The 271,067-nt window shown below is 43.0% G+C and overlaps 4 protein-coding genes, 1 long non-coding RNA gene and 1 pseudogene across 9 annotated transcripts; 4 read left to right on the top strand and 2 right to left on the bottom strand.

The window, feature by feature from the left end:
* Nucleotides 1–5,907: 5,907 nt before the first annotated feature.
* Nucleotides 5,908–11,516, top strand: LOC135572891 (uncharacterized). The gene is made up of 2 exons (XR_010464524.1): nucleotides 5,908–6,818; nucleotides 9,028–11,516. It is a non-coding gene; the product is annotated as an uncharacterized LOC135572891 (long non-coding RNA).
* A 13,981-nt stretch (nucleotides 11,517–25,497) lies between these two features.
* LOC115133001 (myogenic factor 6-like) lies at nucleotides 25,498–27,817 on the top strand. Its single transcript, XM_029665788.2, has 3 exons — nucleotides 25,498–26,921; nucleotides 27,121–27,214; nucleotides 27,312–27,817. Exons 1-3 carry the CDS (start codon nucleotides 26,409–26,411, stop codon nucleotides 27,419–27,421), a joined length of 717 nt encoding a protein of 238 aa, XP_029521648.1. The 5' UTR covers nucleotides 25,498–26,408; the 3' UTR covers nucleotides 27,422–27,817.
* Nucleotides 27,818–33,041: 5,224 nt separating this feature from the next.
* On the top strand, nucleotides 33,042–35,779 carry LOC115133699 (myogenic factor 5-like). Its single transcript, XM_029667186.2, is given in 4 exon segments — nucleotides 33,042–33,083; nucleotides 33,085–33,645; nucleotides 34,853–34,928; nucleotides 35,274–35,779. Coding segments are annotated over 4 exon segments (873 nt in total). The 3' UTR covers nucleotides 35,468–35,779.
* A 5,833-nt stretch (nucleotides 35,780–41,612) lies between these two features.
* Nucleotides 41,613–67,417, bottom strand: LOC115133000 (protein lin-7 homolog A). 2 transcript variants are annotated; one of them, XM_029665786.2, is made up of 6 exons: nucleotides 67,253–67,417; nucleotides 56,626–56,744; nucleotides 50,333–50,404; nucleotides 47,386–47,595; nucleotides 44,657–44,868; nucleotides 41,613–42,526 (listed from the first exon to the last, which is right to left on the bottom strand). In XM_029665786.2, exons 1-6 carry the CDS (start codon nucleotides 67,287–67,289, stop codon nucleotides 42,505–42,507), a joined length of 672 nt encoding a protein of 223 aa, XP_029521646.2. In that variant the 5' UTR covers nucleotides 67,290–67,417; the 3' UTR covers nucleotides 41,613–42,504. The 2 variants fall into 2 exon arrangements, with proteins under 2 accessions (XP_029521646.2, XP_029521647.2); XM_029665787.2 differs by having other exon boundaries at nucleotides 44,653–44,868; nucleotides 67,253–67,414.
* A 14,728-nt stretch (nucleotides 67,418–82,145) lies between these two features.
* Nucleotides 82,146–121,254, top strand: LOC115133798 (acyl-CoA synthetase short-chain family member 3, mitochondrial-like; annotated as a pseudogene).
* On the bottom strand, nucleotides 119,379–211,282 carry LOC115118539 (liprin-alpha-2-like). 4 transcript variants are annotated; one of them, XM_065021565.1, is made up of 29 exons: nucleotides 211,183–211,282; nucleotides 207,778–207,942; nucleotides 205,696–205,770; nucleotides 197,431–197,541; nucleotides 194,583–194,804; nucleotides 193,666–193,812; nucleotides 184,524–184,658; nucleotides 183,163–183,246; nucleotides 182,719–182,850; nucleotides 182,549–182,611; nucleotides 182,096–182,193; nucleotides 181,157–181,295; nucleotides 179,906–180,126; nucleotides 174,457–174,694; nucleotides 150,989–151,018; nucleotides 150,360–150,487; nucleotides 150,011–150,195; nucleotides 143,801–143,885; nucleotides 140,269–140,350; nucleotides 138,830–139,030; nucleotides 130,654–130,719; nucleotides 129,114–129,149; nucleotides 128,748–128,923; nucleotides 128,544–128,641; nucleotides 127,715–127,890; nucleotides 127,198–127,266; nucleotides 126,661–126,814; nucleotides 121,509–121,592; nucleotides 119,379–120,729 (listed from the first exon to the last, which is right to left on the bottom strand). In XM_065021565.1, the coding sequence occupies exons 2-28, from the start codon at nucleotides 207,886–207,888 to the stop codon at nucleotides 121,534–121,536; spliced, it is 3,321 nt and encodes a 1,106-aa protein (XP_064877637.1). In that variant the 5' UTR covers nucleotides 207,889–207,942; nucleotides 211,183–211,282; the 3' UTR covers nucleotides 119,379–120,729; nucleotides 121,509–121,533. The 4 variants fall into 4 exon arrangements, with proteins under 4 accessions (XP_064877637.1, XP_064877635.1, XP_064877636.1 ...); XM_065021563.1 differs by lacking the exon at nucleotides 119,379–120,729 and adding an exon at nucleotides 121,684–121,727 and having other exon boundaries at nucleotides 121,507–121,592; nucleotides 211,183–211,266; XM_065021564.1 differs by lacking the exons at nucleotides 119,379–120,729; nucleotides 121,509–121,592 and adding an exon at nucleotides 125,914–126,286.
* Between the last annotated feature and the right edge of the window lie 59,785 nt (nucleotides 211,283–271,067).

Here is a 271,067-nt window from a genome sequence, read left to right as displayed (position 1 = left end):
TGTTATGCTTGCTTCAGATTCTCTCCTTTACATCTTTGCAGAGCACCATTCAGATAATAATTTGGCTTTGCAGCCCTAGATTGTTGCTCCTCATTGAGTACCTGGGCTGTATTTTCTTTTGCTACAACTGTTATTAAATGGCTTTTCAGAACTACAGCCACCAAATAAACCCAAAGAATGAACTTCAGCATCACCAGTAGTCTCTTCCCACATCTGCCATGGGGCACCATGAGCATCACTGCAAGTGTCTTCCTGTCATCACAAATGAATACTTAGTGGCCCATGAGTGATCCTTTCAGTTTAGGGCCTTTTCACATCTGTTTATGCATTGTGTATTTCAGTGAAGTCTTGGAATTCTCACTCCAAAATAATACAAATTTTAAATTTTATTGGAATTGTTCCTTTCAATGTCAAAGAGCATTATACCGGTGAAAACCATGTGTTCGGCTGTTGCCAAAGCAAAGTGGACATATACTGAACACATATAAACGCAACATGTAAAGTGTTGGTTCCATGTTTCATGAGTTTAAATAAGATCCTAGAAATGTTCCATGCACATTTGTTTACATTCCTGTTAGTGAGCATTTCTCCTTTGCCAAGAGAATCCATCCACTTGACAGGTGTGGCATATCAACAAACTGATATCAAATTTATTTATAAAGCCCTAATTACATCAGCTGATGTCACAAAGTGCTGTACAGAAACCCAGCCTAAAACCCCAAACAGCAAGCAATGCAGGTGTAGAAGCACAGTGGCTAGGAAAAACTCCCTAGAAAGGCCAGAACCTAGGAAGAAAACTAGAGGAACCAGGCTATGAGGGGTGGCCAGTCCTGTTCTGACTGCTGGAATGATCATTACACAGGTGCAACTTGTGCTGGGGACGAAAGGCCACTATAAAATGCACAGTTTTGTCACAAGACAATGCTACATATGTCTCAAGTTTTGAGGGAGCGTACAATTGGCATGCTGACTGCAGGAATGTCCACCAGGACTATTGCTAGAGAATTGAATGTTAACTTATCTACCATAAGCTGCCTCCATTGTCGTTTTAGAGAGTTTGGCACTATGTCCAACTGGCCTCAACCACAGACCACTTCCTGCTTCTTCACCTGCGGGATCGTCTTGAGACCAGCCACCTGGACAGCTGATAAAACGGGTGTATTTCTGACTAATAAAGTCCTTTTGTGGGTGGGACTATGTGCGCCCTGCCTAGTCATGTGATATCCATAGATTAGGGCCTAATGAATGTATTTAAATTGACTGATTTACTTATATGAACTGTAACTCAGTCAAATCATTGGAATTGTTGCATGTTGTGTTTATATTTTTGTTCAGTGTACTTTTATTGTAAATGCCTATAGTAGGCTCCCGAGTGGCACAGCGGTCTAAGTCACTGTATCTCAGTGTTAGAGGCATCACTACAGACCCTGGTTTGATTCCAGGCTGAATCATAACCGGCCGTAATTGGGAGTCCCATAGGGCGGCGTACAATTGGCCCAGCGTCGTCCGGCCGTCATTGTAAATAGGAATTTGTTCTTAACTGACTTGCCAAGTTAAATACATTTATTTTGAATGGACTAGGTTGTCTTGTCCTTTGTTCAGTGCTCAGTCTGTTATTCATTCTAGGACTAGGTGGAGGAGAGAAGAAAAACGTCCTACCTCCAGTAATATTAATGTCCTCTCTCCTGTTTGCAACATGTTTCTAGATTTGGTACTAGTTGTACTTGTGGAATGGATTGGACAGATGCAGATTTCTTGATACCTAACCTCAATTTCTCGGATTTCAACTGCTCCCTTTTCACCAGCAGAGAGTGCTGTGTGACAAAGTACGAATCCAATGGTACAAACGCGTTTACAGCTCAAATCCCAGGCAAAGCTTTGCCTGTTCCACACAGCACAAGGTTCTTCTGTTCATTAAACTCAATTTCTCTGATCATCTATTCACTCACAACTTGATTTCCTCAGCATGAGGCCCTCGCGGAGAAACTGTCAGCTATATAAGGAGTTTTGGTGAAAGAAAAATGTATCAACCAATAGATCAGAGTATTGCTGCTCCTAAAAGTCAGTTAAATTTGAAACAATCTCTACTATGGTCAACAGATAGACAGACATGGGTTGACCATGGAGTTCTCTGTCTGGTGATGAACAAAGACCACAAACATTGTGCCTGTGCAGATAAAAAATACTCACTTTTGGAAGGAGCAGCGTACTGCATGTGCGATTGTTTGATTCCTGTGCCCAGAGTGTCATTGGGGCCTTCTGGTTTTGTTCATTAACATATTTGCAGGAGAAGCTGTAACATCTGTGGCTGGTTGACCTTGAAGCACAACAGAGCAAAAGGTCTCGTTTTTCCTCATTTAAAAATAGCTGGTAAACATATACCGAAGGTGTAGGCCTACCTCTCTGTTTTCAGTCCCTGGTTATGATACATCCTGTGCAGTCTTTTTACTGAACTGTAAATTATGTTTGTTCTGCTGCTGCCTCTAAAGTGTGTACCAACCAATGCAGATGCCCAGGTGAGCGGTGTTGAGCTGAGCCCCAGATGTGCTGTCTCTGTCTAGGCAATGAGCAGGCCTATTTACTGCACTCTAACAATCAACCCAGCAGGGAGGCCCACTGCCACTGTTGTTTACTCTCTGCTCCTGGATCCCTGGCCCTAACCTCTCCTCTACGGCCCTATCTGGCCCTGGTCGTTGACATCAGAACAGAGAGAACCCGCGGTAATATACAGTAGCTGTAAACCTTTTGGGATGGGATTGGGATGCAATGGGAATTTTAGAATATTTACGTTGAGAATTGTAGAATTTTTAATGATATTTAATCATTCAACTTGCTAGGTAAAACCTTTGGCGTGTCCAAATGATGTCATTTATGATGAGGCCTTGTTGAGGTAGTGTGGACCACATGGGGGTACTAAACACTTGTACTCACACTGGTGCACCTGGCTTTCCTCTGTTCACACCTCATTCTACCTCCACTAATCACACAAACAAGAGGTGTTGGTCCAGGATGCATTTTGTCATCACACTAACCCCCCAAAACACACACACACACTTTCTCTATCAGTAGCCTACTTTGAAGAGAGAGGGTAGTCATTAGCATTTCTCCCCTCTTTCCTTTTCTCACTTACCCTTTAGGGTTCTTTGCCCTGGGTGAGTAAATAACAATTGATCGAGCAAGGTGTCAGAGAGCCTGGGATAACAGGACAGTAGCACGCACAAACAGATGCTGGGTTGGCTGGAGAGGAAATGTAGCTTAGCCAAGCGACACGCCACTGTTTGGGCTTGGGAGTGTTAATTAGGGACTGTGCCACATTCCCTCCTTAGCTCCTGTCGCTCTCTCCCTAGCCCCTATCAGACTGTCACTGAGGGGGAGGGTATCCCAGTGGTTAAGCGCATTGGGCCAGTAATCGAAAGGCTGCTGGTTCAAATTCCTGAGCTGACTAGGTGAAAAATCCCTTGGGCAAGGCACTTTACCATAATTGCTCCTGTAAGTCACTCTGGATAAATGACTAAAATGTATAAGAGGAGAGGGGGAGGCTTTATTCAGCCAGGGTACAACAGCACTGAACACTTATTTACTGGGTGGAACAGACAAAGCAGATGTCCTTTTTTAAATGTTCTGTTAGAGCAGGCTATTGTGATTCGGTAAGCCGTGTCGGATCATACCTGTGTGGAGCTTCCTGAAACAGAGGCATGGAAAATGTTCACAGGCATGGAACATTTTCACAATGATTTGCCTTTTTTAGAGCAGAGTAGTTGGCATTTTCTTCTTTTGGCCTTAGCTTTTGTGAAGGAACACACTATTCTGTGCTAAAAATAAGCACTTGGCTGAAAAGGCAGCAACCACCTGTGGTTGAATAGCATTTGCCCCCACAGACCTGCCTGAGCCCTGGCCTCCATCAGGAAAATTGTAGCTCCCTTCATATGGTTCCTTACTCCACTCGCCTTCACCCAGAATCACCAAACAAATCATTTTTAGTGGGCTTTTGAACAATAGAGCCAGAACAGAATGTTGAGCCGATGATTGATTCATCTTGACTGTTTTGTTCCAGATGAAGAGGCCTGCCCTCCCATTCTCACACGTCAGAGTGTTTTTGAGTCTGAAACCAGCCAGAATCAGGCCCGGAGTTATTGACCCTGAGCAATTAGTCACACTTTGGCTCGCCAGCATTGACTCATTCCCAATGTATTTACCCCTAGACTTGAACTAAAGTAGAATTAGTCCCACTGCGCTCACACCGCTCAGCCTTTGTCTCCCATTAACGGCCCTCTCTATCGCTCTCTCTCTCTCTCAAACACACACACGTTCTGGGCAGTGTCGTGGCACTGAACCTGGCCTTGGAGTGGAGCCCCATGTGTAATGAGACGGGGGTCAGGTTGTGTCCCCAGAGTGCGAGCCCCTGACACCTGACCCAGGCTGAGGGTCACAGGGTGCCCCGTACACCCAGAATCACCCCCATCCCCTGGGCTGGCGGGACAGAGAGACCTGGACCTGTGATGATCCCCTAAAGCACCAGGGCTGCTCAGGCCCTCTGTAGACATAACATACTGACTGGACTACACTCCACACAGACAGAAGATCCTGCCACCAGCACCACACTAAGACAAGAGCTTTTAGCACAGAGAAACTGGAAAACACTGATCTGAAAGAATTGCTGTTTTTAAACGCAAACATGATGACAGTAGCATGCTCACATAATGATTGAGGATAATGGGAACACATGGGAGAAACTGACATCAAATCATCAGAATGGTATTTAGGGTTAACATGGTGTGCTGTTGTGCCTACAGTACTGTATACAGTTTGGTCCCTGCAGGTCCTGAGGCTCAGTGTCTGTCAGGCTCTGGGCAGATAAGGGACATGCTTAATTAAACGCCCTAAAGGCTGTTGAAAGGCACCGGATGATGCCAGCAGGAGAGGACTTGACACCCAAGTGTTCCTCTTTCGCTGAGGTGGTTGTTCAACCAGGAAAGAGGGGGGGCTAGGCGTGACGGGGCCCAGTTACAGCACCATGCCTGCCAGAGTCATCACAGAGCTGGGGATGGAGGGAGGAGGGGTAGGTGGAGGAGGGGGAGAGGAGGTTTGTGGTGTAAAAAGTAATGGCTTATCCAGATACTCTGCCAGCTCCTAGCCTCCTCTCTCTCTCTCTCTCATCCCCCCTCCATCTTCTCTCTCTGCCTTCCCCCTCTCTGTCTCTCTCTCACTCTGGCCTCTGTGTCCATGGCTCCAAGGCTAGAAGAGAGCCCTGCGCCCCAGAGACCAATGGCCCCTCTTCTCCCCTCCTGCATACACACACAGACATACACATTCCTGGAGAAAGGGATGGGAGCGTGACAATCGGGAAACAACGGCTGTTAGTTACAGAAAATGCATTACACCGTGGGCTGGGGGAGAGGAGCGGAGGAGAGGAAGTGCTGGGATTAGGCAGAGTTTGGAGACAGAGAGCAGGCCCATTTTTCCCGTCCAGTAAACTGCTCAGATTTATGACCTCTGGGGACGCTGATACCCCATCCTTGTCCCATCAGCTCCGACTGCTCCTGATTTAAAAATAAGCCTAAATCGGCGCATGGCAGTTGTCGGTAGGCCATGTCGAGGTCAGAACTGTCTTTCACAGGAAAAATAAAAAAAAACACTTAAATTCCCATCAGGTTGGAAAGGTGTTTGAATAACAATTGTTTGAAAATGACATTAAAGACCCTCTACTAAAAACCAACTCATCTCTATGCCTATGTGGCATCAATATGAGTCAGAAACATTTATTCTGGTGTCAAACTTGACTACAGTGTATAATAGGATACGTTTAGTGTATCACAACAAGTAAATTAAGGTAGGTTTTGGATTACAATTATGTTAACAAATCATGCCCCCCTTTACCAAGCTCCACATGCAAATGGCCCCTCTGCCCACTTCCCTTCATTTCATTGAATTTGGTTCCGTTGTTTCATTGCCCCCAACGCGTTGAAAGATCACAGATATTTTAGCCTGAAAAGCCCTATACGGATTGACCATGCAATGAATGCTTCCATCAGGATGCACAGCCAACTAGTTTGCATGCCCTTTCCGAAGGACCCTATAATGCGGAATAGGTGGTTGGAGTCCGTTGGTCCCCAGTGGTGGCGAGTATACTGGTAGCTAGATAGCTGGTTATCTGGTTGTGTATATTTTGATAATCGTTATCACTATCATCGCTAGCTAGCTGGCTAACGTTAGCCTACCTCAATACAACTCAGATTTGGCTTGGAAACACGATAACATTTCAAAAGACAGCAAATAATTAGTAGGAAAATATTTTGTCATGATTGTGATGTCGCCAGATTAACTTTAAATGCAGTATAACTTTAGCCAGCTAACTAAGATTGAAGGGACCACCGTATTTTGGCATGCTAACATTAGCATTGCTAGTTATTTTTGACAAACTTTGCTAGTAACAGTAATGATAACATTGCCATCTCTCTAAATTAGATTTGACAACATCGTAATATGGCAAAGTTGTTTCCTACAAATGATGTTCATACTTTAGCAATGTCATCGTATTTCCATGCATATCTAAGTTAGTGTAATTTAGATGAAACAGCCACATTAGGTGCAACCCATGTCTAGGGGAAAAAATACATATTGTGGTACTAGACAACTCATTTCTGACTACAGCAGTGTACAAACTAGCAGCAACAAACTCAAACCAACCCAGGGATATAGCAAAACATGTCACAGTTGGTGTGATAGCGTCATCAGCCTGAATCTAATAGAATCCTGAGCCAGTCAGTCTACATCTGGAAAACATAGAATTACCTTCACATCTGAAGTTAAATAGAAAGGTGAGTGCAGGGATCAGGTTGGTTCCACCAAGCTAATCATAACCACCATTGATAATGTATTCAGTGTTTGTGTTTTTTATTTCACCATTATTTAACCAGGTAGGCTAGTTGAGAACAAGTTCTCATTTGCAACTGCGACCTGGCCAAGATAAAGCAAAGTGTTTGATCGATCAGTATCTTTTGATAAGGGGTCAGGTGCTGATCTACGCTGCTATGCCTACCAATGGGACGCTGGCAAAGAACTCACCTCCAGCCTCACTTCTTGTCTGCTCACCAATGGTCGTACATGGGGAGACCATAATTGTGTAGGTTTAATCTGACCTGTTCAAACTTCAACATAGATTATGTCTGTATATCAGATATCACCTATCCCTAACTGCCATAGGTAACATAACAGTGACTGTATGTATGTGTAACCGATGTGAAATGGCTAGCTAGTTAGCGGTGGTGCGCGCTAATGGCGTTTCAATCGGGTGAAGTCACTCGCTCTGAGACCTGAAGTAGTTGTTCCCCTTGCTCTGCAAGGGCCGCGGCTTTTGTGGAGCGATGGGTGATGATGCTTTGAGGGTGGCTGTTGTCGATGTGTGCAGAGGGTCCCCGGTTCGAGCCCAGGTAGGGGCGAGGAGAGGGACGGAAGCTATACGGTTACATGTATGGAGTCAGTACATGGAGACTTGATGATGTGAGGAAGTCCAGACTGACAAACGGGCTTGATACTGAACTGATGGCCCTGAATGAAGAGAGACCTGGCAATAACATCTTACTTTTACTTGTATTGTCTTTTTTTATTATTGAATTGAATGGTATCAGTCAATATGGGGTGGGAGAAAACCTGTGTATTCTGCACCAGGATCTGGAAACTCCTGTAGTATACGGGACACCACACAGGAAGTCATGACCACTCTGACATGTTTGCCAAGGCAGCCCCATTACCACCAGACAAAATGCCAACAGGCATAGTATCTGTATCGGCTGGGAATAACAATGAAAGGTCAAAGGTTTACATTGTTATATTAGCAGAACACTGATTCTATGGTATTATGTAAAGGGTTGTTTATTCTACGTGGACCTGTTACTACATCATCAAAACACTTAGTTTAGAATCTACATAAATTTAGCAAATGAATTTTTCTCATATTATTCTGTAGGCGACTGATCTAGTCAAAGCTTCCTTCGGGCATCTCACCATACATCTGCCTGTAGTTATTGAAATCAACCTGCAGAAGGTTTGTTTGTTGTGATTGAGTGGGGTGGGGGGGCTGTGGGAAAGTTTTTGACAGATCGGTGTGTCTTGGTGGTGGCAAGGACACACCCAAGAAACACCCACGTCAAACCACACCCCCAAGTATGGCTTCTGTCATGGCCGCCAGCATTTATTGAGGAGCAAGCCAAAAAACTAGGCCATATCAGTGGATGCAGTTCCCCTTTAAAGACATCCTTCAGTGATTTTTTAAAACTTGTCCTGTTGTAATATCCAAAGTATAAAGAAAGTAAAGTACACACACTAAAGGGTAAAAAAAAAAAGTTTTGCGCAAATGTATGTTTAAGACAACTGCAAACATCAAGGAGTTGGTCCAATGGGAAGTCACATTGTCAACTGCCTCCCCCCTTACTCGAGGAACAATAGAGGAGCAATAGAGAACAAAATAGGAAAGCCCCTCCCCCAGGTAACTGGAGTGACACTTTAAGCTATTCAAACCATAACCCAATATAAGAGTCCTTCAGTGGTTTGTTCTCCTTTGCTGGTTTGTTCTCCTTTGCTAGTATCATGGGCTTATCTTCACTGGCTATATGAACTATTGTTCACATCGGTGATCATGGAACTAGCTCTCCAGGTAATAGTCTGTGAGAACAGCAGTATCAGAACTTTTAACGCGTCAGAGTCCTCCTGGCATTCATCCAGAACATCCAAATGACCAACAGTTCTCTTTTCTTATATTTACATGTTAGTCATTTAGCATTTAGTCCCTCTTATCCCGAGGGACTTACTGCTAGCTATCTTAAGATGAATGCATTATCAGCAAAGTCAGAGCTAGTAAAAGGGTGGGGAGTCAAGTGTGAGTGTTAGTTCATGAAAGTGTTTTTTAAAAATGTATTCAGTCTTTTCTATATGAAGTGAACTCATCTCTTTCACGACCTCCCTCTGGCCCTCATAGTAATAAATAACACCACTTTCTCTGTTTCCCTCTCTCCCTTTGTCCCAGAACAGCTACTGTTCAACTGATGTATATCTTTTACTGAGACAGGCCCTCAACCACCGGATGTAGTATCTCCTGTGATCACCCCAGGCCTCGGAAGACCTCTTCAACTACAACAGGAAGCAGTCATACGACCGGGTCACGACCCCTCTTATAACACCATGAGTCAAGCGTAGCCCACCCCGTGAGCCTGCAGTGGAAGGTTCCGGTCTCACCGAGGAGAGGAGCAAGGTGCGGAAGGATCGTCGGGGGAGGAGAGGGAGACCTAGTCAGCACGTCAGAATGAGGAAAAGAAAGGGAGAGAGAGGAAGAGGAGAGGAAACATCTGTTAGATAGCAGCCATGTAACATCATTACACACAAGGCCCACCGGCTCACCTAATACGGCCACAGCTGGGTCTAATACAGCCTCCATCCACAGGGGAAACTACTGTGTGACCCGACAAAGTCAGAACTATGTACACATCCAGCCAGGAGGCACCAGGGAGGGAATGATGGTGCTGCCTAAGCCCACAATCGAGACTCATTGGGGAAGTGTCTGTGCCAGAGCCCCAAGCTTCTGGCCTGAACACGGGGCTGACATTATGGGAGCTATTCTAATGCTTTTGTTTGACAGCACTTCATTTTTTGCATTTTTTGGTTTTTGGACGAGAGGAGAGGCAGTGACCGAGGACAGAGAGGAAGTGACTGAGGAGTGTGAGAGATAGATACTGAGAAAGAGAGAGAGTAGTCTGCCGCATGTGTTGGATGTTAATAAGACCGATTAATTTAACTGTGTTTTATTTTAACAAGCAAGTTTTACACTCTCATTAAACTCTTCTGTAGAGAATTGGTGAATGATGTAACGTTCCTGTGCGATGTTGAGGTATTTCTCACTTGCCTTATCACACGCCGGGTAATTCTAGAACTATCTGCTCCTTTACAGCAATAGGCATCCTTTTTAACAAATGAGCCAGGTTTCTTCTGTTGGATTTATGCCTTGCCAAACTCTGGGATTTGTCCCTGTGCCAGCTGTTTTCTTAGCTGAGGTAAATCTCGATAAATCAATAGGAGTTCATCTGCTGAGAAGACTGTGTGCTGGCCTGTTTAAAAGGCCACTTCATCTCTATTGGTTCCAGAGCATGAATCAAGGCCTCAATGAAGAATCAACAGAGAAGTGAGTCAGATAGCAGACTCTGTGTTCCTGAGCAATGATATGGGAAACAGAGAAGTCCCATATTTTAAAGGGGTATGGTATAGTGCTGGACCCAATATCCCAGGTATGCATCTTTTTTTTCAGGAGGTCGTTTCAACTCCGACATAAAACCATTCTTCCTCTAGCACTGTCTCAATTAGGCAGATGGTCTATGTGTCTGTATGGTAAGCTGATCGGAATGCTGTGTTATTTGACATGTAACCCTAGCTTCACCGCCACAGAGAACGAGGACGTTTCGAGGTGATATAGAGCAGGAGATGGGTGCAAATCATTTCTATGATCGCTCGTGTGTCATGCAGGGTAAGGCCTTGGAATTGCGTGCATTCTGGACTCTATGATTCATACTGAAAGATCTCACCTTCCGTACATTGGCAAGATGTCACATAACCTGTCGCTGGGGATGAGGTAAGACCAGTCTGAGTTCAAAATGGACTCCTTCAGATGTCTCCTCTCTATTGCAACATATTCAAAGAGTGTCTTCGTACTGTAGAGAAAGGTCAAAGGTGCTGATTTGATATTGTGTGCGTCAATCACTCCTCTATACTGTATGTCAGGGGCAGAGGGAGGGATTGGAGGAGGGCGGGACTGGCCCAGTGGGCTGTATGTATATAGGCTGGTCAAGCTGAAATCTAATGAGGAGCAGAAGAGGGCAAAAAAGGAGAAGGAGAGGACCTGCCCACAGGTTCTCGGGGCTTGAACCCAGCACGACCCCAGTGTGTTGACACAGGTTGCCCTCCTGCCCCTTTAACCCCCCCCCTTTGGGAATTATTGAATAGGGTTACCCAGTTTCAGTTGCAGCATAAGGAGACAGTTATGATTCAATCCAGTTGTATCCTAATTAAATGATCAAATAAGATATGTTTAATTTTCATTCATCATGTTTTGTTTGGTCAAATCAATGGGGTAATATTATAAAGAGAATGAAGGTAGACAGAAGATGGTTGAGTTTTTGATATACACAACCGTTCAGAAGTTTGGCGTCACTTAGAAATTTCCTTGTTTTTGAAAGAAAAGTTATTTTAATGGACCAAAAAAAAAGCATCAAATTGATCAGAAATACAGGGTAGACCTTGTTAATGTTGTAAATGACTATTGTAGCTGGAAACGGCAGATTTTTTATGGAATATCTACATGGGCGTACAGCGACCCATTATCAGCAACCATCACTCCTGTGTTCCAATGGCACGTTGTGTTAGCTAATCCAAGTTTATCATTTTAAAAGGCTAATTGATAATTACAAAATACTTTTGCAATTATGTTTGCACAGCTGAAAACTGTTGTTCTGATTAAAGAAGCAATCAAACTAGCCTTTGTTGTGGGTTTGATTACAGGCTCAAAATGTTTAGAAACAAAGAACTTTGTTCTGAAACTCATCAGTCTATTCTTGTTCTGAGAAATGAAGGCTATTCCATGTGAGAAATTTCCAAGAAACTGAAGATCTCGTACAACGCTGTGTACTACTCCCTTCACAGAACAGTGCAAACTGGCTCTAACCAGAATAGAAAGAGGAGTGGGAGGCCCCGGTGCACAACTGAGCAAGAGGACAAGTACATTAGAGTGTCGAGTTTGAGAAACAGATGCCTCACAAGTCCTCAACTGGCAGCTTCATTAAATAGTACCCGAAAAACACCAGTCTCAACGTCAACAGTGAAGAGGAGACTCTGGGATGCTGGCCTTCTAGACAGAGTTGCAAAGAAAAAGCCATATCTCAGACTGGCCAATACAAATAAAATACTAAGATGGGCAAAAGAACACAGACACTGGACAGAGGAACTCTGCCCCAAACTTTTGAAAGATAGTGAAGATTGTCTGAGATTGTATTCTTCTACTACCACCTGATCCTCTGGGATCATAGTGGTAGCTACCCACTGGGCACAGACGTCAGTTCAACGTCTAGTTTTGATTTACATTTGGTTGAGTTACCAACTAATTGAATTCATGGTGAAATCAACAAAAAATGTCACCATGTCATTGGATTTAGGTAAAAAGTTGGGCGATAAAAAGGTGAAATTCCCTTTACATTGATGACTTTTTCAAAATTCTATCAGTTTACCACCTTCCAATTTTTGGGGTTGAAGTGACATGGAAGCAACGTTGATTCAACCAGTTTTTGCACAGTGGGTAGTATGTGAGAAGAGGCTAGCTGTGCGGCAGTCAGAAACCTCTCTTCAGGAGGTTGTTATTGGGGACCACACGGTGAGATGACATCACAGGGTTCAATAACAACATCTTCACAACCCTCTTTGAATCTGTTTGTTGTGACTCTTGTATGAGTGATGGGTCACTTGGAATAAAAGTACAATGATTAACTAGCCATGAAATTAGGTAATATTATAATTGTATACATTTTTGAAGAATCGCAAATTCACTCCACAGGAATCTTAAGATCTTAAACCATAACCCCGTCTTTTTAGAAAACGTAACTCAAGACCAGGAGTTAGAATTGGCAAAGATACAATTGCACTTATCCGGTGTATTTGACAATAAAACATATTTAAATGGCCAATTCTCCATTCCTACACAGACTACATATTTCCAGTGTGGAGATGCACATTCCTCTGTAGTGTTCCTCTGAAAGGCGTACTTCCAAAACAGTGATATACAAGCAGTCTGTCTGGGGCGTCAGTGTGTCCGAACTGAGAGCACAACAGGGGCACTGCAGACCTCTCCAATCCCTCCTATGTCTCATCCCCTGACCCTCATTACTTCTTCATGTGAGAACCGTGAAGAGATGACTAAAACACAAGCATCCCCCCCCCAAATGAACTCCTCACTCACTAAGAATGTCAACTGACCACGGTGCTACAAATCTCTTTAGCTCTGTCTCATAAAAACAATGTCTGAACCCAGAAAATGTACTCACACAGACAGAGGAGTGTTGTCTTTCATCGCTTGCACTGGCAGTGTGTTGATGCACTATTGAAACGATGTATATTTGTAGCTTAACGTTACTGGGTTTGTGTTTTGATAATGCGGTTGGAGCCAGGGAGAGGGGCCCAGCGGAGGTTCTTCCCAGTGTGTTGGAGCCAGGGCCTGTGATGAGTGGGCACGCTGATTAGCAAGTTAGCGGGGGTGGCTACAGATGGACCCGAGCTCGCGCTACGGTTTCAGCGCCCCGCTGTTGTAAATTGTGGGTGAGCATGGGGATAAAACACAGCCCAGGTTAAGCATTGTTTATGCTAGGTGTCTGTGGTTCAACATTCACCACAGGGGTGCGCAGCGTCCTTATGTCTCTGTTAGCAGTAAGATGCTAAAACCACCTACATTGAAGCTAATGTCAAAGTTACCATTCAGATTTTGCCCCTCTTAGAATAAAGTAAATATTTATTTATAAAACTGAACACAAAACAAGTAAGTTATTACGGCACAGGCTTGTTGCATGCTGTTGTCCCTCGTAACTCTGAGTCGTTGTGATCTTTGCCTAATCCACCTCGACAGGGTAGTCTGCTGGAGATTTCTGGATGGCCTCCTAGGCTGGAAGTGTGGTGTGTGTGTGTGTGGGGGGAGGCACTCCACCTGTCTCCCTGCCCCGAGCACTGAGGGTCAGCCTAGAGCCTGAGTGGTGGTCCTCCACCCCATCAACGCTAAACAGTGTGAAACAACAAACGAACTGCAGCACCACCCATGCAAATGTTAGCTACAACAAGCGCTGGCTTTACAAACGACCTGCCACACACCCAGGATCCTGTTGTGTGGTCTCATATGAAAACACACGGAGTATACCAAGCATAAGGAACACTTTCCTAATACCCCCCCTTTTACCCTCACAACAGCCTCAACTTGTCGGGGCATGGACTCTACAAGGTGTCGAAAGCATTCCACAGGGATGTTGGCCCATGTTGATTGCCTGCAATGCTTCCCACAGTTGTGTCGAGTTGGCTGGATGTCCTTTCGGTGGTGGACCATTCTTGATACATGCGTTAAACTGTTGAGCGTGAAAAACCCAGCAGCGTTGCAGTACTTGACACAAACCGGTGCGCCTGGCACCTACTACCATACCCCGTTCATATCTTTTGTCTTGCCCATACACCCTCTGAATGGCACACATACACATTCAATGTCTCTTAAAAATCTTTATTTGACCCGTCTTCTCCCCTTCATCTATATTTATTTATTTAACCTTTATTTAACTTCATCTACACTGATTGAAGTGGATTTAACAAGTGACATCAATAAGGAATCATATCGTTCCCCTGGATTCACCCGTCATAGAAAGAGCAGGTGTTCTTAATGTTTTGTACACTCAATGTATATCCCCTTTGTCAGGATGGTCATTATCATTCAGATACCTGCCTCAATAAAGCCTCTGTGCATCTATGTTGCAGTCTATTATAATAACTGTGATCTTAGATGAACACACGCCAGCAAAGCAAAGTAACATTTGTGATATTCATCATACTTTAAATAAAGATCACATCTGAAGTTTGCAGGGGTCCTGTGACTAGGTGTCACATTCCTGGCAATGCCGTTACTGATGCTTAGAAACACAGCCATTGGTTGCCACATACTGACAGGCGGTATCACACCAATGGTGCAACCAAGCATCCCATACCCCAAAAGTGGACCATAATAGTATTTTCATTGGCATGTGGTCTCATGTTTTGGTGATGTGTGTTGTTGTATTATGACATGATGAGATGTCAGATAAGCATCTTACCCGGGGGTCCAACATGTAATGCCAGGGTGTTCAAGTGACACGGTCACCTCCCTGAGAAGTTTGTTGTGCGTGTTTTGCTTGCGTGTGTGTGTGAGCACGAGTGAGAGTATGTGTATGAATGTGTGTCTGTCAGTGTGCTCTGTGAAAATGGTGAAATCCATTGACAGGGGAGTGGAGAAGAGGGGAGTTTAATAGGCAATATTCTGATTCCGGAATCCTTACTCTCCCCTTGCTACCGTTCCACACATAAATCAGGGGAGCGTGACTAAACCCACCTGTAACCCACCTGTAACAGGAGCCGGGCCGGCGCTCCCCCGTGGATCCAGGGCCTGTGCGTCAGCATTTCAGCACGCCCTGCAGTAAGGCCCCGCCGAAACCCCACGGGCCCCTGGAGACCCCGTGAAACCAAACAGTGAGGTCAGCATTGGGCTCAGAGAGAAAGAACACAGAGATCCAGGGCCTGCAGGGCCACGGCCAGAGAGACTGAACCTGGGATTAAGTCATTAAGGACAGCCATCACCTTAAGCCACCGCTGGGGATCCTCTGTGAAGCTGCTGTAAAAAGATACTCTCTGTTCTTGTGTATTGATTAGCTCAGAAGCAAGGAATATTATTGTAGGAGTGCTGGGGTTTGAATCAGATTTTTTTGAGGATTTCTGCTACATTGCTAAACAACATTAAAACACACTTCATGTGTGAATTTCCATTTGACTGCTTCGGTGGAAGAACAAAATAATAAAAGAGGTTGTGAATGTGCTGAGAATGAGGCTTTTCCATTGTCTCTCCTTTGCACCCTGTACTGGACCCAGTATTCACTATCATAGCACTGGGAATGAGGCTTTTCCATTGTCTCTCCTTTGCACCCTGTACTGGACCCAGTATTCACTATCATAGCACTGGGAATGAGGCTTTTCCATTGTCTCTCCTCTGCACCCTGTACTGGACCCAGTATTCACTATCATAGCACTGGGAATGAGGCTTTTACATTGTCTCTCCTTTGCACCCTGTACTGGACCCAGTATTCACTATCATAGCACTGGGAATGAGGCTTTTACATTGTCTCTCCTTTGCACCCTGTACTGGACCCAGTATTCACTATCATAGCACTGGGAATGAGGCTTTTCCATTGTCTCTCCTCTGCACCCTGTACTGGACCCAGTATTCACTAACATAGCACTGGGAATGAGGCTTTTCCATTGTCTCTCCTCTGCACCCTGTACTGGACCCAGTATTCACTATCATAGCACTGGGAATGAGGCTTTTACATTGTCTCTCCTTTGCACCCTGTACTGGACCCAGTATTCACTATCATAGCACTGGGAATGAGGCTTTTACATTGTCTCTCCTTTGCACCCTGTACTGGACCCAGTATTCACTATCATAGCACTGGGAATGAGGCTTTTCCATTGTCTCTCCTTTGCACCCTGTACTGGACCCAGTATTCACTATCATAGCACTGGGAATGAGGCTTTTCCATTGTCTCTCCTCTGCACCCTGTACTGGACCCAGTATTCACTATCATAGCACTGGGCATGAGGCTTTTCCATTGTCTCTCCTCTGCACCCTGTACTGGACCCAGTATTCACTATCATAGCACTGGGAATGAGGCTTTTCCATTGTCTCTCCTCTGCACCCTGTACTGGACTCAGTATTCACTATCATAGCACTGGGAATGAGGCTTTTCCATTGTCTCTCCTCTGCACCCTGTACTGGACCCAGTCCCAGTATTCACTATCATGGCACTGGGAATGAGGCTTTTCCATTGTCTCTCCTCTGCACCCTGTACTGGACCCAGTATTCACTATCATAGCACTGGGCATGAGGCTTTTCCATTGTCTCTCCTCTGCACCCTGTACTGGACCCAGTATTCACTATCATAGCACTGGGCATGAGGCTTTTCCATTGTCTCTCCTCTGCACCCTGTACTGGACCCAGTATTCACTATCATAGCACTGGGAATGAGGCTTTTCCATTGTCTCTCCTCTGCACCCTGTACTGGACCCAGTCCCAGTATTCACTATCATGGCACTGGGAATGAGGCTTTTCCATTGTCTCTCCTCTGCACCCTGTACTGGACCCAGTCCCAGTATTCACTATCATAGCAGTCCTATTATCACCTGTCCATATAAATCCTTATAGTCCATTTTCCTACACACCCTCCTGCACTTAAATTATACACAGGTATGTAACACTATATCTAATAACATCCACCACAGGAACACTAGAGCTTTTACAGTATTAAAACAGGTGGGGGTGACATCCAGGATGAGTGGAATGTGTTTGTGTGTGTATGTATGTGTGTGTATGGGTGTGTGTGTGTCTCTAGGACACCTAAGAGTTGGGATACTGATCCATCCTATCCTCCTCCTGTATGTTTTTAGATTTGTTTGCAAGCGGTCCTTCCCACAGCACGTGGAGAACCTGTCTGTCTGTCAACAACAACACCCACCATCCAGGAAAACCTGTCTGCCAACAACAACACTCACCATCAGGGAGGAATGCCTACCATGCCTGCTGCAGTTGGCCCTGGCTACAGCACAGCATACCTCCCAGACACATACGCGGTCAGACAGATGGATGGACAGACGGACACACCGCCAGCGCAGGCAAGCACACACACACATACATACACACACACACACTCCCCTCACTCACTCGCCACACCATCATCAAATCCCCAATTACCACGTCCTGTGTTTGGACAGTAAACTTAGATCATGCAGGTTGGCTCCCTAGGCCCTTCCAGAGCAACCTGTTGAGTGTAATTCATGTGAGTGTCAAATGTGGGAATCCAGGGATACTCTTACTATTGGTGGACCACACATCTGGATGGGCTGGGCTTCAGCTCTTAGCCATTTATCACCATTATATGGATCAATTGTAACTCAGATTACATTTATAGCCATCACAAGGCACATACCAGACTTTTTAGACAGGGATTTAGAGGGATCAACATCTTAGTGCTGGGTCATTTATATTTATACTTATAAAGTTGGTTGTTAGCAACAAAACCGACGTGTGCGCAAGCAACATAACTATAGGGCAAAACAGACAGGGTTGGCTTAGAATGTTGACAGCATGTAAACAATATTTAGTCTCCAATGTATATTGAAAACATAAATATATATGCACAATGAGCACTTGTTTTCTCTCAAATACATCGTCAAAGTTGTTGGTTAGAGAGCTAACACATTTTTGCAATATTAGCATTGGCATGAAATCAGTGAAAACACCTCAAAACAAGACCTGGTATCAAGAGCAAGATGAAACGAGCCACTTACAATTCCCCACGTGGCAGTTTCTTGTCAGTGTTGCTAGCAATCTGGCCATCTAGAATCACAACAAATCAAATCAAATCAAATGTATTTATATAGCCCTTCATACATCAGCTGATATCTCAAAGTGCTGTACAGAAACCCAGCCTAAAACCCCAAACAGCAAGCAATGCAGGTGTAGAAGCACGGTGGCTAGGAAAAACTCCCTAGAAAGGCCAAAACCTAGGAAGAAACCTAGAGAGGAACCAGGCTATGTGGGGTGGCCAGTCCTCTTCTGGCTGTGCCGGGTGGAGATTATAACAGAACATGGCCAAGATGTTCAAATGTTCATAAATGACCAGCATGGTCGTATAATAATAAGGCAGAACAGTTGAAACTGGAGCAGCAGCACGGTCAGGTGGACTGGGGACAGCAAGGAGTCATCATGTCAGGTAGTCCTGGGGCATGGTCCTAGGGCTCAGGTCCTCCGAGAGAGAGAGAGAAAGAAAGAGAGAATTAGAGAGAGCATATGTGGGGTGGCCAGTCCTCTTCTGGCTGTGCCGGGTGGAGATTATAACAGACGCTGACTTCTGCCCCATTGAGGCGTGTGGATTGTTTTTGTGACGTTGTCAGCTAACCCACCTATTGGGAACTGGTCACATGTCATAGAGAGACAAATAAATCGATAAATCATGGTAAAAGTGAATAATGAACTTCCTCGTTTGATCTTCATGTCACGCTTTACACCATTTTTATATTTTGGTAATGGAGGCTCAAAATCAGAATTGAAAAAATGTTTAAGAAGAGAATTTGGTCAAACTAAAAGATGTAATCTTCAAAGTCAGAATGCTTAGTTTGCCTTTGGGATTCTGTAGAAGTTTAAAAATTAATGGAGTACCCTGAGTGGAGTACCCTGAGTGAAAATATTTTAAAAAGGGTTTTCTGTTTCAAAGACTTCCATCACTGCTTTAGGAGATATTACTTTGTTCTTTACCAACAGTGGCTTTATGGCTATCATATTCTAGCATCCATTCAACTAAAGCCTCATTGCCCTAGTAGCTGTTGTTTTAATGACATGGACCCGATATAACCAATTCCGCAAGACAGCGGTAGCCCTCTCCTCAGTCTTTAACACGGACATCTGTCAATATCCTATTAGTTTCTCTTGGAGCGTGTGAGTTTATTCTACAAAGCCTGTTGTTGCTTTATATCCCATGCCTACATTAGGGCTGATTTTCATTGTAACCAAAACGGTATACTGGGTTACTGACTTCTAGAAAAACTAATATTAGGGGCCATTGTCTCGGTGGTTGCTATGGCGACCGTCACACGTTCTCTGGTGATTGGATTTATTTCGGTCTTATCACTGGCTACATCATCATTCCCCCTGGCAGAGTGATATTAATGATAGCAATGTCTCACCAGATCATTTACAGCCGTTTACATTGAAGCACACTGCTACAAAGCACCCTGCTACAAAGCACACTGCTACAAAGCACCCAAGTGTCATTAAAGTGCTCTGCTGATGCCCTTTGTTTTGATTACAAACCAATTCTCTCAGCCATGTATGGTTTGAGGAAAATGTCTCTCATAAACTTTCTCAGTACTGTTCATGACATATAGTAGTTATATGTGCTTTACACATATCGTCTCAACTGTAAGAGAGGCCAGGGTGGGGGTAGGGGGTTAACGTCTTGCCCCTCTGTCCAGATAAGGCGTCTCGTCTGGGGGTCAAGACCAGCACCCAATACCACCCCTCTAAGTCCCCATGAGTGACCGTGTCTGGATACACACAAGCCACTGGCTAACACCAACAATCCATCACTCAGCTGAATGAGGACAGAATCAATCACCAAGGAATGTGATTTGTCCAGACTAAATCAGAATTGTCTGTCAAGTGACAAGCTGTTGAGTCCTGTCCACACTGTCGACGGAGACATAACCGGTGATGTGGATTGTCAAAAGACGTGATGCATGTCCTCCTCTCGTCCTCCGTACAGTAGCCTGTTCTGTTCTGTTGCTTGTTATTTTTAGCCTCCATCTTCTGGGAAGATGAGCCAGTCCATCAGTAACACACCGTTTGTGTGGGTCCGTGATGATCGCTCCGTGGCCAGGTTGCAACACTCTCATGATACAGCCTCATAGTGTAATGCTGTGACTGTGAGGGTCATAGAGAGTTAGCTAGCAGCATGTGGAGCCTGCGCCAGCCTCTCTCGCTCGCTAATTGATGCACTTCAGCCGCTGGGCTCTTTGAACTGAATCCCCCTCGTCCACCCGGGAGAATGCAGATGGCATCATTATTTCCCCCTCTGCTTTGAAACTCAAGCCCCCGATGATGACCCAGAGCTCTCGGCGCTGCCACGGCCGCCAGTGAGAGGACCCGTCTGTTTGCTTTGCATTAAGAAACCGTGTGCCCTGGCCCTGCGTCGCTGGCTGCACTACTGTTGTTGCTTTCTAAGTACACTTGACACGGGTCTGTGTTTGAGGGAGCCAGGCACCGGGGCTTAGGATTGTTGTTGGGAAGAGATGCTATCATCAGTAGCCACAGACGGGGCAGTAGCCCTGAGAGTCCCTGGGGGACGCTGCATCATAGCTGGGCTGGGTCAGGGAGGAGAGCCCATGTTTGTGTAGTGCTTTAGCCCCTGTGTGATAGCAGAGATGACTGGCGGTAGTCCAGCTCTGGCTCCACTCTCTCCTATGAGCTGGGCAGGGCAGCTGTTAGACTGTGATCCTGCCTATTCCCCTCCATTCAGACAAAGGCTTTAAGACGATTCCCCACACAACTGCAGCCTGGTAATCTGTGCAGACAGTATCTGAGAGGACCGATCCCCCTCCCGAGCCTCATAAGGGGACAGACGGACAGGGGTTTTAACTGTGGTGAAATGGCTTGAGGCCATTTAGAAGAGGAGAGAGCGGACTTGTACAAACATGACCTTCTGCCAATGTGAAGCGCTACAACCAACGTGTCTCCGGTTTCTGTCTCCCCTGGCAACGTGAGGGGAGACAGATGACAATACCTCACGGGACAGGTTTGTGATGCCGTTGATGATGTTTTTGAATTATGAAACTAGGAAACTGTAAACGGTCAATGGATGAAGAGGATAGAAGGTGTATTTAAACATTATAACATCTAACTTCTACCTCACATGTCCTGGTTTACATACTGTATCCTCATTGTGAGATGGGGCCTCTTTCCCAAACATTAATGAACCTAGTCACCAAGCCGATGGGGCTGAAGACCTGGAGGTCAAATGTTCATGACCCCAGGTGAGGCACTGTCATCGTGTCCATGACCAGGCTACTTAACCTCTCATTGGCTAAGTCAAATCCCAGGTGTGACCATGTGAGACTGCTGGGTAATATACGGTGTGTCAGTCACGCTGGGTTCTGGCTTCCTCTAAAACAGCCCAATGATTGTGTAGTCTGTCTGAGCCAGGAGGTCCGGTCAAGCAGGGAGAGAGGGGTCGGCGAGGGATGAAGTCCCCAAAGTTCATGTTAATTTTCAAGCCTGGTTATGACCCCTGTGTCAGCACCCCTCCGGATCTCTCCTTCTCACCAACTAACTGACACTCAGAGGACATACAGACCATGTGGAAACATCTTGTTAATGCCCTGACCAGCATGGACATAAAGAGAGGGAGAGAGAGAGAGGGAGTGGGGAGGCAGGGTCGGGCCAATACAGAGAGAGAATGGGAGAGAGAGAGAGACAGGGAAAGAGAAGGGAGAGCGAGAGAGAGCGGATTGGACCAATGCAGAAAAAGAGAGAGAGCGGATTGGACCAACGCAGTGTAAACGTTCCACCTCAATCATTAGTTGAGCTCTCTACAGATTTCTCGTAAATTTCCACATTAGCTGGAATGTGCCAGCAGGCCCAGCTCTGGGTATTGTCATACGTATTTATATCCTCCTGTAAGGCTATCTCCTCCATGTCTTTGGTGAGGGGGCTTATACTGGCCTAATTGACCATGTTGCATAAGGAAGAAGAGGACAGCAGCACGAGGTTACTGTTAACAGCTCAACAAATACACTAGAATATTCCAGTAACGTGACCTGGTGAAAGGGAAGCATGCCTTGACGGTTGAAAGTTTCACATCACTTTGTAGAAAGTGTGAAAATGTGAGTGCGTCCCTTAAGTAAAAGTCGTGTTTTCTTGTTATATGATATTCTCTCTCAGTACTCTGGGCACGTAGTGGGGGCTTTCCTGACATGTCGAGGAAGAGGCCTGTCGATGTACCTGGTCAATTATTAACCTCTGAAGAAGATGGAGTCTCTGAATGCCATGCGAGGTGAGCATTTCCCTGTACACAACACACCATACTGTAGGTTCAAGTTTATCATAGGTCAGAGAGGGGCCCTGAAGCCAAGTAAATCACACCTCCAAACACTGACAGACCAGGAGTAAGGTGACGTTGCCCATAGACACTGATCTTGGGTCAGTTTTGCATTACCCCCACTATGGGTTAAGGTTAGGATTGGGGAGGGGTAGTTGATCCTAGATCTGTATCTAGAGGAAACTTCACTCCGGAGCGACTGACCAACAGTCAACTCTGAACTCACTACATTATCTCTGTTACGTCGAGTGATGCAACACCATACTCAGTTACAGGGCAGTTATTGGATTTTTACTCCAGAAATAGTCATTTGACTGATTGAGGTTGAACTACAGGAGCTAAACCACCTAAAATGTCGCAATGTCCTCAGTTCAGAAACACAGCTTTGTAACCTTTTCACATTATTTTCCTCTGATGGCACCTGGACTCTTGTGCCAATGTGTCATGGCGCTATAATGAGATTTTCTTCAGGTCAATTCACATCCTTATCATGTCAGCATATTCCATATTCACATGCCCATTTGGTCTCCAGTGTTCTGTGTTTTTAAATGTTGAGTTCACGCTGAAGATTTATTGACTTGATCACCCCTGTTGCTTCTCTGGGTCTTGAGATTCCTGCAGTCCCTCTCGACTCCTCTCTGTATCCGTCCCCCTTCACCAGAAAAGCTAGACCCTCCCTGCGCTTTGGGTTTCTTGGCAGGGTATCCCGTGATTCTCCCTGACAGCTGAAACGTCACCCCCTTGACACTGGCGGCGATTTATGGGCATTTGCAGGATACAGGGTAGCCCTGGGGAGAGCAGGACACCGGGGTGACACCACAGTGCCAGGCCTGAGAGGATCAAGTCACCATCTACACCATCAACATCATCTAGCAGAGAACTCTGTCTGACACCATTTGGTCTCCGATAGACAATGAGAGGAGGCTATGGAGAGAACTCAGACCTTTATGGAGGCTAAGGAAGTATCTCCTGTCCTCTCCAGCCACCAAGCACATCTGTCCCATCCTGACTGTTGCACAACTAACTGAACCTTCATTATAGCACTGAAACAGGTCTGTGTCCCATTATCCCCATTGCATACTACAGCGTGTGAACCAATATCTTAGATGTCTCACCTAGCTATCTTAAGATGAATGCTCTAACTGTAAGTCGTTCTGGATAAGAACATTTGCTAAATGACTAAAATGTCAATATGAAGTCATCTACAGGGTCTGAACACTGTTTTTATTCAACCAACTATCTGGTACCAGCTCAGCAAGAGATCTTTGTTTATTGTCTTTGCATGTACATTGATAAAGGATACTAGAGTCTCGTGGCTCAACTGACATAATGTTCATTGAAACTCCTAGTTGTGTTTCAGATGCGGGAATTGTGATTTGTTTTTGTTTTTCTAGAATGGAAATGTCACACAGTTTCACTCAACCAAGAAAGTTTTAACTTGTATTAAGGCCTCCCAAGTGGCACAGTGGTCTAAGGCGAGGTGTAACTACAGACCCGGGTTCTATCCCAGGCTGTATCGCAGCCAGCCGCGACCGGGAGACCCATGAGGCGGCAAACAATTGGCCCAGCGTCATCCGGGTTGGGGGAGGATTTGACCGGCCGGGATGTTCTTGTCCTTGTCCCACCGTGCTCTAGCGACTCCTTGTGCCAGGCCAGGCGCATGCACACTAACTTTAGTTGCCAGCTGTACGGAGTTTCCTCCGACACATTGGTGCGGCTGGCTTCCGGGTTAAGCGAGCAGTGTGTCAAGAAGCAGTGCGGCTTGGCAGGGTCGTGTTTCGGAGGATGCTTGGCTCTTGATCTTCGCCTCTCCCGAGTCCGTAGGGGAGTTGCAACGATGAGACAAGACTAACTACCAATTGGGGAGAAAAATGGGGTAAAAGTTAAATCATGATTTGTATAGTAATTAACAGTCAAATGAATGATGTGAAATGTGAAATTATGTGGAATCATCAAATCTGCCCTAGCTGAAAAGTACGTCCTGCTTTCACAAAATGTGGTTTCCAAATTGGTATTATTGTGTGCAGTCTATCTCTGCAGAGAAACTGTCCTCAAGTCCAAGACAGGAACCGACATGATCTGGTCATCTGTCAGCAAGAAACCAATCAAATCTATATTGGCTTCCACATGTGACTGCTCCCCCAGACCCTTGTAAACAAAACGGAATGGGCAGACATGTCATGAACTGCTCACCATATACTGTATATCCAGTGATCGATACGACAGCTCTTCCTCTACTACTTACTGTGGAAATGTATCACGTCTTCATTTACATAATTCACTTTCCCATCTTCACTACCTCTGAAATTGAGTTAATTTCATCCACACAATCCATTCTCCTCCTATAAACATACTCATAATCTATTGCGAAGTGGATCTGCAGCTTCTCCTTGACCATGGCCTTCAGCTCAGAGTCCCTGGGGTTGTGTGAAAGAAGACCTGACTGCAGTAGAATAGTCCCATTGAACAGGCCAGGACCAACCGGCCTATTGTCCTGGATGGGCAGCTGCTGATCCCAGGAGGATGTTGGAATGATCAACAAACCCCGAAACCCCAGCAGGATTAGGAGCGCTCCCTAAAGTGTCAGTTACTGGGAGGGATGAGTACATTTACAGGCTGGAACAGAGCTGTAGAACAATAGAATAGTGTAGAGGATGAGGCATGGATTGATGGAGGGTCACGGATACAATATGTAGACGAAATTGTATATTTGAGGGGCAATATTTCAGCAGAAATTGAAATCTACTTTAATTTGGGTTATTTACGTCAGGGATATTTTATCCAAATGGGTTTAGAAGAGATGACTTGACATGGGCCAGAGAGATGTGTCACTGACTGACACAGGGATTTCAGAGCCAGAGTGTGACATCCATGGGACATTCATACGGTTTAACCAAGAGTGGTTGCACAACAGTATAGTACACACTGATCTGGAACGTACTCAATGCACTGCTTATCATACAGTATGAAATTACACACACACACACACACACACACACACACACACACACACACACACACACACACACACACACATAATAGTTTCATGAATGTTCAGTTATCCCCAACCCTAATACTATAAATGGTAAACAGTGGCCAGAAGGGTGGCAAAAATGTACTTGGCTAATTTCTTGGCACATGTCATGGATGCCATACCTCCAGGCAGAAACAGGAGCCCTCAGCGACCATGAGTATCCCAGCTGAGAGAAGCAGACTTTGCCGATCGTAGAAAAAAATGTCAAAGGCCACATAGCACCACTGAGAAGGCTTTCATCTATTTTATGGATTTAAGATGAATGAGTCCCAGATCTATTTATACCACCTAGATACCACATGTGTCATTTTGACTGCACATTCATATCTATTTATGATGGGACATGCCACAAGTTACAGTTGCACTTAACCATTCTCACTGTCTAGGATATGTTTCTTTGAAATGTAATAGGCTATACTGTAGAATTTCAGAATTGGTTTTGATAAGACAAGTCAACAAGAACAAACCTACTTTATTATTACTATAGATTATGAACATAATGTTTTTGGAACTTTGCAAGTCAATTGAGGGACAATATTTGTTCCGCTTAGGGGAGCCAACTTCTTGCGGAGGGCCTGAAGATTACATTGACATTTATCTTGCAGGTTGAAAAGTTGAGATGGGCACTGGTACAGTATGTTACCATTTCACTGTGAAACAGATATTGAAAACACCTGTCATAAGTTTGAAGTGACGTTTTAACTTTCATTGAGAGGTGTTAACGCTTATTTATTTTCTACACAAACTAGCTTGGTAGTAAAATAAACCCATTGAGAGAAAAAAAGGTTGATGCACTGCGACAGCTAAGCGTTGGATAGAGTTTCACATTCTATATATAAGCCTGGTGACTTGTGTCACTGGGCTATTTAAATGCCATGCAGTGTCCCACTGTCAAAACTTAGGCCGTGCGAGGATACAACAGTATGGTGGAACTTTTTGAGACCAACACTTATTTCTTCAACGATCTGCGCTATCTCGAGGGAGATCATGGACCATTGCAGCACTTGGACATGGCGGGGGTGTCCCCTTTGTACCACGGGAATGACAGCCCGTTGTCACCTGGGGGGGATCCGTCCGAGACTGGATGTGACAGCAGTGGAGAGGAGCATGTCCTCGCACCCCCTGGTCTTCAGCCGCACTGCGAGGGACAGTGCCTCATCTGGGCTTGTAAGGTTTGTAAAAGAAAGTCTGCACCAACCGACAGGCGCAAAGCGGCCACTCTCAGGGAAAGAAGGCGGCTCAAGAAGATCAATGAGGCATTCGATGCGTTGAAGAAAAAGACCGTGTCCAATCCGAACCAGCGGCTGCCCAAAGTGGAGATTTTACGCAGCGCCATAAACTACATCGAGCAATTGCAGGACCTGCTGCATACACTGGATGAGCAAGAAAAAACGCCCCAAAACGGCTCATATAACTATAACGTGAAAGAACACCATGTAAGCTTCATTTGAGAAATATTTGCATCTGCATTTTTCATATTCACTTTATGCGTACAATCATTGGCTTTACACTTAAAGGGAAAATTGCCATAAAGAGAAATATCTTACTGTGCATTATACTTGTAGGCTTACTACTTTGTATAATAACACGTGTGTTAGTAGACACTTAAGCTAATACATGTGTGTGTACATGAAGGCGTCCAATAAGGAGTACCATTGGAAGAAGAACTGTCAAAACTGGCAGACCTCAGCTGATCATTCCAATGCACCAATGACGAATCAGAGAGAAGGTTGGAACCAATTATGAATAGTAAATTAGATCTAAATTGCTATTTTGCAACTCATCAACTGATTGTACATCTTATATATTTGATTTCTGTGTTTCAGGCTTTACGGAGTCTTCAGCGTCCACCAGCCTTCTTCGCCTGTCATCAATCGTTGACAGTATATCAAGTGAAGAGAAACCGACTTGCAACGAAGAAATCTCAGAAAAATAATGCTTGATTTATTGGATTTTTTTGTAGCCTGTATAAGCGACGTCAGCATTTCATATTTCCATTGTCTATTTCGAAATTATTTTCACTTCTTTATTCATATGTTTTAGTTTCCATTTACTTATATTCATTTGTACAAATTAACGGGCATTTTGTAGTCACTGTTTTCTTTTAAATTGTATGAATGGTCAATATTATATTTCTAAAGTATGACAACAATGGAACTATAATATTTTATTTCCAAATGGACATTTGATAATTGTAAATATTTTATAATATATTAACAAGTTAATTTATTTTACATATAAAAGGCTGTGTTTCTCAACCTCAAGAGATTCATTGTTGTATTTGAGTATTTCTATATGAACTGACCAACAAATAAATTGTAAGCATTGTATCTTACAAGGCATCTACACGTTTTGTTCATCACTATCTATGCAATTCATTATTTATTTTAAATACTTGTCAGGTAGTTTAAGAAGAATTCAGTTTTGACACATTTTGATATAATTACAAATGACATTTTATACACTATATATCCTTGACACATATAGTATAATATATTATCATGAAAACCATGCATTTAAAACCTCAGGTATTCATTTTTGAATTATCCTATGTTGTACCAGTTTTTTAATTAGACTTGACTCACTCCAAATACTATAGTTTAATGTATGTTTGTATGGGTACTTAAGGTAGGTCATACTGTGTTCAACCTCTTTGCAGATACATCATTCTAATTATGTGACAAACTTTTAGCCATACCTTTCAGGTCTCATAATGATATCCGAGGATATCCCTAATGTCCCCACTAACCCAATTGATCATGTGGAATTTGAATAGAGATGTGACACTGTACATGCAAGCATCAGCCACAAGTTCCCCCAGTACTCATGGGTATTAGAAGACCATTAAAAAAGCCCTGAAATAGCCTGGGCTCCTTTCTTTGTTGCAGCTGGCAGAGATCTAGCCTGGTCCACTTCAGTAGCGTTACATTTACGTTTTAGTCATTTAGCAGACGCTCTTATCCAGAGCGAAATACAATTATTGTGCCCATTTTAGGATAGCTAGGTGATCGGAAAATAATGTATTTTTAAAATATATATATTATTAAATATTATTACTATAATTATCATTATTTTGTCACCTCTAAACTCAGATATGCTTAGACATGGAAACTTGGTCAGGAGGCAATGGTGCAGCCAGCTATTAGATCCTAATTCATGATCACTTGTTTGATCATGCACATTAGAACAATGTTTACACATAGTTTATAAGGGACTCCCTGAAGGTATGTTTGATAGGGTGATCTCTTTCTGCTACATGTGTTAACTTGGGGAGTCCTACTTGTTTATGATCCCACAGTGCATTGCTGTGCTGACCTAAGCCTGCATCACAGTGAGCACTGCTCCTCTCCCTCTCAGATCTCTGTGGCTGACACACTGACACTGCTGACCCCTGTGTGTCCAGCCTGGTGTCATAGACTAGTCGTAACATAATGTTAGCCACAACAAATTGGAATTTGTAACATATCATAAGAATTTTAAATTCAAAACATATTGTACGAATGGCAATTTGTGACATCTCATACGAAATGTAATTCGTAAAATTTCATACAAATTGTAATTTGTAACATATAATAAGAAATGGATGATGAACATCCAGAAATTAATACATGTCATAACAAATGTAAAATATCATCCTAATTTCAACATCCCAGATTTTTGTTGACTATGTTACATCCACCGCTGATTCCAGGTTTTTTTTGTCTGCCTTTCCCTCAGCCCTCACACAAATGTAAGCACACACACACACACACACACACACACACACACACACACACACACACACACACACACACACACACACACACACACACACACACACACACACACACACACACACACACACACACACCTCACATTGACTCATGACCCCAAGCACACACACAACTTATTAGTGACTCATCCAACAGTCATTTGAAAAAGAGGCCATAGTAGAGATACACTGGGGTCTCTGTGCTGTGTTGTTTTTGTATTGCAGCTGAGTACATTCAAATTGATTAACCTTACAGTCTTTGTATAAAGGTGTAAAAGGCTTTAGGGTAGGGTACGTTTTGGGTGATTTCTCAAAACAGCAGATTGCATATCCAACATACCAACATTTATCCAAAACACAATGTCAAAGCACACAATTCTCCTATTTCTAGTGTGATTAAACATAGATTAAATGAGCACTTCAGTGATGCCTGATACAGTAAGTACTATCAAAGGATATAGGGCCTGTACTTCAAAGTCCCTTCACATCTTTCCTTTTACTTCTGACTCTCTCACTGAACCAAACTGAAACTAGATAGCTCCAACAGTAATGTTGTTTTAATGGGATCGAAGCAGCTTTCTCACAATGAGTTTGTGAGCCTGTTTCCCAGTGTCCATGAGAATTGTCCAGCGTCTTCCTTCCAAATGAGTTCTAAGGCTCTCCTAGACCCCCCCTAAATGACTTTGTCAATCTACTGTTTGTTTTTGGATAATATCATTGATATGTTTGACCAAAATCTACCACCTGCTCAACATTGAAACCTAAACCTTGGGAAAATAGCAATTACCACCTTTATGTTGAGAGGGACGTCATTTCATTGGGACCTGTTATTTTAAGATTTAGATGCAAATTGATCAGTCTGGGGTTTAATAGATGTGATTCTTATACTAATATCTATGATTACTGTCTTATTTATGTATAATACAGTCTTTATAAGTTAGGTGTTAGAGATTCAATTGTTTAATCCTCTCTCTGGGTGTTTTAAATGGAGGATAAGTGCAGTATGATGTATTATCACCATTTGACTTGTTAGTAGACAACATCGGCCTGCAATTTTACAGAGATTTCCTTGTCATTTATGATGCGATCGAAATGGATTTTGCTGTGGAGGATGTGTTTAAAAAGTCAAGGCCGATGAAAGGGGAGATTTTATAGGGGAGGATCAGCCTTTGGGAGAAATGCCTTCATTTATCTGGTTTTCCTAGAATATCCTGCTACGAAATGATTCCCTGCAACATTGTAGTTGGCAGCACACTACAGCTCCCTGCCAGACAAGTGGTGTTGCCAATCAAAAACCCTCGTCATGTGATATGATCTAATGCACTCACTAAAGTAACTGTCCAGTGAAAGTCTCACTTTTAAAAGTTCATATTCTGTTAACTCATACCCAAATAATCTTACTAATACCCAAATAATCTTGTTGACTCATCCAATTCTCGCATTTGTGGCTAAAGCCTAAACTGGATACAAAAAAACACTTCAGAAACCCCACCTCAAACTTCTATCTCAAACAGACCATTTAAAAAAATGCTTGCTATTTCCTCATAGAGTATGATGTCATATTCCTGAAGAGGATGAGCTGGCCAATCAGTGTTCTAAATAAGGATGAGCTGGCCAATCAGTGGTCTACGCACATTACTATTTTTAATGCTTGCATGAATATTTTTAATGACCGATATATGCCCACAACATTCTGTTGCTGAGGTACACCCACACAATTCCAACATGGTAAAGATGCTTTTAAACATACATAATTACACTTTTTGGAAGGAAAACTATTTCACTCATATTGTAACTAACTGTTGGTCATATTTCATAGAAATCTGGAAACACTAGAAAGTTACTTTAAGAAATGGGCTGCCCCCCATTTATAAAAACAAACATAAGTTAACTGGAAAAGTGAAATACTATACAAGAAGGATTATAATGTGTCACAAGTGTGATTTAAATTATTGTATCAGTCTGAAACATGTTGTTCATCAGACAAAATTGAGATGATTTGTCACCATACTCTACATCTTTCAGAAATATAACAAAAATACGTTTCCATCTATGGCATATATCATCTGTGGTAAATAAACCTTTATGGAACATTTGATATATAACACCTATGGAGATCGGATAGGAAGGCCACAACATCACATGAAATCAATGTTTAAGCAGTTTAGAAGAAATACGGGTTTCACACGTGAGGGAAAAGGGACATTAAATCCCAGCTAATGCCCTACACTTAACTCTGCCTCTGACCCCTGACAACAACTCCGGAATAGAGGCGATAAAAAACAAACCCCCTAGTTCCCAAGAGACACCGCTAGCACTTCAGATCACAGAGCCAGAGTGAGTGTGTACAACGTCTGGAGCAGCGCATAGGCTTCTGCTAGATGTATCGCCACTAACACCATATGCTGGTGCAATCGTATCCTATAGGCTCAATTAGCTGTCGGTTGTTGCCAGGTTTTCTCCTTGTCCATATTGTTGGGGTTGTTCACAGTCAATATAGCCTTTGATCTCATCGGCAGCATCGAGGGCCAGGCTCATGCCAATGTCTTCTTCAGCTGTGCCCAATACAAACTCGGACGGCAATTCCGTGGCAGGTACTCGGGTGTTTTCTTAGGTGTGCGCGGTTCCCAGAGATAGAGGAGGACAAACGTTTTGACACGTTGTGAGAAATATCCACATTGTATCCTTGTAGGGTGTCAACAAACACAAAGCTCGAATAATTACTCCGACGACTGAAACAGGCAGCTCATCATGGCTATTCATCAGTGTTTGTTCTAGCTAGTCTCTCATGCTTAATTAGGCTATGCACATGTGGTTCGGGCTCCAGCGGTCTCTTTCGAGATGCAGTTTAAATAATGAATATAGCATGCTTATTAACATGTATTACAAGCCGAATGTTTTATAAATGAACACAATTGTAATGCCAGATTTCAAATTTTATTGAGTAAAATTAATCAAGGGTGGAATGCGATACAGGTATTTTAAGAGGGGCCTCAACTATACATTATTAGACATTATGAGACCTTTCTAGGTGCAACAATTATATCTACATATTTAAATGTATAGGCCGATCTGTTTTGAATATAATTTGACATAATTAGGTTTTAATTATAGTGTATGTTTGGCTATGACAGTAAGCTTGCAAATTATTCACGAATTGAAGCCCTCGTGTTAATTGCTCAATTACCTATTTTAATGAGATTTAACAAACACAGACAACCCGTGTATGACACCTTCAATGATGAGTTAGGACCGGTTAGAGGAGTTACCGCTGCAATGTGAATGGGGCTCTGATGCTGCAATGTGAATGATTTGAAATGTTACACCTCCCTTTGCAGCTGGGCTGCATCTGTAACGCTGCTATTTGTCTCAAGCATAAAATTGGCCTGCAACTCTTGTACATGGTTCACCTCGTTGCTATTGCTCAGTTTTAGAAAACAAAACTAATCTCCATTATTATCACACATATGTGTAAGATTTTGAGTGTTGGCCCATTGCAATATTAGTAGTGTATATATTTAAAAATTGGTATAGAAAAAGTAATATTTTGTCGGATCTGAGAGGTAAAGTTATTCTCCTCTTTACCTGTTCAACTATTGGTGTTCACCAACAATTACCTTTACTCAGAATAGGTCTGTTTCTTACAGAAAAGGTTAAGGTAGTGGTGTAATGAGTGGGAAAACACCAGGGAGTGCAGATTTGGGGAACTCTGCAGGGTACTGGGGGTGAGGGAGCGGGTGGGGTGGAGAGCTGAGCTAACCCCAGTCTGCCTGGGCCAATGGGGCATGGTAATTAGATCTGGCCAATGTGGGCCTTGGGCTCTGGACTGGGGGCATATAAGGGGGGCCCCATGGCAGCAGCCCCCTCATATCACTCAGAGGTCTCCTCTCTCACCCCACTGCTCTCCCAAAGCAGAGAGTTATTTCCTTCCTTTCTTCAACCACAACAACAGCCCAGCCATGGATGTCTTCTCCCCATCCCAGGTCTTCTATGACAGCGCCTGTGCCTCCTCGCCAGAGGACCTGGACTTCGGCCCCAGGGAACTGGACGGCTCAGAGGAGGACGAGCACGTCCGGGTCCCTGGGACACCTCACCAGGCGGGTCACTGCCTTCAGTGGGCCTGCAAGGCCTGCAAGCGTAAGTCCAGCACAGTGGACCGGCGGCGGGCTGCCACCATGAGGGAACGACGCCGGCTGAAAAAGGTGAACCACGGCTTCGAGGCTCTGAGGCGCTGCACCTCAGCCAACCCCAGCCAGAGGCTGCCTAAGGTGGAGATCCTGCGCAACGCCATCCAGTACATCGAGAGCCTCCAGGAGCTGCTCCATGAGCATGTGGAGAACTACTACGGCCTTCCTGGGGAAAGCAGCTCAGAGCCTGGGAGCCCCTCGTCCAGCTGCTCCGACAGCATGGTGAGACTGAGACCAGACACACACGGACTCATATACAGCTTCTCTCACTGTCTCCTCATCTCTGTGCAGCACACAGAGGTTTTTTCAGGTCCTGCTAGTTCAGTGTCTGCTGAAACGCTTTCCCTCATTGGACTAATTCAGAGTACTCTATTTGCATGGTGGATCACATTGCTGTTAGCCTCTGTCTTGTTGCATCTCCCAAGATCTTGAGTTAAAAAGCTTTTGTTGGGGACTCTAGCTTAGTAGCTTAATTTCCGATGTCTCTTAGCATGCATATTGTAATAATTTGATATTACAATGCCATATCTAATTTAGAGTATTTCCCTGGATCTGAAGGGGAATAGGCTCACTTCAAATGTAGAATATTTATTGAATAGACTTGCACTGATTGTGCTGTTGGGGGATCTCAATTACAATGTGCCCTTGTGCATTTCATCTTCTTTGGCTGCATCATTAATGCAAACATCTCTTGTGCAGTGTTATATATGCATGATGCTTTATGTTTCACCTGGAAATGCCATCCTTTTTTTTTCATTGGTGTGTTTGGTGCATGTACATTACCCCAGTGCATGCATGATACTTTCTCAGTTGGCCAGTCAAGATTAGAATCAGCTCCACAAAACAGTGGTTAGAAGGTGATGCAATGCAAAATAATAGAATGGATCTTTATGATGGCGGATGGAGTAATGGCTTTCCCACCATTGTACACGTTATAGCCTAATAAACCCTGCTAAATCCACCTTACTGAAGTCTGGCAGGAAAGACTGTGCTTTTCTGCATTCCATCCTGACTGCATGTTCTCCTCCGCTGCCAGGATTTTCTGCAGATTTACTGGGAGAAAGTGTCATCTTGCACAAACTGGTGTTGCTTCCACTGATACAATCGATTCGCCACGGCTAGAGCCCGGGCAGATCATGGGAGTAGCCTGCAACTTTGGCCCTGAGGTGGCTGTGAAATAAAGAACCCTAGCCAGACAGGCAGGAACACTGTGGATTTATCAGTCTGGCAAGATGACATTTTAATCTTATTTAGTATATGTATGTTCTCATCTTAGTAGATTTCTTTGTTGTGCACCATTTACAAACCTCAGTTGAGGAAAATGCACTCGACACTTCAAAATGTCTGAAACGTAGAAAGGTGAATAGTGTCACGTGCTTTGTCATGACTGCTGTGCTAACTTCAGTTTGCTCTGTTTGTTTCCTTGTAGGTTGACTGTAACATTCCCGTTGTGTGGCCTCAGATGAACACAAGCTATGGCAACAACTACAGCTATACTAAGAATGGTAAGACAAATGGATGAATATGTTTTTTGTTTGTTATGTCATGTAAACGTATAGACATAGTCTAATGAATACATGTAATGGGCTTATGTAAGGCTATGGTCTGGTTACAACCTGTGTATGTTGAGTATTGTAAAACTTGCCAGGTTTACTTTAATTAGTTTTGATTCGTACTACAAAGACACAAATGGTGTTACAAGTTATGTGAATAATTTTGCCTTTCCATTTAAGTTCACCATAACCATAAATTGACTCAATGAGACATGGTAGTAAACTGATCTCATCCATAAGATGAGCTATCTCCATTGTCTTGACTGACCTTGTCCTTCCCCTGTTTGTCCTGTCTAGTGAGCTCTGGAGAGAGAGGTGCTGGTGCCTCCAGCCTGGCCTGCCTGTCTAGCATAGTAGATCGCCTCTCCTCGGTAGATGCCAGTGCCCCAGCAGGGCTCAGAGATATGCTTACCTTCTCGCCCTCCAGCACCGACTCCCAGCCTTGCACTCCAGAAAGCCCCGGGACCAGACCTGTGTACCACGTATTGTGAAGATGACCTGCATTAGAATATAAATCATCTGATGGCCCTGATCTTTAACCGCATACCACTTTGACTTCCTATTTCGGTGATGGCTAAGATCGATCAACACCTGCCAACCTTTGTATTGTAAATAAGATTGTAAATATGTACTGTAAATGTTCATTTATTTGAAACAATATAAATACCAACTGTGACCTATTTAATTGATCCTTTTCATGTGTCTGTCCTGATATAGTCCTATGCATCATTGAACCAAGTTGTATTTAAGCTATTGCATTTGTTAGCTTCACGTTTCTCATGATCAATAAACGTTTCAATAATTCTAGAGTTCCCATATCTGTTGGTGTAAATGCTGTTTATTCTATCAAATAGAGTGAGTACCAAAGAGAGAGTAGCTTGCATTCCATTCCTGGTCAGAGTGTTGGTGTGGTGGGTGGAGATAGGAAGGGGAGGAGAGAGGGTTTGTGTATCTGTTTTTTCTTTAGGAACATATGTTTCTCATTGTTAACACCCCTAACTACACCCTAAACACTATGGCTTTGAACAAATGGCCTGAACGTAACACTTGAAATTGTGTGTAAGGGAGGGGAAGGGGTTACTAGTATCATATGTTGCGTGTCATCAAAGCCTATAGCTCATAAAATCAAAGCGTTGCAGTCTTTTTCCTGTTGTATTGTGACCCCATTAGGCTAAAAGGATTTCCCTCACATTTATAGCACATTTATAATAGAAGAAGACAGTAAAATCAAACGTTTTTTTGACTTGGGTTTGAGAGCAACCAACAGGTGATGTAGCTCCTGTATCACTTGCCCTATGGCAGCACAGCACACAGTCACGACCATGTGAAAACATAGAAACCTGTCTCGTCATGACACAACCTTCGAGAGACACTTAAGTCTTCATATTTATGACAAGCACCTTCCTGTTGTGACACCAGAGGGAGAGACTCAGTGGCGAGTGGGTTAGTAGTTAAACACGGGCTCTGCCTCTGTGGCACGAAGCTAGATGGCTCTGTGGCATAGCAGGCATACCAGCGAGGGCTTCTATTTCAGTAAGCCACACCGCTGGCTACGAAGCTCCCTACGCATTGAAGTAATTTTCCATGGCTGAACCTTGGATATATTCATAAATCACTCATGCACCAGGCATGTGACATCATGAGATGACAAGATATATAATATTTTTTCCACATCAACAGATAGTTTGACCCAAGGTTACAAACGGGCGGAATTTGCATCGAGTACCTTATTTTTAGGATATCACTAATCTATTTCAATTGGATTCCTCTTCCAACCTGGACAATGTAAGGACTAAACGTAGCCTGACACAAATCACTCAATGTGAAGTACTCTGGCATTTCTCACAATAGCCAAAGCCATTATTTGCAGTACTGAGTATACACTATTACCACAAGAGGGAGGTATTTCTAATAGTTGACTCTGAGATGTCACTTCTCATGCTCTCATGACTCCATAGCTTTTTTAAATTGCTTATCTAATAAGTAGGTTGTGATATTGTTTGCGTCATATTCCAGTTAAACAATAACTACCTGACAATTTGATACAGATGTAGGATCTTAATTTTAGCCAGTTTACTACACCAGGAAAATTATTCTGCAGCATATAATTAATATAATTAATTTTATAATTAATGGACATTTTGTAAGGGTTGATACATTTTTCGTAAGGGAAAATCAAGTCTGGGATTTCATGGTGGAAATGACAAAACTTCAGAAGCCTTTTTAAACCTCAAATACACTACACATTTTACATTTCCTGGATTGCAGGAAAGCTCTCCAGCAACAGGGTGATCAAATTAAGATCCTACATCTGTAGGTTTTTGACAGACATTGGGCTCTTCTAACGGAAAGGTTGGGATGAAAGGAAGAGAGTTAACAATTCAATTGCTCTGTAGGCTACATCAAAACTCCAAAATCCATGTGCTCAAGTGGAGCCAATGTCGTCCTCATGTTCACTGCAAATCCCTCCTTCAAATTATGAGGAGGCTATGAGGAGGTTAGCTAGCTGACAGACTCTTACATTAAACATATTTAACCACATTAAGTGATTTATAATCACATCAATTCAATACAATTCAAACACTTTTGTCATTATGAAGGCTAACTATTTGTCACGCCCTGACCTTAGAGAGCCTGTTTATGTCTCTATTTGTTTTGGTCAGGGTGTGATTTGGGTGGGCATTCTATGTTCTTTTTTCTATGTTTTTGTATTTCTACGTTTTGACCGGGTATGGTTCTCAATCAGGGACAGCTGTCTATCGTTGTCTCTGATTGGGAATCATACTTAGGCAGCCTTTCCCTTCTGTCATTGTGGGAAGTTGTCTTTGTTAGGCGCACTATAGCCTTGGTAAGCAGCATGGTCGTGGTTGTTATTTCTTGTTTTGTTGGTGACATTTTTACCAAAAAAAAAAAAAAGTACGTTCGCTGCGCTTTGGTCTTCCTTGAACGACGGCCGTGACACTATTGCCCTTTCATTGAGGACATACCTTTGAGTTCGTAATCTAGACACCATGTTGATTTATCCCACTGGGCACAGATGTCTATTCTACGTTGGTTAACCAACGTTGATTCATCCAGTGTGGGCCCAGTGGGATTTTAGGCTATAGCTAGTTGTCTAGTTAATAATAGTATATACCCCTCAAATTCAAATCTGGACCTCAAACCATAAAGTCCCCTCTAATCTGGGACTGATTTAAACCTGGGACACCAGAGGGATATACCACAAAGCAGGATCAATGAGTTAGCGAGCTAACTTGCCTAAATGAAAAATGTGTATTTACTTTGTTTAGTTGGGTCTATACAATTCTATTAGCCTGGCTGACGCGCGACCCACGTGCCTACACAGTGAAGTGTGACTGGAAGACCTCCAGACCTGGTGCCAGACAGACTATACTAAAGGCTTCAGTCGAATCTTCCATGCTTTTCCTCTGTATAGTAGACTGTATCATCATTAAAGTTAACATAACCTTTGTATTTTACCCTTTCCTTCTTCCTTTGCTTTCATGTGGAATCCTATGAAGTATTGTTTTATCACCTGCTTCCAAATGTCTGTGTACAAAAGCAACGTTTTCTACCTCTAGGTTGCCACGGCAGACCAACAGGGTATCACATCACATCACATGCATGCAATGCACCCACCCTACAGAGTAAAGTCTGGCACCCCCCACCCCTGCATCTGGAAGTCTTGTCACAGAGAAGATGTGATTTCACCTGCCTATAAAGTAAGTGTTGTGTTCCAGCATTACATAGAAACACATCAATTCACACCAGCCATATAAGTGTGAATTTCTTAGTGTTATACAGTGAATACATATGCCAGATATGCTGTTCTTAATTTGTGTTAGACTCATCAGATCATTCAGTTGAATTTAAAGGTTGTGATCATGGAAATGACTTGTAGCCAGGATTCATATGTCCACAAAGATGAGATTAGATGCATATAATGCAATGTCATTCCTGAGGGCTCAAATGTCAGTAACCATGACATGGCCCAATCTCTGTAGCTTGTGCACAAGCCCTCTGGACTATATGAAGGTATCTGTAGCGTGTAGCCTACTGATTTATTAATTCAAGCTGAGATCTATTCATTTTACAAAATAAGAATGACAGATATTAACATATTTCACTGATCTCTCATCAGTGATGCCTAATTACGAGTTTGCGTTTCCATCCTCACTACTCAGTTCATTAGCCCCGTGGAATGAGAAAAGAGGTGATTAAATGGATAGATGGATTGCGAGGATGAGTCGCTGTTTATGAATTAGACATTCCCGATGGAAATATTCCTTTGATTCTATCTGAGGGGAATATATTTAAGAAATAAGGCCCGAGGAGGTGTGGTATATGGGCAATATACCACGGCTAAGGGCTGTTCTTAGGCACAATGCAACGTGGAGTGCCTGGACACAACCCTTAGCCGTGGTATACTGGCCATATATCACAAACCCCTGAGGTGCCTTGTTGCTATTATAAACTGGTTACCAATGTAATTAGAGCAGTAAAAAAAAGTTTTGTCATAATCGTGGTATACGGTCTACAGCTTCAGCCAATAAGCATTCAGGGCTCGAACCACCCAGTTTATAATAGCACACACAGCCTGGTTTGTCTAGTTGTGTTCCCTTTGACAAACACAATAGTAGGCCGATACACACTATGTTCTATATAGTCAGTGTAGCTGGGGCAAGCAAATCCACATCCTCAGCTTGAGTTTCCTTCCGCCATCTTACAAGGACCACTGAGCTCCGGCATTACTTTCAGTGTCTGCCTTCTGTATTGACGTGCCATTGGCGATTGGGTTCATATTCAGATGCTTCAATTCAAGGGGGAATTATGATGTAAAAGAGTCATCCACAGGCACTTCATCTCCGTACCTGTCAGTGGAAGGCAGTGTCAGAACCAAGTGCTACACTGCTGCCCTGGAACTCCCGTTCACAGCTCAGACATGGGTCATGAGTTAGTCCCCTTACCCCAGATTTCAGACAAGCACAATAGACACAGTAGAAGAAGAATCAGTTTGGGGTCAATAAAGTCGTCATTGTACACACGCACATATATTTATTTATACAAATATAATATGTATAACAATTGCATATCACCTGGTGTTGTCTTTTTTTTCTGTACAATCAGGAAGTACAGTACGTCAAATCAGGGAGTACAGTACGTCGAATCAGGAAGTACAGTAGATCGAATCAGGAAGTACAGTACGTCCAGTCAGGAAGTACAGTACGTCCAGTCAGGAAGTACAGTACGTCCAGTCAGGAAGTACAGTACGTCCAGTCAGGAAGTACAGTACGTCCAGCCTAAAAAAATGCAAGTCGTCAATTAGAAAGAGAATAAGTAAATGTACAAAAGGGATCTGTCAGAGGCAAGATGAACTGCTCAAAAGTTGAGGGACAAAACACGTTCACAGCCCAATCTGGTTGGACTATCAGGATGGCACATTGCACACAGTATGCCTGTCAAATGATCTTGCACTACTTCAATACCCACCCACAAAGGAACTAGGCCTATATAGAACATACATACTAGAGTTTGCTACTAGGAAAACCATCCAATGTATTGTTTGTCTGACAGTACTACAGATACAAGACTCCTTTTGATCAGTCTTGATCATCGACTGGTTTTGTAATAGCTTTGAATGAATCCACAGTGCAACTTGTTATACTTAAATACGGTTACTTGTCATGAGAATACTACGTCAGAATATAGGCAGAGGTTTGAAGGAGAGAGTTTAAAACAGAGGTCCCTTATTGATAAGACGACCGAGAACATTCCACATTCTCTTCCTCTTTTAACAGCCATTTGATTTGAATGGCAGAAGCTGCCTTATGACACACAGTGCATAAGATACAGTTGACCGAGTATTACATGGTTAACTTTTGTATCTTTACCACATACTGTATATCTCTAATCGTTACTTTTATGTGAAATGTAAAACCAACGAATGTCTGTTATTGCTAAATCTACAAGTTTCCATACAAAATATTTTCTCACTGCAATATATAAGGTACAAAAAGAGTTCCCATTTATCCAAAGCAGGACAAGTTTGACACAAAAAAGCAATGTTCATTCACACACAGACACAAGCTCCCATAGAAGAAACAATATCACTGTACAAAGCTATGTTCATTCACACACAGACACAAGCTCCCATAGAATAAACAATATCACTGTACAAAGCAATGTTCATTCACACACAGACACAAACTCCCATAGAAGAAACAATATCACTGTACAAAGCAATGTTCATTCACCCACAGACACAAGCTCCCATAGAAGAAACAATATCACTGTAAAAAGCAATGTTCATTCACACACAGACACAAACTCCCATAGAAGAAACAATATCACTGTACAAAGCAATGTTCATTCACACACAGACACAAGCTCCCATAGAATAAACAATATCACTGTACAAAGCAATGTTCATTCACACACAGACACAAGCTCCCATAGAAGAAACAATATCACTGTACAAAGCCATGTTCATTCACACACAGACACAAGCTCCCATAGAAGAAACAATATCACTGTACAAAGCAATGTTCATTCACACACAGACACAAGCTCCCATAGAAGAAACAATATCACTGTACAAAGCAATGTTCATTCACACACAGACACAAGCTCCCAAGCTCCCATAGAATAAACAATATCACTGTACAAAGCTATGTTCATTCACACACAGACACAAGCTCCCATAGAAGAAACAATATCACTGTACAAAGCAATGTTCATTCACACACAGACACAAGCTCCCATAGAAGAAACAATATCACTGTACAAAGCAATGTTCATTCACCCACAGACACAAGCTCCCATAGAATAAACAATATCACTGTACAAAGCAATGTTCATTCACACACAGACACAAGCTCCCATAGAAGAAACAATATCACTGTACAAAGCAATGTTCATTCACACACAGACACAAGCTCCCATAGAAGAAACAATATCACTGTAAAAAGCAATGTTCATTCACACACAGACGCAAGCTCCCATAGAAGAAACAATATCACTGTACAAAGCAATGTTCATTCACACACAGACACAAGCTCCCATAGAATAAACAATATCACTGTACAAAGCAATGTTCATTCACACACAGACACAAGCTCCCATAGAAGAAACAATATCACTGTACAAAGCTATAGCAAAACCAAAGTCAGGAAACAAGTGAAATGAATTCAAAACAGATAACAAAAATAAACTATCACAAATGACAAGGAGGAACATTGAGGAGGGTCACAACTTTCAACTGTTAGAGGAAAACTTAACATGAACACAAACAAAATCAAAGTTAAAAGGATGGGTTTCAGTGCTAGCCTCCAATGTCTCAAGTCACAAGCACCATTGTTTACATTTCAGAACACATATCATTCAGTTTTGCTTCCTTCTGTTGGTAGTACATTGAAGGGGGAGAGAGAGTCTTCACTGCTTAACAGTATCACATTCTCCTCTACCAGGTGGTTCCTTCGGGATCCTCCGCACAGAGATGGACTTAGAACCTTGCTTTCGGTGTCCTTCACTACTTCTTCTTTTGGAACAGCCTGTGGGGGATAGATGTAAGAACAGCTGAGAGCAATGCTTGAAACCATTTGACAAGTCAGTACTTTGAAAGGTCAGTAAAGTGGGATGCTAATGTCATATTCTGGTAGACTTAGTTACAAAAAAAGTGTAGTATACTCTGCTGTAAATTGCGAAAAGCCCGATGAACTGTGAAAAGCCAATTAAAAAGGATTGTGAATTAACCTTTTACTGCAGTGGGCTAAATCAGGGTTACAGAGTGTTTCTTGGTAGTCTTAAACAAATCTACTTTGAAACAAAAGTGTACACCTCGCACAGATGGTTATGGACTTTTAAGAAGGAAGACACCTGTACCATGTCAGATATAGAGTTTAAATGTATACAATTTTGAGTTTGCATCCCAATATTACACTTCATATACATCACAGAAGACTGAAATATAACAAAACCGTCTGACATAAAAACAGGATTTTCGGTCGGTTTTAGAAATAATGTTTATTAATTATGAAATTATGAAAAATATGAATAACATTCCCCCCATGAGGCCACTAGGTCATTTGACAGCAGAAAATGGCTACATGTCTGTGGCTTTCCCACTACTGAGAACAGAGATATAGCAGAGCTTATTGTGTCCTCGGCCTTGGTCAGCCTGGCCAGGTAGGCGAGAGGAGACAGAATGGCCGGGCAGCGTGTCAGAGAGGAAGGCTACATGACGTACAGATTCCATGGTGCTTGCCACCTAGCAGCCTGTTCGCCGCGCATGTCGCTTGCTTGGCCACCGGCCTCTTGGCCCCTGTGGCAAAGCCCTGCAGTCAGCATGCCAGGGTTGATACAACATGATCCCTGCTCAGTCCCCACTCCATGCCTCTACTGCACAGGTCTCCAAGCTCACACATAACTCCCCGAGCTAATTCACAAGCCACGCGGCTGAATTACTGACACAACATAGACGTTTATGACTGTACAGGGGATTGCAACTGCTTAGTTAACAAACACCCTGAAATAGATTAAGCGCTCATTCCAGGAACTTAATGTGTGCAGCAAGCATATGTTTAATGAAAAAATGAAAAGCTTGATGTAATCCTCTGTAACTTTTGCCCAAAGGACAAGGCCTGGTATCATTCTGTAGTAGGAGCCTCTCTGACAGGAGCCTCTCTGGTACTCTCTCTGGGTATAAAGAGCCCAATGTGTTTTAAAGAACCACTGAACACGTCGATTGGCACTTCAGTCTTGGAGGTTTGTTTCCGGACCGATTCCACGCTTGGTTAATGATGTCTGTCCCCCATGAGACACTGTAGATGCAGAAGCCTATTTCATGTTGTATTTGTGCAATTTTACATCTGACTAAGGTGTTTGTTGCAGTATTTCTCAAGTTAAAAAAATGCACAACATGTCTTATGTAAACAAAGCCAGGCTGCTGGGCAGGTCTGTCTCACTGTATGCTATTGAATAGAGAGCAATCACTGCAGATGTTCACCCCATGTTAATGGGCAAATGTACTTCATTTAATCAATACCCATCCTTCATTTACCAGTTGTGATACACACATGTTCCAAACACTTTGTAGTCAATTTGAATACTAGAATAACTGTTTCTGACTCATATCGATGCCACATAGGCAGTTTTCAAAGGCATTCGTTGCGTTTTAAACGTTGTTACAGTTTCGAATGTGCAATGTGTATCTCCAGACAATGCCAGCCTCCGTCAGTTCACCCTATTCCCCAAAAACCTTTGAGGTGCTAAAGAGTCCTGTGTGGCTCAGTTGGTAGAACATGGCGCTTGCAATACCATGGTTGTGGGTTAGAGTCTCAAGGGGGACAAGTGAGAAAATGTATGCTCTCGATAAGTGTGTCTGCTAAATGACGGAAATGAGAAATCTCTGTCAGATCCTTAAAACAGTATGAGTCTAAATTAAATCATAGTTTGTTGAATATGTAGCCAGTTTAGAGGACTGGTATTCCTACTGTGTCAGCTGTGTGGTCCTTCTCCTTGGTGGCCCCTTAGCCTGGTCCCAGATCTGTTTGTGCTGTCTTGCCAACACCTACAGTCATCCTTGGTGTGACAATGCCCATAGGAGTTGGCAAGACAGTACAAATAGATCTGGCACCAGGCTATGGTCCCCCACCCTTAAAGCAATGAAAAGCCTCACCTACGACATATGGTTCTGCTGGGTAGTGAGGTTCTGCTGCTGCTGAGCCTGCATGAGGAGCTGCTGCTGCTGACGGCGGCGGGCCGTGCGGAGCTTCTCGAAGCGCGCCTCCATCTCCTCCAGGACCTTGGGCGTGTAGCGTACCACCAGCTTCACACTGTCCTTGGCTGCCTTCAGAAGCTCCACTGCCTTCTCGTGGTGCTCCCCTTCCACACTCTGGGGAGATACAGTGAAAGAGAAGAGACTCAGCACATTTAAGAAATGTGGTGGCAATGTTTTAGTGTTTTAGTGATATGGTCTCTGAAGTCTGCCTCCGTTTCTTAATTGGCATGGACAGAGAAATAAAGGAACTTTGCCAAGACTTCTATGTAAGCAACAATGACACAGTTATACAGCAGCAGCTTCAGTTTCTAAATGGTTACAACCAATTAGGTTTGAAATGGAAGTCAAATGTATTTCTACTTAGTTCAACAAGCATTGCATATTTGGTATAATTAGTACTTTCTCCTCAAGCCCAGAGTAATATACTGTACCAAGCAACATTTTCAACACACCTACTCATTCAAGGGTTTTTCTTTATTTTTACTATTTTCAAAAAATAATAAAGACATCAAAACTACGAAATAACATATGGAATCAAAAAGTGTTAAATTAAAATATATTTGAGATTTGAGATTCTTCAAAGTAGCCACCCTTTGCCTTGATTGACAGCTTTGGCATTCTCTCAACCAGCTTCATTAGGTAGTCACTTGGAATGCATTTCAATTTGGTCAATTTTGTTACACCAGCTCTTTCAGGAGGACTGGGCCAAAATTCATCCAAATTATTGTGGGACGTTTGCCCCAAGATGAAAAATGTAAAGGCAATGCTTCTAAATACTAATTGAGTGTACAGGTATGTAAACTTCTGACCCACTGGGAATGTGATGAAAGAAATTAAAGCTGAAATAAATCATTCTCTCTTCTATTATTAACTGACTTAAGACATGGAATTGTTACTAGGACTAAATGTCAGGAATTGTGAAAGACAAGCAGTGTTTAAATGTAGTTGGCTAAGGTGTATGTAAACTTAAACAGATTGTCTAGCCCAGCCGATTTGTTGGGGGGGGGGGGATTAGTGCTACAGGAAGCAAATTAACAGGTGTCCCTTGTTAAAAGTTAATTTGTGTAATTTCTGTCCTTTCTAATGCGTTTGAGCCAATCAGTTGTGTTGTGACAAGGTGGGGGGGTATACAGAAGATAACCCTATTTGGTAAAAGACAAAGTCCATATTATGGCAAGAACAGCTCAAATAAGCAGAGAGAAATGGCAGTCCATCATTACTTTGAGACATGAGGGTCAGTATATCTGGAAAATGTCAAAAAGCAGTAAGCGCTACAATGAAACTGGCTCTCATGAGGACCGCCACAGGAAAGGAAGACCCAGAGTTACCTCTGCTGCAGAGGATAAATTCATTAGAGATAACTACAACTCAGATTGCAGCCCAAATAAATTCTTCACAGAGTTCAAGTAACAGACACATCTCAACCTCAACTGTTCAGAGGAGACTGCATGAATCAGGCCTTTATGGTTGCTGCAAAGAAACTATTTCTAAAGGACAATGACCCAACACACCTCCAGATTGTGAAAAGGCTATTTGACCAAGAAAGAAAGTGATGGAGTGCTGCATCAGATGACCTGGCCTCCACAATCACCCGAACTCAACCCAATTGAGATGGTTTGGGATTGGACCGCAGAATGAAGGAAAAGTAGTCAACGAGTGCTCAGCATATGTGGGTACTCCTTCAAGATTATTGAAAAACCATTCCAGGTGAAGCTGGTTGAGAGAATGCCAAGCGTGTGCAAAGCTGTCATCAAGGCAAAGGGTGACTACTTTGAAGAATATAAAATATAAAAGATATTCTGATTTGTTTAACACTTTTTTTGGCTTACTACATGATTCCATATGTTATTTCATAGTTTTGATGTCTTCAACAATTATTCTACAATGTAGAAAATAGTAAAAAATTAAGCAAAACCCTTGAATGAGTAGGCGTGTACAAACTTTTGACTGGTGCTGTATATTTTCACATAAAAATTCTGGATGTCACGGAAATCAAATGACTCCTTTATGAAGATTGCTTTTTAAAGCACACGTTTGATTAGTGTTTGTCTGAAGGCAGTTTTAATTCCAAACACATCCTGACTTTACCATGTAAATTGGTTTTCATTTGATGGTGTAAATGGAGAGTTACGGAATAGGAATCGGCAAGGAGTGACTTTGAATGGCTAAGCCGTGTGAAGTTTGGAACACTGCTCATGGTGACATTTGCTTCTTCTAAAAAACGGTCGCTTTGATATAGCGTTTGTTTCCCATTGCTTTAGTCATTTAGTCATAGATAGCTCTCCTTTATCTTGGACGCTGGCTCACTATAAGCCTCTTTTTATTTAGGCTTCAAAAAACCAATCACTCTGCATGACCCTATCAATATTCTGAAAGTTTGACTCAAGGTTTAGACAGAATGCTTCCCTGCTCGGATGTGGCTTGTCAGAAAAAGTCAAGCAAGATGAGAAAATGAATACCTTGAAATATTAACAACAGCACACAACTGTGATTGGTATTCGTAATGTAGAAGATGTAAATTCACCGAATATCATAAATAGGGTACAGAGTTTTTCCTGGTTGGTTCACGTGGTCAGGAAGATCTCACCATGTAACCAAACCTAGCGGTAATAGTAAATAAGCAATACATACCACACCATTGACAGACAGGAGCTGGTCCCCTCGCTTCAGGCCCCCGTGCCTCTCAGCCAAGCCCCCTGGGATGATGCGGGAGATATAGATGGGAGAGTTCTGCTCCTTGCCGCCCATCACATTGAAGCCCAGCCCCTCCTCCGTCTTGGGCAGCTCCACCACTCGGGGGTGAGAGTGACCCTCGCTGGCCGCAAAGGCTGCAACTGTGGCCTGCAGAGAGAGACAGGCGAGATGGTAACGATCAGACCATTATTGGTGTGTTCAGCACTAACTCCAAGCCCTATACCACCCTATTCTGTCTACCACACAAATAGATTAGATAATGACGATACTAAGTGAACTGGGATTGCATTTCGCAACAGCCAAATAAACTTTCCCATACCCAAGAGCAATGTAGAACCAAAGTGTACAGACTTAAATTCACTCTGAGGGTGGGACCTTCTGACCTCTCTCTAAATGGGGCTTAGAGACGTCCAGTAGGGCTGAGAATAACAAAGTCAGAGCCAAGGTGATGATGGTGATGTATTGTATAGCCATGTGAGATATTTTCTGGCTCTGTAAGAACATGAATTAGCACATATCTGTCGCAGCTGGAGAAGAAGCAAGATAACTTCCACCCCCACTAACTAAATCTCTGTGAGCCTGCTTCATTAAATTCCACTGGCTTGGGATGGCTTTCAAGTTCGAGACGAATCTTCTCCTCTCCTTGTCGTCTGAAACAAAGTGTACAGGAGCTTGTTAGCCCAGCCTGGGAAAGGAACAGCAGATGTACATCGCCACAGGTGCCGGTCTGTCAAGTCTGTCTCATTATTATTGAGCAATACTTTCTCAGGAAACTGCAGGGGAAAAAGGCCTCTGTTTCAAAGCTTGGCGTATGTGGATCCAAAGTTTTCCCTAGCAGGTGAAAGCCCTGAGATCCTCCACTTTTTCGTCCCCCCCTTTCCATCTCTCTCTCTCCATCTCTCTCTCTCCATCTCTCTCTCCCACTGTGAGTAAAGAAGCACTGTGTTCAGTAGGCCACCATCCCCTCTCTGGCTAACGGCATATCGACCTTCACAAATGTATCTCCCTTCCCGAGAGGAAGAAACTAGATGGCATATGGCTGCCTCCTCCAAATGCAAAAATGTGTCTGGGGCGAACCAAACAAATTACAGCTTACTGGGAAATTGCCCAAGTAATGTCACAGTACCGTATGGAAATTACTTCATTTCATAAAATGTTATCATCATCAGTTCAGCTCAGTCTTTTCTCTGGAGCACCATAGACTAAGTGGTCTCCCATCTCTAGAAGATAAAAGATAAGAACCTCAGGCCAGGAATTACAGTCTGGAATTGATTCAATTAACTGGGTAATAAACTGAATCAAGTGCTCATGTTCTCAGGTGGAACACATTTTAATTGGTAAACGCTCACCAGCAACACTACAGCAAAGGCATCTAAAATAACATCTACCCTGCTAATGCCTCAAGATTGCTGGTGTATCAAGGGATCCCTGGTTTTCCATAGGACTATAACACGTTTTTTAGGCCCCCGGTGTCCTACTTAAAGTGATTCATGTGAAATGCCCTGAGTGCTGCCCTCCAGACCTTTGGTCAGTGATGTACTTGAGATGTACTTGGAGACGAGGCTGATGAAACAAGCACCGGCTCAGCTAAACGGGAAACTCTCAGGAGGGCAGCACTTTCAAAAACAGCGCACCATCTCATTTCGATGTCATCGATTGAAATCACTCCCGTGGGCGTGGAAGCCAGTGAACGGACTTTGCTCTAGGTTAATTGCTGCTCCGCTGGTGGCTACATTTAATATGCTTTTGAAAAGACTGGTGATGGACAAGGACAAGTTGAAAGGCACTTCATGCTGTCGTCATTGCTTTCAGTGTCATAAGGACAATCTGGCTTATTTTAACACTGTTAAATACAAGCCCAAGGCCTCTTTCATGAATTGTAAAGCAGTTTGATTAGACCTATCTACATTCTCTCTTTCAAAACAGCCTTTGAATAAGCTTTGAAAATAAAATGATTTGTTTATGAATATGTACTTTATAATGTTGAACAGGGACCTTGAATATTCAACAAATGATGGGTATTTGAAGGGAAATGAAAAGGACACGTCGCTGTAACAGCAGCAAACCATCAACCTCAACACCATTTGATCTGAGCAGGTTAGAAAGAGTATTTTGATATTCCATCAACATCAGACACAGTGGTGTCCTTCAATAGGCCTAAGCTATGTCTTTGCATACCTTTCATCCAAGGTGGAAATTCACAACACAATCCACAGTCTGATTAAAGTCGGAAAAAAAGGTTACCCCGTTTACTTCTCCTTGAGAAAGGGACTGAACCACAGTCAAAGTTTTGCAAAGCGATTGAAGAGACGACGTTTCGCTGACAAAAACAGAGCCCTTTGGAATTGTACTCCACACCGGGCCTACTTATCCATTCATCCTGCTTGCCCAGTGTTGTCAATCAATCCGTGTCCTACTCCTCTGTGTGCCCAGTCTCTGGAAGGAGCAGCCAATTGAATCAGTCAGTGTGCGTACCTCCCTATGTTGCCCCATGTCTTCTTCACTCCCTCTCTGATGTTTTGTGAACACTGGGAGATGACGGAGATGCACTCCTCTCTCTCATCTCACCCTCCCTCTTGATTCCCTCTTTTCCTGTCCCCCTTTCACTGTTAGAGATCTGCTTGCTTTATTCTCCTCCACAAAAGCAGCTCTCCTCAGAAGGAATATGAATGAGCGGTGGCGGAGGGACTCATTGGTGGAACCTCTCAAGTGTTTACATCCAAGGTCTGCTAATGAGTCATTCATTTGTGCACCAAACCGGCTCCAGTCTTTGATCATCTGAAGGCGACATGATGGGTGTTTGTGTATCTAGGCTACATTGTACAGTATCTTTCGGCCTCAGGTGTGGTAAATACAGCTAAGCCGGTCTGAGATGTTTGCTCACCTTCGCTGTAGCCCGCGCCTGGTACTCTGGACAGCCATTGACTGTGATTGTTTCATGCATGTACTGGTACACCTGAAAGAGAGAGAAAAATGGACCAACCATGAGCGTATTTTCTCAGTACCTTTTGAATTGTCTGTTACATTTCTCCAAGTCTCTTGCATGTTCAATCCATGTCGTAGGCTACCAGACTTGGTAGTTGGCAGGGTTAGGTTTTGATTTCAATTCAAACCTGTATTTTGAGAGTGTTTTATTTTGCAAATACCTCCGAAGATTATGTAGATATTCATTGGATTTCTTCATCCACCTGGATCCACCTCTCGCTGTTAATAAACTGCACACTATTTGGTGCCTGATCCTGCTGCCTCCTGCTACTTACTGCCCTTAAGGCTGCTCAAACATCTGGTCCCTACGACAATTAGCATAAGCAAACCGTGGTGCATCAGTAAGTACAAAATACTCATAGCACACTGTGGTGTGGCGCTACTACCTCTTTTGGTTTTCTCTCATGTGGGTAACACATGGCACTGAGTAAATAAACTGAAGAGAGTGGAGTTTGGAACGGAGTAGCGAGTGGAGCTTAGACTCTTGGTACTGTAGGTGAATTTCGACTGAGGATTTACCCCGGTGTTCTACCAAAAAGCATCAGACCTGTCTGTTTCCAGCTCCATGGCCCAGCTCCTGGTACTTAATGGGCCATGGCTCAGTGGATCTGACCTGACTTGGGGTCAAGGCAAAGCCACTGGGGCTCTTCGGGCATTATTAATATACTGAGCAAAAATAAAAACACAACATGCAACAATTTCAACGATTTTACTGAGTTAAGGAAATCAGTCATATAAGGAAATCAGTCAATTGAAATAGGTCCTAATTCATTAGGTCCTAATCTTTCACGTGATTGGGCAGGGGTGCAGCCATGAGTGGTCCTGGGAGGTCACTTGGGGCCAGGCCCACCCACTGGGGAGACAGGACCTGCCAATCAGAATGAGTTTTTCCCACAAAAGGGCTTTATTACAGACATAAATACTCCTCAGTTTCATCAGCTGTCCAGTTGGCTGGTCTCTGATGATCCCACGAGTGAAGAAGCCGGATGTGGAGGTCCTGGGTTACACATGATCTGCGGTGTGAGATGTACAGCCAAATTCTCTAAAACAACATTGGAGGCGGCTTATGGTAGAGAAATGAACATTACATTTTCTGGCAACAGTTCTGGTGGACATTCCAGCAGTCAGCATGCCAATTGCACGCTCCCTCAGTCCTCTGTGGCATTGTGTTGTGACAAAACTGCACATTTTAGAGTGGCCTTTTATTGTCCACAGCACAAGGTGTACCTGTGTCCTGATCATGCTGTTTAATCAGCTTCTTGATATGCCAAACATGTCAGGTGGATGGATTATCTTGGCAAAGGAGAAATGCTCACTAACAGGGATGTAAACAAATTTGTTCCCAAAATTTGAGAGAAATAAACTTTTTTGTGCGTATGGAACATTTCTGGGATCTTTTACTTCAGCTCATGAAACATGGGACCAACACTTTACATGTTGCGTTTATATTTTTGTTCAGTAATACATAACAATGGCTAACTGTGAATGATGTTTAACACCTCACAAAGCAACTGTATTGATTATGCAGAGGTTGCTGACTCCGCTCTTCACAAGTCCTCACTGTTGGCCCTAGCTATGGAATCACAACGTCCCTAGTATAACTTAAGGGTGTATACACTAGTGGAACTCTGGTGTTAGTCAAAAAGCAGTTCTTTGTTTTTCAGCTGAGCGACTCTTTGATTTCCAATATTGAACACCATCTTGGGACCTTATTCCAGGACACCTCTTCCACATCTACAGTGTGTTCTAACCTCCGCTAAAGAGGAGTCAGCATTATGTGCCAATGGAAAGCTTTCAGGTGTAAAAGAGCCATTTTCTATAGTCGTTTCTATACATAGTCGTTTCTATATACGTTTCTATACGTTTCTATAGTCGTTTCTATACAGAATATGACATACTGTTTCGACACCATTTACAATAGCCCCCCCAGTGTACAGTATGACATTATCATTGAAAATTTGAATTTGTTCTTAACTGACTTGCCTAGTTAAATAAAGGTACAATAAATACATTTAAAAAAATGACACCTTCCTCTGGTGATCAAACAGAAACAACTCGAAACATTATGAATGCTCTGATTAGTGGTGCATTGTTGAACATTACATGAGACATTGGCCTAAATCCCCATACAGGGTCATGTAATTGTTTGATGTGACTCATATGAGCCCTCATCCTTTGTGTGTTTTAGCCAAGAGGCTTGCGGCTGGTCCATTCTATAAACATTGTTTTCAGTGCATCGCTTTTCACATAAAGATACAGCATCCATCCATCATTGTGAGCCTGATTTAAATACACTTAAGATGTATGGACTGTTGTGTATTCAAGGTCTCCGTGGATGCCTTGCTGTGAGTCAGGATAATTGTGTCTAGGAAACATGTGAATAACAATAAAGGTCAAGCTATTTCCATTTGTAATTTGCTTAACTATATGCACAAACATCCACGAGTTGAAGTGCAAATTGGATTTACCACTAACTACTGCTGAATTATTCAACGAGCAAACCAAATTCAATTGTAACGTCTCAAACCCTTCTTGAAGAACAACATTGACTTTGTTTTTTTTCCTGTGCAGTGAATTGAAAGCTTTTTCATGGTATTGTTTTTCGCTGGAATGAAAACTAATAGGGATTTTACTCATCAGCTCACACCTCGCTATGTCTCTACTCTCTACAAAGGAGAGCATGTGTTTTCTGGGCTCAACCACCATTCAATATTTCTGTATGATGAGCTGGAGCAAAACAAGGCCCTTGCCTCTTTGCGACTTCAACGTGCTTCATCTGTGTTTCAACAATAAAACAAGTGGTTTCGTGAAGCCTTGGTATATCCGACTGATGAAAAACAAAGTCCATTGTTGATGTGAAAATAAAATAACAACCTCAAGCTTACAATGCTCAACAACCAAATAAATCAATTGCATTTTGTTCTGAGCAAGTAGTTCACTTACGAAAATAAGATATTGGAGCTTTTTAGGTTGACCATAATGAACCCAGTTGAACTCAGTCTGACAACACTGTTAATGAATGAACTTAACCTTCTGTTCTGATAATTCATTGGGGGAAAATAATCTCCAATAACATAAAGAAAACAGTCACAACATGGAACAAATTGCTGTGTTATTTTTGCCCTCAGTTGATGTTGTGAAGCTCCAGGGAACATACAGATACATTTAGGTAGAAAGAGCGTGAGAGAGAGAGAATGAGATTTGAAAGACTTGCACTCCTGAAGACATCATTTCTACCTCATTCCCCCTCCTGTTACTACGCATCCATCTTTACCTCCGAACTCTACTTTCTTCCTGTCCCTCCTGAATATACTCTCTCTCTCTCTCTCTATCTCTCTCTTCCCCCTCTCTCCTGACTCTCCGGTTCACTGGGCGTAAACCACGGCAGGCTTTCATTAACCCAGATCTATTTAACCTCTGTGGGAGGCTCATTGTGCTTGATGGGCTGGGGGCTACCCGTCTACCGCCAGCCTTACGAGGACGACACAATGCCTGATAGTGGAGAGAGCTGCCCGGAAGGTGCCTGGCACGACGCGTGTAACCATGGCTCCCCGACCGTCTCCCTCTCTTTACTGAGTCGGGGAGTGGAGAGCAAAATGGGGAAGGATGAGACAGAGAGAGAGAGAGAGAGAGAGCTTGAAGAGCTCTCCTTCTCCTCTCTCTAGCTGACTGAGTTTAAAGGGGTCATTTGGTAGAAGAAAAATGGCATTTAATAACTGTTCATTCACAGACCTCCCTCGCTCTGTCAGCATGACACAAAAAGAGAATATTAAACACACAGAGATCATTAATGAAGTGGCTTTCAGCCTTCAGCTCACAGTAAATGAAGTAAGAGACTAAGGTCTGCCCTCAATGGAGCGGCACACAAATCCTTTCCTTTATATCAATTCAAAGTGAGACCTGTATTCATATGCCCTGTTCCATTATCATCAGGCTACTACAACTCTATGATCACATCATTGATTCAGTTCATTGGAACATACTATGCTTTTTTTTTTTTGCAAGGAAAAATGACCTGCATTGTTTTGTGACTAATGAAAGTCATGATTCGATTTCATGTGTGGAATGCTCGGGCCTCACGGATGATTTTCATCAGGACCAGTTCTTGATATGCATAGCGCTTTTAGTCAAGCCAACAGAGTGGCTGGAAATCATCATAAACTCCATCATTTCCAGCTGGTTAGCGCTCCCAGTCGTCTTCCCTGGTGTCCTTCCCTTTCCATTTGCAAAGCAGATTGACTCTGACAACTCATTCAGGGACATTCCCTGAGCTCTGAGATGTCATTGATAGACAAGGTTGGGAAGAGCAACGCTCCTCCTCACTCCATCTCTCTGTAATTGTGGGTCTTTCACCTTAGCAAGCATTTCCATCCCCCATCAATTTCCCCTATCAACAGTTAGCCAGTTAACCCCCTCACCCATAGCTAGGCTGATTCATGTGGCTGTAAATACTATTGACACTGTGAAGAAGGTTTTCACCCGGATCACCTCTGACTTCTACAGTAGAGACATGATCAAGCTACCCTGGTCTGTGGGATTCTGTGTCTGCTCATCAGACCATGAAATGAGCTTCACCAGCAGATATGAGACGAGGGGAACAAATCAAATCGCTCAATTATAATACCTGGTGGCCCCAGCTTAATGCAGTATAGGTCATCTGCATTAATGAAATGACACGCAGGTGAATCCCAATACCGAGCAACTATACATGGCTCTGAAGCAACCTTTAATCTTCCTGTAATAGCTGTGGAGGAAATGATTTAATGACCTACTATGTTGTTTAATTGAACATACTATGCTGTTTTTACTTGGAGAGTTGTACATTGTTATACGTTAGTATTTTGCTGATACAGACTTGTCTTGTGTGACTTAGTCATTTGTCTGGGCGTACAGATAAGAGCCGTTTAGGTGTGACTGCAGTATGTGACATTCTGTTTTAACAATCTACAGGAACCTAGACGTGTGGAACCAACATGCAGGACGGAACGGACAAAATGCTGGCAATGTTTGAGTGGTTGTTATCGATTGCTTCATTTTTGCAAATCTAATAATAAAGTTGTTTTGAAGAATACAGTCTCCTTTTGGTTAGAACCCCCACGACGTGGCTCTCTCAACGACAAAGATTTCCCATCTGCAGACATATTGCAGCACAGAACAGGGTGATTGCATTACGATTAACTCACCAATGTAGCTCAAAGAGGCTCAGCGGTCTAGTCCTGCTATGTCAGGGTATTAAGAGCGAGCCGGGGGGGAAGTGTTTTACGATGCTCGTCACTGTCCATAGTCTGGGGAAAATGTGCATGTGCTAGGAAAATGAATGCAGGGGTTGTGACAGCATTTCTGGATTGTAAACACGTGACATTCTCACGTTTGGCAAGGTATTGCGCCATTCACATAAACACCATGTTCTCTGATCTTCCATAGAGACATGGGAGCATTTATCGCCTTGGGAGTCTGTTAGTCCAATAACCACTGACGTGAACACCACAGCTGTTGAATGTTGCAGCGTAATTGTATGTGCTGATAACGATCTCTGTAATAACAGCAATCATCATCATGGCCACGACCACTCATCTTCACTCTCCAGCTCCTCTAGCAGTCAGACCTCTACGAGAAAGAGCCATTCTGCACCGTGGCAAAGTGTCAGCTCACACAAGGACGTAATTGACTGGAAACTATGGCCACGTCAGCCTCTGTGTCTAATCCAAGCTGATCCTCTCTAGTTTCCCTGGTGACTGGATGTGTTGTTGGTGGTTGAAGTGTTTCTCTCGCTCTTTCCCTCTCAATGGCCAGCTGCTGTAACCTAGTCTGTAGGGTGCTGCCTAGCTGCTACTCCTGGCAGAGACATGACGCCTCCCCCACCACCAGGCAGCACCAGGCTCCAGTGTCTCTGCCTGACTCCCAGGCCAGGCTTCTCTCATCCTGCTCTCCAATGAAAGGGCCAGCCCACCCTGACATTTCCTCTGGTAGATTAAATTTCCTACTAGATGACCTCAGTCTGTATTGATGGCCCTCTTACTCTTCAGTCTGTGTGTCTGAGCTGACCACGTCTGGGAAAACACCCCTAAAAGTCTGCATTGTTGTGTAGCCACATTTATTCATTCAAATAACCATCAGTCACCTGTGGTCAATTTCCCTGTGTTGGCAGGAGGAAAAGGACCCTGGGGCCGTGGTGCAGGGGAATCGACTCACCTCTCGAATGGCTGTGCAGAACTCACTCTGCAACACCAACTTCAGGGACTGCAGCTTGTGACCCGGGACGTCCCCGGACTCCTGTAGCTTCTCCAGCAACTCAATCGCCCTGCACACATCTGACAGAGAGAGAGAAAGAACGACAGAGAGGAGAGAGGGGGAGAGGCAAAGAGAAGGAGAGAGAGAGAGAGAGAGTGAAAGAGAGAAATGACAAGAAGGAAAAAAATGCCCCATTGAATTACATTAACCTCAGCCTTGAAAAAGAAGTCCGGAGTGAATCGATAGAGAGGATAATGGAAAAAAACTGAGTCAAGGCCTAGGGGAACAAGAGAGAGAGAGAAATCCCAGCATAGTTTGCATTAGGCCTGCTCCATGCATGAGAAAATGGGGGGCGGACTTCGGGGAAGGGAATTGTTCCGTTCAAAGCGAGCGATTCCTGGCAGGAGCAGGCACCACGAGCATTAGATCCTTGAAAACAAACCCATGATGCCTCTGAGTTAAAGACTTTGACTCCTGTGTCTAGTAAACTCTCCACTCCTAATTATCATCCGGTGAAGAAATCCGGAGTAAAGCAGATTATTTTCACACTCTTAGAGACAAACAGGGAAAATTAAAGAAATGAGAGTACATGCTGGAAGGGGAGAGGAGGGATTTGGTGCTCAGCCTAATCGTTGGTTCAGTTGTTCTAGAAGAAACTAAATAAAAAGCAGTTGGTGGATAATGTGCATCTGTCAACCCTTTATCCCTTGAGCATGTGCAAAGATCAGCGAGTTGCTCGAAAATGATCAAACCACTTGTAATCAGCTACAGATTTGATATTTTTCCTACCGAGCTTGATGTCGAACACAGTGACACAGTGCCACCCAGGAGGGAAATTGCAAGATGCTGTATTGGAGTTGATAATATAGCTTAGGTGTGAAAAATGAAACGTCGTTAAGTGAGTCTACTTTATTAATGCTAGAAATATCCAACTACATCGGAACAGCAAGTGTATACTGAGGCTAGGTGCAAGGATCCTAAACAGTCATCTTAAACACCTTTACCCTGGTGTTGAACTAGCGCCACATTCTGCACCACACCAACACAGAGAGGTAAACAACCGACCATGTTTATAAACATCACACCGAACCCAGTGGAGGCTGGACTGAGACGGAAGACAATCTAGTGTAACCCGGTGAGGCAGAGAGGAGACAGAAAAGCTATTACCTTTTACAGACCTAGGGCGAACTAGGTAAGAGGAGGGAGAACTGCATACATAGAACTGGGGGTTGTTTGGGCAGGTTTGTTTTGTGCCTGTATTAGGCAAAACAGACATACAAGGGCACAACATTTACTGTTAGTACACAAGTATACATGGACAAAGAACATGATACCCAGAGAACCAGCGTGGATTACATTAAACCAGAAGAAATGGTGGGGTCGATTTCCATCAGGATTGGTTACTTCAAGCCACAAAGTGTTGTCAGGGAGATCTTTACAGGGCATCCATCAAACTCCACGACTCCACTCAGCATCTTCTGTAATGATGGTGTTGTATAGCACAGATAATATCACATAGGATGTTCTAAAGGATGTACAAAAATAACATGTTTTATTGTCACATACACCGGATAGGTGCAGTGAAATGTATGTTGTTTTACAGGGTCAGCCATAGTAGTACGGCGCCCCCGGAGCAAATTAGGGTTAAGTGCCTTGCTCAAGGGCACATCGGCTGATTCGCCCCCCCCCAGCTTGTCGACTCGGGTATTTGAACCGGCGACCTTTCAGTTACTGGCCCAACGCTCTAAGTCTAGGCGTGGGTGGTGTAGTCTACCCTAGAGGCAGCCTGTTCTGGTAAGAACCCTAAGCTACGGGGAGACGAGAGCGGAATTAAAGCTGGTCCATAGAGAGTCGGACACAGGAAAGAGGACACTTTTCTCCAAACCTGTGAGTGTGAATGGAGGGATCTAACAGTAGTCATTACTACTTTACATTACCCCTACAATGGTAATGTAGCTAATGTACAGAATTTCCATCAGCTTTAATAAGCATCCAATGAGTCCCTAAGGTGAATGAGGTTGTACAATATTCTGTACCATACCTGTAAAAAACAGTTAGCTTTGCACTAATGAGTGGCTAGTAATCTGCTGGTATTATTCCAAGCAGCCTGGGTAGTTTTATGAGCGTTTATTTCTCATTATAGCGAGGTCAGAGCCAGATCAGGAGAGCTTTTGCCTGCTCTTGTCACGACTTCTGCCGAAGTCGTTGCCTCTCCTTGTTCGGGCGGTGCTCGGCGTTCGACGTCACCGGTCTTCTAGCCATCATTGATCCTTTTTCATTTTCCATTGGTTTTGTCTTGTCTTCCCACACACCTGTTTTCAATCCCATTCATTACCAGTTGTGTATTTAACCCTCTGTTTCCCCTCATGTCTTTGTCAGAGATTGTTTTATTGTCAGTGTAGTGTGATTTGTTGTATAGGTGCGCGTCGGGTCCTCGTGCCCATGTTTGTGTGTTTATGTACATTTAGTGTTATGGAGCATACTCCGTGGACTTTATTAAAAGACTCCATTTTACACTCCATTTGACTCTCCTGCGCCTGACTTCCCTGCCACCTATTACACCTATGCTTGACAGCTCTCATTTTCTCATTAGCGCCAATTTCTTCATCCACGTCAAGGTCTCTGACGAGGCCTCCGACATCGAGCAACACATCAAAGATTTAAGATTTCTAAAACATTTTTGTTGATAGATGGGATTTCTCGGGACGTCAGTTTTTGTACTTTGACGCTACACTGATCAAAAGCAATAGTTGGTATTCTCCACCTGTTCAGCACCACTTTCAAGTAGTTTGGCTTTCAACTTCGGTCTGGGGAATTAAATAAATGTATTCTTTGAAATAAACTGGGTTATAGGCTAAGAAGCTATTTTGTAAAAGTAAAGCTAACCGTGTTTGATTGGTATCAAGTTGTTTGAAAGGAGAAAGCAGTCCGGAAAAGCAGTATTTTAGACCCATATTTGAATAACAAAAAAAACTCAAATCCCGTAACGACGCCATAAATGTCATGCCCCATCTCCCCTATTCAGACTGTCCAGTGTCTGAGCCCAGTCAGTCAACACCCCAGCAGTGAATAGGGATTGTTGCTACCAGATGTGACAGTTGTTATCCCCCTAGACCAGTGATGAGGGCTAGACTACAGCAGAGCCTCTCCTGCTCCTAGAGTTATTACAGGTAATCGGTCATAAAAGCCTCCCCTCTCCAGCAGTTGCATTTCATTTGCTGCATCGCGACACATATCATGCCCATCATCCACCCTGCTTCCCTTTGTCTGCTAGCTCATCCCCTCTGCAAGCACTGTCGCGTCGATTTGTCAAGAAGTAGATGGCTATTTGTGGACAGAATGTCTTGGACAGACCGTGGATAGTGTCGTGTGATAATTGGTGTAGAACATGCAGCAGTAATAGAACACCATCCAGTCCTGTGAGGAGCTGCCTACGTCAGGCATTTCTGCTGGAATACTGTATTTTGTCTACGGTGGGAGGAGTGAGACATCAAATGGTTTCCTCTGTGTGTGATCTAAGGGGTATAAGATTGACTTGGCGGCCCAGGGTGATTTGCAGTTTCAATGACTATGGGAATCCAGGCACAGAGTTACGTCACATCCAAATAGCTTAGTCTGCAACGACTCCCAAATAAGACACGTTACAACGCCACGCGTCACATCAAATCCCTGCGTGGTGTATTCAGCCACATCACCTAGGAGACTGCTGAGAACATAAGTCCTTATTATAGTTGGCTATGTAGACACACACAGACCAGTAAAACCATGGTAATATTGAGCTACACCACCAACAGCAAATCCCTCAGCCTACAATACTAATACAAAGGCAAACCGCTTTGAAAGAGTAGCTCTACACACCACTAAGAACCACTAAGAATACCCTCACCGCCCACATGGCGTGGCCCGTTACCAAGCCGGAGCCACTCCATTAATAACTACAGTACATCTGGAGGGTAACACACAGTCAGCCAACACGATTCTGGCCTGCTTTACTAACTAACACTCCAACCCATCTGAGAGAGGAGCTGCATGGATCTGGCCCTCTCTCTCTATTCCACTTCATTAGAAAACCTCTCTTTGGATTTCCTCACTCCACTGTCCTCACCCCACTGTCCTCACTCCACTGTCCTCACCCCACTGTCCTCACCCCACTTTCCTCACTCCACTGTCCTCACCCCACTTTCCTCACTCCACTGTCCTCACTCCGCTGTCCTCACCCCACTGTCCTCACTCCACTGTCCTCACTCCACTGTCCTCACTCCGCTGTCCTCACCCCGCTGTCCTCACTCCACTGTCCTCACTCCACTGTCCTCACTCCACTGTCCTCACCCCACTGTCCTCACTCCGCTGAGATGGATTCACTCAACCACTAAACCATTAGCATTCTGCTCGTCGTTCCTCTTCTCCACACTCCAATGAGACTTCAGCCCCCTTGGCGCTTCACCAACTCTAGAGATGGACTCAGGGGGTCCAGATGTCCGCAACATCTGTGGGACTCACCCTTCCTCCCTCCGCCTCAAAATGAACATATTTAAAGAGCAGTTACTGTATGTTCAGCTTTAACGCCGACACAACTGCAAATCGATGTTGCCATTAGAACCTCTGCAAGGCATGAGCACTGTTTGCAATAAAATAAAATAAATGATCCTGTTTCATTTGACACATATTTTCAAGGGAAGACAAAGGTGTTAAGGTGATACTGTTGCTCTTATTGGAGGTGTAATTAAGGATGGGAGCAAGAGATGGGATACAAAACAATGGTTGTTAAAAATTAAACATACAACTCCTAATTCACATTTATTCAATCTGTGAAGTTGGAGAGGCATGTTTCTTGCCTCGGTATTCTATAACTAAATAAAGTATGAAACACCAGTACATTGCTATGCATTGAGTAGTCAGGAACGTTGATGCTACTAGCCAAACATCTGACCTAGTTTAACTTCTCTTTGCCACACAGCAGTGAGAACACATTACCATTGCCTGATTGGTTGAGCTGAAAGTAACGAGACGTGTTCTTTGGAGCGGTCACATAGGGCTCTCATCTACCATTTTCTATTTCAACAATCACTCCTGACTGGTTAATGACACATTTCTCTATTTGAAAGGTTTATCATCCGTCTCCAATTACAACAGAGAGTGAAGCAAACTGGCTGTTTACTGAAATCCCTGTGGCCAACTTGAACCAAAATGATACTGTGCGTCCTTCAGTGTACGTATGAATACATTCCTAATGGGCCGATGTATGTGTCCCTAACAGTAATAAAGACAGAAGTAAAAGCAATAGAACAAAGGCCAATAAAAATAATATCTGAATTCTTTGTGGGAAAGAATTCTTGAGGCAGCCAACAAATAAAAGATTTATGCTCATTCTCATTCATGTTCTAAGGCAACGATGAAGGTGTTTTAGAGGGTGCCCAACTTTGGGAGAGAAATATTCTGAAAGTGCTGTTGAAGTGTTACTGAAAGCAGTGTCCTCTAAAGAGCCATTTCCAAGAGGAATCAATCAATTAATAGTGCGTATCTAAGAAGCTATTAGTCCACTACAGTCTGTTTCTGTGACTGACAATATCAAGACATTTTGTGGTAAATCTGTTCAGTGATAAATCTGTTTCTGTGACTGACAATGTAAATACGTTTAGTGGTAAATCTGTTCAGTGATAAATCTGTTTCTGTGACTGATAATGTAAATACGTTTAGTGGTAAATCTGTTTCTGTGACTGACAATGTAAAGAAGTTTAGTGGTAAATCTGTTTCTGTGACTGACAATATCAAGACATTTTGTGGTAAATCTGCTTCTGTGACTGATAATGTAAATACGTTTAATGGTAAATCTGTTTCTGTGACTGATAATGTAAATACGTTTAATGGTAAATCTGTTTCTGTGACTGATAATGTAAATACGTTTAATGGTAAATCTGTTTCTGTGACTGATAATGTAAATACGTTTAATGGTAAATCTGTTTCTGTGACTGATAATGTAAATACGTTTAGTGGTAAATCTGTTTCTGTGACTGACAATATCAAGACATTTTGTGGTAAATCTGTTCAGTGATAAATCTGTTTCTGTGACTGACAATGTAAATACGTTTAGTGGTAAATCTGTTCAGTGATAAATCTGTTTCTGTGACTGATAATGTAAATACGTTTAGTGGTAAATCTGTTTCTGTGACTGACAATGTAAAGAAGTTTAGTGGTAAATCTGTTTCTGTGACTGACAATGTAAATACGTTTAGTGGTAAATCTGTTTCTGTGACTGATAATGTAAATACGTTTAATGGTAAATCTGTTTCTGTGACTGACAATGTAAATACGTTTAGTGGTAAATCTGTTTCTGTGACTGACAATGTAAATAAGTTTAGTGATAAATCTGTTTCTGTGACTGACAATGTAAAGTGATAAATCTGTTTCTGTGACTGATAATGTAAATACGTTTAGTGGTAAATCTGTTTCTGTGACTGACAATGTAAATACGTTTAGTGGTAAATCTGTTTCTGTGACTGACAATGTAAATACGTTTAGTGGTAAATCTGTTTCTGTGACTGACAATGTAAAGACGTTTAGTGATAAATCTATAATATACAGTACTGTGCAGTGTGTTACCTTGAGATTTCCTAAAATGTAATCAATGATGGACGACCACAGAAATGATGGTATTATGTTGATGAAACACAACGTTCAAACTATAAACAGCATGGTGTCTAAAACAATCACCAGTTCCAGAATGAGTCAGCCTTTCAAGTACACAGAGTTCCCTTTCTGCTCTGCTTTGATGACTGGATCTACTAATGCAGCCATCACTCTGGATGTGTCATAAATAAATGTGAAGACCACAACAAGCAGCAACAATGCTGCTGTGCTGAAACACACCAGGTCTGTGCTGTCCTGCTTTAGGCACGGCTTATTTCACTCTTCCTGGGGGTCCAAGCCTTTCGACACCGCAATATTAAACAGTGAGTGCTTCATTGCTTTCTACACTTGAGTAAAAGTCTAAACATGATTTTGAGCTGTTTGAAAAACTGGGCAGTGCTCCAATAATATTTGATAATAAAGAGCATAGCTGAATAGAATATATTTTCCAATATCTGCACGTGCTGTGCGGTGTAAATAAGCATGTCCAATTAACTCAGCTGGCTCATTAAGACATGGGGCTGATGAAAACAGAGACTGCAACGCAGGTGCATCTTCTCCATCTCTACTGGGACATCTAAGGTCCTAATAGAGAATCGTTTCATAGCTGATTGATTCAAGACTAGTCTGAGCTATTCCTCACTCCCACATGTAATGTTTCCCAGAGCAGTGCCCTAACACTGTCACTACCAGAATGGTTGAATTACACATGCCAGAATAAATTGCCCCGGAGAGGCCATGCCATCTGCCACTTCCCACTTTGACCCGCGTGTCCTTTCTGCCGTTGGCAACCACGCCGAAATTACCACACAAAAAACCTCTACTGTGCTCATTCTCTGGATGAGTAGAGGAACAGGCCAGCAGGGGCTTGCCAGACACAAGGCCAGCTCCTCAACAGGAGAGCTTTTTAAATGGACGCACCTCACTTTATCAATCCCCCCATAAGCCGAGTGAATTAACACTAAATGGCCCTGCTGTGACATTCCTGGGAAAATGAAACACTCCTTAGACTGTCCCCATCAGGGCTCATTAGCCTAAGGCAGAAGCGGATAACACTCTGAACTTTTTTTTTGTCTCCCTTCCTCTGACTGATTATCTGGCAGATGTCCATCCCAAACAAATGACATTTCTTTTCACTGTGGTTCTAATGAGAGCTTACCCAGAGCTGTGCCATTCTAAATAGCTCTCCGTTGATGAAATTGCTGAGCTGGCTGTTCACCTCACCTGTAATCCCTCCTCTCTGTTATCACCCAAAGCAAGGTACAAGAGGAAGGTTGCTGCGCAACAACGAACAAATCCAGTGACCTCTGCAAGCAAAGCAAAGCCTGTCTGCAGTATGGTGAGACAACATGCTTAGGGCCCTGAGCAGGCTACAGTGTGTTGCCCTTTCTCCCCTGTGAATAGACTCAAACAAAGGATCAGCGATAACTTGCAAGGAAATGTGCAGTTGTTCTATATTTATTACGGCAATAAACCATGCACGGAGAGCATCAAAAAAGTATTGACTTCCAGATTTCAAGCTTCTGCTCGCCCTCGATGTTTGGAATCTTAGTAATTCCACTGTAATTTCAGACGGCACAGAAACCTGTTTGAGCATCTGTGTCTTACTACACCGCTCAATCAGCAAATATATAGGAATTCTGCTCACAAAGGCCTCAAATTCCTCTCCATCAGCAAATATCTGGCAGAAAGAGCACTAACAAATTTCACTGTGATTACTGTACAGCCTCAGCCTGAATGATATTATTAGGACTTCATGGCATACAGTTGATGAGAACTCTCTCAGTATCTCTATCAATTTCAATAGTCTTGGCATGCCTGGTGCCGGTTAGTGTTTGAATGAGAGTCAATGGTCGAAGGAGAACTTTGGTGCCATGGGCAGGGAGGTTCCAACACAGGCTGTTTCTCCACAGGACAGTGGCGTTTGAGTCATTTCCTGAGACAATAGCAGGAAGTGCAGTCATGACCTCAAAGCACAATGTGAGTTTCCCGCCTCTTCGTGTGTGTGACAAATCCCTAACACATCCTGCTTTCAACAAAGAAACAGGCTTCTTTTCAATATCAATTACAGTGTTTCTTCGCTAGTGGCAGTAGCGACAAAGGACTCTGTGCAAAGACAATGACAGCTCTTGTAAAGCTATCATTATGATCCCCTACATGATCACTGCTGCGGGGCAGTGGCCACTTAATGAGCATGTGGATACAGCAGCCACCTGAATGTTCTCTCTGAAATGATAGGGGCTCTGACTCACTAGTCTACCTTTGCAAACCCAATGGAAAGGGTTGAGTAGCCTATACTGGCACACATATTTCAGTTTAACTGGGGAGAACAAAACTCTTCCTCAATGTGTCATATAATGAATGACTTGTTCCTTCCCCTCATGGAACACAGCGCAGCTTCTTGTTTATCATTTTGCCCTGTATCATGTTTTTGCCCTTGCACCCACTCCCCATTCAAGCTCGTATACAGCCACTTCAAGCTCGTATACAGCCACCCACTCCCCATTCAAGATCGTATACAGCCACCCACTCCCCATTCAAGCTCGTATACAGCCACTTCAAGCTCGTATACAGCCACCCACTCCCCATTCAAGCTCGTATACAAGCTCGTATACAGTTGCTGCAGTCACGCAATAATGAATCCAATTGCCACTGAGCATTGAATTGACTGTAAATCATTCAAATGAGCCAATGTTTAAAAAATGGGAATAAAACCGTTATATTATCCGTTATTCCTTGGGTATAAAGACAGGTCACTCGTTGATGATCCTCGTTCGGTTTACATCCATTCCATCCTTCATGATAACAACCAGGCTCGGTTACTCATGCGCAATGCTGTGTTCAACACAACGTAGAGAGGTCACCATTTGTTATTTTTCAATTTAGACAGATGTTTATATCCTCTTGCCTTCTATATTCCCGTGAGTTGTTTATTCCACGGCGTTTACAGTTTTTCCTACGGTCACTAACTGTTGTGGCAATCATTCAAAGTGGGCCCATGCCCATTACTTTTCCCAGATGTATCATCTTTCTCTATTTTTAACACTACCCCTATCGTTTGTGCCATGCAGCCACACTAATGCATTTCACCACCGGATTCGTTTTAAGCACTCTATAGGCTACACATTTAATCTGATTTCCCCATAGTCCCCGTTTCGAATATAAAAATGAAAGAATAGTCAGGAGAAGCTATCAGAAGCTATCCATCCGTTATCATTGGACAGGCAGGCTACTGTAGGAAAGCAATATCACCTGAAGTCCGCGTGCAAGTCGACCTATTACTACTCCGAAATATGACGTAGGCTATAGGTAGACTACATTGTGGACTCAACCTTCCTTTTAAAATAATGCCGCAGGTGAATTCGTTTTTCACTGTCGACAACAGGTATGCTATGGGGTGAAGACCTGTGCCCCTTTCTTGTTCACTGTCCAAATTACAATTAGATTCAAGAAAAATATAAACCAATTCAAAAAACTGTTTGTTTTATATTCTTAAGCCTACCCATCCAAAAGTTGTCTGATGTGTAGAGAAGTAAGGATTTAAGCGTGATTGGATTCCTGCGCGCAATACATTATTTCTCCCAATCACGAAGTGAAGAATACAGCGAGATAATATTCTATTGGATGTTACATAACAGAGATAAATCCACTCTATTCATATGCAGTGGGATGTAATACTGTGCGTTGATAACACATTCGTTATAATATTGCTGAACAGCATTATTTAATTAAGCCGTTTTATCCAATTTTGCAGAGTGCGCACCAAACGGTCCATACATTTTTATTCCCAGCAAATAACGGTATCCAGCGAGAGAGAAGTATAAGCTGACGAATGTAAAAATGATATAATAGCCTATAGTAGTTTCAACTTAAATGTGGTCCGCCAATGCATCGTTCGCTCAAGTTTCGGGATCCAGAAATAATTCAACAAGAAAGCGAATCCGACGATTGTGCGTCTTACCTCGATCCAGAGTGAGCGGTTGGACCTCTGTCGCCATGACTGCTGTTATGGGGAGATATAGCGACTACGGTAGCTGCAGCATCAGAAGCAACTCAAGCTAAACGGGCGAGTGAGAGCACAGAGCCCGTCGGTGGGAGTGGCTGGAAGGGAGAGGGGATTACCTCCCGCGCCGCTGCTCCATCGGACTGACCCAATGGTCCTGTCAAACCGAACAACCGCGGGATTAATATCTTTATGCAAATAATTGAGAGTGGATGGGACTGGATTGACCTATAGCCAAATTGACTAGCTGATATGAACATTTTGATATTGAATTCTTCACTGCCAATTTCATTGGCAACCTGTGTGCTCATGGCAGGGGATTCTTGTTGTCCTGCAGCCTAAGGCTGATATAGTAGTCGACAGTAACCACAAACTGATAAACAGATTTCAATGATGGCATGGAACCGCAGCTGATGAAGGGTTTATAGATTAATCCCCATGTTTATAGTACTGTAGAAAGGAGACCCGTGCATAGACAGGAACTGGCTCTGGGCTGGGCTCTCTCTGTATCGCTGTTGCCTTTACTAATGCCTGTTGCAACTACAGCTTAAAGCTGTGGCAAATCTACTGCATGAGCTGTAGCAGTGTGTCCAAAAACCAAGGAAAATGTAATACCGCCCTCTCCATAGAGGTTGTGCTCAATCCCATGGCCGTGGGTACATCCTTTAGAATGGAGGAAGCAGGATTTAAACAAGATGACAGATCACACTGTAGGCTACATATCGTAGGCCTGAACATTTTCATTTGTAAATGCTATTATAGATTTAAAGCAAATGAGGGACATTTTTCAAGATGTATTTAGCTGGCTGACTTTTCAGTGCACAATTAGTTATAAACTAGACAACCGTGTTTAAGTTTCAAATGATTCCATTTATTTTTTAATTATGTCTAGGCTCCTCTCAGCGAAGTCTACTTATACCTTAGAAAATCAATGACCTCACTTTCAGGTAGATTTCCATTCTAATGTGGGAAAGTGTAACAATGGAAGAGAATATGACTCTGCAGCCTACTGTGTACCGCTGTGCCATTTTTCAAGATTGCATTTCAGCAACCCACTCCATACTGTATCCTTCATCTTAAAGTGCTTTTCGACTTGCACATGTAATCAACTCCACACAGACCATATGTGCTGGCGAATCACAGCCGCACAGCAGCTCCACCCAGCTGCATGCAGATGCAAGTTGTACACGGGTGGTAAGTGGTGGGATGGAGGGAGGGCTTAAGGCCAGTGAGAAGGAGGACACAGGAAGATTATGCACTCACATCCATATGGGCTGCTGCGCTAGTGTTTGGAAATCCTTTCTGTTTTTAAAAAGAGGAGGGGATTAGACTGCAGTGCTCTTAAGGCCCTGGAACTGAGAGTGAATTGGTTACTAAATTGATGATACTTTCTACTTCAGGAGATAGAGTTTGTGTTTGAGAGAGAGAGGGGGGGGGGAGAGAAGGTAAAAGAGGGAGAGAGGGAGAGAGAAATAAAGAGAGCACTTAAGGACGTCAGGAACAAACAAATGCCATTGCTTATGTGCAGACTGCACCATCCAAGAGGTAAAAGGCTCAGGGTTGCAGAGATGATCTGATCAAGCCCCATTTTCAAGGAATTATAAATTGCTATTGGGGTTGTTGAGGTTGAAATCAACAGGTAACAACATCAGTGACAACACAATACACTGAAGCTGGTTGCTGAGTACGAGTACAGGTACCGAGTCAATGTGCGGGGGTACAGGTTAGTTGAGGTAATATGTACATAGAGGTAAAGTGACTATTTTTTAGATAATAAACAGTGAGTAGCATTAGCATTAAAAAAAGGGGGGGGTCAATGCAAATAGTCCAGGTAGCCATTTGATTAATTGTTCAGCAATCTTATGACTTGGGGTAGAAGCTGTTAAGGAGCCTTCTGGACCTAGACTTGACGCTCCAGTACCGCTTGCCGTCACAAACGTAGCCGGAGCCGACCAAAAACAATGTAGGCTAGTTCACACAAAAAAGCTACTGTAGTCTACAGGCTACTGGTTTTATTTGACAAGCTTGCCAATGTTTCCCTGGTGCTTGTGTGTGTGCGACACGTCACAGATACTTGTGAATACAGCAACAAGATTAGAAGGTGTCGTCTTGTCAAATTGATAACTCTGCTGCTTTTAATAACTACTAGATAAGAAATTCCTGCCTGGACAGGAGTCAGGAGATCCATGCATCCATCTACTGGATCAATTCTCCACGTTTCCCTGTTGCAGATTATAGCAGGAGGAGGATGGCATCCTCTGTATATAGCCTCGTTGTTGTTATTTTATTGTTACTTTTTTTACTTTAGTTTATTTAGTAAACATTTTCTTAACTCTTATTTGTTGGTTAAGTGCTTGTAAGTAAGCATTTAACAGTAAGGTCTACACCTGTTGTATTCGGGGCATGTGACAAATAAAATGTGATTTGATTTGATATTCTGCTTTGCCATCGCAGTGGTCCGGACTGTTCAAATCCATCCAACAGGCAGCTGTTGACAGCTGATCAAAGAAAGCAGTGAGGAAATCAGTGTCAACATGTGGGTGTTATGCTGGCACTGCATGTCAGCTCTTCTGGAAAACATATCCTATTCCCTATGGAGAGGGAGGGAAATGCCATCTACATATCCTGTATAGTGGTACTATGACAGACACATGAGGCATTTACCTTACGCTTTCAATAACTTTCATTCAACCAGCCTGGTCTCGGCAGAAAAGGCAGGTAACACTTCCAGGTGTCAAATGAGAATAAATCAGACATTTGACGTAGTACTAGAGGTTAAGATCGTTGGGCCAGTAACCAAAAGGTCCTTGGTTCGAATCCCCGAGCCGACTAGGTGAAAAAACTATTGATGCCTTTGATTCAGATTCAGGGTGTTTAATGGTCGTGTACAGGGTTGCAGGTGTGATTGCAGGGTACAGTGAACATCTTAGGCTTCGAGCTCCAACATGCAAGACTTGAGCAAGAGTGTCTGCTAAATGACTATTTAAACATGTTAAATGTAGCCTACTTAGTTTCCATTTCTGATCTCTGAGAAGCCAACATTTCTTTCTAGATAAACTGGCAACCATCCAACGCAGTCACAGCAAGTCAGTCATGTGATTGGAATGGTAAGGAAATAGTTAAGAAGTAGCTACTTCAAAATGACTTCTGACAAATGACTTAGATTTATGAAACTAAACATCTACTGCTGTGCTACATTAAAACCCAGTCACACAGTAGGGTATACAATTACAATCACTGTAATTACACCAAATATCATCTCATAAATTCACTTTTATGCTGACATACTGTAACATTGGGTTTAAAATCAATCACAGTACGATAAAATAATAATTATATAGACTTTTACACAGGCTTCAACCTGTGTAGTCAGTGAGGGGATTGTGTGTTTTGGTCCCATACAAACTCACACTGACTCCTCATATCTAACAGAGAGGGAGAGGTGAATGGAAGAGCCCTTATGAATAAACCCAGTGCAACCCGTTTACAGGAAATCATTGAGTGTCCACTGCAGGTCCGTGCCAGACACAGAATGTAAATTAAACATATCCTGCTAGCAGCACGTGCGCTACTATAGGAAGAAGTATTGCTTAATCGCTGGGTACTGGGATTTACAGAGACCTTCAGGTTGGACAAATTAAACCACTGGGAGAATTGACTGCCTTTGACGATCCAAGGTTTTGAATGTAGTCAACGACTCCTGTCCTGTACATACAATCTCCCTTTTGATGACATGGTAGTGTCATGATGTTGGCCTGTGGGTAAGGTTTATGACCAACCCCATAAATACCTTTCTCCCTTCCCTCTCTCTCTGACTCTACTGAGGGACTCTTGAATAGCCTTTGTTAAACAGAGAGTCTGTGAACATCAAACAAGTGGAGGGAAAGGAACCATATTTCGGTAATATAACCAGTTGAAAATATGCGTTGGTACTTAATGAATATGATGTCAGTTCGGTTGTCATCTGAGACATTATGACTGATGACAGAATGACTGTATCTGGAAAAGTCTACACATTATAGTTATCAGATTCACATGGAATTGTTGTGCAATTTAAATGCAATTTAAATTAAACTATTTGTGAGAAGATTCAATGTAATTTTAGCTTCCAAATGAGAGAATTGGGTTTTCATAAGATTAGAGCTCTGCTCAATCAGTGGCCCGGCCCGTCCCTGTGAAGAGACATGGGTTATAAACTATGAAACACACCCTTCTCCCTCCACTATATAAGCCCTTGACGAAAATGTAACTATCTGTTCCGGGTACATTAGGATGACGATCCGATGTCAGAAGGATTCAGATAATAACTACAGAACAAAGCCAATCTCAGCGTGAGCTTTGGTTGTGAATGTTATGAACTCTTATTCGCTACAGAAGTGATACCTCCTAGCCGCTGACTTAGCAGCGGCTGCTGTAAACGTGGGCTAGGACAGAGTATCCCGTCTACCACACAACGACGACACTACAATGTTTCCCGTTCACCACCAGAGACACTCTTCAAAGGACAAAAGACTCTGTTGCGCAACCCGGCCTTCCATCTACCACCAACCTATTGAAGCGCAGCTCAGAGTAAATATTTATTGCATTTTCCTTTACCAAAATGGGCGGTAATTTAGAATGCATAAGATTCTGTATTTACGATAGAGTAGCTGCCTATGGCCCGATAGAGACATAGCTTCTCCCTTTGTTCTTCAGTCTTCCCGCTCTTTCACTCAAAGCCAATCCCCTTTTCTTTGTGTAACCAGCTGTCATATCTGTTCTGTCCTCTAGGGCCATTTTCCTTTATGACATAATTTGTAATCAAGGTATGATTCATTCTGCGTATATGTAATTCTGTGTGATTAGTTAAGTATTTAGTAAATAAATAATTAAACCCCTGAAATAAGGTGACAATTAATATTGACTGCTATTGATGTAAAATATTACTAGGTCTTTAAGAGTTTATATGGAAGATAACTGCTCTATAAATATTATTTTGTGGTGCCCCGACTTTCTAGTTAAATACATTTACATGATTAGCTCAATCAGGTAATATTAATTACAGAGAAAGGATTTTATAGAATAGCATGTCATATCACTTAATCCGGCATAGCCAAAGACACGACAGTAGTAATTAATTAATGACAAGCAAGCAGAGGTACAATCGAGGTACAGATCAGTGGCTGATCAGAAACCTGTACAAATCCATTATCATGTTGAGCCATGCAGACAAACCAGCTATGGAGAGTTTACTGCACTAAGGCCAGGCACCACAAGCTGAAATGCCATTTTTGCATCTAACTATTAATTTTGAGATTTGTTGGTATATTTGTCCATTAATATTAATATTTTCAAAAAGTAAACATAACACTTGAAAAAAATAGATTAAAATGTATATCTTTTTTGTTTTTCACACTACTGTCATCAACATTTGAATGCATTTTAACGACTTTAAAATGGACATACATCAATAACTGCAAAGCTCAGCTCACTACATTAAATGACACAATTTAAAGCCCATTTCATAGAGAATGTTAGAAACTGGACTATGTTTAGCAACTTACTTTAATAGATGGTAATTGGGTGTAAATAGGGGTTTGGTAGTCTAAATTTAGTGTACTTGCCTTTAACTGCCATTTCCCGAAAGACAGGCTCTTCCCAAACAGCATCTGCATTCACACAATTTTGTGTGGTTATCGTTAGACATATTCTCCAGACTTTCCTAGAGGGAATTGTTGATATGTTTGAATGTTAAAATATATAGTTATTGCCATTTTAGTACATTTATCAGCCACAACATGACGCCCACTCTATATTCAAGAGCATGTTGTGTCTCAACCGCTGTCAGGCACAACACAAAAACCTTAGATGGTGTAAAATAGGGTCTAAGCATGCTGTAAGTGAATATGATGTTTTAGTTTACACGTTTTTGGATAATTGACATTAAAGCTTAAAACATTATCTTTATAAAAAAAAAATCGAGAAATTATAAAAAGTTTGACAACACTGTTGTTAGCATTTAAATAATATCAATCTCAACTGTTGGTTATCTTTTCCAGTGATGAAGACATGGATGTCTTTTGATATGGTAGGGTATGCAAAATGTGTCAACTTTGAGCACCTTCATCTCTTGAATGTTTTGACATTCAGATCCAAAAAGTCACTTTCTGAGCACTTCTATAATGGTCAAATATATATGGAAGGTTTCGTTCAAATCAAAAGGGATTCTGTCAAAAGGTGATTGAATTGAGATGCATTTATCCTCTTACATGGCACTACTTGGAATTACGTGTTAAGCACTGATTGATGCCTGAAAAACCCACATGGAAAACATTGGTCAGGGCATTTGTAAATCACATTGGACCGAAACGCCAGCCAGATTGATGAGTTGCTCAATCATTGTTTTCAGGTACCAGAACCAACTCAACACAGGTATCTTTCTGGGGAGTAAGCAGGATTGTGGGTAATTACCAGAGACAGGCCGATGACATTGATGAAGTGCAGGGGCCGTGGGTGAAAACATCTGAGCCGACAGCAGTCAAGGAACGAAAGACGCCGGCAGTGTGACGAGATAAAGATGTGCACAAGCAAGTCTTGTGTAAGCACTTCAATCAACATGTTTGCAAGACTTCCCACGTTGCATTGCTCTTCACTCTAGTAGGTTTATAGAGACTGCAAGTGCCATGGGAAGTGAGACAGCAATCATGATCAATAATAAAACACATTAAGTGTTTTCACTCTTGCGCTTGAGGAGACAAGACTTGGCTTCGTATGGCCATTTTACAAATACCCTCAGGGCTTTTCCTAGGAGCTGCTAACTACAATATTTGCCATTAATCTGAGTCCTCAATAGATCATTTAAGATCAACTTTACCCTAAAGGACCTCAGCATTTCCGAGTGTTTCAAATAAACAGACAAGGTCATTTTGATAAGGGGTCTGAAGCAGGTTACACAGTGTGAAGCAGGTTACACAGTGTGAAGCAGGTTACACAGTGTGAAGCAGGTTACACAGTGTGCAGGAAACTCTGCTCACTGAACACCATTCAACTTTTTTTGTTATACTATTGTACACAGACAAATTCTTTTCAGATCTGTTGGTGAAACGACATTAGCAACTCATATTTTATATGGATACAAGACTAATATTAACAATATTTTATGTTCCCAATGCTCCATGAATTTCCAATGCCTTCACCCTGTTCATGTACTTGAGTCTTTTGTATCAGAACAGCATAAGATAGAAAATAATCATGTATTTCTTGGCTTCACAACATTAAAGTTGGTAGGCATTGCCTTTAAATTGTTTAACTTGGGTCAAATGTTTTGGGTAGCCTTCCACAAGTTTCCCACAATAAGTTGGGTGAATTTTGGCCCATTCCTCCTGACAGAGCTGGTGTAACTGAGTCAGGTTTGTAGGCCTCCTTGCTCACACACACTTTTTCAGTTCTGCCCACATATTTTCTATGGGAATTGAGGTCAGGGCTTTGTGATGCTACTTCAATACCTTGACTTTGTTGTCCTTAGGACATTTTGCCACAACTTTGGAAGTATGCTTGGGGTCATTGTCCATTTGGAAGATTCATTTGCGACCAAGCTTTAACTTCCTAACTGATGTTTTGAGATGTTGCTTCAATATATGCACATCATTTTCCTTCCTCATGATGCCATCTATTTTGTGAAGTGCACCAGTCCCTCCTGCAGAAAAGCACCCCCACAACATGATGCTGCCACCCCGTGCTTCACGGTTGGGATGGTGTTCTTCGGCTTGCAAGCCTCCCACTTTTTCCTCCAAACATAACGATGGTCATTATGGCCAAAAAGCTCTATTTTTGTTTCATCAGACCAGAGGACATTTCTCCAAAAAGTATGATCTTTATCCCCATATACAGTTGCAAAATGTAGTCTGCCATTTTATTGCGGTTTTGGAGCAGTGGCTTCTACCTTGCCTTTCAGGTTATGTCGATATAGGACTTGATTTACTGTGGATATAGATACTTTTGTACCTGTTTCCTCCAGCATCTTCACAAGGTCCTTTGCTGTGCTGACTTGCCAAAACTATAGTTTGTTAACAAGACATTTGTGGAGTGGTTGAAAAACAGGTTTTAATGACTTCAACCTAAGTGTATGTAAACTTCCGACTTCAACTTTATGTGAGAATGCTTTTCATTGTCTACAGCTCAGCGTTCAACACCAAAGTGCCCTCAAAGCTCATCAATAAGCTAAGGACCCTGGGACTAAACACCTCCCTCTGCAAATGGATCCTGGACTTCCTGACCGGCCGCCCACAGGTGGTAAGGGTATTTAACAACACATCCACCATGCTGATCCTCAACACAGGGGCCCCTCAGGGGTGCGTGCTCAGCCCCGTCCTGTACTCCCTGTTCACTCATGACTGCACGGCCAGGCATGACCCCAACACCATTACATTTGCCGATGACACAGCAGTGGTAGGCCTGATCAACGACAGCAACGAGACAGCCTACAAAGAGGAGGTCAGAGACTTGGCCATGTGGTGCCAGGACAACAACCTCTCCCTCACGTGATCACGACAAAGGAGATGATTGTGGACTACAGGAAAAAGAGGGCCGAGCACGCCCCCCACGCCCCATTCTCATCGACGGGGATGCAGTGGAGCAGGTTAATAGCTTCAAGTTCCTTGGTGTCCACATCACCAACAAACTAACATGGTCCAAGCACACCATGACAGTCGTGAAGCGGGCATGACAAAACCTATTCCCCCTCAGGAGACTGAAAAGATTTGGCATTTGTCCTCAGATCCTCAAAAGGTTCTACAGCTGCACCATCGAGAGCTGACTGGTTGCATCACTGCCACTCTCTGTTGTCATCTATGCATAGTCACTTTAATTAACTCTACCTACATGTACAGTGGGGCAAATAAGTATTTAGTCAGCCACCAATTGTGCAAGTTCTCCCACTTAAAAAGACGAGAGAGGCCTGTAATTTTCATCATAGGTACACTTCAACTATGACAGACAAAATGGGGAAAAAAATCCAGAAAATCACATTGTAGGATTTTTAATGAATTTATTTGCAAATGATGGTGAAAAATAAGTATTTGGTCAATAACAAAAGTTTATCTCAATACTTTGTTATATACCCTTTGTTGGCAATGACAGAGGTCAAACGTTTTCTGTAAGTCTTCACAAGGTTTTCACACACTGTTGCCCATTCCTCCATGCAGATCTCCTCTAGAGCAGTGATGTTTTGGGGCTGTTGCTGGGCAACACGGACGTTCAACTCCCTCCAAAGATTTTCTATGGGGTTGAGATTTGGAGACTGGCTAGGCCACTCCAGGACCTTGAAATGCTTCTTACGAAGCCACTCCTTCGTTGCCCGGGCGGTGTGTTTGGGATCATTGTCATGCTGAAAGACCCAGCCACGTTTCATGTTCAATGCCCTTGCTGATGGAAGGAGGTTTTCACCCAAAATCTCACGATACATGGCCCCATTCATTCTTTCCTTTACACGGATCAGTCGTCCTGGTCCCTTTGCAGAAAAACAGCCCCAAAGCATGATGTTTCCACCCCCATGCTTCACAGTAGGTATGGTGTTCTTTGGATGCAACTCAGCATTCTTTGTCCTCCAAACACGACGAGTTGAGTTTTTACCAAAAGGTCCTATTTTGGTTTCATCTGACCATATGACATTCTCCCAATCTTCTTCTGGATCATTCAAATGCTCTCTAGCAAACTTCAGACGGGCCTGGTGTTATGCAGGTGAGTGAGGACCCAAAAGCGGTTTAACAGAAACAGAGTCTTTTAATGTCCAAACACAGGGAAGACATAAATCCTCTTCAGATGTATCGGTTGACAAAATAGACAACCCGCAGAGAGGGCGACAAATAAATCATAAAGTCCTCTGATCTTTACAGGAGAGTCCCCTTCTAGCAGCAGAGGAGAATAGCAGGGTTAGCGGCAACAGACTGCTGGTCTCTCCGGGTAGGCGCAGGTTGTAGAGGACAGAGGTACCTGATCACACGTAGCATCTGATGAAGAGGCAGATTACGACAGGACGGGACAAGGGTGAAGCAAACGAGAATCTGACAAAGACAGAAGCAGAAACAGAGAGAGAAATAGAGACCTAATCAGAGGGAAAAAAGGGAACAGGTGGGAGAGAGTAAACGAGGTAGTTAGAGGAGATGAGGAACAGCTGGGGGAAGGAAAGGGAGAGAAGGTAATACGACCAGCAGGGGGAAACGAAGTGAAGAGAAAGAACAGGAACAAGACATAACATGACAATACATGACACCTGGACATGTACTGGCTCTGCAGGATTTGACTCCCTGGTGGCGTAGTGTGTTACTGATGGTAGGCTTTGTTACTTTGATCCCAGCTCTCTGCAGGTCATTCACTAGGTCCCCCCGTGTGGTTCCGGGATTTTTGCTCACCGTCCTTGTGATTATTTTGACCCCATGGGGTGAGATCTTGCGTGGAGCCCCAAATTGAGGGAGATTATCAGTGGTCTTGTATGTCTTCCATTTCCTAATAATTGCTCCCACAGTTGATTTCTTCAAACCAAGCTGCTTACCTATTGCAGATTCAGTCTTCCCAGCCTGGTGCAGGTCTACAATTTTGTTTCTGGTGTCCTTTGACAGCTCTTTGGTCTTGGCCATAGTGAAGTTTGGAGTGTGACTGTTTGAGGTTGTGGACAGGTGTATTTTATACTGATAACAAGTTCAAACAGGTGCCATTAATACAGGTAACGAGTGGAGGACAGAGGAGCCTCTTAAAGAAGAAGTTACAGGTCTGTGAGAGCCAGAAATCTTGCTTGTTTGTAGGTGACCAAATACTTATTTTCCACCATTTGCAAATAAATTCATTAAAAATCCTACAATGTGATTTTCTGGATTTCTTTTCTCATTTAGTCTGTCATAGTTGAAGTATACCTATGATGAAAATTACAGGCCTCTCTCATCTTTTTAAGTGGGAGAACTTGCACAATTGGTGGCTGACTAAATACTTTTTTGCCCCACTGTACATACTACCTCAACTAACCTGTGCCCCTGCACATTGACTCTGTACCTGCACCCCCTGTATATATTGTTATTTTGTACTGCTCCTCTTTAATTACTTGTTACTTTTATCTCTTATTCTTATCCATATTTTGAAACCTCACTGTCGGTTAGGGGCTCATGTGTAAGCATTTCACCTGTTGTATTCTGCGCATGTGACTAATCAAATTTGATTTGACCTTGTGAAAGTGACACGTTTTCATTTTCGTCAAAAACATCTATATATTGAAGGAGTGGCTTTGAGACGGCCTGCACATGCGCAGTTCGGCGCGAGACAACCTTTAGACCCGTTGACGTGATCTGTGCACTACCGCCACCTACTACTTTGGAGCTATACAATTTATCCTACTACTTGAAAGCATTAGATGTGTGGACGATACATTTAGGTACACAGGACGTACAGTTAGTATTCTATGACTATCCAACAGTGAGATATCATGCACTTGTGCTTAATTGTCTCATATTTTGTAATGGTTGTCATAAATAATTTTGTGCACCAAGGTCACATTATTAAACCATGTTCAAGGTATTTGATGACAAACCTCACAAGATGAACCTTTAATTCTGCACGGTAAAAATCCCATATGCTCTCTAGATTGACCTCTGTGTTGTAATAGTGTTGAAGTCCAGGCATGGCTAGTGAGCGACGGTGCATGATGTCTCATCTTTCTGTGTGCGTGCATATTTAAAACAACAGGAATCCAGACACCATCTGCTTGTCTCAGCACCTCAGTACCTCAACAGAGCTCATAATGAGTTGAGAGTCCCATTTCATCAAAAGTTCTGGGGTTGTACATAGATCCTGTACGTTGCAGGAAAAACATTTTTGTCTGTGTTCAGCCCTTATCTTATCATACACATTCTCTAATTGTAGACCAAGCTACAATGTGCTTACTGTTATCTTTATGTTATTTCACAACATTGATAGATCTATAGTGAAAGTATTACAGTAGTTATTTATTGTCTCTTAATGACAATATGCTTCCTGTAATGTGGCGTTTTCTCTTTGTAAGGTTTGCCGGGGGGGAGTTGAATGTTTGCCACAATGCGGTGGATCGCCATGTCGAGAGCGGACGAGGAGATCAACCGGCCATCATTTATGACAGCCCAGTGACTGGAACCAAGCAGACCATCACTTTTAGAGAACTACAGGAACAGGTAATGATCTCAACCACTTTAGAGAACTACAGGAACAGGTAATGATCTCAACCACTTTTAGAGAACTACAGGAACAGGTAATGATCTCAACCACTTTTAGAGAACTACAGGAACAGGTAATGATCTCAACCACTTTAGAGAACTACAGGAACAGGTAATGATCTCAACCACTTTTAGAGAACTACAGGAACAGGTAATGATCTCAACCACTTTTCGAGAACTACAGGAACAGGTAATGATCTCAATCACTTTAGAGAACTACAGGAACAGGTAATGATCTCAACCACTTTAGAGAACTACAGGAACAGGTAATGATCTCAACCACTTTTAGAGAACTACAGGAACAGGTAATGATCTCAACCACTTTTAGAGAACTACAGGAACAGGTAATGATCTCAACCACTTTTAGAGAACTACAGGAACAGGTAATGATCTCTGTGGTAAGGCCTAACTCACTAACGTCAACTCTCTCCGAGAGATGCCTGCCATTTCCCAAAGACAATAACTCTGCTGACATGCAATAGTTTTACATGATCCTCTCTATTGGTTACTTAATACTATTACTTCCTGACTGGACCACGAATCCGGTTCTAGTGTATATATGAATCCGATTGTTTCTGCTGTGAGCTTGTATGGAGTTATGGATGGCTCGACAGATCCGTCGCTCCTAAACGGCCTGTTGAAACAAAGGTGGGAGAGAGAAACGGTGCGCATGAGGGACTGAATCACGCAACGCTGAGACGTACCTCTAGGCTGTGGCGGGGAGCCTGGCACAGGGTCAGAGTGAAACCAGGCAGAACCGGTAGAATAAAAGACAGTCAATTTCCCCCAAAACAGCCAGCAGCCACTTACAGTAATGTGTTGGCACTCCAGGAAACTGAAATGAGTTTCATCTCAACTCATAAAAACAGCCAAATCTGTGCTCAGGGAAATCATTCTGAAAATGCTTTGCAAAGTATTGCAATCACTCTGCTCAGGCAATCTTTCACACCTATTTTATTAGTACCACCGATGTTTGGAATGTATCACAAAGTCTGGGGTTTTGCACTCTGATTGCTGCTGTGTTACCTTTATGCACAGTTACTCTAGTATCTATTTTTGATTATGCAACACAGGGAGGATACTGTTAAGGTGATACGTTGTATGTTGTCATGGAAACTGTCTGAGCAAATCACCATACCTCCGATGTTGGAGAATATGAATGTCCCCCTTTTTTTGTTGTTGAAGTCGTTGGTATATTGCCGCTCTTGTGAATGTTAAATCACTCTAGTAATCACTATGGAAAGGCAGCGAGTGGTTCCAGAGAAGTGGAATTCAAAACCCACCCATAAGGCCTCATTAATCAGAGAAGGGTCCTACTACTGGATTGTATTATTTTGGAAGAGGAGAGAACAATTAAAAAACAGTTCAAGGCTTTGGGGGTCTTCTCTCCTTTCCCTCGGCCTTTGGGCAGTTGGAATTCCGCATGTTCTGCATCATGAAAGCTCACTTATTGAAAAATGCACAATTGAAAACCCAAGTTGTGACCACTATAAAAAACGTTTCTTGAGCAATATGGCATTGGTGGTCGGATGAGCCTTGTTGAGTTGTGCACAACTAATGGATCTGTTTTAATCTGTCTTTTATGTCCACGTGGTAGAAATGATTGAATGTGTGTCTCTTGAATATGTCATGGAAATGAATCCATCTCTCCTGGTTGATTGTCTGCAACAGGAGAACTGACCTCAGTCTGGACTGGGAGGAGGAGATGTCCACTGCACGTCCTCATGACTGTGTGTCTCTCCCTGCCAGCCATCCTCTATACGTCTGGGACCACCGGAACTCCTAAGGTACAGCACTCTGACTCGACACAACAAGTTCATTACAGGAAGGGGTGTAAAGACTCACTGGGAACAGACATCAGTTCAATGTCTAGGTTTGATTTAAATTTGGTTGTGTTGTCAACTAATGTGAAATCAACAAAAAACGTCACAATTTCATTCGATTTAGGTTAAAAGTTGGGTGAATAAACAGAATAAACATCTCCCTTACGATGATTACATTTTTCAAATCCAATCCATTTTCCATTTTCATTCAACATCATCACATTGCATTTTTTGGGGGTTGAAATGACATGGAAACAACGTTGATTCAACCAGTTTTTGCCCAGTTGTGTCTGACGACTTTTATCATAAGGAATCCAGTCAATTTCACAGTTTAATGCAAGTAGTGAGTATCATATACTACAGTAGACATTCCATGGCTCTGCAAATGTGATTCAAGTTCATTCTAAACTTTACCACCGTGAGATAGATGAGACAATTTTTAAACCAGAACCAGTAGTACTGAAAATGAGGTGAACCATGCAGGAGGTTGAAAAATTGACTGGAGGTGGCTCTATATTGGAAAAACACAGCTCCAGATAGCTCCCTTTGTCTTTAGCACCCAGATAACATGAAAAATCCACCCGCTGGCCTGCTGTTCTCAGTCTCGTCGTCACCAGTGAGATCTATGGAGGAAACAGCTGAACTCCTACAGGTTATGTTACCATACATCGCAAAGATGGCCTCACGAAATAGTTGAATTGAAAAACCAAGATTTATACAAGGGTTTGAATGTATAATAAAATAAATGAACCTGTTAAGAGCTTGTTGCATTCGTCTTGCATCAACGTTTGCCTCTTTTCTATATCTTCCCCTCAGGGCGTTGTCAGGGATACTGCTGGGTACGCTGTGATGTTGACGGGGACCATGGCAAACATTTATGGCCTCAAGCCTGGTGAAGTAAGTCCATGTGAAACATCTCCAGTGTTCTTTATCATTGTATTACAGAACATACACCATAAACATGCACAAACATAGTACAGTATGGATTCTCTCTTCTTTCTCTGCCTACTCTCTACTTGGTATGGTGGGCAGCGTCTGACCTGGGCAAGGGTAGTGGGCCACTCCCACATCTGTGTCGCGACTTTCTTTGAAGTCGGCTCCTCTACCTTGTTTGGGCGGCGTTCAGCGATCGATGTCACCGGCTTTCTAGCCATCGCTGCTCCATTTCTCATATATCCATTTGTTTTGTCTTGTTTCATACACACCTGGTTTTCATTCCATAATCACACTACATGTATTTTAGTCCTCCGTTCTCCTCCATGTCTTTGTGTGTAATTGTTTATTGTTAATGGTGTATGTTCATGCACTATACTTTTGTTTATTGTTCTGTGTTTTTGGGCACTTAGATTTAGTCATTTTGTGCCTATTTTTTGACCGGAATAAAAGTTTACTCTACTCTGCTCTCCTGCACCTGACTTCGCTTCCCTTACACAGCCGTAACAATCTGTTAGGCAACACTACCATTCTATACGAGGTATGTACCGTAGCCTACATAGGCCTATTATAATGACCTATGAACGGGTCACTATTGGTCAATTAACTCCAGAAAAACACACAAACTCAACTTTCTCAAGGACTTGTCCCTTTCACTCAGTGATTCCAAATGCTTCGCAGATTACTCTAGTTAAAGACAATGAGCGCAAGAAAAATTTACTCCTAATGACGCATGAGTATATGAGATTTCAGACAACCAGCCTTTTGATATTCATGCACATGATCATCATTGCAAATTTACCCCGGCCTCATTAAACTAATATTCACTGGCCCGAAAAGGCCCAGTTAGGTTGGTTTGTGGAAGTTATTTGTATGAAGAGCAGCTGGTGATTCTGCTGTGTTTGGGCCCTGGGCAAATGACCCCAGGGGTTGGGAGTAGAGGGGTGGGGAGGTAGGACTGCTCATGGAGGCTATCTGCCTAATTAGACTTTTGGTCTCTGTGGCTGTTGGAGGATTGGAGGTGGGTGTTGAATTCATCAGCCTGGCTTTATCCAGAGCCTGTTGTCTGTGGCTGCATTTTCCTTGTGGAATGCATTGCTCCTGTCTACCCTGCTCCGCACAACCTTCTGTCCTCTCACTGATTAATACACAGTCATAGATATTCACACTGGGAGGAAATGAAGGCCCTCGAGTCTGTTGTTGTTGATTTCCCAGCTCATTTTAATCTGTCCCTCTCTCTCTCTCTCACGCCTCGTCTCTCTCACGCCTCATCTCTCTCTCTCTCCTATCATGTGGAGCAACCTCGCCGACTGAACCTTTAGAGAATGAATATCGGTTCCGCTCGCCCGTGGGCTCTTCCTCACTGCGACTTTTGTTGGTGCACAATACTTTCTCAATAGATTAATCTTGTTTCTATTCATCAGTTTCAGCCCATCTGTCTGGGCTCCAAATATAATTTTGTCTCCATTTCAAACAGATCTTTCCATGAATATTCATTCTGTTCGGCACAGTGGAAGTGTTAATGGTGCGGAACGTCAGTAGTAAGAGAACTTCATGGCCTTAGTACTGTTCTTCTGTTTGATAGGTGGCTGGCTGAGTCATTACTACCGCAAGCCTCTAAAAACAGCTTGCTCTGAATGTCCCGCTACACTTCAATACCCAACTGGCGTGTTCATGTAAGCTTATGTCCTCAGGCGTTTTGGGTTTGTAACGGATCTCTCTCTCTCTATGCAGGGCAGGCCTGTTGGGACACCGGATGCCGGGGCGTTCTTCCGCGTGCTGTCAGAGCATGGTTGTTCCTCCATGTTCACCGCGCCCACTGCCATCCGAGCCATCCGCCAGCAGGACACCCATTCCGCCATAGGGGCTCAGTACCCCCTCACCAGGTACCCTCACCACCCAATCCCCACATATTGACATAACACTGTGGAGAGGGACCATTCAACAACGGTCGTGGCTAGCTCTGTTCTGTACCCTTTCTGCCCACTTGAAGTAGGCCTATCCTTTATTCCTCTCAACGTTCAGGGACTGGGTACCTTTCATCCATATCCAGTGTTGTCCCCCACTGGCTGAAGGTTTTGGCGCTGCCTGCCCACTCTCTTGTTAGTCTCTGTCCATCTACTGGAGCAGCGTCCCTGCCTGCCCACTCTCTTGGTAGTCTCTGTCCATCTACTGGAGCAGTGTCCCTGCCTGCCCACTCTCTTGTTAGTCTCTGTCCATCTGCTGGAGCAGTGTCCCTGCCTGACCACTCTCTTGTTAGTCTCTGTCCATCTGCTGGAGCAGTGTCCCTGCCTGCCCACTCTCTTGTTAGTCTCTGTCCATCTGCTGGAGCAGTGTCCCTGCCTGCCCACTCTCTTGTTAGTCTCTGTCCATCTGCTGGAGCAGTGTCCCTGCCTGACCACTCTCTTGTTAGTCTCTGTCCATCTGCTGGAGCAGTGTCCCTGCCTGCCCACTCTCTTGTTAGTCTCTGTCCATCTGCTGGAGCAGTGTCCCTGCCTGCCCACTCTCTTGTTAGTCTCTGTCCATCTGCTGGAGCAGTGTCCCTGCCTGCCCACTCTCTTGTTAGTCTCTGTCCATCTGCTGGAGCAGTGTCCCTGCCTGGCCCAGGCTCATCACTCACAACCTGTGTTCCCATTTAGACCTGATTGAGGTTTAATCAGGATGGATAAAACACCGGCAGGGCATTCATTCCTATTACATAATACTGTGCTGCTGCCACGCTGCTAAACACACAGGGAATCACTGAGTGCTGTAGAGAGCCTCAGGCAATGCCATCTTTGATGGTGCCTGGTTCCAGGGACTGGAGTGATTGTTATCCCCATGGGAAATGTCATCATTTATATTGATAATAAATCTGTGGAAAATACAGTTTTGGTTCCTTAATATTTTGAAACAGAATCACAGTTGATCAGGTATAATGTGAAAATAGAGGGGGGTGTGGTGGTAACTCCACTTATTTAGATTTTTCTCCATACCTGCATCATAAAGCAGGGGCTTTGATCTTTGGTCATAGTTTGCCGTTGAATAATCTGAATGTGGGGAATTTGAAGGTATTTTGTGTGCTGTTTCTGAACAGGGTTTTGCCTCGACTGCTCCAGGCAGACCTGAGACACAAATCCCAAAGGGATTGAATTCATTGTTTTCCCTGGACTATGACATGACCTTCTTTCTGCTAGTTGTTATGATGGACTATACTTCAGTTGTTGGTTTAGTCATGTGCCATGCAGCATCTTTCCATGACTGTCTTTCTCCCAGAGGGAGCAGGTTAGTGAAAGACTACAGCAATTCACTGAGAGAGAATTGATGCGCAAACACAACAACCACAATGTGAGATGTTTCCAGAATCCAGGCAGACTCAGACAGTAGTCGAATATCCAGTTGACCTTTGTGTTTCCTTGCCTGGAGACAAAACAGACAACCATCAAAACTATTCTTCTCCCTTCTCTACTAGCAATGTTAACAGTCAAGAAGCAGACACTAGACGTGTCATTTTACAGCTCAGGAAATAGGATGTTCTCAGTGAATGTAAAAAGAACGCAATCCAGTAAAGTTGAATACAATAGCAATCCATGTCAATTAAAACGTCAACTCTATTTCCCCTCTTTCTCATGAATTGATTATAAACTTGTAGTTTGAAAGGCAAGCGTTTTGAGAACACTTTATTAAGCATTAAGACACTAAATCGCCTTAGTTCACGTGTGGATGGTTACTCCTATGAACGGGTTGTTGCTGGCATCTCCTCAGTGTATGGCACCGTTATCAGTAGGCCATAGACATTTTGGTAGTAATATGATGTGGGTGGATAGCATATGAAATATTCATCACGATCTCTCTGATAAGCTCACTGCAGTAGCCTCTTCTCAGCTCCTAGCTCAGTAACACCACATGGGTAGCTAATTGCACCAAATCCTGTGCTAAAATATACCACAGAGCCCATAACAACTATTGCCACTCGTGACAGAGCCTGGGGAGAAGCCACTGTCATGGATCAGAGGGTCTCCAGGTACAGAGGGTCAGTGAGGCAGAGTGAACGCTTCAAACGTAGGCTTTATTACATCACTTACCAACAGAAATCAGGCTTTATTACATCACTTACCAACAGAAATCAGGCTTTATTACATCACTTACCAACAGAAATCAGGCTTTATTACATCACTTACCAACAGAAATAAGGCTTTATTTCATCACTTACCAACAGAAATCAGGCTTTATTACATCACTTACCAACAGAAATCAGGCTTTATTACATCACTTACCAACAGAAATCAGGCTTTATTACATCACTTACCAACAGAAATAAGGCTTTATTTCATCACTTACCAACAGAAATCAGGCTTTATTTCATCACTTACCAACAGAAATCAGGCTTTATTTCAACACTTACCAACAATAATGCTTATAAATAAAACTCTTAAAGTATAACTTCAAATAACAAAGACTCTCAGTTTAAGATAACCTTTCAGCCCCAAACTGTCGGCTGCTACTGTATCTCCAGTCCTGTCCCTCGAATGTGAGCAGCAGCAGCAGCTTAATCAACTGTCGGGGCTGATTGTCCAGCCAATCACACACTTGATTGACTTATTATCCATTAGCCTCCCAACAGAGAAAGTGCCGGAAAGGCGCTGGAAGGATAGATAGGTTGTGACCGGCCTCACACGCCAGTACAGTAGGTAGTGGTGTATGCACCTGTCAGTTGGTTACGATTCGCAAACATTTTTTAAATAAGAAGAAGGCGCTGGAAGGGCACGGCAAGAGGGCTTGCCTCCTCCAGTGCCACAAAGTCATTATGAATGCACTTTCCTATGTGCTGATTTTCAGAAAATCAGATTTTCCTGTGTAGCACTTTCCAAGTGTTGAAAGGTGCAGACATGCCAAAACCACAAAATTGCCATTTTCAGCCCAGTATTTCATTCTCGCTGGGTACTTCACGATGACTATTGTTATTACGACACATGAGTTGATTCCTGTAATGGCCTTGGAGCATTATCAGCAAGCTTGAGCAATTTCACTCGTCACCCCAGATGTCAGAAAAGTAATAGAAAAGCGGGTTTGGAGAACTCTGGTATAGGAGTCGCGTCTAGCTCTGCTGTTCAACCCACACAGAGGAACAATCACAGCACCATGGAGCAAGCACCATTTCATAGCCCTTATTAACATAGCCCGGAGCACTAACTCAATGCTCACAGGCAGAGCAGACTCTTACTTATGGGGGACAACGTTCATGATTTCGGTCAATAACAATTTCCAGCTTGTAGCACCAGGAAGCTTGGCTTGTGACTCACTCTGCCTGTTTGCTTAACATTTGCAGGATTTATATCATGCATTATCTGGGATGTCATGTGCCATCTTTCAAGGAATATATGTGCAATTGATATACCTTCTCATTGCAAGATGACGCGTACAAGGTGCACATACAGACACACAAGCACATGCATACTAAATGCAATTATGGGGGCAAATGTTTCCTCTCTCATTCTTGCTAATGAGACACAAACTTACCCAGTTGGGACTATGTTAGGTATAGTACTGTGGGACTATTGTTGCCTGTCCAAGCCTGAATCTGGGCCTCTGAAGATATGGAGAAATGTGCTTGGCCTTCACCCACCCACTTGCATAAATTACACACAGATCCAACCATCCATGGCTGCCTGTCTCTCCCCTTCTCCCAACATCTGTAGTCAGATTGTTCCAAAGTAGGAGCAGGGAACACAGGGCAAGGTGTCACGGGTGAGATTTAAATTTAAGTGGTGTGCTGTGTAGAATACGGAGAAAAGATCAGCAGATAACAGACCAATCAGAGGAGGATGGTGGGAGGAGCTATAGGAGGACAGGCTCATTTTAATTACCGGAAGAGAATATACAGTATGGAAATGTTTGATAACGTCCTATTGATTCCATTCCAGCCATTACAATGAGCCTGTCCTCCTATAGCTCCTCCCACCAGCCTCCTCTGAGGCCTATTTGAATTAGAATTCCTCGAGTTGTTATGTGTGGCAGGAGGCCATGGAAACTGTATGGCCTCAGACGTTTTGGCAGCAAATGAAGTCTTCTCTGCTTTATCAGACCATGTCAAGGTCCCTGAGTGAATATTAGCATGGCTTTATCTACAGTTGAAGTCGAAAGTTTACATACACTTAGGTTGGAGTCATTAAAACTCGTTTTTCAACCACTCCACATAGTTCTTGGTAACAAAGTATAGTTTTTACAAGTTGGTTAGGACATCTACTTTGTGCATGACACAAGTAATTTTTCCAACAATTGTTTACTGACAGATTATTTCACTTATAATTCACTATCACAATTCAAGTGGGTCAGAAGTTTACATACACTAAGTTGACTGTGCCTTTAAACAGCTTGGAAAATTCCCAAAAATGATGTCATGGCTTTAGAAGCTTCTGATAGGCTAATTGACATCATTTGAGTCAATTGGAGGTGTACCTGTGGATGTATTTCAAGGCCTACCTTCAAACTCAGTGCCTCTTTGCTTGATATCATGGGGAAATCAAAATAAATCAGCCAAGAAAATGGTAGACCTCCACAAGTCTGTGTCATCCTTGGGAGCAATTTCCTAGCGCATGAAGGTACCACGTTCATCTGTACAAACAATAATACGCAAGTATAAACACCATTGGACCACGCAGCCGTCATACCGCTCAGGAAGGAGAAGCGTTCTGTCTCTTAGAGATGAGTGCACATTGTTGCGAAAAGTACAAATCAATCCCAGAACAACAGCAAAGGAGCTTGTGAAGCTGCTGGAGGAAACAGGTACAAAAGTATCTGTATCCACAGTAAAACGAGTCCTATATCGACATAACCTGAAAGGCCGCTCAGCAAGAAAATGTCTTAAGGACAAGAAAGTCAAGGTATTGGAGTGGCCATCACAAAGCCCTGACCTCATTCCTATAGAACATTTGTGGGCAGAACTGAAAAAGCGTGTGTGAGCAAGGAGGCCTACAAATCTGACTCAGTTGCACCAGCTCTGTCAGGAGGAATGGGACAAAATTCACACAACTTATTGTGGGAAGCTTGTGGAAGGCTACCCGAAACGTTTGACCCAAGATAAACAATTTAAAGGCAATACTAATTGAGTGTATGTAAACTTCTGACCCTCTGGGGGAATGTGATGAAAGAAATTAAAGCTGAAAAAAATAATTCTCTCAACTATTATTTCACATTCTAAAAAGAAAGTGTTGATCCTAACTGACCTAAAACAGGCAATTGTTACTAGGATTAAATGTCAGGAATTGTGAAAAACTGATTTGAAATGTATTTGGCTAAAATGTATGTAATCTTCCGACTTCAACTGTATATAACCACAGCTAGAGGGGGATTTTTACTCAGATCAACAGAAACAATATGGACTGTTTTGTGTACACGTTTTTGTGCAAGTTTGTCTGAGACTCGTAAGGCAATTATAGTCTAATGGGAAAACTCCAGCTTATTGCTTTTTTTCCACCTTGCTACTGGCACAACTCAGTTTAATATAACTTGAAAACACAGTCGTAACCTTCCTTGGCTGTTAAATATTTTTTTATGAACTTTGTGGTTCGAACTGTGATTGGCTGAAGCCGTAGACCGTATACCATGGGTATCAAAAAACATTTATTTTTACTGTTCTAATTATGTTGGTAACCAGTTTATATTAGCAGTAAGGCACATCAGGGGTTTGTGGTATATGGCCAATATACCACGGCTAAGGGCTGTATCCAGGCACTCCGTGTTGCGTCATGCATAAGAACAGCCCTTAGCCGTGGTATATTGGCCATATACTACACCCCCTCGGGCCTTATTGCTTCATTATAGATCTGCCACTACTCTAGCCTGACTGCTCTCTCTGTTCCTCCAGAGTGAAGAGCCTTTTCTTGGCTGGAGAGCGCTGTGATGTGGAGACTCTGAACTGGGCCAAAAGGAGCGTTGGAGTGCCGGTACTGGACCACTGGTGGCAGACTGGTCATTTGCTACTGGAACATCATAATGGACACTACATGCTACACTAGGACGATGGTTCCATTTCTTGATACCGGTTGTGGTATTACATCTGACCCAACATTTCCCCTATATCTCATTTAAAGGCTCAGAATTCAAGAATAGTTGTAACAAATTATAAATGCAGGACTCTATTCTCTGAGCACCTTTTGAGAATGTTAATCTATTATAGTTTTAGTCTATCTTAGGGGAATTGTCAATGTGAGTGAATTGTTATTGCCGCCTTGGTAGTATTTGATCAGCCCATTGACATTAATTCGGCCTTGAGAAGGCGTAACAAATAGCTATATCTCCACAGTATAACTCTTCCTTGAAAGCCCCCTGCAGGCATTAAGTGCATGGACTATGCTCCCGATTTAATTCATGCTTCGCACTTATACCGTATACAGAGCACCAGAGGAAAGGCCATTTCTTTCACTAAGTGCCGTGCTAAGAAGAGGAATTAGCCCACAAGGATTTGGGGCTGCTCTGCAATGGTCATAGAGTGCCCTGAGGCTTTCACTACGCTCCCACAGCCACCCAATTAACTTAATCAGCTTCTCAATCTAACCTCATTAATACTAGTCCTTTCAGAGCAATTCACAGTTCATCATTCATAGACCGCGTGCTGTGGTCTAGTAGCTTTACAATGGATAAGGAGGGAAAGTTCTTCTTGTTGGTGAAAGTGTGTGATTCATTTTGTATATAATACCTCCCAATCATCACTGTCTATATTGGTGATGAGATGTGTAATTGGGGTCTTGAGTGCAGGGCTATACTGCATTGTTTCCCCCTGTTTCCCCTGTCACCTTCGAATGACTTTAGAGTCACTAAGACCCTATTAGCCACTTGGTGGGTGATTCCAGCCCATGTTCCAGGCAGCGAGCCATCGTATGAATGTCCCTCTCTCCCTTACCCCCAGTCCCACAAAACAGTGATAAATGTGGTAGAGAAGGCGGCACGAGAGAGGCATTGGATTCCTTGTACCATTTTTTATTTATTATTCTGCGTGCCTGACAGAGAATCGACCGGGGAAGAGCAGACATCTGTGTTAAATATGGAATAAAAAAATAGACATGGACCTTGAGAATGTACGGGTGAGAGTGAGAGAGAATCCACCTAACACTGTCTTGGATCTCAGCCCAGATTAGCATGTTTGGGGAGATGGCTCTTTGTCTCCCAGACCTCCCTGGAAGTGGGTGTTGTTAACTCAGCAGCAGTAACCCACAGGAGTTACCACGCAAAACGGGGCTTTTGGTGTTTTACTGAGTCATCCACTGTTAGTTATCATGAGCCAATGTGCCACAGTGCAACAGCTCCAGTTGATGCAATATACAGTATGAGCCTTCCTTTGTCTTTTCAGGTGACCATTAGGTTACTTTGGTTTTCTCAAAAGCCTATATATGCACTGAGTATACCAAACATTAGGAACACCTTCCTAACATTGAGTTGCATCTAAGCTGTGGCGGTCATGAAATTTTGTCAACCGGTGATTGTCAAGCAAATAACTGCTGGTCTCACGGTAATTGACCATTAATTAACATAAATGATCAAGGCTCGGGAGAAGACCAAGATGCAGACAGTTTCGACAGTAATCCAGGGTGGTATAACAAGGTACAGAACGACAGGCAGAATGATCAAAAACCGGGAAAGCTAGAAAACAGGAACTAGAGACAGACAGGATGTCACGTTCGTCGTAAGGAGGAGACCAAGGAGCAGCGTGATATGAATACACACTCTTTAATAAACGAAGAAACACTAAACAAACTTACAAAATAACAAAACAAATGTGACGCTGTATAAACCGGGTGCTGACAATGGCAACTACACATAGACAATAACCCACAAGCTATCCAAGGCATATGGCTACCTAAATATGGTCCCAAATCAGAGACAACGATAAACAGCTGCCTCTGATTGAGAACCAATCTAGGCAACCATAGACATATAAACCCCTAGACATACAAAACCCCCTAGACATACAAAACCCCCTAGACATACAAAATCCCCTAGACATTCAAAACCCCCTAGACAATACAAAAACTAAACAAACCACCCTTGTCACACCCTGACCTAACCAAAATAATAAAGAAAACAAAGATAACTAAGGTCAGGGCGTGACACAGGAGTACGGGAAAAAACGTTGGTAGGCCTGACTAAACAACATGAACTGGCAACAGACAAACAGAGAACACAGGTAAAATACACTGAGGATAATGGGGAAGAAGGGCGACACACCTGGAGGGGGGTGGTGACAATCACAAAGACAGGTGAAACAGATCAGGGTGTGACATAAATGCATTTAGCATCTGCTGGGTTCCACGCATAACATACAACCACTGATGCAGACCTTTGGAACATCTACATTTGAAAAAGTATAACAAATCGATTTAATATAGCCTACACCTTCACAATAAATCTAAAGAAACATGATATGATATGAAGAAAATGTAGTCTATTTCAGAAGAACAGAATAGCATACTCTGAGTTGTCCTTATGTTAGATACTGATGTGGTATGCCATATGGCTGTGGGCTACAATAGTTAATTTAGAAGACAAGATTTGCTTAGAATTCCATAGCATTATTTTATAGTATGAAGAATACAATTGAAAAAAGCTGAATAACATAGAAAGGATATTTTCTCCAAACAATTTGAGGGAGTCCGCACATGCGGCTATTCTATGTTGAGGGGTTAACAAAGAAACAGGTACTCCTATATGTTATTTCTAAGGCTGCATGATGCGACTAATGTTGATTTAAAAAAAGTTGCATGGAAGCCATGATTTCTGCTTTGTTTTTTGTGCAGGCTGTACACACTTCATCAGTCTCTCATTCACAATTTGACAAGCACTTGATAATGCCTCGAATTTCCCGGCTGCATCCCCTTTGTGTGGCCGTAATGCCCCCTAAAAAATCCATGCCTTTTGTGGCTAGTAGCCATTGTGCCCTTGGACTGAACATACCAATTATAATCCCCTTCTCCCAGCTTCGTGCTGAAGCACCTCTCGCTCCCATGGCTCTCCATAATGTGATCGGGTCTTTCTCACCTGATACAAGTGAAGACCGACACATCGGGGACCCAACTTCACATATTGAAGATATTGGAAGAACTGTCCAGATGTACTTTTCATCAGCCAACAAGATGAGAAGGCCTAACGAACAGCAAAAGCACTAGACTATGTCAATCTACTATCCCCCATAGTACAAAAGTTGACCTATTCTATTCTGTGTGAGAAATAAATATTCCAAACATAGACTGGGACAGATACGATAGATGCCAAATTAATAGAACCACTAGCATCAGAAAAACTGTTTTAAGCAATGAGCCTGACACAACAGCTTAAAATGTTGATAAACTATTAGGCTATTTCTTCACATTATGAGCGCAGTAATGCGCACACGGCAGTAGGCTATAAGCGCGAATGGTATTTTCCCGCTAATAAAACATTCTCAAACTATGATTTGAAAAAGTCACAAAAAAAAGCATGTGCTGTATCTTGCCTTATGCTGGGCATCATTCACAAGTGATAATATATAATTAATTCACACTTTACATATACTAAATAACATATGTGTGAAATTTGTTTTGATTTAGAATGGACCATTATCATGCACCTGTCTTGAAGCAGGGGCAGCGGGGAAAAATACATGTCATCTATGCACTTAAATATCAAATGGAGGACTGATAACAAGTTCAAACAGGTGGCATTAATACAGGTAACGAGTGGAGGACAGAGGAGCCTCTTAAAGAAGAAGTTACAGGTCTGTGAGAGCCAGACATCTTGCTTGTTTGTAGGTGACCAAATACTTATTTTCCACCATAATTTGCAAATAAATGTATAAAAAATCCTACAATGTGATTTGGCAGTGCTCCTCCTGCTCCTCCTTGCACAAAGGCGGAGGTAGCGGTCCTGCTGCTGGGTTGTTGCCCTCCTACGGCCTCCTCCACGTCTCCTGATGTACTGGCCTGTCTCCTGGTAGCGCCTCCATGTTCTGGACACTACGCAGACAGACACAGCAAACCTTCTTGCCACAGCTCGCATTGATGTGCCATCCTGGATGAGCTGCACTACCTGAGCCACTTGTGTGGGTTGTAAACTCCGTCTCATGCTACCACTAGAGTGTAAACACCGCCAGCATTCAAAAGTGACCAAAACATCAGCCAGGAAGCATAGGAACTGAGAAGTGGTCTGTGGTCACCACCTGCAGAACCACTCCTTTATTGGGGGTGTCTTGCTAATTGCCTATAATTTCCACCTGTTGTCTATTCCATTTGCACAACAGCATGTGCAATTTATTGTCAATCAGTGTTGCTTCCTAAGTGGACAGTTTGATTTCACAGAAGTGTGATTGACTTGGAGTTACATTGTGCTGTTAAGTGTTCCCTTTATTTTTTTGAGCAGTGTATATATATTTATATATATATATATATATATATATATATATATATACATACACACACATATCCTAAATACATGTACATACACATACGCACAAAGAACAAAAATAAACATATATATATATAAGAAAAATAAATAAACATATATATAAAACTTGCAGCATGTCACGTTCTGACCTTTATTTCCTTTGTTTTGTATTTATTTAGTAGCGCTGCTGCCGGAGTCTCCCGCCTGTCCGGCGCTGCTGCCGGAGCCTCCCAGCCCAGAGGCACCAGAGCCCCTCTGTCCCGAGCTTCTGCCCCTCTGTCCCGAGCTTCTGCCCCTCTGTCCCGAGCTTCTGCCCCTCTGTCCAGAGCTTCTGCCCCTCTGTCCAGAGCTTCTGCCCCTCTGTCCAGAGTTTCTGCCCCTCTGTCCAGAGCTTCTGCCCCTCTGTCCAGTGAGGTCATTGAGAAGGGTGGCCATGGTTAGTAAACCATGGAGGCGGACAATAAAGCGGACTAAGACAATGGTCAAGTGGGGTCCGCGTCCCGCGCCAGAGCCGCCACCGCGGACAGACGCCCACCCAGACCCTCCCCTATAGGTCAAGGTTTTGCGGCCGGAGTCCGCACCTTTGGGGGGGGGTACTGTCACGTTCTGACCTTTATTTCCTTTGTTTTGTATTTATTTAGTATGGTCAGGGCGTGAGTAGGGTGGGCAGTCTATGTTTGTTTTTCTATGTTTTGGGGTATTTCTATGTTTTGGCCTAGTATGGTTCTCAATCAGAGGCAGGTGTCATTAGTTGTCTCTGATTGAGAATCATACTTAGGTAGCCTGGGATGCACTGTTTGTTTGCGGGTGATTGTCTATGTTGATGGCTTGTTTCAGCGCAGCTCACATTAGCTTCACGGTTGTTATTTTGTTTACTGTTTTTTGTATAGTGTTTTCAGTGTTCCGTTCTTTCTTTAATTAAACATTCAACATGAACACATATCACGCTGCATATTGGTCCTCCGATCCTTCTCGCCTCTCCTCTTCAGATGAAGAGGAGGACGACCGTGACACAGCAGCACTATCAAGGTTCTTATTAGCTATTTCTAGCCTTCGCTGAGATGACGAGCCAATAATTCGTTTTTAGATTTTACAGCACCTTACGCAATGTATCTGCTCATTTCCCTAATCTCCCCATTCACTATGTCCAATTTGAAATACAGTTCAATAGTGGAGACCAGAGTCTATAAAGCTTGGGTTGTCTCTTGTGGAGGTCATAAGTGAGCTTTTCAAGATGGAGAAAGTCAACAATCTGGTCAACCCAGATTTTAAATGTAGGAGGGGTATTAGAGGCCCACAATAGAATAATACATTTCTTAGCAAAGTATGTAATAGTCATAAGCACATTTTCTCTGTCTTCAGCCTTTTCTCTATTAAGAAGATAGATACACGGGGTCATATTAAACTGTACATCTAGTATTTTCTGTGCAGCAGTATGCCAGATTCTGGCAATCTATACAATCTCTCTACAGCTCCAAAATACATGCATATAGGTTCCACTTTCAGAGGTACATATTTTACAGTTAGGAGACATGTCTGTTTTCATTATATGGAGTCTCAAAGGAGTGTAATAAAATTCATACAAAAATGTGTAATTAGATTTTCACTTTTAATATTAGTAGAGGAGCCGTATACCCTGTTGCAAACCTCCGCCCATAACTCATCACTGATAGTCAGACCTAGGTCTGTCACATCCTGCCCGTAGTTCCTTTTTTATGTCTCTACTTTGGTTTGGTCAGGGCGTGAGCATTCTATGTTTTGTTCTGTATTTCTGTGTTTGGCCTGGTATGGTTCCCAATTAGAGGCAGCGGTCTATCGTTGTCTCTGATTAGAGAACCATACTTAGGTAGCCTGTTCCCACCTGTGTTTGTGGGTAGTTTTCTGTTTTTGTGTTCTGTACCAGACAGAACTGTTCCGGTTTCGTTCATTCTCTTTTGTTGTTTTTTCCATTCAGTGTTCAGTTCATAAATAAAAGATGAACACATACCACGCTGCTCTTTGGTCCTCACCTTCTTCCACCAACGGCCATTACAGAACTACCCACCACCAAAGGACCAAGCAGCGTGGTGAAAAGGAGGAATGGACATGGGTGGACATCTTGAATGGCAAGGGATCCTACACATGTCTAATTTGAAGATATTGTAACAGATTTCCTTCTCTTCATCTGAAGAGGTGTAGCAAGGATCGGACCAATACGCAGCGTGGTAAGTGTCCATGTTTTAATAGAAAGGACTGAACATGACACAAATACAAAATAACAAAGTGAAATAGTCCCGTGTGGCACAAACACTGACACAGGAAACAATCACCCACAAAATACCCAAAGAATATAGCTGCCTAAATATGGTTCCCAATCAGAGACAACGATAAACAGATTCCTCTAATTGAGAAACAATCTAAGCAACCATATACCTATATAAACACCTAGATGGAAACAACCCCATAACTCTACAAAAAACCCTAGACAGTAGAAACACCCATAGATGAGACAAAAACATACATATCACCCATGTCACACCCTGACCTAACCAAAATAATAAAGAAAACAAAGAATACTAAGGTCAGGGCGTGACAGATATTTAAAAGAAAATGGGATCTTGGCACATTGAATTCACTGCAGAGCTCTTGAAAGGATTTCAGTGTAGTGGTTTTCTGATTAAATAGGTCTGAAAAGGTCCTGATTCCTAGAGTATGCCAAAGATTAAAGTTGGCATCCCTCAGGGCTTTTGGCAAGTCTGGGTTGCCTACTATAGGCGAGTGAGAACGCATTTGGGAGGAAATGCCCAGGTATTTCTTACAGTCCCTCCACGCTAGTAGGGTGCAGTAAATCACAAAGGTTTTGGCTATGTTGCCCACTTCACTAAAGTTATTAATGAATATAATTGAGCTTAGGGGCAATGAACCACAGGATTGGGCTTCTATCTGAATCCACGTTGACTCTTGTCTGGTTGTGATCCATGTTAGCATGTTGCGGATTTGGGCAGATCAGTAGTACAATTGAAGGGAGGGAAGGGCAATACCACCCTTAGATTCAGGTTTCGATAGAGTGGAGAACTTGATCCTAGGTTTTTTATTGCCCCATATAAATGTGGTGATGCTTTGGTTAGTTGTTTTGAAAAAGGAAACTGGGAGATAGCATGGGAGCGTCTGAAACAAATAGTTCCGTCTTGGGAGGATGTTCATACCGATGACATTAATTCTTCCTACTAAGCTAATTGGGAGGGAGATCCAGGTTTGGAGATCGTTCTTGATTCGATCCAGGAGTGGGAGATAATTTTCCTTGAAAAGGCTATTCAGATCTGGTGTTATGAAGATCCCGAGGTATTGAAACCCCTGTGTTTTCCATTGGAAAGGACATATTGTCTTCATAGAGCTGGTGAGTGTAATATTGACAGGGCAGACAGTGGATTTGTTAAAATTGATCTTATAACCTGAAAACTTGCCATACTGAGCAATTGTGTCTAAAATGGGAGGGATTTCTCAGGGTTGGATATGTAGAGCAAGACATCATCAGCGTAAAGGGAAATCTTGTGCTACAGGCTGCCTGCAGAGACACCCATAATACTTGGATTGCTCCTTATCAACTCTGCCAGAGGCTCCACCCCCAACAAGTAGAGCCGGGGGGACAGTGAGCACCCTTGTCTTTTGCCCCGTTCCAGAGGGAATCTGTCAGAGTTTAGTCCATTAGTAGTCACCATGGCATTTGGATGAGAGTATAGTGATTTGATCCATTTAATAAAATTTGGGCCCATATTGAACTTTTCTAAGACTGAAAACAGAAAGCTCCACTCCATCCTGTCAAACGCCTTCTCAGCATCCAGTGAAGCCAGCAGGACAGGGGTCTTCTGTGCGTTTACTTGATCAATAATATCAAAAAGACGGCAAATGTTATCAGAAGAGTATCTGTCACTAATAAATCATTTTGGGAAGAAAAGTGTTTTGCCTTTTGACGAGCAATTTGGTAATTATTTTGTAGTCGAAATCCAACAAGCTTATGGGCCGGAAGGATGAGCAGGAAAGAGGGTCCTTATCTTTTTTTAGCAACACTGTAATGCGAGCTGTGTGCATGGAGTCTGGGAGAACTCCATTTTTGCAAAAATCCTCCAGCATTGGCATGAAGATAGGGCTGAGCTGGGGCCAAAAAGCTTTGTAGAACTCTCTGGGGAATCCATCTGGGCTTGGGGACTTATTAGGTGGCATGGAGGTAATTGCCTCCAGGATCTCCTCAGGAGTGAAGGGGGAGTTGAGATCTTCTTGGTCGGTCTCTGATAGCTTAGGTAGTGAGAATCCCTCTAGGAAGGAGTGGAGATCTGCCTCTGTGTGTTTTCTCTCAGAGGTATATAGTTTGCAGTAAAAATCATGAAAATTTCAATTTATATTTTTGGGTCATATGTGACCTCGTCCTCTGCTGTTCGGATAGCCATGATTGTACGCTCTGACTGCTCTTTTTTAAATTGGTAAGCAAGCAATCTACTAGGCCTATTGCTATACTCATGGTATTTCTGTTTAGTAAAGAGTTCATCTTTGCAGATCTAGGATTTGTGGTGGGGACTTGAGATGATTTGTCTAGGGTTGGGTTAAGGGTACAATTAAAATCTCCGGCCACCACGCTAAAGGAAACATAATGCTCATTGAACAGGGTTATCATTTTTTACATGAAAGCAGGAGTATCTGTGTTAGGGGCGTATATATTTAAGATAGTAATTGGTTGACCATACAGATATGTTTTTGTTTTTGTCAATTATGAATGGAACATTTTTATGGATAAGTATGGCTGTGCCTCTACTGTTTGATTTGAAAGATGAGAAATACACCTGTCCCACCCAAGCTCTGCGGAGTTTGGCATGTTCAGCATCACAGAGGTGTGTCTCTTGTAATAGCGCAATGTCTGCTTTTTCCTTTTCTAGAGCACATAGTATCTTTTTCCGTTTTATTGCATGCCCTAGACCATGGCAGTTCCATGTCAATAGATTTAAGGTACTAGTTATCATCATCGAGCAGTAATCGAACTTTAGTGCAAGTCATCGCTGGGTAAAAGTGGATAGTAATTACAGCTGCGTTCACATAAAAGGAAAATAAATGGTGTACATAAAATAACAATCTCTGAACACCCCAGCCGAGTTCCCAAACAACTCGACACATCCTGTTGGATCTATTACCCCCCGCTCAGTCTCAATTCTGTTCCAAAAAAAATAATAATATGGGAACAGTTAGCAACACACAACGTCTCCCCCTCCCCACCAAAGAAATGCCTCATCCTCTCCGCCCCGCATTGAGTAAGTGGCAACGTAGCCCCCATCCAGACCACATTAGAAGAGGGAGAAAATCAAATCAATAGCCCAGCCTACATATACCTCCCCCAAGGGACATAGGGAACCCCAGGTAATAATAGCAACAACAACAAAAAAGGGGTAGGCTGAAACGTTAGTAGGCCTAGGTTAGGCTATAGAATAGGCCTAGGTTAGGCTATAGAATAGGTCTAGGTTAGGCTATAGAATAGGCCTAGGTTAGGCTATAGAATAGGCCTAGGTTAGGCTATAGAGCCTATCCCTCTCAGCTAAAGGAAAATAAATACAGATTGGACGGCTTTAATAACATTTAGCGGGGCGGGTGGGTCTCTGGATATCGGCTATATGTTGTCTTACCTCCTTTAGTAACAGCATTAATCACATTTAGTCATTGGTCCGTTTCTCATTGACCAGGATTGTCTTTCAAAAAACGTTTTGCCTCTTCGGGAGTTTTGAAGTGTCGCAGGGCTCCTTGGTGAAGAACCCTGAGCTCGTTTAGGTATTTGAATGAAGATGCCTCGGTCAATGGAGTATTTCTTCACCTCGTCAAACTCTCGGGGCTTTCGACTTATTCCAGCTGACAGGTCCTGGTGTAAAGTGAGTTTGGCGTTTCCCACTGTGATGGTGTTGATTTTTGCCGCCTGTAGCACTCGTTCCTTGTCGGTGAATCTCAGGAAACGTATGGTGATTGGACGCGGTGGTTGTCTGGCTGCTGGTGGGGGCCTTAGTGCTCGGTGAGCTCTCTCGAGTTCTATGGGCCTGTCGGTGGACAGGTGGAGCCACTCGGGAAGTTTGTGGCATGTTTCCCTCTCCTTTTTTGCCCAGATTTAATAGAACACAATTATTCCTTCGCCCCCTGTTTTCCAGGTCCTCTGTTTTCTCTTCCAGATGCTCTATTTCTTTTTAGCATATGCTATTGTTTCCATGGCATCTGTCAATAAGTTTTCCATGGATAGGATTTGCCCCTCTGCCTCGTCCAGGCGCCCCGCGTCTATGGTTATCTTGCTGTTGATGTCAGGCAAAGCGTTTTCCAGGATTGTCACCTTGCCCCCTATCGCACTGAGTTGAGAGTTAATGGCATCTAATTTTATGTTGAGTTCTGTACGTTGGGATCTCAACTCAGAAAGGATGTTTTCGACAGAGTGTGCGGTTGGCATTCGTTGGGCCTCGGGGGGGGAGTGGGTCCTCTTGCTCCTGGCTAATGGCGCTAGCTTTTTCTGAAGCTAGCTTCTTCTTGGAGGCTTTTTCCGTCGCTAATGCTCGAGTCCGGGTAAAAATGTCACCCGTAGTGTCGCCTTTTGTAGCCGCCATGACTTTTTTACTAAAGCTAAAGGAGTTTAAACTTGAAGTGGAGGTAAGATTAGGAATTGGAAACTACTTGTGCGGAGCTCTTAGTTCACGAGGCCATCTCGTTCAAGGGTCATGTGATCCCTCCGCACTTAACCCTTTTGTCTTGCCCATTCACCCTCTGAATGGCACACATTCACAATCCATGTCTCAATTGTCTCAAGATTTGAAAATCCTTCTTTAACCTGTCTTCATCTACACTGATTGAAGTGGATTTAACAAGTGACATCAATAAGGGATTATAGCTTTCACATGGATTCGCCTGGTAAGTCTGTCATGGAAAGAGCAGTTGTTCTTAATGTTTTGTATAGTCAGTGTATATGGAAAGCTGTAGGAGTGCATCGTTTTGCCTGAAATCGATGGTGCTTTGCCCCAGAGTTCAGGTCAATTCCATTTGAATTCCAATCGATTTCCGAAGAATTTAAATGCAGCTGGTGAACTGGAAAAACAGAGGAAATGTCACATTGATCAATTGAACCTCAGTTAATTCCACTAGCGCTAACAGAGTTGAAATGGAATTGACCACTCTCTTTGGCGCCACTCTCCTCATATTTCACTGATCAGTCATGAGTGCTGTTTTAGCAGGCACGCCACACAGGCATTATTACGTAAAGCTTTTGGCAAGGCTGTAAATCTTCTCTGAGGGGCCAATGGGGAATGAGGGGGGGATGAGTGATTGACATCCCAGCATGTGGCCCTGACAAAAACACAGTTTCCACAGCAAGCAGATAGCTCAAAGACTGGCTCCTACTGGTTCGCTGGTACAGTGTGATCTGAATGGCCAGATGCCACACAGGCACACATACACACACACGAATGCAAACACATATGCACACATGTCAAACACACAGTTCAGATGAGTGTAAAGCCACTGGCTGTCTCCGTACTGTCTCCTCTTCTACGCTTCCTGTTTTCAGGAGCCTGTCCAGCACATTGCTCAGAGGGAGGGTTTATGAGACATCTATCAGTCTGGATGTCTTTAAAAGACTCCTCCCTTCCCCAGCTTGTCCTTTGTGTCTAGCTCATCCATTCTCTTTGTGTGTGTGTGTGTGTGTGTGTGTGTGTGTGTGTGTGTGTGTGTGTGTGTGTGTGTGTGTGTGTGTGTGTGTCCGTCCGTCCGTCCGTCCGTCCGTCCCCGGCTCTTTAACTCTCCTAGGAGGTGGTTCTTCTCCGTTGATGTGAGGTTTATCAGAGACGACAGGCTGATTCTCAGAGCATATCCTTGGTGCTCTCTCTGTCAGTCCTAGCCCTGAGAGGTATGGTAGGATTCCTTCACACTGTCCGCCTATGGTTCACTGAAGTTCAGTCAAACCTCAGACTGCTGATAGATTGAGTTGGAACAATAACCCTAGCACCTTCCCAGCTTCTCTGTGGTGCTAGTGCAGTCCAGACCAGGGAGCTTCATCCACTGCAGGCTGTGTGATTGGCTGCAGCACTAACCTCAAAGCCATTACTGGGAATAAAGGCCTGCAGTTCTCAACCTGTTCACTGGAGAGTAGAGGAGTCTGTCTTTGACAATACCCGAAAGTCCTCTCTCACCCTGGGCTTTAAGTCTGTCTGTCTGTCTGTCTGTCTGTCTGTCTGTCTGTCTGTCTGTCTGTCTGTCTGTCTGTCTGTCTGTCTGTCTGTCTGTCTGTCTGTCTGTCTGTCTGTCTGTCTGTCTGTCTGTCTGTCTGTCTGTCTGTCTGTCTGTCTGTCTGTCTGTCTGTCTGTCTGTCTGTCTGTCTGTCTGTCTGTCTGTCTGTCTGTCTGTCTGTCTGTCTGTCTGTCTGTCTGTCTGTCTGTCTGTCTGTCTGTCTGTCTGTCTGTCTGTCTGTCTGTCTGTCTGTCTGTCTGTCTGTCTGTCTGTCTGTCTGTCTGTCTGTCTGTCTGTCTGTCTGTCTGTCTGTCTGTCTGTCTGTCTGTCTGTCTGTCTGTCTGTCTGTCTGTCTGTCTGTCTGTCTGTCTGTCTGTCTGTCTGTCTGTCTGTCTGTCTGTCTGTCTGTCTGTCTGTCTGTCTGTCTGTCTGTCTGTCTGTCTGTCTGTCTGTCTGTCTGTCTGTCTGTCTGTCTGTCTGTCTGTCTGTCTGTCTGTCTGTCTGTCTGTCTGTCTGTCTGTCTGTCTGTCTGTCTGTCTGTCTGTCTGTCTGTCTGTCTGTCTGTCTGTCTGTCTGTCTGTCTGTCTGTCTGTCTGTCTGTCTGTCTGTCTGTCTGTCTGTCTGTCTGTCTGTCTGTCTGTCTGTCTGTCTGTCTGTCTGTCTGTCTGTCTGTCTGTCTGTCTGTCTGTCTGTCTGTCTGTCTGTCTGTCTGTCTGTCTGTCTGTCTGTCTGTCTGTCTGTCTGTCTGTCTGTCTGTCTGTCTGTCTGTCTGTCTGTCTGTCTGTCTGTCTGAATAGACAGAATAGACAGAATATGTTAAAGGGACCATAATGAATGAGAGCAGTCTGTGTTATTGTGAGAGATGAGGAAGCTGCAGGCATGTTCTGTTCTCCATTGTCACACAAGCCTTCTAGAGCATCGGAGTTTCTGCCAGAGGTTTAGAAATGGGCACCAAACTTTGGGCTAAAACATTTCCCTTTATATTGACAGCTGGAAAATAAAACCTCTGCAGTGATTTGATTTTGACTCTGGGAGAAGGCGTGCATAATTAAGTCCTGTGGAAGAACTTGACAGGCTGCGGCAGTAAGTTTCTGATTTCTCCCTCCTGTACTGGATTAAGTCGCACGTCATCTAAGGATTTCAGCACACGGTGTTTCAATCTCTCCGTGACAGGTGATCCATCAAACCCATTTATCAGCCCCAGTCTTGTCTTCTCACGAGAAGAGGAAGGCGAACTGCAGCGATGGCAAAATCCTAACTGTGGTGCAGGTTTGACATTGGCCTGCAGACTAGGGTTCTGGAGAGGATTGTACATTTAATGCATAATGTTCTTGCAGTAATCCCGAGATCACTGAAAAAAACACATTATTTAAGAAACAGCACAGTTATTGGTATTATTCCGAACATTATTATTCCAAACATGTTACTTTTGAAACGTTTTGGTGGGTTCTCACAAATCTAAGTTTAAGACATTCTCGGAAACCAAAGTACAACTCGTTTGGAATGCATTCCGTGGACAGTTGTTGGTTGAATAATCCATCACACACCTCCACTTATTTATAAAGAATGTAAGATGCCTGTAAAGATGTGTCTTTCAAATGCAGTCTCCATCCAGGGGCTTTACTGCTGAGCCTACCCAGGCTGATCTACTAGCTCCCTGCAAAATGGATACAAATTGAACCAAATCAATTAGTCTTGAATTGATCACAAATCATTCCACAACATGCCCTGTAATCTCTTTCCAATGTAATATTCAGCAAAGGAAAGATGAAATCAATGGCATGAAAATCAGCCGGAATGGAGGCTCAGAGAGATAGAGATTTCAAAGGCGGGCGGGCGACGTGTGGTAATCTGAATTAGAAGTCAACGCAAAGAGAGGCTGTCTGACCCATAGAGATCCTATTAAATGAAGATATATATGACTACTTTCAGACCACTGATCTAGAGTCAGTATTAAGGTGGTGGAAGATGATCTGAATGGAAGAGGCTAGATCACTGATCTAGAATCAGAGTGAAATAGCATTGAAAGCGTTCATGCTCTGTAAAGGCTGGCTGCCTTCCATCTGAGAAATTGAAATGTATCACAGCTTGAAAGCAGCCGTCCCTGGCCATTTCCTGGGCTTCTCTCTACCCTGGAGCAAACCTAGTGTAGTTATGTACCACTGCTGTGTGGCAAACTGTATCATCACAGAGAGCCAGGAGCAGTGTCTCTGCCTCGCCTTGACCACCCAGGGAACTCCTCACATCTACTGTGGGCCCTGGGTTTCAAACAGTAGGAGCTCACAGTGGAACTACTGTAGGAGGCCGTGTTGTTTGTTATGAACTGGCAGACAGAGTCGATATGAGTAGAGAGGCTTCTGTACGGTCGTGGATATAAGTGTTCCGTTCCTACTTCAGCCTTCAAAGAACTGTGAATGAGTTTTTACAAAGGGGCAGGTGTTTTGAGCAGCATTCTTTCTCGTCTGTCACTGCAGGAGTGTTGCGTCTACTGAACGGCGATAATAAGAGTGTGAGAATGTTCCTCTTAATTGTGTTTGATGAAAATGGCACAGCACATCAACAGCTCGCTTCAAACTCTTCTACGAAATGATGCCTCTGATTAGTCTCAGCTAAATGTGTCTAACTTGTCAGTGATCTCATATGAACAGCGTATTTCAATTATGTAAAGCTTACAGGCAGAGTTTGACTGATTAACCAATTTGGCTTTGAATTTGAATTAGTTTTTTTTCTGTTTTCTTTCTCGAAATCAGATGTCATTTTGCAGGGCCAGAGGGTAAGATGACTTTATTGATATAAAGTAGAAGTGATTTGTGCGTTCGTTACTGTCATGTGCACTCAGACACACACTCTCAGCTGATTCGCTGATACATTGTGCGTGTCAATCTCTCTCTCTCTCTCTCTACCTCTCTCTCTCTCTCTCTCTCTCACTCTCCCCTCTCTATCTCACTCTCCCCTCTCTATCTCCCCTATCAAGAGTATCCACTCTGTCTCCATTTCTGTTACGTCACAGACAGTCACATCTATTAACTTCAGTCAGACACCCACAGCAGTCTCTGACCCCCACCACTTTATCCAAATCTGTCTGAATACTGGCTCATTTCCCCCTGTGTATCCAGGAAGAAAACAGAGAAAATGGCTGCTTTTTTGAAGCCTGATAATCATCTGTGTCGCTATTTTAAGACCCCAAGTGCCTGGGGTTGGAGGGACGGCTGATGATGAAGGTTGCTGATGTCATCGGTGTTGCCGGGCAACCAGAATATTTCCAGTTGTCAGGGTCTGGCTCACTAGGGTGAAGTGGCTGATGGGAAGCAGCGATTAGAGACGCAGGGAGGGCAGGCGGCTGGGTCTCTGTCCAGCCCCTGTAGCCCAAGCTCCAGCCCCGGGACATGACACGCTAAAGGTTCTTTCCTCTGTCTCAGTACGAAGGTTCATTGTAACATGGTGGTGAAATATGTCTAGGAGCAGTACACAAGACATCTATTCTCTGATAGGAAGAGATATTTGGTAATCATCACACAGAGATGACGAATAGAAGCTGAACAATTAAGTGCTAGACTGTGATATTACACAAATGGGTGCATAATGAATTGCAATTAAATAAACCTTTGTGAGGTTGTAAATTAAAGTGCAATTAGAAACAGGATCTTACGTTTTGCAGCAAATGAGGTTTAGAAAATAATGACTTTCCTTTACAACTACAGTGTTTCTTTCTTGATCTCATTCTAACTGTAGAGTTAGAGAGTTCATTCTCCTGGCCCTGTGCTCTGCACTAGAGAGTAGCCTGTCCTGTCTGGGTCAATGCCACCATGTGAAGTGGCTCTGTGTTCTCCTGTGTTCACACAGCCTTCTCCTAGCAGCCTCCTCACCAACATGAAAACCAGTAGCTTTGTGCTTGGCACTTGAGGCTCTGAAGTCCAACATGATTACGCCCCAGAGAGTCAGGAGGTTAAGAGGAAACCTTAACTACACAGCTCAATGCTTATTATGGATGGTGACGTAACTTCACTGCATTTCCAGTGGATGCAACCTCAAGTAACCACATGGGTATGGGACTTGAAGTTTGTTAACACGGTTCACCTCCCAACAGGGGCTAGGTTAGTGGTAGTATCTCCTCCCACGTTATAGTCATGCTACTAGGGTAACGTACAGCTATGGTGTGATGGACACGTACTTGGTCCCCTTATCTAAAGCTATAAGACTACATCCCATTATCAGATCATTCAAAGGATTGCAGCCAAATAAAAATACCTAATGTGTCCTTTGTTTACCCTACTACCCAGACACACATTACACACACCATCTATTTTCAGATGAAAGCCCTTCCTTTGACCAACCTTTCCTTGTTTTCTGTGCCCACCTGTGGCGTGTCACACCTAGCATGTCACTCATTACCATATGGCTCCCATCCCACAGACTGGCTCATTAAGAGTTTCCTGGCTCGTGGTGGGCGAAGCCGCGAGCGTAATTACAGCCTGGCTCTCCTCCGAGACTGTGTGTGTGTGTGTGTGTGTTGCTAGTGTCATTGGCTCCTCAAGCAGAGTGGTTTTCTGTCGGCTGTTAGCTAGCCCTGCCTTGTTTAAACTCCACAGGCCCGTAAAGCTGGCGTTTCTTATTAGAGGTCATTTTGTAATGAGAAAATGTGTATGCATGAACATTCCACTGTGGGTTTGAGGGAGAGGAATTTGAGATGCTATTAGAGCAGGTGTGACGGCAGTTTCCCTTTCTACTCCTCTACCTGTTCATCCGCATACGTAAGTTTGTGCACGACTGTCATATGCTTGTGTGATCCAGAGCTGAGCAGCAGCTGTGACCTCCATGGAGGTTCTCCCTTCCTCCCTCCCTCCCAGGTACAGCTGCTCCAACCAGAAGGGCTTATTAACCAGTAGTGCTGTAGCTCTGCCCCAGTCTGGCACCTCAGCTCACTGCTGGCTGGGAGGTTGTCAAGACTGTCTGGACAGGACTCGATGGGCTCTTATTGAAGCTCTAAAACAGATATTCTAATGTTCTGTAAGAGTGGTAAGGCGTGGACCTTTCCTCTGATCCTGTCTGGGACACACCTATCAAGCCAGAGCCTGAGAAAGTGACTCTACATTTAAGCAATAAGGCCTGAGGTATATGGCCAATATACCACGAGTAAGGGCTGTTCTTAGGTGCCTGGATACAGCCCTTAGCCGTGGTATATTGGTCGTATCCCACAAACCACTGAGGTGCCTTATTGTTATTATTATTAGTTTTCAATGTACCCCCTTTTTCAATCTTGTATCATCGCTGCAACGGGCTCGGGAGAGGCGAAAATGGAGTTATGCATCCTGCCTAACTGCGCTCCTTAACAACCGCCAGCTTGACCCGGAAGCCAGCCACACCAATGTGTCAGAGGAAACACCATTCAACCAGTTGTGGCACAGCCCGGGAATGAACCCGGGTCTGTAGTAACACCTCTAGCACTGCTGCACCACTTGAGAGGCCCCAACCTTATTGTTATAATAAACTGTTTTCCACTGTAAATAGAGCAGTAAACAAGTAATCGTGTGTCAGATCAGACAATACTCAAACTAACCGGTTTATAATATAATTTACATACACCTTAGCCAAATACATTTCAACTCAGTTTTTCACAATTCCTGACATTTAATCCTAGTAAAAATTCCCTGTCTTAGGTCAGTTAGGATCATCACTTTATTTTAAGAATGTGAAAATGTCAGAATAGTAGAGAGAATTATTTATTTCAGCTTTAATTTTTTTCATCACATTCCCAGTGGGTCAGAAGTTTACATACCTGTACACTCAATTAGTATTTAGAAGCATTGCCTTTAAATTGTTTAAAATGGGTCAAACGTTTCGGGTTATGTCAAATCGATATATGACTTGTTTTACTGTGGATATTGATACTTTTGTACCTGTTTCCTCCAGAATCTTCACAGGGTCCTTTGCTGTTGTTCTGGGATTGATTTGCACTTTTCGCACCAAAGTACATTCATATCTAGGAGACAGAACACCTCTCCTTCCTGAGCGGTATTACGGCTGCGTGGTCCCATGGTGTTTGTACTTGCGTACTATTGTTTGTACAGATGAACGTGGTACCTTCAGGCGTTTAGAAATTGCTCCAAGGATGAACCAGATCTGTGGAGGTCTACAATTTGTTTTCTGAGGTCTTGGCTGATTTCTTTTGATTTTCCCATGATGTCAAGCAAATAGGCATTGAGTTTGAAGGTAGGCCTTGAAATACAGCCACAGGTACACCTCCAATTGACTCAAATTATATAAATTAGCCTATCAGAAGCTTCTAAAGCCATGACATCATTTTCTGGAATTTTCCAAGCTGTTTAAAGGCACAGACAAGTTAGTGTATGTAAACATCTGACCCACTGTTATTGTGACACAGTGAGTTATAAGTGAAATTATCTGTCTGTAAACAATTGTTGGAGAAATGACTTGTGTCATGCACAAAGTAGATGTCCTAACCGACTTGCCAAAACTATAGTTTGTTCACAATACATTTGGGGAGTGGTTGAAAAACGAGTTTTAATGACTCCAACCTAAGTGTATGTAAACTTCCAACTTCAACTGTAGGTCTATGTATGTGTGTATATGCAGTACCAGTCAAATGTGTGGACACACCTACTCAATCCAGGGTTTTCTTTATACTGGTCTATTGGTTCAGACAGGTCAGTAGAGAGATGAGAGGTAGGACAGTGCTGCAGGAATGTTTGCCATCTCCTCTCTCTCTCTCAGCTCTGCCCCAGTAGGAGTCTGCTGACCTTGGGCCTGCTGTCTGATCACGGTCATCCTCTGACTTAGAGTTGCCCCAGCAACCGCACATCACCAGGACAACCCAATGTTACCCCAGCAACAGCTCATCTTCGGGACAACCCAATCACCCCCGCTCTCTCTACACACACACACACACACACAGTCGCAGACTCACAGAAACGCACGCACTCACACGCACGCACGCACGCACTCACACACACACACACACACACACACACACACACACACACACACACACACACACACACACACACACACACACACACACACACACACACACACACACACACACACACACACACACACACACACACACACAGTCTGCCCTCTGAGATCTGACACCTGACATTTGAGAGTGGTCAGATGAAGGACAGGAATGGCCAGATAATTGTCTGACTCAAGATTGTGTGTGTGTGTGTGTGTGTGTGTGTGTGTGTGTGTGTGTGTGTGTGTGTGTGTGTGTGTGTGTGTGTGTGTGTGTGTGTGTGTGTGTGTGTGTGTGTGTGTGTGTGTGTGTGTGTGTGTGTGTGTGTGTGTGTGTGTGCTTGCTTTTGTGTGTTTGTGCTTCTGTGTGCATGCGTGGTATGTGGTTGTGTAAACGTCGATGTGAGATTAAAGAGCAGAGCAAGTCAAGGTGATTCTGGGAGAGGATTCATTAGTGTTTATACGTCAGAGATGCCAGAACAAAGATAAAGGATTTGTGTGGCTCTGTGTCTGTACAGACAGACCAGTGATGGCTCTTGGCTTTTAGACGGCACCCTGTTATGAAAGGGCACAATGCTACCTCCCTTCCTCTCCCCTTACCTCCCTTCCCTTCCTCTCTTCTCCTTCCCCTCTTCTCCCACCCACTGCATGGCCTCTCACAGTGTCCCTTAATTCATCACTCTCAAACAGCCTCTCACCACCACAGACCCAACAGATCCGTCTGTCTGGAGAAGATTGATGTGCTTGCGTACTGATATCTGACCACGGAGATAGAGCGAGCGAGGGAGACCCACACATCTTTCATCCCTCGTCCATGTCTAAACCTGTTTTCACACTGATTTCCTCTCAGTATCCCTCTCTCTGGTGGCCATCCGGAGCTTTGCTCAGTCGACTCTGCTCGTTTTCACGAGGTACATTTCCCTGTCATTGGGAATATAACGATAACGTCCGGCTTCAGTGTTTTGAATGTGCCATGGAGGTAGTTTTTTCCTGCTTAGCGTAGCCTTGCTGTTTAAGAACTAAGCAGTGCAGTGGCATATAAATAGGCCTTCCTTCCACTCGCGGGAATAAAAACAGCTCTGAATTTCAAGGCTGCAACATGTTAAAGTATTGGCCATTGGTTAGAATGGAAATGTCTTCTGTCTTTCTCAACACTCCCAGATACACACAGACTAGAGGTTGGACCCAGACCTGAGGACAATCAGACCCGGATCCGAACGGTCCGATCATTAAATAAAAGGGGACCCGGATCTGAACGGACCAAACCTCTTGGGTCCTAGGTCAGGTCCTTTGTATTCGAGTTGGGGTGGACCCATGAAGACCTCTAACACAGGCACGTTGAGAGGCATAAGGTTAGCAGCAGTGCAGCACCCCTCGATTGAGAGCAATTGTTAGGGTTTAGGTGCTTTGCTCAAGGGCACAACGACAGGCGATGTTACATGGGATCAGACAGAGTCCAGCAGCCTTCCAATTCAGTTCCATTCCCATTTTTGTGTTGCCCGGCACAGAGCTTGAACCAAAAGCCTTCCGGCTGCTGGTCCGCCTCTCTCACCTCTAGGCTACTGCTGCCCCTTACACATGAGGAAGAACTCGGGACAAAATGAAAGTATTTGAAACAAAGATCAAAGATTGGTTATCACTCAATTAATAAAGCACTGTAGATCTATACTTTTCCCATGGAATTGGGTAGTGGTGCAGGTGGCCTTCAAAACACCCAGAGATGTTCCAAGGTGTTTTATTCTCTGTGTTCTAGTATCCACTAACAGCCCAAATGTACCTGGTTATGTAAGCAGACCATAAAGCCCTGGGCATTGTTTTCCTTCTAAGTGTTTAATCGGCGAGTGCAACTATATTGGGCCATTATATTGGTTGTCTCTGCTCATCTCTGTTCCCGGCTTTAATTGCTGTCTGAAATCTATGCCGCAATTACAACGACTGCTGCTAACAGCGTGAATTTAAACACAACGCTGCTGCCACAGCTCAGTGGGTTTATTGTGTAATCCTCACATGTTCCCATTTAGAGAGGGCTGTCACGTTCTACATGTGTTGCTAGAATCTGCCGTTTCTGCACTGATCTATATGTGGGCTGAGCAGACACACACAGCTACTCTGCACAGGTTTATTGATCTCTATCCACATATATAAAACATGTGTAAACAGAGCTGTAAACATACGGTGGGCATTCTACACCATGTCATGTCCCTGCTTCCACACCTGAGGAGGAAGCAGAACATTGGCTGGTTTGTTGTCATTGGTCACTGAGGTGGCTGAGGCCACTGGCTGATAGGCCTTGAATTTTGACCAGGCAGGTGGGACCGGGGCAGACGTGTCCCCCTTCTGTGTCTCCTATTGGGGGAGACCTCAGCGTTGGCCGTCAGCATTGGCCGGAGGTAGAAGGGCTTTTCTCCCCTCCAAGCAAAGAATGCCTTAAGATATGGATAGAAGCTTAGTCCAAAATGCTAGCGAAGAAAGTGAAGTAGGTTAGAGTGCTCTCACATTCAGACATCTCCATGACAACAGGATACAATGATGAGGATATAGCAAGAAAACTATTTGCGGTGGTGACAATTGGTTATATTCCCTTCTCCTATCCTCCACCAGAGCCTCCCCTGTGTGATGTGTCACCTCTTTACATTTACATTTACATTTAAGTAATTTAGCAGACGCTCTTATCCAGAGCGACTTACAAATTGGTGCATTCACCTTATGACATCCAGTGGAACAGTAGTGCATCTAAATCTTTTAAGGGGGGGGGTGAGAGGGATTACTTTATCCTATCCTAGGTATTCCTTAAAGGTTGGAACCAGGGAGACAGAATAGACAGAGATATCTCAGTGGAAAGTGGAGCAGCTGTGTAGAGTGGAGGTTGGTTGTGTGAGTCAGAGAGCCCATAGGAGCTGTCATAGTTCTGGTAATGTAGGTTAACTGTGCTCACAGGAAGAACACAGGGCTCAACCACAGCTTTAATGACACGCATGAAACGGACTTTTATTCCACTTAAAGGTATGAATAATTGGTTCTCTTTTGCACATTCTGTGAAACGTTTTATGGTTGTGTGGGAAAAAGTTGAGATTGTGACGTTACATTGATCTTTTGAGGACAACGCGCATGGTATGTGTGCATGCGTGTGTATGTTTCTATATGTGTACGCACGTGTGAATGTGTGTTTATAAAGTGTATGTGTGTTGCAGAGATAGGAGAATAGTGTGGAAGTTGCATGAGTTGTGGCATTAAAAGTGTAAAGTCTTAATGATCTCACCCTGTTTGCCCTCTGTCCTCTTTCTCCCTCTCTTCTTTCATCAGAGAGTGGCTCAGCCATCACATCCTCCTGTATTGGTCTGGGAAACTCCCTGTCTCCCCCTGCTGGTCAGGCTGGCAAACCCGTTACAATGGTGAGCACTAACATGTCTCTTTCATTAAGCAGAACTATCCATGGGCGGGGCCACAAAGTGCTTGAGGATGGTTGGGGGGGGGGGGTCCTGAGGGAGGCCCCCCGTCCGGAAGTTGTAGAATTCTTAATTTTTCAAACACCTGAAAAAGCTTTTTCCTGCAATCTAGAGCCATAATCATTGATGCTTAATTTTATGGAAAAAAATAATTTTAAAAATCTTTATATCTAAGCAGAAAAGCCTCTTGAGCTGTCTGTATCCTCCTGAATGGTGTTTTATTTTTATTTTTAAATAAACTAAATATGCTTCTCTGCTAAAGTCTGGGTAAAAGATTGAAAGTCTACCAACCTTGCCAGCAGGCATGCCAACTAAGGTACACTATATATACAAAAGTATGTGGACACCCCTTTAAATCAGTGGATTTGGCTATTTCAGCCACACTCGTTGCTGCCAGGTGAACAATATCGAGCACACAGTCATGCAATCTCCACAGACAAACATTGGCAGTAGAATGGCCTTACCGAAGAGCTGTGACATTTTTTTTCTCCCTAATTTCATGATATCCAATTACGATCTTGTCTCATCGCTGCAACTCCCCAACGAGCTTGGGAGAGGAAAAGGTTGAGTAATGTGTCCTCTGAAACATGACCCATCAAACCGCGCTCCTTAATACCTGACCGCTTAACCCGGAAGCCAGCTGCACCAATGTGTCAGAGGAAACACTGTTCAACTGATGACCGAAGTCAGCCTACAGGCGCCCGGCCCACCACAAGGAGTCGCTAGAGCGCGATGAGCCAAGTAAAGACTCCTGGCCAAGCCCATCCCTAACCAGAACGACACTGGGCCAATTGTGCACCACCCTATTGGACTCCCGGTCACTGCCGGTTGTGACACAGCCTGGCATTGAACTCGGGTCTGCGATGCAGTGCGATGCAGTGAATTCAACTGATGCGCCACTCGGGAGGCCTGAGTTCAGTGACTTTCAACGTGGCACCGTCATAGGATGACACCTTTCCAACAAGTCAGTTTGTCAAGTTTCTGCCCTGCTAGAGCTGCCCTGGTCAACTGTAAGTGCTGTTATTGTGAAGTGGAAACATCTAGGAGCAACAACGGCTCAGCCGCGAAGTAGTAGGCTACACAAGCTCACAGAACGGGAACGCTGAGTGCTGAGGCACGTAACGCATAAAAATCGTCGGTCCCCGGTTGCAATACTCACTACCGAGTTCCAAACTGCCTCTGGAAGCAACGTCAGCACAATAACTGTTTGTTGGGAGCTTCATGAAATGAGTTTCCATGACAGAGCAGCCAAGCATCGGTCTGGTGTGGTGTAAAGCTCGCCGCCATTGGACTCTGGAGCAATAGAAACACGTTCTCTGGAGTGATGAATCACGCTTGGCGGATGCCAGGAGAACTCTACCTACCCGAATACAAAGTGTCAACTGTAAAGTTTGGTGGAGGAGGAATAACGGTCTGGGGCTGTTTTTCATGGTTCGGGCTAGGCGCCTTAGTTCCAGTGAAGGGAAATCTTAATGCTACAGCATACAATGACATTCTAGACAATTCTGTGCTTCCAACTTTATGGCAATAGTTTGGGGGAAGGCCCTTTCCTGTTTCAGCATGACAATGCCCCCGTGTACAAAGCGAGGTCCATACAGAAATTTGTCGAGATCGGTGTGGAAGAACTTGACTGGCCTGCACAGAGCCCTGACCTCAACCCCATCAAAAACCTTTGGGATGAATTGGAACGCTGACTGCGAGCCAGGCCAACCTCACTAATGCTCTTGTGGCTGAATGGAAGCAAGTCCCCACAGCAATGTTCCAACATCTAGTGGAAAGCCTTCCCAGAAGAGTGGAGGCTGTTATTGCATATTAATGCTGTGGAGGCTGTTATAGCATATTCATTTTCAAATAAGATGCTCGATGAGCAGATGTCCACATACTTGGTCATGTAGTGTAGAACTATCTACTCTAACTTGATTGATAGCCTGAAATGGCTTCTTAGGTTCTCCCAACCTCATAACTAGGTACTATCTGGGATAGCTAAAGTCAACTTCATAACTTTTATAGGTGGCTAGTAGTATTCCAGAGAAACAACAACAACAACACATTTACAAAAACAAAAGATGTATTTTTTTAACCGGACAAATATGAGGGGACACGTGCCACCTATGGGCATGACGCCTCTGAAACTATCCCAAATGTTCTGAAATAGTCCATTTACCTGACCAGTATGCAGAGAGAGACACTGCTTTTCAGGCTCTGCAACTGTTACATGTAGTTGTCAAATACAAAAAGGTATTAATGTCACACTGTAATCGTTTTAACATGGGCACGTTTGAGAGGAGTCTAGGCATATTGGCTTGGGAAAAGAAAAACACACAACATCAATACAATGGTTGAACTTCAGAGCAACCCAGGTTTTGACATCCCACATCGCCCACTGCTGAAATATAAGCCCTATAAATCTGATTTCTATGCACCTCTCTCTTCTCTAGTCAGTGTGATCGACGATGATATGCAGCAGGTGACGCCAAGGACCCTGGGAAATATTGTGGTGAGGTAAGCCAGCCGCATGGTCATGGCCACACCTCTGTGAGCAGCTAAGTCATTCTGTTATCCTCTAGTGACTCCCCCATCCCGCATGAGGGAGCGTAATCATCGACTGACACTAATTAGCATAACGCAACGGACATAAATATTCCTAGAAAATATTCCTATTCATGAAAATCACAAGTGAAATATATTGAGACACAGCTTAGCCTTTTGTCAATCACCCTGTCATCTCAGATTTTCAAAATATGCTTTACAGCCAAAGCTAGACAAGCATTTGTGTAAGTTTATCGATAGCCTAGCATAGCATTTTGTCCAGCTAGCAGCAGGTAACTTGGTCACAGAAATCAGAAAAGCAATCAAATTAAATCGTTTACCTTTGATGAGCTTCGGATGTTTTCACTCACGAGACTCCCAGTTAGATAGCCAATGTTCCTTTTTTCCAAAAATATTATTTTTGTAGGCGAAATAGCTCTGTTTGTTCTTCACGTTTGGCTGAGAAATCTCCCAGAAATTGCAGTCACGAAAATGCTGAAAAATATTCAAAATTAGCTCCATAATATCGACAGAAACATGGCAAACGTTGTTTATAATCAATCCTCAAGGTGTTTTTCAAATATCTATTCGATAATATCTCCACCGGGACAATTGGTTTTTCAGTAGGACCGATTGGAATAATGGCTACCTCTGTATTTGACCGATAATCACTCTGGGAGCCATCAGGTGACCAGTTGCGCAATGTAGCCGCTTACGCGTATTCTTCAACATAAATGCGTAAAACTACGTCACAATGCTGTAGACACCTTGGGGAATACGGAGAAAAAGTAATCTGGTTGATAGCCCATTCACTGCTCAATAGGGACGCATTGGAACGCAACGCTTTCAAAACATGAGGCACTTCCGGATTGGATTTTTCTCAGGCTTTCGCCTGCAATATCAGTTCTGTTATACTCACAGACAATATTTTTACAGTTTTGGAAACTTTAGAGTGGTTTCTATCCTAAGCTGTCAATTATGTGCATATTCTAGCATCTTGTCCTGACAAAATATCCCGTTTACTACAGGAACGTTATTTTTCCAAAAATGAAAACACTGCCCCCTAGTCACATTTTACTGCCTCTGTCACCTGGAGTAGCAAACCTTTCTGTCTCTGCATTAGGGATGAACACACAGGGAGATAGACTCACACACACACTGTCACTTTTAGAAACTCGAGCACAGTAAAATAAGTCCTGTTTTCTATCTGTTCAAAATTGGAGGGTGGAATTGTTTTATGGAAATAATGGACTTTGAATCGATCATACAATGTATTTTTTCTATCACCCAGGGCTACATGCAGCACCACCTTCTCCATACAGACAGGTATCCACTGCAGTAGCTCCCTCAGGACCTGAGAGAGAAGTGTGTGTGTTGGGAGCTGATTGTGTGAGCCGGGTCACAGCGAGGGCACATCAGTCCTTCCTCCCCATTGTGCTCTTATCTGTTACCTGGAAATCACTCCCATCTTCCATTCGCCACCTCATTGTTATTGCTGCCACTGTCTCTCTACCAACAAGGTGGATTACAATGGATTCAGCCCGAGCTGCTATGGAGCTTTTCATCAGAGAACAAATAGCCACAACTAGGTCTTATATATATATATATATATATAGGTCTTGGTTTGTTCATTTCCTCTCCGGGTTAGAGCAATACCAGGGGTGCCCTAGATCTGGCTGCAGTCAAAGACAGACAAGGAATGCTTCTATACTCTTACCAACAGTACAACCTTTAAAAAAAAATCTATTCCAATTTTGTTCAAAGGTTATTTGTTCTTGATGCAACTACAGTACACAAACATGCTGCTTTGTAAATGGGTGTGATGCAGACAGGGCTTGAACTTGAATGACCCTCCTCAAGAACAGTTGGGGGTGATCGAGAGTGACCCTGGGTAAACAAAGGCTCTGTGTGTGTGTGTGTGTGTGTGTGTGTGTGTGTGTGTGTGTGTGTGTGTGTGTGTGTGTGTGTGTGTGTGTGTGTGTGTGTGTGTGTGTGTGTGTGTGTGTGTGTGTGTGTGTGTGTGTGTGTGTGTGTGTGTGTGTGTGTGTGTGTGTGTGTGTGTGTGTGTGTGTGTGTGTGTGTGTGTGTGTGTGTGTGTGTGTGTTTGTGTGTGTGTGTGTTTTTTCACATGGAGGGTCAGGTCAGGCCCAGCAGACATCTTGATGACGGGGGGGGGGTTATTGGCTTCATGGGTAAGAGAAGACAACCCTAGACCTCCTCTGATATTACAATTCTAAAGGAACTGTTGTTTTGTTGCATTTGTTATTAGCTAAAGTTGTTGTTGGATGTTATTTGTAGCATCACAGAGTATGGCTCTTTGTTCCCTCTGTGCCACTGTAATAGTCCTCACCGTGACTGGCATGGGGATCCAGCTGTCCCACGGTGTCACCTCACTCACTCCTGCTGTCTGTTGCGTGTCAGACACTAGTCTCTCTCACCCACACACACACCCTGTCTCTCCTCTCCTCCAGGCTGCCACTACCACCAGGAGCAGCCTTATCTCTGTGGCAGAACCAGGAGCTTTTCAAGCTTTACTTCACCAAGTTCCCTGTAGGTGATCTCACCTTAGATCTTATTCATGTTTTAGCATCAGATAATAATTCACCACGTTAGTGTGTGTGTGTGTGTGTTCACTGCTTTGGATTTGTCACATACTTACCAATATGCATAATGACTTTGGATTCTATATTTAAACTTTAATAACCATGTAAATCATGGGACAGGTAGGTGGATGAATTGTGCTGGCCAGTGATGCCATCTAGTAGTTCAAATGTACTGTATGATTATACACTGTGAGCACAAAACATCAGGAACACCTGCTCTTTCCATAACAGACTGACCAGGTGAAAGTTATGATCCCTGATTGATGTCACTTATTTAAAATCCAATTCAAATCAGTGTAGATGAAGGGGATGAGACTAAAGAGTTAGAGTCATTTTAAAGCCTTGAGACAATTAAGACATGGATTGTGTACGTGTGCCATTCAGAGGGTGAATGGGCAAGACAATTTAAGTGCAACGCTGCTGGATGGTCCACTACCCAAAGGACATCCAGCCAACTTGACACAACTGTGGGAAGCATTAGAGTCAACATGGGCCAGCATCCCAGTGGAACGCTTTCGACGACACCTTGTAGAATCCATGGCCAGATGAATTTAGGCTGTTCTGAGGGAAACTCAATATCAGGAAGGTGTTCCCAATGTTTTGTTCCCAAATTAATTACTTAAACAATGTGATTGTCTGGATTTTCGTTTTTAGATTCTGTCTCTCAGTTGAAGTGTACCTATGATAAAAATGACAGACCTCTACATGCTTTGTAAGTAGGAAAACCTGAAAAATTGTCAGTGTATCAAATACTTGTTCTCCCCACTGTATATATATACATTTATTTTTTTCGGTAGGCCGTCATTGTAAATAAGAATTTGTTCTTAACGGACTTGCCTAGTTAAATAAAATAATTGTCATGTTTATTTTATATCTTATAGTTTAATATGATGAATGAACTCTTCATACTAGAGCTCTGAAGTGAAGCAATGAGTGAAAAATAGTCATTTCAACAGCTACTTCACTGACAGTATTTTTTTATTGGCAATGAAAATTTGTTTGACCACCACTTAGTTTTGACCAAAATACAATTAGTAATGAATAAAAAATGGACACAAAATAAAATGATTCTTTGTTTGTGCAAATCGAGGATGTAAAAGTCAACAAAAAAGTCAAACTTGATCGAGTACTCCAGCAGAAATAACTCAAAGACAGGTAGGAGGGCTGTACAATAGGTTTCCCTGGCAACTCAGACAAAAACAAAGAGTTAACAGTTACACCAATGTCACAGCAAGCAACATGTTTGTCATTAAAATTCACCTCACTTCGACATGTTCATATACACTCTACGCACACTGAGTTAAGCAGTCTGTCTTTCAGTTATTTCTCAGCGATGCTGAGTCGGACCCCACGGCAAAATAAAAAAAGTCCAGCTTGAGTTTATTCACGTATGGCTTTATGGTCAAGGTACTGTAGGTGAGTGAGATCATCTGATGAAGAGTGTTCCTGCTGTTAGTTGATCTCTGAGCTGAGTAGCTTCAGAGTGGAGTCTGTCTGTGGCTGTATCAAAGTGCTTGTCACATCATCAGTAGACATCACAGTGCGTTTCTGTGTCCTCCCAGAATGCTTTGCTATGAGATGGGCTCCGTCATGATTGTGAGGTGAGGGGCTGTGGCTGGTGACTCAGATACATGGGGCTGTACACGCCACTAGAGGGAAGGCTTTACCAGCTGGGGGGGGGGGGTCACATGGCGACCAGATGGACAGTCTCTCCAAGGTGAAAACACAAATTTATCAGCACAATGGAAAATAACTATGTACAAAATGGTCTCTCGGGGAATGATGGAGAAATGTTCAAAGAGCAGCATAGTTTAACCAAGGTCATGGACTTGAAATGGGAAGGGGGGGGGGGGTTATTTGCACAAACTCTGAATATCTTTTTTTTGTTGTAATATAGATGTGTATATATTTATATATATATATATTAAAAAAACCTCATATTTATATTCATTTACAGATAACCTACACATCTCCTGGTAGAGGAAATACACAGTACATTATGCTTCAACAAGTTATTGTACATGTAAAAGGTAGAAACGGTGACAAGAGGACAGACTGAAGGAAAGTAGCACCGGCAGCTGCTGCCCAGGTTTCAGGGGGCCTTGACTCGTAAGTGCAGAGGGGGGCGGCTTGGCAGGAGGCACCCCTCTCTGCCCCCCCCCCCTCTTTTTCGGGGGTAGTTTGGGTGGGTGGGTGGGTAGGGGGGTGCTTCTTGGCAGTGCGTCTCGTCAGAATGTTTGTTCCAGGCAGAGTGACCCGTCCAGCAGCTCCAAGGTACAGTAAGACCTTCTCTACATACAGTATCTGGACCTGAAAGAGAGGAGGTATGGTTTGCTTACACTGTGCCACTGTGAAGCTTTATCCACAGTGACAGTGCAGTTGTCATGAACATGGATTTGATCATATGGGAATTATTGTTGACATTACTAATTGTGTAACATTATCTCATTTGAGACAGATTCCTGTAGCTGCCATATATCTCTCTACCTTGGCATTCAGGGGTATTCATGTATTTATTAGGGATCCCCATTAATTCCTGCCAAGGCAGCAGTTGCTCTTCCTTGGGCCCGAACACATTAAGGCACTTACATCACACATAAAACAAAATATAAAACAGTACATAATTTAACAGTATTACACCACTACATATCTACAATACAAAATGTATATTACTGCCATACTACCTGTGTGTGTGTCTCTTCACAGTCCCCGCTGTTCCACAAGGTGCATTTTTATCTATTTTTATCTGATTCTACTGCTTGCATCAGTTACCTGATGTGGAATAAAGTTCCATGTGTTCTGTGGCTGTAGTTGTCTGTGCTGGACAGAGATTAAAGGAGGGACAACAGAGTGAGGCCGCCTCATGCTGCTGCCTTTGACTCCTATCATCTGATCATGGATGCCTGCACTAGAGCAGGGACTCTCCTCTCCAAGCAAACATGGTTATTTGTAAAGACAAGTTACCCTCTCACCTTGTTCCAATTTCTCAGTCATTTGCTGTCCCTGAGCAGAACGACAGATGTAAGAGAGAGGGAGCATGTGTGTATGCGCAACTGATAGCTTGTACAGGGATAATGTGTGTGACTTACAGCTTACAGTCTCTCTTCTCCTCCCTCAGCAGGAGTAGGTCCTCACTGTAGAGCTGTCCAGACGCTGCACTGCTAAGGGGCCAACTGTAGGGGGAGACAGAGACCCGTCAGTTAGTCACTTAGCTTCAACACCCAGAGTGGGCCCAGGGTCAGTAGATAATGCTATCCAACTTACTTTATGCCCATAACAACTGACACAGGATCAGCTCCCATTGCCCACTGTGAGAGGGACAAACAAATGAGAGAGACAAACAAAACGGACTCTAAACCAGTTGATAAGGGCTAGGAGAACAGTAGACCATACTGTGGATACAACACACTGCACACACACGCACCACACACGGGAACGAGGTTAGTCAAAATGTCAGCTAGCAAAGCCAAGGCACATTGCATGGCACACTCAGAGGAGGAGTGCACGTGGCCATTTTGAGTGAATCACACCTCGCACAGGAACAAGTCTGTCAATGTCATCACCACCACAAACCAGGGACCACAGATAGAGGCAGATACAGGAAGGCAGCTCGATTACACTGGGGACAGAGTGTTAGAGAAGAACTCTGGTCAAAACCTGCAATCGGATGTCAGCGATAGACTTACTTGTATCAGAAGTTGCATCCATAATTCCGGAGTGAGTTCTGGCATAATGCAGCCTGCTGCACTACAGTTCAGCTATAACTCACTGGGCCACAATCACAGACGCAAGTTTCAATACATCTCTCATTCCCTTGAAAACGCAACGATTTTGACCAGCGTCCTCTTTTAACAACAGGGCGAGGAGCGACACAAACCGGCAACTGTAAAACATCCATCTTTTCCATCATAAATATTTATTACAAGGCAACTAACATAACTCAACAAACATAGCTCAACTAACATAGCTCAACTAACATAAAACTAACATAGCTCAGCTAACATAAAACTAACATAAAACTAACATAGCTCAACTAACATACAACTAACATAGCTCAACTAACATACAACTAACATAGCTCAACTAACATACAACTAACATAGCTCAACTAACATACAACTAACATAGCTCAACTAACATACAACTAACATAGCTCAACTAACATAGCTCAAATTACATAGCTCAACTAACATAAAACTAACATAGCTCAACTAACATACAACTAACATAGCTCAACTAACATAGAACTAACATAGCTCAGCTCACATAAAACTAACATAGCTCAGCTCACATAAAACTAACATAGCTCAACTAACATAAAACTAACATAGCTCAACTAACATAGCTCAGCTAACATAAAACTAACATAGCTCAGCTAACATAAAACTAACATAGCTCAACTAACATAGCTCAGGTAACATAGCTCAACTAACATAGCTCAGCTAACATAGCTCAACTAACATAGCTCAACTAACATAGCTCAGCTAACATAGCTCAGCTCAAACATAAAACTAACATAGCTAACATAGCTCAACTAACATAGCTCAGCTAACATAGCTCAGCTAACATAAAACTAACATAGCTCAGCTAACATAAAACTAACATAGTTTTATGTTAGCTGAGCTAAGTTAGCTGAGCTAACATAGATCAGCTAACATAAAACTAACATAAAACTAACATAGCTCAGCTAACATAGCCCAACTAACATAAAACTAACATAGCTCAGCTAACATAGCTCAGCTAACATAAAACTAACATAGCTCAGCTAACATAGCTCTGCTCACATAAAACTAACATAGCTCAACTAACATAGCTCAACTAACATAGATCAGCTAACATAAAACTAACATAGCTAACATAGCTCAGCTAACATAAAACTAACATAGCTCAGCTAACATAAAACTAACATAGCTCAGCTAACATAAAACTAACATAGCTCAGCTAACATAGCTCAACTAACATAGCTCAGCTAACATAGCTCAGCTAACATAAAACTAACATAGCTCAGCTAACATAAAACTAACATAGCTCAGCTAACTTAGCTCAGCTAACATAAAACTAACATAGCTCAGCTAACTTAGCTCAGCTAACATAAAACTAACATAGCTCAGCTAACATAAAACTAACATAAAACTAACATAGCTCAGCTAACATAGCCCAACTAACATAAAACTAACATAGCTCAGCTAACATAAAACTAACATAGCTCAGCTAACATAAAACTAACATAGCTCTGCTCACATAAAACTAACATAGCTCAACTAACATAGCTCAACTAACATAGCTCAGCTAACATAAAACTAACATAGCTAACATAGCTCAGCTAACATAAAACTAACATAGCTCAGCTAACATAAAACTAACATAGCTCAGCTAACATAGCTCAGCTAACATAAAACTAACATAGCTCAGCTAACATAAAACTAACATAGCTCAGCTCACATAAAACTAACATAGCTCAACTAACATAAAACTAACATAGCTCAACTAACATAGCTCAGCTAACATAAAACTAACATAGCTCAGCTAACATAGCCCAACTAACATAAAACTAACATAGCTCAGCTAACATAGCTCAGCTAACATAAAACTAACATAGCTCAGCTAACATAGCTCAGCTAACATAAAACTAACATAGCTCAGCTAACATAGCTCAGCTAACATAAAACTAACATAGCTCAGCTAACATAAAACTAACATAGCTCTGCTCACATAAAACTAACATAGCTCAACTAACATAGCTCAACTAACATAGATCAGCTAACATAAAACTAACATAGCTAACATAGCTCAGCTAACATAGAACTAACATAGCTCAGCTAACATAAAACTAACATAGCTCAGCTCACATAAAACTAACATAGCTCAACTAACATAGCTCAACTAACATAAAACTAACATAGCTCAACTAACATAGCTCAGCTAACATAAAACTAACATAGCTCAGCTAACATAAAACTAACATAGCTCAACTAACATAGCTCAACTAACATAGCTCAGGTAACATAGCTCAACTAACATAGCTCAGCTAACATAGCTCAACTAACATAGCTCAGCTAACATAGCTCAACTAACATAGCTCAGCTAACATAGCTCAACTAACATAGCTCAGCTAACATAAAACTAACATAGCTCAGCTAACATAAAACTAACATAGCTCAGCTAACTTAGCTCAGCTAACATAAAACTAACATAGATCAGCTAACATAAAACTAACATAAAACTAACATAGCTCAGCTAACATAGCCCAACTAACATAAAACTAACATAGCTCAGCTAACATAGCTCAGCTAACATAAAACTAACATAGCTCAGCTAACATAGCTCTGCTCACATAAAACTAACATAGCTCAACTAACATAGCTCAACTAACATAGATCAGCTAACATAAAACTAACATAGCTAACATAGCTCAGCTAACATAAAACTAACATAGCTCAGCTAACATAAAACTAACATAGCTCAGCTAACATAAAACTAACATAGCTCAGCTAACATAGCTCAACTAACATAGCTCAGCTAACATAGCTCAGCTAACATAAAACTAACATAGCTCAGCTAACATAAAACTAACATAGCTCAGCTAACATAGCTCAGCTAACATAAAACTAACATAGCTCAACTAACATAGCTCAACTAACATAGCTCAGCTAACATAGCTCAGCTAACATAGCTCAGCTAACATAGCTCAGCTAACATAACTAACATAGCTCAACTAACATAAAACTAACATAGCTCAACTAACATAAAACTAACATAGCTCAACTAACATAGAACTAACATAGCTCAGCTAACATAAAACTAACATAGCTCAGCTAACATAAAACTAACATAGCTCAGCTAACATAAAACTAACATAGCTCAGCTAACATAAAACTAACATAGCTCAACTAATATAGAACTAACATAGCTCAACTAACATAGCTCAACTAACATAGCTCAGCTAACACAGCTCAGCTAACATAGCTCAGCTAACATAGAACTAACATAGCTCAACTAATATAGAACTAACATAGCTCAACTAACATAGCTCAACTAACATAGCTCAGCTAACATAAAACTAACATAGCTCAACTAACATAGCTCAACTAACATAGCTCATCTAACATAGCTCAACTAACATAGCTCAGCTAACATAGCTCAACTAATATAGAACTAACATAGCTCAACTAACATAGCTCAGCTAACATAGCTCAGCTAACATAGCTCAGCTAACATAGAACTAACATAGCTCAACTAACATATAACTAACATAGCTCAGCTAACATAGCTCAGCTAACATAGCTCAGCTAACATAGAACTAACATAGCTCAACTAACATAGCTCAACTAACATAGCTCAACTAACATAGCTCAGCTAACATAGAACTAACATAGCTCAACTAACATAGCTCAACTAACATAGCTCAGCTAACATAGCTCAACTAACATAGCTCAGCTAACATAAAACTAACATAGCACAACTAACATAGAACTAACATATGCAAAGGGGATTCATTGCTTTAACTTCAAGGGTGCAGCAGCAGAGGCTGCAACTAACAACTACAGTGCTAATAACAGTAACCTGAGTAACAATTACTGGACACACAATATGTCTACAATAACAAACGGACAACCTGGACAAACAAATGGCCACCCTTGTAGTTGGCATCAGGAGCAGAACGAAACAGAGCAATAGAGGTAGAGAGAGAAGACAGTTGGAGAAGAGAAGAGGTACGGTAGGGTGGACAGCAGGAACCGGGGAGTTTTGGGGGGCGTAAAGGCACACAGGCCAACAGCAGGCCACATGGTATCGCTCCAGCATATCTGACCTTGAAACCAGTCCAAATACATGTCGTCAGGACTGTCATCCAGCGCCTCATAAAGCACTGCACACAGAGCAGCAGTCCCAGGGCAGAGGAAATACAGGTACAGTCAGCAACATGCTCCACCCATACACCCATAGACGAGAGAGAGAGTGATGGGGAGAGAGCTCCAAGTAAAGAGAGGGGCGAGAGGACCCCCCCCTCCCAAACTCTAACACAGAAATGAAATGTATCCAGGTACAATCTTAATCAAATACATTTTGTGGCAGTTAGCTATGTTTGTTAGTGTTTGATGAGTGCAATTTACCCTGAAACTTGGCATTTTTAGCAATTCACATTCATCCATGCTAAGTGCCCTAAACTGAATGCTCTAGTTGAATTGTTAGGTCTACTTTGTGGGGGTCTTGGCCATGCAGGGGGTCTGTGGGAGAGCTCACCTTCGGGGGGTAGCCTACGGGAGTGTGAGCCGGTGGTGACGCGGAAGCCAGCGGGGAGGGTCTCTGCCGAGCCGGGCATCATACTGATCCCATGGACGTCCCGCGGGGGGAACTGCCTCCTCCACGATGGCCCCCGGAGGTCATTATCTTCATACTGATGGACAGACACACAGACAGAGACAGGGACAGGTTAGGGATTGAGTTTAGAGATGGAAGCCATTATCTTATCACCAAATAAACTGGTCTGAGAACCGCTTGTGTCTGCATATAGTGTTTATAGTGTTAGTGTATAGCTAACAAATATGACTAATTTCCCAAGGCCCCTTATATTTATGTCTCAAACCAACTCTAAGACAATATGAGAGACAAATGAGTGATGGGTGGGAAGTGGAAACCGAGGACAGGTCTGAGGTGCAGTGAGATGGTGGAAAACAGAGTAATGATTGACAACAAACCCAGGTGTGTGTGTCTGTCTGCCACGGCCCATCACCCATGGTAACAGCGGGGCTAGCTGTCCGGGTGACAGGAGTCACTCACCTCGTCCAGTCGTCTCTCAGTGCCCAGGGCTAGCAGGTTATTATATTCCCTCTCCAGAATCTGACGTGCCTGGGGAGAGGAAGGGGAAATAGGTCTTATTAGGTACATTTGAAATGGAAGTTGTAGGTCTCTTTATTTGGGGCTCCAGACGCTTTCAGTCATTTTGATACCAAGCTAGCATGACCAAACAGCTCTCTGTTGACCTACTGGTCTGGCACTCAGGGTATTATTAGACCTGTTTGAGATGGAAAGACTGAGAAATTAAAAGATGTGTTTGAAGTGTACTGCTGTTTGAAGTGTATCCTCTAAATAATTGATTCTGTCCTGAAAATCTAAAAAAGAAACAAATGAAAACACTGTTCAATTTAACATCATAATTCACTTGCTTTTAGAGAGACTACGGACACGGACTCTTGGAATGAAGACGTTAATGTCTTCCTCTTACGCTAGTATATTATGCATAGCGCTCTTGTGGCGTAACTATGCTATAGCGTGATGCGGGGCAGAGGGATCTGACCTGAGTGCTTTGGTTGGGGATCTGGATGAGCAGCGCCAGGCTGGTGTGGTCAAAGTTGTCGTCGAGGGCGACCAGGGCCCCGTGCACGCCGCTCTCCAGCAGGATGTTGGCATAGTCCTTTAGGCCGATGCTCTGGACCCAGCGAATCACCCGCTCGTTGCTCCACACCAGCACGTCTGGGGCACACAGACATGGTATTACAGGAAACACAACATGGGTGTTTGGCCACAGACACAGAATATTTCCATGTCTGGTTACATGATGAAGAAAACCTCTGGGCTCTGCTAGATTGGTCCTTACTGACCATCACCTCCTAGCTCTACGACTGCTATATTTCACAATAGAATGCAATACATACTGTAAAGTAAGTGCGCTTCCACAAGTATTATTTGCCTTAGCAGATTACTAACGAGATTGTAATTAGACACTAGAATATATTTTAGCTTAACGGTCTTCATAATCGTTCCAAGAGCAGTCTTTAAAACAAAAAAGTCCACCGTTAAAGGATATTTTGGTATTTGATTCATTAGTCCATTGTTGACATAGTCCCAAAATGTTATGCTTGTCACCAATCAACTTTTGAAGATACTGTATATAACTTTAAAAATACAGAAATCATCCCCATATGAGGGATTTTGCATCATATGATCCTGCGTTTTGCGTCATATGATACTAAATGCATCATACGGGGATGATTTCTGTGTTTTGAAAGTTACATATCTTGAAAATGTGATTGCTGACAAGCAAAACATTTTGGGACTATGTCAACAATGGACTAATGAAACAAATACCAAAATATCGTTTTTGGGTGGAATTTCCCTTTAAGTACCTCTCATTTCATGCTGGCTGTGCTCTCTGCGTCTCTCCAGCTCTTTCCTGTCATAGTTGAGCTTCTTCAGACCCATGATACCATACTGCAAACTCGTCCTACAGACATGGGAACATTATAAAAGACACTTATTACCACAAAATGAGACTAAACACTAAACCTTCTGATCAAATCCTACGTCATGCAGGAGGAGGGCAGGTGTACCTGTGAAAGCTGTCCACCATTTTGAGATGCACCCGGAGGTCCTTCTTGGTGAGGTGGTCCAGCATGCGGGCGTCCACCAGGCACTCCATGAAGTAGCTGCGGTACTGAGGTAGTCCTAGACTGGGCAACCACTCGTTCCCTATCCACTCATGGTTCATGTCACCATACGCTAGAGTCTGACAATAATGACAAGGAAACAATTACATACTGTAGCCCATTGTTCATCTGTACACGATTTTGAGGTTTAAAAGTAGCCACATAGACAACTCTGGTGCCTAGTTAAACAAAGGTTCAATAAAAATAGAGTAACTCTAAATCATCTACAATTCTACTGTTCTAATCCATGAGAGACCGCAAATCCTTTACCTGCGCCCAGCTCCCCTCCTCAGACTCCCCGGACCTCTGTCATTGGTCAGGCATGGAAAAGAAACAGTAGCACTATGCATGAGAACATAATAGCAACAGGTCACTGGACTTCATCTACAGTCCAATAGTCTCTACTCTAGCATCAGAGGCTGTTGACTTGCTCAAGCCAGAGCCAAGGCCTCAGAACGTACAGTAGAGGTCTCCCTCGCATATATTCCCTGGACAAACTATTCACATCTAAAAGTAGAACTCCATCTAAATATGCATGAAAAATCACTATTCGAGGGAGGGAAAGTGGCCTGTGGGATTTATCTGCAATCTGAGAAGGGAGAATGATTTCCCCCCTTTAGCGTGTGAACTGAACTGGCCCCATGGGAGAGTAACACAGTTATCCCTTTAGTCCTGGCCTGGGCTGAGCTGCTGCCAGATTACATTTGATTTGGAGACGGGCGCTGCTGCCACATTAGGCCAATCCAACCCCATTCGCACAAAACGCCTGGCACAAATGAGAGCCTTTTCCCCCGTGGTTCGCCCTCCGTACAATGGTGCTGAGTTGGCCATTAGCCTCATTGTGCCCGACATGCAGGCTGTATTAGAGGCAGGGAGAACAGTGGAACAAAGAATAACCTTTATGTTCAAGCTCAAAGAGATCCATAATTACACGTACAGTATAGTACATAGCTGTCTGTGTCCTAGGGATTGACATGAATGACACCTGCAGTGACTAATAATCCTGCAAGCTTTAATCTTGAGACAGAACCAATAGGTTTCAAATGAACAATTTCGGGAACATACTGTATCAGTTAGCAGACCTGTATCTGATTTGATGTAGCTTCTTACACCAGTCTTGTAGGGTGAATCCTATGTACAATCAGCTGATCACTGTCAGGTTTAAAAGGAAGACATTGCTAATGGAAAAAAATAGCATTATGTCTTGACATGTGCTGTATCTAATCAACATCTGGCTGAAACGTACCAAAAACACGGGTAATATAGGGTAACTACAGTATGGTACCCAAGGGCAACGCAGCTCCCTGAACCATAGCAGTAACACCAACACATACTGGGAAATATAGGGCAGTGCACCAGTCATTACAATTAAAAAGCCTTCTTTACCTATTATAATGAAAGGGAGAGCTAAGAATGGATGTGATGTGATGAAGTCTAACCACATTATCAACAAACCTACTGTTATACAATCTCCCTACCCTCCAAATCCTATAGGGGGAAAAACATGTTTTATTGTCACATACACCAGATAGGTGCAGTGAAATGTGTTGTTTTATAGGGTTAATACCCCTGGCGCAAATCAGGGTGAAGTGCCTTACACAAGGGCACAATGACAGATTCTTCACCTTGTCGGCTCGGGTATTGGAATCAGTGACCTTTTGGTTACTGGCCCAATGCTCTAACTGCTAGGCTACCTGCCGCCCAGTCCTCAGTACAGGCCTCAGTAAAGCAGCCATTGACAAGTCTCAACACTGCAGTGAAAGCAAGTGAGTGAGAGCAGAGAAGAGGTAAAAGGAGAGGAAGGACTAACCGTTTTGGAGGAGGGTGCTGCGAGGGTCTCCATTTCCTCGTGGGTCACCCATACATTGCCTGACGGCTAGGAGTGCGGTGCCCAAGAGAAGAAGACAGCAGCAGCAGCAGTAGTCCGCCAGGAGGGGCAAGCAGTATTAAAGAAGAAGAGCAGCACCACTGTAAGCCAATAGTGTTATAGCATCATGGTCAGATGATGAGCAGGCCCGCCCCTCTGGGGTCAAAGGGCATGCACAGTACACAAACAAACACAGACACAAAACTGATTGAGGTAGAAGATGGCCTTAACCACAGATCTAGGATCAGATACCCTGTCCCCATCATAACCTTATCCATTAAAGGGGTGAAATACTATCTGATCCTGTATCCGTGGTTAGGGGCAACTTCTGACTTTGGATAGACAAAAACAGCACATAAGACAGGAGCAGCCCACCTACACGGGTGCAACACATACGGGCCAAAGCAACACATTTACCATGCATGACAAGACTGGTTCACCATAAACTAGTGTAGTAGTGGATTAGTACAGGGGTTTGGAGCAAACATACATAAATACAAACATGCATATCCACCTCAGTCTAGTTTGATATACCTCAGTGTACCACACTGTTAAACCCCTTTCTAACAGATTTAGTCTCTTTTGATATACCTCAGTGTACCACACCGTTAAACCCCTTTCTAACAGACTCAGTCTAGTTTGATATACCTCAGTGTACCACACTGTTAAACCCCTTTGTAACAGATTTAGTCTCTTTTGATATACCTCAGTGTACCACACCGTTAAACCCCTTTCTAACAGACTCAGTCTAGTTTGATATACCTCAGTGTACCACACCATTAAACCCCTTTCTAACAGATTCTGTCTAGTTTGATATACCTCAGTGTACCACACTGTTAAACCCCTTTCTAACAGACTCTGTCTAGTTTGATATACCTGAGTGTACCACACCATTAAACCCCTTTCTAACAGATTCTGTCTAGTTTGATATACCTGTGTACCACACCGTTAAACCCCTTTCTAACAGACTCAGTCTAGTGTGATATACCTCAGTGTACCACACCATTAAACCCCTTTCTAACAGATTCTGTCTAGTTTGATATACCTCAGTGTACCACACCATTAAACCCCTTTCTAACAGATTCTGTCTAGTTTGATATAACTCAGTGTACCACACCATTAAACCCCATTCTAATAGTCTAGTTTGATATACCTCAGTGTACCACACCATTAAACCCCTTTCTAACAGATTCTGTCTAGTTTGATATACCTCAGTGTACCACACCGTTAAACCCCTTTCTAACAGACTCAGTCTAGTTTGGTATACCTCAGTGTACCACACCATTAAACCCCTTTCTAACAGATTCTGTCTAGTTTGATATACCTCAGTGTACCACACCGTTAAACCCCTTTCTAACAGACTCAGTCTAGTTTGATATACCTCAGTGTACCACACCATTAAACCCCATTCTAATAGTCTAGTTTGATATACCTCAGTGTACCACACCATTAAACCCCTTTCTAACAGATTCTGTCTAGTTTGATATACCTCAGTGTACCACACCGTTAAACCCCTTTCTAACAGACTCAGTCTAGTTTGATATACCTCAGTGTACCACACCATTAAACCCCATTCTAAAAGTCTAGTTTGATTTACCTCAGTGTACCACACCATTAAACCCCTTTCTAACAGACTCAGTCTAGTTTGATATACCTCAGTGTACCACACCGTTAAACCCCTTTCTAACAGACTCAGTCTAGTTTGATATACCTCAGTGTACCACACCATTAAACCCCTTTCTAACAGATTCTGTCTAGTTTGATATACCCCAGTGTACCACACCATTAAACCCCTTTCTAACAGACTCTGTCTAGTTTGATATACCTCAGTGTACCACACCATTAAACCCCTTTCTAACAGATTCTGTCTAGTTTGATATACCTCAGTGTACCACACCATTAAACCCCTTTCTAACAGACTCTGTCTAGTTTGATATACCTCAGTTACCACACTAAACCCCTTTCTAACAGACTCTGTCTAGTTTGATATACCTCAGTGTACCACACCGTTAAACCCCTTTCTAACAGATTCTGTCTAGTTTGATATACCTCAGTGTACCACACCATTAAACCCCATTCTAATAGTCTAGTTTGATATACCTCAGTGTACCACACCGTTAAACCCCTTTCTAACAGACTCAGTCTAGTTTGATATACCTCAGTGTACCACACCATTAAACCCCTTTCTAACAGACTCTGTCTAGTTTGATATACCTCAGTGTACCACACCATTAAACCACTTTCTAACAGACTCAGTCTAGTTTGATATACCTCAGTGTACCACACCATTAAACCCCTTTCTAACAGACTCTGTCTAGTTTGATATACCTCAGTGTACCACACCATTAAACCCCTTTCTAACAGACTCAGTCTAGTTTGATATACCTCAGTGTACCACACCATTAAACCCCTTTCTAACAGACTCTGTCTAGTTTGATATACCTCAGTGTACCACACCATTAAACCCCATTCTAATAGTCTAGTTTGATATACCTCAGTGTACCACACCGTTAAACCCCTTTCTAACAGACTCAGTCTAGTTTGATATACCTCAGTGTACCACACCATTAAACCCCATTCTAATAGTCTAGTTTGATATACCTCAATGTACCACACCGTTAAACCCCTTTCTAACAGACTCAGTCTAGTTTGATATACCTCAGTGTACCACACCATTAAACCCCTTTCTAACAGACTCTGTCTAGTTTGATATACCTCAGTGTACCACACCGTTAAACCCCATTCTAATAGTCTAGTTTGATATACCTCAGTGTACCACACCATTAAACCCCTTTCTAACAGACTCAGTCTAGTTTGATATACCTCAGTGTCTAGTTTGATATACCACACCATTAAACCCCTTTCTAACAGACTCTGTCTAGTTTGATATACCTTAGTCTAAACCCCTTTCTAACAGACTTTGTTTGATATACCTCAGTGTACCACACCCCATTCTAATAGTCTAGTTTGATATACCTCAGTGTACCACACCATTAAACCCCTTTCTAACAGACTCAGTCTAGTTTGATATACCTCAGTGTACCACACCGTTAAACCCCATTCTAATAGTCTAGTTTGATATACCTCAGTGTACCACACCATTAAACCCCATTCTAACAGACTCTGTCTAGTTTGATATACCTTAGTGTACCACACCGTTAAACCCCTTTCTAACAGACTCAGTCTAGTTTGATATACCTCAGTGTACCACACCGTTAAACCCCTTTCTAACAGACTCAGTCTAGTTTGATATACCTCAGTGTACCATACCATTAAACCCCTTTCTAACAGATTCGGTCTAGTTTGATATACCCCAGTGTACCACACCATTAAACCCCTTTCTAACAGACTCAGTCTAGTTTGATATACCTCAGTGTACCACACCATTAAACTCCATTCTAAAAGTCTAGTTTGATTTACCTCAGTGTACCACACCGTTAAACCCCTTTCTAACAGACTCAGTCTAGTTTGATATACCTCAGTGTACCACACCGTTAAACCCCTTTCTAACAGACTCAGTCTAGTTTGATATACCTCAGTGTACCACACCATTAAACCCCTTTCTAACAGATTCTGTCTAGTTTGATATACCCCAGTGTACCACACCATTAAACCCCTTTCTAACAGACTCTGTCTAGTTTGATATACCTCAGTGTACCACACCATTAAACCCCTTTCTAACAGATTCTGTCTAGTTTGATATACCTCAGTGTACCACACCATTAAACCCCTTTCTAACAGACTCTGTCTAGTTTGATATACCTCAGTGTACCACACTGTTAAACCCCTTTCTAACAGACTCTGTCTAGTTTGATATACCTCAGTGTACCACACCGTTAAACCCCTTTCTAACAGATTCTGTCTAGTTTGATATACCTCAGTGTACCACACCATTAAACCCCATTCTAATAGTCTAGTTTGATATACCTCAGTGTACCACACCGTTAAACCCCTTTCTAACAGACTCAGTCTAGTTTGATATACCTCAGTGTACCACACCATTAAACCCCATTCTAATAGTCTAGTTTGATATACCTCAGTGTACCACACCGTTAAACCCCTTTCTAACAGACTCAGTCTAGTTTGATATACCTCAGTGTACCACACCATTAAACCCCTTTCTAACAGACTCTGTCTAGTTTGATATACCTCAGTGTACCACACCATTAAACCACTTTCTAACAGACTCAGTCTAGTTTGATATACCTCAGTGTACCACACCATTAAACCCCTTTCTAACAGACTCAGTCTAGTTTGATATACCTCAGTGTACCACACCATTAAACCCCTTTCTAACAGACTCTGTCTAGTTTGATATACCTCAGTGTACCACACCATTAAACCCCATTCTAATAGTCTAGTTTGATATACCTCAGTGTACCACACCGTTAAACCCCTTTCTAACAGACTCAGTCTAGTTTGATATACCTCAGTGTACCACACCATTAAACCCCATTCTAATAGTCTAGTTTGATATACCTCAATGTACCACACCGTTAAACCCCTTTCTAACAGACTCAGTCTAGTTTGATATACCTCAGTGTACCACACCATTAAACCCCTTTCTAACAGACTCTGTCTAGTTTGATATACCTCAGTGTACCACACCGTTAAACCCCATTCTAATAGTCTAGTTTGATATACCTCAGTGTACCACACCATTAAACCCCTTTCTAACAGACTCAGTCTAGTTTGATATACCTCAGTGTACCACACCGTTAAACCCCATTCTAATAGTCTAGTTTGATATACCTCAGTGTACCACACCATTAAACCCCATTCTAACAGACTCTGTCTAGTTTGATATACCTTAGTGTACCACACCGTTAAACCCCTTTCTAACAGACTCAGTCTAGTTTGATATACCTCAGTGTACCACACCATTAAACCCCATTCTAAAAGTCTAGTTTGATTTACCTCAGTGTACCACACCGTTAAACCCCTTTCTAACAGACTCAGTCTAGTTTGATATACCTCAGTGTACCACACCGTTAAACCCCTTTCTAACAGACTCAGTCTAGTTTGATATACCTCAGTGTACCATACCATTAAACCCCTTTCTAACAGATTCTGTCTAGTTTGATATACCCCAGTGTACCACACCATTAAACCCCTTTCTAACAGACTCTGTCTAGTTTGATATACCTCAGTGTACCACACCATTAAACCCCTTTCTAACAGATTCTGTCTAGTTTGATATACCTCAGTGTACCACACCATTAAACCCCTTTCTAACAGACTCTGTCTAGTTTGATATACCTCAGTGTACCACACTGTTAAACCCCTTTCTAACAGACTCTGTCTAGTTTGATATACCTCAGTGTACCACACCGTTAAACCCCTTTCTAACAGATTCTGTCTAGTTTGATATACCTCAGTGTACCACACCATTAAACCCCTTTCTAACAGACTCAGTCTAGTTTGATATACCTCAGTGTACCACACCATTAAACCCCATTCTAATAGTCTAGTTTGATATACCTCAGTGTACCACAGAAACCCCTTTCTAACAGACTCAGTCTAGTTTGATATACCTCAGTGTACCACACCATTAAACCCCATTCTAATAGTCTAGTTTGATATACCTCAGTGTACCACACCGTTAAACCCCTTTCTAACAGACTCAGTCTAGTTTGATATACCTCAGTGTACCACACCATTAAACCCCTTTCTAACAGACTCTGTCTAGTTTGATATACCTCAGTGTACCACACCATTAAACCACTTTCTAACAGACTCAGTCTAGTTTGATATACCTCAGTGTACCACACCATTAAACCCCTTTCTAACAGACTCTGTCTAGTTTGATATACCTCAGTGTACCACACCATTAAACCCCTTTCTAACAGACTCAGTCTAGTTTGATATACCTCAGTGTACCACACCATTAAACCCCTTTCTAACAGACTCTGTCTAGTTTGATATACCTCAGTGTACCACACCATTAAACCCCATTCTAATAGTCTAGTTTGATATACCTCAATGTACCACACCGTTAAACCCCATTCTAACAGACTCTGTCTAGTTTGATATACCTTAGTGTACCACACCGTTAAACCCCATTCTAATAGTCTAGTTTGATATACCTCAGTGTACCACACCATTAAACCCCTTTCTAACAGACTCTGTCTAGTTTGATATACCTCAGTGTACCACACCATTAAACCCCTTTCTAATAGTCTAGTTTGATATACTTCAGTGTACCAGATTCTGTCTAGTTTGATATACCTCAGTGTACCACACCATTAAACCCCTTTCTAACAGACTCAGTCTAGTTTGATATACCTCAGTGTACCACACCGTTAAACCCCTTTCTAACAGACTCAGTCTAGTTTGATATACCTCAGTGTACCACACCGTTAAACCCCTTTCTAACAGACTCTGTCTAGTATGATATACCTCAGTGTACCACACCGTTAAACCCCTTTCTAACAGACTCTGTCTAGTTTGATATACCTCAGTGTACCACACCATTAAACCCCTTTCTAACAGACTCAGTCTAGTTTGATATACCTCAGTGTACCACACCGTTAAACCCCATTCTAATAGTCTAGTTTGATATACCTCAGTGTACCACACCATTAAACCCCTTTCTAACAGATTCTGTCTAGTCTGATATACCTCAGTGTACCACACCATTAAACCCCTTTCTAACATATTCTGTCTAGTCTGATATACCTCAGTGTACCACACCATTAAACCCCTTTCTAACAGATTCTGTCTAGTCTGATATACCTCAGTGTACCACACCATTAAACCCCTTTCTAACATATTCTGTCTAGTTTGATATACCTCAGTGTACCACACCATTAAACCCCTTTCTAACAGATTCTGTCTAGTTTGATATACCTCAGTGTACCACACCATTAAACCCCTTTCTAACAGATTCTGTCTAGTTTGATATACCTCAGTGTACCACACTGTTAAACCCCATTCCAACCCATTCTAATCTGTTGTTGATTCTAATTTTAGCAGCCATGATTGCTGTGCTTTGCAGCCCCACTGGATCAAGCTGTCATGACCTAGATAAGAACACTTGAGGGGATGACAATCTCTATTAAAGACACCGTACTAAAGGGCTGCTCATGCATGCTTGTTTCACACTATAGAGCCGAGCCAAGCCCAGCTGTGCTGGGCAGCATAGTACGGTTCGGGTCGGCCCCATAGGGTGAATCAGACGTCACTGTCTGTGAGCTTAAAGGCAGCAGAATAACCAGTCCTGTGACTGGTCGAATAAAGAAGTTAGCTCCCTACCCCACCTTTCCCCGTCAGTGTTCTGCTTGTCAGACACTCCCCCTGCATTTACAGGGTTGATTAACCCGGAGTGTAAACTTAAAGTGGTCATTTGGTTAAGAGGGGCAGGGAACTGACCACCAGTCACAGCAGGGGGAACCAGGGCAGAGGGGGTCTATAGAGTCATATTCCCAGAGTTCACTGCTCCTTGATGAAAGATTCAGTTTAAGTGTGTGTGTGTGTGTGTGTGTGTGTGAGTGAGTGATAAAGCTACATAGAATCAAACAGTTTGTAGCATTAAGCTCAGCAGGTTCCTCAGAGGTTACATGAAATCACCATGACAACTCGGAGCTGTGAAACAGACTGAGGTATAAAATAGCTGTTGGTGTGCTAAATTAGAGTAAATGCTGCAGAGCTGAATTAAGTGCATGAGCTGACTGACACTACTGAGAGATAAACAAGCCGGCCTTAACCGGTTTCCTCCCATTCTCTCCAACATTCAGTGACCAACACAAAGGATAGAGATGCTACACAAGCCAGGCTCTGACTGTGAAGGCGTTACAATGCAAACTAGCAGAAATAGCTACTTGAGTGTCTTTACCCTTGAAGACTATACCGTCTGTGTGTGTGTATGCATGCATATCGGAGTTAAGAACGTGCCGTAAGCTCACTCAAAATGTCACCGGAGGAGCTATCGAATAGGATGCTTTTTCTATGGATCGATGTGTTTGTTGTCAAGCAGGCGGTCACGTGTGTTGGTGTGGTAGAGGAGCCTGGTTAAAGCCCAGTCAGAGGCAGGTTCAAGGAGGCAGCGCTATATGCTAAGCTAACACTGACGGCAGTTACATGCATGGGTGTGTGTGTGCGTGTGTCAATGGACACTCACGGTTCTGGAGGTTGGCGGGGCAGATGGACTGGTGAGGGACACCATCTCCTGGATGGCCAGCCGTAGTTTGAGGCGGTGCAGGGGGTTACTGATGCCAATCTCCCTCTGGATCTCTGTGTCCGACAGAGCCGACATGATGGCACCGCTCTTCACGTTGGCACGACACGCCGCCACGTACCAGGCGGGCATCCCCAGCCACAGCTGAAACAGGACGAGGAAGACCATTTGTGATTTCATGTAAAGTAGCGAGTGAGCTTGTTTTTACAAATTATAGGTGATGTGATGGGAGGACTTGTCTACCATCCTTACCTATGGTAGACAAGTTGAGTAGCATTTCCTTGTTTTAATAAAGATCTACTGAGAAACAGTAGGGGGCAGTCATGGTTGAAATGTTCACCTTGTATGTTCAAGCATGTTCTATCATAATTAAATGAGGAAAAACTGAATACAGACATAGGATATTTCAATGAAGACAGAAAATAAACTGTGATGATTCATTGATAGGCAACGCATTCATTTACTTAATGAATACCCATGTTAATATTACACAACATTCCTTTGGCCTTTATGATGTGTAATGTCAAGCAATTACAAGCTGGGGAGAACATGGCATAGTAAATCACAGAGTAGACCTTTACCAACAGCCTCCGAGGCGTCCACCAAGGTGACATCAAAATCTGGGACATTGTCTCCCATAATATCCGTGAGATCTAGATTCGACACACTGCTGGTCCCATAGGCCCAACGCCAGAGTGTTTCCCAACTCTACTCTTCCAGTACCCCCAACATCACACAGTGTTGTTATAGCCTGGGACAAACACACCTCATTCAACTCATTGAGGGCTTGATGATCAGTTGACCAGTTGTATCAGGTGTGCTTGTCCAGGGCTACAATAAAAATGAGTACTGTTGGGGTATTGGAGGACTGGAGTTGGGGAAACACTGATTTAGATAATAGACTTAATATAATAAAGCACAAAGAGTAATGTCAGCCGGAGGCGTAATCATTTTATAATAACTCTCGGTAACATGCTGACTACTACGGCATTGGAGTTCCCCGGATCGTAATTTCAACACAATACATCCAACGATTATGTAACAGCACTGTGTCATCCCATGTTTTGATTAAAGGAAAGCATCTGGTCTGCATTTCGTAGTGCCGTATTAGAAAGGGTGACCATTAGGCTGAAGTAAGGCATCGGCTAATTGATTTGAAATGTGAGACATCATCAACGGTCAGAGGTTAGAGGATAATGGGTGTCGTATCTCAGGTGAATGCTGAGTGTGCAGACTGGGGAGTCGAGGAGGAATAGACCACTTCACCGGGGCGGAGAATATCATCTTCTTCACAGAGTGGGAGTCTGGCACAGACCTTGTGAATCTATCCCAGAGGCGGGAGGATTGAGAATGGCTCCAGGCCAGAGTAGAGGAGTGCCTACCTCCAGCCAGGCCACCACTGTGGGGCCGTCCCATTGGGCGAAAGGTAAGCCTTTCCTCCTCGCCTCTTCCAACAACTCGTGCCTGAGGGCGGGAGCAGAGACATGGGATTAATGCACTGCACACACACATATATAGTGAGACACTCACTCCCCCTCACACAAGGCACTAGTATCACAGCAAGATTTTGTGTGTGTGTTCACTGTACAGTGCCACACACTTTCTCTCTCACAGGCCAGAGCTTTCTGAAAGGGCACGACCTTATCATACAATCTCTCCACACACACACACTGCATGTAAAATGAGTACGCTCTCTCTGCCCTTAGCTCTCTCTATCTCTGTCTGCCTCTCCCCCCCCCCTCTCTCTGCCTGTTTTTCTCTCTGCTGCTCTGCCCCTTTCTCTCTCTGCCCCTCTCTCTCTCACCATCTGGTCCAGACACACCTTGAAGGGACAGCTAGGGCTGCTCACTGAAGCCTGACTTTGATTTGCTAATCTGAAGAACCACAAATCTCCACTTGTCTCTGTGCTGCAGCTGGGAATGTATTACTACTGCTGAGATACTAACCACAGAGAGACTGGGCTTTTTCTGCTGATTGAGATACCCTTTTGAGAGTCTTGCTGAAAGTATTCTTTCTGCCATCTTTAAATCGTGTCTGGCGTCTTTATTCACGTTCTTAAAAAAAAGGTCATACTTCATTTGTGTGGTCAATAGGTAAACTAAGATGGCCCGAGTGAAATAGAGAAATGTGTTATTTGTGCTGAGCACCACTTTGAAAGCTGTCCTAAGCACTCCTGCCGCCATACTCAGCTCAGAGTAAATTGCACCTTATCTAGGGAGAGCAGAGGAGAGGAGGTTCTCTTTACTCAGTCATGTACCAGGCAATTTGTAATATGCTGATTCCTGCGACACCAACTCTGTTAGGCAGAGTGAGAGACAGAACTGATGAACAGTCTATATAAATATGTGTTTGGGGTATGTGTGTGTGTGTGTCTCATCTTTATTGCTGTGTGCACACTGCTAACTAATGGAGTTGGGGAGCAGATTGGTGGGAGGTCTATGGTGTAGAAAATAACCAGAGAGGCTACGCTAGAGAGATACCCAACTGTGGAACGCTACTTCCTGAAGACAGTTGCTAGTTCGTGACTGGTCTAAGAGTCTGAATATAGAGAGGGCCTGTTGAGCTGATAAATACATAACTCACACAACATGCTACACACAAAAACAGACTTCTGAAGTTACAATTCTATTCCGTGAACAGAATACTTCATGAGATTTCTAAGGCAAGAAACTAGTTCCTGAGTGCAGCTAAAATGTCTTCCATCTGGAGACATAGTGGCCAACATGAGGCATATGGAGAAAAGGCATGTGACACATTATGTATGTGACTTGGTCAGAGTTGAAGGCCTCAGTACAGAGAAAGGGCACTTGAATACACCATACAAAGACTGAATGGACTGACACACAACATAGGAGATGTGTCCATTGATGTCAATCAATTTGTTTTCCATTCAATGTCGTGTCAATACAACAGGCATATAGATAGATATGTTCATGTTAGATTCTTATGCATGAGATATACATCCACTGAACATAGCTGGGAAAGGAAGGAAACAGTTATGACAAAGAAAATAAAACAACAAGATATGACGCCCCATAACCCGGTATCAGAACCGGTTATATCTCACAGTCACAGATATAGAAACACGCACAAGGAAGGAGGAAGGTATTGGACATTCTAAGTATAAAAATCAACCCCATTAATGGGTGATGGCACACATTCTTTGTCCAGCCATGGATGCAGCCGACACTGCACTGTGGGGAAGAAACATTTTATACGGTAAATGAAAAGATAGAAAGATCGAAAGGAAGAAAGACAGCTAGAAAGCAAGGGGTCATTAACAGCCATAGAGGGACAGAGTGACGTCAGCTTTGGCACCGGCCATTGGGAGGGGGACAGATGGATGGACAGAGAGGTGGACAGACGGCACAGCGCTGACAATGGAGATGTCCAGGTGTCACACTGTCACAACTTACCCGCTTCTTTAGTCACATGATGAGAGGGAGGGAGGAAGAGTACAAGGAGAGAGAGAGAGGAAGAGAAAGTGACGGGAGACAAAAAGTGCACAAATGTTAATGAGTTAACACCCCCCCCCCCCACCACCTTGCCCCCAAAACACACACGAATGCACAAACACACACACACACACTGCCCATACATGCACGGACACATATTCAAACACACACACACACACACACACACACACACACACACACACACACACACACTGCAAAATAGAAACAGTCTCTCAAGTAGACGTGTGACAAGAGCTTTTCCAAAGACTGACATTAGAACAGTAGAATGACAAGTCAAAGAGTGATATTGGTTAGCAAAAGAAAAGCCACTTTCTTCTTCTCTTTGGTCGATGCAGCTTTTTACAGCATCACGTGCAGGCAGACGAAAGATAATGCACTTGGGGCAAGACACCTGCAATGCATTGGCTCACATTCTTCACAGGAACAAACCAGCCAAATGCCAAACATTACCCAACACATCACACATACACAACACATCAGCAATGAACCAATGAACCATCACGATATTGACCAGGCTGAAAATGTCAATGTAAATTCAGCAGGCAGTTCAGTAGCATGCACTGGAAGAGAGTATCAAGATGCAAAGCGGTCCACTTCCTGGAAAACTGGAGAATCGACACCAAAATAGAACACAGTCGTCATCATCATAATACCTTCTATTGATCATCTGTAAGGGTGGGAAAGTTATTTGTCATGACAACTCAAAGCTCGCCGACAGAGAACACATTTTGTCATTTGGCACTGATACGGTAGACACATACATCCCCAGTTGAAAGGAGATGGAACTTGCACATGAGGGAACCCCCAAGTTTTGTCGTTCATGTGTGGGTTTAAAGGAGGACTATATCTGGAACATCAAACCAAAAGAATGAACTAAGAATCGTAGGCCTACAATGTGTGACATGAATAGACTTCCAACCCAATCAATAGTCTGACTGTGTTTGGTTAGGGGGGATCCCTCTATTGTATGTCTGATTCAGGTTCCTGGTCTGTATTGATCCTCTCTCTGCTAGAGAGTGGGAGTATTGGAGATGTATCTTCTATCCAGCCACATGTGGAACTGCCTCCTCTCCAGGGAAAGGACTAATGAAACCCCACAGGGATTCCTCACCAGCCACTGTGTATGGGGTCAAAGGTTGGAAACGGGATAATGATCTCTATTCAGATGTACTATAGACAGACACTGCTGTCTGGCACATAAAAAGGTGTGTGTATCATAACACTTTAGTAGTGTCATGTACAGTAGATTAACACAGGGGGTGTTAGTACTGGTGTGGTACATTTCCCAGTGTTTCTAATGACACAGGTATGATTTATCTCCTACTGGCTGTGATGTGAGCCAATCGAGTATTATTGAGCGCAAGGTTGTTGTTTGTTTGGGGTGAAATGCTGCGGTGGCAGGTTTGAGGGGCAGGAGGGGGGTGTTGTGAAAGCTTACTTCTTTTTCAGCCGGCGGTCTTTCTCAGCCTGAGTCCCCAGCTTCCCCACAGCCATGTCCTGACCCAGGTCTGGATCAGATACTCCTGTGAGAGAGGGAGAATGGGACGTTACTGCACTGCCTGTATGGCTCATAGAAATCATCCAGTGTAGATAGTATCCAGACAGTACTAGCAAGGAGCCACCCTTATCTCCTCTGAATCTGTACTCAACAGAGTTTATGCTTTTTCATAGTCACATAATCTACTTCACACAGATGGCAGAGTCAGAGGTGATGTTTGGGTGGTGAGGTGGTAAGTAATAACCTCTGTGACAAGTATCATCTAACATAATACAGGCAGGTTAGGGCCCTCAGATCCTCAAAAAGTTCTACAGCTGCACCGTCGAGAGCATCTTGACTGACTGCATCACCACTTCGTATGGCAAAAAGGCCAGCACAGTACAACACTGGGGCCGAGCTCCCTGCCATCCAGGATCTCTATATCAGGTAGGTTCAGAGGAAGGCCCAAAAACATTGGGCCTTTGAGACAGCTTCTATCCCAAAGACATAAGACTGCTAAATAGCCAGACTGATAAATAGTCAATTAATGGTACCTGAACTAGCTGCACTGACTCTATCTTGCACCGACCCTACGCACACCCAACTAGACTATATATACACACTCACTAGACTATATATACACACCATATACACACCCACTAGACTATATATACACACTCACTAGACTATATATACACACCATATACACACTCACTAGACTATATATACACACCATATACACACCCACTAGACTACATATACACACCATATACACACTCACTAGACTATATATACACACCATATACACACCCACTAGACTATATATACACACTCACTAGACTATATATACACACAATATACACACTCACTAGACTACATATATACACACCATATACACACTCACTAGACTACATATACACACTCACTAGACTATATATACACACCATATACACACTCACTAGACTACATATACACACCATTTACACACTCACTAGACCATATACAATGTATACACACCATATACACACTCACTAGAATATATATACACACCATATACACACCCACTATACTATATATACACACTCACTAGACTATATATACACACCATATACACACTCACTAGACTACATATACACACCATATACACACTCACTAGACTATATATACACACCATATACACACTCACTAGACTATATACAATGTATGCACACCATATACACACTCACTAGGCTACATATACACACCATATGCACACTCACTAGACCATATACAATGTATACACACCATATACACACTCACTAGACTACATATACACACCATATACACACACACTAGACTACATATACACACCATATACACACCCACTAGACTATATATACACACTCACTAGACTATAAATACACACCATATACACACTCACTAGACTACATATACACACCATATACACACACACTAGACTACATATACACACCATATGCACACCCACTAGACTATATACAATGTATACACACCATATACACACTCACTAGACTATATATACACACCATATACACACCCACTAGACTATATATACACACCCACTAGACTATATGCAATGTATACACACCATATACACACTCACTAGACTATATATACACACTCACTAGACTATATATACACACTCACTAGACTATATATACACACCCACTAGACTATATATACACATCATATACACACTCACTAGACTACATATACACACCATATACACACTCACTAGACTACATATACACACCATATACACACTCACTAGCAGACATATACACACCATATACACACTCACTAGACTATATATACACACCATATACACACCCACTAGACTATATATACACACCCACTAGACTATATGCAATGTATACACACCATATACACACTCACTAGACTATATATACACACCATATACACACTCACTAGACTATATATACACACTCACTAGACTATATATACACACTCACTAGACTATATATACACACCCACTAGACTATATATACACACTCACTAGACTATATATACACATCATATACACACTCACTAGACTACATATACACACCATATACACACTCACTAGACTACATATACACACCATATACACACACACTAGACTACATATACACACCATATGCACACCCACTAGACTATATACAATGTATACACACCATATACACACTCACTAGACTATATATACACACCATATACACACCCACTAGACTATATATACACACCCACTAGACTATATGCAATGTATACACACCATATACACACCCACTAGACTATATATACACACTCACTAGACTATATATACACACCATATACACACTCACTAGACTATATATACACACCATATACACACCCACTAGACTACATATACACACCATATACACACTCACTAGACTATATATACACACCATATACACACCCACTAGACTATATATACACACTCACTAGACTATATGTACACACACCATATACACACTCACTAGACTCTATATACACACCATATACACACACACTAGACTACATATACACACCATATACACACTCACTAGACTATATATACACACCATATACACACCCACTAGACTATATATACACACTTACTAGACTATATATACACACAATATACACACTCACTAGACTACATATACACACTCACTAGACTATATATACACACCATATACACACTCACTAGACTACATATACACACCATTTACACACTCACTAGACCATATACAATGTATACACACCATATACACACTCACTAGACTATATATACACACCATATACACACCCACTAGACTATATATACACACTCACTAGACTATATATACACACCATATACACAAACACTAGACTATATATACACACCATATACACACTCACTAGACTATATACAATGTATGCACACCATATACACACTCACTAGGCTACATATACACACCATATGCACACTCACTAGACCATATACAATGTATACACACCATATACACACTCACTAGACTACATATACACACCATATACACACACACTAGACTACATATACACACCATATACACACCCACTAGACTACATATACACACCATATACACACCCACTAGACTATATATACACACCATATACACACTCACTAGACTATATACAATGTATGCACACCATATACACACTCACTAGGCTACATATACACACCATATGCACACTCACTAGACCATATACAATGTATACACACCATATACACACTCACTAGACTACATATACACACACACTAGACTACATATACACACCATATGCACACCCACTAGACTATATACAATGTATACACACCATATACACACTCACTAGACTATATATACACACCATATACACACCCACTAGACTATATATACACACCCACTAGACTATATACAATGTATACACACCATATACACACTCACTAGACTATATATACACACTCACTAGACTATATATACACACTCACTAGACTATATATACACACTCACTAGACTATATATACACATCATATACACACTCACTAGACTACATATACACACCATATACACACTCACTAGACTACATATACACACCATATACACACTCACTAGCAGACATATACACACCATATACACACTCACTAGACTATATATACACACCATATACACACCCACTAGACTATATATACACACCCACTAGACTATATGCAATGTATACACACCATATACACACTCACTAGACTATATATACACACCATATACACACTCACTAGACTATATATACACACTCACTAGACTATATATACACACCATATACACACTCACTAGACTATATATACACACCATATACACACTCACTAGACTATATATACACACTCACTAGACTATATATACACACCATATACACACTCACTAGACTATATATACACACCATATACACACTCACTAGACTATATATACACACCCACTAGACTATATATACACACTCACTAGACTATATATACACACTCACTAGACTATATATACACATCATATACACACTCACTAGACTACATATACACACCATATACACACTCACTAGACTACATATACACACCATATACACACTCACTAGCAGACATATATACACACCATATACACACTCACTAGACTACATAAACACACTCACTAGACGACATCTACACACCATATACACACTCACTCAGACTCACTACACTGTCACTCCCACACAAATCCATCACACACTCCAACACACACACACACACACACATTATGTTTTGCTGCTACTCCGTTCTTTGTTTACTCTTATTATTATCTATCCTAATGCCTAGTCACTTTACTTCATGTACATACCTACCTCAAATACCTTATTATTATCTATCCTGATGCCTAGTCACTTTATCCTGCCTTCATGTACATATCTACCTCAAATATCTTGTTATTATCTATCCTGATGCCTAGCCACTTTACTTCATGTACATATCTACCTCAAATACCTGATTATTATCTATCCTAATGCCTAGTCACTTTACTTCATGTACATACCTACCTCAAATACCTTATTATTATCTATCCTGATGCCTAGTCACTTTACTTCATGTACATATCTACCTCAAATACCTTATTATTATCTATCCTGATGCCTAGTCACTTTACTTCATGTACATATCTACCTCAAATACCTTATTATTTATTATCTATCCTGATGCCTAGTCACTTTACTTCATGTACATATCTACCTCAAATACCTTATTATTATCTATCCTGATGCCTAGTCACTTTACTTCATGTACATATCTACCTCAAATACCTTATTATTATCTATCCTGATGCCTAGTCACTTTATGTACATATCTATCTATCTGGTACTGGTACTTTTGATTGATCTTGTACTGGTACTCCCGGTATATATATATACATTATTGTTCTGGTACTGGTACTCCCTGTATATATCCCTGTATATAGCTTCATTATTGATCTGGTACTGGTACTCCCTGTATATATCTTCATTATTGATCTGGTACTGGTACTCCCTGTATATATCTTCATTATTGATCTGGTACTGGTACTCCCTGTATATATCTTCATTATTGATCTGGTACTGGTACTCCCTGTATATAGCTTCATTATTTATCTGGTACTGGTACTCCCTGTATATATCTTCATTATTGATCTGGTACTGGTATTCCCTGTATATATCTTCATTATTGATCTGGTACTGGTACTCCCTGTATATATCTTCATTATTGATCTGGTACTGGTACTCCCTGTATATATCTTCATTATTGATCTGGTACTAGTACTCCCTGTATATATCTTCATTGTTGATCTGGTACTGGTACTCCCTGTATATATCTTCATTATTGATCTGGTACTGGTACTCCCTGTATATAGCTCCACATTGATCTGGTACTGGTACTCCTTGTATATAGCTCCACATTGATCTGGTACTGGTACTCCCTGTATATATCTTCATTATTGATCTGGTACTCCCTGTATATAGACCCATTATTGATCTGGTACTGGTACTCCCTGTATATAGCTTCATTATTGATCTGGTACTGGTACTCCCTGTATATAGACCCATTATTGATCTGGTACTGGTACTCCCTGTATATAGCTTCATTATTGATCTGGTACTGGTACTCCCTGTATATAGCTTCATTATTGATCTGGTACTGGTACTCCCTGTATATAGCTCCACATTGATCTGGTACTGGTACTCCCTGTATATATCCCTGTATATAGCTTCATTATTGATCTGGTACTGGTACTCCCTGTATATATCTTCATTATTGATCTGGTACTGGTACTCCCTGCATATAGCTCTTATTTTACTCCTGTATTTTATTTTTAATCCTCATTTATTTTACTCTGCATTGTTTGGAAATGTTCGTAAGTAAGCATTTCACTGTAAAGTCTACACCTGTTGTATTCGGCGCAGGTGATAAATACAATTTGAGAAAGTATTAACCCCCTGGCAAGGCACTAAACCCTATGTGCTCCTGTCAGTAACTCTGGATCAGAACGTCTGCTAAACTGCCAAATGACTAAAATGTCAATGTACATGAATGACTTCTCATTAACCAAACAGTACATAGAACAGACAAGAGCAACTCATATCAGAGAGGTGCTGAGTGTAGACCAGTACCTTGGCTCTGCCCGATGGCCTCCCTGTGGGCATGCAGCTGTGCCAGTCTGGTCTTCTCCTTCTTGCCAAACAGGCGTCCGATGGAGGACTTGATGCCCTTCTTCTTGGGCTGCTTGTTGATGGAGTCCTGACTGCTGGCTACGCTGCTCAGAGCACTGGCCTCTGCCTCCAGGTTGGCAGCAATGCTGCAAACACACGCACACATATGCACACACACAGTCAAGGAAAAAGATACAACTTGGGTAAGAGATCATTTGTCTCAAACTTCCATCAGGATGAAGAAGGTAGAGTGTGTGTGTGTGTGTGTGTGTGTGTGTGTGTGTGTGTGTGCGCTATAAGTGAAACATACCCTCGGGCCTCGTTGTGTGAGGAGGCTGGCAGTGTGCGGGTCATGCGTACGGTCCGGGGCGTGGGGGGAGGGGACGTCTCACACTTGATGGTAGCCTTGTCCTGGCCGTCATCGTCGGTGGCCGCAATCTGACCGTGGAGAGGTGAAGAGACCTGTTAGTAGGTCTAATAAAACTAGTATAGTAACATCTCACACACCAATCTCTACAACACTGTTATTACACTATAGTCACACAATCTCTACAACACTGGTATTACACTATAGTCACACCTCACACATCAATCTCTACAACACTGTTATTACACTATAGTCACACCTCACACATCAATATCTACAACACTGTTACTACACTATAATCACACCTCACATCAATCTCTACAACACTGTTACTACACTATAGTCACAACACTGTTATTACACTATAGTTACACCTCACACATCAATCTCTACAATACTGTTACTACAATATAGTCACACATCAATCTCTACAATACTGTTTGCTTATAGGTCTTCAGAGTCCAATAATGGCAAGGATACACCAGACCATGACAGTCATCTATAGGAAGACAGAGGTACTATGAATTGGAAATGTCTGATGTAATAAAATGAACATATCATTAGTACTGTACCTTTCTCCTGTGTTTCCTCAGATCACTGGGCTGCAGGGTGGAGGACAGGAAAGAAAAGGAAATCAGTTTAAACAATATGTCCTCCCCCATACAGAAACACCTCATTTATAGTTATAGACATGGCTATCCCGATACACCATCAGGTGGGCACATGACCTGTCAATTACACACTACACCACACAATCAATTACAGTGATTTGTTGACAAAATAACCAGCTTTGCCACTATTCATTTGAGAGGTCAATAAAATCAAAGACTCATTCTTTAAAAGCAACTGGGTATTGGCAACATTCACTCTCTGAGACCGTCTGGCTGTCTGTCTGGATGTCTGGTCTTTTATTGACCTAATGTAGACAGCACTTTTATTGACCTAACAGACAGTACTTTTATTGACCTAAAGTAGACAGCACTTTTATTGACCTAACAGACAGCACTTTTATTGACATAACGTAGACAGTACTTTTATTGACCTAACAGACGGTACTTTTATTGACCTAACAGACAGTACTTTTATTGACCTAACAGACAGTCCTTGTACTGACCTAAAATACAGTACTTTTATTAACCTAACAGACAGTACTTTTATTGACCTAACGTAGACAGCACTTTTATTGACCTAATGTAGACAGTACTTTTATTGACCTAACGTAGACAGTACTTTTATTGACCTAACGTAGGCAGTACTTTTATTGACCTAACGTAGACAGTACTTTTATTGACCTAACAAAGACAGTATTTTTATTGACCTAACGTAGACAGTACTTTTATTGACCTAACGTAGACAGTACTTTTATTGACCTAACAGACAGTACTTTTATTGACCTAATGTAGACAGCACTTTTATTTACCTAACGTAGACAATACTTTTATTGACCTAATGTAGACAGCACTTTTATTGACCTAACAGACAGTACTTTTATTGACCTAACGTAGACAGTACTTTTATTGACCTAACAGACAGTACTTTTATTGACCTAACAGACAGTACTTTTATTGACCTAACAGACAGTACTTTTATTGACCTAACGTAGACAGTACTTTTATTGACCTAACGTAGGCAGTACTTTTATTGACCTAACGTAGACAGTACTTTTACTGACCTAACAAAGACAGTATTTTTATTGACCTAACGTAGACAGTACTTTTATTGACCTAACGTAGACAGTACTTTTATTGACCTAACAGACAGTACTTTTATTGACCTAATGTAGACAGCACTTTTATTTACCTAACGTAGACAATACTTTTATTGACCTAATGTAGACAGCACTTTTATTGACCTAACAGACAGTACTTTTATTGACCTAACGTAGACAGTACTTTTATTGACCTAACAGACAGTACTTTTATTGACCTAACAGACAGTAATTTTATTGACCTAACAGACAGTACTTTTATTGACCTAACGTAGACAGCACTTTTATTGACCTAACAGACAGTACTTTTATTGACCTAACAGACAGTAATTTTATTGACCTAACAGACAGTACTTTTATTGACCTAACGTAGACAGTACTTTTATTGACAATGTAGACAGCACTTTTATTGACCTAACAGACAGTACTTTTATTGACCTAATGTAGACAGCACTTTTATTGACCTAACAGACAGTACTTTTATTGACCTAACGTAGACAGTACTTTTATTGACCTAACAGACAGTACTTTTAACCTAACAGACAGTAATTTTATTGACCTAACAGACAGTACTTTTATTGACCTAATGTAGACAGCACTTTTATTGACCTAACAGACAGTACTTTTATTGACCTAACAGACAGTACTTTTATTGACCTAACGTAGACAGTACTTTTATTGACCTAACGTAGACAGTACTTTTATTGACCTAACAGACAGTACTTTTATTGACCAAATGTAGACAGTACTTTTATTGACCTAACAGACAGTACTTTTATTGACCTAACAGACAGTACTTTTATTGACAACAGACAGTACTTTTATTGACCTAACAGACAGTACTTTTATGACCTAACAGACAATACTTTATTGACCTAACAGACAGTAATTTTATTGACCTAACAGACAGTACTTTTATTGACCTAATGTAGACAGCACTTTTATTGACCTAACAGACAGTACTTTTATTGACCTAACAGACAGTACTTTTATTGACCTAACGTAGACAGTACTTTTATTGACCTAACGTAGACAGTACTTTTATTGACCTAACGTAGACAGTACTTTTATTGACCAAATGTAGACAGCACTTTTATTGACCTAACAGACAGTACTTTTATTGACCTAACAGACAGTAATTTTATTGACCTAACAGACAGTACTTTTATTGACCTAATGTAGACAGCACTTTTATTGACCTAACAGACAGTACTTTTATTGACCTAACAGACAGTACTTGTATTGACCTAACGTAGACAGTACTTTTATTGACCTAACGTAGACAGCACTTTTATTGACCTAACAGACAGTACTTTTATTGACCTAACATACAGTACTTTTATTGACCTAACAGACAGTACTTTTATTGACCTAATGTAGACAGCACTTTTATTTACCTAACGTAGACAATACTTTTATTGACCTAATGTAGACAGCACTTTTATTGACCTAACAGACAGTACTTTTATTGACCTAACGTAGACAGTACTTTTATTGACCTAACAGACAGTACTTTTATTGGCCTAACGTAGACAGTACTTTTATTGACCTAACAGACGGTACTTTTATTGACCTAACAGACAGTAATTTTATTGACCTAACAGACAGTACTTTTATTGACCTAATGTAGACAGCACTTTTATTGACCTAACAGACAGTACTTTTATTGACCTAACAGACAGTACTTGTATTGACCTAACGTAGACAGTACTTTTATTGACCTAACGTAGACAGCACTTTTATTGACCTAACAGACAGTACTTTTATTGACCTAACATACAGTACTTTTATTGACCTAACAGACAGTACTTTTATTGACCTAACGTAGACAGTACTTTTATTGACCTAACGTAGGCAGTACTTTTATTGACCTCACGTAGACAGTACTTTTATTGACCTAACGTAGACAGTACTTTTATTGACCTAACGTAGACAGTACTTTTATTGACCTAACGTTGACAGTACTTTTATTGACCTAACAGACAGTACTTTTATTGACCAAACAGACAGTCCTTGTACTGACCTAAAAGACAGTACTTTTATTGACCTAACAGACAGTACTTTTATTGACCTAACGTAGACAGTACTTTTATTGACCTAACAGACAGTACTTTTATTGACCTAACAGACAGTAATTTTATTGACCTAACAGACAGTACTTTTATTGACCTAATGTAGACAGCACTTTTATTGACCTAACAGACAGTACTTTTATTGACCTAACAGACAGTACTTTTATTGACCTAACGTAGACAGTACTTTTATTGACCTAACGTAGACAGTACTTTTATTGACCTAACGTAGACAGTACTTTTATTGACCAAATGTAGACAGCACTTTTATTGACCTAACAGACAGTACTTTTATTGACCTAACAGACAGTACTTTTATTGACCTAACAGACAGTACTTTTATTGACCTAATGTAGACAGTACTTTTATTGACCTAACAGACAGTACTTTTATTGACCTAACAGACAGTAATTTTATTGACCTAACAGACAGTACTTTTATTGACCTAATGTAGACAGCACTTTATTGACCTAACAGACAGTACTTTTATTGACCTAACAGACAGTACTTTTATTGACCTAATGTAGACAGCACTTTTATTGACCTAACAGACAGTACTTTTATTGACCTAACAGACAGTACTTTTATTGACCTAACGTAGACAGTACTTTTATTGACCTAACGTAGACAGTACTTTTATTGACCTAACGTAGACAGTACTTTTATTGACCAAATGTAGACAGCACTTTTATTGACCTAACAGACAGTACTTTTATTGACCTAACAGACAGTAATTTTATTGACCTAACAGACAGTACTTTTATTGACCTAATGTAGACAGCACTTTTATTGACCTAACAGACAGTACTTTTATTGACCTAACAGACAGTACTTGTATTGACCTAACGTAGACAGTACTTTTATTGACCTAACGTAGACAGCACTTTTATTGACCTAACAGACAGTACTTTTATTGACCTAACATACAGTACTTTTATTGACCTAACAGACAGTACTTTTATTGACCTAATGTAGACAGCACTTTTATTTACCTAACGTAGACAATACTTTTATTGACCTAATGTAGACAGCACTTTTATTGACCTAACAGACAGTACTTTTATTGACCTAACGTAGACAGTACTTTTATTGACCTAACAGACAGTACTTTTATTGGCCTAACGTAGACAGTACTTTTATTGACCTAACAGACGGTACTTTTATTGACCTAACAGACAGTAATTTTATTGACCTAACAGACAGTACTTTTATTGACCTAATGTAGACAGCACTTTTATTGACCTAACAGACAGTACTTTTATTGACCTAACAGACAGTACTTGTATTGACCTAACGTAGACAGTACTTTTATTGACCTAACGTAGACAGCACTTTTATTGACCTAACAGACAGTACTTTTATTGACCTAACATACAGTACTTTTATTGACCTAACAGACAGTACTTTTATTGACCTAACGTAGACAGTACTTTTATTGACCTAACGTAGGCAGTACTTTTATTGACCTCACGTAGACAGTACTTTTATTGACCTAACGTAGACAGTACTTTTATTGACCTAACGTAGACAGTACTTTTATTGACCTAACGTTGACAGTACTTTTATTGACCTAACAGACAGTACTTTTATTGACCAAACAGACAGTCCTTGTACTGACCTAAAAGACAGTACTTTTATTGACCTAACAGACAGTACTTTTATTGACCTAACGTAGACAGTACTTTTATTGACCTAACAGACAGTACTTTTATTGGCCTAACGTAGACAGTACTTTTATTGACCTAACAGACAGTACTTTTATTGACCTAACGTAGACAGCACTTTTATTGACCTAACAGACAGTACTTTTATTGACCTAACATACAGTTATTTTATTGACCTAACGTAGACAGTACTTTTATTGACCTAACGTAGACAGTACTTTTATTGACCTAACGTAGACAGTACTTTTATTGACCTAACGTAGACAGTACTTTTATTGACCTAACAGACAGTACTTTTATTGACCTAACAGACAGTAATTTTATTGACCTAATGTAGACAGTACTTTTATTGACCTAACGTAGACAGTACTTTTATTGACCTAACATACAGTACTTTTATTGACCTAACAGACAGTACTTTTATTGACCTAATGTAGACAGCACTTTTATTTACCTAACGTAGACAATACTTTTATTGACCTAATGTAGACAGCACTTTTATTGACCTAACAGACAGTACTTTTATTGACCTAACGTAGACAGTACTTTTATTGACCTAACAGACAGTACTTTTATTGACCTAACAGACAGTACTTTTATTGACCTAACAGACAGTACTTTTATTAACCTAACGTAGACAGTACTTTTATTGACCTAACGTAGACAGCACTTTTATTGACCTAACGTAGACAGCACTTTTATTGACCTAACAGACAGTACTTTTATTGACCTAACGTAGACAGTACTTTTATTGACCTAACGTAGACAGTACTTTTATTGACCTAACAGACAGTACTTTTATTGACCTAATGTAGACAGCACTTTTATTTACCTAACGTAGACAATACTTTTATTGACCTAATGTAGACAGCACTTTTATTGACCTAACAGACAGTACTTTTATTGACCTAACGTAGACAGTACTTTTATTGACCTAACAGACAGTACTTTTATTGACCTAACAGACAGTAATTTTATTGACCTAACAGACAGTACTTTTATTGACCTAATGTAGACAGCACTTTTATTGACCTAACAGACAGTACTTTTATTGACCTAACAGACAGTACTTTTATTGACCTAACGTAGACAGTACTTTTATTGACCTAACGTAGACAGTACTTTTATTGACCTAACGTAGACAGTACTTTTATTGACCAAATGTAGACAGCACTTTTATTGACCTAACAGACAGTACTTTTATTGACCTAACAGACAGTACTTTTATTGACCTAACAGACAGTACTTTTATTGACCTAATGTAGACAGTACTTTTATTGACCTAACAGACAGTACTTTTATTGACCTAACAGACAGTAATTTTATTGACCTAACAGACAGTACTTTTATTGACCTAATGTAGACAGCACTTTTATTGACCTAACAGACAGTACTTTTATTGACCTAACAGACAGTACTTTTATTGACCTAATGTAGACAGCACTTTTATTGACCTAACAGACAGTACTTTTATTGACCTAACAGACAGTACTTTTATTGACCTAACGTAGACAGTACTTTTATTGACCTAACGTAGACAGTACTTGTATTGACCTAACGTAGACAGTACTTTTATTGACCTAACGTAGACAGCACTTTTATTGACCTAACAGACAGTACTTTTATTGACCTAACATACAGTACTTTTATTGACCTAACAGACAGTACTTTTATTGACCTAATGTAGACAGCACTTTTATTTACCTAACAGACAATACTTTTATTGACCTAATGTAGACAGCACTTTTATTGACCTAACAGACAGTACTTTTATTGACCTAACGTAGACAGTACTTTTATTGACCTAACAGACAGTACTTTTATTGGCCTAACGTAGACAGTACTTTTATTGACCTAACAGACGGTACTTTTATTGACCTAACAGACAGTAATTTTATTGACCTAACAGACAGTACTTTTATTGACCTAATGTAGACAGCACTTTTATTGACCTAACAGACAGTACTTTTATTGACCTAACAGACAGTACTTTTTGACCTAACGTGACAGTACTTTTATTGACCTAACGTAGACAGCACTTTTATTGACCTAACAGACAGTACTTTTATTGACCTAACATACAGTACTTTTATTGACCTAACAGACAGTACTTTTATTGACCTAACGAGACAGTACTTTTATTGACCTAACGTAGACAGTACTTTTATTGACCTAATGTAGACAGTACTTTTATTGACCTAACGTAGACAGTACTTTTATTGACCTAACGTAGACAGTACTTTTATTGACCTAACGTTGACAGTACTTTTATTGACCTAACAGACAGTACTTTTATTGACCAAACAGACAGTCCTTGTACTTTTATTGACCTAAAAGACAGTACTTTTATTGACCTAACAGACAGTACTTTTATTGACCTAACGTAGACAGCACTTTTATTGACCTAACAGACAGTACTTTTATTGACCTAACAGACAGTAATTTTATTGACCTAACAGACAGTACTTTTATTGACCTAATGTAGACAGCACTTTTATTGACCTAACAGACAGTACTTTTATTGACCTAACAGACAGTACTTTTATTGACCTAACAGACAGTACTTTTATTGACCTAACGTAGACAGTCCTTTTATTGACCTAACGTAGACAGTACTTTTATTGACCAAATGTAGACAGCACTTTTATTGACCTAACAGACAGTACTTTTATTGACCTAACAGACAGTACTTTTATTGACCTAACAGACAGTACTTTTATTGACCTAATGTAGACAGTACTTTTATTGACCTAACAGACAGTACTTTTATTGACCTAACAGACAGTAATTTTATTGACCTAACAGACAGTACTTTTATTGACCTAATGTAGACAGCACTTTTATTGACCTAACAGACAGTACTTTTATTGACCTAACAGACAGTACTTTTATTGACCTAATGTAGACAGCACTTTTATTGACCTAACAGACAGTACTTTTATTGACCTAACAGACAGTACTTTTATTGACCTAACGTAGACAGTACTTTTATTGACCTAACGTAGACAGTACTTTTATTGACCTAACGTAGACAGTACTTTTATTGACCAAATGTAGACAGCACTTTTATTGACCTAACAGACAGTACTTTTATTGACCTAACAGACAGTAATTTTATTGACCTAACAGACAGTACTTTTATTGACCTAATGTAGACAGCACTTTTATTGACCTAACAGACAGTACTTTTATTGACCTAACAGACAGTACTTTTATTGACCTAACAGACAGTACTTTTATTGACCTAACAGAACATTGACCTAACAGACAGCACTTTTATTGACCTAACAGACAGTACTTTTATTGACCTAACATAACAGACAGTACTTTTATTGACCTAACGTAGACAGTACTTTTATTGACCTAACGTAGACAGCACTTTATTGACCTAACAGACAGTACAGACCTAACTTTTTTATTGACCTAACAGACAGTACTTTTATTGACCTAACGTAGACAGTACTTTTATTGACCTAACAGACAGTAACAGACAGTACTTTTATTGACCTAACATACAGTACTTTTATTGACCTAACAGACAGTACTTTTATTGACCTAACAGACAGTACTTTTATTGACCTAACGTAGGCAGTACTTTTATTGACCTCACGTAGACAGTACTTTTATTGACCTAACAGACAGTACTTTTATTGACCTAACGTAGACAGTACTTTTATTGACCTAACGTTGACAGTACTTTTATTGACCTAACAGACAGTACTTTTATTGACCAAACAGACAGTCCTTTTATTGACCTAAAAGACAGTACTTTTATTGACCTAACAGACAGTACTTTTATTGACCTAACGTAGACAGTACTTTTATTGACCTAACAGACAGTACTTTTATTGACCTAACGTAGACAGTACTTTTATTGACCTAACAGACAGTACTTTTATTGACCTAACGTAGACAGCACTTTTATTGACCTAACAGACAGTACTTTTATTGACCTAACATACAGTTATTTTATTGACCTAACGTAGACAGTACTTTTATTGACCTAACGTAGACAGTACTTTTATTGACCTAACGTAGACAGTACTTTTATTGACCTAACGTAGACAGTACTTTTATTGACCTAACAGACAGTACTTTTATTGACCTAACAGACAGTAATTTTATTGACCTAATGTAGACAGTACTTTTATTGACCTAACGTAGACAGTACTTTTATTGACCTAACATACAGTACTTTTATTGACCTAACAGACAGTACTTTTATTGACCTAATGTAGACAGCACTTTTATTTACCTAACGTAGACAATACTTTTATTGACCTAATGTAGACAGCACTTTTATTGACCTAACGTAGACAGTACTTTTATTGACCTAACAGACAGTACTTTTATTGACCTAACAGACAGTACTTTTATTGACCTAACAGACAGTACTTTTATTGACCTAACAGACAGTACTTTTATTAACCTAACGTAGACAGTACTTTTATTGACCTAACGTAGACAGCACTTTTATTGACCTAACGTAGACAGCACTTTTATTGACCTAACAGACAGTACTTTTATTGACCTAACAGACAGTACTTTTATTGACCTAACGTAGACAGTACTTTTATTGACCTAACAGACAGTACTTTTATTGACCTAACAGACAGTACTTTTATTTACCTAACAGACAATACTTTTATTGACCTAATGTAGACAGCACTTTTATTGACCTAACAGACAGTACTTTTATTGACCTAACGTAGACAGTACTTTTATTGACCTAACAGACAGTACTTTTATTGACCTAACAGACAGTAATTTTATTGACCTAACAGACAGTACTTTTATTGACCTAATGTAGACAGTACTTTTATTGACCTTGACCTAACAGACAGTACTTTTGACCTAACGTAGACAGTGACCTAACGTAGACAGTACTTTTATTGACCTAACGTAGACAGTACTTTTATTGACCAAATGTAGACAGCTTTTATTGACCTAACAGACAGTACTTTTATTGACCTAACAGACAGTACTTTATTGACCTAACAGACAGTACTTTTATTGACCTAACAGACAGTACTTTTATTGACCTAACAGACAGTACTTTATTGACCTAACAGACAGTACTTTTATTGACCTAACAGACAGTACTTTTATTGACCTAATGTAGACAGCACTTTTATTGACCTAACAGACAGTACTTTTATTGACCTAACAGTACCTAATGTAGACACTTTTATTGACCTAACAGACAGTACTTTTATTGACCTAACAGACAGTACTTTTATTGACCTAACGTAGACAGTACTTTTATTGACCTAACAGACAGTACTTTTATTGACCTAATGTAGACAGACAGTACAATTTTTATTGACCTAATGTAGACAGCACTTTTATTGACCTAACAGACAGTACTTTTATTGACCTAACGTAGACAGTACTTTTATTGACCTAACAGACAGTACATTGACCTAACAGACAGTAATTTTATTGACCTAACAGACAGTACTTTTATTGACCTAATGTAGACAGCACTTTTATTGACCTAACAGACAGTACTTTTATTGACCTAACAGACAGTACTTTTATTGACCTAACGTAGACAGTACTTTTATTGACCTAACGTAGACAGTACTTTTATTGACCTAACGTAGACAGTACTTTTATTGACCAAATGTAGACAGCACTTTTATTGACCTAACTTTTTATTGACCTAACAGACAGTACTTTTATTGACCTAACAGACAGTACTTTTATTGACCTAATGTAGACAGTACTTTTATTGACCTAACAGACAGTACTTTTATTGACCTAACAGACAGTAATTTTATTGACCTAACAGACAGTACTTTTATTGACCTAATGTAGACAGCACTTTTATTGACCTAACAGACAGTACTTTTATTGACCTAACAGACAGTACTTTTATTGACCTAATGTAGACAGCACTTTTATTGACCTAACAGACAGTACTTTTATTGACCTAACAGACAGTACTTTTATTGACCTAACGTAGACAGTACTTTTATTGACCTAACGTAGACAGTACTTTTATTGACCTAACGTAGACAGTACTTTTATTGACCAAATGTAGACAGCACTTTTATTGACCTAACAGACAGTACTTTTATTGACAACAGACAGTAATTTTATTGACCTAACAGACAGTACTTTTATTGACCTAATGTAGACAGCACTTTATTGACCTAACAGACAGTACTTTTATTGACCTAACAGACAGTACTTTATTGACCTAACGTAGACAGTACTTTTATTGACCTAACGTACGACAGCACTTTTATTGACCTAACAGACAGTACTTTTATTGACCTAACATACAGTACTTTTATTGACCTAACAGACAGTACTTTTATTGACCTAATGTAGACAGCACTTTTATTTACCTAACGTAGACAATACTTTTATTGACCTAATGTAGACAGCACTTTTATTGACCTAACAGACAGTACTTTTATTGACCTAACGTAGACAGTACTTTTATTGACCTAACAGACAGTACTTTTATTGACCTAACAGACAGTACTTTTATTGACCTAACAGACGTACTTTTATTGACCTAACAGACAGTAATTTTTTATTGACCTAACAGACAGTACTTTTATTGACCTAATGTAGACAGCACTTTATTGACCTAACAGACAGTACTTTATTGACCTAACAGACAGTACTTGTATTGACCTAACGTAGACAGTACTTTTATTGACCTAACGTAGACAGCACTTTTATTGACCTAACAGACAGTACTTTTATTGACCTAACATACAGTACTTTTATTGACCTAACAGACAGTACTTTTATTGACCTAACGTAGACAGTACTTTTATTGACCTAACGTAGGCAGTACTTTTATTGACCTCACGTAGACAGTACTTTTATTGACCTAACGTAGACAGTACTTTTATTGACCTAACGTAGACAGTACTTTTATTGACCTAACGTTGACAGTACTTTTATTGACCTAACAGACAGTACTTTTATTGACCAAACAGACAGTCCTTGTACTGACCTAAAAGACAGTACTTTTATTGACCTAACAGACAGTACTTTTATTGACCTAACGTAGACAGTACTTTTATTGACCTAACAGACAGTACTTTTATTGACCTAACAGACAGTACTTTTATTGACCTAATGTAGACAGCACTTTTATTGACCTAACAGACAGTACTTTTATTGACCTAACAGACAGTACTTTTATTGACCTAACGTAGACAGTACTTTTATTGACCTAACGTAGACAGTACTTTTATTGACCTAACGTAGACAGTACTTTTATTGACCAAATGTAGACAGCACTTTTATTGACCTAACAGACAGTACTTTTATTGACCTAACAGACAGTACTTTTATTGACCTAACAGACAGTACTTTTATTGACCTAATGTAGACAGTACTTTTATTGACCTAACAGACAGTACTTTTATTGACCTAACAGACAGTAATTTTATTGACCTAACAGACAGTACTTTTATTGACCTAATGTAGACAGCACTTTTATTGACCTAACAGACAGTACTTTTATTGACCTAACAGACAGTACTTTTATTGACCTAATGTAGACAGCACTTTTATTGACCTAACAGACAGTACTTTTATTGACCTAACAGACAGTACTTTTTATTGACCTAACGTAGACAGTACTTTTATTGACCTAACGTAGACAGTACTTTTATTGACCTAACGTAGACAGTACTTTTATTGACCAAATGTAGACAGCACTTTTATTGACCTAACAGACAGTACTTTTATTGACCTAACAGACAGTAATTTTATTGACCTAACAGACAGTACTTTTATTGACCTAATGTAGACAGCACTTTTATTGACCTAACAGACAGTACTTTTATTGACCTAACAGACAGTACTTGTATTGACCTAACGTAGACAGTACTTTTATTGACCTAACGTAGACAGCACTTTTATTGACCTAACAGACAGTACTTTTATTGACCTAACATACAGTACTTTTATTGACCTAACAGACAGTACTTTTATTGACCTAATGTAGACAGCACTTTTATTTACCTAACGTAGACAATACTTTTATTGACCTAATGTAGACAGCACTTTTATTGACCTAACAGACAGTACTTTTATTGACCTAACGTAGACAGTACTTTTATTGACCTAACAGACAGTACTTTTATTGGCCTAACGTAGACAGTACTTTTATTGACCTAACAGACGGTACTTTTATTGACCTAACAGACAGTAATTTTATTGACCTAACAGACAGTACTTTTATTGACCTAATGTAGACAGCACTTTTATTGACCTAACAGACAGTACTTGTATTGACCTAACGTAGACAGTACTTTTATTGACCTAACGTAGACAGCACTTTTATTGACCTAACAGACAGTACTTTTATTGACCTAACATACAGTACTTTTATTGACCTAACAGACAGTACTTTTATTGACCTAACAGACCTAGTACTTTTATTGACCTAACGTAGACAGTACTTTTATTGACCTAACGTAGACAGTACTTTTATTGACCTAACGTAGACAGTACTTTTATTGACCTAACGTTGACAGTACTTTTATTGACCTAACAGACAGTACTTTTATTGACCAAACAGACAGTCCTTGTACTGACCTAAAAGACAGTACTTTTATTGACCTAACAGACAGTACTTTTATTGACCTAACGTAGACAGTACTTTTATTGACCTAACAGACAGTACTTTTATTGACCTAACGTAGACAGTACTTTTATTGACCTAACAGACAGTACTTTTATTGACCTAACGTAGACAGCACTTTTATTGACCTAACAGACAGTACTTTTATTGACCTAACATACAGTTATTTTATTGACCTAACGTAGACAGTACTTTTATTGACCTAACGTAGACAGTACTTTTATTGACCTAACGTAGACAGTACTTTTATTGACCTAACGTAGACAGTACTTTTATTGACCTAACAGACAGTACTTTTATTGACCTAACAGACAGTAGACAGTAGACAGTACTTTTATTGACCTAACGTAGACAGTACTTTTATTGACCTAACAGACAGTACTTTTATTGACCTAACAGACAGTACTTTATTGACCTAATGTAGACAGCACTTTTATTGACCTAACAGACAGTACTTTTTATTGACCTAACAGACAGTACTTTTATTGACCTAACAGACAGTACTTTTATTGACCTAACGTAGACAGTACTTTTATTGACCTAACGTAGACAGTAGACAAATGTACTTTTATTGACCTAACAGACAGTACTTTTATTGACCTAACAGACAGTACTTTTATTGACCTAACAGACAGTGTAATGACAGCACTTTTATTGACCTAACAGACAGTACTTTTATTGACCTAACAGACAGTACTTTATTGAGACAGTACTTTTATTGACCTAACGTAGACAGCACTTTTATTGACCTAACAGACAGTACTTTTATTGACCTAACATACAGTACTTTTATTGACCTAACAGACAGTACTTTTATTGACCTAACAGACAGCACTTTTATTGACCTAACAGACAGTACTTTTATTGACCTAATGTAGACAGCACTTTTATTGACCTAACAGACAGTACTTTTATTGACCTAACAGACAGTACTTTTATTGACCTAACAGACAGTACTTTTATTGACCTAACGTAGACAGTACTTTTATTGACCTAACAGACGTACTTTTATTGACCTAACAGACAGTAATTTTATTGACCTAACAGACAGTACTTTTATTGACCTAATGTAGACAGCACTTTTATTGACCTAACAGACAGTACTTTTATTGACCTAACAGACAGTACTTGTATTGACCTAACGTAGACAGTACTTTTATTGACCTAACGTAGACAGCACTTTTATTGACCTAACAGACAGTACTTTTATTGACCTAACATACAGTACTTTTATTGACCTAACAGACAGTACTTTTATTGACCTAACGTAGACAGTACTTTTATTGACCTAACGTAGGCAGTACTTTTAACCTCACGTAGACAGTACTTTTATTGACCTAACGTAGACAGTACTTTTATTGACCTAACGTAGACAGTACTTTTATTGACCTAACGTTGACAGTACTTTTATTGACCTAACAGACAGTACTTTTATTGACCAAACAGACAGTCCTTGTACTGACCTAAAAGACAGTACTTTTATTGACCTAACAGACAGTACTTTTATTGACCTAACGTAGACAGTACTTTTATTGACCTAACAGACAGTACTTTTATTGACCTAACAGACAGTAATTTTATTGACCTAACAGACAGTACTTTTATTGACCTAATGTAGACAGTACTTTTATTGACCTAACAGACAGTACTTTTATTGACCTAACAGACAGTACTTTATTGACCTAACGTAGACAGTACTTTATTGACCTAACGTAGACAGTACTTTTATTGACCTAACGTAGACAGTACTTTTATTGACCAAATGTAGACAGCACTTTTATTGACCTAACAGACAGTACTTTTATTGACCTAACAGACAGTACTTTTATTGACCTAACAGACAGTACTTTTATTGACCTAATGTAGACAGTACTTTTATTGACCTAACAGACAGTACTTTTATTGACCTAACAGACAGTAATTTTATTGACCTAACAGACAGTACTTTTATTGACCTAATGTAGACAGCACTTTTATTGACCTAACAGACAGTACTTTTATTGACCTAACAGACAGTACTTTTATTGACCTAATGTAGACAGCACTTTTATTGACCTAACAGACAGTACTTTTATTGACCTAACAGACAGTACTTTTATTGACCTAACGTAGACAGTACTTTTATTGACCTAACAGACAGTACTTTTATTGACCTAATGTAGACAGTACTTTTATTGACCAAATGTAGACAGCACTTTTATTGACCTAACAGACAGTACTTTTATTGACCTAACAGACAGTAATTTTATTGACCTAACAGACAGTACTTTTATTGACCTAATGTAGACAGCACTTTTATTGACCTAACAGACAGTACTTTTATTGACCTAACAGACAGTACTTTTATTGACCTAACGTAGACAGTACTTTTATTGACCTAACGTAGACAGCACTTTTATTGACCTAACAGACAGTACTTTTATTGACCTAACATACAGTACTTTTTATTGACCTAACAGACAGTACTTTTATTGACCTAATGTAGACAGCACTTTTATTTACCTAACGTAGACAATACTTTTATTGACCTAATGTAGACAGCACTTTTATTGACCTAACAGACAGTACTTTTATTGACCTAACGTAGACAGTACTTTTATTGACCTAACAGACAGTACTTTTATTGACCTAACAGACAGTACTTTTATTGACCTAACAGACAGTACTTTTATTGACCTAACAGACAGTACTTTTATTGACCTAACAGACAGTACTTTTATTGACCTAACAGACAGTACTTTTATTGACCTAACAGACAGTACTTTTTGATTGACAGTACTTTTATTGACCTAACGTAGACAGCACTTTTATTGACCTAACAGACAGTACTTTTATTGACCTAACAGACAGTACTTTTATTGACCTAACAGACAGTACTTTTATTGACCTAATGTAGACAGTACTTTTATTGACCTAACAGACAGTACTTTTATTGACCTAACAGACAGTACTTTTATTGACCTAACAGACAGTACTTTTATTGACCTAACGTAGACAGTACTTTTATTGACCTAACGTTGACAGTACTTTTATTGACCTAACAGACAGTACTTTTATTGACCAAACAGACAGTCCTTGTACTGACCTAAAAGACAGTACTTTTATTGACCTAACAGACAGTACTTTTATTGACCTAACAGCACTTTTATTGACAGTACTTTTATTGACCTAACAGACAGTACTTTTATTGATTAACCTAACAGTACTTTTATTGACCTAACAGACAGTACTTTTATTGACCTAACGTAGACAGCACTTTTATTGACCTAACAGACAGTACTTTTATTGACCTAACAGACAGTTATTTTATTGACCTAACAGACAGTACTTTTATTGACCTAACGTAGACAGTACTTTTATTGACCTAACGTAGACAGTACTTTTATTGACCTAACAGACAGTACTTTTATTGACCTAACAGACAGTAATTTTATTGACCTAACAGACAGTACTTTTATTGACCTAATGTAGACAGCACTTTTATTGACCTAACAGACAGTACTTTTATTGACCTAACAGACAGTACTTTTATTGACCTAACAGACAGTACTTTTATTGACCTAATGTAGACAGCACTTTTATTTACCTAACGTAGACAATACTTTTATTGACCTAACGTAGACAGTACTTTTATTGACCTAACAGACAGTACTTTTATTGGCCTAACGTAGACAGTACTTTTATTGACCTAACAGACAGTACTTTTATTGACCTAACAGACAGTACTTTTATTGACCTAACAGACAGTACTTTTATTGACCTAACAGACAGTACTTTTATTGACCTAACAGACAGTACTTTTATTGACCTAATGTAGACAGCACTTTTATTGACCTAACAGACAGTACTTTTATTGACCTAACAGACAGTACTTGTATTGACCTAACGTAGACAGTACTTTTATTGACCTAACGTAGACAGCACTTTTATTGACCTAACAGACAGTACTTTTATTGACCTAACATACAGTACTTTTATTGACCTAACAGACAGTACTTTTATTGACCTAACGTAGACAGTACTTTTATTGACCTAACGTAGGCAGTACTTTTATTGACCTCACGTAGACAGTACTTTTATTGACCTAACGTAGACAGTACTTTTATTGACCTAACGTAGACAGTACTTTTATTGACCTAACGTTGACAGTACTTTTATTGACCTAACAGACAGTACTTTTATTGACCAAACAGACAGTCCTTGTACTGACCTAAAAGACAGTACTTTTATTGACCTAACAGACAGTACTTTTATTGACCTAACGTAGACAGTACTTTTATTGACCTAACAGACAGTACTTTTATTGACCTAACAGACAGTAATTTTATTGACCTAACAGACAGTACTTTTATTGACCTAATGTAGACAGCACTTTTATTGACCTAACAGACAGTACTTTTATTGACCTAACAGACAGTACTTTTATTGACCTAACGTAGACAGTACTTTTATTGACCTAACGTAGACAGTACTTTTATTGACCTAACGTAGACAGTACTTTTATTGACCAAATGTAGACAGCACTTTTATTGACCTAACAGACAGTACTTTTATTGACCTAACAGACAGTACTTTTATTGACCTAACAGACAGTACTTTTATTGACCTAATGTAGACAGTACTTTTATTGACCTAACAGACAGTACTTTTATTGACCTAACAGACAGTAATTTTATTGACCTAACAGACAGTACTTTTATTGACCTAATGTAGACAGCACTTTTATTGACCTAACAGACAGTACTTTTATTGACCTAACAGACAGTACTTTTATTGACCTAACAGACATTGACCTAACAGACAGTACTTTTATTGACCTAACAGACAGTACTTTTATTGACCTAACGTACAGTTTTTATTGACCTAACGTAGACAGTACTTTTTATTGACCTAACGTAGACAGTACTTTTATTGACCAAATGTAGACAGCACTTTATTGACCTAACAGACAGTACTTTTATTGACCTAACAGACAGTAATTTTATTGACCTAACAGACAGTACTTTTATTGACCTAATGTAGACAGCACTTTTATTGACCTAACAGACAGTACTTTTATTGACCTAACAGACAGTACTTGTATTGACCTAACGTAGACAGTACTTTTATTGACCTAACGTAGACAGCACTTTTATTGACCTAACAGACAGTACTTTTATTGACCTAACATACAGTACTTTTATTGACCTAACAGACAGTACTTTTATTGACCTAATGTAGACAGCACTTTTATTTACCTAACGTAGACAATACTTTTATTGACCTAATGTAGATAGCACTTTTATTGACCTAACAGACAGTACTTTTATTGACCTAACGTAGACAGTACTTTTATTGACCTAACAGACAGTACTTTTATTGGCCTAACGTAGACAGTACTTTTATTGACCTAACAGACGGTACTTTTATTGACCTAACAGACAGTAATTTTATTGACCTAACAGACAGTACTTTTATTGACCTAATGTAGACAGCACTTTTATTGACCTAACAGACAGTACTTTTATTGACCTAACAGACAGTACTTGTATTGACCTAACGTAGACAGTACTTTTATTGACCTAACGTAGACAGCACTTTTATTGACCTAACAGACAGTACTTTTATTGACCTAACATACAGTACTTTTATTGACCTAACAGACAGTACTTTTATTGACCTAACGTAGACAGTACTTTTATTGACCTAACGTAGGCAGTACTTTTATTGACCTCACGTAGACAGTACTTTTATTGACCTAACGTAGACAGTACTTTTATTGACCTAACGTAGACAGTACTTTTATTGACCTAACGTTGACAGTACTTTTATTGACCTAACAGACAGTACTTTTATTGACCAAACAGACAGTCCTTGTACTGACCTAAAAGACAGTACTTTTATTGACCTAACAGACAGTACTTTTATTGACCTAACGTAGACAGTACTTTTATTGACCTAACAGACAGTACTTTTATTGGCCTAACGTAGACAGTACTTTTATTGACCTAACAGACAGTACTTTTATTGACCTAACGTAGACAGCACTTTTATTGACCTAACAGACAGTACTTTTATTGACCTAACATACAGTTATTTTATTGACCTAACGTAGACAGTACTTTTATTGACCTAACGTAGACAGTACTTTTATTGACCTAACGTAGACAGTACTTTTATTGACCTAACGTAGACAGTACTTTTATTGACCTAACAGACAGTACTTTTATTGACCTAACAGACAGTAATTTTATTGACCTAATGTAGACAGTACTTTTATTGACCTAACGTAGACAGTACTTTTATTGACCTAACATACAGTACTTTTATTGACCTAACAGACAGTACTTTTATTGACCTAATGTAGACAGCACTTTTATTTACCTAACGTAGACAATACTTTTATTGACCTAATGTAGACAGCACTTTTATTGACCTAACAGACAGTACTTTTATTGACCTAACGTAGACAGTACTTTTATTGACCTAACAGACAGTACTTTTATTGACCTAACAGACAGTAATTTTATTGACCTAACAGACAGTACTTTTATTGACCTAATGTAGACAGCACTTTTATTGACCTAACAGACAGTACTTTTATTGACCTAATGTAGACAGCACTTTTATTGACCTAACAGACAGTACTTTTATTGACCTAACAGACAGTACTTGTATTGACCTAACGTAGACAGTACTTTTATTGACCTAACGTAGACAGCACTTTTATTGACCTAACAGACAGTACTTTTATTGACCTAACATACAGTACTTTTATTGACCTAACAGACAGTACTTTTATTGACCTAACGTAGACAGTACTTTTATTGACCTAACGTAGGCAGTACTTTTATTGACCTCACGTAGACAGTACTTTTATTGACCTAACGTAGACAGTACTTTTATTGACCTAACGTAGACAGTACTTTTATTGACCTAACGTTGACAGTACTTTTATTGACCTAACAGACAGTACTTTTATTGACCTAACAGACAGTCCTTGTACTGACCTAAAAGACAGTACTTTTATTGACCTAACAGACAGTACTTTTATTGACCTAACGTAGACAGCACTTTTATTGACCTAACAGACAGTACTTTTATTGACCTAACATACAGTTATTTTATTGACCTAACGTAGACAGTACTTTTATTGACCTAACGTAGACAGTACTTTTATTGACCTAACGTAGACAGTACTTTTATTGACCTAACAGACAGTACTTTTATTGACCTAATGTAGACAGCACTTTTATTTACCTAACGTAGACAATACTTTTATTGACCTAATGTAGACAGCACTTTTATTGACCTAACAGACAGTACTTTTATTGACCTAACGTAGACAGTACTTTTATTGACCTAACGTAGACAGTACTTTTATTGACCTAACGTAGACAGTACTTTTATTGACCAAATGTAGACAGCACTTTTATTGACCTAACAGACAGTACTTTTATTGACCTAACAGACAGTACTTTTATTGACCTAACAGACAGTACTTTTATTGACCTAATGTAGACAGCACTTTTATTGACCTAACAGACAGTACTTTTATTGACCTAACAGACAGTACTTTTATTGACCTAACAGACAGTACTTTTATTGACCTAATGTAGACAGTACTTTTATTGACCTAACGTAGACAGCACTTTTATTGACCTAACAGACAGTACTTTTATTGACCTAACAGACAGTACTTTTATTGGCCTAACGTGACAGTACTTTTATTGACCTAACAGACAGTACTTTTATTGACCTAACAGACAGTAGACCTAATGTACTTTTATTGACCTAATGTAGACAGCACTTTTATTGACCTAACAGACAGTAACAGACAGTCTTTTATTGACCTAACGTAGACTGTACTTTTATTGACCAAATGTAGACAGCACTTTTATTGACCTAACAGACAGTACTTTTATTGACCTAACGTAGACAGTCCTTTTATTGACCTAACGTAGACAGTACTTTTATTGACCAAATGTAGACAGCACTTTTATTGACCTAACAGACAGTACTTTTATTGACCTAACAGACAGTACTTTTATTGACCTAATGTAGACAGTACTTTTATTGACCTAACGTAGACAGCACTTTTATTGACCTAACAGACAGTACTTTTATTGACCTAACAGACAGTACTTTTATTGACCTAACAGACAGTACTTTTATTGACCTAACGTAGACAGCACTTTTATTGACCTAACAGACAGTACTTTTATTGACCTAACAGACAGTCCTTGTACTGACCTAAAAGACAGTACTTTTATTGACCTAACGTAGACTGTACTTTTATTGACCAAATGTAGACAGCACTTTTATTGACCTAACAGACAGTACTTTTATTGACCTAACAGACAGTACTTTTATTGACCTAACGTAGACAGTCCTTTTATTGACCTAACGTAGACAGTACTTTTATTGACCAAATGTAACAGACAACAGACAGCACTTTTATTGACCTAACAGACAGTACTTTTATTGACCTAACAGACAGTCCTTGTACTGACCTAAAAGACAGTACTTTTATTGACCTAACAGACAGTACTTTTATTGACCTAACGTAGACAGCACTTTTATTGACCTAACAGACAGTCCTTTTATTGACCTAACGTAGACTGTACTTTTATTGACCAAATGTAGACAGCACTTTTATTGACCTAACAGACAGTACTTTTATTGACCTAACAGACAGTACTTTTATTGACCTAACGTAGACAGTACTTTTATTGACCTAACAGACAGTACTTTTATTGACCTAACATAGACAGCACTTTTATTGACCTAACAGACAGTACTTTTATTGACCTAACCTTGACTGCACTTTTATTGACCTAACCTTGACTGCACTTTTATTGACCTAACGTAGACGGCACTTTTATTGACCTAACAGGCAGTACTTTTATTGACCTAACGTTGACAGTACTTTCATTGACCTAACGTAGGCAGTACTTTTATTGACCTAACGTTGACAGTACTTTTATTGACCTAACGTAGGCAGTACTTTTATTGACCTAACGTAGACAGTACTTTTATTGACCTAACGTAGACAGCACTTTTATTGACCTAACAGACAGTACTTTTATTGACCTAACAGACAGTACTTTTATTGACCTAACAGACAGTCCTTTTATTGACCTAACAGACAGTCCTTTTATTGACCTAACAAAGACAGTACTTTTATTGACCTAACATTGACAGCACTTTTATTGACCTAACAGACAGTCCTTTTATTGACCTAATAGACAGTACTTTTATTGACCTAATGTAGACAGTACTTTTATTGACCTAACATTGACTGCACTTTTATTGACCTAACAGACAGTACTTTTATTGACCTAACCTTGACTGCACTTTTATTGACCTAATGTAGACAGTACTTTTATTGACCTAACATTGACCACTTTTTTTGACCTAACGTAGACAGTACTTTTATTGACCTAACATAGACAGTACTTTTATTGACCTAACGTAGACAGTACTTACATCCATGGTATCTATAACACACACAAACCAAGCCAAGCTCTACGATGAAGGAGTAATGAAACCCAACCAGATAGATTATGCAACTCAATCCATCAAGGAAAGAACATCTAAATCAAGTTGAAAGAAAGGCAATACATGGTTTTACAAGTGGCTGGCTAATGAAAAAAAATCTACGTCTGGCTCTCTCTCAGAGCTGCTTTTAAATCTGGTACAGGGTCATTTGAGGTTACTAGTTAACCATCAAATTGAGTTAACTTTCCGTTATAGCGTAATCAAGGGCAGCTCAGGTGAAGTAGTCGTATGAGGTCTATTGAAAGAGCAAGGCTGAGAACAAAGAAAGAGAGGCCAAACACAGCATACTGAATGCTGATCCCAGGTGCTTCTATTGGCCCTGTCCTGCACCACAATACAGACAGAGCCCGATACGGCTGTGGTAGCCTTCGTCATGACTGGGATACACTCGTACGTACACCCCCCACCACAGCCCGTCCTGACCCCAGCAGCGTACCAGTGTCATGATACCCATGCGCTCCATGTCTGTGGTGCTGCGGTGGTCCAGCTTGGGGGTGGAGTGTCCGCTGGGCGGGGAGGAAGAGGCCAGGGAGGAGGCGGTGGCCGAGGCGGTGATGGAGGCTCCGGGGTGGTGCATACGGGCCAGGTTGAGACCCTCGAGGCTGACGCTGGCCACGCGGTTCTCTATCTCCTCCGCCCGTAGCTCTGTCGACTCCTTCTCTTCCTGGATCAGTCTGGGAGAGACGGGGAGGCAGAGAGGGAGGGAGGGATTGATTAGACTTATTTCACAGCTGCATTCAGCCACTCTATATATAGAAAGCTCATTCACCCAACAGGACTCTGAGAATTCTCAGAATCCCTTGGTCCTTTGTGGTTCCATTCTCTGGATGTTCATGGAAATCCCCACTGCAGACCCATAGGGCTCCTCTTAAAGACAACGCGGGGAGACATAAAGCCAGTTCATTACCCATAAACCATATAGGAGCACAACACTACCTCACAACACTAATTAGTTTAGAATTTAATTCCCAAGGCTACTGCCATCAGAGCTGAAATCGTATTCCAACTCAGCATATTCTTACCCAGAAATCACCCCGATGAGGCATGTCTCTTTCGATTGTGCTTATAAGCAAAAAACAATAAAAACCTGAGGTAAATGAACAACACTTCACTTTAAAATGTCACTTAAGCTTAGGGTTGTGTGAAATAATACTTGGCTAATCACCAGACAAGAAGATCAGTACAATATTAACAAGTAAGTAACAGACCTTGTATCTGGAATAAGCCTAAACCAATAAATACTGTTGTTTGATTTCAAACTGTTTCAGGCTCCCAATGTTAACCAAGTGTTTATCATCTTAATACAATAGATTATTCTGACAGCTAAGTGGGTAAATTATCAATACTTGAATAAAACTACAGTATATCAGTGTCAGCTCCTCGCAGCTTTTCTAGGAACTGTAACTGGCAGTATCTGAGGTTTGTGTTTAATTCATCTAGACAGGGCATCACACTCTGCAGACAAGAGCCAACAAGCTTCAGCCCTGAAGACAAGTGTGTCCACACACATCCCTGGATATCCAATCAATTACTGTCTCATTAAATCAATTGCATTGCCACAGAAACCTGAGGCATGGAGCCCACTGATAGGATGAGCCACCCTTAGAGGTGGAGAAAGCTAGGCCAACACCCATAAACTCTCCCTCATGTCAAGCACTAAGAGGCATATTTTACCAATCAACAATGAAGTGACCAACATGGATTAATCAAATCAATGTGTCAGTAATGTTTCCCAAGGAACATTATCCACATAACATACAACTTGATTTACATAAAGATCAGTCACAAGGGGTGTTTCCTGGCAATGAGACCTGACCAGGAAGCCAACAGTTTTTATCTGGTCCCTAGCATGGTCTGTCTAATAACATCAGGGTTAAAGTCAGGTAAATGTCTGTTCCCTAGCATGGTCTGTCTAATAACATCAGGGTTAAAGTCAGGTAAATGTCTGGTCCCTAGCATGGTCTGTCTAATAACATCAGGGTTAAAGTCAGGTAAATGTCTGGTCCCTAGCATGGTCTGTCTAATAACATCAGGGTTAAAGTCAGGTAAATGTCTGGTCCCTAGCATGGTCTGTCTAATAACATCAGGGTTAAAGTCAGGTAAATGTCTGGTCCCTAGCATGGTCTGTCTAATAACATCAGGGTTAAAGTCAGGTAAATGTCTGGTCCCTAGCATGGTCTGTCCAATAACAGCAGGGTTAAAGTCAGGTAAATGTCTGGTCCCTAGCATGGTCTGTTTAATAACATCAGGGTTAAAGTCAGGTAAATGTCTGGTCCCTAGCATGGTCTGTCTAATAACATCAGGGTTAAAGTCAGGTAAATGTCTGGTCCCTAGCATGGTCTGTTTAATAACATCAGGGTTAAAGTCAGGTAAATGTCTGGTCCCTAGCATGGTCTGTTTAATAACATCAGGGTTAAAGTCAGGTAAATGTCTGGTCCCTAGCATGTTCTGTCCAATAAAAGCAGGGTTAAAGTCAGGTAAATGTCTGGTCCCTAGCATGGTCTGTCCAATAACATCAGGGTTAAAGTCAGGTAAATGTCTGGTCCCTAGCATGGTCTGTCCAATAACATCAGGGTTAAAGCCAGGTAAATGTCTGGTCCCTAGCATGGTCTGTTTAATAACATCAGGGTTAAAGCCAGGTAAATGTCTGGTCCCTAGCATGGTCTGTTTAATAACATCAGGGTTAAAGCCAGGTAAATGTCTGGTCCCTAGCATGGTCTGTCCAATAACATCAGGGTTAAAGTCAGGTAAATGTCTGGTCCCTAGCATGTTCTGTCCAATAAAAGCAGGGTTAAAGCCAGGTAAATGTCTGGTCCCTAGCATGTTCTGTCTAATAACATCAGGGTTAAAGTCAGGTAAATGTCTGGTCCCTAGCATGGTCTGTTTAATAACATCAGGGTTAAAGTCAGGTAAATATCTGGTCCCTAGCATGGTCTGTCTAATAACATAAGGGTTAAAGTCAGGTAAATGTCTGGTCCCTAGCATGGTCTGTTTAATAACATCAGGGTTAAAGTCAGGTAAATGTCTGGTCCCTAGCATGGTCTGTCCAATAAGAGCAGGGTTAAGGTCAGGTAAATGTCTGGTCCCTAGCATGGTCTGTCCAATAAGAGCAGGGTTAAAGTCAGGTAAATGTCTGGTCCCTAGCATGGTCTGTTTAATAACATCAGGGTTAAAGTCAGGTAAATGTCTGGTCCCTAGCATGGTCTGTCTAATAACATCAGGGTTAAAGTCAGGTAAATGTCTGGTCCCTAGCATGGTCTGTTTAATAACATCAGGGTTAAAGTCAGGTAAATGTCTGGTCCCTAGCATGGTCTGTCTAATAACATCAGGGTTAAAGCCAGGTAAATGTCGGGTTCCTAGCATGGTCTGTCTAATAACATCAGGGTTAAAGTCAGGTAAATGTCTGGTCCCTAGCATGGTCTGTTTAATAACATCAGGATTAAAGTCAGGTAAATGTCTGGTCCCTAGCATGGTCTGTCCAATAAAAGCAGGGTTAAAGTCAGGTAAATGTCTGGTCCCTAGCATGGTCTGTCTAATAACATCAGGGTTAAAGTCAGGTAAATGTCTGGTCCCTAGCATGGTCTGTCTAATAACATCAGGGTTAAAGTCAGGTAAATGTCTGGTCCCTAGCATGGTCTGTTTAATAACATCAGGGTTAAAGTCAGGTAAATGTCTGGTCCCTAGCATGGTCTGACCGATAATAATAGGTTTAAGTTCAAGTAAATGTCTGGTCCCTAGCATGGTCTGTCCAATAACAGCAGGGTTAAAGTCAGGTAAATGTCTGGTCCCGAGCATGTTCTGTCCAATAAGAGCAGGGTTAAGTTCAGTTAAATGTCTGGTCCCTAGCATGGTCTGTCCAATAACAGCAGGGTTAAAGCCAGGTAAATGTCTGGTCCCTAGCATGTTCTGTCTAATAACATCAGGGTTAAAGTCAGGTAAATGTCTGGTCCCTAGCATGGTCTGTTTAATAACAGCAGGGTTAAAGTCAGGTAAATGTCTGGTCCCTAGCATGGTCTGTTTAATAACATCAGGGTTAAAGTCAGGTAAATGTCTGGTCCCTAGCATGGTCTGTCCAAATAGAGCAGGGTTAAGGTCAGGTAAATGTCTGGTCCCTAGCATGGTCTGTCCAATAAGAGCAGGGTTAAGGTCAGGTAAATGTCTGGTCCCTAGCATGGTCTGTCCAATAAGAGCAGGGTTAAAGTCAGGTAAATGTCTGGTCCCTAGCATGGTCTGTCTAATAACATCAGGGTTAAAGTCAGGTAAATGTCTGGTCCCTAGCATGGTCTGTTTAATAACATCAGGGTTAAAGTCAGGTAAATGTCTGGTCCCTAGCATGTTCTGTCTAATAACATCAGGGTTAAAGCCAGGTAAATGTCTGGTCCCTAGCATGGTCTGTCTAATAACATCAGGGTTAAAGTCAGGTAAATGTCTGGTCCCTAGCATGGTCTGTCTAATAACATCAGGGTTAAAGCCAGGTAAATGTCTGGTCCCTAGCATGGTCTGTCTAATAACATCAGGGTTAAAGTCAGGTAAATGTCTGGTCCCTAGCATGGTCTGTTTAATAACATCAGGGTTAAAGTCAGGTAAATGTCTGGTCCCTAGCATGGTCTGACCGATAATAATAGGTTTAAGTTCAAGTAAATGTCTGGTCCCTAGCATGTTCTGTCCAATAACAGCAGGGTTAAAGTCAGGTAAATGTCTGGTCCCGAGCATGTTCTGTCCAATAAGAGCAGGGTTAAGTTCAGTTAAATGTCTGGTCCCTAGCATGGTCTGTCCAATAACAGCAGGGTTAAGTTCAGTTAAATGTCTGGTCCCTAGCATGGTCTGTCTAATAACATCAGGGTTAAAGTCAGGTAAATGTCTGGTCCCGAGCATGGTCTGTCCAATAACAGCAGGGTTTAAGTTCAGGTAAATGTCTGGTCCCTAGCATGGTCTGTCCAATAAGAGCAGGGTTAAAGTCAGGTAAATGTCTGGTCCCTAGCATGGTCTGTTTAATAACATCAGGGTTAAAGTCAGGTAAATGTCTGGTCCCTAGCATGGTCTGTCTAATAACATCAGGGTTAAAGTCAGGTAAATGTCTGGTCCCTAGCATGGTCTGTTTAATAACATCAGGGTTAAAGTCAGGTAAATGTCTGGTCCCTAGCATGGTCTGTCTAATAACATCAGGGTTAAAGCCAGGTAAATGTCTGGTCCCTAGCATGGTCTGTTTAATAACATCAGGGTTAAAGTCAGGTAAATGTCTGGTCCCTAGCATGGTCTGTCTAATAACATCAGGGTTAAAGTCAGGTAAATGTCTGGTCCCTAGCATGGTCTGTTTAATAACATCAGGGTTAAAGTCAGGTAAATGTCTGGTCCCTAGCATGGTCTGTCCAATAAAAGCAGGGTTAAAGTCAGGTAAATGTCTGGTCCCTAGCATGATCTGTCTAATAACATCAGGGTTAAAGTCAGGTAAATGTCTGGTTCCTAGCATGGTCTGTCTAATAACATCAGGGTTAAAGTCAGGTAAATGTCTGGTCCCGAGCATGGTCTGTCCAATAACAGCAGGGTTTAAGTTCAGGTAAATGTCTAGTCCCTAGCATGGTCTGTCCAAATAGAGCAGGGTTAAGGTCAGGTAAATGTCTGGTCCCTAGCATGGTCTGTCCAAATAGAGCAGGGTTAAGGTCAGGTAAATGTCTGGTCCCTAGCATGGTCTGTCCAAATAGAGCAGGGTTAAGGTCAGGTAAATGTCTGGTCCCTAGCATGGTCTGTCCAATAAGAGCAGGGTTAAATTCAGGTAAATGTCTTGTCCCTAGCATGGTCTGTCCAATAACTGCAGGGTTAAAGTCAGGTAAATGTCTGGTCCCTAGCATGGTCTGTCCAATAAGAGCAAGGTTAAGGTCCCGTACCGTATCTCTTTGTTAATGGCGTCAAGCTGCTCCTGCAGCATCATGGCTAGGGTCTGGGCGTCTGAGTGACCGCCGGGGGACAGCAGGTCCATGGAGCTGAACATGGTCTCCCGGTCATCGTCATCAATGTCCGACATGTCAGACATCTCACTCTCAAAGGGGTGGCTACCCAGGATGCCTAGCTGCTGAGAGCGCCACTCGTGCTCCCCCAGTGACTTAGCCTGTAGGGGAGGGAGGGTTCACAGATACAGAAGTGTGCACTAATCAACGGAAGGGAGTGTTCTTGAGGTAATCCTGGTAAAACATCATGGGTAGGATGACATAACTGTAGAGAGATGTGAAAGTTTAATGTGAAGAGACTTGAATATGTTTTTGCACTGTACAAATATTACAGCACACATTATGATTAATGCATTCAATGCAGTATTTTGGTTGTATAAAATAATTGGCTAAGCTGTCAGCTTCAGGGAGCTTAAAATGTCTCTACTAATTCACCTTTCATCAGACAAAATAATGAGGCCTGACTTTTAATATGTCCCAAAGTATCTTAACAAGCCATTAAAGAGTTTTTAATAAAAATATGCTAAAACATGCTTCTAAGATTACTGCTGAATGTCAGTATTTATCTCCAGGTTATTGCAGTCTTCAATCCTGAGTCACTGTAACAGTAGTACTTTATAACAATGATCCTCAAAGGCAATGCTAACCAATCACAACCATCTCCAACAGTTTTCCCTCTGTCATGCTAATGCTAACCAATCATACCCATCTCCAACAGTTTTCCCTCTGTCATGCTAATGCTAACCAATCATACCCATATCCAACAGTTTTCCCTCTGTCATGCTAATGCTAACCAATCATACCCATATCCAACAGTTTTCCCTCTGTCATGCTAATGCTAACCAATCATACCCATATCCAACAGTTTTCCCTCTGTCATGCAAATGCTAACCAATCATACCCATCTCCAACAGTTTTCCCTCTGTCATGCTAATGCTAACCAATCATACCCATCTCCAACAGTTTTCCCTATGTCATGCTAATGCTAACCAATCATACCCATCTCCAACAGTTTTCCCTCTGTCATGCTAATGCTAACAGTCTGGCTCCATGCAACCATGTATGTCATACAGACCTGAGTTCAAATACTTTATCTGTACTTGTTTAAGCTCTCCTGGCTTAATGGATAGAATAGACCTGGTACTGCCTCTGCCTCAGCCAGGGCTGACCAGAGAGAGACTAGTTCCTGACCTTGCTCTCGTCCCTGTGGAGACCCATGCGTCCTCTCCTGGGCCTGCGGATGACCTTGGCTGACCGGTAGTGGTCTGACTGGGTCTCAGCCAGGGAGCCAAGGGAGAATCGGAGCTCCCCCGACGTGTCCAGGTGAGACCTGATAGATAGATAGATAGATAGATAGATAGATAGATAGATAGATAGAACACGCATGTCAGTCACCGTAACATCAACTTTGTTCAAACTGAAGGCAGTATTGAAATTGCAGATATTGTGCAAAGAACAATGCCAAAACCAAGAGGATCTGCTTGTTTAAAATGGCCTGCTTGTTTATCTAGTCGGAGGACAATGTTGTGACGCATCATGCAATTTGTAAGGAATCAACAGTCAGTGCTTGTGTGGTTTTCAACCGGTGGCAAATTGCTTTTCTAATGAGTTGTGACTAAAGAGGACAATCAGGAGATCATGACAGCTGCTGTCATCACAGAACTCCAGCCCAGTTATTTGGACTTTATCACACATTTTGTCAGTGGAAAAATAAAAGTAATCCCCCAACCACCCACCCACCCACCCCCCCCACACACACACACACACACACACACACACACACAACATTAATGACACCTGCTCTTTCCATGACATAGAATGACCTGGTGAATCCAGGTGAAAGCCATGATCCCTTCAAATCAGTGTAGATGAAGGGGAGTAGACGAGCCTTGAGACAATTGAGACATGGATTGTGTATGTGTGCCTTGTGTGCCAATGGGCAAGACAAAATATTTTTAGTGCAATGGAACAGGATATGGTAGTAGTTCCTCAATATTAGGAAGGTGTTCATAATGTTTTGTACACTCAGTGTATATACACTCACACACTCACACACACACACACACACACACACACACACACACACACACACACACACACACACACACACACACACACCTACAAACTCACCCATACCGTGACAGAGTGGGTTCTGTGAGTGAGCCTGTTCTCAGTCGGAACTGGTCCAACTCTGATCTCAGCTTGTCTATCTCATCTGCCAGATGAGTCTGGAGGGAAGCCGGGAAACAGGGACAACATGAGGTGTACAGAAAACCTTGTGAAGTTTCTTATTCATTACCGTAAAACCCTGGATTGCAATTTCAATCTCCACAACATGATTGGACAGCACTTGCTCGTCAGTTCTCGTACTCTGCCTGGTTATGGATTTCTATCTCACTATCTGAACCGAGAGCAAAGGTTTCTTGTGAATATTCAATGGAGAAGATGATAACAAATGAAACCCAAAGTCCAACACCCAGATCATTATTTATCTATTAAAAAGCACTTTATTAAACCAACATCGAGTAAAATTAAAAACTGAGGGAGAGAAAAATGTAATAACTTCTGATCGGGGGGATTTACTTTTTCATGGATTGAATCCTCGTACTGTTTTCTGTAGCCTTCCGAGTCTTGTATTAAAACGTTCTGAAATGGAAAGAGAAGTATTCCAGTCAATCTATGGACATTTGCTCAAATTCATCTGAAATAAAACTTTAGGACATATTGGTATTGATGTGGTCTCCATGTTTAACCTTCTCTTCTAGAGCAGCCATCCTCTCTTTCAGGTGGAGCTGAAGACGTTCGTTGGACTCTGTGAGAAGTCTGTCCACCGTGTCCGACAGGCGCTTGTTGTGTTCCTCGTTCATCTTTTCTCTCTGCCGAGCCTGAGGGGGACAAAAAATACAAAGTGTGTGACTTTCAAAAGCAGAAGCTTGACAGTATGTCTTACCACACGAGTGCATTTTCTAACCACTCTAATGTTGTAAAATACTGAAACAAGTCATTCTCTTAAACATCTATGAGCAGCAGGTGCAATGAAGCCAGGCTGTGATGGGCAGCATGTAGCTTAATCTAGCATACTAGCCTTATGGCAGCTAGCATGCTAGGCTGCCCATGGTCAGTGAATAGGTGGAATGTAGCATCATGTAGCATAACCTAGCCTAGCATGTTATCATAGTCCCCTGGGGGTGACTCACTCTGAGCAACTCCTGGTGCTTCTCCTCCAGCTGGCCCTCCAGGTGCCTCATGCGTTCCTCGATACTGCCGTGACGCTCCTCTGCCTGCAGGGGCCACCACACAGACAGGGATGGGGGGAGAGAGAAAGGGGGGCAGGGGGCACAGTGACCCGCCAGTTTAGCAGCCATGGAGGGCAACACAGACACATAATGCAGGGGCAACAAGACAAGACAGAGCCAAAAGCCTCTACTCCTCCAGTCTCAGATGGAACAGATAGATCACCAAAGCACAGGTAGAGAGAGAGAGGTGAGAGAAGGGCCAGGTCACAAGCAGTTGCTGCAGCAGTTAAGTCTACTAACAATGAGCCCAGCCAGTGACATGCAGCTTTCCCCACAGTTTCAACCCTGCCTACGGACACAAGGAAAAACAAATATCCCCAACAAGCAATCTCAGTACAATGACTCGTGACAACAGAAAGAAATAACACCAGCATGGATTTTTTAAATTGTTTAAATGTAGTCTTGTATTTAGCGACAGTACTGTGGCACCCTGTGGGACTACCTTCCTAAGAATGGAGTTCATGTCTTGGAGTTTAGCTTCCATAACAAACTGATAATCATCAGGAGAGGAGGCGGAGCTCGAGTCAGACTATGGGGCAGCAGGAGAGGAGAGGAACATATCACAGGGTCAGAGGTGATCGCATGCATAGCCTGCACATACAGTACTAACACATAACAAACAACACATCATTGAAAAGACTCACTCTGGAATATTCTACATGTATGATGATAATCAGTTATACATAAGCAGTTTTGAAATGACCTCTCCTAGAATATGATGGAGTGGTTAAAGTAACTGTCCAGTGACAATCTGACTTTTAAATGTTCATATTCTGTTAACTCATACCCAAATCATTTTGTTGACTTATCCTACTCATCCTCATCCCTTGTATTTGTGGCCAAAGCATAAATTGGAAAAGAACACATACAAAACCCCACCTCAAACTTGTATCTCAAACAGACTGTTTAAAAAATGCTTGATATTTCCTCCTGGAGGATGAGCTGGCCAATCAGCGGTCTACTTGCATGAATATTTTATATGACTGGTATACGCCCACACCATTCAGTTGTTGCGGTATGCCCATAACATTCCAACACAGAAAATATGCTTTTTAACATAATAATTTAAAACATTTTTGGGAAGGAAACTATTTCACTCATATTGTATTTCATTTTAGGTCATATTTCATAGAAAACTGGAAGCACTGGAGTTACTTTAATGATGGGAGCAACGTGTGTGCTGCGTCTGTGTCTGCATGCATACAAGTGTGTTTATGTGTGTGTGACCGTGTATGTGTGTGTGTGTGTGTGTGTCCTCTCACCTTGGTGAGTGCTGCTATCCTCTGGGCCAGTTCAGCCTCCACCTCTGGCAGGGTCTCAGCCTTTCTCATGGTCTGCTGCAGCTTCTGCTCTGCTATCTCCAAACGCTCCAGCAGCTGCCTGTTCTTATCCTCCATCTGCACACACATACACACACACACACACACACACACAGGGAAACAAGCACATACACACAGGGGGAAACATTGTGACTTATGACCTCGACCCATATCACACATGGAGTACCACTCAATGCCAATCTCAAGAGAGCTTTCTGAGTATTTCTGGACAGACTAAGTCACATGTAATACATATAGACCAGAATACAGCATATATACTCAAGTCATTCTATATCAGAAACACAGACAACCTTCTACTACATAGAGAAAACTTTAGGGATGTAATGATACGCATCAGGTCCCTAATCAAATGTTTAAGATGCAAGTGCATGGTTCCGCGGACCCTAAACCGATCCAAATGCAGCATGGATCAGTCAGAAAATCTATTGAAACGTTATGAATCGCTGGTTCACTAAAATGTTCTCCTCATATTACATTCTATCTTCTGAAAACACCTCTCATCTTTAGCGACAGCTGATGCGTCCTCTCGTTCAGTGTCCAACTGCATGTACAGTTGAAGTCGGAAGTTTACATATTCTTAGGTTGGAGTCATTAAAACTCGTTTTTAAACCACTCCATAAATTTCTTGTTAACAAACTATAGTTTTGGCAAGTCGGTTAGGACATCTACTTTGTGCATGACACCAAGTCATTTTTCCCAACAATTGTTTACAGACAGATTATTTCACTTATAATTCACTATATCACAATTCCAGTGGGTCAGATGACCGTGCCGATAAACAGCTTGGAAAATTCCAGAAAATGATGTCATGGCTTTATAAGCTTCCGATAGGCTAATTGACATCATTTGAGTCAATTGGAGGTGTACCTGTGGACGCATTTCAGGCCTACCTTCAAACTCAGTGCCTCTTTGCTTGACATCATGGGAAAATCAAAAGAAATCAGCCACAACCTCAGAAAAAAAATTGTAGACCTCCACAAGTCTGGTTCATCCTTGGGAGCAATTTCCAAATGCCTGAAGGTACCACGTTCATCTGTACAAACAATAGTACGCAAATATAAACACCATGGGACCACGCAGCCGTCATACTGCTCAGGAAGGAGACGCATTCTGTCTCCTAGAGATGAACATACTTTGGTGAGAAAAGTGCAAATCCATCCTAGAACAACAGCAAAGGACCTTGTGAAGATGCTGGAGGAAACAGGTACAAAAGTATCTATATCCACAGTAAAATGAGTCCTATATCGACATAACCTGAAAGGCGGCTCAGCAAGGAAGAAGCCACTGCTCCAAAACCGCCATAAAAAAAGCCAGACTATGGTTTGCAACTGCACATGGGGACAAAGATCGTACTGTTTGGAGAAATGTCCTCTGGTCTGATGAAACAAAAATAGAACTGTTTGGCCATAATGACCATCATTATGTTTGGAGGAAAAAGTGGGATGCTTGCAAGCCGAAGAACACCATCCCAACCGTGAAGCACGGGGGTGGCAGCATCATGTTGTGGGTGTGCTTTGCTGCAGAAGGGACTTGTGCACTTCACAAAATAGATAGCATCATGAGGAAGGAAAATCATGTGGATATATTGAAGCAACATCTCAAGATATCAGTCAGGAAGTTAAAGCTTGGTCGCAAATGGGTCTTCCAAATGGACAATAACCCCAAACATACTTCCAAAGTTGTGGCAACATGGCCTCTGGACAACAAAGTCAAGGTATTGGAGTGGCCATCACAAAGCCATGACCTCAATCCCATAGAAAATGTGTGGGCAGAACTGAAAAAGCGTGTGCGAGCAAGGCGGCCTACAAACCTGACTCAGTTACACCAGCTCTGTCAGGAGGAATGGGCCAAAATTCACCCAACTTGTTGTGGGAAGCTTGTGGAAGGCTACCCGAAACGTTTGACCCAAGTTAAACAATTTAAAGGCAATGCTACCAAATACTAACTGAGTGTATGTAAACTTCTGAACTACTGGGAATGTGATGAAAGAAATCAAATCTGAAATGAATCATTCTCTCTACTATTATTCTGACATTTCACATTCTTAAAATAAAGTGCTGATCCTAACTGACCTAAGACAGGGAATTTTTACTGGGATTAAATGTCAGGAATTGTGGAAAAACTGAGTTTAAATGTATTTGGCTAAGTTGTATGTAAACTTCCGACTTCAACTGTAACTGTGTTGAAAGTCATTGATCTACAAGTCATTTAGTTGAACAACCCCGGGCAATATCAGTATCCTAGTCAAACTGCGCACCGTTCCCAGTTTCGCAAACTGACCAACGCGAGATCGGTGCCTGTTCCTGATCTTGCACATCTACGCGGCACCTTCAGCATTCAAACACTACAATAGCTTGCGTGATATTAGGCTTTATTAATTGAATGACAACCCCTGTAATTTGCTAGGTTATTGTTATCTATGCACTGTTGAAAATGGTGTTTTACTGCAATAAAATGAAACTACCGGAGACATAACTCATCTGGCTATACCTGCTGAACGGGTTTTACAATAGATTTGATTGTTCAGGTTCACCAACAGCAAAACCTTTGGTAGTGCTGTTTAAAACATTCTGTGTTTATGTTTCTTTTGTTTGTTTTTTTATATACAGGGAAAAGTTGATAATTTCATAACGAGGACAGATATCACTTTGTGAGGCTCACTGCATGGCCGAAGCAAGAGGAGAAAATAATCTAACTCCATAAAAATGTCCAAATGGTCAAAACCATTTGATTTGGAGATGGGGGTGAAATTCAAAATTGTGCTCTATATTCATTGCCCATGTCATAGCTAATTTGTAAACGATACATATTGATACATTACTACATCAAACACTTCATCTGCAAAAATGACAAGTGAATTAGTGGGTGATGGGGATTTCAGAACCAAAGTGGGGGGGCCAAAAAACATTGCCACCCCTAATCTGATAGTGGGGTGGCTCAGCTCAGGTGCCTTCATAGTACATACACCATAGACATACATAATTCACAAAGACACACACACACGTCAGATTAGACAGATTCAGCTCAGAGAGGTCCAGCTCATGAGCTCCATCAGCAGCAGATATTGAATGTGAAAATGAATGTGTTTATGCAACAAATGTTTCTGCATCTAATCGTACCGCATCAAATCGCATCGATTCGTTCTCTCCTCAAACCGAAGTGCACCGAATCGTTTCAAACTAAATGTATCCTATATCATATTGGAGCCCTTGTATCTAGATATGTATTGAATCGTCTTGAAAGGAAAAGATGCAGACTCCTAGTATACATCATGTAAGGTACAGCAGTAGAGACAAAGTGAAACCTCTATTTCCCTATGTCCCAGTCAATCTTCCTCCTGGCTCTGCTCAGTTTCAGTCTGTTCCATTTCCAGGAACTATTCGGCAGCTGTCTCCACCAGCAACAGAAGCTCCAGTCCCCCCTATAGCATTGGCCTTGGCAGCCCATACCCAGTAATTAGACATGAGTGGGCTAGGGGCCGTGGGGGGCCTGGAGCGGCCAGATCAGGGCTCTCTGTGTGTGTGTCTCTCTGCAATACTGTGTGTTTACTACTACTGTATGTATTTACAGGCCCAGCACCCAGCTTTGGGAAAATAAATTATTCCCTGCATCCTCTCTCGCTCTCCATCCTTCCTTCAATCTTTCTGTCTCCCCTTTTCGTCTCTCCTGAGTGGCTCATCTCCAACAGTCAGTGCCAAGGCCCTGGGGCTAGGCCATTGGCAAGGCAACACGAAAAACCAGATCAGCAGGGGTGGTGGTGTGATGTGAGTGCTGGGTCCATGAGGGGGGGGGGGGCTTTATTTCTGTATGCTCTGAGAATTCTGTTGGATGGAGTATCATTCAACTCTCCCTGATTGAAGTTCAGAGTTAGACTTAGCCCAAATTTCCTAGTGGCAAGGGAATGGGCCAGGATGCCATCGGAAAGAATCAAGGGACCGATGCCAGAGGCAAACCAAGGGCAAACATTGGATTAGAAATGTAAGTTTAGAAAATTGCACATGAAAATTGCTTATGGTTTATTTCATTTTATAAACTGGGTGGTTTGAACCCTGAATGCTGATTGGCTGACATATCAGACCGTATACCACGGGTATGACAAAACGTTTAGTTTTACTGCTCTGATAACGTTAGTTTTACTGCTCTGATAACCAGTTTATAATAGCAATAAGGCTCAAATCAAATCAATCAAATCAAATTGTATTTGTCACATACACATGGTTAGCAGATGTTAATGCGAGTGTAGCGAAATGCTTGTGCTTCTAGTTCCGACAATGCAGTGATAACCAACAAGTAATCTAACTAACAATTCCAAAACTACTGTCTTATACACAGTGTAAGGGGATAAGGAATATGTACATAAGGATATATGAATGAGTGATGGTACAGAGCAGCATACAGTAAATGGTATCGATTACAGTATATACATATGAGATGAGTATGTAGACAAAGTAAACAAAGTGGCATAGTTAAAGTGGCTAGTGACATAAGGATGCAGTCGATGATCTAGAGTACAGTATATACGTATGCATATGAGATGAATAATGTAGGGTAAGTAACATTATATAAGGTAGCATTGTTTAAAGTGGCTAGTGATATATTTACATCATTTCCCATCAATTCCCATTATTAAAGTGGCTGGAGTTGGGTCAGTGTCAATGACAGTGTGTTGGCAGCAGCCACTCAATGTTAGTGGTGGCTGTTTAACAGTCTGATGGCCTTGAGATAGAAGCTGTTTTTCAGTCTCTCGGTCCCAGCTTTGATGCACCTGTACTGACCTCGCCTTCTGGATGATAGCGGGTGAACAGGCAGTGGTTCGGGTGGTTGATGTCCTTGATGATCTTTATGGCCTTCCTGTAACATCGGGTGGTGTAGGTGTCCTGGAGGGCAGGTAGTTTGCCCCCGGTGATGCGTTGTGCAGACCTCACTACCCTCTGGAGAGCCTTACGGTTGAGGGCGGAGCAGTTGCCGTACCAGGCGGTGATACAGCCCGCCAGGATGCTCTCGATTGTGCATCTGTAGAAGTCTGTGAGTGCTTTTGGTGACAAGCCGAATTTCTTCAGCCTCCTGAGGTTGAAGAGGCGCTGCTGCGCCTTTTTCACGACGCTGTCAGTGTGAGTGGACCAATTCAGTTTGTCTGTGATGTGTATGCCGAGGAACTTAAAACTTGCTACCCTCTCCACTACTGTTCCATCGATGTGGATAGGGGGGTGTTCCCTCTGCTGTTTCCTGAAGTCCACAATCATCTCCTTAGTTTTGTTGACGTTGAGTGTGAGGTTATTTTCCTGACACCACACTCCGAGGGCCCTCACCTCCTCCCTGTAGGCCGTCTCGTTGTTGTTGGTAATCAAGCCTACCACTGTTGTGTCGTCCGCAAACTTGATGATTGAGTTGGAGGCGTGCGTGGCCACGCAGTCGTGGGTGAACAGGGAGTACAGGAGAGGGCTCAGAACGCACCCTTGTGGGGCCCCGTGTTGAGGATCAGCGGGGAGGAGATGTTGTTGCCTACCCTCACCACCTGGGGCGGCCCGTCAGGAAGTCCAGTACCCAGTTGCACAGGGCGGGGTCGAGACCCAGGGTCTCGAGCTTGATGACGAGCTTGGAGGGTACTATGGTGTTGAATGCCGAGCTGTAGTCGATGAACAGCATTCTCACATAGGTATTCCTCTTGTCCAGGTGGGTTAGGGCAGTGTGCAGTGTGGTTGAGATTGCATCGTCTGTGGACCTATTTGGGCGGTAAGCAAATTGGAGTGGGTCTAGGGTGTCAGGTAGGGTGGAGGTGATATGGTCCTTGACTAGTCTCTCAAAGCACTTCATGATGACGGAAGTGAGTGCTACGGGCGGTAGTAGTTTAGCTCAGTTACCTTAGCTTTCTTGGGAACAGGAACAATGGTGGCCCTCTTGAAGCATGTGGGAACAGCAGACTGGTATAGGGATTGATTGAATATGTCCGTAAACACACCGGCCAGCTGGTCGGCGCATGCTCTGAGGGCGCGGCTGGGGATGCCGTCTGGGCCTGCAGCCTTGCGAGGGTTAACACGTTTAAATGTCTTACTCACCTCGGCTGCAGTGAAGGAGAGACCGCATGTTTTCGTTGCAGGCCGTGTCAGTGGCACTGTATTGTCCTCAAAGCGGGCAAAAAGTTATTTAGTCTGCCCTGGGAGCAAGACATCCTGGTCCGTGACTGGGCTGGGTTTCTTCTTGTAGTCCGTGATTGACTGTAGACCCTGCCACATGCCTCTTGTGTCTGAGACATTGAATTGAGATTCCACTTTGTCTCTGTACTGACGCTTAGCTTGTTTAATAGCCTTGCGGAGGGAATAGCTGCATTGTTTATATTCGGACATGTTACCAGACACCTTGCCCTGATTAAAAGCAGTGGTTCGCGCTTTCAGTTTCACGCGAATGCTGCCATCAATCCACGGTTTCTGGTTTGGGAATGTTTTTATCGTTGCTATGGGAACGACATCTTCGACGCACGTTCTAATGAACTCGCACACCGAATCAGCGTATTCGTCAATATTTCCATCTGACGCAATACTGAAACATGTCCCAGTCCACGTGATGGAAGCAGTCTTGGAGTGTGGAGTCAGCTTGGTCTGACCAGCGTTGGACAGACCTCAGCGTGGGAGCCTCTTGTTTTAGTTTCTGCCTGTAGGCAGGGATCAGCAAAATGGAGTCGTGGTCAGCTTTTCCGAAAGGGGGGGGCAGGGCCTTATATGCGTCGCGGAAGTTAGAGTAACAATGATCCAAGGTTTTACCACCCCTGGTTGCGCAATCGATATGCTGATAAAATTTAGGGAGTCTTGTTTTCAGATTAGCTTTGTTAAAATCCCCAGCTACAATGAATGCAGCCTCCGGATAAATGGTTTCCAGTTTGCAAAGAGTTAAATAAAGTTCGTTCAGAGCCATCGATGTGTCTGCTTGGGGGATATATACGGCTGTGATTATAATCGAAGAGAATTCTCTTGGAAGATAATGCGGTCTACATTTGATTGTGAGGAATTCTAAATCAGGTGAACAGAAGGATTTGAGTTCCTGTATGTTTCCTTCATCACACCATGTCTCGTTAGTCATGAGGCATACGCCCCCGCCACTCTTCTTACCAGAAAGATGTTTGTTTCTGTCGGCGCGATGCGTGGAGAAACCCGTTGGCTGCACCGCATCGTATAGCGTCTTCCCAGTAAGCCATGTTTCCGTGAAGCAGAGAACGTTGCAGTCTCTGATGTCCCTCTGGAATGCTACCCTTGCTCGGATTTCGTCAACCTTGTTGTCAAGAGACTGGACATTGGCAAGAAGAATGCTGGGGAGTGGTGTGCGATGTGCCCTTTTTCGGAGTCTGACCAGAACACCGCCTCGTTTCCCTCTTTTTCGGAGTCGTTTTCTTGGGTCGCTGCATGCGATCCATTCCGTTGTCCTGTTTGTAAGGCAGAACACAGGATCCGCGTCGCGGAAAACATATTCTTGGTCGTACTGATGGTGAGTTGACGCTGATCTTATATTCAGTAGTTCTTCTCGACTGTATGTAATGAAACCTAAGATGACCTGGGGTACTAATGTAAGAAATAACACGTAAAAAAAACAAAAAACTGCATAGTTTCCTAGGAACGCGAAGCGAGGCGGCCATCTCAGTCGGCGCCGGAAGTCCAGTATACTCCTCGGGGGTTTGTGGTATATGGCCAATATACCACGGCTAAGGGCTGTGTCCTGTTACTCCACATTGCAACGTACATAAAAACAGCCCTTAGCCGGTGTCCATATACCACACCTCCTTATTGCTTAAATGTGCACGGAGTACTTTCTGTCTAGCAATGCGGATTCATGTGTGTGTGTGTGTGTGTGTGTGTGTGTGTGTGTGTGTGTGTGTGTGTTCTCTATAGCTTGGCAATACAAATTTATGAAAATCCATCTGCCTTGAGCTCAGCTGTTGGTGCTGTATCTGTGATTGCTCCCCCTCCTTAACCATAACATTATTCACAATACCAAATAACTCAGGCACAGAAACCATGCACATCCACCCACACAGCATCTTCAAGTAGCTACAATAAAAACCCTGACCCATACGCAAACGACTCAGCTGGAGTTAAACACAATGTCAAGATGTCCTCTCGTTTCAGAATGTTCTAAACTCTTATTAATCAAAGACGAGAGTTATCCTTGATCCACTACTGGCAACGAACGCTGTGTTATTCTCCAGATCGCAGGGGATTTCAGCAAATATGTATGCTATTGTAACTACGGTACTCCCTTAATGTAGAGAACGATCAGCCTCCTGAGCCCATGGAGATCTCCTTTAAACCAGAGACGCCAGATGGGATTGAGTTTTGTTAAACCAGAGACGCCAGATGGAATTGAGTTTTGTTAAACCAGAGACGCCAGATGGAATTGAGTTTTGTTAAACAAGAGACGCCAGATGGAATTGAGTTTTGTTAAACCAGAGACGCCAGATGGAATTGAGTTTTGTTAAACCAGAGACGCCAGATGGAATTGAGTTTTGTTAAACCAGAGACGCCAGATGGAATTGAGTTTTGTTAAACCAGAGACGCCAGATGGAATTGAGTTTTGTTAAACCAGAGACGCCAGATGGAATTGAGTTTTGTTAAACCAGAGACGCCAGATGGAATTGAGTTTTGTTCAACCAGAGACGCCAGATGGAATTGAGTTTTGTTCAACCAGAGACGCCAGATGGAATTGAGTTTTGTTAAACCAGAGACGCCAGATGGAATTGAGTTTTGTTAAACCAGAGACGCCAGATGGAATTGAGTTTTGTTAAACCAGAGACGCCAGATGGAATTGAGTTTTGTTAAACCAGAGACGCCAGATGGAATTGAGTTTTGTTAAACCAGAGACGCCAGATAGAATTTAGTGGGTGGAACCCAAGGTGGGGACACTTCTGATTCCTTCTGGGTTGAGACCCTAAAACCAAAGGTTTAAATTGGGTCAGTGGGGACCACAGCTGTAGGTTAAAGTATCCCTCAGAAGCTGATCTTAGTTCAGTTTTGTATCCCCCCAGCTCCCCCACCACTCTAATGGTTAAAGTTAAGATTGGTGGAAGAGGGTAAGTGACCTGTCTGAGGAAGGCTTCCTTATTGGCCAGCTCATTCTCCAGTTTGTCGCTGATGTCGTGCAGGGAGGTGGACTCTCTCTGGGCGCTGAGGTACCGCTTCTCCAGAGTGACGATCCTCTCTTCCATGTCCTCCTTCTGACACATAGCCTGTAGTCAGTCACACACACACACACACACACACACACACACACACACACACACACACACACACACACACACACACACACACACACACACACACACACACACACACACAAACAGTTGAGTACATTTCCTTCTCAACAGCACAAACCGTATCTCCCTAAATCTCCTACGGTTAATTTCCTGTATGGAGTCTCAGTGAGTGTGTGTATAGAGGGGAAGGAAATGTCCTCCAGCGTTGTTATGATATAACACTGTTCTCAGACAGTGGTAATTACTTAAGAGGGCTGGGCTGATAAAGGATCTGAGATCAGTGTACTAGCTGGATCTCACTCCCTGAGCCCAGCCTGCCATCATCATTAGCAATCAATAGCAATCTCAACCAGGGCTAGCCGCTAGCTAGGTGGACCAAGAGCCAGGTCACATTCTGATTCACATCACTGGATAGACATTCAACTCTCCTCCAAATCAGAGGGGCCAGTGATTGTGTGACTATAATGGTCTGCCTATAGCACAGGACAGATGAGTAGAGACCATCTCTAAATACCAATGTGTAGAAAGAAGCCTGGATACATTACTTTTCCAAGAACCATCCAGATTGTCTGAGGCAGTAACTCCTCTAAGTCATCAGAGAGGAGGTTGAGGGAGTGAATGCATATTTCCCTTATGCTTGTTAATGTATGTTCTCAACAACCCTAACTCTCAACTAACAGTGCGCGTGTGTGTCTCTCCTTAGAGAGTGGGTGCATCTCATTTGAATGTACCTCTCTCCTCACCTCTTTGATGTCCCTCTGATACTTGGTACTCATCTCCTCTGTCTTAATGAGGTCCTTGCGCGCGGTGTCCAGCTCCTGCTCCACCTCGGAGACGCGGGACGACAGGGAGGACATGCGCTCCTTCATCTGGGCCAGCTCATAGTTCTGCTTCTCCAGCAGGTCCTGCAGCTCCACCACCTGGCTGGCCTCATGGGCCGACTCCATGGAGCCGTTGGACAGGCGCTGGAGGACCAGGGGCAGAGGGAATGAGAGAGACTCTTACTGTGTAAAGTCCATTTCCATTCAGTCAAATCAGGAGCTAAGTAAAGAATCAAAAGGCCTTATGAATTTCTAAATGGATTTCAAAAAAAGCTTTTCAGCAATTTCTGTTTTTTTGTGGATTGATTTATTTGAAATAATGGAATTGACCTTAACCTTGTAATACAGCGCTTTTCTACCAACTCAAGGATGCTTTATGGCAGTTAGGTCCCATGACACAAACTGTTTCAGCTAGCAGAATTGAAATGGATGAGTTGAAACAACATAATTTCCAGTCAAGCCTTCTGCAGTGAGTGCTGAAGTACAGGCTGAGAGGGCCTTGAATCAGACTAGATCCCTCTTCAGACCTCTGCATTTCCCGGTGGAGAAAGATAGCATTAGAGCTCTAACACATTTAGGACCTGGAGGTTGTTGGCCCCCTATTCTGGTTTAATTTCAGATGGACACACAGCCAGGGTGACGGAGGCACTATAAAGATTACTCCAGACTGCATTGAGAGATTGGTTTGGCACTTGCATTAGGAATATGATTTGGTTTGACTATGGGAGGGAGGGATAGAGAGAGAGAGGCACAGAGGGAGAGAGAGACACAGAGAGAGGGAGAGAGAGACACAGAGAGAGAGAGAGAGAGAGAGAGAGAGGGGGGAGTTTCTTTTCCTCTCCCTCTCTCTGTCTATCGGTCTCTCCTCTCCCATCTCTCGTGCCCTTCTCTCTTTCTCCTACCCCCACCCCCCTCTCTCTCCCTCCTCTACCCATCCTCATGTATCAGGGCCAGCTGCCCGTCCATACCCATCCATCTGGCCAGACATCCCTAATTGGGCCTCTCTCCCTACTGCCTGTGATCAATGATTCACTGTGTAAGGCAACAGGCTCCATTAAATCAGCCCACTGGTTTAAATACCAACACAACAGTCTACTCTCATAATGGACAAACCTTGGGATTTATCTTAGCTTGGCTTTTAGTGCAGGCTGGTTTGAACTTTTCCCAGAGATAACAAGTTATACAGCCGGTTCTCGAAATAAAAACTTAATTGCGGCGCGTCTGAGAGTATAGTCGTAAAGCCTGCAGGGAAGTTATCCAGTTGGGGACGAGGTGGACTTGACACTCGTAACAATGCCTTTAGGAGGGATTGACATGGAGTTAAACATTGTTTCTCCATCGAGGCAGATTGATCTGGTAGGGAACGAGCTACTGTGCACCGGTTCCTTTTGCTAAATTAGACCTGTTTTATACGTCTAGCTGTCTATATATCACAGCAACTTCACAGCGCTGCTAAATTGCAGTGGGGGAGCCCAACAGCCATAGCTTGGGCATGTCAGTAAAAGCTAGCCTAACTTAAGTTTTATTGTTATCTTTTGAAATTGCTAACTGTAAAAGATCACCTCTATGGTTAAATCTTCTTGGTTTTACTATTCGATCACTATATAATATTGAGGCCTTGATGGTTAGAAGTGCAGAAAAGTGGTTGATACTGAGAGTGAAGGGAAAGGCCATGGCTGTCTGCCTGTATTAGCAGGCCCGTCAGGTAAAGCTAGCTCTATGCCCCGCGTCATGATGTGACCTGTTGGTTCATTCAGGCGCAACACGTGCACCCACACAACACACACCCCCCTCCACCTGTCACATGGGTGACGACAGCCTGACGATGGCGTTAGCCTGTGTGTTCACTCTACTCCAACACCCTTCTACCCAGGAGCAGTGAGACGGAGAGGAGGGCTCTAACCCGCCTACCGGGAGAAACTAGCCCTGCAGATCATCCGTGTCACTACCTCTGGATGGAACCTTAACGAGGCTGCCATGACTACCTCTGGATGGAACCTTAAGAGGCTGCCATGACTACCTCTTCAAACCTCAGCATGGTGAAAGTGAGTGACTCCCCTCTCACTAACCCCAATCCGCACCCCCCTACTCTGTAGAGTGAGAGGCCACAGACAGCTGTCGCCCAGTCAGGCTCAACTGAATCGTACACTCCTGACAACGCGTCCCCATCACGAGGTGCAGCTCATCCACGAGCCTAGAGATTCGGCTCACATCCAAACCAACACAGCATTCTAAGTGCTGTATTGATATCTGAGAGGATTGGGAAATTCTCTACGCTTTGACTGCTCAAGGTACTGTGCTTCACTCTGGTCTGACTAATCATGGAAGTGTGGATGCATTATGGGACATTTGATCTCAGAACATTTGTATGCAGATGTAGTCAGAAGTTTGGGAGCTCCAGTATAATGGAATCTGGTGGGGTCATAGACAGTACACATCACCTGATTGTGGGTGTCCTTCACGCTGCCTAGCTGGCTGCTCAAAGACACTGTGCTGACAGTGAAGGCCTGTATCTATCGAGCTAGTGAAGTGATAACATGCTTGATACCACGATGATACTGATAACACAGACTATGAATGGACAACTGTGTTGAAACAATGAAAATGGGGGTTGTATATCCCACACGTTTACGTTGATGTGAAAACTGAAATGTTGAGTGTTAGCCCTGTCAACGTAATGATAGTAACACATGAGATAAATAATCAACAAAAAAAAGCTGTGGATATTGACAGGAAAAAAAGAAGGACAGTAAACACAATGGACGCCCACCTTGCTATGTACCTTCTGGCTGGCATCAGTGCCCTCCAGCATGTCCTCTGACCCGTCCCCTGACGCCACCTTCCTCTGGATGTGGGCATTCTGCTCCCGTAAGGCCACAATCTGCAGAGGGACACAGGACAGAGATTAATACACAGGTCTAGAATAACAATACACAGAGAGGAACACGGGACAGAGATTAATACACAGGTCTAGAATAACAATACACAGAGAGGGACACAGGACAGAGATTAATACACAGGTCTAGAATAACAATACACAGAGAGGGACACAGGACAGAGATTAATACACAGGTCTAGAATAACAATACACAGAGAGGGACACAGGACAGAGATTAATACACAGGTCTAGAATAACAATAAACAGAGAGGGACACAGGACAGAGATTAATACACAGGTCTAGAATAACAATACACAGAGAGGAAAACGGGACAGAGATCAATGCACAGGTCTAGAATAACAATACACAGAGAGGGACACAGGACAGAGATTAATACACAGGTCTAGAATAACAATACACAGCAGAGATCAGCCTAGCTGTCAATCACACATGCAGGCACATGTGCATACACACACACACACACGCACACACCCAGACACAGATACGCGCACACACACAATTGTCAGCTCCAGCCAGGCATGGGGCTGTCCTGTCAGTGCCTGAGGGGAATACAACTGATGTGCAAATGTATTAAGGTCAAGGGTCAGGATCTCATTCACTTTCCGAAACACAAACAACCTAAATATTTACTCAATGACAGCTAACAGGTTATTTCCTACTGTTACAGCTTGTCTGTGTAGGGATTTCTGGAACATTACGAAGCTAGCTATGTCATATTATGTCTAGGTATTAACGTGATCACTATGATTATCTTGTTCAGCGAACCCCTCATCTCTCTCTCCTGAAGTATCTGGTGTTCACTCTTAATCACGTTGCCAGGGGCTACAAACCAGTGACATGAAAAGCATATTGAGGATTCCCCTGACAGGGACGGCTGATTCGGACTTTCAGAGGGGGAAGGGGGGGGAAATAGCCGGGTAGAGAGACAGCTATAATTGTCCAAATTGTTGGACTACAACCTATTCTTGGACAGCACAAACAGCATGGTATGCGATCCTTTAGGGAGCCCCCTCACTTCTAATGCCCTTTTACACCATCACTAAACACAAGTGACAGCAATACCAGGGAGACTACATGATGCCTGTAGGGTCAGCCTTCACAAGTCAGTTCCAGGGAAACCTCCCAGACCTTGAAACTAGGAGAAAACCGTCACTGTTTTATGATGTGCTAACCATATATATTTTTTTGCATAACTGTCATATTTTTGCGTGTGAAAATATTTGTAGAAAAGCTGTGATTTTACTGTATGACAACTACAGCAGAGAGATGCACCATGTCATTGTCATAAATACCTGTAGCCTGTCATCCAGTACACAGTCAAATATTAGTGTGCTCACTATCCATTATTATGTAATCATGAGCACAGACATCACCAGATTTACCATAAAGAACAGACCCAGTTGGGAGACAGACAGGATATGGAAGTGTGAATAAAATGACAGCATGCTGCTATTACCACTGATCACAGGTTATTTTAGGCTTTAATCTCAGGCTTTCATCTGGATTTAGGAAACAAGCCAACCCCCCCCCCCCCCCCCCCCCCCATCGGAGACGTGTAACGGCTGTTGGTGGAAGAAGGTGAGGACCAAGGTGCAGCGTGGTACGTGTTCATCATTATTTAATAGAACAGAACACTGAATGACAAAACAACAAAGAGAACAACCGAAACAGTTCTGTCTGGTGCAGACACAAAAACAGAAAGCAACTACCCACAAAACCCATGTGGGCAAGAGCTACCTAAGTATGGTTCTCAATCAGAGACAACGACAGACAGCTGTCCCTGATTGAGAACCATACCGGGCCAAAAACAAAGAAATAAAAAAACATAGAAAAAAGAACATAGAATGCCCACCCTAGTCACACCCTGGCCTAACCAAAATATAGAATAAAAAGCCTCTCTATGGCCAGGGTGTGACAAGTCGGCAATATTATGACGGTAATGATTGAGAGAACAATCCAGGAAGGATAGTGTAGCAGCCTATGACAGTCATGAATCTACTGTATAATAGTGTATTTTGCTAAACATGGCAATACATCATATTACTGTACTGACTGAGGCAGTGCTGCAATAGGGCCCTCCAGTCCTGATCAGTAAAAACCACACAGTATATCAGTATTACTGCTATTGGAATGCCATCTCTGTCTACAATAAATAAGTTAAGCCTGAATATTTGTGGACACTTCCCATTTGTGGGAATCCCAGATCTATGACTTGGCTGTGTCTGCACCCCGGAGAGACCGACATAATTACATTTCTCAGAAGGAGGCGATGACATCACAATAAAACAACACAGTGAGAGAATCCAATACGGTTGGCAAGTGTTCCACCAACCGCTCCAGTTGACCTGCGTTCAAGACTTAGAGGGCATTCAATGACACCTCCATCAATAAACAATGATTGATGTGAAAATGCAACACATAACTGCCTCTGACACTGGTCAGAAATAGCCTTAAAGCTATACAACTATAAAACACCACTTTTTACAGCACAGATGGAGGCACTCAATAGACGCAAGTATTACATTATTTTCATTATAAGAGGGCAAAGGGCAGGGAGGGATTATTCCACAATTACAATGGAGGTTTCCCTTTACATTAAGCCTCGACAACATCCCAGCACGGGGTTTGAGATTTCATCCACAGACAGTGGATTTGCTTGCTGTTGCATATTGCTGCCTCTCTCTCTCTTTCTCTCCATTCTTTTAATGAGGGGTGCAATTACACCTTCTTATGTTTTGGCTGGCACATTGGGGAGCGTCTATCATTTTTCAGGTACAGAGATCAAACGGTTGGCTCTCGACATAAGGGGTGCACACACGCACACGCACACACACCTCCTCCCGACAGACACCCAGGATAACAAATGATAGACTGAGCCTTGCTGCTGTGGCTGTGGTTGCTCTCAAATTAGAAAAATATTTACAGAAGCAAATTGAAAGTGGCCATCTTTCCCTTTGATGTAGTATTAGTTCATCTCAACTCATCAAAGCCCAGAAAACATCAGAGACACCAGGAGACAACGGAGACACTAGGAGACACCAGAGACATCAAGAGACAGAGACATCAGAGACACAGGAGACATCAGAGACATCAAGAGACATCAGAGACACCAGGAGACACCAGAGACATCAAGAGACACCAGAGACACCAGGAGACATCCAAGACACCACGAGACATCAGGAGACACCACGAGACACCAGAGACACGAGGAGACATAAGAGACACCAGAGTCACCAGGAGACACCAGGAGACAGTGCCACAACTAAACAGAAAGGCGCTATCCTTCAAACTCCTATCCCTCACAATAACGTCATCTTCCCTGACTTCCTTCGTCTCCACCTCTCCGATAAGTAATTGTCTGTTTTAGTGTGAAGGAGCAAAAGGAGATTGGACAGGAAAGGTGACGTGAAATCTCTCGGTGTACAAGATTGATTTGGTGGAGCCGGGGGTTGCTATATGTGGCAATGCCTCTGAATTAAGATCAGTCACACAGACAGGTACACGTGCACACACACACAAACACTGGAAACCTGTTGGCTTGAATCAAAATTTTCATTGTATAGAGTGGGTGACACCTTGGGGATACCCTCTATAATTCCAACCAGGAAATGAATAAGAGAGACCGGATAACATAGAGTAACAGAAGTTTCAGTCTCTCTCTCTCTCTCTCTCTCCCCCAGCAGCCTTTGTAGGATCTTATGCAGGTTGGATTGGTCCCTTGGCGGGGGACCAAGCCCAGAGGCCCCAGAGGTTTTGCGGGGAATTCATCAACCTCCTGACACATTCTACAGAATCTACTCCCATTTCATTTATGTGAGCCGGGTCTCACATATTTTAACTTATTTTAACTTAATATAATACATCAATAAAATTAATTTAGCCTCAAGTAAATAATGAAACATGTTCATGTCCAACATGTTGGAGAAGAAAGTAAAAGTGCAATATGTGCCATGTAAGAAAGCTAACGTTTAAGTTCCTTGCTCAGAACATGAGAACATATGAAAGCTGGTGGTTCCTTTTAACATGAGTCCTCAATATTCCCAGGTAAGAAGTTTTAGGTTGTAGTTATTATAGGAATTATAGGACTATTTCTCTCTATACCATTTGTATTTCATATACCTTTGACTATTGGATGTTCTTATAGGCACTTTAGTATTGCCAGTGTAACAGTGTAGCTTCCATCCCTCTCCTCGCCGCTACCTGGGCTCGAACCAGGAACACATCGACAACAGCCACCCTCGAAGCAGCATTACCCATGCAGAGCAAGGGGAACAACTACTCCAAGTCTCAGAGCGAGTGACGTTTGAAACGCTATTAGCGCGCACCCCACTAACTAGCTAGCCATTTTACATCGGTTACACCAGCCTAATCTCGGGAGTTGATAAACAGCGCAATGCTTGAAGCATTGCGAAGAGCTGCTGGCAAAATGCACGAAAGTGCTGTTTGAATGAATGCTTACGAGCCTGCTGGTGCCTACCATCGCTCAGTCAGAGTGCTTAATCAAATCATAGACTTAATTATAACAAAATAACACACAGAAATATGAGCCTTAGGTCATTAATATGGTCGAATCCGGAAACTATCATTTCCAAAACAAAAAGTTTATTCTTTCAGTGAAATACGGAACCGTATCCCTAAGTCTAAATATTGCTGTTACATTGCACAACCTTCAATGTTGTCATAATTACGTACAATTCTGGCAAATTAGTTCGCAATGAGCCAGGTGGCCCAAACTGTTGCATATACCCTGACTCTGCGTGCAATGAACGCAAGAGAAGTGACACAATTTCACCTGGTTAATATTGCCTGCTAACCTTTCTTTTAGCTAAATATGCAGGTTTCAAAATATATACTTCCGTGTATTGATTTTATGAAAGGCATTGAAAGAAAGGGAATACCTATTTTCCACCATAATTTGCAAATAAATTCATTAAAAATCCTACAATGTGATTTTCTGGATTATTTTTCTAATTTTGTCTGTCATAGTTGAAGTGTACCTATGATGAAAATTACGGGCCTCTCTCATCTTTTTAAGTGGGAGAACTTGCACAATTGGTGGCTGACTAAATACTTTTTTGCCCCACTGTATATATATACAGTGCCTTGCGAAAGTATTCGGCCCCCTTGAACTTTGCGACCTTTTGCCACATTTCAGGCTTCAAACATAAAGATATAAAACTGTATTTTTTTGTGAAGAATCAACAACAAGTGGGACACAATCATGAAATGGAACGACATTTATTGGATATTTCAAACTTTTTTAACAAATCAAAAACTGAAAAATTGGGCGTGCAAAATTATTCAGCCCCTTTACTTTCAGTGCAGCAAACTCTCTCCAGAAGTTCAGTGAGGATCTCTGAATGATCCAATGTTGACCTAAATTACTAATGATGATAAATACAATCCACCTGTGTGTAATCAAGTCTCCGTATAAATGCACCTGCACTGTGATAGTCTCAGAGGTCCGTTAAAAGCGCAGAGAGCATCATGAAGAACAAGGAACACACCAGGCAGGTCCGAGATACTGTTGTGAAGAAGTTTAAAGCCGGATTTGGATACAAAAATATTTCCCAAGCTTTAAACATCCCAAGGAGCACTGTGCAAGCGATAATATTGAAATGGAAGGAGTATCAGACCACTGCAAATCTACCAAGACCTGGCCGTCCCTCTAAACTTTCAGCTCATACAAGGAGAAGACTGATCAGAGATGCAGCCAAGAGGCCCATGATCACTCTGGATGAACTGCAGAGATCTACAGCTGAGATGGGAGACTCTGTCCATAGGACAACAATCAGTCGTATATTGCACAAATCTGGCCTTTATGGATATCCATAAAAAGTGTTGTTTAAAGTTTGCCACAAGCCACCTGGGAGACACACCAAACATGTGGAAGAAGGTGCTCTGGTCAGATGAAACCAAAATTGAACTTTTTGGCAACAATGCAAAACGTTATGTTTGGCGTAAAAGCAACACAGCTCATCACCCTGAACACACCATCCCCACTGTCAAACATGGTGGTGGCAGCATCATGGTTTGGGCCTGCTTTTCTTCAGCAGGGACAGGGAAGATGGTTAAAATTGATGGGAAGATGGATGGAGCCAAATACAGGACCATTCTGGAAGAAAACCTGATGGAGTCTGCAAAAGACCTGAAACTGGGACGGAGATTTGTCTTCCAACAAGACAATGATCCAAAACATATAGCAAAATCTACAATGGAATGGTTCAAAAATAAACATATCCAGGTGTTAGAATGGCCAAGTCAAAGTCCAGACCTGAATCCAATCGAGAATCTGTGGAAAGAACTGAAAACTGCTGTTCACAAATGCTCTCCATCCAACCTCAGTGAGCTTGAGCTGTTTTGCAAGGAGGAATGGGAAAAAATGTCAGTCTCTCGATGTGCAAAAAAAAATACAGTTTTATATCTTTATGTTTGAAGCCTGAAATGTGGCAAAAGGTCGCAAAGTTCAAGGGGGCCGAATACTTTCGCAAGGCACTGTATTTTTTAATCGACAAAATCGGTGTCCAAAAATACCGATTTCCTAAAACTTGAAATCGGCCCTAATTAATCAGCCATTCGATTAATCGGTCGACCTCTAATCTGGACCACTTAAACACCTGACACTGAGAGGTCAAATCTGGACCACTTAAACACCTGAGACAGAGGTCAAATCTGGACCACTTAAACACCTGAGACTGAGAGGTCAAATCTGGACCACTTAAACACCTGACACTGAGAGGTCAAATCTGGACCACTTAAACACCTGAGACTGAGAGATCAAATCTGGACCACTTAAACACCTGACACTGGGCGATCAAATCTGGACCACTTAAACACCTGACACTTTTATTCCTGTACCTACCTATTGTTCACCTAATACCTTTTTTTGCACTATTGGTTAGAGCCTGTAAGTAAGCATTTCACTGTAAGGTCTACACCTGTTGTATTCAGCGCACGTGATGAATAAACTTTGATTTGATTTGACTGAGAGGTCAAATCTGGACCACTTAAACACCTGAGACTGAGAGGTCAAAGGTCATCTATGTCATCAGGCAGTGCAGCTCCCTATGGGAGGCTCCAGGATTGCAGGTGGTGTTATCTGCAGACTGGAGCCCCAGAGGAGAGCGACTCGAGGCAGATCTCCATCCCAAATCAATGAACAGTCTGGAGCTGGTGCAGGCAGCCACTGGAACCCAACGTCCTCCCCGGAGGCTCTGACGTGTGGAAGTGTGGACGTTTCTATTCAGCAGTGCTTATTTAACCACAGCCTCCATCACCGGGCCTCAACACCCACTCACTCAGATGACTGTCTCACCATGACACAGCAGAAAGTTAACCATGTATCCACTGTAGTAAAATGAAGTATAGTCACACTATTTAATCAAATAAAGACCTCTGTCTCGACTCAGTGAAATATCTGCTGAGGCGTAACACTGTACTTGGTTAAGTAAATGAGATGCACTTTACGCTGCATGTCTATGGCTCAAACTTAGCCTCATACACCTGCCTGATCTCGCGAGCTTACATGAATGATTCGCTACACGGATACAGGAGCGGTCATCCATCTGGTAATACTAGGCTAACTCAAAGTGAAAGGTATCGCCATCTCACGGCGCCTTATAACCTCTCTCTCCTCTCATCCCCTCACTCCATCCCTAGCTTTACTTGTTTTCTATACCCAGGGCAGATCAGTCTTTGACCAGGGTTTCATCTCAACTCCTAAGGTCTGTTTGGCTGGTAGAGCAGCATTTTAAATCTCTCTCTCCCCCTCCCCCTCTTTCTCTGCCCCCTCCCTCTCTCCCTCCCTCTGGCAATGCACAGTGGTTAATTTGGCTCCGGTAGAGCGCCAGTCTGAGGGCTCCTCTCAGCTGGAACATGACCATCTGCCCTGGCAGAGAATGGCAGAGAGAGAATGGGGGGCAGAGGCGTTACGCCACCCTGCTAACGCCACGGGCCAGCTCTCATCTGTCAACGCCATACTTCACCCCATCACACACCGCACTCCATCTTAAGACAGAATGACTAGCCCCTGAATAGGACTCCTCCTAAGTCGAACTGTCAACATCAGACTGCTTTGAAAGTTGACTAAAACAGTCAGAGTGCCTGTGAAAATGATGCTGTGACACGTTTCTCACCTCCTGGTTGGCTGATGTTAGCTCCTCCTCCAATGCAGAGACCCTCTCTAGCGACACCCGCAGTCTCTCCCTTACCTGAGGAAAAAAAAAAACACAACAACCCGCCATGAGTGCGTTACTGTACACATCCTCTGGTAGGACCTTACGATTGAGCTCTGCTCTTGCAGTTAATGGCAGTAGATGTGTGGTTTTGAGCTCTCAGATAAATAGCATGGATAGTGTTGGAGACAACAGTGAGATATGCCTATTTATCTCTCCCCACCAACCCACCATTCCATCTCAGCCCGGGGTTGACATGATATACCATGTTCCCGCGAGAGAGCAAGCCGCTGATCCCTCTCTCCCTCAGCCTTCAGCCCAACAGTAACACTTTGTCTTGGCCTTGAGGCCTGAGCTTCTGTCCAGGGGTATCTGCTTTTATTACTTTTTAGCGTCAGTTGCTGGGAGCAGCTTTCCCTCCCTCCCTCCTCCCCATCCCTACTCCTCCTCCTCTTCTCCTCAAAGGGGGTGAATGTATGACTTACTCTGCCTTCCTCTATGTACCACGTTCAGGTATTTGTCATGCTACTGACGGAGCATTTACTGGTGAGCTCCATGGTGCTCCATGGCCGGGGCTGTGGCCCGCTAGGATGAAGGCCTCTCTGAGGAGGCTGAGCCTGGATTACAGGGCAGTCATTCCCCCTCCCTCCCCTCCCCTCCTCCGGACAGCCCAGCAACACACAGACAGATCGCCGCAGAGCAGAAAACATCCCGTGAATCAAAAAAGCCTTTTATTCCCTAGTCCAGCGGCCTGGAGAGACGCGTTATAAATGATAGGGTCTGTTGTGGAGGGTTGAATAGATTACAGCAGCCGGCGTGACATCTTACAGAGGGCTGAGGACATCAATCAACAGGCCTGAGGCAGAGCAGAGGCTGGGGCTGGGGCCAGTGGGAGGGCAGAGGCTGGGGATGGGGCCAGTGGGAGGGCAGAGGCTGGGGCTGGGGCCAGTGGGGGGCAGAGGCTGGGGCCAGTGGGAGAGCAGAGGCTGGGGCCAGTGGGAGAGCAGAGGCTGGGGCCAGTGGGAGAGCAGAGGCTGGGGCTGGGGCCAGTGGGAGAGCAGAGGCTGGGGCTGGGGCCAGTGGTGGGCAGAGGCTGGGGCTGGGGCCAGTGGGAGGGCAGAGGCTGGGGCTGGGGACAGTGGGAGGGCTGGGGCTGGGGCCAGTGGCAGAGCAGAGGCTGGGGCCAGTGGGAGGGCAGAGGCTGGGGATGGGGACAGTGGGAGGGCAGAGGCTGGGGCCAGTGGGAGGGCAGAGGCTGGGGATGGGGCCAGTGGGAGGGCAGAGGCTGGGGCTGGGGACAGTGGGAGGGCTGGGGCTGGGGCCAGTGGCAGAGCAGAGGCTGGGGCCAGTGGGAGGGCAGAGGCTGGGGCCAGTGGCAGAGCAGACGCTGGGGCCAGTGGCAGAGCAGAGGCTGGGGCCAGTGGCAGAGCAGAGGCTGGGGCTGGGGCCAGTGGGAGAGCAGAGGCTGGGGCTGGGGCCAGTGGTGGGCAGAGGCTGGGGCTGGGGCCAGTGGGAGGGCAGAGGCTGGGGCTGGGGACAGTGGGAGGGCTGGGGCTGGGGCCAGTGGCAGAGCAGAGGCTGGGGCCAGTGGGAGGGCAGAGGCTGGGGATGGGGACAGTGGGAGGGCAGAGGCTGGGGCCAGTGGGAGGGCAGAGGCTGGGGATGGGGCCAGTAGGAGGGCAGAGGCTGGGGCTGGGGACAGTGGGAGGGCTGGGGCTGGGGCCAGTGGCAGAGCAGAGGCTGGGGCCAGTGGGAGGGCAGAGGCTGGGGCCAGTGGCAGAGCAGACGCTGGGGCCAGTGGCAGAGCAGAGGCTGGGGCCAGTGGCAGAGCAGAGGCTGGGGCTGGGGCCAGTGGGAGGGCAGGCGGTTGTGGTGGTGACTTATGCCAAAACAAAGAATATTCAATACCAAGATGGCACTGTGTTAACAATGCCTCTGCATACAGTATGTACTGTCATCGGTCAAATATACTGTACCATCAATTGAAGAATCCCTTCTACCAAGAATAGCTACTGTGCATACAAATCTAATGTATGGTCTTACCTTCTCGTCTAGAGCTTTGTGGTGCTCGAACAGGGACTTGAGCGCTTTGAGGACCTCCACCTCACTGGACACGCCTGAGGGGGACTGGGCCTGCCGCTTGACCACGGTCATACGTAGTGACCGCTCATGCCTGGACACCAGGCACTCCAGATGCTCCAGAAGCAACTATAGAGGCAGACATAGGGACAGAAATTAGTGCTAATATAATCATCATCATCATCCCCATCTGCATCATCATCAGAAAGGCTATCTGCCTCATCAACAAAATTGACATCATCATCAGCGCTATTACTGGAATCGTCTGCATCATCAGTTATCCTGGCACCAGAGAAGATGTAGTGATATGATTCTAAATGTCAACCTGTAGTGGCCGGACCACTGGACTGTATTATACCAACCACACAAGGTTACTGGTCTTCATGTGATTCTCCAAATACATTATTTATATCCACCCTGATTAACCGCAATGAAAAGAAATCAAAGTAACCAACGAGATCTTCTCAATTTGGTAATTTAATTTAATTTTCCAACTTTTGGTCCGAGGGGGTGGGGGTGGGGGGGGAATAAACCTTAAGTGGAATAACACGAGACATACGAAAAACAATTATGGCACTCGGAACAATAAAGGCACTCAAAACCAATGAAAACTCTCTGGACTGCCCACAAAATAGATGCTAATGTTGTTACTGTGCCAGGCTGGTGTAGGCGGCGTGCCGAATCCATTCTCAGTGGAAAGTGTTGGGGGAGACAACTTCCAGCAGCACAAAGGGAGGAGATGAGTCCACTGGGAGTAGGGGGCACAGGAGAGGCGAGGAGTAGAGGCACACAGGGACCATAAAGATGAACACTGACCTCTGATCTCTGTCACACAGGTACAGTGGAGGGATGGGGGCCTGAGGGAAGTCTAAATGTGCTAGTCTGACTAGCTAGGCTTTTGGGGTCTAGATTTGGCCCATAACCTGGTCCTGTGAAGGCCTAGTGTTTTGGAGGGGATGCACATGCCTCACAGACAAGCAACTAATTAGAGCAAGCTAATTGCTAATGATGATGCTATCTGTCCTGTTAGGAATCCACCAAGCTCCGCTGAGATACTGATCTGAGGAGAGGTTCATGCAGTGACTTCAGCTTTGTTGTCTGGTCATTCTGAGAAACATTGACCGTTTTCTTCATCTCCACATCCCAAATGCCTTGTTTCTAACCCTGACTGTGCTCCGCTAGGCCAAATAACCCCTTCTCGGCGTCGCCACGCGCTGTGGCCGGTTATTAACATAATGATGTGGTTCACCAATGGTTTGGAGAGTTCTCATACTGGCGTCGCCACAGTATTTAACCAAGGAAGTAATTTACTTCTAAACCCATCTTTAAACAGGGCTCTGGTGTTGTGAGTCCGTCCAAGCATTGTGCTTAAACCACAGACTGTAATCCCTTAATCATCCAGGCATTAAGAATCATTAGAAATACAGACATCAACCACATTTTCAAAGTAAACACATTCACTCAACCTGGTAGAACTTCACTAGGATTTCAGTGTTGCACTACACTACCCATCAGGCACTGCAGAGGCTATGTTGGGTGGGGCCTAAATGGTAAACATACTGTAGGCTCCGTTTCAATATCCACACAAGCATACCATTTAAAATGCATGCTGAATACATTGCTCCAGAAGGTGCTGACAAAGTGGTGTGGACTAGTTTTGGAGGGCTTCAAGGGGGCTGTCCATCCTTCCTTCTCTCCGTCCCTCCTTGAGCGTCTGAAGGACTGCCAGCAGACTGAGATCCCCCCGCCTTCCCTCCCCACATCCAAACCCCCGCCGTTTAATCAATCAGGTCTGAACGTTGGCCCCAGATCTACCTCAGCCGTCGCCCCGCCAGAATAATAAAAAGCAACCTACACCTACCCTCTCCTCATCCTCTCTCTATAACCTATACCTACACACACCCTCACCTCCTCCTCTCTCTATAACCTACACCTACACACACCCTCTCCTCCTCCTCTCTCTATAACCTATACCTACACACACCCTCTCCTCCTCCTCTCTCTATAACCTACACCTACACACACCCTCTCCTCCTCCTCTCTCTATAACCTACACACACCCTCTCCTCCTCCTCTCTCTATAACCTATACCTACACACACCCTCTCCTCCTCCTCTCTCTATAACCTATACCTACACACACCTCTCCTCCTCCTCTCTCTATAACCTATACCTACACACACCCTCTCCTCCTCCTCTCTCTATAACCTACACACACCCTCTCCTCCTCCTCTCTCTATAACCTATACCTACACACACCCTCTCCTCCTCCTCTCTCTATAACCTATACACTCTCTCTCCTCCTCTCTCTATGGCTCATAATTTCTCTCTTATCATGCTTCTACACTGCATGGTTTATCCAGCTTACAGTGTTGAGGCCTAAAACCTAGAGGTACATCATCCTCTATTCTGTTGTCAGCCCTCCAACCCACTGATTGCATGCACCTGGCTTCAAAGATTTAATTATGAACTTTAGAACCTTTACAACAAAAAAGCTGATATATTAAAAGTCTGCCTCATAATCGCTCTGCATAGAATTCAAGGTGATAATGAAGAGAGAGACTAAATTGTCTGTCTCTCTCTCTCTGTCTCTCTCTCTGTCTCTCTCTCTCCCTCCCTCCCTCCCTCCCTCCCTCCCTCCCTCCCTCCCTCCTCCCTCCCTCTCCCTCCGTCTCTCTCTCTGTCCTTCTTTGGCGAGATGGCAGAGCAGTGACAGGGATACTAAAATGGCGGTGTGACTATGTGAGTCTCCCATCATACAGCCTGGTGGGAAAAGAGCAGCCTTATCTGTCAATAGCAGAGTTTGGTTTCTCTGCTCAATGAAAGGGTATTAATCTGAAATGGAATTCAGAGGTAGCTCTAATGTATATGGGTTCCAAATCTGTCCCCAGGAGAAATGCAGGCTACCGGATCCATTGACCTATGTTACAGATGACCAGTCAACCGCGTCAACAGATGAAAACATTGTTTGTTTGTTACCTATGCATAGTCACTTTGCCCCCATCTACATGTACAGATTACCTCAACTAGCCTGTACCCTCACACACTGACTCGGTACCGGGGCCCCCTGTATATAGCCTCGTTATTGTAATTCTTATTGTGTTACTTTTATTAGTACTTTTTATTTTAGTCTACTTGGTAAATATTTTCTTCTTCTTGAACTGCACTTTTGGTTAAGGACTTGTAAGTAAGCATTGCATGGTACACTTGAGTCTACACTTGATTTGATGTGATCTCCATAGACTCTGAGCCGTTCTGGTTCAGGTCAATGTATGAGGTTAGAATTGGGCAGAAAAAATGTGTGTCTGTGCGCGCGCATTCTTGTGTCTGCTCGTGCGCATGAGTGAGCGTGTGTCTCTTCTCCACGTACCCTGGTGTTGTTCCTCTCGGCCTTGAGCTCAGAGATCTCCTCCTCCTTCTCCAGAAGGTTCTCTCTGCACACGTTCAGCTCCTTGGTCAGGGCTGCAAACTCCTGTACAGCAACAACACAGAACATAGAGGTCAGCATCACAGCGCCATCCATAACACACAATACATCTTCATCTTCATCACCACAACCCAGAAAACAGTTCTCATAATATCGTTAGGAAATATGAGACAGTCATTAAACAAGCCCCCCCCCCCATCACTCACATGTCATACTCAATGGACAAGCCCACAGTTCACAGACATAGTTCAAAAACTCTGTTAATCATGTCCAATCCAAAGGGAAAAGAGCCTTCTATAATGATCCCTTTATGTTATCGATGGTGTTCTGGTTCCCTGATGTTTCTTTTCCCCATTGGGTTGCACTGTAGGCTAAATTAGACAAACTGACTCCCTGATCTTACTGTGGATACCCCAGACTTTGACGATGTGTTTCCAGACGACTACCACCACCACCACCACCACCACCACCGAAAACAGGTTCAAACCCGTGGGTTCTGGGAAAAGTGCAAATTCGGGTTGGCAGAGAATGAATATAAGGTGAATGTGCTAATGGTAATCTCTACACACAGGCTGTAAGAAGATTGGCCCCCCGAGGAGACTAGTGGGCACCGGGCCATAGTGGACTTAAGCATGACTACTGTACTGTCAGCACGAAGCAAAAATAAGTGTGTTGGCAGAATCACTGTGCAGGCCAGCATTACAAACCAAGCATGGAAGGCAGTCACTGTCCACTGGTCAGTGTACCGCCCTATGAAATAAGATGGGAGTCAGTATTTCAGTTGATCAATAAATAGAACAATAATGCTCCTGTACAGCTAAATTGGCCACAAACTAACTTCTGTAAGTATTCCTTAGTGAGATGCTGTCATATAACAACAACAACAACACAGCAGGCATCCAGACAACTGAAGCAGGAGTGCCTAAACTCTAACCTTACGGAGTCAGAATAGATGTGTGTGTTATCTGATAGTAGAGAGAGACAGCATGCAGAGCTAAAGCTAACTGCCTGTGCCCGTCCATCCATCTCTCAGCAGATGGATAATTGACGGCTGGATTTAAATGCCACAGAACCAATGGGCCAATTACCCCCGCAGGACTGAGGTCCACAGGTCCACTATATGAGCCGTCATTATCCCAAAAACACTCTCTCTGGCCGGGGAGACTGTGGGGGAAGTGTGGGCGTCTCTAACCATTTGCTGTGCTATTTGTTACTCACTCACCCTAAGTGTTGTCTAGACTCTACTATATTCTCTGGTGTTGGTACATTTAGGTAAACAACCTTGACTGAATGACTGACATCGACATGACTTCAAACCTTCAGCCTGTCATAAATTAAACACATTGGGAGCCGACAGGTCTTGAAGGGGGGCACAGTGGCCAGGTAGAGGATATAAAACATGCAAACTAGTGTCTGCTGTGGGCCTTTTGAGTGGCAGGAGGGGTTGATGTTTTGATTTGATTCCGAGGTCAGTTGAGAAGTCAATAACAAGTGAACGATCAACAAACATGAGGATGGGCTCAGTGATGAAGATGTGGAAGGTAGGTGTGTGTGTGTGTGAGAGAGCCTTTGTGCCTGTGTGTTTAGAGATGGGAGAATTGGGAGCATGTAACTTGCCCTTCAATGACAATGAGACCACATTAAGATGCATAGGTTTTTCTTACTCCTGTTCTGCCATGGCCCTCTAATTATTGCTGGGTATTGTATTGGGCTCTATAAAGTCCTTCAGATATGAAATTGCATGCTGGCATATTGGTATTTTACTAAATCTAGTTATTTATATAACTGCACAGTCTTTAGTTATGTTACAATTACGTTGTTTCGCCAAGTTGTCCTTCAGGGTCAATGAAACAGACAGGTTCACAGGCCAGAGAGACCACCACAGAGAGACCACCACAAGAACGGCTAAAGGGGGCGGTGTTGCAATCTACTGCAGAGATAGCCTAAAGAGTTCTGTCCTACTATCCAGGTCTGTAACCAAACAATTTGAACTTCTACTTTTAAAAATCCAACTCTCTAAAAACAAGTCTCTCACCGTTGCCGCCTGCTATAGACCACCCTCTGCCCCCAGCTGTGCTCTGGACACCATATGTGAACTGATTGCCCCCCATCTATCTTCAGAGCTCGTGCTGCTAGGTAACCTAAACTGGAACATGCTTAACACCCCAGCCATCCTACAATCTAAGCTTGATGCCCTCAATCTCACACAAATTATCAATGAACCTACCAGGTACCACCTCAAAGCCGTAACACGGGCACCCTCATAGATATCATCCTAACCAACTTGCCCTCTAAATACACCTCTGCTGATTTCAACCATGATCTCTGCGATCACTGCCTCATTGCCTGCATCCGTAGTGGGTCAACGGTCAAGTGGCCTCCACTCATCACTGTCAAATGCTCCCTACAACACTTCAGCGAGCAGGCCTTTCTAATAGACCTGGCCCGGGTATCTTGGAAGGATATTGATCTCATCCCGTCAGTAGAGGATGCCTGGGTATTTTTTTTTCCAGAGCTGGTCATGGGTGCACCTCAGCCACGCTCAAGGTCCTAAATGATATCTTAACCTCCATCGATAAGAAACAATACTGTGCAGCCGTATTCATTGACCTGGCCAAGGCTTTTGACTCTGTCAATCACCACATGCTCATCGGCAGACTCGATAGCCTTGGTTTCTCAAATGATTGCCTCGCCTGGTTCACCAACTACTTCTCTGATAGAGTTCAGTGTGTCAAATCGGAGGGCCTGTTGTCCGGGCCTCTGGCAATCTCTATGGGGTGTGCCACAGGGTTCAATTCTTGGGCCGACTCTCTTCTCTGTATACATCAATGATGTCACTCTTGCTGCTGGTGAGTCTCTGATCCACCTCTACGCAGACGACACCATTCTGTATATTTCTGGCCCTTCTTTGGACACTGTGTTAACAACCCTCTAGACGAGCTTCAATGCCATTCAACTCTCCTTCCGTGGCCACCAACTGCTCTTAAATACACGTAAAACTAAACGCATGCTCATCAACCGATCGCTGCCTGCACCTGCCCGTCCGTCCAGCATCACTACTCTGGACGGTTCTGACTTATAATATGTGGACAACTACAAATACCTAAGTGTCTGGTTAGACTGTAAACTCTCCTTCCAGACTCACATCAAACATCTCCAATCCAAAGTTAAATCTAGAATTCGCTTCCTATTTCGCAACAAAGCAACCTTCAAACATGCTGCCAAACATACCCTCGTAAAACTGACCATCCTACCAATCCTCCACAATGTCATTTACAAAATAGCCTCCAATACCCTACTCAATAAATTGGATGCAGTCTATCACAGTGCCATCCGTTTTGTCACCAAAGCCCCATATACTACCCACCACTTCGACCTGTACGCTCTCGTTGGCTGGCCCTCGCTTCATACTCGTCGCCAAACCCACTGGCTCCAGGTCATCTACAAGACCCTGCTAGGTAAAGACCCCCCTTATCTCAGCTCGCTGGTCACCATAGTAGCACCCACCTGTAGCACGCGCTCCAGAAGGTATATCTCTCTGGTCACCCCCAAAACCAATTCTTCCTTTGGCCGCCTCTCCTTCCAGTTCTCTGCTGCCAATGACTGGAACGAACTACAAAAATCTCTGAAACTGGAAACACTTATCTCCCTCACCAGCTGTCAGAGCAGCTCACAGATTACCATCTATAATTTAGCCCAAACAACTACCTCTTCCCCTACTGTATTTATATATTTATTTTGCTCCTTTGCGCCCCATTTTTATTTCTACTTTGCACATTCTTCCACTGCAAATCTACCATTCCAGTGTTTTACTTGCTATATTGTATTTACTTCGCACCATGCCCTTTTTTTGCCTTTACCTCCCTTATCTCATCTCATTTGCTCACATCGTATATAGACTTATTTTTCTACTGTATTATTAACTGTATGTTTGTTTTACTCCATGTGTAACTCTGCTTTGCTTTATCTTGGCCAGGTCACAATTGTAAATGAGAACTTGTTCTCAACTTGCCTACCTGGTTAAATAAAATAAACATGACCCTATCCCTCTGCTCCATCTCAATATACAACATCCTTCAAGTACTGGACATTTTAGAGTTCTGAGCTAACTTAAAAGTCATGTCAACTTAGTACAGCCATTGTCAGAGAAACATGTATTTTTTACTAAATGTTACTATGTTTCCCTTAGTGCAACAAATCGCTGAGAGAGGTAGCAGTTTCATGTTTATGTGTCCGCCCGCCTTGACGAACACACACTGACTTCTGCTCGGGTGGCCGAACAGAACCTTGGCAGGTGGAGAAAAGGCTGTGGGGTACAGTACAAGTTCTGACACACACACACACACACTCTCTATCTCTCACTCTAGTTCTAACTGGCTGAGCTGTTAAACCAGCTGTCTCACCCAAATCCCTCCTTCAAAATGAAATGATCTGGTCCACAGGGTCCTGACATGTTTTTATTAAACACTGCCTCTTCCTAAAGGCCAACATTGCCAGCCCGGAGAAGGATTGCTATTGGAAGCACTAAAGAAAAGCACCACTAAAAAAGAGGAGACTTCAAAAACGTCCAATAAATTGCCCATCCACACAAACTCCATAGCTGTGTTCAAACACTCATACTAACTGCACTATTTGTGACGTGAATTGAGTATATAGTATGCTTATTATTCGTAGTATGGATGTAGTTAGAATGCCAAACATTCCCGAATGTCGTACTAAATTTGTCAAAATACGAAGTATACAAGCAGTGTACACTACTTCCGTGCTTTTAGGGCCCACAATACAATTCTTCAGAAAATGTGTGAGGCTTCACGTTATCAGATTTGAGGAAATTGGCAGAAAATGTGCAGCCAAAGTCTGATGAGAGCAGATACAAATGAATTGCTTTAACTAATTATGCCAATGTTAAGGAAATGTTGAGCAATGTAATAAAGTCATGACTTTTCAAATAAGTTATGTTGACTGACAATTTGTTAGCTACGCTAGCAATATGTACCAGTATGTTAGCTAGTTACCCAACGTTAGTTGGCTACTAAATACATCGAACTTACCAGGTAGTATATAAACTCTCTGCTATCTAACTAATGTTAACTACCTAACGTTTATTTACTTGATTATTTACATCATTCTTAGATTAATTGTATAGTCGTTGTGCGTTTCAATTGACATGGTTAATTCTGGTTATCTACTCCGATTTTAGAGCAGTCTCGTGTGTGCCAGAGCGCAGAATAATTGATGAATTTACGAACACTCAACACCCATTGAATATGGCCGGTGCCAGTAAACATCGGCAAAAAAATCGTAATGAAATTGTTGCTAGCAGCACAGTTAGTCACCAACGCTCTGGATTACATGAAAACAGTCTAACCAGCTCTTCTTGGACGAGTAAAATGGTCAGAGTGAAGTGTTCTCTCATTTGTGTCTGGAAGTAGCTAGTAAACTAGCCAGTTAGCTTGGATGCTCCGAGAGCGAAACGCTCTGAATTTACAAACGGTCAATCTGACAATGATCTGAATTTATGAACGCCCAAAGCGCACTCTGGCACTCCAGATTGAATTTACGAACACACCCTAATAGTATGTAGTATATACTCATTATGTATACAGTATGGGTAGTCAAACACAGCTAATCTGTAATACACTCTTCAGAAAGTAGGAATATGATCAAACAGGAAGCCAAAGCAGCAGTACATTGTGGGTATGCGGGCCTGAATGGGTGTTTGCTCGAGTGATCACGCCCTCACACTATTTAATTAATGGCATGGTCTCGCAATCAAACCATCACACGGATCGCAAGGAAAGCGAAACGGTGGGGGGGAAGTCACACGACTTGAACAAGCAACGCTCATCAAACTACCAAGATAACACTTTAGGACCAAACTAGCTGATGTATTTGTTGTTTATATCTAGCGATTGTAATGTATGTCACGGTTGTAGATGCTGATCTAGTTACAGGTGTAATACAGAGTCATTTAAACGAGTTATTCTGCTTACGTTGTTTACATTTATATTAAATATCCTGGAGTTGTTTTCTGTCCCCGGCCACTCACTGTGTCATCAAAGTGAAGATTACACTGTTTGGTGATATAAACATGGTCGCCTCCATTACGCACGTCAGGCAGAGCGTAACACGTTATTTCAACTATCAGAAAGCAAAAACTATTTCTAATGTTCCTACCGTTTCAAATGATTCATATCCAAAAACAATGTGTCTCAATCCACTCCAGTAAGTAATGTAGAACGGTGATATTATTGTAATGACCTGACTAGATCATAAATGAACAATTGTCCAGACAGAGGCTTGAGTTTGCGAATTGACGGTTTATTAAACCAACTTTACACAGGCTACTGTTTGGGCCGTAGCACACGCCAAATAGATGACAGATAACCCACAAGCCAATCGTGACCTTCTCTTGTGAAGCCCAGACGTAAGAGAGAGAGAACAAAGGCTGAACCTGGTCTTAACTAACTTCCAATGCTCCACCCCCCTGCCCAACCCCCCTCCACGCCACTCTGCCAACCACCAGGATGCCCGGCATCAGAACATTCCAGGCATTCCGTGATTGGCAGATAGCAGGTTGATTGACATGTCGGACCCCGCGAACACCGGGTACTGGTCAGTACAACACAACCACCTCCTAGCCTAGCACATAACACACAGCTGTCTGTGCGGGTCGCTACACAGCCCCCCCCACCACAAAGTCCCTCGTCCCCGAGGGAACAAACAAAGTCTCTGAAGCGACCCGGAGGTCTCCTTTGCCTGCGTGGCCGTGATGGTCGCAGAGTGCCCCTCTGGGAACCAGGGGATGAAGGCAGGGATATGGGGGACAAGGAAGCGGGAACAGGTAATACAGTCCGTGGCTCTGGGGAACCACGCGGTGACACAGGGGGGGAGACAGGGGGAGTGGGCTGTCTGGAGCCTTGTCTGCGGCACCTGAGGGTGGGTGCCTGGAGAATGTCATTGCCAGAGAGGGGAATTGTGGGGGTTCCTGGGGTTTGGGGAGAAGAGGCCCCTCTGTATGGGGCTAACCTGTCCCGGTGCAGTGCCACCTTTCTCCCCCTGGGAGGAAGCTGCACCCGGTACACAACCTCCCTACCCTCTCCAGGACACTGCAGGGTCCCACCCAGTGACTGTCCAACTTGGGGCATCTGCCTTTTTTCCTTAGGGGGCTGTAGACCCAGACCAGCTCCCCAGCCACAAAGTGCCTTCCCGGGTGTGCACGTCATAGTTCCTTTTCTGCCTCACACCTGCATTCACCAGCTGCTCTCTGGCGAAGGTGTGGGCTGTCTCCAGGCGGTCCTGGAGTCTCCGGGCATACTCCGGCCCCGGAGGAACATGAGGGCTATCCAGGGGCCGACCAAACGCCATCTCCGCAGGGGTGCGGATCTCTCTCCCCAGCATGAGGAGGGCAGGCGTGCAGGAGGTGGAGTCTTGGACAGCGGAGCGGCATGCCATGAGGACCATAGGCAGGTGCTTGTCCCAGTCACGCTGGTGTTTGGAAGAGACGATGGCCAGCTGCTGTCCAAGCGTTTTGTTGAAGCGCTCCACAAGGCCATCACTTTGAGGATGGAGAGGAGTAGTGCGGGTCTTGTGCATACCCAGCCTCTCACACATGGTGGCGAACACACGGGACTCAAAGTTTCTGCCTTGGTCGCTGTGGATGGACTCTGCAGCTCCAAACCTGCTGAACATCCCCGCTGTCAGAGCGTCGACGATGGTCTCTGCCTCCTGGTCAGGCAGAGCATAGGCCTCGGGCCATTTTGTGAAATAGTCCATGGCCGTGAGCACCCAGCGGTTTCCACTGTCTGTGGTGGGGAACGGCCCAACTACATCCACTCCCACCCTCTCCATGGGAGCCCCCACTGGGAACTGTTGGAGCTGAGCATGAGAGCGGCCTGGGGGCCCTTTCTCGCTGTGCAGTTGTCACAGCGGCGACAAAAGTCCTCCACATCCCTCTTGTGCTGCCCCCAGTAGAAGCCCTGACGGAGACGGCGCAGTGTTTTTGTGACCCCAAAGTGTCCAGTCCCCACCCCCATGAGTACTCTGGAGCACAGCCTCCCGCAATGCTTTTGGGACCACCACCTGACACCTCTCCTCTCCCGTAGCTGACTCCTTCCATGCCCGCTGTAGCACGCCATCAGCCAGCCGCAGTCTCTCAAACTTCGACCACAACCCTTTGGTCGCGAGTGAGAGCGCTGTCACCTCTTCCCATGGTGGCCTCACCTGCGCCTCTACCCACTGTAGCACTGGCTGTAGGTCTGTGTCCCGTCCCTGCTGCTGCCGCCATTCAGCCACGTCGACAGTCTGCAGCTCACAGCAGACAGGCCCGCTCGCCCGACACACTGTGGCACAGACACCCTCCTCTGCCCGCAGCTCTCTCCCCGTCCCTCTCTCCGTTCACAGTGGCGGCAGCCGTCTGCAGTACAGGGCCGACGGGACATGGCGTCGGCGTTGGAGTGGCGTGCCCCTGCCCTGTGCACCACCGTGAAGTCATACGGCTGAAGCTCCTCCAACCAGCGTGCCACCTGCCCCTCTGGCTCTCTGTAAGACATGAGCCACTGGAGAGCAGAGTGGTCAGTCCTTACAGTAAAGGGCAGACCACCCAGGTAGTACTTGAAGTGTTTGACGGAAGCCACAACAGCCAAGAGCTCCCGCCGGGTGACACAGTAGCGGCGCTCATGTTTGTCAAATGTTTTGCTGAAGTACGCCACCACTCTCTCTCCCTCTGGCCCCACCTGGGCCAGCACCCCACCCATGCCCACATTGCTCGCGTCTGTGTCCAGGATAAAGGGCAAGGTGAGGTCAGGGGGCGAGCACGGGGCCTCGATCAGTGCACGTTTGAAGGTGTTGAACGCCTCCTCACACTCCACTGTCCAAGTGAAAGCCTTGTCCTTCGGCAGCAGGCGGTTCAGTGGAGCAGCAACGCTTGAGAAGCCCCGTACAAACCTCCTGTAGTACGAGGCCAGGCCCAGGAAGCTCTTCAGCTGACGCTGGTCGGTGGGGGTGGGCCAGTCTCTGACAGCCCCTACCTTGTCCTCCATGGTGCTGATCCCCTCCTTCCCCACTCGGTGGCCCAAGAAGGACACCTCTCTCCTCATGAAGTGGCACTTCTCGGGGTGGAGCTTCAGACCTGCGGCAGCCACCCTCTCCAGCACACGCCGTAGCGCCCCAGGGCTGACTGGAAGGAGCTGCCATGGGCCAGGATGTCATCGAGGTATACCAGACACTGCTGTCGGGGATGCCATCCAGCACCCTGTCCATCAAACGCTCAAAAGTAGCTGGAGCGTTGCACAGGCCAAAGCACAGGACCTTGAACTGCCAGTGTCCTCTGTTAGTGGAGAACGCAGTTTTGGCTCTGGCCTCTGGGGAGAGGGGCACCTGCCAGTAGCCGCTGCGGAGGTCTAGTGAGGAGAACCAGGAGGACCCCTAACCAGGTCCAGCGACTCATCGATACGTGGTATGGGGTATGAGTCCTTCCTGGTTACCTCATTCAGCCGCCTGTAGTCCGCACAGAACCTCAGCTTGCCCCCCTTCTTCGGAACCATGACGACTGGCGCCGCCCAGGGGCTGTCTGGGGGCTCAATGAAGTCTGCCCCCTGGATCTCCCACACCGCCTTGTCTGCCGCCTCCCTGGCGTGCCAGCGGGATACGGCGGGGACGCATCTTGATGGGTCGAGCATCACCTGTGTCGATCTCATGCTGCACCAGATGGGTCTGACCCACCTCTTCCTCACTCAACGCAAAGCTGTCTCTGAATTCAAACAGCAACTGCCACAACCGTTCCTGCTGCTCGGGGTCAAGACCAACACAGTTCCTCCCCCATATCTCCCTCACTGCAGACAGTGTCCTCTCCTCTCCCATCTGGGGTAGCTGGGCTGGGGGTGCGGCCTGGGCTCACAGAGGGCTGTGTCATGGAGGTAGCTGGGGGAATGTAACACACCGCCGTAGGTGACAGGGGGACTGGGGAAAAGTCACACACAGCTGTGGGGGAGGGGCGCAGCCATGAGTCTCTGCTGCTTTAACTGTTGGAGTAAAGGGTTTGTTGGGTTGAGTGAATGTGACATTAGGGGGGGCCATGGTGACTTCCGTCCCTCCCTGGAAGCTCAGTGTGCCCCTATTTAGGTCTAACTGGCAGCCTGTGCTCCTAAGAAAGTCCAACCCCAGGATACAAGGGTCCTGCACAGCCGCCACCCACACAGGATGACGCACAGTCCTGCCCCCTACTGTCAGAGTCATTATTCCCTTCCCTTTCATGGGTGCCAGCTCACCTGTGACTGTGCGGAGCTGCACAGTTGTAGGCTCACACTGAGTCCAACCTGGCACAATATCTGGCCTCACCAGGGTTACTGTGGACCCAGTGTCCACCAGGGCGGAGCAGGGCACCCCCTCCACAGTCCCCAACACAGCTCCGGCCCACCACAACAACAGGCTCCATCCGCTTGCCCTCGTCTGCTTCTGGGGGAAGTGGAGCCTTGCTTCCCCGTCTGTGCCGGTGGACTCCTCCTGAAGATGATGGTGGTTGGGATAGAAAGCCAGGGGTCCGCACTACCCGGTCTATGCGGACCCCGAGCCGTTTCCCTGAGCTCTGGGGGACATGGGGCAATCTCGGCGCAGATGGCCTGGCTGGCCACAACCCCAGCAGACCCTGGGACCAGGGCTTGTGTTTCGTGCCGCCTGTAGCGACACAGCCCGAATGAGTTCTGTCATTTCGGCCACCCAAGCAGGCTTTTCCGGCTCCGGGCTGCTCTGCCCCCAGCTCGCACAGAGGGTGTGTCTCCCTGCACCCCCACCAAAGCCCCAGCTGAAGCCCCAGCCCACACCAGCTCCCTCTCCAAAGCCATCTCCAAGGCTGTCTGCAATGACTCAGGATGAGCCAGCTGGGTCTGTATGCGCAGCTCCGTAGGGGAGAGCGCCTGTATGAACTGGTCCCGTGCTAGCTCGCTCTGCACGGAGGGGGGCATGTGAGCATATGCCCGCCGAGAGAGGCTCTCAATGTCATTAGCTAGCACCCGTAGAGGCTCTCCAGGCTGCCTGCGTCTATTACTCAGTTCGGAGCGCAGTAGCCCGGGCTGTACACACTGTCCATAGCGCCTCCTCAGTGCTCCCACTAGAGCACCATAATCATGCCTGTCCTCGGGGCTAATCAATATCAAACAGGCCAGAGCTTCATCCGTGAGGCATAAAGCCAACTGCAGTGCCCTTTCTTCATCCGACCACCCCCTAAAATGAGCTAACAGTTCAAACTGAGCATGAAAAGCTTCCCAATCCGCCTTACCGGAATACTTCGGGGTCTTAACAGATACGGACGCAGCCGGGAACTGGGCGCCGCCATGTTTGTTTACATCCTGAGCCCCAGATTCCTCGTCACGCCGCGTCGACGTCGCCACTTCGGTCCGCCCACCAGAATCCGCGCGAAATACACTCGACGAAGCACTCATGCCCGCTTCAGCCGCCATCACTCTAACGTCCTCCCTCAAGCGGCCTCTGCGCTCCGCCGCCCTGGCGATCTCCTCAGACAGAACCCCCGACGTCCATTCACACGCACCTCCTTGGCCAATCCTTCGGATTCCCTCGAAGCATTTTCAATCCCCGTTCTCACCTACGGTAGCTAGCCACATAAGTCAGCTAGCTAGCTGGCTAACTTGTATCAACGTTTTTACTTCTGACACCAATGTAATGACCTGACTAGATCATAAATGAACAATTGTCCAGACAGAGGCTTGAGTTTGCGAATTGACGGTTTATTAAATCAACTTTACACAGGCTACTGTTTGGGCCGTAGCACACGCCAAATAGATGACAGATAACCCACAAGCCAATCGTGACCTTCTCTTGTGAAGCCCAGACGTAAGAGAGAGAGAACAAAGGCTGAACCTGGTCTTAACTTCCAATGCTCCACCCCCCTGCCCAACCCCCCTCCACGCCACTCCGCCAACCACCAGGATGCCCGGCATCAGAACATTCCAGGCATTCCCGTGATTGGCAGATAGCAGGTTGATTGACATGTCGGACCACGCGAACACCGGGTACTGGTCAGTACAACACAACCACCTCCTAGCCTAGCACATAACACACAGCTGTCTGTGCGGGTTGCTACATTATATTCCTAGGAAAATGCCTCATAAATAAGTTGCTAGGTGAAATGGAAGAGAGCATAGGGGGTGTTAAGACAATAATGAGCTTCTTCACTTGGTGATTTCGCCTCATTGGAAGCAATTCATCCAGAAGTGTCCAGAACCCAAAGTGGCCCACTGGCAGAGAGAGCTGGAGATGGAGAGATAGGTGAAAGAGAGTGCAAAGCCCCTGAGTATTCAGGGATGCACATGCTTGCGTGATAACCCAATCTTTCTGCTTCACTTACAGAGACCTTCAACATCTGCTGTGGTTATACAAGCACAGATCCAGTGGGAACCACATCTAACTAGCTACCTATATCCAGCACACTCTTAGACATAAAGAAGCCTTGAAGAACCTTTTGCGGTTCAAATGATTGCCACTGTAAGGGAACCTTTTCAGGTCAAAAAGGTTCCTTGAGGAAGCCCTCTGAAAAGGTTATTTGAAGAATCTCTGTGTAAAGGTTCAACCTTTTTGTGTTGGGAGGGGTTCAATTTGGAACTTTAAAAATATATTGTAGCAGCAGCAGAAGATAGGTGTAGCTTATTGGAGGCGTGTCTTTCATTGTACAGTCTATCCCATGTAGCCATCGCCTAAAACCACATATCTTCTGAGTCTGGCAGCGCAACAAGTCCAATGGCGATATAAATTCAAAGTGCTCCGCACGCACCACATTGACATATTAAAAGGTTCCTCCAAGAACTCTCAACCAAACAAAGATGAAAATATGAACGCATTGACTGCAATGATTCCTTGAGGAACTCCAGTGTTCCTCAAGTCACCCTTAATTCTAAGAGTGTACAGTTTAATGGGGGCCAAAACCAGGGGCATAGGGGGCCCAGTAAGCAAGAGAGAGAGGTACTGGATTGGGAAGAGAATGTTAGGGGCCTCTGTGTGCTGGCAAACGCTGTACTCCTGTGCCACCCAAGTCCCCCGACAAGCTTCTGTAAGTGATAATTGGGAGGTGTTGATCAGAACGAACGCTGTCTCAGTCTGTACTTCAGAGGTGTGAGTCTGTGGGAGACGAGATTAGCATCAAGACAGTGTGAGCCTTGCTGTTCTAAATGAGGCTGTAGGAGGGGGAACAGGGGAGTTAGGGTAGAGGGTTTACTTTATAAGATGGATTACTTAATGAGTTATGTGCAGTATAAAGTATTTCCCTGTCAGGAAAAACTCATGGTCCCAATTATATAGTTAGCACCAACAGTTTGTCCCGGTCAGGCCAAGAGAGCAGAAAAACTGAGGGGAGCTTTTAAAAATGCACCAAAATAGAACTAACTCTATCCAGGAAGTGGACCCAGTTGCGTATATTGCTCCCTCTCATTACCTGAGCACCGAGTCTATAATGAGGACAGCATGTCAGGCCCATCCCTCGGCGGTGAAGCTCTAATTGAAACGACTGGAGGAGATAAGGAGCACGTCAGTACAGACAGGAAACAGAGGAACACTGGGAGTTTCCTCATGGGGTGTGTGATCCAAAGACAGCCTATGTGCGTCTGTGAGTGCGTCTGACATTCAGCTCAGGACAGGGAGGCTTATGCTACGAGACTAACAAGGCCCAAAGTATATGGGCATCAGTCATTTGGAGACACCAGTGGATCATGATTCAGAGGCTTCAATACAAGGCAATGTATTGAATATGGAGAGGTATTGTAAAAGGAGTGCTGGAAGCGATGGGAAATACTTCAATACCCCCGTGGGCATGCAACTAGGAGTCTTCAAGAAGAGAGGGTGTTGAAAAATGTAGTTAAGAAAGTACATGTAACTTCCAAACTCTAGCAGAATCTTAAATATGAGACAAACAGATTAAATAACCTCTAGATGCCCTTTTCTCTGAAAAAAAACGAACAAATCATGCAAGCCATAGCAACAACAAACTCTGAGTTGAGAAGGGAGCTATTGTTATACGCATCACGACTTTAATTATGCCGATCAGAGAGGATTGTAGGAACCACCCAGGCGTTGAACAAGACATTAAGACAAAATCCCAAACCCTTGTTTGTGTGATCTCAAAGATGTGTATATACAGTTGAATTAGGAAGTTTACATACATAGACTCAAGTGTTTTAGTACTATATCTCTTGACACAATGATGAAAATAATCATGGCCTCTAAACCTTCAAGCTGCATACTGGACACTATTCCAACTAAACTACTGAAAGAGCTGCTTCCTGTGCTTGGCCCTCCTATGTTGAACATAATAAACTGCTCTCTATCCACCGGATGTGGATACCAAACTCACTAAAAGTGGCAGTAATAAAGCCTCTCTTGAAAAAGCCAAACCTTGACCCAGAAAATATAAAAAACGAATCAGCCTATATCGATTCTTCCATTCCTCTCAATTATTTTGAAAAAGCTGTTGCACAGCAACTCACTGCCTTCCTGAAGACAAACAATGTATAGAAAATGCTTCAGCCTGGTTTTAGACCCCATCATAGCACTGAGACTTGTTGTGGAAATGTCCTCTATTTACCAAATCATGGGAGCAAACCACACACACAAGTCAGAGTTAGTTATCAAAGTCCATCTTTAATTATATGAGCTCCATCACAATCCTGTGACTCTCAGGTAATTCAGTGTCTCTCAGTGAATTCTCTGAGAGCCCCCCCTGCATTGCAACTGCGATCCTTTAATAGCAAAGAAAACACATAGTCTGACAGCATATACATAATAAATCGTTCAGCTTTGTCTCCTTACTCAAACCCCAGAACCATAAACCAATCCTCCATATCAACAGGCATATATCAAATTGTCATTTAGATACAACCAATTCTAAATACCACCAATCCTGGACAAGCTCACGGAAAGGAGAGTGAGGCTATAGGTTAAGATAAAAGGGAGCATGAGAATGATTCCAGACACTGCCACCCTCCTTTCCCCACTAGAAAAAGGTAGGGAGTAAAAGATATGTTTACACATGATGACACTTTGACCTCTCCCCTCTCTGCGGCCCATGCAACTTAGTTTTGACATAGAACAGATAACTGCAACCTCGCCACAGTATTATACAAAAATACCATTCTGATGAGAAGTAACTTACACACATTTGATGAATATAAAACATCTTACATATGTTACCAACAAATTCTGAATCTTCCACGACAGACTGCACTTGTGAAGGTGAAAGATGACCTTTTAATGGCATCAGACCGAGGCTCGTGCTCCTAGACCTTAGTGCTGCTTTTGATACCATCGATCACCACATTCTTTTGGAGAGATTGGAAACCCAAATTGGTCTACACGGACAAGTTCTGGCCTGGTTTAGATCTTATCTGTCAGAAAGATATCAGTTTGTCTCTGTGAATGGTTTGTCCTCTGACAAATCAACTGTAAATTTCAGTGTTCGTCAAGGTTCCGTTTTAGGACCACTACGGTTTTCACTATATATTTTACCTCTTGGGGATGTCATTCGAAAACATAATGTTAACTTTCACTGCTATGCGGATGACACACAGCTGTACATTTCAATGAAACATGGTGAAGCCCCAAAATTGCGCTCGCTAAAAGCCTGTGTTTCAGACATAAGGAAGTGGATGGCTGCAAACTTTCTACTTTTAAACTCGGACAGAACAGAGATGCTTGTTCTAGGTCCCAAGAAAAAAAGAGATCTTCTGTTGAATCTGACGATTCATCTTGATGGTTGTACAGTTGTCTCAAATAAAACTGTGAAGGACCTCGGCGTTACTCTGGACCCTGATCTCTCTTTTGACGAACATATCAATAATGTTTCAAGGACAGTTTTTTTCCATCTACGTAACATACGACACTTTCTGTCCAAAAATGATGCTGAAAAATTAATCCATGCTTTTGTTACTAGGTTAAACTACTGCAATGCTTTACTTTCCGGCTACCCGGATAAAGCACTAAATTAAGTTCAGTTAGTGCTAAATACGTCTGCTAGAATCCTGACTAGAACCAAAAAATGTGATCATATTACTCCAGTGCTAGCCTCCCTACACTGGCTTCCTGTTAAGGCAAGGGCTGATTTCAAGGTTTTACTGCTAACCTACAAACCATTACATGGGCTTGCTCCTACCTATCTTTCTGATTTGGTTCTGCCGTACATACCTACACATACGCTACGGTCACAAGACGCAGGCCTCCTAATTGTCCCTAGAATTTCTAAGCAAACAGCTGGAGGCAGGGCTTTCTCCAAGAGATCAATTTTTATGGAATGATCTGCCTACCCATGTGAGAGACGCAGACTCGGTCTAAACCTTTAAGTCTTTACTGAAGACTCATCTCTTCAGTGGGTCATGTGATTGAGTGTAGTCTGGCCCAGGAGTGTGAAGGTGAACGGAAAGGCTCTGGAGCAACGAACCGCCCTTATTGTCTCTGCCTGGCCGGTTCCCCTCTCTCCACTGGGATTCTCTGCCTCTAAGATGTTGCTTCTATATATCCACATCATTATCCTGCCTCATGATGCCATCTATTTTGTGAAGTCCACCAGTCCCTCCTGCAGCAGCCCCACAACATGATGCTGCCACCCCGTGCTTCACGGTTGGGATGGTGTTCTTCGGCTTGCAAGCCTCCCCCTTTTCCCTCCAAACATAACAATGGTCATTATGGCCAAACAGTTCTATTTTTGTTTCATCAACCAGAGGACATTACTCCAAAAAGTATGATCTTTGTCCCCATGTGCAGTTGCAACCGTAGTCTGGCTTTTTTATGGCGGTTTTGGAGCAGTGGCTTCTTCCTTGCTGAGCCGCCTTTCAGGTTATGTCGATATAGGACTCACTTTACTGTGGATATAGACACTTTTGTACCTGTTTCCTCCAGCATCTTCACAAGGTCCTTTTCTGTTGTTCTGGGATTGATTTGCACTTCTTGCACCAAAGTATGCTCATCTCTAGGAGACAGAACGCGTCTCCTTCCTGAGCAGTATGACGGCTGCGTGGTCCCATGGTGTTTACACTTGCGTACTATTGTTTGTACAGATGAACGTGGTACCTTCAGGAATTTGGAAATTGCTCCCAAGGATGAACCAGACTTGTGGAGGTCTACAATTCTTTTTCCTGAGGTCTTGGCTGATTTCTTTTGATTTTCCCATGATGTCAAGCAAGGAGGCACTGAGTTTGAAGGTTGGCCTTGAAATACATCCACATGTACACCTCCAATTGACTCAAATGATGTCAATTAGCCTATCAGGAGCTTCTAAAGCCATGACATCATATTCTGGAATTTTCCAAGCTGTTTAAAGGCACAGTCAACTTAGTGTATGTAAACTTCTGACCCACTGGAATTGTGACACAGTGAATTATAAGTGAAATAATCTGTCTGTAAACAATTGTTGGAAAAATGACTTGTGTCATGCACAAAGTAGATGTCCTAACCGACTTGCCAAAACTATAGTTTGTTAACACATTTTGGGAGTGGTTGAAAAACAAGTTTTAATGACTCCAACCTAAGTGTATGTAAACTTCCGACTTCAACTGTATACTTTACTTATCAGGAACTACAGTATTTCCACTCTTCATATAGTACAGCTGGTTTTATTACGCTGTTCGACTATCTCTTCAATATTTCAATATCTCTCCTGTTATATGTACAGTACCTAATCTACTATGAGAGAGGACAGGGCAGCCTATGAATGATAGATTGATTGTTAAAGATGCATCATGGTTTTCAAACTCAATTTGCTACTGCCATGGTAAAACGGGTTTCATGAGAATCACCCAGCTTATAAATATACGATGAAGACAATGTTCTCACTATCTACCTTTCAGAGATAGCTCGGAGAGGAAGAGGCACATATATCCATCCGGTACAGTGTTTGTACTGGACATCTCCTATCATCTCCTCCTTTACTAGACAAAAGAGTCTAATAAAAACCCTACTGTAACCTGTAACTCTGAATGGGTATATCAATATAGACATTCACATGGGCAAGTATCAAAGTTCAGGATACATTAATTCATCCTATACTTTCAGTTTCCAAGATAAGGCTTACAGCTACAGCTGAAACAGTAGGGATGCAGAGGTTATTCTGTAAGGGCAGTCCTTGGCCAATGAGAAGCCAGTTAAGTGGACACCTGAGCCAGCATCGGTTGACCAGCCAGCCAGGCAGCCAGAGAGAATACCCAGGGGTGTCCCAGAGGACGCCACACAGCACAATGAGTTTCAGCCCAACGAGCAGGCTCATTTCCTCACCTTTAAATATTCAAGAAGGTAATCTGTATAAGCACTGAGCAGTTCATGAACCCTCACAGATCTATGATTACAGTGTGCATAGGAGACAAGCATCACTATACAACAACTGCCATTCACTTGTCATTTTCAAAATGGGTTTTTCAATGATGCATCCCTTCTGCTCCTGTTAAAAAAACATGGATTCTGATCAACGACACGGTATAGAAACAAGGCTAAACCAATACGTTTCACAACAACTTTGTAAAGCATGATTATTTTTGGGATTTTGGGCTCATCATTTGAACTGATTCCCAGAAAAGTAATGTACAGAATAGACAATAGTCTGGTACAAAAGACACTTCAGGATATAAACTGCTCAACATTGCAAAAAGACTACTCCATTTCCTTTATAGGTGGTAAGATGTTAAATCTGTTCTAGATGAACAAGTATTTGCTCATAATTTAGGAGAATTCAAGGTGAACAAAATATTTCCATTGAATGACGTACTGGGACTAACTAATGATACAGACAGTAGATTATTATTCAGTGCTTCCTGTACAAATATAACAATAGGGCACCATAAAGAAAACACATTATACTATGGTACTCTATCTTTCAGCATCAGAATTATACACTACATGTCCTGTTTCAGATCTGTTGGCTATACAGTACCAGTCAAAAGTTTGGACACCTACTCATTCCAGGTTTTTTTTATTTAAAAAAAACTATTTTCTACATTGTAGAATAATAGTGAAGACATGAAAACTATGAAATAACACATATGGAATCATGTAGTAACCAAAAACAAGTGTCAAACAAATCAAATCAAATTTTACATTTGTGATTCTTCAAAGTAGCCACCCTTGCCTTAATGACAGCTTTGCATGCTCTTGGAATTCTCTCAACCAGCATCATGAGGTAGTCACCTGGAATGCTTTTCCAGCAGTCATGAAGGAGTTCCCACATATGCTGAGCACTTGCTGGCTGCTTTTCAATTGGGCTGAGGTTGGGTGATTTTTTAAATTTATCCGTTATTTTACCAGGTAAATTGACTGAGAACACATTCTCATTTGCAGCAACGACAGTTACAGGGGAGAGGAGGGGGATGAATGAGCCAATTGTAAACTGGGGATTATTAGGTGACCATGATGGTTCAAGGGCCAGATTGGGAAATTAGCCAAGACACCGGGGTTAACACCCCTACTCTTACGATAAGTGCCATGAGATCTTTAATGACCTCAGAGAGTCAGGACACCCGTTTAACGTCCCATCCGAAAGACAGCACCCTACACAGGGCAGTGTCCCCAATCACTGCCCTGGGGCATTGGGATATTTCTTTTTTTTTAGACCAGAGGAAAGAGTGCCTCCTACTGGCCCTCCAACACCACTTCCAGCAGCATCTGGTCTCCCATCCAGGTACTGACCAGGACCAACCCTGCTTAGCTTCAGAAGCAAACCAGCAGTGGTATGCAGGGTGGTATGCTGCTGGCAAATAGGGCAGGTCAGGAGGCCAGGTCATCTAATGCAGCACTCCATCACTCTCCTTCTTGGTCAAATAACCCTGACACAGCCTGGAGGTGTGTTGGGGCATTTTCCTGTTGAAAAACAAATGATAGTCCCACTAAGCCCAAACCAGATGGGATGGCGTATCGCTGCAGAATGCTGTGGTAGCCAATGCGGTTAAGTGTGCCTTGAATTCTAAATAAATAACAGTGCCACCAGCAAAGCACCCCCACACCATAACACCACCTCCATGCTTTACGGTGGGAAATACACATGCGGAGATCATCCGTTCACCCACACCGCGTCTCACAAAGACATGGCTGTTGGAACCAAAAATCTCCAATTTGGACTCCAGACCAAAGAACACATTTTCACCGGTCTAATGTCCATTGCTTGTGTTTCTTGGTCCAAGCAAGTCTCTTATTCTTATTGTCGTCCTTTAGTAGTGATTCTTTGCAGCAATTCGACCATGAAGGCCTGATCCACACAGTCTCCTCTGAACAGTTGATGTTGATATGTGTCTGTTGCTTGAACTCTGAAGCATTTATTTGGGCTGCAATTTCTGAGGCGGATAACTCTAATGAACTTATCCTCTGCAGCAGAGGTAACTCTGGGTCTTCCATTCCTGTGGCGGTCCTCAAGAGAGCCAGTTTCATCATAGCGCTTTCGAAGTTCTTGAAATGTTCCGTATTGACTGACCTTCATGTCTTAAAGTAATGATGGACTGTAAATTTCTCTTTGCTTATTTGAGCTGTTCTTGCCATAATATGGACTATTTTACCAAATAGGGCTATCTTCTGTATACCAACCCTACCTTGTCAATTGAAATGCCAGGTGACTACCTCATGAAGCTGGTTGAGAGAATACCAAGAGTGTGCAAAGCTGTCATCAAGGAAAAGGGTGGCTATTTGAAGAATCTCAAATATAAAATATATTTTGATTTGTTTAACACCTTTTTGGTTACTACATGATTCCATATGTGTTAGTGTCCATAGTTTTGATGTCTTCACTATTATTCTACATGGTAGAAAATTGTAAAAATAAAGAAAAACCCTGGAATGAGTAGGTGTGTCCAAACTTTTGACTGGTACTGTATACATCGTTAATGACAATAATGCCCTTAGGTCAGTCATTAGTGCATAATCAGCTCACCACCAATTAGACATTCACAATTAACTAGTGACTTAATGAACCAGGCCATGAAAGCAGGGAATCGCTAGAATTCACTCAGCTATGTTTTGTAATGATTTTATGCAGCCAGATTGACCGTGATGAGATTTGTAATGGGATACTCTCTGAGCAGCTTTGAAACAGCATGACTTCCAATATTAATTGGGAAATTAAACAATATGAGCAGCAGCATTTTGATTTCACACAGAGATCCAGTCCTTCTGGGACTCAATAAGACTCTCATAGAAATAGAATACCTAGAATGGAAATTCCCTTTCAAGTCTAGGGATTATATTTCTATATATCTGTTGTGTTTGACAGGATGCCTCAGTACTATAGATCAGAAGATATGTTGATAGACACATCCCAGAGGACCAGTCATTCCCATGTTCCCAGGCCTGCTACATGTGAAGCAGCCCCCCCCCCTGGGTAAGGAATGACTTATAAAGGATGGAGATGGACACGTTAGAGAGAGACGAGCTGACACATCAATCACCAGCCACAAAGATCTGAAATGTCAACCCCTCCACCCCCACCCCAGAAGCTTCTGGGGTGGGGGTGCAGGCCAACATAGGGGGATGGGGTGCTGGAGTGTGTGTGTGTGTGTGTGAATTACAATGACCTTTGGATGGAGAGCTAAGAGTGGTCGTTGCTGTACTGTAGAGGCCCCTTGGGGGCCGCGCTATATATCTGAGTGGAGGAAATTACAGCCCTGCGATTTACTGCCTGTCACATCCCTAATAACTAATTCTGATCTCCTCAGACCAAACCCCCCCTGTCATGGGCCCCTCTGTGGGTATGTAGGGGCAGGCGTTAGGAGATGGGCCCCCCTGTATAACATGTACTGTACTGTAATGTAACCAGCATGTCTGGAAGGCCCAACATGATACACAATGATTTCACATTGAATGTTGCTGTCTCTCTCCCCCCCAGAGACGGGGTGATACCAGTTACAGCAGGCTGTACCGCAGCACAGTCAAAGAGCAATACATGCTGTCAGCAGGAAAAGCCTGCTCCCCTTCCACATTAGATGAGTGGGGAGGCTCAGAGGAGGCCAAGGTCAGGGCAGACAAGTCACAGGGCTTCTTAATACCATGGACGATTTAGGTTTCATGAGGAGAATGAAAATGAGGCTCCAAGACCGGCAGCTCATCCACAAGACACACAGTCTACTTCTAGCTGTACAAAATGTGTGTGTTAAGTTTGCTTTCACTCACTCAACAAATAGATACTTTCATTCCCACTAGAATTGTCGTATTCATCACGTTGATAGACTGTACATCTTTAAAAGGTCAGCGACAGAATGGGAAGAAAAACAAATCATATCCATTGGCGTCGACACAAACTCCTAACCACATCACAACTTTATAGTCCAGTGAGGACAGAAGATATTTCCTCTCCCAGACGTAATGTGACATGCGCTTCTTATTTAGACCAGATAAGTATGAGCAGCCAGCGAGCGAGGCAGTGAAAAACATGGTCGCTAGCCATTTGTAACAAAACAACTTCACAAATGTCAGCCCACTCATCATCCATTACCGATGGAAAGGCAATGCACTGGAGGAGACACACAACAACCAAGGCACATAAACACAGGTGCCACAGCTCTCCGAGAGACATACAATGCTTTGGGAAAGTAATCAGACCCCTTGACTTTTTCCACATTTTGTTACGTTACAGCCTTGTTCTAAAAATCCTCAGCAATCTAACACTACAACTTGATTGGAGTCCACCTGTGGTAAATTCAATTGAATGGACATGATTTGGAAAGACACACACCTGTCTATATAAAGGTCCCACAGTTGACAGTGCATGTCAGAGCGAAAACCAAGCCATGAGGTCGAAGCAATTGTCCATAGAGCTCCGAGACCGGATTGTGTCGAGGCACAGTTCTGGGGAAGGGTACCAAAACATTTCTGCAGCATTGAAGGTCCCCAAGAACACAGTGGACCATCATTCTTAAATGGAAGAAGTTTGGAACCACCAAGACTCTTCCTAGAGCTGGCCGCCAGACCAAACTGAGCAATCGGGGGAGAAGGGCCTTGGTCAGGGATGTGACCAAGAACCTGATGGTCACTCTGACAGAGCTCTAGAGTTCCTCTGTGGAGGTGAGAGAACCTTCCAGTAGGACAACCATCTCTGCAGCAATCCACCAATCAGGCCTTTTTGGTAGAGTGACCAGACGGAAGCCACTCCTCTGTAAAAAGGCACATGACAGCCCGCTTGGAGTTTGCTATAAGGCACCTAAAGACTCTCAGACCATGAGAAACAAGATTATCTGGTCTGATGAAACCAAGATTGAACTATTTTGCCTGAATGCCAAGCATCACGCCTGGAGGAAACCTGGCACCATCCCTACGGTGAAGCATGGTGGCAGCAGCATCATGCTGTGGAGATGTTTTTCAGCGGCAGGGACTGGGACACTAGTCAGGATCAAGGCAAAGATGAACGGAGCAAAGTACAGAGAGATCCTTGATAAAAACCTGCTCCAGATCGTTCAGGACCTCAGACTCGGGTGAAGGTTCACCTTCCAACAGGACAACAACCCTAAGCACACAGCCAAGACAACACAGGAGTGGCTTCAGGACAAGTCTCTGAATGTTCTTGAGTGGCCCAGCCAGAGCCCGGACTTGAACCGGATCGAACATCTCTGGAGAGAGCTGAAAATAGCTGTGCTGCAACACTCCCCATCCAACTTGAGAAGATCTGCAGAGAAGAATGGGAGAAGGTATGCTAAGCTTGTAGCATCATACCCAAGAAGACTCGAAGCTATAATCACTGTCATAGGTGCTTCAACAAAGTACTGAGTAAAGGGTCTGAATACTTATGTAAAGTGATTTCACTTTTTTATTTATAATAAATTAGCTACAAATAAACCTTTTTTTTTACTGTTTTTGCTTTGTCATTATGGGGTATTGTGTGTAGATTGATGAGAAGAAAACCCAATTGAATCCATTTTAGAATAAGGCTGTAACCTAACAAAATGTGGAAAAGGTCAAGGGGTCTGAACACGTTCCGAAGGCACTGTATCAGGGCCGTATTCCTGCCTGGAATCACTTTCACCTTGCATGGAATAGGGTAGAGGGGGGTGATAGATAGAATGATGTTCATAGCTGAGAGCTCCCCGTCTTCTCACCCGTCCTAAAGATGGCAGCCCGCATGGGATTATGGTATATTTACATTCATCCGGGAGGTGGTGGAGGTACTCATGCAGGCCTATCTCCATGTCTCCACACACTCAGAAGCTCTCCGGGGATCATTTGGGCATCACTGCTAGTCTCTCTCTCTCACTCATTCCCACCTGGGCGCCCCTCCATCCCTCCCTGGAGTTCACGGTCTCTACTCATATCAAATGGAAATATGTACAGGTCTGCCTGGCTTGTCAGCGATGCTCCAGCTTGGGCTTTCATATCAACATGTGGGGAGTGTCTCACTGTTGCTTGATGGGAACCCATCTCAGTATGGAGAGAAAGGGTTTGTATTCTGTGTACCCTCAGCTTGCTGGTGTCTTTATGTCCTAGGGAGAGATATGATGGGGCTAGATGGTGGATATGGCGGCTCGGCCGTACCTTTATCCCCGGGGGACGATAAAGTGTGAAATCCTCTCTCTGGATAGCGATCAATCTGTTCCACAAACACAGCTGGAGTAGCTGTCAGGAAAGTGGGAGGATCTGGGTGAAAGGCGGGACTGTGTCGGCTGATAAATGTGGGCCGTGGAGCTCTGGTTCAAAGTGGGCCTTAATCGGGACGGAGTCCACCATGCCAGATAGCCAACGCAATTTAGTTTGGGCTCCAATAACAAGGCAACAGAGACTCTCGCGTGGGTGAGTTTCCACACTCTAAAATCACCATACATCTTGTGGGATTTGAACGGTGCTCGACCTAAATAGTTTAGAGAGAGGGATTCTGGGCAAGCATTGATGATTCCATTACCTTCTTCCACAGATAACATTCTTGGGAACTAGCCATAGACATCCAAAACACTGACGGGCTGTTTGTACATCTGAGAACACACTGAAGTATGACTGAGATTTCACAACAAGAAAAGTGTACATACAACAGGAGAACAGACTGCACAAACTGCACTCTCCAAAGACCTTAAGGGACTTTTTGGCCATTAGAAAGGATATCATATACAGTGGGGTGAACAAGTATTTGATACACTGCCGATTTTGCAGGTTTTCCTACTTACAAAGCATGTAGAGGTCTGTGATTTTTATTACAGGGACACTTCAACTGTGAGAGACGGAATCTAAAACAAAAATCCAGAAAATCACATTGTATGATTTTTAAGAAAGTAATTAGCATTTTATTGCATGACATAAGTATTTGATACATCAGAAAAGCAGAACTTAATATTTGGTACAGAAACCTTTGTTTGCAATTACAGAGATCATACGTTTCCTGTAGTTCTTGACCAGGTTTTGCACGTAAAAAAAACCCTGCAGCAGGGATTTTGGCCTACTCCTCCATACAGACCTTCTCCAGTTCATTCAGGTTTCGGGGCTGTCGCTGATCATTGATGCCTCACGAGGTGAGATCTTGCATGGAGCCCCAGACCGAGGGTGATTGACCGTCATCTTGACCGTCATCTTCTTCCATTTTCTAAAAATTGCGCCAACAGTTGTTGCCTTCTCACCAAGCTGCTTGCCTATTGTCCTGTAGCCCATCCCAGCCTTGTGCAGGTCTACAATTTTATCCCTGATGTCCTTGCACAGCTCTCTGGTCTTGACCATTGTGGAGAGGTTGGAGTCTGTTTGATTGAGTGTGTGGACAGGTGTCTTTTATAAAGGTAACGAGTTCAAACAGGTGCAGTTAATACAGGTAATGAGTGGAGAACAGGAGGGCTTCTTAAAGAAAAGTAACAGGTCTGTGAGAGCCAGAATTCTTACTGGTTGGTAGGTGATCAAATAATTATGTCATGCAATAAAATGCAAATTAATTACTTAAAAATCCTACAATGTGATTTTCTGGATTTTTGTTTTAGATTCTGTCTCTCACAGTTGAAGTGTACCTATGATAAAAACAATTATAGACCTCTACATGCTTTGTAAGTAGGAAACCCTGCAAAATCGGCAGTGTATCAAATACTTGTTCTCCCCACTGTACATCATTACCACATTAAAATGTGTTTAAAACATCCATATTCCTTCCTTTTCAACTGGGATCATTTCACCTGTAATGAGTCTTTGAGATGAGATGAAATGAGAGCTCTGTGACTCTCTTACTCTTCTAGCCAAGACGGGTTAAGTGGTAACTCCTTGTCTTGATGTGGCTGCGGTTTGGACGATTGACTGGAAGAGGCAGCGGAAATGAAAGGAGGGATTTGTACTCTCTTAACCCTTTGCCCCCTCTCTTCTTATGTCTAGCCTCCCTCTCTCCTATACCTGGGTCTAAGAGGCCGCTGAAAACCCATCTCTCTCCTTCATTGAGTTCTGGATGGCTGGTCAAAAGAGTGATTAGAGCCATGGCTTTTCTTCTTGCATTCCACTGGGGAAAGTGACACTCAAAAGACTGAATTGAAGAATCATCAGAGATCGGGAGTAAGAAAAAAGTTGACTGAAAGTAATGGTTATAGACATAGAAAAACTAAAGTGCCTCCGTGAGACTTACAGTGGGGAGAACAAGTATTTGATACACTGCTGATTTTGCAGGTTTTCCTACTTACAAAGCATGTAGAGGTCTGTCATTTTATCATAGGTACAATTCAACTGTGAGAGGCGGAATCTAAAACAAAAATCCAGAAAATCACATTGTATGATTTTTAAGTAATTAATTAGCATTTTATTGCATGACATAAGTATTTGATACATCAGAAAAGCAGAACTTAATATTTGGTACAGAAACCTTTGTTTGCAATTACAGAGATCATATGTTTCCTGTAGTTCTTGACCAGGTTTGCACACACTGCAGCAGGGATTTTGGCCCACTCCTCCATACAGACCTTCTCCAGATCCTTCAGGTTTCGTGGCTGTCGCTGGGCAATACGGACTTTCAGCTCCCTCCATCAAATACTTATGTCATGCAATAAAATGCAAATTAATTACTTAAAAATCATACAATGTGATTTTCTGGATTTTTGTTTTAGATTCCGTCTCTCACAGTTGAAGTGTACCTATGATTAAAAAATACAGACCTCTACATGCTTTGTGAGTAGGAAAACCTGCAAAATCGTCAGTGTATCAAATACTTGTTCTCCCCACTGTAAGAAAAATCAGACAATTGATTTCTCGGAGTGGATTCTACCATGGGGAGTAGGGATATCGTCTTGTAGCTGGCTGTGGCGAGAGAGAGGCACTCAAACTCCACATGATTCACTGTCCCCAAATCAAGTCATCAGGTGTTTTTTTTCTCCAACAGAATTTTGAAACTACTCATTCTGTAACAAAGTTATCTATCCATGTGTTTTTCATCATAACCCAACATACTGTGGCCAAAGTTATATACAACCTGTTTCAATCAATTCTTTAGTCAATTATTATGTAGGCTACAGTATTTTGCCCTAAATCCAAAGTGTAACAAAGTTAACTATCTGTTTATTACTCACAGCCCAACATGTGGAGGCATAATGTGTGTAAAATCCACTGTGAGAGGAGTAAATCATTATAATACACTGTTTTACCCTACATGCTGGTTGCATCTGTTGCTCTAATGAGACACTTAAGCAATAAGGCCCAAGGAGATGTGTTATATTGGCCATATATCACAAACCCCCGAGGTGCCTTATTGCTATTATAAACTAGTTACCAACGTAATTAGAACAGTAAAAATACATGTTTTGTCATAACCATATACCGTATGATATACCATGGCTGTCAGCCAATCAGCATTCAAGGCTCGAACCACCCAGTTTATAATCAGGCTCCCGAGTGGCGCAGCGGTCTAAGACACCACATCTCAGTGCTAGAGGCATCATTACAGACACCCTGGTTCTGGCTGTGATTGGGAGTCCCATAGCGTCTTCCGGGTGTGGCCGGTGTAGGCCGTCATTGTAAATAAGAATTTGTTCTTAACTGACTTGCCTAGTTCAATAAAGGTTAAATTAAAATAAAATTCTAATAATATTAAACGTTGCATATCCAGTTGGACCATGCTCCTCTAGTAATGTCAAGCTCTATTTCTAAAGTATGCATGGTAAGAGACTAGAGGTCGACCGATTAATCGGAATGGCCGATTAATTGGGGCCGATTTCAAATTTTCATAACAATCGGAAATCGCTATTTTTGGACACCGATTTTGCCGATTAATTTTTTAAAATTTTATTTAACAAGGCAAGTCAGTTAAGACCACATTATTATTTTCAATGACGGCCTAGGAACGGTGGGTTAACTGCCTTGTTCGGGGGCAGAACGACTGATTTTTACCTTGTCAGCTCAGGGATTCAATCTTGCAACCTTACGGTTAACTAGTCCAACGCTCTAACCACCTGCCTCACGAGGAGCCTACCTGTTACGTGAATACAGTAAGAAGCCAAGGCAAGTTGCTAGCTAGCATTAAACTTATCTTATAAAAAACAATCATAATCACTAGTTATAACTACACACGTTGCATATAATCGATGCGGTGCGCATTCGTGAAAAAGGACTGTCGTTGCTCCAACGTGTACCTAACCATAAACATCAATGCCTTTCTTAAAATCAATACACAGAAGTATATATTTTTAAACCTGCATATTTAGCTAAAAGAAAGGTTAGCAGACAATATTAACCAGGTGAAATTGTGTCACTTCTCTTGCGTTCATTGCACGCAGAGTCAGGGTATATGCAACAGTTTGGGCCGCCTGGCTCATTGCGAACTAATTTGCCAGAATTTTACGTAATTATGACATAACATTGAAGGTTGTGCAATGTAACAGCAATATTTAGACTGAGGGATGCCATCCGTTAGATAAAATACGGAACAGTTCCGTACTTCACTGAAAGAATAAACGTTTTGTTTTGGAAATGATAGTTTCCGGATTCGACCATATTAATGACCTAAGGCTCGTATTTCTGTATGTTATTATGTTATAATTAAGTCTATGATTTGATAGAGCAGTCTGACTGAGCGGTGGTAGGCACCAGCAGGCTCGTAAGCATTCATTCAACCAGCACTTTCGTGCGTTTTGCCAGCAGCTCTTCGCAATGCTTCAAGAATTGCGCTGTTAATGACTTCAAGCCTATCAACTCCCGAGATTAGGCTGGTGTAACCGATGTGAAATGGCTAGCTAGTAAGCGGGGTGCGCGCTAATAGCGTTTCAAACGTCACTCGCTCTGAGACTTGGAGTAGTTGTTCCCCTTGCTCTGCATGGGTTACGCTGCTTCGAGGGTAGCTGTTGTCGATGTGTTCCTGGTTCGAGCCCAGGTAGCGGCAAGGAGAGGGATGGAAGCTACACTGTCACACTGGCAATACTAAAGTGCCTATAAGAACATCCAATAGTCAAAGGTTAATGAAATACAAATCGTATAGAGAGAAATAGTTCTATAATTCCTATAATAACTACAACCTAAAACTTCTTACCTGGGAATATTGAAGACTCATGTTTAAAAGGAACCACCAGCTTTCATAGGTTCTCATGTTCTGAGCAAGGAACTTAAACGTTAGCTTTCTTACATGGCACATTTTGCACTTTTACTTTATTCTCCAACATTTTGTTTTTGCATTATTTAAACCAAATTGAACATGTTTCATTATTTATTTGAGGCTAAAATTGATTTTATTGATGTATTATATTAAGTTAAAATAAGTGTTAATTCAGTATTGTTGTAATTGTCATTATTACAAAAATAAATATTATAAAAAAATAAATAAAAATCGCCCGATTAATCGGTATGTGCTTTTTTTGGTCCTCCAATAATCGGTATCGGCGGTGAAAAAAATCATAATCGGTCGACCTCTTTAAGAGACATCTATAAATGTTTACTACTTGTACATTACACCACAGAGCACCTTACACAGATTAACCAGCACCCTGGAGAGACTGCTCAAGTCATCAAGGTGACCATATAATGGCTAATGGCTGATCATTAAAACACTATGTGGGTGCAGCATAATGGTCTATCCGTTTAGCCATGGAAATACTATTAAAGTGAAATGGCTTGTAAATATCCGACGGAACAAATGAACAATTCCAATATCAGCATGCTGGAGAGACCATAGAACAGGGCTGTGTGTCAGAGAGTGAGAAAGTGCACCAGAGGCAAGTCAACACATCTACCTGTTACAGACATTTGATAGCAATACATTGCAGTATCACATTTTTCCACAGGTATTAAACATATCTTATCACTTTGAAGGAAATTTGAGAGGAGACCATGATTTAACATGATTAAAATCCATCTATGATTCCAGTGCTGGACGATCAAACGGTTAAATACTAGAGTGACTTTATTGGACGTAAACAGCCTTGGGCAGAACTACAGTCGGGGAACATTTGGTTAATAATTCTCTTGAGGGGTGGATGGCTGTGAGGTCACTATTGAAGACGAATGAATTACACCAACATACACACACACCCACACACCAACACATATCTCTTAGCCATCATCTTTTCTTAGCTCTGGGGCTGAGCTGTCTTTGTGCTCAGGCCTTATCTCCATCCTCCAGCCTGTCCTCCTGGACACTTTTAGTGGCCACATGGCTCGTCTGCATCACAAGATTCAAACATGGATTATATGGGCTCAAATTGAATCAATCAACAGGCCCATTTGAGGATGATAGTATCTGTGGTTCCCCTGGGGAGTTTTGACGAGCTGTCACATGGGACTTGTTTAAAGGCTAACCAGAGATAAATGTCCTATGCTGTATCATCATGCTGTCTGACTGGATCATACTGGACCACAAAATTAACAGCTCGTTGCTAGGTTACGTTATTACTACTGGTCCGGAATGTAACAGACAGCACAAACAACATTGAAACATTCATATACACACATAGGCATAAACTTGTACACACACACACACACACACACCAGGTAAACATGGAAAGTCAAAAATGGCCTCCAGCGCAATTCAAACTGAATTAATGTAACAGGCCCAGTGTTGTGAATCCATGGCATTTTCTAAAAGGTCTCGTACATGGGAGGACGCCACCTGGGAGTCAGCAGGCATTCATATCTCCTCAGAAACAGCAAACCCAATGGACGTTGACCAAAACAAACACCCATCTCCATGGCTTATAGGATTCACATTACATTCCCATTAGCCACGTGTAAAGCTTATTCCTACAACCGAGAAATCCTGGACTCTAGACTAGAGTACGTAACAGACCGTTATAATTCAATGCAGTCCTAGCCGAGGCCGTGCGGGACTGTGCAGCAGAGCAGAAATGAATGATGGCCGAACATTAACACAGACACAAAATCTACTGGAATGATAATGTCTTTCTCCGTTGTACACTGAGATAAGACAATATGGAGGAAGGAAACTGCCGGGCACTATAGAAACAGAGCATGAATAACGATAACGGCTAACTCCTCAGAATCAATAGGACAACATTGATTAGGCCTAGTTATTCTTATTAAGGCAGAAGCTATATCTAGTATGAAGCAGAGGGAAGGAACGATAGCTGCTGTTTTGTTCTTCTGTTGTGGTCTTAAATCAGCAGTTTTCTGTTGGACCCCGTGAGGCAGGAGATCTGCCAGAGGGCTACTTTGGTCTCTGGGAAATTCTGGATGACTTGCTTCCAATGAGAGGTAAAATCACCAAGTGAAGAAACTCATTGTCTTTACACTCACTAAAAATTCTCTCTCTCGCGCGCGCTCTCGCTCTCTCTGTGTGTGTGCGTGGTTGCCAGATGCGTGTGCATGCGTACCAGCCCTAATGTCCATTACACACATGGGTGCTGACACATTGTGAGACACGACAGCTACCCTGGCTTGAAAATGACGACAAGGTTAATTGGGCTGTGTTAGCAGCTCTACTCCTTTATTGTAGCCCATCCAGCTCGACCAATCCCTGGAGTGCTTAATAACAGCACAGGGCTGCGACACCTCAATTACTCCCTTTTTTCAGCCCCAGCACAAAACGGCTAAGATTATAGACAGGGGCAACAGGAAAAACACAATCCTGGCATTCGGATGAATGGGTTATTGAATTCAACTGTGACGCCATTTTGGGGGAGCTAAGCCCTTCCGTACCTCGCTGTGATACAGAGCCGCAGGGACCTGGAATTATGGGTAAAAAACAAAAAAGGTTGAGGAAAGAACTAAAGTGGGTGGTTTTAAAATGAATAGAACACTGTATACAGTGTACACCAAGGGCCATATTAAAAGCATCTCAGAATATGAGTACTGATCTAGGATCTACAAGGCAAAACTGATCCTATATCAGCACTCCCAGGTTTGACTGTGCAGTTAATCAATGAACACTGTTCTTTAAGGAAAGGTTCCTACTGCATGGAACAGGAAGTGGGTCAGTGTTCCATATAGGAGCCTTTCCTCCCCTTTGACAACTTGTCATACAATTTGAATGACGCTGTGATGTGGGAATAGGGGTATTGGTCCAGTGTTAATCTGCTAAAAATTGTAATTATTCGCTCCTATGGCCTATCTCCTCATGCCTTTTGCACACACTGTATATATACTTTCTTTTCTCTACTGTGTCATTGACTTGTTTGTGTTGTTGGCTTGTTTATTGTTTATTCCATGTGTAACTGTGTTGTTGTCTGTGTCACACTGCTTTGCTTTCTCTTGTCCAGGTCCCAGTTGCAATTGAGAACTTAGCCTACCTGGTTAAATAAAGGTGAACAAATAAAGGTAAATAATAAATACATTTAAAAAAGGCATATATGCCTCAAATCAACCTGTGACTCTCTCTCTCTCTGTAATGATGTGCAAGTCCAAAATGAAAAGAAAAACATAAATATTGGTTGTATTTCCAATGGTGATTGTTCTCCACTGGTTGCCCTTTTCCTGTGGCAAAAGATCACAAATCTTGCTGCTGTGATGACACACTGTGGTAGTTCAGCCAATAGATATGGGAGTTTTTGAATTCTTTGTGGGTCTGTGTAATCTGAGGTATATATATGTCTCTAACATGATCATACACTTGGTAGTAGGTTAGGAAGAGCAGCTCAGTTTCCACCTCATTTTGTGGGCAGTGTGCACATAGCCTGCCTAATGCAGCCTTTCTCAATAGCAAGGCTATGCTCTGAGTCTGTACATAGACAAAGATTTCCTTAAGTTTGGGTCAGTCACAGTGGCCAGGTATTCTGCCACTGTGTACTCTCTGTTTAGGGCCAAATAACATTCTAGTTTGCCCTCGCTCCTTCTCCCCTCCTCTCCTCTCCCCTCATTGTTGACAAGAAGTGTGAACCTGAAAATGTTTCACAGCAAAGGTCAGCAACCTACAGGAATTGTTCAGGATCACAGTGATTAAAAAATATATATATATTAATAGAAAGTTGAGCATTTTCAGGCATCAAGACCTTTCATTGCATGACCTCCCATAGTAGTACGACCTTGCATTGGAGTGACAACCAAAGAAATGCCTAAACATTCCACCCGTCAGCACTTTCAGTGTGATCTCCATCCAGCTTGATCCTGCCCGAGTCTTCCCATTGTCCCTCCACTCCACTGTTATTACTGAGGAGGCTCTGAGAGCTAGGCATGCATGGTTGGTCAAGCACACACACACTCTGACTTTCTCAAACAACCCTGACCTTCTTACCACAGCGTAATTATGAAGCAGCAAAAACAACAATTAGCCTACCACACACCGTTTTGGTTTTCATTATTATTTCATTAAACACCAAAGGAAACAGGTGGAGCCTGTGAAGTTGATTAACTCTCTGGGCAGGCTGTCAACATTGTAGTGAGCAAATGTTGGTGGGTGTCGATTGGGTTGCCAGTCAGCTCTTTCCAGGCCTGTTGGCTTTTCAGTTTCTAGATAACGTGCCATAGGCCCTTGTAGGTGGTTGGGTTTCCAGATATTGTGCCACAGACACTTGAGGGTGTTTGGGTTGCCAGATATGTCCCTCAGTGGGACATGACTGTGCCCGGTAGATAGCCACATACTGTGAACTCCCACTGACTCCATGCTGGCAGTGAGAGGTCACACTGAATGTACACATTGCTGAGTGTGCTCGTCCACAGAGACACCGTTTTGAAGCAATTTCCTCGTTTCCAACTGTCTTGGTGGGTGGAAACAATTCAAATCGAATGTTTCAAAGTTAAAGAGAAAGGTAGCTATCCCCTCTAAAACTTGTCTGTAACGAGTACGCTGAGAGTCTGGAAGCAAGTTCAGGGAGTGAGTGTTTTAATAAATAAAAGAAACAATGAACACAACTCAACCAACGCACCGACATGAAAACGGAGTCAATAACACCTGAGGAAAGAACCAAGGGGAGGGACAGATAGAGGGAAGATATACCTCAACAAATTGACAACTAGAAGCCAAAGGTCTGCAAGGCTGTAATTGCTGCAAACGGAGGATTCTTTGACGAAAGCAAAGTTTGAAGGACACAAAATCCTTATTTATAACCATGTCAACGTCTTGACTATATTTCCTATTCATTTTGCAAATCATTTCATGTATGTTTTCATGGAAAACAAGGACATTTCTAAGTGATGTGCCAAATATAATTAGATTTGATTTAAAGATAACTAATCTATGGACCTCAACAGGATGGAGTCTGTGTGTTCTGTGATTTGACAAATGTCATTGTGGAGGAAAGGTGTTGCATCTGAAGAGAGGCAATCAAAAACTGATTGCTTCTTTGAAGTGGTCATTTGTACACCTTTTGTCAACCAACTTATAAACCAGAGCATGAGCAGCAGAAATTGCTTAAACAAAAAATGCAGGCAGGCAGGCAGGCACCATTTGTGCCAACCCCATACTGTGTGACACACAGCAACAGCAGGTGTCTGATACTGAAGGCTAGAGGCATCATTGGATGAATCATAGAACAGATACATCATCATGAGCAGTGGGACGGTCTGAGCAGGGGAGGGGGACCTTGAACTGGGACAACATCGATCTAACAACCCACACAACTGTAGTGTCCATCACCATTACTGGGGTACTCCACATAGAGAGGATTACAAAAATGGAGTGCATCTATTTCAAGTAGGTGCAGTTACTTCGAGACAAAACGACATACAGTTGAAGTCGGAAGTTTACATACACTTACGTTGGAGTCATTAAAACTCGTTTTTCAACCACTCTACAAATTTCTTGTTAACAAACTATAGTTTTGGCAAGTCGGTTAGGATATCTACTTTGTGCATGACACCAAGTCCTTTTTCCAACAATTGTTTACAGACAGATTATTTCACTTATAACTCACTGTGTCACAATTCCAGTGGATCAGAAGTTTACATACACTAAATTGACTGTGCCTTTTAAAAAGCTTGGAAAATTCCAGAAAATTATGTCATGGCTTTAGAAGCTTCTGATAGGCTAATTGACATCATTTGAATCAATTGGAGGTGTACCTGTGGATGTATTTCAAGGCCTACCTTCAAACTCAGTGCCTCTGCTTGACATCATAGGAAAATTCAAAGAAATCAGCCCCCCAAAATTGTAGACCTCCACAAGTCTGGTTCATCCTTGGGAGCAATTTCCAAATGCCTGAAGGTACCACGTTCATCTGTACAAACAATAGTACGCAAGTATAAACATCATGGGACTACGCAGCCGTCATACTGCTTAGGAAGGAGACGCATTCTGTCTCCTAGAGATGAATGTACTTTGGTGCAAAAAGTGCAAATCAATCCCAGAACAACAGCAAAGGACCTTGTGAAGATGCTGGAGGAAACAGGTACAAAAGTGTCTATATCCACAGTAAAACGAGTCCTACAACATGATGCTGCCACTGCTCCAAAACCGCCATAAAAAAGCAAGACTACGGTTTGCAACTGCACATGGGGACAAAGATCGTACTTTTTGGAGAAATGTCCTCTGGTCGGATGAAACAAAAATAGAACTGTTTGGCCAAAATGACCATCGTTATGTTTGGAGGGAAAAGGGGGAGGCTTGCGAGCCGAAGAACATCCCAACCGTGAAGCACGGGGGTGGCAGCATCATGTTGTGGGGCTGCTTTGCTGCAGGAGGGACTTGTGCACTTCACAAAATAGATGGCATCATGAGGGGGGAAAATTGTGTGGATATATTGAAGCAACATCTCAAGACATCAGTCAGGAAGTTAAAGCTTGGTTGCAAATGGACAATGACCCCAAGCATACTTCCAAAGTTGTGGCAACATGGCTTAAGGACAACAAAGTCAAGGTATTGGAGTGGCCATCACAAAGCCCTGACCTCAATCCTATAGAAAATTTGTGGGCAGAAGGAATGGGCCAAAATTCACCCAACTTATTGTGGGAAGCTTGTGGAAGGCAACCCAAAACGTTTAACCCAAGTTAAACCATTTAAAGGCAATGCTACCAAATACTAATTGAGTGTATGTAAACTTCTGACCCACTGGGAATGTGAAGAAATAAATAAAAACGGAAATAAATCATTCTCTCTATTATTGTGACATTTCACATTCTTAAAATAAAGTGATGATCCTGTCTGACCTAAAACAGGGAATTTTTACTAGGATTAAATGTCAGGAATTGTGAAAAACTGAATTGAAATGTATTTGGCTAAGGTGTATGTAAACCTCCAACTTCAACTGCATATTTTGTGTACCCACTATGCCCAAAACAGGCCATTTTGAAAAGTAATAGTGTGACACACCAGGGTACAAAAATAGTGCAGTGACTACATGGACTAAAGCTATACTGTACTTATGTCACTGTGTGTTGGCGCTCCTGGTCTGACAGCCCATGACTCCTTCAGTCAACCTTGCTCTGGTGTGGTTTACACTAAATGCCCTTTAAGGGGGTAACGACATTGTAGCCTTTCAAATGCTCTGGCTTAAACTGTAAGGTTGAATTGTTAATGAGAGCTTTGGCTCTCTACACGAACACTCTCAGTGTGTCCTGTCGACTGGAGCGCTAAAACATTACTATGGTGCGTGTGTCATCTGACACATGTGCAACAATAGCCTTCCATGTTAATCAGTGAGTGTGATATACCACAAACTAGTTGTTAACCCAACAGGGAATCCTAGCCTACAAAAGCATCTATTTATATCACTTAGAAGTTCGCCTTTGCTTGTCCCTTTCATTAATGGTGGTGCCGGCTCACCCAGATACAAGTCTTTCATTAATGGTGGTGCCGGCTCCCCCAGATACAAGTCTTTCATTAATGGCGGTGCCGGCTCCCCCAGATACAAGTCTTTCATTAATGGTGGTGCCTGCTCCCCCAGATACAAGTCTTTCATTAATGGTGGTGCCTGCTCACCCAGATACAAGTCTTTCATTAATGGCGGTGCCGGCTCCCCCAGACACAAGTCTTTCATTAATGGTAGTGCCTGCTCCCCCAGACACAAGTCTTTCATTAATGGTGCTCCCCCAGACACAAGTCTTTCATTAATGGCGGTGCCGGCTCCCCCAGACACAAGTCTTTCATTAATGGTGGTGCCGGCTCCCCCAGACAAAAGTCTTTCATTAATGGTGGTGCCTGCTCCCCCAGACACAAGTCTTTCATTAATGGTGGTGCCGGCTCCCCCAGACCCAAGTCTTTAATTAATGGTGGTACCGGCTCCCCCAGACACAAGTCTTTCATTAATGGTGGTGCCTGCTCCCCCAGACACAAGTCTTTCATTAATGGTGGTCCCGGCTCCCCCAGACACAAGTCTTTCATTAATGGTGGTGCCGGCTCCCCCAGACACAAGTCTTTCATTAATGGTGGTGCCGGCGCCCCCAGACACAAGTCTTTCATTAATGGCGGTGCCGGCTCCCCCAGACACAAGTCTTTCATTAATGGTGGTGCCGGCGCCCCCAGACAAAAGTCTTTCATTAATGGCGGTGCCGGCTCCCCCAGACACAAGTCTTTCATTAATGGCGGTGCCGGCGCCCCCAGACAAAAGTCTTTCATTAATGGCGGTGCCGGCTCCCCCAGATACAAGTCTTTCATTAATGGCGGTGCCGGCTCCGCCAGACACAAGTCTTTCATTAATGGCGGTGCCGGCTCCCCCAGACACAAGTCTTTCATTAATGGCGGTGCCGGCTCCCCCAGATACAAGTCTTTCATTAATGGTGGTGCCGGCTCCCCCAGACACAAGTCTTTCATTAATGGCGGTGCCGGCTCCCCCAGACACAAGTCTTTCATTAATGGCGGTGCCGGCTCCCCCAGACACAAGTCTTTCATTAATGGCTTGAATCCTGCAATCTGAATAGAAGGGCAAGAGAGGAGGAAGAGAAGGGAAGAGGAGATTGACTGGGGCCAGCTCAACTGGCTTTGACCCACAGGACACAAGGAGACCATTCTGCTATTAATGATTAAATAATACCCGGCGCAATGGCATTTTAAATTGCACCTTTAATTGTACATTTTAAGAAGTGATTGGACGTCCTTTGAATTTAAATTTGATGTAGTTCTTGGAAGTTAGATTTGTTGGGAGGTTATAAAAACGAATCTCGAATTCAAAAGCTCACAACTTTCCAGTCCATAGTCATAGAAATTAATGAGAAATGCATTGACTTGTTACCGGAAGACACACAATTAAAATGATATGAGAAATTGCATATTTAATGTTAATTAAACATGATTCAGTTTCAAATACCCTAAATAATGAATCGCCGTAGGGACAGATTGAGGTATCATTAGCTGCTGATGAAAACTACACAGGGATATGTTAACTACTTCTCTGTCTTCTGATTGTTTGTGGTAGCACAGCATTTCATCATGCGTCCGTAGCTACCTCGAGGTGATGTGGTCTCCATGAGGTTTTAGCTACAGTCTGTAGCACGGCAACATCATCACCTTGGAAAGCAGCATTCCTCCTGTTCCGCCTGGCATCGTTACCATAGCGAAACCATGTGACCTCTCCTCTTGTTCATTGCAAACTGCTTTCCTCCGGAGCAGAAAGAGCACGTGATGAACCTCTACATGGCCAGTGTGTTGTTTACTTCTCTCAGTACTGTCATTGTTGGCCTGTTGTAATCAAGTGACGCCAAGATACAGTATTTCAACAGGTGTAAGCGGAATAGATTTGTGCTGACACCTGTTCATCAATAGGAGATATATTACTGCTGTGGTAAGACTGCCTTTTGAAAAGGCTTGTCTGCAGGAAGGAAATATTCCTAAATGGCTTCAGTTTGATTTATGTTCCGGAAATCTCTGTTTGGCTCAAATAGCTATAAAAAAAAATACCACTTCTGTTTACACTTGTTTGGCCAAATACCTTTCACAGAACAATTTATTGCTGGAGGAAAATATTTGGATGGGCCCCCCAAAAAAATAACCAGAAAGCATAGGTAGCATGAAGGGTAATTCCCGCCTAACATTTCAACTTGTAAATAAACAGCGTATCGTTCAAAAACACCACAACTATAATCAGCTTGCAATTATACCACATTACCAGCAACCACAAAAAAATGCTTTCTCTTCTCTCACCCCACAAATGATGTGTTAGCATGCGTACATTCATTATACGCTACAAAACTAATTATCTAACTTCAAGCATCAAATGTGTTCTGTTTCCATTACGACAGGCTTTTCTTAGCCACCCACATCATATAGAACAATGCTCCAGATATTTCACCGGATGTATAAATGTGAAGCATCCACTTGGCATTTCCCCTCACTACCAAATATGGTAGTGAGAGGAAGCACAGTGGCCGGCAGTGGGAGAAGATGTAACGTGATGGATTTTGGCCAACATTCTGCTAATTTTCTCATCAATGAAACATTTGATCTCAATACAGTTTTCTGTTCCCAAAACTAGAATCTGTTACGAACAGAGTGGACTACGTTTTGTAGACTTTAAAAAAAATGATGTTTCGAAGGAGTGCAAAGGCAAATTGTGTTATTGCAAACGTCACAGAGTAGACAAGGCATGCTACAACACGCCAATAGGATCTTGCTAGCTCATGCTTGGCTCTGCCACCTCCATGCTTGTTCTGCCCACTATGACTCATTTGTTCCCATTTGAAACGACGAGCTGTAGTCTATCTTGGTTTAGTTATAAAAATCTTTGCCCACGCGCTGTCACGTTCCACATTGTCTAAACCTGCAACACACAACACTTATTTGTCAAAGTCAGGAATAGTTTCAGCCTTCTGCACATGAAACGTGAATGAATTACCCTAAAAGATTAAAGCAATTAATCACACTGAAGATGAGTATTAACCCTGTTGGTAGTGGTTGGTATGAGTGTGTGAAACACACTAACACACTACCGATAAAAACATGTCTCTCCCTGTCGATGAAATAAGACAAGGCAGCCAACGGACTGTGGGATGAGATACTGGGGGTCATCTGTTTGAATAATGCATGTCAGTATTATCTTTAAATAACTACATTCTAAAAATGACTGGTTACCCTGGGCTCTTTCCTTTTCTATCTCTCTGCAAGGGTACTTTAGATGTGTGGACTGGCTTTCTGGCTAGATTCAGGAGCATTTACATGGGAATTCCACAAATTCATGGATATGTACAATTATTAGTACACAATATGTGGACATTGAAAGCTAGATCTTGGTAATCAGGCCAAATTAATATGAAATATTTGAGGTTGAGAATGTGGCATTGAAACCAGTCAAGGTGAGAAGCAAGGGCATATGAAGAGAAAAACCTAAAGTAAATGGCCTAAGCTGGGCATGTGTTATGTGTTGTTTTCACAGGGGAAATTGATATAGTTGACCTAACATTGGTCCAATTAAACCCGGAGTGTGTAAAATGACAATCCATCCTATAGAGATCCCCAGACACCACATTGGCACCAAATGACAGTCACGCTGTGAAGACACAGCATCCATCGTAAGTTTGTCACCATGAGTCTGTGTGTGTGTGTGTGTGTGTGTGTGTGTGTGTGTGTGTGTGTGTGTGTGTGTCCGTGTCAACAACAGACCTATTTGCTGCTAGCCCTCCCTAAAGGTTAGCATCGATCATTCAGGGATTATAAGAGTTCGGGAGCTTAGTGGTTAAAAGCATTGGGCCAGTAACCGAAAGGTTGCTGGTTCAAATCCCCAAGCCAACTATGTAAAACATCTGTTGATGTGCCCTTGAGCAAGGCATTCAACCCTAATTGCTCCTGTACATCGCTATAGATAAGAACGTCTGCTAAATTACTAAAATATAAATGTCTATTGAATCAATGGCACATCGATCTAATATTAACTAATACAAAGGTAACTGTATGTGGTTCAGAACTACAGTGTTCCTCCATGTCACCCTGTCAGTGGTTCAGAACTACAGTGTTCCTCCATGTCACCCTGTCAGTGGTTCAGAACTACAGTTTCCTCCATGTCACCCTGTCAGTGGTTCAGAACTACAGTGTTCCTCCATGTCACCCTGTCAGTGGTTCAGAACTACAGTGTTCCTCCATGTCACCCTGTCAGTGATTCAGAACTACAGTGTTCCTCCATGTCACCCTGTCAGTGGTTCAGAACTACAGTGTTCCTCCATGTCACCCTGTCAGTGGTTCAGAACTACAGTGTTCCTCCATGTCACCCTGTCAGTGGTTCAGAACTACAGTGTTCCTCCATGTCACCCTGTCAGTGATTCAGAACTACAGTGTTCCTCCATGTCACCCTGTCAGTGGTTCAGAACTACAGTGTTCCTCCATGTCACCCTGTCAGTGGTTCAGAACTACAGTGTTCCTCCATGTCACCCTGTCAGTGGTTCAGAACTACAGTTTCCTCCATGTTACCCTGTCAGTGGTTCAGAACTACAGTTTCCTCCATGTCACCCTGTCAGTGGTTCAGAACTACAGTTTCCTCCATGTCACCCTGTCAGTGGTTCAGAACTACAGTTTCCTCCATGTCACCCTGTCAGTGGTTCAGAACTACAGTCATCCTCCATGTCACCCTGTCAGTGGTTCAGAACTACAGTGTTCCTCCATGTCACCCTGTCAGTGGTTCAGAACTACAGTTTCCTCCATGTCACCCTGTCAGTGGTTCAGAACTACAGTTTCCTCCATGTCACCCTGTCAGTGGTTCAGAACTACAGTGTTCCTCCATGTCACCCTGTCAGTGGTTCAGAACTACAGTGTTCCTCCATGTCACCCTGTCAGTGGTTCAGAACTACAGTGTTCCTCCATGTCACCCTGTCAGTGGTTCAGAACTACAGTGTTCCTCCATGTCACCCTGTCAGTGGTTCAGAACTACAGTTTCCTCCATGTCACCCTGTCAGTGGTTCAGAACTACAGTGTTCCTCCATGTCACCCTGTCAGTGGTTCAGAACTACAGTGTTCCTCCATGTCACCCTGTCAGTGGTTCAGAACTACAGTGTTCCTCCATGTCACCCTGTCAGTGGTTCAGAACTACAGTTTCCTCCATGTCACCCTGTCAGTGGTTCAGAACTACAGTTTCCTCCATGTCACCCTGTCAGTGGTTCAGAACACCCTGTGTGGTTCAGAACTACAGTGTTCCTCCATGTCACCCTGTCAGTGGTTCAGAACTACAGTGTTCCTCCATGTCACCCTGTCAGTGGTTCAGAACTACAGTGTTCCTCCATGTCACCCTGTCAGTGGTTCAGAACTACAGTGTTCCTCCATGTCACCCTGTCAGTGGTTCAGAACTACAGTGTTCCTCCATGTCACCCTGTCAGTGGTTCAGAACTACAGTGTTCCTCCATGTCACCCTGTCAGTGGTTCAGAACTACAGTGTTCCTCCATGTCACCCTGTCAGTGGTTCAGAACTACAGTGTTCCTCCATGTCACCCTGTCAGTGGTTCAGAACTACAGTGTTCCTCCATGTCACCCTGTCAGTGGTTCAGAACTACAGTGTTCCTCCATGTCACCCTGTCAGTGGTTCAGAACTACAGTTTCCTCCATGTCACCCTGTCAGTGGTTCAGAACTACAGTTTCCTCCATGTCACCCTGTCAGTGGTTCAGAACTACAGTGTTCCTCCATGTCACCCTGTCAGTGGTTCAGAACTACAGTGTTCCTCCATGTCACCCTGTCAGTGGTTCAGAACTACAGTTTCCTCCATGTCACCCTGTCAGTGGTTCAGAACTACAGTGTTCCTCCATGTCACCCTGTCAGTGGTTCAGAACTACAGTTTCCTCCATGTCACCCTGTCAGTGGTTCAGAACTACAGTGTTCCTCCATGTCACCCTGTCAGTGGTTCAGAACTACAGTGTTCCTCCATGTCACCCTGTCAGTGGTTCAGAACTACAGTGTTCCTCCATGTCACCCTGTCAGTGGTTCAGAACTACAGTGTTCCTCCATGTCACCCTGTCAGTGGTTCAGAACTACAGTGTTCCTCCATGTCACCCTGTCAGTGGTTCAGAACTACAGTGTTCCTCCATGTCACCCTGTCAGTGGTTCAGAACTACAGTGTTCCTCCATGTCACCCTGTCAGTGGTTCAGAACTACAGTGTTCCTCCTCCATGTCACCCCTGTCAGTGGTTCAGAACTACAGTGTTCCTCCATGTCACCCTGTCAGTGGTTCAGAACTACAGTGTTCCTCCATGTCACCCTGTCAGTGGTTCAGAACTACAGTGTTCCTCCATGTCACCCTGTCAGTGGTCAGAACTACAGTGTTCCTCCATGTCACCCTGTCAGTGGTTCAGAACTACAGTGTTCCTCCATGTCACCCTGTCAGTGGTTCAGAACTACAGTGTTCCTCCATGTCACCCTGTCAGTGGTTCAGAACTCCCATGTCACCCTGTCAGTGGTTCAGAACTACAGTGTTCCTCCATGTCACCCTGTCAGTGGTTCAGAACTACAGTGTTCCTCCATGTCACCCTGTCAGTGGTTCAGAACTACAGTGTTCCTCCATGTCACCCTGTCAGTGGTTCAGAACTACAGTGTTCCTCCATGTCACCCTGTCAGTGGTTCAGAACTACAGTGTTCCTCCATGTCACCCTGTCAGTGGTTCAGAACTACAGTGTTCCTCCATGTCACCCTGTCAGTGGTTCAGAACTACAGTGTTCCTCCATGTCACCCTGTCAGTGGTTCAGAACTACAGTGTTCCTCCATGTCACCCTGTCAGTGGTTCAGAACTACAGTGTTCCTCCATGTCACCCTGTCAGTGGTTCAGAACTACAGTGTTCCTCCATGTCACCCTGTCAGTGGTTCAGAACTACAGTGTTCCTCCATGTCACCCTGTCAGTGGTTCAGAACTACAGTGTTCCTCCATGTCACCCTGTCAGTGGTTCAGAACTACAGTGTTCCTCCATGTCACCCTGTCAGTGGTTCAGAACTACAGTGTTCCTCCATGTCACCCTGTCAGTGGTTCAGAACTACAGTGTTCCTCCATGTCACCCTGTCAGTGGTTCAGAACTACAGTGTTCCTCCATGTCACCCTGTCAGTGGTTCAGAACTACAGTGTTCCTCCATGTCACCCTGTCAGTGGTTCAGAACTACAGTGTTCCTCCATGTCACCCTGTCAGTGGTTCAGAACTACAGTGTTCCTCCATGTCACCCTGTCAGTGGTTCAGAACTACAGTGTTCCTCCATGTCACCCTGTCAGTGGTTCAGAACTACAGTGTTCCTCCATGTCACCCTGTCAGTGGTTCAGAACTACAGTGTTCCTCCATGTCACCCTGTCAGTGGTTCAGAACTACAGTGTTCCTCCATGTCACCCTGTCAGTGGTTCAGAACTACAGTGTTCCTCCATGTCACCCTGTCAGTGGTTCAGAACTACAGTGTTCCTCCATGTCACCCTGTCAGTGGTTCAGAACTACAGTTTCCTCCATGTCACCCTGTCAGTGGTTCAGAACTACAGTTTCCTCCATGTCACCCTGTCAGTGGTTCAGAACTACAGTGTTCCTCCATGTCACCCTGTCAGTGGTTCAGAACTACAGTGTTCCTCCATGTCACCCTGTCAGTGGTTCAGAACTACAGTGTTCCTCCATGTCACCCTGTCAGTGGTTCAGAACTACAGTTTCCTCCATGTCACCCTGTCAGTGGTTCAGAACTACAGTGTTCCTCCATGTCACCCTGTCAGTGGTTCAGAACTACAGTGTTCCTCCATGTCACCCTGTCAGTGGTTCAGAACTACAGTGTTCCTCCATGTCACCCTGTCAGTGGTTCAGAACTACAGTGTTCCTCCATGTCACCCTGTCAGTGGTTCTACAGTGTTCCTCCATGTCACCCTGTCAGTGGTTCAGAACTACAGTGTTCCTCCATGTCACCCTGTCAGTGGTTCAGAACTACAGTGTTCCATCCATGTCACCCTGTCAGTGGTTCAGAACTACAGTGTTCCTCCATGTCACCCTGTCAGTGGTTCAGAACTACAGTGTTCCTCCATGTCACCCTGTCAGTGGTTCAGAACTACAGTGTTCCTCCATGTCACCCTGTCAGTGGTTCAGAACTACAGTGTTCCTCCATGTCACCCTGTCAGTGGTTCAGAACTACAGTGTTCCTCCATGTCACCCTGTCAGTGGTTCAGAACTACAGTGTTCCTCCATGTCACCCTGTCAGTGGTTCAGAACTACAGTGTTCCTCCATGTCACCCTGTCAGTGGTTCAGAACTACAGTGTTCCTCCATGTCACCCTGTCAGTGTCACCCTGTCAGTGGTTCAGAACTACAGTTTCCTCCATGTCACCCTGTCAGTGGTTCAGAACTACAGTTTCCTCCATGTCACCCTGTCAGTGGTTCAGAACTACAGTGTTCCTCCATGTCACCCTGTCAGTGGTTCAGAACTACAGTGTTCCTCCATGTCACCCTGTCAGTGGTTCAGAACTACAGTGTTCCTCCATGTCACCCTGTCAGTGGTTCAGAACTACAGTTTCCTCCATGTCACCCTGTCAGTGGTTCAGAACTACAGTTTCCTCCATGTCACCCTGTCAGTGGTTCAGAACTACAGTGTTCCTCCATGTCACCCTGTCAGTGGTTCAGAACTACAGTGTTCCTCCATGTCACCCTGTCAGTGGTTCAGTCAAGCAGAACAGGCCAACGCTTCCAAATTCAATATTCCGATATCTCCTCCTCCATCAAAAACCTTTCCTTGACAAACACATTGGAGCATCACTTGATTTTTACAGCGGTAAGGTTAGACAAAGTGGCTTGGACAGAACATTGAATCAAACTTCTGATAAAACGTGTAAGCAAAAAGCACAACTTAACTTTGAAGATAAACTTATTTGGGAAAGTAATAAAGAGAGAGGCAGCCTCTGGAAATTGTAAAGTACAGTATACACGTATGGTTTAATCCAGAGGGCTGGCAGCTAAACTCTGACTCAGACACCACATTATGGAAATCCTATTCATTCATTCAAATTCAATTCTTCTCAAAGCCACCACTTCTCCCTTCTTTTCGTGACAGGGTAATAGAATAGAACAAGAGGAGAATGAGTCAGGTAGGTCTTCCTAATGGATGAATAGAGCTGTGATCCCTCCTACCGCCGTGTCTCATCATCTGGAAATCGAACTGTACCTGCCAAGTTACAAAGCTCTACACCCAGGATATCATTTTGGGTTTAATTCCCCAGGGCTCTATTCAACCGTAGCTTCTGTAAGTCATTTAACTGGAGAAAATAATGATATCATGTTGGCTTTACAACGTGGTGGCTTATCAAATAATTAATTCATGTAAAGTAACTTAGAATAACTAAATATCCCTGGTATACACATGAAGAATATTTTGTATGGTTGCATTGAGACAAGGTAATAGAGGTCAGGGCTCTCAACACTTAGCCTATTTTACATTTCACCTGCCAAACATGTTTACTCCGTGTGCTCTTGGAATTGATTGAGTCATGAGCATGACATAAACAACAACAACAATGAGCACTACAAACAAAATGGGCCTAATACTCAATTAAAGAGGATCAGGCTCTGAACAACAGCCACTCAGCTACAAATCCACAGCCAACATCAATGTGTCCATTAATACTCAAATTGTTGCGTCGGGATACAGCAATAACACTACAAAAGCACCCAATTCCCCTTTTAGACTGATGACATTTAGTGTGATTCATCTGTCCCCATTCAGAACGGGGTTCACCTCCTGTTTGAACCCATGACGCTTCCATCCATCAACAGAAAACCACTGTCTCTGACAATCAAGCCTGTGGCCAGTGACAGGTTATAGGCCTCAGCACTCAGAGCCTCACTACCCAGCATTAACGATCAGCTGTCATCTAAAACAACCAAGACCAACTGTAAGCCCAACACATTACAGACATCTATTCTACTCCTCTAATTGACCGACCTGGTTTTAAAATGGTTTCTCTATACGCTGGTTGCCTTTCTCTAGTCTTAGATCAATAGCCAATGTCTCTGCATGTGGTTGACATTGAACCATTGATTCAGCCTAACGTATCTGCATGTCTCCATGACAGTGGCTGCATGAGAACATGATCAGTAATCACTCCAAGGACAATTTACAGTGACACAACAGAGTGTGCTGGCGGGCGGGAACATCTCATTGGTGGGTGTTTTGATTCTTTATTTATCAGTGGGCCGACTCCCTCCTGCCTCTGTCGCTGGAGAGTTCTGACTGACATTGAGTGTACACACGCACACAGCAGGGTGTGTGAGTCCCCTGTCACTCTCTCTCTCCTACCCCTCTTGTCTCTCTCTGGCAGGCAGATATGTGGGCCTCTGAGACCCCCGAGCATCACAAGGGGGCCTTATCTTCACAACAGATGAGAAACTCAACTTAGACCCAACGTCAAAGCCGGAGGGAGAGACACTACAGATGCATGTCTGACTGACCAACAGAGCCAGTAGCAGCAGTCCAACATGTGGCTGCAGCACATCCACATCCCCATCCACATCCCAAACAGATATAATATTTGACTAAAACAATCATTTCAAACCTTGCTTATATTTGTATACGATCTTGTGCATCTCTCTATTATGCGTGGGAATACTTGGGAACAGATTTCTTAAATTAAAATAACTTGGAGCTGATTTCCTGGTGTTTGTACAGTCTTATGTCCAACAAAAAAATTATAAAACTTGGGGAGCCAAAAAAAAAACACCCGCAGGCAAAATTTGGCCCTCGGCCCGCAAGTTGGGGAACCCTGCCATAGAGAGACTTCAGTTCAGAGAGAGGGTTAGAGAGACACCAACTCAGAAAGACTCACTCTTACCCCTAGAGATACCTTCCTTGACATCATGAAGGGGCCACTTCAGACACTAACTCTTCCGCAAGATAAATCAAGTGCAGCTTGGGAAGAAACGCCAGGCAGCGGCGCTCTTGACTGAAGCATTGAGTTACGATGAACAGTGCTAGAAGTTATGCCCCTCTGTCATTATTCATGACAAGTCAACTGTGTAAAGCAATAGTTAGCTAGCACAGTTATCAAACTCAAGCACAGTCGTCAAACACAAGAATACACAACACATGTCAAGCCAAATGCTAGTCTGTGAGTCCATCTACAACACATAACAGACAAAAAGACAAGCACGCGTTAAATTGCTGAAATGAGGGGCAGGACACATCAAATTGTGATGACCATGTCGACACGGTGCTGATGGACCGGGAGATAGTGACATGTCATTTCCTGTCTGTCAGCTTGTATTATGGAGTGTCCGGGGGGAAGAGGAGGAAGAGGACGGACCAGGGAACAAGGGAGGAAATGAACAAAAGCAGCACTGCATGTAGCCATTGACAACCATTAGCCACCTGCCACACATCTATACCTTCCATCTCCCTGGATGTACTGCATACTGCATATGTGCAGTATATACAGTTGAAGTTGGAAGTTTACATACACTTAGGTTGGAGTCATTAAAACTAGTTTTTCAACCACTCCACAAATGTCTTGTTAACAAACTATAGTTTGGCAAGTTGGTTAGGACATCTACTTTGTGCATGACAAGTAATTTTTCCAACAATTGTTTACAGACCGATTATTTCACTTATAATTCACTGTACCACAATTCAAGTGGTACGGTCGCAAATGGGTCTTCCAAATGGACAATGACCCCAAGCATACTTCCAAATGGACAATGACCCCAAGCATACTTCCAACGTTGTGGCAAAATGGCTTAAGGACAACAAAGTCAAGGTATTGGAGTGGCCATCACAAAGCCCTGACCTCAATCCCATAGAAAATTTGTGGGCAGAACTGAGCGAGCACCGGGAATGTGATGAAAGAAATAAAAGCTGAATTTGGCTAAGCTGTATGTAAACTGACCCACTGGGAATGTGATGAAAGAAATAAAAGCTGAATTTGGCTAAGCTGTATGTAAACTGACCCACTGGGAATGTGATGAAAGAAATAAAAGCTGAATTTGGCTAAGCTGTATGTAAAACTGACCCACTGGGAATGTGATGAAAGAAATAAAAGCTGAATTTGGCTAAGCTGTATGTAAACTGACCCACTGGGAATGTGATGAAAGAAATAAAAGCTGAATTTGGCTAAGCTGTATGTAAACTGACCCACTGGAATAAAAGCTGTGATGAAAAAACCCACTAAATGAAAGAAATAAAAGCTGAATTTGGCTGAATTTGTGGCTGAAAAAATAAAAGCTGAGTTGTATGTAAACTGACCCACTGGGAATGTGATGAAAGAAATAAAAGCTGAATTTGACTAAGCTGTATGTAAACTGACCCACTGGAATTGTGATGAAAGAAATGAAAGCTGAATTTGGCTAAGCTGTATGTAAACTTCCGACTTCAACTGTATAGGGTGGGTAAAAGGGCCTATGTTATGTGAATAGTGCCTCAGTGAAAACGGGAACCAGTCAAGCCTAATTAGATGACAGGAGTGTGTGAAGCTATAGGCAGGCCCTTGCAATTTCCAGGGGGGATTAATCACATTGCCTTTCTGCTATGCTGACCAGGAGCTTGGCCCCGTGGCTGTGAGGGCGATGGGTTTGCGGAAAGGTGCCCGCTGCCCTGGTCTTCCCCTGGCAGAGTGGAGAGAGTGATGGGGACAGTCACCTGTCAGGGGGAGTGCGGGGGGAGATGAGAACGCAGCATTGGGAGGGCGGGAAGGGAACAGTGGGGTGGAAGCAGGAAAAGGGGTCATGTGGTAGAATCACAATCACCTGTCTTTACAGTTACATTTGATGAAGTTATTCAAATGAGGTTATTCAAATGGACTGGTGAACCTTTCATGTAATTAAAGACCATGAGGTCTTTAGTAAACAATGGAGAGGATTGTACGGGGAGAACAGAGCATCTGTGTACAGTCATTTCCAAGAGAGTTACCTTACCTATTAGGACGAACCAATTTTACTGTGGAGCGAAAACAACACACACCACTCATGTGGACACTGTGCATTTCCCTAAAAAGTGGCCACGAAGTGAACAGGACAAAACAAATTGGTCAGATGTCTTTGTTATCGGTCTCTTAATATAGCTCCAGTAAACTCCATTCTCAGTGAGTAATATGAATAGTACAAAAGCCCATTAAATCAGGTTCAGCTTGATCCTGGCTGACGTAAAAGGGTTTTTTGTCCTGATCTTTAAAAAAGCCCATGGCCGCTTCCCAATTAACACTATTCCCTACATTTGGCCTATAGGGCTCTGGTAAAAAAGTTGTGCACTATGTAGTGAATAGGTTTCCATTTTGGATGCAGACTATGATGTATTTGTTTCCCATTATGTCCTGCAAATGAATAATTGAAGCAATAATTCCTGAGAGGGTGTGGTATACAGCCAACAAGGAGTGACTGGAAAAGCCCTTAGCCGTGGTATATTGGTCATACACCACAAACCCCCGAGGTGCCTTATTGCTATTATAAACTAGTTACCAACGTAATTAAAACAGTAAAAATACATGTTTTGTCATACCCGTGGTATACGGTCTGATATACCATGGCTGTCAGCCAATCAGCATTCAGGCTCGAACCATCCAGTTTATAATAAAGAACAACCATATGTGCTAGAGAGAGGATGTTAGATAATGAGCGAGGTCTTGGGCGCACGTTGGACCTGGTTCACTTCTTTACACCCTCACCCTGTGTGTTACAGCATCTCAAACCAGACTTCTATCGCTGCCTGGCAGGATATATTACCACCTACAGTGAAACAGCTTCCCCTTATGTTAGAACGCATTAATGGAATTATGTTGCCAGCTGAGCCTGCTGGAGACAGAAGTATAGAAGGCAGTGGTGGAATGTGTGCAGGAATTGCTGCTACTGTGCAGGAATTGCTACTATTGACCCATATTGGAGCACCCACTGAATCACTGGACAAAGCAGCATCCATTACAACAGCACTATGAGATCAGTGACTTCTCAGCAGTAGAAACCAGGAAAATAAATCTCCTTTCACCACAATCTCCAAATAGACCTTTCTGATTCTTTACTGCCATGCTACTGTATGGGATGGTCCTACTGTACGAACATACTAATGATCAGGCACAACCTCCCCCAACCAGGGCCTGTATTCACAAAGAGTCTCAGTGTAGGAGTGCTGATATACAGTTGAAGACGGAAGTTTACATACACTTAGGTTGGAGTCATTAAAACTCATTTTTCAACCACTCCACAAATTTCTTGTTAACAAACTATAGTTTTGGCAAGTCGATTAGGACATCTACTTTGTGCAAGACAGAAGTAATTTTCCCAACAATTGTTTACAGACAGATTAATTCACTTATAATTCACTGTATCAGAAGTTTATGTACACTAAGTTGACTGTTACTTTAAACAGCTTGGAAAATTCCAGAAAATGATGTCATGGCTTTAGAAGCTTCTGATAGGCAAATTTTCATAATTTGAGTCAATTGGAGGTGTACATGTGGAATTATTTCAAGTCCTACCTTCAAACGCAGTGCCTCCTTGCTTGACATCATGGGAAAATCAAAAGAAATCAGCCACGACCTCAGGAAAAAAAATTGTGGACCTCCACAAGTCTGGTTCATCCTTGGGAGCAATTTCCAAATGCCTGAAGGTACCATGTTCATCTGTACAAGCAATAGTCCCCAAGTATAAACACCATGGGACCACGCAGCTGTCATACTGCATAGGAAGGAGACGCATTCTGTCTCCTAGTGATTAATGTACTTTGGTGCAAAAAGTGAAAATCAACCCCAGAACAACAGCAAAGGACCTTGTGAAGATGCTGGAGGAAACGGGTACAAATGTATCTATATCCACGGTAAAGCGAGTCCTATATCAACATAACCTGAAAGGCCACTCAGCAAGGAAGAACCCACTGCTCCAAAACCGCCATAAAAAAGCAAGACTACGGTTTGCAACTGCACATGGGGACAAAGATTGTACTTTTTGGAGAAATGTCCTCCGGTCTGATGAAACAAAAATAGAACTGTTTGGCCATAATTATCTTGGCCAGGTCGCAGTTGAAAATGAGAACTTGTTCTCAACTTGCCTACCTGGTTAAATAAAGGTGAAATATAAAAATAATGACCATCGTTATGTTTGGAGGAAAAAGGGGGAGGCTTGCAAGCCGAAGAACAACATCCCAACCATGAAGCATGGGGGTGGCAGCATCATGTTGTTGGGGTGCTTCGCTGCAGGAGGGACTGGTGCACTTCACAAAATAGATGGCATCATTTTCCCAGCCCAGTCACGGACCAGGATGTCTTGCTCCCAGGCAGACTAAATCACTTTTTTGCCCGCTTTGAGGACAATACAGTGCCACTGACACTGCCTGCAACGAAAACATGCAGTCTCTCCTTCACTGCAGCCGAGGTGAGTAAGACATTTAAACGTGTTAACCCTCGCAAGGCTGCAGGCCCAGACGGCATCCCCAGCCGCGCCCTCAGAGCATGCGCAGACCAGCTGGCCGGTGTGTTTACGGACATATTCAATCAATCCCTATACCAGTCTGCTGTTCCCACATGCTTCAAGAGGGCCACCATTGTTCCTGTTCCCAAGAAAGCTAAGGTAACTGAGCTAAACGACTACCGCCCCGTAGCACTCACTTCCGTCATCATGAAGTGCTTTGAGAGACTAGTCAAGGACCATATCACCTCCACCCTACCTGACACCCTAGACCCACTCCAATTTGCTTACCGCCCAAATAGGTCCACAGACGATGCAATCTCAACTACACTGCACACTGCCCTAACCCACCTGGACAAGAGGAATACCTATGTGAGAATGCTGTTCATCGACTACAGCTCGGCATTCAATACCATAGTACCCTCCAAGCTCGTCATCAAGCTCGAGACCCTGGGTCTCGACCCCGCACTGTGCAACTGGGTACTGGACTTCCTGACGGGCCGCCCACAGGTGGTGAGGGTAGGCAACAACATCTCCTCCCCGCTGATCCTCAACACGGGGGCCCCACAAGGGTGCGTTCTGAGCCCTCTCCTGTACTCCCTGTTCACCCACGACTGCGTGGCCATGCACGCCTCCAACTCAATCATCAAGTTTGCGGACGACACAACAGTGGTAGGCTTGATTACCAACAACGACGAGACAGCCTACAGGGAGGAGGTGAGGGCCCTCGGAGTGTGGTGTCAGGAAAATAACCTCACACTCAACGTCAACAAAACTAAGGAGATGATTGTGGACTTCAGGAAACAGCAGAGGGAACACCCCCTATCCACATCGATGGATCAGTAGTGGAGAGGGTAGCAAGTTTTAAGTTCCTCGGCATACACATCACAGACAAACTGAATTGGTCCACTCACACTGACAGCGTCGTGAAGAAGGCGCAGCAGTGCCTCTTCAACCTCAGGAGGCTGAAGAAATTCGGCTTGTCACCAAAAGCACTCACAAACTTCTACAGATGCACAATCGAGAGCATCCTGGCGGGCTGTATCACCGCCTGGTACGGCAACTGCTCCGCCCTCAACCGTAAGGCTCTCCAGAGGGTAGTGAGGTCTGCACAACGCATCACCGGGGCAAACTACCTGCCCTCCAGGACACCTACACCACCCGATGTTACAGGAAGGCCATAAAGATCATCAAGGACATCAACCACCCAAACCACTGCCTGTTCACCCCGCTATCATCCAGAAGGCGAGGTCAGTACAGGTGCATCAAAGCTGGGACCGAGAGACTGAAAAACAGCTTCTATCTCAAGGCCATCAGACTGTTAAACAGCAATCACTAACATTGAGTGGCTGCTGCCAACACACTGTCATTGACACTGACCCAACTCCAGCCACTTTAATAATGGGAATTGATGGGAAATGATGTAAATATATCACTAGCCACTTTAAACAATGCTACCTTATATAATGTTACTTACCCTACACTATTCATCTCATATGCATATGTATATACTGTACTCTAGATCATCGACTGCATTCTTATGTCACTAGCCACTTTAACTATGCCACTTTGTTTACTTTGTCTACATACTCATCTCATATGTATATACTGTACTCGATACCATCTACTGTATGCTGCTCTGTACCATCACTCATTCATATATCCTTATGTACATATTCCTTATCCCCTTACACTGTGTATAAGACAGTAGTTTTGGAATTGTTAGTTAGATTACTTGTTGGTTATCACTGCATTGTCGGAACTAGAAGCACAAGCATTTCGCTACACTCGCATTAACATCTGCTAACCATGTGTATGTGACAAATAAAATTTGATTTGATTTGATTTGAGTCAGGAAAATTACGTGGATATATTGAAGCAACATCTCAAGACACCCATCAGGAAGTTGAAGCTTGGTCGCAAATGTGTCTTCCAAATGGACAATGACCCCAAGCATACTTCCAAAGTTGTGGCAAAATGGCTTAAGGACAACAAAGTCAAGGTATTGGATTGGCCATCACAAAGCCCTGACCTCAATCCCATAGACAATGTGTGGGCAGAACTGAAAAAGCGTGTGCGAGCAAGGCGGCCTACAAACCTGACTCAGTTACACCAGCTCTGTCATGAGGAATGGGCCAAAATTCACCCAACTTATTGTGGGAAGCTTGTGGAAGGCTACCTGAAACGTTTGACCCAAGTTAAACAATTTAAAGGCAATGCTACCAAATACTAATTGAGTGTATGTAAACTGACCCACTGGGAATGTGATGAAAGAAATAAAAGCTGAAATAAATAATTCCCTCTCCTATTATTCTGACATTTCACATTCTTAAAATAAAGTGGTGATCCTAACTGACCTAAGACGGAATTTTTACTAGGATTAAATGTCAGGAATTGTGAAAAACTGAGTTTAAATGTATTTGGCGAAGGTGTATGTAAACTACCGACTTCAACTGTAGGGTCAGTTTTTAATTTGAGATCGGAATGATTATATGGACTGGGGGCAGTGCTTGACTTGGGCAGGAGTTCACTGGTGTACCAGCAACTCAAATGTTCTACTTCTTCAATCCTGCACCTTTTATAGAATATTTCTTTAAAGGTATTGAGTTCCTGCACCTAAAAATAAATAGTACCAGTACCAAAAATGAGAACAGGCACCTATTTCAGACCAAATCAAGCACTGACTGGGGGGGCATGATCCAAGTTCAGCACTTTGAGAGCTTGGGTCTATCTGTGTTTTTGTCAAAATGTAGTTATTGCCATAGCCTTGTTAAGTTCAATGTTCTCTACATATATAGTACTCTAAATACCCCAATTCATGTTGTTCAGTTCAAAATAACACAAGATGAAGCCAATTATCTCAGAATCGTCTTTGTGCAGACAATTTATCAATACTGACCAACGGCCCTTCACACTACAGAGACTGAACCTTTCTGGGATCCGCCAACCTGGAGCCGCGGGGTGCAGGCCTCTGTTAGCTACCGTTGCCCCACTGACCAAAGCAACAGATACATGCAAACAGAAAACCATGCTACCAAAATAACAAGCATGCAACAATAAATGTATGCTTGTATGAATTAATGTACAAATGAATGAATTCATGTACAGTCACCTAGACATACACAAGAAAACCGGTAACATATCAAAACCTTGTAAAATAGTGTGATGGAAAGGGAAAATAGAGATGGATGCTGTTGTTATGGCAACTGGACTGTCAATCACGGATGACCTTGAGAGATTTGACAAAAATAGACACTGTTAGCAAATCTACTTAGATACAGAGGGAAGATACTAGGCTTTCGTTTACAAAGCTAAAATAAGTCATGCTGATATTTACTCTGAAAACCTAACTTTCAAAGAGACTCTGAAATGAGGTGTGATGCTTTTAAAAGATGGAGAGGCGTGAGAGAGAGAGCAGGAGGACTTCACTGGAAAATGTCAGGAGCGCCGAGATCAAGGTGGAACACCTGAATGCCACGGAATCTACCGTGAACACACCGAGCATTAGTGATGTATTCTAACGTATTCCACGAGTGCATTGTCCTTCACACCATCTGCATACATCTGGAGGACCACCAACACAAGTGTAGTACAGTATAGTGAGCTCCTTTCTGTATCTCCGTCCCCTGAGAATATGCAGAATCTGTCACGTATAAACATCATTTGATAACATACTGTATCGATCATCTTTTCAGGGGATATTTGCAAAAATGAACCAAAGGAGAAGCGATAACAAATCAGAAACACATTGAAATGCAAGAAGGGTTGGGTTAAGTCCATTAAGAAATGAATTTGGTAATGATAGATTAGGTGCAGTCAAAGCATTCACTGTGAGGATGTGGATGTATGCCAAGCATAAAACAGGCATTACACAAGCATAAAGTAATTGCCACCGCCACAAAACTGGCGAGTAATAATAATGACAGAGACAACAGGTTCAGTAAGCAAACGCCTTATAGGCCAGGACAGGAATACTGATAGGATTTAACTCTGCCATTGATACAGACACAGTCTTCACAGACTCTCTCTGGGGCTCAATCACGGCCTACTCAGCAGACAAAACATGTTGAAATGACGTCATTACAACCATATTACAACCAACCATATTACAACCATCCTGCTGGTTATAGCCCAGTATAACCCAAAGAGCTCCAGCCTGCTCCACCCGTAAGGAGCCTTGCCAGGCACGTTCCCGGACAAAAACACACAGCGGACCGTGAGACATGTTAAGTGGACCAGCGGCGCTCGGGGTTCATCCTGGCCAGGACTCCATGCGGAGCGGTTGGCCCAGCTGGTGGAAAAGCAAATAAAGTAATGAGATGTTTTAATTACTGTCATGCTTTAAGGGCTTATAGGAAGAAAACATGACAACAAGCCCGCCTGTCGTCATGCATGACATGCTTAATGAAGGGTGTCGTCGTCATGGTGATTCCACTACCCAGGGCACGGGGACTTCACCATTCTGGACCTATGTGGATGCATGGGCGGGGGAGGAAGGAATCAGGGTTTCGAGGAATGTGATTTGCCCACTGATTCATCAGAGGCAGGACCCTGGGCGGGCTACTCATGAATATTAACAATCTTTCAAAATGATGCTAATGTAGAGCCTACGGAGAATGTAAACATCAATGTACATCGATGTACAAATGATCAATATGTTTGGCTGCTAGGAGCAGAGTCAGCTGCTTTGTTGACGCCTCTGCTATAATGGTTTCCTGGAATTCTTCCTTTAATGAAGCCATACTGAACAGACTTACCATTCACTCAGTGTAATCATTGACAGTCAAAGCCATCAAAAGTCCTTTCTCGCAATGAGCAGTAATTCAAAAGGTACTCGTACATCTGAGCTATCTTTGTTGCAGGTGCATGGTAACAGTTGAATAGGATGAGAAAGAAGAAAAACCACCAGAGAAGGCCTTGAGGCCGATACGGAAAGCTTATTAAAGAGCAGTGATACTATGAAGAGCAGTGTGTGGGTTTCTCCTTCTTTTTCCTCACAATGAACAGTGAAAATGGCTGCATTGCAGTCTGTGGAAATACATTCCAAAACAGTGTAAGGTAGCTACAGTTGGTATGGGGGATGGGGATGGTGTAATGCAACAGATGGATACATTGAAGAGAGAGAAAGAGAGATTGTGTGTGAAGAGGCTTTGGAGCAGGCTGGATTTAGATCCACTCTCCTTGTAGGGAGGTGAAGAGAACAAATGTACTTTACCTCTCCATCCCCCCACCATGTCCCGACACGCCTCTATCCCTCCTACAGCTTTCACCGTGTAGTGTACACTCAGATAACCACCCACGCACTGTACTGACCCACTGGCTAGACACACACCCTTCATCCTAAGAGGATGTTTCTCTGATGACATCAGAGCAGTGGGAGCTGCCTCTGGTGCATTGACTAAAGCAGATTCATGGTCTGGGAAGCTTGGGATAGATCAGAACTGTTAGCGGGGCAGCACTGGGTAGTGTGGGGCCTTAGGCAAATCACAGGCCTGCTGCCTGGCCCAGGCTCATGCAACAGCTGGCTCTGTTAGATGTGGGACACGGATGTCCCTGGCTGGAGACAGCACACACACACAACCACACACACAGATACACCGGCAAAGAGGCTGATGTCAGAGGAATATAATAAAAGCTTTGTTATTCCTCAGACTGGGAGCTGAGTCCTCCCACAAACACACACACACACACACACACACACACACACACACACACACACACACACACACACACACACACAGACAAAACAACCGGTGACTGCAGCAAATGTATCTTGTGTAGATGCGGATAAGCTGTTGATGTATGACTGGAATTAGTGGGATGACTGGTGGGTTCAAAACAATGTAACTTCTAATTTCCATGGGAGTTCCTGTGTACATACACACATTTAACAATACATAAAGCTCCAACAGACACTGATATGTCTGAGTGTCTGGGTCAGGTCGCCAATTAGTCTGCCCTAGCATGCTGAACACGCTACATTGGGAGAGAAGTATGTCTTACACAGGCAAATATCTTGATACCTACACTCTAATAGTGTGCTGTGTAAATTCCTCTATTTCATACCATGCGTGTATTGCTCATTCACACAAATATACTTCATTTATCATGGGTAGTACAGCTGTGCTCCCACACAGCATCAGGTTATCAAAGAAAATATCAAGAGAACATTATGTGAGGGAATCATTTAGTAAAAGGGAGAGTCAACATATTCTACAGCAGGCAGCCATTTTATTTTCCCGACAAGACCAAAACTGCACCCGTTACTTAAAGCCTTTTGATATAGTCAATATTATATAAATGCTTAAGCTAATGGGTTTGACATAGAACAGGTTCTAGAAGTCTACTTGGAACATTGTGAAAAGACACTAGTTGATGCTATTAATCTCTAGGCAAAGAAATGTCAACAGTCTCAATATTTAACCTTGGAATTATACAGATAAAACCGATCGGTACCATTCCAATAAGAAATGTCAACAGTCTCAATATTTAACCTTGGAATTATACAGATAAAACCGATCGGTACCATTCCAATAAGAAATGTCAACAGTCTCAATATTTAACCTTGGAATTATACAGATAAAACCGATCGGTACCATTCCAATAAGAAATGTCAACAGTCTCAATATTTAACCTTGGAATTATACAGATAAAACCGATCGGTACCATTCCAATAAGAAATGTCAACAGTCTCAATATTTAACCTTGGAATTATACAGATAAAACAGATCGGTACCATTCCAATAAGAAATGTCAACAGTCTCAATATTTAACCTTGGAATTATACAGATAAAACAGATCGGTACCATTCCAATAAGAAATGTCAACAGTCTCAATATTTAACCTTGGAATTATACAGATAAAACAGATCGGTACCATTCCAATAAGAAATGTAAAATTGCTAAGATGAAGTAATTCTACGACATGGAAGAATCATTCCAATGTTGACACAATGATTGAGTTAAATAATGTACTGATCGGTAAATCAATACGTAGTAAAGGTATTCAGAAGATAGAGAAAGTGGTTCATGCTAAATTATACATCGATTTCCATTGGCGTCTTCAGGCACTTCAGTGGTCATCAAGGTCATGGCAGAACAGTTCAAAAAGGTTAGTATTGAGGAGCAAATCACACGTACCAAATGTATGATAAGATGTTGAAATACCCGCCCCGTCTTTAGGAATAAAGCATTCTTTAAGATGGTAAATTGTCAACAACTAAATGATGAAAGATAAGAATAGAACGGTCTGATCTAGAATGTCAGTGGAACAGAAAGCCACGCACTGCCTGACAATCATGGTACATTTATTGGACCAAAAAAATACACAGGCTGTTC

This window comes from Oncorhynchus nerka, linkage group LG8 (assembly GCF_034236695.1).
Source record: "Oncorhynchus nerka isolate Pitt River linkage group LG8, Oner_Uvic_2.0, whole genome shotgun sequence".
Lineage (NCBI taxonomy): Eukaryota > Metazoa > Chordata > Actinopteri > Salmoniformes > Salmonidae > Oncorhynchus > Oncorhynchus nerka.
Note: the sequence above shows the minus strand (reverse complement) of the source record. Positions and strands in the feature narration are given on the sequence as shown.

Excerpts from the sequence above, each read along its gene's own strand:
- LOC115133000 (XM_029665786.2), bottom strand. The coding sequence starts at position 67,289 with ATGGCGACAGAGGTCCAACCGCTCACTCTGGATCGAG. Across the intron at positions 47,596-50,332 it reads AGGCGCGGGCTACAGCGAAG|GCCACAGTTGCAGCCTTTGC; the intron begins GTGAGCAAACAT and ends CTCTCTCTGCAG. Across the intron at positions 42,527-44,656 it reads ACCCAGCAGAACCATATGTC|GCTGTTCCAAAAGAAGAAGT; the intron begins GTAGGTGAGGCT and ends TATCCCCCACAG.
- LOC115118539 (XM_065021564.1), bottom strand. The coding sequence starts at position 207,888 with ATGACCGTGGTCAAGCGGCAGGCCCAGTCCCCCTCAGGCGTGTCCAGT. Across the intron at positions 180,127-181,156 it reads TCCACAGGGACGAGAGCAAG|GCTAAGTCACTGGGGGAGCA; the intron begins GTCAGGAACTAG and ends CCTCCCCTACAG. Across the intron at positions 151,019-174,456 it reads GCATGGGTATCATGACACTG|CCCAGTGATCTGAGGAAACA; the intron begins GTACGCTGCTGG and ends TCCACCCTGCAG.
- LOC115133001 (XM_029665788.2), top strand. The coding sequence starts at position 26,409 with ATGGTGGAACTTTTTGAGACCAACACTTATTTCTTCAACGATCTGCGC. Across the intron at positions 26,922-27,120 it reads ATAACGTGAAAGAACACCAT|GCGTCCAATAAGGAGTACCA; the intron begins GTAAGCTTCATT and ends GTGTACATGAAG. Across the intron at positions 27,215-27,311 it reads AATGACGAATCAGAGAGAAG|GCTTTACGGAGTCTTCAGCG; the intron begins GTTGGAACCAAT and ends TCTGTGTTTCAG.